Source organism: Phyllostomus hastatus, unplaced genomic scaffold (genome assembly GCF_019186645.2).
Source record: "Phyllostomus hastatus isolate PE091 unplaced genomic scaffold, TTU_PhHast_1.1 phas_scaffold_78, whole genome shotgun sequence".
NCBI lineage: Eukaryota > Metazoa > Chordata > Mammalia > Chiroptera > Phyllostomidae > Phyllostomus > Phyllostomus hastatus.
The window spans coordinates 108624062-108912419 of NW_025334041.1; the positions used below are offsets into that span (position 1 = coordinate 108624062).

The window sequence follows — 288358 nt, forward strand, 5'->3', positions numbered from 1 at the left end:
GCAATGTTATGTCGTTTGCACAGCGAAAATCACAGTCATATTTTCAGTTAAAAATCAAGGGCAGTTACCCAAGGGTAGCATTTTACTACAAATGATGTAGCTGAAACTCAGTGTGTTCTTAATCACATTCAGACTCAGGGAATGTGGCACTCTAATAGCTTACACTTTGCTCCAAAAGAACTATTTTACTAATAATCGTTAATCATTATGAGCCATAAGATCTTATACAGAAGAATAGGAGGATTTAAGGAGAAAAAAAGGGGATACTCTTATGTGTAAGAGTCTTCATTGAGTTGCATACAGTTTTCTGCAGTGTGATTTTAATTTTCAATAAATGCTCTTCATTTCCAGAGATTCCACGGCTGGCTGATTAGAGTAGCCACCCTAAGCTTTTACTAATAATTTTTAAAAATACATTTGCAGCTATTTTTTAGATCTGGTGTTCATCCCCTTTCTTATCAAAAAGAAGCATTTATTTTTAAAATGCTTTATTTGTTTAAAAATTATATAGGAATTGTAACAAATTTAAATAATACAGGAATATATAAAATGAAGAGTAAATATTTTCTCAGTTTCAAATTCAACCCAGCAGGCACCTGCTGGCAGTGGTTTGCTGTGTGGTACTGAAGACCTTTATCTATGACAGAGTGCATTTGACTACTATTTGATCAAGAAAACATGGCAACAATAGCCAGAAGAGTGGTGGGGACAACTCAAATGTCCATCAATACATGACTGGGTAAACAGAGTGTGGTACATACACAGCAAAATATTACTTGGCTTTAACAAGGCTGATACATGCTATGACATATATGAACCTTGAAAACATTACACTAAGTGAAATAAGTCACACAAAAGGACAAATTGTGTCTAATTCCACTTACATAAGGTACCAAGAATTGTCAAATTTGTGGAGACAGAGAGTAGAATAATGGTTACCAGGGACTGGGAGGAGGGAAGAGGAAACAATGGGTAATTATTGTTTAATGGGTGTAGAGTTTCTGTTTGGAATGCTGAGAAAATTCTGGAAATGGATAGAGATCACAATTGCCCACCACTTTGCACCTAAAGCCACTGTATTGTACACTTAAAAAGATTATAATGGTAAATTTTATATACATTTTATTATGCTACAAAGGAAAGCACAATATGTAACTTGAGCATCTACTTTGAACACTTAGAAATGATATAAAAATATGGTTAAGAATTTTAAATGTAGTTATCCCTGACAGCTAGAAACATGTATGTCACCTTGAACTAAGTTATGCAATGACAACCAACAACCCCCGCATCTTAATTTCTTACAATCACTGAAGTTTATTGCTCGCTCACATTGTGTGTCTTTCACAGGTTTGCTATGATTCTATGCCACGTCCTCTTCATTTTGGGGTCCACGATGAAAGAGCTGCTTTTATTTGGGATGTTGCTATTCTTGTCAAAGGAAAAAATTTAGTGAAAACAAGCAGACTTTTTATTAAAGTTTCTACTGGAAAATGTCACACTTCATTTATATTGGCATTTTATTGACAGAACTAGATACATGACCTCACTTGACATTATTGGGGTGAGCAAACAGAATCCTCCTATGGGGAGCAATATTATATCACTGTAGGGCTGTGACCAGGATTGGGTCGCTGGTCTGGGCCGTGGGAGGTGGGGAAAAGGCTTCTATGTGTGAAGCCGTGCTGAACTGGTGTGGAGCCTGGAGTCACACTGCCTGCATGGGCCGGGGCCCTGAACTCAGATCCCTGCACGTGTGTGGGCTGGATTATATCACCAAGTACACCACTTGACAGGAAGGGGCACAAGCAGGATGAAACTCCCAAGATACGCTCTCAAAGACAAACTACAAAGCTCTAAGGAAGAGAATCAAGAAATCTAAGAACATGGCGAATTTGTATTAGGAAATAGAAATCACAGGCCAATCCAAAAGACTTTAAAATAAAAAGTACTTATAAAAGGCTCAGATATAATAGAGGGACTAGTATCTGTGAAGTGAGGTGAGAGGCTATGACATACGGACAGCCAGATGTGGCAAAGGTAGTCACTGGGATGAAGAACTGGTCTGGACACGTTTAAAGAGAGAATTAGTAAATTGGAAGACAGAACTGAGGAAACCTCTTAGAGTATGGGACAGAAGGCAATGGCTGGTGACAGGGAGGATAGATGAGATGCTTCAGCTGATGTGAACTAAGAGTTTTGGATGCAGGGACTATGAAGAGTGAAGAAGAGGCAATATTTGAAAGCAAAACAGGTAAGCATTTTCCAAGGTTCAAGGACACAAGTTGTCAGGTTGAAAATGCTATTGCATCCCTAGGCAGATTATAAATAATATAAAGAAGAGCAGAAAAAGAAAAGAAATTACACTAAAAACATTGCAGTTAAACTATAAACTACTAGGAATAAAGAGAACCACCTTAAAAGCTACCAGAGAGAAAAGAACGATTATCTAGAATGATAATCAGAACAAAAATATACTTCTTATTAATATAAATAGTTGCCAAAAAATGAAATAACACTTTTAAAGTACTGAGGGAAAATAATTTAGACATAGAATTTTATACCCAGCTAACCTATCAAAAATGTGTGAAATAGGGATATTTCAAGACACACAAAGACTAAGGTAACTTACTACCAAGACTGAAAATTTATATACCCTCACTAGAAGGACAGCTAAAAACTACTTCAGCAGGAATAAAAATGAATCCAAAGGAAAGAACATGATCTCACAAAGAAAGAGAAAGAAAGAAATTGGCAAACCATGTTAGCAAATCTTGAATATAATCATTAACTATTTTGCAAGAACTTTTTTTGCATGTGTGTGTGTGTGTGTGTGTGTGTTTAAAATCAAGCTGGTTGCCCTGAGTGGTGTTGCTCAGTGAGTAGGGCATCATCCCATGGACCAAAAGGTTGCATGTTTAATTCCTGGTTGAGGTACATGCTTAGGTTGTGGGCCAAGTGCCTGGTTGGGGTCATGTGGGAGGCAATTGATGGATGTTTCACACATCAATGTATCTTTCACTCTCTTTCTCCCTCCCCTCTCTTTCAAAATAAATAAATAAAATCTCTAAAAAATAAGTCTGGTAATATGTCACTAGAATAAAAATAGAATATATAACTTCTTAATCACTACAGTAAGAAAATAGAATACATTTTTATCAGTTCAGTAGAAGGCAAGAGAAAGAAAAGAAAAAGTATAGTCCCAAACATGAACTTGAAAGAACATAAGCACGCTTATGTTCATTGCAGTGTTAGTTACTATCGCCAAGATGTGGAAATAGCCTAAGTGTCCATCTGTAGATGAGTGGATACAAAAACTATGGGATATTTACACAATGGAATACTACTTGGCTGTAAAAAGAAGCAAGTTTTACCTTTGCAAGAGTATGGATGGACCTGGAGAACACTATGCTAAGTGCAATTAGCCAGTCAGAGAAAGACAAATACCATATGGTTTCACTCATAGGTTAAATCTAATGAACAAACTGAACTAACAAACAAAATAGAGACAGACTCATAGAGAGCAGGATGACAGCTGTGGGATGGGGAGGGGAGGGGATGGAGGGATTGAGCACAAAGGAAAAAGGACCTGCGGACATGGACAACAGTGTGGTGATTGTGGCAGAGAAGGGGGATATAAGGGGCTAAATGGTGATAGAAAAAAATACCATAAAATCATTTTAAAAAGAAAAGAAAAAAGTATAATAAATAGAGAAAGCAAGATGGCAACTATACATCCAAATTAATTAGTAATCACAATATCAGAAGGTTCAGTTCTCTTAAGAGCAGAGCCTCCTACTGGATTTTAAAAAATCCAGCTATGTACTATTTATAAGAAATACTCCTTTAAAACATGACATGGAAAAATTCAAAATAAAAGAATGCAAAAAGAACCCAGATGCCACTAGTGGGGGAAAACTACGTGGCTGAGGTCGAGGATGGAAGGTATCCCTGTATACTCTTAAAGTTTCAACCACATAAATGTTTTTGCTTCCTTAAAAAAAACTTCAATTACTAGCCTGAAGAAACTCAGAATAATGATATAATATTACATTGCCCGAGCCGGTGTGGCTCAGTTGGTCGAAGCCTTGTCCTATAAACCAAAAGGCCGCAGGTTTGATTCCCGGTTGGAGCACATGCACAGGTTGCAGGCTGGGTCTTCTGCTCGGGTGCGTTCAGGAGGGAACTGATTGGTGTTTCTCTCTTGCTCTCTCCATCTCCCTTCCTCTCTCTCTTAAAAAAATATATGTGTATATAAAAATCACATGTAACAATATAATAATCATAGACCCAATATCATTTAAGGATAAAGAAATTAATATTCACAAAGGTTATTTTATACTACTGAAAGAAACAATATACCAAGAAATAATAGTAACCATGTACTTTATACCCCACAAAAGAGCATTTAAAATATATGAAGCAAAGCTAGTCGAATTTGACAAGTTTGTAATCATAATGGGAGATGTTGACACAGCTGTCTGAAGAACTGATAGGTCTCTGTGTTTACAAACACAAACAGAAGCCGTCATCACAGAAGGAGACCCTATTATTTAATAGTCACACAAAAGATAAATTACTGAATGAGTCAGGGTTCCATTTGAGAAACCAAAGTCACTGCTGAGTATTTTAAGCACAAAGGAATACAAGGAATTGGGTGCTTCCCAAAATCATTGCCATTGTAAGTAATCACTTTTAATTTTTAAAAATTGCTTGTACCAGCTTCTGCAGATAGTATATGTTGCATGAGTATTACCTAAAATTTTAAAAGGTGTATACAGTTGAGGACTGTCATGAGGTTAATAATTTCCAAGTCCTCAGAGCCATAATTCAGAGGACTGGAAGCTGTGGCTGCTGCCGCCACCACAATCCCCGCATGTCCACATGGGTGGTGACTAGATACTGAAATGTTGGCTCCAGGGTCTGAAAACACTGTTTCCGGCCGACCTCACCTGCCGGCCACCCCGAGCAGCAGGCTCTCCACCTGTTCCCACCTTCCTGCTTTTGCATGCATGCATACATGCGACTGAGTCAAAGCCAAGTCACATCCAGAACTCTTGCTGTTACAGTCTGGCTAGTGTCTTTTTATTTCATTTTTTGCCTTTCAGACCCTTTAATTCAGAGGGGGAACAGCGAAGTAGATGAGAATGAACATCAGGTGCCAATTGACCCATATCAAGCACAAAAGCACAAATATCTAAGAATTGACTTATTAAGAAATGTATAATATCTATATGGAGAAAACTTTAAAATATTGCTGGGGAACATCATAGGAGACCTGAACAAATGAAAAACATTCCATGTTCTTGGCTCAGAAGACTCAGCATCAAAAGGAGGTCAAGTCTCTTAAGTTAATTTATAAAAGTAATGCAGAAGCAATAAAAATGCTAACTCTTATTTAGGACCAGAAGTGCTGATGCTATGCTTCACGCAGAAAAACGAACAAATAAGAACAGTATGGAAAACTGAAATGTAGATCAGTGAATGGAAGCTAGCCCTCCAGACTTTAAAACACACAGCAAACTCTCCAAAATGAAAACAATAGAGGACTGATGGCTGACTGGACACAAAGCAATGAAATAGAATAAAAAATAATAAAGACTAAAATAATAAGAAAATATTTATGTATGTTCAAAGGACTGTCAAAAATCAGTGGGAAAAAAAGATTATTCAATAAATTGGATTGAGCCATCTGGGAAAAAAAAAGCTGCATTCCCTACCACAAAGCATACACCATAAAAGCTTCAAAGTGGTTAAAGATTAAAGATAAATGTACAACACAAAAACATAAAAGTACTAGAAGGAAACATGAAAATTCCTCCGTAACTGTAAAATGAAGAAGGCCTTTCAGAATTTGACCGCAAAGTTCTGCACAGTGCAGAGAGAGGCCACCATAGGCAAATCAAAGTCAACAGACAAAGGAGAAACTAAGATAAAACACAGAGTGACAACAAACCTCTGTAAATCACACTAACAAAGTATCAAACACTGAGGTATGCAGATAAAGCAGTGTGCTTATTCGGAAACAGGAAAGATTGAAAATGTTATTTAGTGTTCACCTTAAGGCTAGAGAATGAAAAGGCAGGATGCAGAATGGATAAGAAAATAAAGATAAAAGCACAAATTGAAGTAGAATACAAAAAAAAAGGTCAATACAACCAAAAGCAGGGTTATTGAAAAGATAAAATAGGCACATGACTAGCAAACCAATTGAGAAAGGAGAGGAGTCAGAGATAAACATTAGGATAACAGAGCGCGCATAAATGCATGGATAGTAGAGACTTTTAAAAATCATGACACGTATTTGATGTAGGTGATTAGCACTCAGCAGTTCTTTTCACCTTCCTCAGGTGCGTCTTCCTGACTGAAAACTGCGTTTCAGCCAGGTTTCTAGACGACAGTTAGGTTTTGCCAAAGCCGCACTTGGGCGAGATTTGGTTGGAGAAGGAAAGCAGAGGCCATAATCTGGGAGCCTTATTTCATTTTATTTTATTTTTAAATTTTTTCAATTATGGTCTACATTCAATATTACTTTGTATTAGCTTCAGGTGCACAGCATAATGGTTAGACAGTCACATGCTTTACAAAGTGATCCCCCTGATATTTCCAGTACCCACCTGGCACCACACATAGTTATTACTCATTATTGACTGTATTCCCGGGGCTGTGCTTTACATTCCCATGAACTACCAGTTTGTATTTCTCAATCCCTTTACCTTTTTCACCCAGATTGACTCAATTTATTTTGTTTTATTTTAGTTTTTGCTGCCAAACAAGGTTGTGGAGACTCCCAGCTCAGGGCACAGGTTTGAGAGTGTTCTGAGTGTGGCCATGGCAGAAGCTGAAGTCAGATGTCTTGAGCTAGTCACAGCTTAAGGGTTGGGAGTCAGTTTTAGTCTTGGCTTCTCCCTTTTTTTTTTAAATTTATTTTTAGATGGGAAGGGAGGGAGACAGAGAGGAAGAGAAACATCAGTGTGTGTTTGCCGCTTGTGCACCCCTGCACTGGGGACCTGGCCTGCAGCCCAGGCATGTGCCCTGACTGGGAATTGAACCAGCAACCCTTTATTTTGAAGACCGGCACTCAATCTACTGAGCCACACCAGCTAGGGATAGTCTTGGCTTCTTGAGTCTGGGTTGCTGCCAGTGCTGTGTGCCCTTGAATTCCATTTTCCCTGTGGTAGCATCTGGCCCCCACCTTCCTGATGATAGCACGGTTGGCAATTCCCCTGGTGGGTCATTTCTAGGCTGTTCTGGGAGACATTTCTGAGAGCCCCACCCAGAGCTTATTCCTCCAGAGCACTGATAATTTTGTAAGCATGCAGTTCCCTGTATTAAATTAGCAGTTCCTAGTCCTTGCGTTGAGCACAACAGATGAAAAGAGAACTATCAATAATTCTATGCCAAGAAATTTGAAAATTAGTGAATGAATAATTTCCTAAAAATTATAAATTACCAAAGTGGACCCTAGAAACAATGAAAACTTGAATAGATGATAATAACAAACTGAGTAGGGTGTCAAGACTGCCTGCTCCTCTCTCAGGTCATACCAAGGCTACTAGGTCTAAGCAGTTTTATGGGCCAGTTTTCCAAGAAAAAGATAACCCTTGTGTCATGCAAATTGTTCTAGAGAGAAGAAAAATAGGGAAAGTTGCTTCAACTCACTTTGTGAAGAGAGTCCAATCTGAGTAAGGAGAAGACAAGAAACAAAAGTTATATCCACTCTCAAGAACGAAGATGCAGGGATTCTGATTAAACTGTGAGTACATGAGGCCTAGTCTTGTATTTAAAAACTCATCATGGCCATGCAAGGTTTATTTTAGGGTAATATTAGAAAATATATTAAGTAAATTAATAAAAATATATTAAAATTAGCAGAATTCTTTGGTGCCAAATTTAAATAAAATGTTACCTAAGACATCGCATTTTCTGCCTACAATGCGGCGCTTATAAAGGGCACTTTATTTTTCTGTGCACAGATTCCTTAATCAAGTGGCAGGAATGCCCAGTTATTCTCAAATAGCTCAGCTTTAAAACTGCCATTGAATGTGCTACCAATTTTGGTTCTTTGGTGTTTTCTTGTGTGGAGGCATGCGAAATCTCTGTCCAGGTTGGCTTAGTCAGCCTCTTCAACGGTGGGCCCAGTGGACCCGGGCTCCACCCACGGGGCAGCCTCCAGGATTCCTCCGGGCAGGCCTCCTGCTTGCACTCCATAGGGCTTGGTGTTGACGGGACTGCAGGCTTTCTCCAGCTCTTTCTGCAGATGTTCAAATTCTTCCTTCTCTGCAGTCTGGTTTCTATCAAGTCGGTTGATAATTTCATTACACTTGTCAAGAATCTTCTGTTTGGCTTCACAGTTGATCTTGCCTTGAAGTGTTTCATCTTCAACAGTTCCTTTCATGTTGAATATATAGGATTAAATGAGTTCTTGGAAGACGCGTTGTCCCGCTGCTTCTCATCTTCGGCTTTGTACTTTTCAACTTCCTGAACCATACGCGCAATGTCTTCCGTGTGGAGACGCCATATGATTTAAATAGATTCAGAAAAGGCAGTTAGCAAATTTTAACACCCATTCGTGATAACATTTCTTGGCAAACTTGGAATCAAAGGGGCTTTCTTAACTTCATAAAAAGCTATCTACCAAAAGCTGACAGCAAACGTCATTCCCAGTGGTTAAATTTTAGAAGCATTTCCCCCGAAGTCGGGACAAGGACACCTGCGATCATTACCAGCATAGAGATAGCACTGTGCTCGTGATCCTCATCACACACTATTACCAGAAAACCCCACACCAGGAAAATAGTAGAACTAATACAGCTATTTGCAAGGTGGCTGCATTTAAGCTCAACATAAAAGAAGCAATAACGTTTCTTCACACGAGAAACAACCAATTAGAACATGTGTAAAAAAAGAGAGATACCATTACCATTAGGAAGATAAATAAGATACTTAGACATGAATTGCAAACTCCTATTAAAAAACTATATAAAGGCATTTAAAGGACATATAATGATAACCGAATAAATCATGTTTATGAGAAAGAAGACTCAAGTAATCTCAAAATAGCTATTCTGCCTAAATCGAACTATACATTCAGTGTGACCCTGACAAAAATTCCCAATAGATTTTTTTGTGGCCCTTTGACAGATATTTCTTAAATTTATGTAGATTAATGGTTATGACAATCCAAACTCAATTCTGATAAAAAAGAATAAATACCAGCAGTCAAGACAATATATGTCTAGTGTAATTTCAGTGGTGGATGTGGATGCAGGAATAAGCAAACAGATGAGTGGAACAGAACCGAGAGCCCATAACAAAAGAGCTCAAGTGCTATGGGATCTCAGTATGAGACAGGTGTGCTCTCACTAATCAGTGCTAAAGTGTGGGCGTTTGATAAATGGTAGTAGGAAAATTGGTTTTCTGTAAAAAGTTTTAAAAAATCCCTATTCTGCCTGGATGGTGTGGTTCAGTGGATTGAGTGCCAGCCTGTGAATCAAAGGGTCGCCAGTTTGATTCCCTGTCAGGGCACATGTCTGGGTTGCAGGCTGGGTCCCCAGTAGGGGGCACATGAGAGGCAACCACACATTGATGTTTCTCTCCCTCCCTTCCCCTCTGTAAAAATAAATGAATAAAATACTTTTAAAAACCCCTATGCCATACCATACATGAAAAGTAAATTCCAGGTGAATTAAAGATCTGAGCATGAAAACAAAAGTTTAAAACTATTAAAAGGGTTTCTTTCAAAAATACAAAAGAGAGAAACAATAAGGACAAAGACAATATAGTTAACATCAAAATGTAGAACTTGTAAAAAAGTTCCTGCCCAGACAGAGTTCTCAGAAGTGGGGCAAGCCTCTGTCTGTCCTCTTTGGGTGAGTGCTGCGCATGGCACCACATGTCACAGACCCTTCCCCGTTTCTCCGAGGAGCTCTGGGATCCCGGTCCAAGCTGGACTCCCACGGGTCTGTCTTGTTGGCCGTGAATCCTCAGAATAAGCCCCCTCTTCTGTCCCAGAAAACGTGGGAACCTTTCCCCCCGCCACTTCCCATCTTTGTGGGCACATCTGCAGCTTGTTGGTGTCTTGTGAGTTGCCTCACTTGCAGAGCAGGAGGGACAAACCTTCTGCTGTTGTAGAGTGTATTGTTTCAAGGCCACTTCAGGGTTAATGACCAGATTACATGTGTCGAAAATACCCAGTGCTTCACATTGCAATAGGGTTTCCTTTGGAAACAGCTGCTACCTTTCTCAGCCTTTTTTTCTTTGTTCCTTGTCCCTGAAGGGTTGACTTCTGCTGGAAGATTGCTTATCTAATTTGGAAGGTTATAATAAGTATCAAAGTCATTCTTTAAAAAATTTTTTTAATTGATTTTAGGGAGAAAGAGAGAGAAGAACACTCATTTGTTGTTCCACACATGGACCCATTCGCTGGTTGACTCTCGTGTGTGCCCTGACTGGGGATCAAACCTACAGCTTCGTCATGTCAGGCCGATGCCCTAACCAACCGAGCTACCCAGCCAGGGTTCACAGCTATTCTGAGACTTCCATATAATGTTGTGTGTCTCAAAAACTCGTGGTGGGGCTTAAGATGTGTCTTGGGTGGCAGAACCAAATCCCAGCTCCCAGGCTTTTCCTGGGGGGCTGTCAGCTCACCCCTGGCCAGAGGCGGGGACAGATCCTCAGAAGTCCGGGCTTGGCAAAACGAAGGCCTCCAGAATACCAGAAGAACAGAGGCAGCCACGGTGAAGAACAATGATCTCAGGGTCCAAGTCCAAGTGTCATTATCTTGCCTTAATTTTAAAGACAAAATCTGCCTGTTAGGATTGTCATGAGAATTAAATGATGAGATATGCACATGAGCGAACTGCAGACACCGAAAGGGCCGTGCGACTGCAACGTTTTCTAACACATAGCACAGTTGGCCATGCCTTCTTAAAAATAGATTTTCTTTTTTTCCATGGCTAAGTCAATTCAGACTCAGGAAAGAGAGCTTTGAAAATACAGGCAAGCAGAAAGAGGAGAACACCAGTCCCACCGTCTAGAGTGGCCACAGAACATTGGGATGGGTGCGTCCTCCCTGAGTTGTTCTGGGCACAGCCTCGGGCCTGTCTCTCACGCTGTTGTAAACAAATGGAACAGAAGATGCCGTTTGTCACCTTTGTACCTCAGCTCACAATACTTTCTCCTATTCCTTCACTCTCTGTAAATCTATTTTTTTCTTTTCAATTGAATGTGTTGATTATGTAAACCGTGATTCCGAGTGGAAACTATGTAATAGGTGTGTATATGTGAGCGGCAATCCCTCCCCACTCCCACTCTGTTCCCTCCTTCCCCCGTGGGCAGCCATTTATATTTGTCTCCGAATTGTCTTTCCAGTGCTTATATAATGTATGTTAGTACTTTCCCCTCCCTCCCACACGAAAAGGAGCATACTCCATACACTGCACCTTGCTTTTTTTCATTGAACAGTCTATCACGGTGACCATCCACATCAGCAATTCCAGGTTTTCTTCATTGCTTTTTATGAGGAAGAACAATGCCCGGTACTCTATTGTATTTTAGTTTATTCAGCCAGTTCCCTAAACAATGGACATGTAGATCCCTTTAAATTTTATGCTATCACAAATAATGCCCCAGGGAATGGCCTTGTGTAAATGTAATTTCGAATGGCTACAGAAGATGCCTAACCTCACCTGTCCATCAGTTTACAAAGCAGTTACCTGAAACCCCATCCTGTACCCTCCGGCTCTGAATTCTCTCTGCCACATTCTTAATCCGACTTTGGTGACACGGATCTCATTCTCACCTGCCCTGAACTTGAGATTCGGGCATGGGTTCTCCAGGACTAGAATCTTGACTTTCTCAGGGGTCTCCAGTTAGTAATTCCTCAGCTCTCATTACCCACCATGGACTCGGGTAGAAATGCCTGCAGGAACCCACCCATGCCCGCCCCCATCTCCCACCCAGCTTCTTTCCAGAGGAATTTGAAGAGGTTACACCACAGTTTATTTTGTCATTCCTGGATTGTTTTTTCTTGGTTTGGTTTGCTTTTTTATTACAAATATTTCAAACACACAAGAAAAGAGAAGGAATAAAATTGAAAACCCAGTGTCTTCCATCACCTAAATTAAAAATTGTTAACATTTTACCATATTGGATTCATTTATATTTATTTTTCCTGAGCCATTTTCAAGAAAATTATAGATATCATGATGCTTCACATCTAAATATTTCTGCATACAATTAAAAAGATAAGCCCTGGTCGGGTACTCACTTGGTTAGAGAGCTGTCCCGATACACCAAGGTTGCGGGTTCGATCCCTGGTCAGGGCACAGACTAGAAACAACCAATGAGTGCATCAGTGATTGTAACAATGAATCGATGTTCCTCTCTCTCTCCCCGCCTCTCTCTTTCTCAAATCAACAGATAAAAAATAAAAAAGGACATTCTCCTGTGTAAACATCATTATAACTCTATCCATAATTAACAATAATAAAAAAAAGTAAACTGATTCCCTAGTTCCTAATGCTCAGTCCATATCCAAATATCCCTAGTTATTCTAAAAATATCTCTTATAACTTAGTTTTTAACTCCAATCAGGTGGCACAGATTGCATTTGGTTATGTCTCTTTTTATTTACAGCAAGCACCCCTCACACCTTTTTAAAACTTTCATCCAATTGTAGTGTTGAAGGGACCTGGCCAGTTGTCTTGTGATGTGACCCATATCCTGGATTTGTCTGATTATTTTCTCACGGTGTCACTGACCTTTGTTTTTAGGTTTTGCTCACCCAGCGTGGTCTCTGTTGGTTTGTTGTAATCTCTTCCCCATGAGAGGTTTTTCTCCAATGACCCCTGCTGGTCGTTTACCTTTCTGTGGGCCCCGCCCTTGCTGGCTCGGTCCTGTCCTTACATGTCCCCGATGTCAGTAAGTCTTATTCCCCAAAAAGGTGCATCTGATTTTCTGCCCAGACGGTATGCACCCGGGAGCCAGTGGAGAAAAGAGTTTGGAACTTTCAACATTCAACATATAAACGACCTTCGATCCCCTGCATTCCAACTGAAAACGTGCTCTTGTTTCTCAGAGCAGAGACCCTCCCTTCTCCCTGGAGAGTAGACCTCTAGTCTGCTGCTGGGGATCTGGGGGGCGAACTTCCTCCTCCTCCTTCTCTTCCTTCTTTTCAGACTGATTTTAGGCTAAGAGAGGAAGGGAGAGAGAGAGAGAAACATCAATTTGCTGTTTTACTTATTTATGCATTTATTGGTTACTTCCTGTGTGTGCCCTGACTGGAAATTGAACCTGCATCTTTGGTGTATCAGGACGACACTCTAACCCACTGAGCTAGCTGGCCAGGGCCTGACTGCTTCTTAAACAGCCTTTCCCCCAGTCTGCCTGCTTTCGGCTCCACCGTCACCATTATTACCCACAGTGCCTGTCCTGCCAATTCCCGACCATTCGGGGTGCACTGTGAAAGGGATTCCTGTTTGTTTTTCTGCCTGCCAGCTTATAATTTGGCTCTCTTGGAACTGTCTAAATCACTCACCATTCGTCCATCTACTTTACAGCTTCCAAAATATTATTGCAGTTATGTTCTTCCCCAGCCTCTTGGTCCTTGCAGGTTTGTAATCTTTACAAGTTCCTTTACTGATACCTTAGAGGAGTGTGAGGAGGGAGCAGGAGTAATACATGTATTTATGCACCAATTTTATCCATTCTTTGATTTAAAAGAATACTCTGACTGGTCTGATGAGCATTGTGGGAGAGAAGGACTTGCCCCAGCCACAGCAGGGCCCCAGGACATTCAGATACGGGTGAGAGCAATGCCGAGGGGAAGCTGAATTGCCCAGCATCACACTGAAGAGAATTTTGAATTTCTGGAGAGAAGTGAGTGGTCTGAGACCAGCGAGAAAGTGAGACAAGTGCAGCCATGACCAAGGTCCAGAGAGAGACAGGAACTAAAGTGATGCCAGGAAGTTAGTGCCTTAAAGAGAACGGGAGCTAATGAAAACTTTCCCGTGGGAGGGGCTGGTTGTGCAGCTTTGGAAAAAACAGGCTTAATATCCAACTTTAGGTTGTGCTGTGGTGTTGAAGCAGAGACTATTATCCCTATGGTTACTCTTCCCTTTCTTTTTCATAGTATTTAGTTGGGCACATGATCATCTAGAATAATGAGCATATTTCCCAGCTTCCCTTGCAGCTAGTCATGGTGATATGACCCAGTTCTAATTAATAAGTTATAATCAGAACTGTGACCGAGTTCAAGGCAATAAATGTAAGCTGAAGTTTTAAGTTGGAATCCTAGGCAGGCTAATTAAAGGGGAGCTCACTCAGCTGAGATGACCTCTTTTTGCCCATCTGCCTTCCCATCTTCTTCCACACTGCAATTTGGACGCAGTCATTGGAGTTCCTGTAGTCATCTTGTGTTATGAGGTAATCTTTAGGAGGGAATATAAAGATAAGAGTCTGGGTCTAATAATACCTTAAAACTGCCATACCAGGTCCAGACTACTTACCTCTGGACTTTTTTTTTAAGTATACTTTATTGATTATGCTATTACAATTACCCCAGTTTTTTCTCCCCTTTATTCCCCTCCATCCTGCACATTCCCTCCCACCGGCATCCTTACCCCACCCTTAGTTCATGCCCATGGGTCTTACATATAAGTCCTTTGGTTTCTCCATTTCCTATACTGTTCTTAACCTTCCCTGCCTATTTCATACCTACCATTTATGCTTCTTATTCCCTGTACCTTTTCCCCCGTTCTCCCCCCACCCCCTCCCCACTGATAACCCTCCATGTGATCTCCATTTCTGTGAATCTGTCCCTGTTCTAGTTGTTTGCTTAGTTTGTTTTTGTTCTTTAGGTTCAGTTGTTGATAGTTGTGAGTTTGTTGTAATTTTACTGTTCATAGTTTTGATTACCTTCTTTTTCTTAGATAAGTCCCTTTAACATTTCATATAGTAAAGGCTTGGTGATGATGAGCTTCTTTATTAACTTGACCTTATCTGGGAAGCACTTTGTCTGCCTTTCCATTCTAAATGATAGCTTTGCTGGATAGAGTAATCTTGGATGTAAGTCCTTGCCTTTCATGACTTTGAATACTTCTTTCCAGCCCCTTCTTGCCTGCAAGGTTTCTTTTGAGAAATCAGTTGATAGTCTTATGGGAACACCTTCACAGATCATTGTCTCCTTCCTCTTGCTGTTTTTAAAATTGTCTCCTTCTCTTTAATCTTGGGTAATTTAATTATGATGTGCCTTGGTATATTCCTCCTTGGTTCCAACTTCTCTGGGACTCTCTGGGCTTACTGGACTTCCTAGAAGTCTATTTCCTTTACCAGATTGGGGAAGTTCTCCATTATTTTTTCAACTAAGTTTTCAATTTCTTGCTCTTCTTCTTCTCCTTCTGGCACCCCTATGATTAAGGTGTTGGAATGTTTAAAGTTGTCCTGGAGGTTCCTAAGCCTCTGCTCATTTTTTTGAATCCCTGTTTCTTCATTCTGTTCCAATTGAATGTTTATTCCTTCCTTCTGCTCCAAATTGTTGATTTGAGTCCTGGTTTCCTTCCTTTCACTGTTGGTTCCCTGTGTATTTTCCTTTGTTTCACTTTGCAAAGCCTTCACTTCTTCCTCTATTCTGTGACCCTACTCAACCATTCCTGTGAGCATCCTGATTACTACTGTTTTGAACTCTGTATCTGATAGGTTGGCTATCTCCTCATCACTTAGTTTTTTTTTCTGGAGTTTTCATCTGATCTTTCATTTGAACCATATTTCTTTGTCTGGGTATACCTGTTACATAGTAAGGGGTGAAGCCTTAGGTGTTCACCAGGGTGGGGCAATCCACGCAGCTGTATTTGATGCTGTATGTGGGGGAGGGGCCCAGAGGAAACAGTGCCACTTGCTCGGCTCTTGGCTGGCTTTCAGTCATTTCCCCCACTACCCACAAGCAAATTGGGCCCTTCTGGTGCTGATTCCTGGGTGGGTGGGTTTGTGTATGTTCTAGGACCCCGTGGGTCTCTCCAACGAACTCTCCTGTGAGGCAGGAAGTTTCTCCCACTGCCGCCTCAACCCCCACAGGTTTTTACAGTCATAGGTTTTGAGGCTTTAGTTTCCCACGCTGGAACCCTGGGTTGTGTGGTCTGTCTCACTCCCCATTTGTTCCTCCTGGCTTAGCCACACACGAATTTGGGACCATACAGTCCATCAGCTACTGCCTTGCCTGACCCAGTCTGCCTCCTTGCTGCACATCCTCTCCTCCTCAGCTGTCTGTCTCCACCCCTCCTACCAGCCTGAAGGAATGTTGCTTCTTTAACTCCTTGGTTGTCAGATTTCCATACAGTTCATTTTCCTGGAAGTTTTCATTATTTTTTGTTTTTAAATTTGTTATTGTCCTTTTTTTATTGTGTGGGAAACAAAGCTTCTTCTATTTATGCCTCCCTGTTGGCTGGAAGTTCATGGACTTTTCTTTATGTAAAAGAGAAATACAATTCTTTAGGTTCTCCCACCCCTGTGTTATAATAATCACTCATCACATGCCAAGTAGTGTTCAAAGTGCATGGCTTATATACTAACTAATTTTTACACTGCTAACCCTATGACGTAAGTACTATTATTTTCTGTTTTACAGAGGAGCAGTGAGGCGCAGAGAGATTAACTAACTCGCTTCGAGTCACGTAGCTAGTAAAGGCTTGTAAACTGGGCAGTCTGGGTTTGTAGCACTGTGCTATACTGCATGAACGTGGCCAAACCCACGTCTCACGGATACAGTTGTGCCACACTACCTTGGAACCTGCCACCCAGCACAGTTACGTGTTGTCGGTGAATCTCAGTATTTTTGAGATGTTCTGAATGATGTACATGACACAAGGCAGTAAGCCTACTCCCACCCACTTCCTCAACCTCCCCAGGCACCTGTCCCTTGATACTGGCTGGTGTGAAGGAAGAAGATCCTGGAGTTTCAGTCTATGACCAGTGGTGGTGTGAGCAAAGGCTCAAGGAGAAGCAGAGACTGCAGGAAGGAACCAGGTGACTTGGAAAGCCAGGGAGATGTGGGCTGCGGCATGGACCAGGAGCAGATTTCCCTAAATGCCTGAGAGGAAGGTAGCAGAGAGAGATGCTTACGTTCATGCCTACAAAGCATTTCCAACATTTAACATCATTTCCTCAGGACTGACTCCCAGGTGTGGGCTTTGGTACATCTTGACTTCATTTGAATCAAATCGATGAAAGAATTCTGTAGCCAATTTTAGATGCTCTACTCATTCTGAATAAAGTGATCCCCACAGATTCTGCTATATTATCCCTGGTAGGTAAAGTTAGGGGCCAAATTTACTAGTTAAAGTGCTTGGCTTCATAAAGCCATCTTTATTGATTGACTTAACCAAAGACGAGAGATATAAAGTGTTAAAAAGAGACTTTCGCTCCTTTGATTAGTGAGGAGGCCCAGGGGGCCTTTCTTAGAAAGCTGTAGTTAGAAATGAGCTGGCCCTGTTGCCCCCTTGTCTCTCTGGAACGTCCAATACTTGGGCATTTAGTCCCAGTCCTGGGTCACCAAGCTAACTGTAAGCAGGCCAACCTTAAGGACACCTTTGCAAGCTAGAAGGTTTTTGGGGCTGAGTTTGAGCTCAACCTTATTAAGCTGTAAGTCGTGGGGGCTGAGCCAGGTGACTTGGTTTGCTTTGGGTCCTTCGGCAGCTCTCAGGGGCTTACCCCCGGTCACACAGGAGAGGAGAGCTGGGCAGGCTCCGTGTGGGGATGCCATGAGGAGGAGACAGGATTAACAACACCATCTTAGCGATCATCTTCTGCTCTGATTTGTTCCCTCCTATTCTTCTTTTTTAAAAAATTCTCATCAATGATATGAGTTTTTTTAATTGATGTTTTTTAAGGTAGAGAGAGAAATATCACTGTGACAAATATTGATTGGTTCCCTCCCATACAAACCCCAACCAGGGATCAAACTCACAACCTAGGTTTGTGCCCTGACTGGGGATGGAACCCACAACATTTTTGGTGGACAGGATGATGCTCCAACCAACTGAGCAACCCAGCCAGGGCTCCCCATGCATTCTTAATAAAAACACAAATATGGTGAAGCAAATGAGCCCTGCCGGCATTTGGAATGCAAATTTGGCCTGCAGAGCCACATCTGGTATAGCTGCACTGAGAGAAAACAGTTGTAGCAGCTGTCACCAGAAGAGTCTTTCCAGAAGATTCCCCAGGAGAGCCATGAGCTCTGCCCACAACACTTCTCTGAATGAGGGGGATGGCGACAGCCTGGGGAAAACCCAAAGCCCAAACTGGACTTCCTAGAGAAACAAATAGGTGTCCTCAAGGAGAAAACGGGAGGAAAGGAAAATGGAAGTGAATCAGTTGTGGTTTCAGACAGATTTGGAGCTTAGAAGATAACGAGGCATACAAATGCTAGCCCAAGACTTGTTGTAATAACTCACTAAATACTTAAGTTTTTGAATCATCTAAGAGAATGGGCCATCCTAAGGAAAGAATGAAGATTCCTAAATAGGCAGTCTGACAAAGGCCCAGACCTGCGTCACCAGATCAGCACAGCCTTTTGCAGAGAGCTTGATAAACACCCCGCAGCCTTTTCTTCTCCGCTTTTATCTTCCCCTCCCGATCATTCTGTATTTCTTGACTTCCCGTCCCTTCATTGACTCCTGCCCTGGGGACAGCAATCGGGATACATCCAGGAACAGATCGCTGTTCCACATTAAGGGGAGGACGTCGTAGAGCCGTGGAAAATGAAGCAAATCATTCACCTAGGATGGCTCAGAACAACAGATCATTCCCCGAGCTCTGCACCCACTATTCGTAAATGAACCCAGAGCCTTTCTATAGCAGTTTAAAAGATTTTATTCCTAATCTGTTTTTCCCCTGGAGCTTTGAAAATACGGCTCTATAATTTAATAATTACAGGAGATGAGCAAAAGAATGAACTAAATAAGATAGCATCAGCCTGCTTTGTAATGAAGGGCCAAATTTTCCAAATATAGAGCAAAATCCAATTGTGGGTCTGTTTATGCTCCTGCATAACACTGGCCCTGGAGACCCCGTGGGAACACGTGCATGACCTTTGCCACGTAAAGAGCTTTCCCCTTGGCTCTGCACAAAGTTTGGGGAAATAAACCACAACGGTCAGTTTCTCTAAATTACCTTCACCTCCCTATACGACAGTAACTTCACGGATGGAAGAAGTCATACCCTGAAGCAACGAGCAATAATAACCACTCGTTACCATTAGAGATGGTGAGCCCCCAAAACACCAGAGACTCTCCCGTGGGTGATGAAATATAAGATTTAAAAAGCGACACCACACAAAACACAGCATGGTATTCTGGATTGGATCCCAGACTAGTAAGAGGAGCTTGATGGGAAAAGCTGTAAAAAGTAAGTAGCCTGCAGTTTAGTTCATAATAAGGTGCCAATGTCAATTTCTTAGTTTCGACCAATGCACCCTGGTGGGGTGATATGTTAACATTCGGAGAAACTGGATGGAAGGCACGTAGACACTCTCTGTATTTGGTACCGTCCTTGCAACTTTTCTGTAGATAATACATTTTTTCCAAACAAAAAGTTTAGTTTTTTTTTAAAAAGGCCACATGCTTATTCACTCCGTGTGGGAGTATAAATGGGTATGAATATTCAGACACGACCTGTGAAGGGTTTTAGAAGTATGCACTCCCGCCGACCTGTAATTTCACTCCCAGGAACTTGTCCTGAGGAAGTAGTCAGGGGTGCTCATCCCAGCTCTCTGTAGTGGGGAATGTTGGCTGTGAACTACAAGGCCAAAATTAGGGTCTAAAGGAGCCATGATGCAGCCATACCAGGGAACCCCTGAAGTCACTAACAGCAGTGTCGGAGAAGTAAATGTGATGGTGCCTAAAGACTGGTCCCAGGTATTGTTGAGTGAAAAAGTCAGCTTGCAAAGTATTTTGCATGATATGATCTCTTTCTTAAATCTGTCTACTTAGAAGAAAAGGAGGAGATGTAACAAAGTATAGTGAGTGGTTTTCTCTAGTTGTGGGAGATTGTGAGTGCCATGGACTGAATTGTGTCCCCCTCAAATTCTTATGTTGAAAACAAGCAAAATATAACCAAAGACACTGAAACAAAGAACAGGCTGACAATGACCAGAGGGGAGAGGAGAGGGAATTTCAGGGAGAAAGGGGAAGGGTTTACAGGAACAAGTATAAAGGACACATGGACAAAAACTGGGGGGGCGTGGAAATGGGAGGGAGGTGGGGAGCACAGTGAGGGGTGGGCTGGGATGGGAGTAAAAGACAGAAACCTGTACTTGAACAACAATTAAAATTTTAAAAAATGTTTTAAAAAAGTCTTGTGTTGAAGCCCTAATTCCCAATGTGACTATCTACTTAGAGAGAGGGTCTATAGGGAGGTAATTAAGTTCAGTGAGGCCAGAAGGATGGGATTCTAATCCTAAAGATGGATTTACAAGCAAAGGAAAGTCCTTGTGAGCACACAGCTAGAAGACAGCCATCTGCAAGCCAAGGAGAGAGCTGTCACCAGCACCAGACCATGCTGGCACCATGATCTCAGATTTTCAGCCTCCAGAACTGTGAGAAAAAATAAATTTCTGTTGTTTAAGCCACCCGGTGTAGAGTATTTTGTTATGACAGCCTGCGCCGACTAAGACAGTGGCTATTCTAAATTTTCTTGTTTTGGCTGTCTTGCTTTTCTATAGTGCATATGAATCGCCTTATTATTTGAAAAACAATAAATGAGAAAATTTTATTCTTAGAGCTTCACTTTACTGTTGACAGAAAGAAGCACAACTGGCTAGTCTCCTTCGGGAACAGTCTTGGAGAGGAGATAGTAAAATCGCCCGGGTCACGTCCCCCGTGGAGTCAGCTTGCTCTCGGGCCCCTCCTGCCCAGGTCCTCAGGGGGCATGGACCCCTTCGTTCACTGCTGTCATGGTCAGTAATTTATAGTTCAGTTTGTACGTGACTTACAGTTTAAGACGCACATATGTATCTATTAATTTAGTTGAATACCATAGGTAGTGAGCAAGGCAGGTAATACAGCTCCTCATGAGCAAGGTTTGGGGAGGTGTGAGACTTGCCCCAGGCCGCATGCTTCGTGCTGGTGGAGCCAGGTCTCTCCACTCCAAGACCACTGCCTGTCTCTGTCACCAGTGACTGCCTGTCTAGCTCTTTCTTTTGCAGCCTTCCTGGGCCATATCATGAATAAGATGCAGAGAGCTGTCTCAGTCCTTCAGATGCCCACCCCAGGCAAATGCTGGTCCTCATATATTTCATATTGAAAGCAGAAAGATGTTACATTCTCCTGCGTCCATGCCAACCACGAGCTATTCCTAGGTCATGTGTTTCCTGGAAACTCAAAGGCCATGTAGGCTTTGATAGCCTTCAGCAGCCAGCCTTTACTTGTCCTGTGCCTTCACCCTGGCTGCGAGGGGAGGCCTGCACCCTGGGCCCCACAAGGAAGATGGCATCTTCTTAGAATGGCTCTGCTGGAGCTGGAAAAAGCCAGGGTCTGTCAGTGTTGGGATCTAGCTTCCGGTACGTTTACATATTGATTCAGCATTGGCGAGTATGAGCTTGAATAAACATTTCTAAAGTCTCTTAGGGATTTTGCAGTTTTTGCATTAGTGAATGAGAGTGGTTGCAGACACCAGTACTCTGCTAGATCAGTGAATGTGCAGAGAGTTAAGTAAAAAGTTAGGTGACTAAATGGAAGAATCAGGAGGAGTTTGTATTGGCATGGCAATCGCCACTTCTTGCTTTGACTATGGAACTTAAAAAAATCAGTTTCCTTATAAAGTAGGGAAACAGAAAGAACTTTCATTGCACTATACGTACATTCAACAGACATATCTATGCTTGAACTTTGCCAGATTGTGCCAGGCTTATAGGAGGTGCAAAGCTGAACCCCAAAATAACACCTGCCCTCCAGGTGCATACAGTTGGCTGCCAGACACAGACACACAACGGCATCACCCACGGCAGTCAGGTTTCCGATCCCAAAAGGTGGTTGGAGATGTGAGGGCAATTATTTCCTTTCCTTTTACGTGAGATTTTGAAAAATTGAGGTGTAATTGACATATAACATTACATTCATTTCAAGTGCTCAGAATAATGATTCGACATCCATACATACAGTGACAACACTGCCACAATAAGGCCAGTTGATATCAGTCACCTGTGGTAGTTAGAAACACATTGTTTCCTTGTGATGAGAACTTCTAAGATCACTCTCATGGCAACTTTAAATTCGCAGCACAGCTTTATTGAGTAGGGTCACCATGCTGTACGGTGCATCCCCATGACTTACTTTACAGCTGGAAGTCTGACCTTTCGACCCCATTCACTCATTTTGCCCACCCTCCACCCCCACCCCTGGCAACCACCAATCTGTTCTCTATATCTGTGAGCTCGGGTGCTTCAGTTTTATTTGTTTGTTTTTAGATTTCACATATAAGCAAGATTATATGGTGTTTGTCTTTCCCTTTCTGACTTATTTTACTAAGCGTAATGCCCTCAAATTTCATCCATTTTGTCCCATATGGCAAGGTTTCATTCATTTTTATGCCCAGGTAACATTGCATTATACATGTAATGGACTATTACATATACACACCCCATCTTCTTTATCCATTTGCCCATCGATGGACACTTAGGTTGCATCATATCTTGGCTATTGTAAATAATGCTGCAACAAACATAGGGGTGCAGGTATCTTTTCAAGTTAGTGTTTCATTTTCTTCAGATAAATATCTAGAAATGGAATTGCTGAATTGTACGATAGTTCAATATTTTAATGTTCTGAAGCCCCTCCATACTGTTTTCCACAGTCGCTGCACCAACTTCCATTTCCACAAATAATACACAGACGTCCCCTCTTCTCCACATCCTTGTCAACACCTCTAATTTCTTGTCTTCTTGATGATAGTCATTATAACAGATGTGAGTTAATATGTCATTGTGGTTTTGACTTACGTTTCCTTGATGACTAGTTATGTTGAGCATCTTTTTTCTCATGTACCTGTTGGCCATCTCTGTGTCTTCTTTGGAAAAATGTCTATTCGGATCCAGATTCTCTGCCCATTTTTAAATTGGATTGTTTTTCTTTCTTTCTTTTTTTGCTATTGAGTCATATGAGTTCTTTATTTATTTTGGATATTAACTCCTTGGCAGATGTAAGATTTGCAATTCTTCTCTCCCACTCAGTAAGTTATCTTTTCATTTTGTTGATGGTATCGTTTGCTGTGCAGATGCTTTTTAGTTTGATGCAGTCTCATGAGTTTATTTATTTATTTAGTTTTTAGATTTTATTTTTTTAAAGAGGGGAAGGGAGGAAGAGAGGGAGAGAAACATCAATGTGTGGTTGCCTCTTGTGCACCCCCTACTGGGGACCTGGCTGGGAATCGAACTGGCAAACTTTTGCTTCACAGACGGGCACTCAATCCACTGAGCCACACCAGCCAGGACTCATTAGTTTATATTTGCTTTCGTTGCTTTGCTTCTTGGGTCAAATCCAAAATCATCCTCAAGACTAATGCCAAAGCACTTACTGCCTATTTTTCCTTCTAAGACTTTTATGGTTTCAGATGGGACAGTCTACTCCACCACCTCCAGGGTCTGTGACTTTGGGCAGCTTTCCTTTACCTCACTTGGCCTTGGTTGTCTCATCTGCAAAATACCTAGCATGCAAATTGTCGTAAGGTTTGAATGAGACATAATGTATGTAAAATGCCCAGCACTTGCCCATGCAATGGCACAGGCCCAGTAAACAGTGGTTAATTGCGGCTTTGGTTTTATTGGTTTCTATAGCTACCACTACGAGCTGCTGGCCAATAAAACTAACCATAAATGTGCAAACTGGTGTAGTTTGGCATACAGGCATGTTAGTGGCTGCGAGAGGACATTTCTGGTCTTTCCCCTTGAACTTCTTTCTTACTGGGGAACTAGAAGAGACAGAGCTGGAGCCCCTCTCTCATCCTGTCCCCACATGGGCTCGCCCTGGTCAATCTGCTCCGCACTCTGCTCCAGAGGAGGAAGTTCAGGCCAGAGGGGAACTGGTTTGGTGTCACACAGTGGGGCAATGTGATCCGAGTCAGGACTGAGCTAGAAGTCCAAACCTATGCCTCTGCCTGCCCCACACTCTCCCATGCTGTGGAGAGAGCTAGAGTCTGGGCTGGGGGCCCCTCCCTACCTTACTCCTCAGGCTGGAAGGCAGAGGCCCTCATCAAGAAGGGAAGGGAGGGGTCGGTGAGAGGAAGCCAGAATGATCTCCCCTTCCCTGTTCTGAGGCGCCCCTGGCTGCCCAGTACAGCAGAATCAGATTCCTTGTGGCCTCCGGACCCTCCCTGAGCGGCCGGACCTGCAGACATAGCCCATGTCTCCTTGCTCCTCTCCACACTCCCTGCTGGCTTTCCCTGAAACCCTCCTGCGCCTTGCTGACACTGGGACTTTCCACATCCTGTTTGTGTGTCACCATGTCCCTGCTGAAATCCTGTGCATCTTTCTCAGTCTGGCCCAGGTGCCTCAGCACCCCCTGAAGCTTTCCTCCATCCCTGCTGTGGCTAGGGTCCTGCCTGTTCTGCCTGTGTCTTAGTGGGTTGTCTAGCACCTGCCACTTGTCTCCGGGTCTGCATGTAGAGGGAAAGGACTGTGTCTTCGGTCAGCATCTCAAGCGTAGTTCTTGTGACGTTCATTTTGGCCTTCTCGGGGCTTACCTCGGGGCCTTGCGTAGCCTTGGTAAAGATAAGTATTTCTTCCCCGGCATCACATTTTTCTCTCCTCCACTGGGTGACACTTAGTAACTGGCCAAGAAGTCTCTGTTGAATTGATTCGAGGAAGGAATGAGGAAAGACAAGCATTAGGGAGGCATTTGTTCCCCCAATTATTTACAAGAAATAGCAGAGGCCTGAAGTTATAAATGACAACTGGCAGCCCAGCTGACGGCTCTGTGTCCCAGAGTTCTGGCAGGGCAGCTTCAGCCTTGCTCAGGACCACACTCCAGAAACCCCACGCTGGCAAAGCTGATGCCCTGCAGAGCGGGAAGGGCAGGTGGGCAGAAGGGGGGTGGGGGGACCTGGAGAAGCACCCGGCTGGTGTATTTTTGGAAGGGAAGCTTTTCAGTGTGAAGTTTATGACGCCCTTTTCTAACATTTCCCCTCATAAAGCCAGTAATAGCATTGTTAATGACGGTTTTCAATCTAGATAGTCCCGAGAGGTTAAATGACCAGTGAGCTGATGGCTTTGGGGTGGGAGGGTTGTTCTAATAACTTTATTTTTTTGCCAAATGAAAGAAATCAGCCCTCAAGAACTAGGTGGTATTTAGACAACTGCACAGAAGACTCAGGGTCAAACCGGAACTGGATTCAACTCCAACACGCACGCAGGTGTAGGAAACCCGAGAGGCGGCTGTGCTCTGGAGGTCTGAGAGCCGCTGCCACATATTTATGAACTGAAAAGCACTGTGGTGCACCTGGTGCCCAGTTCTCAGGCCTTTGCTGTTCCTTGGGGCTGTCTCCAGAGAGGAGAGTCCAGGAGGGCAGCTGACCAGCCTGCAGTGGAACTCCGTGTGCCGTCCTTACCCTCAGGCGTCAGGCCTACAAACCCTTAGGGTGGTGCTTCCACCCGAGTGGAAGCACGGGTCCATTCCCAGCCCTTTGTTGGTTCCCCTATATGACCAGCTTGGCGGCCGGGATTCTGGGTTTATGAAACCAAGGAGAGCTAACCGAGACGCGGGTTTCAGCCTCCATTTATCTGACCAATTGGCTCCATACTGGTGGTGGGGAAGCCAAAAAAGCTTAGGTCGCAGAAACTGTCTTAGGACACAAGAGGTGACAGAGTCACCGGAGACCAGAGAAGGGGCTTGAGGCTGGGGAGGGGACTTGGAGTATGACTTCCAGACTTCTTTCTCTATGGGCAGACACAGGGCAAGGATAGGCCCGCTGAAGTCAGCCTTTAAACACCACCTCTTGATTTCCAGTCCTTCACAAAGCTGGGCAGGGACGGTAGCTGCATACCTCCAGACTGTAGGAAAGAGCCATTTGTTCTAAAAATATAAAGATCCTTTTTTTGAAGACTGCAGTTCATTCCACCACCCAGGGTGCGTGTCACGGAACAAAAGCGGGTGTTTGGGCTCTGTTTCAGGCCATTAACTTAACGGCTCTGGTTCTTGGAAGCTCTGCCGAAGACAAGCGTTAGTTACCCTGTCACACGGACATATTCATCTGGCTGAAAGACGTGTGCTATTGTTTTCTGAGTAATGGTCGTTTGAAGTAATGCGTGTGTTTTTCCCTTTCGGTTGTTGTGGATATTATCTGGGCTCCTTTGGGAACGCGGGAAGGGTCCAAGGAGCTCAAAGGATGACAGACTTTCCTTTGCACCCAATCAAACCAGGTAGTGCTACAATCATCTCGCACTAGAGGAGGACTGGTAGCCAGCCGTCACCGCTGAGAAGATAATTAGGAGATAATGTCAGTGGCAGAGAAAGTTGTCAGAGCAGAGTGGTCTCCCGCTGCTCTCCGAGGGCTGAGTGTTGATGCTGGGAGGGCGAAGGGGACACGATCCTTAGTGGAAGTGAATGTGGAGGCAGAGCCGACTGCTCCTCGCCCCTGAGGAGGTGCTCGTCCTGCAGCAGTGCTCTGCCAATGGCGGCGGCGAATCCTGCCCGATGTCCACCTCGCCCCCACCTTGAAGAGACACGGGCAGAGGAGGGCATCACCGTTTATGACGATGTACAGCCAAGATAAGGGGATAGCTAATTGAATTTAATTCACTGTGTAGGCAACCAGTTTGGTGCCCAAGCTTAACTTATGGATGGTAAATATTTTGCACTTAGTGCTCATCCCCTGAAAACCGAATGCCAATCAACAGATTGTGCAGTTGAAGGGCAGAATGGTGGGCAGTTCGAGGACAGCTGGCAGGGGACCCCAGCCTGGGCTCTAGATGTCTGGGTGGGTTGACCTGCTTCCCCCTCTCCCAGGGCCTGCTGCATGCGGGACACACGTGTGACAGCGACCGGGGTCAGCGAAGCTGGCTTAGTGGTGCTGGTGCTTGAGGGCTAAATTTAGACTTGCCAAAGTAAACAAAAACTCAACCCTCCGTTTCCCCTGTAAGTGACAGGCTGGTAGAATGTTCTGGAATGTGTGTATGTATTTCTGGAAACACTCAAGGTTTTAGATAGTGTGCGATGCTGTCCTATATTTCTGGACTTAGTCACCAGCCATCCGCAGTCAGCTTCCGCTGTGACCCCAGTATTCCTCTTGGTCGGGGATTGTTTCTCCCTCTCTCCTTTTCTCTCTCTTTCCTCCCCACCCTTATGTGTTCTGTTTCAGAGCACACCAGCCAACAACCCAAGCATCAGACATTTCATTTCTCCTGGGAAAATTAATTCACATGTAATCACGAATTGAATACTTAGCACAGTGCCTGGCCCCAAGTAGACACTGAACAAGAATTTCTGGAATGACCAAGTAAAAAAAAGTTGTCCATATTCTTTTTCTTTTTCTTCAAGAAACTGGACAGGAGAGGTGACTCCAACACCTTTGGGTTGCAGAGCTTCTGGTTTGATGCATGACACCTTTACCCCCCAGACTGGGGTGTCTCAGGAAGAGCTGTTGCTTCTGCGTTTGCACCTGGGAGCAGGGACTTCTGGCAGCTCTCTTGTCCTGGAGGACCCCAAGGCGTGGCGTTCCACCACCACAGAGCCTGGCAGTTCACTTGAGTTCTCCACACTCAGAAGAGCCCTGTCACTGATGACGGCTAGTTTGACGGCCTTTTTATTCAGGGCCCGCAATCAAGAACCAAGGCGTGAGCTCAGAGACTCGAGCAGACAAGTCCCAGTGGGGGGTGTTCATCGTCTGAAAACAGCCAGATTTTCAAAAATTAATTATAACAAGAAAATAAAAGGAAAAAAAGAGTCCGTCCTAACAGAATGAACTCCATGAATTTATAACCACTGAGATTTATTTTCTTTTGAGGGGAGACGACTAATTATCAGAGAAGGACTCTGATGAACTGTGACGGGAACCAAAGACTGGGAGGATCACAGCAAGTGGGGGACGGGGGACACAAAGGGGAACTCTAGTTGATGAAAGTCATATGCTACTGGGCTTTTTTTCAGTACAAATATCAGACTAGGCGAATCAAGGTGGCAGCTGCCTTGGAGGCTGAAAACTAGTCACTCTCAAAGGGCCAGATGACAGAGTAGGCCTTTAAGGATGGAGAATGTTTATTTTCTATAATTATCTATATTTTTTACAAAAGGGAAATATTTCTCTTTTTTGTAAAACTTCAGAATATTATAAAGTAAGAAAGCTGTAGGTACACAGTCATATAACCCTGCCTCGTAGTCCTAACTGTGTCAATCAGGCAGCGCTGGCACCTGCCAAATCCCTTTGGGGCCCTGGCTCGGGTTGCCCGGAACAGGTCTTGTGTGCACAGCCCAAACTAGGGGCAGTGGAGGGCCCTGCAGCTCCGTCTGTGTGAGGTGATTGAGGGTCCCCAGGAGGCTGAGCCAGAGTTGCCCATCCACACACCCTTAGCTGGCTTCCTCTCTTCTGGTCTCATCACTCCACTCCCTCTTCGTGCTTCCTGGACCGTCTCCCAGATGAAGTGCTTGCCCCCAAATCCTTGCCTCTGGGTGTGCTCGGGAGGCCTTACCGCACTCGTAACCTCCTCCTGGATTTACCTTGTCTGTACCTGGGACCCAGAGAGGGCCCAGGGTGTGGGGGACTCCTGCCCTGCCGCCTCCTTCTTTTCTCTCCTACCCAGGCCTCTCTGATCACTGTGCTCCGTTTGCTGCTCAGCTCTCTGGTCCGGGGTCCGGAGCCCGGAGCAGATTCTCTTCTGAACAGTTCAGGTTCCCACCCAGCAGGGTTCTTCTTGTTTATTTCCATAATGCAAATTCATTTTAGAAGCACACCCTGATTTACAATTCAATACGTATTCAATCATCATTTGCTCAAGCTCATGTGTCAATCATCGTTGTGTCAAGCACAGGGCAGACTGTCTCTAGCCTCGAAGCAAGGGAGGAGGGAGACAGAGGTAGACTTTTGTGACATCGTTACAACATAGTATGCCAAGTGCTATTATTACACACTTTGAGGAAGAAAGGCGGTGTTGGAGTTCGGAACTCAGAATTCCTTTTGCACCAGAAACAACGTGATGTTTGATAGTCGTCAGGTGGGTGTACCGGGTTGAATACGGCCTCCCCACCCCAAGATGTCCATGTCCTAATTCCAGAACCTGTGAATGTTTCCTTCACTTGATAAGAGACAGATCAAATTACACCTTGAGGTGCCTTGAGATTTTGAGGGGGGATGTTTATCCTGGATTACCCACGTGGGCCCAAGATAAGCCCAAGAGCCCTTATAAAAGGGAGGCAGATCATCAGCGCAGGGAGAGGGGTGTGAAGATGCTGCCATGCCACCAGCTTTGAAGACAGAGGAAGGGGCCGTGAACCAGAGAATGAAGGCGTCCTCGGGAATCTGGAAAAGGAACCAGCCCTGCCAGTAATACCTGGACCGTAGTCTAGCGCAACTGACTTTGGACTTCCGACCTCCAGAATTATGAAAAAGTAAATGTATATTGTTTTAAGCCACTATTTTGGTAATTGCTATAGTAGTAATAGGAGACTAATACAGCAGGTCAATTAAAAATAAAAATTTGTTACCAGATAAAATACAGGACACCCATTTAAATTTCAGATAAACAATTAAAAATTTTTTACATTCTGTATACTATGCCATACATGGGTACACACACACACACACACACACACACACACACACACACAGAGTTTTGTAAAGAAGTAGTCCTCTAGTAATAAAACAATAATTTTTGCATCTTCAGTAAGTGCTAGGCATTTAAGGAAGCCATTCACATGCATCGTTTCATTTTCTTCCCTCGCAATCTTGAGGTACAGAACTGGAAACCGAGGCACAAAGGGGTTAAGTGATTTGCTCGAAGCCTTCAGCTAAGAAGGTGCAGTCAGGATGGGAGCCCACAGTGGCCGGCTTCAGAGCCCAATCTTTAGCCCTCTTGCTGTCCCTCTTTCTCGTAAAAGACAAATCCATTGGTTGAGTGGGACACAACTCGGTAAGGAGCTAAAAAAAAGCTTCTGAGAGCACTGACGGGTCTTGCATCCGTGAGGTTGGATCAATCCCATGCCTTCTCATCAGTTCTGCGTTCCCAGTCCCCCCACAGGGAATTTGGGGGCAGAGATGATGGTGGTTCCCCGTGCTTTTCACAGCACACTGTATCACTACTGCTACCATCACGGCTCCCCTCCCTCCTCATAGAACCCACTGCCTTCTTGACATGAAAAATGTACTATAATGAGTCTACTGGCTAATTAATTAAAAGGGAAAAATCCCAATCTTTGAATATGAAATGATTAATTACATAAGCATTAACACCCCTGCAGACTCAGAACGGCACGTCTTCAATTTAAAACTTTTCCAGCACATTATTTTCTGCCAACGTGTGTGTTTTCTGCTCATACGAGGCTGATTTCTCATACACCTCAGTCCATTTCACAGCAAATGGCCCCAAATGGTGTTTATCCTGCTCATTAGGAGCCTATATCAATTAAGCTGGCCTGGCTGAGCTGCCTATCCAGACCTGGCCTCTCCATGCTCTTCCCACCAGAGAGCTGGCTGGGACCTCCCTCGCCCTTCCCCACCACTTAGGGGCCCTGGTGCTTTTCATAGAACCAGGGCAGGGCTCTAACGTCAGAGGGTGTTGCTATGTGGTGTTTGTACTTCATGGATTTTTAAAAGCTTATTGTCTGGCCCAGATACCGGGCTCCAAGCTGCTCGCTTCCTGGATCTTTCAGTAGTTTGTTTTTAATCAGAGGTGCCTCACCCTGCTCTTCCTCTCCTGCTTCCCTGCCTGTGCCCTGCTTGAGACTCTCTTTGCTCTGACTCACTCAAGTCCCCTCTTCTTGACCTTTGCCCAGGCCTGCTCCACAGGGGCTGCTGGGGCCCTGGGCATGGGGAGGTGGTAAGGAGTCCCATGTACTGACTTTTCCCTGGTGCCAGCTGTCTGTGGGCAGAGGTCACTTCATCCTCAGGGCATTTGCCCAGGCCCGGGGGTGTCGCTTAAATGTGGGACATGAGCTGGTTACTGAGCCCCAATCAGCAGCACAGGCAAGTTTCTCAGTGGAGTCAGTTGTCATGTCACAAGCAGAAATGGTGACAAGCAGTGAACCGTTGGGTGGCACGGTTGTCTAATTCAGGGTGAGACCTGATCTGCCGTTAGCAAGACAAGAACTTTATGCTCTGGGCTGTAAAAGTCATCACAATGTTCGAAGCCTGCAGAGGCAAAGCTCTGCGTGGCTGGAGGTGGATATGAATGGTGGGCACATACCAAGAACAACGCTGCCATTTTTCAGAAGCATAAAGTGGTATTTGTCCCACTGAAATTATGCAGAAGAGAGGCTATTATGGTTCAGAATTTAGACAGGCATTAAAGCACTCTCAGTACAAATTGAATTTTTTTTTTTTACTCCTGTGGTCTGAAATGATTAGCAAATGAGTTGGGTTTCCTTCTCTCATGACTTAGACAAACAGGGAAGTTGTTCTTATGTCTCCTTTCTCTTTCCCACTTTGGTTCCCTTAAGCCTGGGCTATGCGAAACCAAAGCCACGAGCTGTATGTGACTATCCAAATAAAAAAATTAGAATGGCGTAAAATTACAAATTAAGGCCTTCCGTTGTGACAGCCACATTTCCAGTGCCCAGTCACCGCCTGTGGCCAGCACAGACACAGAACATTATCATCACTGCAGAAAGTTCTATTGAACTGCCACCCACCTTTATTATCGCAGTTAGTTTGTGCATTTTGGGGTCATATTTATTGATCAGCATTTTTATAGCCTATACGTAATTTAAATAACGAGTCTATCGAACACTGCAGTTTTTCCCCTAATCACCTCCTCCCCAAACCCTACTACACAGAGACCCCACCACCCCAATGCCCCAGCTACATGGCCACATGTTGTTTGTTCTTATGTGGCTCCTCTTGGAAATGACAGGTTCCCCATGGTTTCCTAAATCAGAGGTCTCCACGCCCAGGAGAGGGCGTAAATGCCCAATGGCAGCAGATCAGTATCTGGCTGTCCCACAGGCAACTGCCTCCCTGTGTCCGGGCCACTGCTGCGGCCCTCCTTCCAGCAGGGGCCACCGCAGATACCTCTCAGCCTGACCCCACCCATATTCCCTGCCCTCCGTCCCCCTTATGGGTGGGGTCGTGTCTAAGTGGCTAAAACTTGGTCCAAGCAGCCTGCTCCATTTGCACCCACGAGGTGCTGCTAAATGGTTGTCAGCTTCCAGTGGCCGCCTCAGGTTACACGTGGCCTCATCGTGGAAATGTAATGGACAGTGAGTCCTTTGCTGCAATGTTTGTAATCAATATAAAGATAAGCTTAGTCCTTGTTTCTTTTGCTTTGTTTTTCATTCTGATGCACAAATTCCTCAATGAGAGTAGTTCCTTTTGCATCATTTAACTTAGAATCCTACCGGGCTGCTGGCCTTGTAGCTCACAAGGATAAATGGCACCTTTACAACCCACCGGAAATTAAGTGCTAGTTGACTGACAGCATTACAGCTCTCTTGGAAAAGTCTGTGGCTGCTGTTCTCAGTTCTCTAATTTGATCTGCTCCTGCAGTAGGCTAGGCTGGGGATGAACCGCCCCCAGCGCTCCCAGAGCTTGCACGAGGTGGTACTGCTAGCGTGGTGCGCATTCCTGTAGTTAAGACCTTGCCTTGGACATGGAATATCGTCTGGACATGCGTTCAGTCAAAAGACACAGTACCTCTGTGGAGCCTCCCGGGGAGGGAAGGACTCAGTGGCTTCACGGGGTAAAGGGCCCTTCACGGGGCTTCCCACGCCTTTCTAGGACTGGCTGTGTCCTTGCGTCACCCCTACCCAGGCTACCCCACCCAGGTTCAGGCTGGGAGGCTTCCCTGTACCTGTTAATATTGTGGGTAAAGTCTGCAACACCCTCCTCAGCATGAAAGCACTCTGGAAATGCGGTCTCATTAGCCTATTGAAAAGCAGCAATATTCTCTTGTTTCAGAAAGAATCTCTGCAAGTAGAGCAGACAGAGGAGAAATGATTATGGAACTAAGTTATTAGATCCGTTCCATGGAACATTTTTTAAAAACCAAGCTCATTTTCCTGAGAGAAAATTTAATGCAATCGCTCCCTCCGTCTTCTGAAGCACCTGGTGCCACCATTCTCTCCTCTCTAGCAGCAAGCCAGCTGCCCCAAACAAGGGGATACCATGGTGAGGGGCCACAGAGAATGGGCCTGCTTGGGGGCAAGTGCCAGACAGGACAATGCCCAGAAGCCAACGACAAGGGAAGAAAAAACAATAAAGGAAGGTGCAGCCAGATGGTAAATGTAACATCATAGCTCAGCAAACACACGCACCTCTCCCAGGGTGGACAGAGTGGTGGGGGCAGCCTGAAGGTCAGTCTAGGCATGGGCGGGCACTGCGGGGGTCCTGGGATCCAGGAGCACTAACTGGGGTTCTTCCCGCCAGGAGAAGTCTGAGAGCCGTGGTTTGTTGGGTGTTGGCACTGTGCTACGGCTGGGGGAGGGGTGTATCAGAGAAAAAGATTCACAGGATTCGGCAAACGCCTGCTATTTTGTTGGCCTAGTTGCTGCAACTGTTAGTAATAATAGTAATGGTTATAGTTTAATGAGTGTTTACTATGTTCTAGGCACTCAGTCCTCACAAAGTGGATATTATGCCCATTTTATGGATAAAGAGACTGAGGCACAGTGAAGTGAAGAATCCAGTGACAGGAGCATAAACCAGTAATTAAATCCTGCTGATAATTAGCACCACAGAACTTTAATTAAAAAAAAGTTCAATTACAGTTGATATTCAATATTATATCAGTTGTAGGCATATAGCACAGTGGCTAAATATTTATGTGACTTTACCAAGTGATCCCCTGGAGAAGCCGATTACCCACCTGCCCTACACATTGGTGTTACAATACGATTGACGGTATTCCCTATCTGTACTTTACATCCCCGACACCGCAGAACTTTCAATTCACTGGGTGAACAAGGTCCCCACTGCCCAGTGATGGAAAAGGAAAGCGATTTTTATGATTTGTGAGCTCTAGTTAGGAGCTGTTTAAACAATATAGAATTTTCCTGTGTGATTCCTGTTAAACTAAATCATTTATTTTGGTTGAGTAAATGGAATTGGTTTAGAAAGACACTTAATGCAACCTGTTCTTTAAATTTGTGGACGTTTTTGTAAAGCTCTCTCTGTTTCTTTTTATTGAGTGTGGGAGAGCTGGGGACAGGAAGGAAGGTGGGGTGTTAAACGGCAAACACAGAAAAGATCCTTCTTTAAAAAAGAAAACACATCTAGAAATGATTGCTTCATCAACAAAACATGAGTGCACACGGCAATTTCATGTTCTTGTTCCACCCACTGGGCTGTTCATAATGATTCAAGAACAGAACTGCCTGGGCTGATTCACAGGCGCCGCGTTCCCGACATCTGTGCCGAAACAAGGCTACGTGTGTTTGCAGAGCGCTTGCTTTTTGCTCGGGGGAGAGAACACTAACACCGCGATTCCCTTTTTACCTTTACCATGTCTTCAGTGAACATGGAGGCAGCCGTTCTCCAGGATGCGCATCCAGGGGCTGTGAGGACATAGGAGCGGGGAACCAGGAAAGAGGGCAGGGACGTCTGGAAGTTTGGGGGCTGAAGGATGGGTGAGGATCACACAATTCAGCGCCAACAATGGTGTCTTCTTCCAGCTGTCCCAATGGTTACAAAGCTGGGCCTCAATGTAAGCCTCGTACTGGAAACCTTGTTTGGACTGGTGCGCTGGCAATCCCTGTCCTGGGTGAGAACCGGCGTGGGGCAGGGGCCCTGCTGCAGGTTGCCAGGCCTGGAGCCCATGCCACTTGACTTGGGCGTTCTGAGCTTCTCAGCTGTGCTTTGGGGAAAGTTATACTCTCTCCAGTCCCCTTTCTTTTAAGGGTGTGTGTGTGTGGAATTTGCCTTCCATTAGACACTTCCCCATATTTGTAACTTCCTCCTCCTCCTTCTTCCTTGGCTTTGCTTCCCAGACTATAATGGTGATCGTCCCGGGCCTGTCCAATTTTTGGAAGAGGACCCAGGCTGATCTTGCCATCCTTCCTTCCCAAGTCAGCCATTCTGGAATCACCTTCCAGGCTGAGCTCAGGTACTTAATGAACATACAGGCTGGTACCTTTGCCACCCAGTAATACACCGATAACCCTGTAGAACCTTCTTAGGACCTTCATTTCACCTCTGAGATGCTGAGTGGGGAAGTAACTTTCCAAAGGTAACTGAGTTTGTCAGCAGGAAGAGCTGGGATTCAAAATCAGGCTGGGCTGGGGTTACAGACTATGTACCTGTCACCCTCTTCAGAAGGTGGCCTGAAATTAGGACTATGACTTTGGGTTTCTAGGTAGCAGAGCTAAGGAAATGTCAAACTTCTACTGCTTAAGAATCTGAAGCAGAAGGGGAGCCTAGTAAAATTATGGATTTGGCATTTGAAAATGATGTCATTTTTTATTTTAATCCAGATGCTGAAAGGTTGGCTATTATTTCGGTGGGACACTTAATTCCTGTCTTTGGTCTTTGAGCTTTCAAGGTTCCACGTCTTTGGGGGCTGTTTTCATACTGGGTTCCACCTGACAGCGCTCACCTTAACTAATATTTACTACTCTTGCAGAAAGGAGAGAAGGTAGAGCAGGAGGGACAAAGGTGAAAAGACGGAAAGATTTTTAGGTTACAGTTTTTATTATAATCTGCTGCATGACACGAACACAGAATTGAATAAACTTACAATTCTAGTGCTTTTTATCATGCTAAATTAATTTTGGGTTTCTATCAGTGACTATAGATCTAGTTTTTAATTGAATTTATTGGGGTGACATTGGTTAATAAGATTATGTAATTTCCAAGTGTACATTTCTCTTATACATGGTCTGTATATTGCATGGTGTGCCCACCACCCAAAGTCAAGTCATCTTCCATCACCATGTGTTTGACCCCTTTAGTATTATCCTGAATATTATTTCCCGTGTAGACATTTATATATTTACATATTTTCTTTCACATTATTTAATCCTTGCAATCACCATGTTAAGCTGACATTTTTATTCTGTGGCCAAGAGAGGTTAAGAAAGCAGCCCACAGCCACAGACCTCTTGCGGGCCTGGGACCTGGACGTGCTGACTTTCCATGGCTGTGGAGCGCCCCATGTTCTGACACTGGATAGTGTTAGATTTCTTCAAACACAAAAAGTTCTGCTGCCTCAAAAGAAAACAATCCAGCCACATTCACCTTCTTGAGACCCAGGTGTATGGTTGGTTTTTAATCTTCTTTTCCATTTGACTACCCAGTTTCAAAGGACTCGTGTAAATAACTGCCCAGGATGGTCGTTCATCTCTCACAGCAGTGTGTAGAAGATGGTGTTCCTTTGCTGCTTGTTCCTTAGTTCATTCATTCATATGCCCACTGACTCATTCATTCCCTCGTTTCTTCAACAGCCTGGTGAAGAACCACTGTAATATTAACTCCAATGGGCAGAAGGGCCCTCACATGACTCTTCCTGTGGCTTAACCCTCGGAAACTATCACTCAACAGTCTCCTTACATCTGCACAGGGGGTGATTAAAAATATTCTAAATTAACTGGTAATTTGTGTTGTAAGTATGTGGAAACATTTTTTAAAATTCTAATTTGTATGCCTTTTGGGGATTTTATATTATTTGTTTGTGTGTATACGGGCTTACAAAAGTCATGCATGCACATTGAAAAATATTCTAACGTTTCAGGCATGTATGATGCAGAAAGTGGGATTCTCCAGTAATGAGGTGCCACCCTTTGACCCCAGACTGGAGAAGGCCACTGCTAATCCTTTCAGTCTGCGTTGTATATATTATATTTTTATAGATCATGTTAATGTAAAATTGCATGACTCTTGGTCTGGATCTTAAATTTTTTAAAGCATAATTAAGTGTATTTGAAATGATTTAAAATAAATTATGACTCATACCTCAGCCTTTCTTAACCAGTGGAATGAAATGTGATGTGTCAAAATTGAGTTAAATCCATAATCTCTGTGGATGTGCTTTTGACTTGCACATGACGGAAAGTCGGCAGGCAAAAGTGAGGCAGCTCCACACACCATATTGACATTCAACAATGAGAAGGTCAGAGCAGAGAGTTGATGTCAATATGTTCATCACGTACTGCAATAAAGCTGTCCCGGAGACTGCAGTCCCAGCTGCCACTCCCCGTCTTGTGAGTGAGACATGCACCATTCAGACCCTCAACTCCTTTGCTATAAAAATACCGTGCTCTAACAAAGGTTTAATTATTTTTCAATAATATTGATATACTCTAGATTGCAGGTTTCAAAGACAAACTTAGAATTTCCACACCAGATAGGGCTTTATTTGACAAAAAGAATAAGAGATGACAGCTGAGATTTCTAATTCTGCCACATGAAAATTTCTGAGTAATTGCACGACAGGTGTCATTGTTCTCAGAATCGCAAAGTGCGTGTAGCTCTCCATTTTGTTTTCCAGTATTTTATTGGGGATGCTTTTCTTGGGGACTTTACTAGCAGTTTTAAATGTTGAGGAAAATGTTTTCCTTCTACCTTCTTTTTTGCCAAAAAGAGGGTAAACACAAGCCATGGTAAAAAAAAGATCACACTGCACTATAACGTGACAGTATTATGGTCTCTTTTCCACCAGGCAATCTCCCTTAAAATGGGCAAAATCCACACACAGAAACATGCTTCCCCAGGTTAGAAAGGGTCTTCAGTTTGCAGATTTGGCAGCGAAGAGAGTATAAAGGGGGGAAAGCCCTGCTTCCTGGAGCCGTGTTTCCTGGAGAGGCCCGTTGCATGGTAAACAGCACAGAACAAATGCTCATCACTCATATTGCTGCTCCTCACTGGTGACGTCGAAGCCAGTCCATATGTGAGTCCTTCTGAAGACAGGGAAGGACTGGAGGAGGTGGCGGAGCCCACCACGATGTTTTAAAGCTTACACAAATGTTATGTTGCAGATCTAAACCCACCACGATGACCTCAACTGCTACAGGGCCTTCAAGCTTTAACTCCGCCGGACACGCCAAACATCAGTTTTTTAAAAGTCAATTCTGAGAAAAATTGGAGAGTTAAAAAAATTAAAAACTATTTCACAAGGAGGCAGTTCCCAGCTACATTCAGTACGACCCACTTTAAAATTTATATTGGTCTCCCATCCCCAAGTGCTTTCACAGAGTGGCCTGCCAGAGGCCATCAGCACACAGCCCTCCCAAATGGAGCAGCAGCAGCATGCAGATTCACCCGAGCCAGGCTGGCATTTGCACTCACACAAATCGCTTGGCGATGGACGAGCATCTCTACCCTGTGAATTATGGTCGCTTCCCCTCAGAATAGAATCAAGGGTCCAACCTGAAGGGATCATGATATAAAGGCAGATCATGCTTTGGTGCTCAGTGGGATATGCAAATAAGAATGAGAAAAGGGTGCTTCACTGCTGTCAGAGTGTGCTGGGTTTTATTTGGGAAATGAAACAAAATCTTCCTCTGATCAGCCACTCCATGTGACATCCCAACCCACACTCTGCTACTGACATTTTATCTCCCACTGAACAGCCCGGCTGTTGTAACATTTTCAGGATTCTTAATTTATGTCTTGCAGGATCTAAAATGAGATAGCAGAAACTTTAAGAAAATAACCAGCGTTGACAGACACTTTTGTACCTCAAGAAGCTGGTACACCTCAGTGCTGCGAAGAGTTGGGTAATATTCTCTACTTTCTTTTTTTCAAAATATGTCTAGGAGATGGTGGGATGGAGATAGGGAGCTGCCCTAAGTCATTTAATTTCTCTTTTCAATCTAAACTCTATGAGAGACCTTTCCTTACACTCAGTAATTGCTAGCAAGCTCATTGTCCTTTCTTGGTATGAGTGACTCTGACATTCAATCAATCAATCAATCAATCGATTAAAAAGAGAGTAACCAAGGAAAGTGAACTAAGATTCTTATATGTAACCAAGAACTATGCAAAAGTAAAATGACTCAAAGTTGAGACATAACATTTGTGTAAGCTTTAAAACCTGCTGAACTGTTGGTTCTCAGAACACTGGTGGGGGATGGTATTATGATAACGACTACTCCTTACACAAGAGGCAAGTGAGGCACAGAAAATGGACAGGACTAGTTGTTAATCACTCAGCCTTGAAAAAATGGTGTCTCAAACCCAAACCGCCATTTTCTTTCTATTATATATTTATGCTGCTTTGTAAAAGCAGTGACTTTGGATTAGCTGATCATATGAAGAGGGTGAAATCTTTGCTTTCCAGAGCATTGGCATTGCTCAACACACCGGACTCTTGGGCTTACACCTGCCGAAGCTGGGATACCTGTGTACACCCTAGCCCTGGAGTACTCAGCCTTCATCCCCCTTTTCTCAGAATGGATTTATACCTATTTATCTACAAGGTAGTGCTTGAGAGTACAGATTCAAGTCAGATGACCAGCTCTGACACTAAGTAAGTATCTTGCCCTCGGCAAGATACTTAACTTTTCTGGGCCTCATTTTCCTGTACTGTAAGATGGAGATGCCAATAGCACCTACCTCATAGGATTGTTGTAAGGATTAAATGAGATTATTTATGGAAAATATTATATAGGGGTACCACCCATCAACTTTGCCACGTGCTTTCATAAGTGCACTATAAATGAGTCCATAATAGGCTTATGAAAGCCTCTGGCTAGATCATAAAGCTAAGAAAAGCCTTGCTCCACCCCTGTAGGTAGAAAACTAGTATACTCCTTTTATACAGTACCTTGCACATAGTGGAGGCTCAAAAAACGTGTTTAAATTGAACAAAAGTCAATTCTACCAGAACAGAAAGTTATAGTCCTGAATCATTCAAGTTCAAGGCCCAGATTTGTCCAGTATCTCTAGTCCACTTCCCTCCCCTCTCCACCTCACTAATTCCAAGGGCAGAGGTCAGAAGAAGGATGAGTAACCAGTTCGCATTAAACTCAATTAAGAGTGAAAACTAGTTTGGAAAAACTGCAACATTTACGTCTTGGTGCCTGAAATTTAGATCACTATGCATCTTTTCTACATAAACCCCAGGAAGCTATCTTTATATTACTGGGGCGAAACCCTTAACATCCCCCTGTACCAAAGAGCTCCCTGCAGGTGCTTCCAAATTTTATTTGCTCCCCACTCCCAGGTTGCCGGAGAAGCCTGGCTGACAGGTATCTACTCCTGGGCAGGCGGCAGGTAGGGAAAGGAAGAAATGACACCACAAGCAAGTTAAAATCGTAAAGGAAGAGAAGCCTTCAAACCGAAGCACCGGGTGGAGGCGGAAGCCTCGCGGTACTGGCTGTCCCCTTCAGGGGAGAGCTGTCCTCCCGCTTAGGCCCCGCCCCTCCCGTCCCAGGCCATGCCCACAGCCCGCCCTACTCCACCCTCAGCCTCCTGCCTGGGTCGCAGGGCGCTTGCGCACTTCTTAGGTCGTCTTGGCACTTGCCCGAATCCAAATGTGGGGAAAGAGGCAACTCGTATTTTCTACAGAACACGCTAGAGGGACTTTCCGCTGTTTCCTACAGATGATTTTTCCTTTCTTGGAACTGAGAGCCCGGATTCTTCTATGTGGTTTAAAACTACATATTTTAAGTTGGGCGATCTCCGGATAGCCTGTCTTTTGGCTCAGGGTCCTTTAGGTTGAGCCTTGGGGCCACTACAGGGAAGGCAGGGTCCTTTCTTGGGGCGGTCGCGCAGGCAGCGGCTGCGAGTAGCCGGACTCAGGGCGCAATGTACTACAAGTTTAGTGGCTTCACGCAGAAATTGGTGGGAGCAGGGGCTTCCGATGCCTATAGCCCGCAGGTACGGGTTTCACTGGGTCGGCTGAGACTGGAGAAATGGTGACCTGAGCCTCTGCGCCAGGCAGTCGGGGCGCCGGAGCCGCGGGAGGCTTCTGCTAAAGGTTTGGATTAGTTCGCCGGGTACCTCCCGGCGCCTCTCCGCACCCACTTCGCGGCGGCCAAGGAGGTTCCTAGTACTGTAGTTGCTCCCCCGGTGAGCTAGCTTGGCCGGAAGTTGGGCCTGGCACGCAGTAGGGGTCAAGGTGACCCTCGGACTCGTTGCTTGTGTCGTGTTTGTGGGGTCGGCGGGACCCAGAAAGTGTCCCAACCAAGTCCGAAGTTCAGCCCTGTCCTTTTAAAGGAGGTCCTGCTTTCACTCTTATTAGTGTCCCATTGTCACCCCCTGCCGCGGTCCAAAAGGCAGCCTCATGCAAGCACGAGATTGGAGAGCTGGAATGACCCCACTGGGGAATTCGTAGGACCAGGAGAGGACCACGATCGGAATTGGGAGACTTAACGGGTTCCTTGAAATGTTTGGGTGAGTCTGGGTAGGTACATGCAATGAGCTTGCACTTTCCCAACTGTCAAATGGTTGACAGACGCCTATTATTTGAGTGGCCTGGAAAGTGTTGCGATTTCACTCAGATTTTGCCAATTAGAGTTCAGTCTCGAGCTTGTGTTGTAGAGATGAGGGATTTTGGTTACAGCCCCATAGTCCTAATTAGTACCCAAATCCTGGTGTCCCTGCTTTGCTTTATAACCTTGAACAAGGTACGTAGGTTATTGTGAGGTCAGTTTCATCTAGGGCAGCTGGAGTGCAGGTTACACGAGGTGTGTGTCAAGTAACTAGCAATCTTTGGCAGGTGCTAGCTCCTGGCTAAATGGTAGCTGTTCTCCAGAAGCTGAGCCTGAGCTATCACCATATTCCTTCCTTATCCTCGTAGAGTGATGTGGGAAGGGTTGATAAGATAGTTGGAAAAATGGACTGGAATAGTAAGGGACCCAGGTAGAGTCTAAAGGATGCTCCGTTGTTAACCTTTTCTCTGGGACACTGAAACTTGCCCCAAAAGGAGGATGTTTAGGAATGAATTCAATCTAAGGTTAGATGTGTTGTTAATTAGTATAGGGAGGGCAAAAAGAAGGGCACAGTTTTTTGAGGGGGATGTGGGGTTGAGGAGAAAGGGTCTAAGTTTATAAATGTTGATCTTGTGATATGCCTGGTAATAGCTGGATTTGTGAATATGAGTTTAATAGATTTGGGTATCTTCAGCACAAAGGTGGTAATAGAATCTGGGGGTGTTGGATAGTACATAGGGAAGAAAGGTGGGAATGTAGTTAGAGGACAGACACATGAAAGGAGGGTGGAGTAGGAAAATTTATTAAAAGAACAGTCCAGGATTCGAAGGCAAATCAGTGTGGTGTCACTGAAACCAAATTGATAACTAAGTCCGGGATTGTTTGCAGTGATTTTTTTTTTTTGCAGATAATAGTTATTTCTATCATATCTGCTTCTACTGTAAATAAAGCATTTTTCAGTGTACGGATCGTAAATGTTACAGTTTGATAAGTTTTAACACAAATCACCCTTAAGTTTCCCTCTTTTGCCCTGCCAGTCCCTGTCCACCTCCTTATTACTTTTATCATTGTAAATAGTTTTGCCTGTTTTTGAATTTCCTATAGATGGAACCACAAAGTATTCTTTCATGTAAGCCTTTTTTCAGTATGGTTGAAGTTCGTTCATGTTACATGTATTAGTAATCAGTTTCTTTTATTCGTGTAGGATTTATTACACCAGTATATCACAACTGATATATTGTATTGGTGGTTGTAGATGTTCTTTTGGTAGAGTTTTAGCAGCACTTAAGTTTTGTTACCTCCTGAGGAAAAAGTGAAGTTTTAGACTAAAATAAACATACTGAACTTGAATTGGCAGTCAGAGCAGAGATTACTGTGAGATGTGTTTGGTACAGCGAGGACTTTCAAGTTTCTAGCACCTCTTGAATTGTGTTGCTCTTGAGAATTTGAACATTTTAGTTACTTATGGATTTCTTATGTTGAAAGAAGTGATAACAAGCTACCTTCATATGAGTCGTAGATTTTGGGGTGACTATGGCCAGTATCCCCCAAACCAGGGATTCTGACTTTGGTAGTTTGAAGTATTCCAGTTTTTTCCTTTCTTGGAAACATTAGCACCCTGGAAAATGTAGACATTTGTAACTTTCAGTATTATGCAAAGTACACTGAATGTATGGAAAAGCTAGTTTTTTAACAGCAGTGTACGTAAAGATTTATAAATCTACTTGATGGTAAGTAGTTTTGGGGGGTATTTTCCAGTGGTTGATTGAAAAGCATTTTCCTTACCTTTACATGTGATGCCATCAAATTAAGGCTAATAAACATGTGAAGAGGTGATCAAATCATTAATTATTAGGGAAATGGCAAGTCAAAGCCCCAATGAGATGCTAGTTTACACCCGTTAAAAATATAGTGCAGAAAGTTGTGGTAGGGTCTTATGTCTAGAGGTTGCAAGAAGGACATGCTTCTTACCTTTAGTTTCATGAAAGGTTTATGGAGCTATTCTTTGAAAACATGACTCTAACTGGGAGAGACCAGAGCCAGGGATGCCTGTTAAACCCATAAAATCGTTCAGGGTCTTCTAAGTAGGAATGCAACATCAGTGCTGCGAGATAAGGACTTAGTGACTGAGGAGGGAGATTTTAGGGTTGAAGAAAGAGGAATTTAAGATGACTGGGAGGTGGGAGGATGATGATGCTTTCTGCAGGAAAAAAGCTCGTGAGTGGACTTGTGAGAAACTGGGTGAATCTGGGACAAGCCGAGCGTGAGATGTTGGGAATCATGGAGGTGGTGCTGTCTGTCTGGCTCGCGGTGAGGCATGAAGGACTTCAGCTACTGCGGGGTGACCTTGTTTCCAGTCCTAAATCACAGTGCAACAATTCATAGGTTTCTGTCATTTAAAAATGAATAATTTTTTGAATAAGTTTTATTTCTCCACCTTTCTTCCTCCTCCCCAGACCTAAAAAGTAGGAGAAAAGGAAAACTTTGGGTCAGTCAACTTTGATGGGGAAAAAACCATGTTTACTTTACTCTTAAAAAATTTGGAACTAAAATAAACTAGGAAGAACTCAACTGCTAAAGGTGGTTGGTTACAGGTGAATGCCTATTTGTGTCAACAGCCAGGAGAGTCCATTGATACTAATAAGCAAAACCTGCATTTTCTGTTTGGCCCATAGACCACTTACTTTAAGAACAACGTTCAGTTGTTTGCTCATCGGCCATCCAGTGCTGATCTACATGATTTAGTTCAGAAGCATTTGTCTACATTGTGGTGAAACTGCAGACTTCCTTAGCTTATTTATACATTCAATAAACATTTACTAAATGCACTCCATGTGAGTTGCTTTTCTAAGTCTTGGGAAAGAAGAGCAGTGAACAAAACAGCGAAATCCTGCCCTTGTGGGACTTGCATTGCGTAGGGAAGGCACGGCAAACAAAGTAGAAAATAGTATGTTGATGGTGATAAGTAGTGTGGAGAAAAATAAAGCAGAAAAGGGGGATAGATTGTTAGCAAGTTAAGGGGGAGGACATACAGTTTTAACAAGGGCGGTTAAGGGAAGTTCTCACCAAGAAGGTGACAGGTGGACAAAGACTTGAAGGTGAGGGTGCAAGCCACGTGCATACCTGGAGAGGAGCGTGCTAAGCAGAGGGAGCATGCCTAGTGCTTGGGAGATTTAAGGTGCTAGTCCAGTGGGCTGGGGCAGAGGAAGGGATGATGTAAGGGAGGAGGGGGTTTGAGGGGTCCATCTCAGGCCCTGCAAGCCATTGTAAGAACTTAGAGTTTTGCTCAGTGAGATAGGAAGCCTTTGAGAGGATTTGAGCTGAGTAGTGACATCTTATGTTTTAACACAGTCACTGCTTCCTGCATTTAGAGTAAGTAGATTGTAGGGCAGCAGTGTGGGAAGCAGGGTGACCAGTCGCAGAAATCCAGGGCTTTGTACCAGAGTGTGGATTGGTGGAGATGGATGAGAACTGGTTGGATTCTGAATATAGTTTGAAGGTAGAGCCAAAGGGATTTGCAGATTTGTGTGAGTGAGAGGTATTAAGATTAATTCCAAGGTTTTTGGCCTGAATACCTGGAAGGATAGCATCGCCATTTATTGAGATGGGGAGAAGCGTATTTGAGGCTCTTAATTATGCTGGGTTGGAGCAGGCATAGCCCTGGATTTTGCTCTAGGTCCCTTCCTGTAAATCGCCTCCACCTTGTTTTATCTGGCGGCAGTTCAGAGTTCCTTGCCCCTAGTTAAGGAGTAGTTACATTTCTACAGTCCTAAAATTACATTCGGCCCTTTGAAAGCAACCTTGAGGCTGATGTGGCCCCCGGTGAAAATGAGTTTGACACCCCTGCTGAAAATACAGCTTCCTGGTCAAGTCCGCTCTTGAGAACCCTCGTGCTAGTTCGTCCAGCTGCCTTGGAACATGGGAAAAATCACCTGCTCTTAAATTGTTAGACATAAGCCCTGGCCCGGTAGCTCAAGTTGGTTAGAGCATCATCCCCATACACCAGGGTAGGTGAAGTACCTTCCCATCACAGTCACTCCTTTTAGCTATATCTTGGCAGACAGCTGAGTTATTGGTACTGTGGTGTAATAAAAACGTGTGGGTTTGAATCCCATCTTCCTTATGGAGTCTCTGAACTTTCTTTTAATCATCTGTAATGTGGGCTGATAATTCCTCCTTTACAGGGTTGATGTGAAGAGTAAATTTAGTTACGAAGATTGTATAAGAACCTGAAAAAAATTGCTTATTAGATAGAAATGAAAGAAAGAATGTAGGGTTTACATTAAGGCTATAAAGATATTAAAATATGCCTATGAAAAAAGATATATACAGTTTATAATAACTGATGGGATAAGATCATGGGATAATAGATAACTTAAAAATTCTATATCCTAAGCTTTTACAGTAGTATAAATGGAAATATGAAATTATTTAAAACTTAAGATGGTTGATACTGCTCTTTTGAGATGATATTGTTCAAAACCTTTGCTGTAGTTTTAAAATCACTTGGTGGGTGAACACACATAAAGCCATTAGGTATGATGGCTGTCTAAAAATGCTTTCACGTTAGTCCTGTCAAAACATGAATTTAATTTCAAACCATTTTTGGAGATGTTTGGTAAGGTTTTTAAATTTTTTCGTTCAAGGGGAAATGATTATTAGGAGAAAATACAAATTGCTTACAGAATAAGGGAGTGTGTAAAGTTCTCCAGTTCAAAGAGAGGCCCTATTAAGCCGTGTTCTCTCAGTACCCGAGGTCCCCTCCTCCCATCTAGACTTCTCCTGCAACTCTGTTTGCAGGTGACTAGACTTTTTCTCTTTAAATGGATTGTTGTTTTTAGGCAATAGCTGAGGGGCAGTCACCTGGGGTAGATGGTGCGATAGTTAAAAGCCAAGGCTCTGGACTTCAGAGAGGCTTGAGTTTTGACCTTTGGCTCTGTCTCTGCCGTGCAGTCTCAGGTGGTTACCCTCTTCGTTCCAGTTTTCCAGTTTTCTCCTCGGTAAAAAGGGAATTGCAACATCTCCTTAGGGTTGCTGTCGGGATTCAATGGGGTAATTGTGCGAAATACTTAAATTAACATGATACTGGACACATAACAAGGGCTCAGATATTAGCTGCTGTTACTCCATAATAATATCCATAGTAGCAGAGATTGTGTCTGTCTTATTCATTGTGTGTTTTCAGTGTCGAGTTACTGAGGTAATGCATGAATAAGTAAATGCAGTACAGAATAAAGGCCGTGATTCAGCCCTGTTTACAGGACTGTGTCTAAAGAAATAGACACCAGGTTTACTTGAATACCTTCTTGTTGCCCTGTTGATCCTAATGCCTGCCTGGTGGGAGTGACATCGAGGTTTTCAGTATTTGAGTATTAGAAAAGGCTTGGTCAATTACTGGTAAATTTGGATTCCTTTGAAGAGATCAGGAACCAGAGGGCTGACTACTGTATTTATTAGTTTGGGCTGGTTTGGAAAGACAAGTCTTCTGCCACTGCAGGCTCTTCCAGATGGGGTTATTTCTTCACTGTGTGTCTGGAAAGAGTCCGAAGTCCTCTCTGGATTAGAGGCTCCATGTTAGTCCCTCAGGTCACCAGGAGAAGAAAAGGGACAGCCAGCTGTCTTGAAATCAAACCAAAGTTCATACAGATTAAAATGTTGTACCAGTCTGATGAGAAGATAGACACAGGTTATTTCTAGCTCAGATTGGGCCTTTGTTTGCTCCTCTCTCCCCATAAGCTCCCCCTCCTCGTCCTCAACTGCAAAGAGTTCTTGATAGGGTTGCTCTGGGAAAGAGGACTAGAGTGCTTTGTTGACAGTTTATGGACTTTAAACCTTCAACTTAAAAAATTAAAGGCCTTGTAATGCAGCGTTGGAGAGACTTTCCTTTCCTCATACGGTCGAATAGGACTGCCTCCACCATTCCAGACAGCCTGCTCCTTGGAACCCTCGTTCAGATGGCTGGACATACTTCAACTTGACATTTCCCTTTTTTCCTACAGGGGTTAAAGCCTTTGGTTTCCACAGAAGCACCGCCTATCATATTCGCCACACCAACGAAACTGACCTCCGATTACACTGCGTATGACTATGCTGGGAGGAACAAAGTCCCAGAGCTACAGAAGTTCTTCCAGGTTAGATAAGACGCTCTAGAATGGAGACGCGTGTCAAATAGATAGGTTTAGAAAAACCCTTTGAAACCGAGTCTTAATCTAGTTTACTACCCACCTTCTCTCTTTTTTCTTTAATAGAATTCTCTTGATTTTAGTTTGAGCCATAAACTAGTAGAAGCCTATGTAGGTAGAAGCTGTGAGAGAGAGGGTGGTTAATTTCCTCGTCAGTATGTGAGGGACGCAGCTTTCCTCATTGCACATGTCAGCTGGAGGACGCAGTGGCGCGTGCACTGTGTGTTAACACCATGAATAATTCGATAAGTATTTGGCTTTGTGACACATGCAGTGACTTTTGGCATTGGATTTTCTCCTAGTTTTTACCTCTTTGATATCAGCATCCACTGAGCTATTGCTAGAAGTGGAAGAGGCTCTCTTGTGTTTGCTGATCAGCAGAGAGAAGCCAAAACTGGATTTAAAAATAATGTTAACATTAATCTACATACAGATAATTGAGAGGTCAGTGATCCAACTGTGTCTCGGGTGCCCTGGGAGAGGCAGTGCCTGTTCCCGTTGTTGCTGGAAGGTAGCTTTTCCAGATTCAGGACCAGCCTGGGGACTTTTGATCAGTTTATCCCTTATTAGCTGGTAGGTCAGTCTCCAGTGGGCACCTGGGGTCTGGAGTTGCCGTGGGGAGGGATTTTGGAGACTATGCCAAATAATGACTAAGCAGTCTATGGAGTCCCATTGTTAAGTAGGGGTTTAACAGAGTGATGGAAGAAGGCCCCTGAATATAAAAAATGGGTTAGAACCTGTTAGCTGACCTGGTCTGCTCAGACGTCATCCACCAGTGATCAGGAATTCACACTAAATGTAGAGCATTTCTTGTGCCTGTAGTTCTTCGGTTAGCTGCCGGTTACCTTTACATTAAAAGAAATTCACCAGTGCTTCTGTCCTAGTTAAACAATACAATAAATTCCTTAGAAATCTGCAGTCTGTTGTATGCATGTTACTGAGCCTATGTTTTGAAGAATGACTTTGGACTTAGAAGCTTTAGTTACATTTATAAGAAAATACAGTAGTATTTTAATTAGTGTTTCAGTGCATTAGGGCTTTTTCCACTGTAATGCATTGATAGATTAGTTACGAAGTAGAAACATTAGTTCTTTATTAGCCTAAATTATAAATCCTTTTCTTATCAACCATATCCTTGATAATTCTTTCTTTCCAGAAATCCGACGGCGTGCCCATCCACCTGAAACGGGGCCTGCCTGACCAAATGCTCTACCGGACCACCATGGCGCTGACGGTGGGAGGGACCATCTACTGCCTCATCGCCCTCTACATGGCTTCGCAGCCCAGGAACAAATGAGTGGGGCTGCAGAGGACTGGTTTTTGGCATAAACCCTTTGAATTTTTATTGTTTCTGTAAAAAAATTTTTTTTTTTTACTTGAATGGCCTTAACATTTTGCAAGAAAAAAATAGAATGGTAATAAGACAGTATTTGATTTGTTTATGAAATGCACATGGCCTGAGAGGGCTCATTCAGCAGGTAAAACTGTTGTTCAAAGAAATGCTGCTGCTCTCTGAGTCTGCGCCCTCGGGCTCCCTGGAGGCTCCGGGCGGAGGCTGCATACAGGCTCACTAATGGCAGCCTGTGCCGAGGTCCTTGGGGACTCACGGCCGCCTTGTTGAGCGTGAGGTGCAGGAGCCTCTCTGATTTGGATGTGTGTGAGGACGGAAGACAAAAGCCAAGGCCAGGTGCACGAAACAAGGGGCTTGAGTTTGTAGTTTACCTTGGGGATTTTCCCATCTTGCCGTAAAACGTTAACATATTATTTGCAGCGTGCTTCTGTTCATTGGGCAGTTTGTTTCAAAGGGTTATTTGCCTCATCTCAGATCTTTAGTAAATTTTATGTGTCATTATTATGTATTTATTCCACCATGGGAACAGAACACCTGTTTAGTGTTGCATTGTAGACTGATGTCTGTTTTATTAATGAAGCTGTGACACAGAGTCCCCTTTACCTTTTAAAAATGTTATGACTTTTAAATTATGATTTATTTTGATTGTGGAATAAATACATGAATGAAAAATTTCAAATTTGGAGGGTTTTTTTTTAATGATCTTTCAAAATAATTTCAGAATACTAGAAGCATTTTAAGCCTGAGCCTAATTTCTTTCTTTTAATTTGGTGCCACATAATCTTTACAAATGGTTCCTCGAAGTCAAGTAACAGGAGGCTAATGGCATATTGATGTAATATTAGCATATGGTTCCTTATAGGAAACTTGCTTGCCCCTTAGTGAAATGTGTCTGCAACACACAGTTCATTTAGTCATTAATTTCTTGTGCTGTCACAATTGGTAGACTCACATACCCTGATTAATGCTGGAAAACAGTGGAATTTTATTATATACGAAGTGGTGGTCTGTATCTTGCCATAGCAAAGAGTAGTGATTTCTTATTGAGGATAAAATCATGTTTGAGAGCAGTAGTGTTCTTACAGGCTAGGAAGCCATTATTTGTCTGTACAAGTCTAAATTTTATTCTTGATTTCCCTCCAAGCTTTTAGTTTGAAAAATGTCAGACTTTAGAAGCATTATAAGAATAGTACGAAATGCACCTGTACATCCTCTACTTAGATCTCCAGTTGTCTGTCAATGTATTTCCACCTTTGCTCTCTCCTGCTTTCTCACAAACACAGGCACACGATGTGTTTACACATACACATTTGGTTTTTGCTGAATCATTTTAAGATCCAGCTGCAGAGTTATGATTCAGTCGTAAGTACTTCAGTCAGCATCTCCTAAGGATGAGGACATAATGTGGTTGTCACACCCAGTTTAACACTGATAACATGACTAATATTTAATAGATAGTCTGTGCTTAATTCTCCCCAGGTATCCTGATGATGTGTTGTTTGAAGTTTTGTTTTTTAAAATAACAGCTTTATTGTGGTATAATTCATATGGCACATAATTCGCCTATTTAAAATGTACAGTTCAGTAGTTTTTACTATATTCAGAGAAACTCCACCATTGCCACAAAACATTTTTTATTTACTTTTTAAAAATCTTTATTGTGTTTTTCTTACATTACCATTTAGTCCTCTTATACCCTCCTCCCCCAGCGATCCACTGCCCATGAGTCCATTTTCCTTTTTGCTTGATGCCTCCACCCCCTCACGCCACAGATCAGTTGTAAAACATTTTATTGCCGTAAGAGGAAACCCTATGCCCCATTAGCAATCACTCCCCTTCCCTACCCCACTTCCCGGCCCTACGCAACCACTAATTTCTGTCTCTGCAGGTTCGTTTTTTTCTGGGTATTGCATATAAAATAATCACAATATGTGATATTGTTAATCCATGTTGTATATATCAGTACTTCATCCCTTTTTATAGGTGAATAATATTTCATAATATGGATATACCACTTTTTAAAAAAAGATTTTATTTTTAGAAGGTGTAGGGGGAGAGAGAGAGGGAAACACCAATGTAACCAATGTGTGGTTGCCTCTTTCGCGCCCCCTACTGGGGACCTGACCCAAAACCCAGGCATGTGCCTTGACTGGGAATTGAATTTATGACCCATTGGTTCACAGTCCATCGCTTAATCCACTGAGCCACAGCAGCCAGGACAGATATACCACATTTTATCTGTTTATCAGTTGATGGACATTGGGTTATTCCCACTTTTTGGTTATTATGAATAATGCTTTTATGGACATTGGTAGACAAGTTTTTGTATGGACAGATGTTTTTATTTCTCTTGGGTATATACCTAGGAGTGGAAATCCTGGGTCCTATGGTACCTACATATTTAACTTTTGAGGACCTTGCAGACTAAATCAGATCCACCATCCTTAGCAGCTGTTGGTTTTGGTTTTGTTTGGGGTTCAGGATCCACTCCAGGATCGCACGTTGCATTTGGCCATGACATCCTGTCGTCTCTTGTCCTCCAGAACGGCTCCCAGTGTCCTTCACAACACTGACCACCTGCTTGAAGAGTTTAGGCCAGTGTTGCTCAGGATGGCCTTCAACGTGCATTTGTCTCGTCTCCTTGTGATTGGATTCAAGTTAAACATTTTTGTCAGGAATTCTTCACGTATTGTGTGGTTTCCTTATTGTTTATCAGGTGGTACTTGGTTCCAGTTTGTTCCATTATTGGTGATTTGAATTGGATAATTAAGATGTTGTCTGTCGGATTTCTCCCTTGGAAGGATACGTTTTCCCCTTTGTAATTAGTAAGTAATCTGTGGGGTGATGTTTGAGGCAGGGAATATCCTGTCTTCAATAGTTTTGCACCTGGTGTTAGTGTTCATTGGTGATTGTTTTTTGAATTGTTTATTTCTAAGGTGATTGTAAAATGATTTTCTCTTCTATAATTTCTTCTACAGTGTGGACATTTTTCTGTGAGGATGAGTAACTCCCCTTTTAAGAAGTTATAGTGTGATTTTCTCATTCAGTGAATAACCGTCTCTCATGCATTCTGACGCCCCAGTCCAGCCTGCAGTTGGTGTCTGGGGCCTGTCAGCCCTGCCCTGTTGGTCTCTTGAGCATTTCTTCATTTTCTGACACTCAAGGCGCTCCGTGCCGGCCTTGTCATCTTTTATACTATCGAGTATATTTGTAGGACAGTGTCTCGAAGTGAGACCTGTGAGGCAGAGAGACCACGCCCCCCACTGTGATAGGCCGAGAGGGAAGGTGCTGCCGGGAGGGGGCTGCCGTCCCCGCTCTCCTTCGCCAGCCTGGTAAGTGATAACATGTCTTTGGTTTAAATTGCCTTTTCACTGTAATTAGTGATTAGTGTATCTTTCTTTTATTTAAAGTTTTTTCTTAATTTTTAACATTTTAATTTATTAATTTTTTAATTTTTGATGGTAAATTTATTTTGGTTGGCGGGGGACTGTTCACGTCCTCTGCCCACTTGTGTCCAGGTGCTTTTTGATGGTGCCATGGAGGTCACGGGTCCCTCAGGCTGGCTTCCTCAGAGGCCTCTCTGCCGCCTCCCGTCTGAGCCGTGCTCTTTCCATTGCAGGTCCCTGGAACTCATTCCAACCCGCCTCTGCAGAAAGGGGCGTTTTCCAGAACCCGAGCACGGTTGGGCCTCACAAGGACCACCTTTGGGACCGAGGTGGTTGTCTTTTTTGTCACTCTCTTGGCTGTGTAGCTGTTTAATTCTCTGTTTTTGTGGACCAGCTTTTTCTGTTTCTCCTTGCATATGGTAGGGAATGGTTGTGCAGCCCCTGTAAGTCCGCCTCAGATTTTAGGGGAGAGAATATCATTGGCCCCACTTCTGGGTCAGGTGTCCCCCAGGCTGTGGGGCATGCAGAGAAAGAGCTCAGAGGGTCTGTTCCTGGATCCGACCAGATGGCTCTGAGCCTCTCACTGTGTTCTCAGAGGGTTATTCCATCTGAGCACTTCATTTGAACCCTTGCCAGGCTGGTTTGTTTACACAGAGGGGTGCATCCTCCTTGTTAGTGCGTCTGGGTGAGGGGCTGTAAACAGGGTCCTTTTAGTCTTTTCAGCTGCGCAACAGTGGTCCGGCTCACCGACCCGACCCCGGGGGCAGGAAGATCCCGTGGGGCACCAGCCAACTCAACAGCTGGAAGGCAATCATTTGTTTGCTCCTTGGCTTCCATTGCACTTCTGCAGTGAGCAGCCTGAGAACACACCTGGCCCGGGGATGCCCTCAAACCCTTTTCCACTCGCAGGAAGGAGGAGAGTGCCCACCCATTCTGGTCCGACCGAGGACTACTACTGCCCTGGAGTGTGAAACCGCCTCTGGGTGGGGGCGGGAGGGGACCCATGGGGACAGTTCCACCTACCGGTGATGTTGCAAATGTGACTCCAGTGATTGGGTAGCAAATCTAGTCTCTTTGCAAGTTATAAGTTTTCTGAGTCTTTGCTTTTAACCAAATTGAAGCAGGAAACAATTGAGTTGTTGGTCATTAAAAATGATTGTGGTAATAGATCACTATATTACTTTTGGTGTATGATTCAGGAGTTCAAAGAATTCAGAAATACTGCTATTGCAAAACTTCCATCCTCATGTTTATTTATGAGAGCAACGTTTCTCAGTGCTTAATACCTGGAGAAATTTTTAAAAGGGATGGAGTCGGTGCCGAAACTGCCTAACAGTTACCCAGATTCATCCGTGGAAACATGAGCCAGCTCCCTCCCCTCTAACTGGGATGCATTTCAAATAAAATTTTGCTCATGTTTAATAATACTTATATTCTGTTTTGATCAAATACATATTGATTGTAATGCAATTCAGAATAAAATATTTTTTAACACAGCTTTATGGTCACAGAAAATTTAACCAAATTTACAAATATTACAGAGAATTATAAGTTATCAATAAGAGACTTTCAAGACTAAAAATACGTGACATTAGGATAAAGTTTGGGGAGTAAAATTGTAGTTGGAGGAGTGAAAGGGAAAGACAAGTTCAAGAAGAAATTTCTGACTTTAGCAGACACTTGTGTTTCTAACTAGATGCAGTTAGGTGTCTAATTGCAATGGGGTTTGCATTCCAAACTATTACGTCACAGTTATGAGTGACTTAATAGTTTAAGCAATTACTTACAATCAGAAACTGTACTCTGCAACTATTTTAACACACAGTGAGAGATTTTAGATGTTGAACTTACGTATGCAAAAGGGTACACATAGATTTTCAAACCCTTTAGGGTACACAGGAGCAAGAAAGGTCGCAGACAGCTGGCTGCTTTACAGCTCTTTCAAGGAAGGGCCCACTTGTCCCCCCTTTGTTCTCTCTGTCAGCCAGGTGCCCTTCCAGATTCTGACTGGCTTTCCTTTTCCTTCCAGCCCCTCACCCAGACGGCTCTGGTGTGGAGCCGTCAGTGTCGGGGTGGAGATGGGAGTGATTTCGGTAACCCTGGCTGACTTTCTTTGATTTATGGACTTTTTCTCCCGTTTGTGAGTGTGGCTCTGGGCAGGCTGCCTGGCTTTCTGGCTCATTGATCTTCAGTAGCTACAGGACACACCAGGGGCAATAGTGATTGATGGCTTAGAGATTCTGGTACTCTCTGGTCCCAGTGACTTAGTGCATTTGACTGCGCATATCCAGGGTTGGGTCACTCTAATGTATCACCAAAGACTGCCCGTGTCCGCTTGGTTGACGGATGGGGTCCTGTCCTTAGTGCGCCTCTCGTCAGGTCCCTTGGTTGTCATCCTGGGTTGTCTCGGGCCTCCTCTGACCCACGCTCATCAAGGAGTTCCACTGATCCTCTGCCTGGCTCAGGTGTTTAATCAGTGTGCAAAAAACACATCCTGTCAGGGGCCAGGGATCTGAAGATGAATCAGATACCTCTGCCTTTGTAAGTAAGCTCTCTTATTTCAAAATTAGGTATTATTTTTCAAGTTTGAAATTTATTTTTAAGTCTTTTCTGGGTGTCTCTCCTCTCTTTGGGTCAGTAAACCATCAGCTATGAAACTTTCTTGCTGTGGAAGAATTCCGCGATTACCCCTTACCCGTGCCGATCGGAAAGCTCCTTGAGACCCGTGGGTTTGAGTACTTTAGGACAGGCCGCCCCCGAGGCTGCAGGTGGGGGAGCCTGGCTGCGGCTTCTCTTCCGGGAGGCGGGTGGCACCCTGGTGTGGCAGGTTGGCCCTCACGGTTGTGAGGGCAGCATCGCTGACCTTGCTCTCTCTGCACAAACAGAGCAACTGGGGCGGCCCGGCCCAGCCACCCCCAAGTTAGTTAGTATTGGAGCTCATGGGTCATCGGCGGTCTCCTCGGCCATCAGCAGCTGTTACTCGCAGAAGCTTGAATCAGAAGTCCTGACCCTGGTGTAGCTCCAGGGTGCACAGGGTGCCGTGCTGCTGCAGGATGGCTGGGGATGGGCGGGTTGAGACCAGATGCTGCTTGTTGCTCAGCAGGCTGTGCAAGGGACTAATGGAGATGGTCAAGCAGAGTGACTGGGAATAGCATTCTTTAGATGATGCTTTCTTCCTTGAGTGCTACACAGCCCTCTTGGGACATCACGCTGCCTCGCTTCTTCTGTCTGTGACAACATGGAGCTTTGTCATGGTCGCATGGCTGTTCTCAGGCCGAAGTACAGGTCCTTCACACTGCCCAGTGTGTACTCGCCAGAGAGGACCTGGCCGGTTCCACGCAGGGCATTCTGATGGAGGCTGGTTGACGCCGCCCCAGGCTGTGAGAAGGGGTGGGTGAACCTCCTAGTCAGCAGGGAGAAAGATTCAGAAAGAAGCAGAAACTCATTGCAAAAGGACCTTGGCAGGACTACAAAGTACAGCTAACAAAATCAGGGACCTTGGTTTTCAAAGGCAGCACAGGAGTGAGGCCGGTGTGCCCCCGGGGCCTGGGTGAGGTGCTGGAAGTCAGCTCAGGAAACGGGGGTGTTTCCCGAGGGCACCTAGCCAGGCAGGGACGATGCCTAGCCAGGGCTCTCCACACCTTTTCTGGGCCCCCCCGCCCCGCCCCCAGAGCGGGAGAGGTGGGAAGAAGCAGGTAGGTGAGAGTAGAGGGGAGGCTCTTGGGGAGGCATCTGCTGGCCCCAAGGCCCATCTGAGGGGGAGAAGCCAAGAAAGGAGGCAGCTTGGTTGCCCAGGGAGGCCCGGGACAGGTTGGGGAAGTTCCTGGCTGCTGGAGAGGGTCAGGGAAAGCTAGGAAGTGCTCCAGAACTGGTTAATACCTGTCCGGCTCCACGCCCGCTTTCCCCGCCCCCACCTCTCCCTGCTCGGGCCACAGAACCTCCATGTTAGACCGCAGGTTAATTTGAAAATTGAGTTGCAGCTGGATGAGTGGATGTTAACTTCAAAGTTCAGCGGTGTTTAATTAAAGCCATCTAGGGACTGAACCTGCTCTCGGGAAATCATTCTGACCGAATAATGAAAGAGAATGAAGGTTAGATTTGTGTTTCTGGCTAAGCCTGTGTCGCATTCTGCATCTCCAAAACATGAATTCCATTAACCTTTCGTGAACCAACATTAAATTGCTTTTGGTTAGGCGTCATTCTAATTAGAGTCGAGTCACACAGAAGAGCCTTTGTTTACACTTGGTGTCCCGTTTTCTCCTGGAATTGTGTCCTCTTGAAGAACAGTCACGTGGAAGGTCGGTTTATGCCTGTACGTCTCTGCCCACCGCCTCCCTTAGGCTGCGCGGGAGGAAGCAGGCTGGGGCTGCAGCGGGAGGGATGGGTAAGCGGTCACTGCTGGGTGGGGAGGTGGTGGGAGGTGTAACTTGCAGAAACATGTCCTATGGCCGTGGGAGTAAAGCTAAGGAACAGCTAGGGTCGCCCAGCCAGCCCAGGCCTGCTCTGGCCCGCCCAGGGCAGCTGAGGTGAGCCGTGGCCCTCCAGAAGGGCCTTGCGGGTCAGGAGGCGAGTGTGCTGCCCATTGTGCTTTCGTGACCTAGCTGTGCCTGAGCCGTGTGCCTTGGGGAGGATCAGAGTGGTGGACCCGAGCCCTCGTCTGGGCCTGTTGGCAGCCTCAGTCTCCCGCAAGAGCGCTCCGGGTTTCTGTGTAGCGCCCCGGCGGGGGGGGCAGCTCTGTGTCCCTGCTCTAGGACACACCATGCCTTGTCAGCCAGCATATTTCTCTTTATTTTCTGGAGGGATTATGGATGTGATGTGCTGTAACCGAGACAGAATCTCTAAGCCAACGCACATTTCCTCCAGGTGGACGGTTCTGGAACCCAGAAGTGGGGAGGGGAGGTGGGCTTGCTTCAGCTCCAGGTCTGGAGAGAGGTCAGCGGAGCCGACTGCACTCGTACTTCCGTGTCTCGGGAACGCGGGTGTGTGGTGGGGACACGTGCTGGTCCTTGCAGAGTTCCGTGCTCTGCTCCGGGTCCGGAAGAACCTCACTGTGGTTTGGGATCCGGGCCAGATACCACTAAAAACAGAGGGCAGACTGACACCCCCGCCCCAAGGGCAGTTTGGACCTGGGCTTTCCCATTGCTGACCCCAACCTGGCCACTTCTGATCTGGGTCTTGAAGTCCTAATGGCTCTTACCTTTCCTTAGGATTCCTAGGCCTAGGGAATTCCAGCCTAGGGTTCCCTAGTGTCTGGGCCATCTCTGGCGTCCCACAAGTTTCACCTTCTTCCCTTGTGGACTGCCAGGTGCCCTGTGGCCCTTTCCCCCAGGGCTTCTCTGTGGTCAGATCTGGGGTTACCTAAGGAGAGGCGCCCTGTCTCCTTATCAGACTGGGGACTTCGCCCCATCTTCGCCTTCGGTAACCCATAGGGCACACACCACCCCGCCCGTAATCTCTGTGTCAGGGCCTGTGCTGAGCAGTAGAGACCAGCCCTCCCACGTTCCCTAGGGCGTGTCTCCGGGCTGCTGAATGAGCGACATCGCGGGGATGCTGGCGTCGAATGAGAATGTGGAGGGCGAAGACCTTTGGGTCCAGGGCCTGCCTGAGAAATCGCCCAACAGTGCAAATAGCCACACGTGTGGTTTTCTGAGTGCTCTCCCAGATGAATCCCTGTGTTTAACTCTGCTAATGTTTAATAAAAAAAAGTAATTAACTACTATAATTTAAAAGAACTTCCTTCTATTTTAATGTGAGGGTTTCCCATAGAAACCACTTCAGCTTTGGTGGCTGTGGATGGCAACGTTATTAGCGCAGCCATCTGCAAGCTTTCCTAACAATCTGTCGCACTGCTCATCGCTTCCAGTGCAAACAGTGTTTATTTTGATGGAGGCCCAGCCCTCCCTGCGCCCTGATGCAGGGACAATCTCTGTCTCAAGCTGCTTCAGTGCTGGGCCTTCACAGAGCAGGGGGCACTGAGCCCATGAGCTCACCAGGTGGTCTCCCGTGGGGGTGAGATTCAGGCCTTGGTGAGCAAGGCCTTTATTCTTTTCTTTAAGACTGAGACCAGGGAGAGGGGCCTGGGGACAGCACAGGTAGCAAGTACCTAAGCCCACAACGCTCTTTTCCATCACAGCCTGTAGTTTATGTCGGATTCCTCACTTGCCCCCACAAAAGAAGGCTGGCCCCTTATCAGGGAGGAAAGGGGTTGGGTCTCGTGGATGCTCCAGGTCCCGTGAGGGCCTGAGTCCTAACACATTCTTTCAAAAGAGAGGACTCTTGGCTTGGGTCAGAATTAATTCATCTCCCAAATGGAAATGTCAAAGCCTGCCAAACAGCAGGCCTCGCAAAAATAGATTTTGCCAACGGAGCCCAGGGGCCTGTCAGTCTCATGGGAGAAAGCCTGATCACCTAATCTCAGTTCTGTAGCGGTTTCACAAAGGCCCTGTTAAAGAGTGGAATTCTTTTTCTTGCCATTTTATGAACTCTGAATAAGGGAAGATGATTCACCCAAGCACATGAGGGAAGGCAGCTGCGGAGTTGGCTTCTGCAAGAGTTTCCAAGAAAGGGAGTGAGTACCAGAAAAACGAGGAGGCAGAGGGCAACTGCCAAGCGAAGGAAGAGGACGCCAAGAGGCCACCTCCTGCCGTGGGCGGTTATACAGCAGGTGCCTCTCAGCAGGGAGGGGGCCAGCAGGTGAGCTGCCCCCAGTTGTCCTTGCCCTGCTCTCCAGGTGCTGAGCTTGAGAAGCACAGCTTTGAGTAGCAGCACCTGTGCCTGCAGGTCCTTCCTGCCCACACTGGGGCCAGGAATTGCCCCACGGGCCCCCTGGGAGCAGAGGGGTGGCTGGAAAAGCTGCGGAGAGCACCCAGGTTCACAGTCTAGAGAGTCTGCGCGGACCCGCAGGTGGAGTGCCCTCAAGTGCACAACGACGGAAATCATGCTGAAGTTTCTTCATTGCAGTAACTAAGGCCCATTTTCTTTTCCACATTCTCATCAGAAGCGTAAATGGAAGGTTAAGGTTCTACCTCCTTACTTCTTAAACTTTTTAATTGTGAAATACATAGACTCACGGGAAGTTTGAAAAGTAGTAGAGTCTGGTGAACCCCTCCCTCAGCTTTCCCCAATGGTGACATCTTCTATAATGTGTAATAGTAAGACTAGGAAATCGATGTTGACACAACACAGTAACCCACACTACAGGCCTTCCTCAATGTCCGCCTTTTTTTGCACGCATTCCCATATGTGCTTCTCTGCAATTGAATCCCATGTGCATATTCACATAACCACCGTCCCAACCAAGAGACAGACTTCACCGCCTCAAAGGAACCCCTTGTGCTACCGCATTGCAGTGATGCCCCCTGGCAATGACTGTTCTGATCTCTCCAGTTTTGGCATTTCGAGAATGTTATGTAATGAAAATTGAAGGTTGGTAAACTTTTCAAGATTTTTTTTTTACTATGTATAATGCCCTTGAGCTCCATTCAAGTGTGCCTGCATGAATAGTTTTTTATTAAGTAGTAATCCATTGAATGAGTTCTACATTATTTTTTAAATATCAGAGTGTAACCCTTTTGGATGTTATTGTAGGATTTGAGCAGTGGATGGGTGGTTTTAATAGGTGACCAGTCCAAGATTCCTTAATAGGAATATTTCCTTTTCCCACTTCATACACTTCATAGCCACGGTGAGGACTATAGTGTTTAGGGAAGTTGGAAAGGTCATCTTTACCACCTTTCCAGGTACGTGCCCCCTGAGGACAGGGACTGTATCTTTGCTGTGGTCAGACTCCCTGAGCCCAGTTCCTGGCATGAGGTAGGTTTGTAATAGACACCTGTTCAGTGGATGACTTCTGTGGGTCCTCGTCCCACAGACGCTCCCTGGGGTTCGCCCGCTGCCACTTCGGACATGTGGCAGCCCAGTGCATCTCTGTTGTGGAGACTGACATCCGCAGAAGGAAGAGGCCTGCGAGGTCCCGGCAGCTGACATGCCAACTGAGAGGGAGTTCTACAGCTGGCTCGGTGCCAGTGTCAGCTTCTGTTCTTCGCTCCCAACCAGGTTTCCAAGTCGGTGTCAGCTAAGTGGACGTCACCGTGCAGAGGCAGGCTCCAGTATCCTGTGACCTTTCCTAGGGCACATTCTGGCTTGGTGGCTATGTGAACATCGAGAATGAAAAGGGATGACCAGGTGTGAAGGCTTTGCTTCTTATTAAGTAGTTAGTTTTCCTCCCCGTAGCCATTTCTTTTAGCACCTCCTGCTTTCGGTTCCTGCAGGGTGGCCCAGCACAGCTGAGGCCAACACGAGATCGTAAGTGTACTTGAAACCTCTGTTCTGCTCCTCAGTGTTTGTTAGTGTTTGTGTATTTAGTGAGTGGCCCAAGACACCTCTTCTCCTTCCAGTGTGGCCCAGAGATGCCAGAAGGTTAGACACCCGCACTAGTGCAATCTGGTGCAAGTTAGAGGGGAGTTGGATTTGGCCTCTGGAGCCAGTTCTGAGTAAGCCCGCTGGGATGCTGTCATCGGCACCAGCAATCGCCCGTGTTCCGCTGTCAGCGGGTGGCTCCCTAGTGGAATCTGTTTTCAGGACTATGTGTCTACACTGCTGAGGGAGAGGAGATGCAGAGCAAAGCCCTGTGGCCTGGCATGGGGCTGGCAGAACCTCCAGGCTTGCCATGGGAAGTGTGGGATGTGGACTGAGGTAACCTGGAAAAAGCACTTGGCTAGTGACAGAGATCAGTGGCCACATTTTGATGAAATGAAAATTGCTCAAGGGTTGGAAAATAAGGAAGCAGCATCACCATGCAAATAGGTTTAAATTGAACAGTAGGGACGGTGCCTTGACTATGGCCAACAAAGGCAGGAAGAATAGGCCGTCGCTGGCAGCAGGTGTTGCAGTGTGACCTTAGAGCCCCGAAGCTCTTCTGCTCTGTGCTCCATTTGTAGGGGTGGCAGGAGGGGAGACTTGTGCATGAGAGGGGGCCCTTCAACATTGTCACTGTTCATTGCCCAAAGCCGCCTTCTCCAAAGCCTAACCACTTTCTGTAGTTTTTCTTTAAGCTGGTCTTAAATCCCTCCTACCATAAGTTTAACCCGTTTCATTCTCTCATGTTAATAAGAATCAGTTGTTTGACAGTAAACATCTCCAGTGCCCCAGCCACGGGGCCTCTGGAGGTAAGACCTGGCTTCAAATCTCTGTGCAGCCATCTGCTGGTAGTGTAACTTGGCTTTTCTGTTTCTAAGATTTGTCTGTAAAATGGAGGTGATAGAATTTAGGATTGTGAAAGGATGGAACGAGTTAATACACATAAAGCACTTGTTATATTGCGTTAGCCATTATCATTGAATAGCTTTTAGTTATATGGATGTGCCATATTTTAATCATTGAGCACTTAGAGTTTTTGGTTTTGCCAATTTCTTCATGTTTTTGCCTTTTGAGATATAGAAGTGGTGCTATTAAGTTTTTTTGCCAGACTTCTGGATTGGTAAATTAAGGGCAAAAAAAAAAAAAAAGAAAAAAAAACCCAACAAAAATGTGTTCAGTAAGCCAGTCTCTTGAGGATGCTGCCCACAAGGAAAAGGTGAACTGATCAGCCAGGTGTCAACTATCTGAGACGCTGAGAGCAGGAGCTGCCCCTTGACGTAGGTCTGCATATATTTTTGGGAGGGGAGGGAAATGGCTGGAGACCTTTCTGTGCTTCTTGAAGACTAGTCCTGGGCATCCTAGACAAAGCAGGCTTCTCCACCAGGGCCGTTTCTGTGACAGTGACACAGACATGCAGTGACTTTACCCACTCCTGGACCGAGGTTGGAGACTGACCCAGGCCCTGTTCTGTTTCTGATTTCCAAAATCCCTGTGAGTCTTTAGTGTCATCCTTTCCCGCTTTGCTCCATTTCTAAAGAGGGTCTTTCTCCTAGTGTAAGTGGGAAAAGTGCAAGCTTTGAAGTTATAAAACATGACGCCCCGGTAAGGCCCTTATCTAGGTAAACAGACGGGCCAGGGTGTTGGGCTGCATGGGTGTTCCTCCGGTGGCAGTTCTTCTTTCTCCTGAAACATGTGTCTCCACTCCTCTGCATTTCAGCTCCAGCTTTTAAGTTGGACACCTAGTTTCTTCTGGAAGTTATATCAACACCCCAGTATGTCCAAAATCTAACTCATTATTATAGTTCCCTATAAACAAGTTTTTTTGGATCTCCTTTATATTGAAAAATGATTTATACCTAAAACAATATTTATTCATTTTTCAGAGAGAAACATCAATCAGATTTCTCTTGTACATGCCCTGATTGGCAATTGAACCTGCAACCTAGGTTATGTGCCCTGACTGGGATTGAACCCATAACCTTCAGGTGTATAGGACGACATTCCAACTAAAATAACTGAGCCACACTGGCCAGGGCTGGATCTCCTTTTTTATTAAGAGTAAGAATCACGGGGGGTGGGCTGGGACAGAAGTAAAAGACAGAAAACTGTACTTGAACAACAATTAAAATAAATATTTAAAAAAGAAAAAAAATAAAAATCACACGGTTTAGTGGGCTTGTTCTGGTGCTCATGAGCCATTCTGTCTCAGGACTGCTGAAGGAGAAGTCCTCCCCTGGGACAGCCCCTCACAGGTTGGGCAGTGGAGGCAGACCTCGGGGATGCTGCAGGTGTGGCTCCAGACCGCTGCGATAAAGTAAGTCACACAAACTTTTTGCTTTCCCAGTGCATATAAAAGTTATGCTTATACTAGACTATAGTCTGCAAAGTGTACAACAGCAATATGTATTACAGAAAATACATACCTTAATTAAAAAACCCTATTGCTAAAAATTGCTAACCATCATCCGAACCTGTTAAATGGTGCTGATAGACCTGCTTGGTGTAGGGCTGCCAAATCTTCCATTTAAGAAAAAAATCTGTGAAGTGAGCCATGGCCGTGTATGTGAGTGGCTGTGACCATGTCTTCAGTCACCAGAGAGGGTAAGGTCATCATGAATACCCCATCATTTCCATGATTTTAAAGCTGGGGAATGTATGGAATACTCTCAATCTAACTCTTCATAAAGAAAAACGTGTAGCAGCCAAGTCACGGTCGTGGTGTACACAGGATCCTTGTCCCTGAGCCAGAGAAGCAGAAGGCAGGGACCACAGCGCCCTGCTGATTACAAGGAGCTGACGAGGGCTAACACCGGGGAGGCGGCGGCAGCCAGCAGAGTTGGGGCAGGCAGGCAGTTAGGATCACTAGGATTGATTATCCAACGTAAACATTAGAGAAGATGTAGACATGAAATAAAATGAAGCTATTTCCCTATTAAATGGAAGCATAAATCAGAAGTAATTTCCTTTACCATTATGAGATGGAGTGTGTTACTAGTGGAATGGCTGTATCTATAACAGCAACCGTAATGAACTGATAACCGTCATGTTATCTAATGAACAGACAGTCATAGGAACTAGCAGTGTACGTGAAGAAAGAGTTAAGGCACACTTAGACAAATGAAACATTTTGATTATTTTATTTTTAATCTTCAAAATTTTCTGCCATTAGACAGGAATGCATGATAGAAATGGCTCAACATCTTCACATGAAACACTTGGATTCATTTTCATTCACAAGTTTTTCTAAAAACATCTAAAATTTCATAATCCCACCCACTTCCAACCATTATCACAGATTTGATTGACTGTTAAACAGTAGTTGCCAGCAACAGAGCTGGAACGCTTTCTGCGTATTAGTAGTGTCTTTTGAAACTACCACCCAAGAGTATCATGATTATAAATCTCATTGTACACAGCAACCCCAAAGGTGACCAATGTCCCCACACAGACTCCCTGCTTATGGTGGAGAGCTCGAAGAAATGCTTTCCCTACTCTTAGACTACTTGTTCGTCTCAGTACTGTTCTCGCGGGGATGCTTTAGTCACCGCTGCGAACAGGCAAATGTATATGCCTGATACTTCCTCTCTGGTAACTATGTACAGAACATATTGAAAATAGATGGGTCACTTGGAATCTGTATCTCTTCTTTTGAAGAGAGCTATTTTGAGGTGTTCTTTTTTTTGAGCAGTTGTAAACAAAAGGAAAGAGATATACACAGACACGTATCTACCTACATAGTTAGAGATATACACTGAGTACTTTCAGTGTGGCGTATACCTGCTTATACAGAGATACACACAAACAGAGTGAGTGTCCACACTCACCCCTTCACACATACCCACACCCTTACACACAGCACGGGAACACAAATGTGGTGAGGGTCCTTGGGAGTCACTGGAGTTTGTATGTTACCAAATGGTGATGAAATACCTGATCTGTATTACTCCTGAGAAGGTACTAGAAGGGAATGACAGTTCTGATGCACTTTGGAATGGCACAATCACGTAAACACTTGCATACTTAAGACTTCTGAACTCATCCAAAGTTTCTAAACATAATCTAACAAACAAAAAAAGATATCAAAACAATGCAGCAAGTTAAAAATAAATCAAAACAAAGTTTTTTTATAATCCAAGTATAAACAAACATAGGAAATGCGTATTTTGTCAGTAAATGTTTTTAAAGTAGGAAACATGTACTTAAGAAAAAGTCATCTGACAAAACTTTAAAAAAACAAAAACTACTACCCAATGCATAATAATACATGCATTGTCCAAAATAGCAGAGGATAACCACATTAGAATTGCAAAACTTACAGCAAGTCCACCAGAGAAAAATTACCATATATAGCAAGTCTGTTAAGTACGCGATGTATACAGATTTTAATCACTATGACTGTTATTCACACTTCTGTAAAAAAGAATTTGCAGTTTGCTGAGTATCTTATCCCTCAACGTAATTAATCTGTATAAAAATTAACAACTAAGCCAATGAACTTCAAAGCACCAATTCTGTATTTGTATTTCTCCTATTATTGAGGGAACAAATTATGTTGAAGGCTGAGCTAAAATTAGCTTAGTAATTATTACAGTTTAGTTTTATAGGCATGCGGCTTTTTTCCTTGAATGTCAAACATTTAAGAATGTTCAGGCCAGTAAAGGAATCCTTGGGGACTCCATTATTTCTGAGTATCAATGGTTTAATATACATTTAAAAGCTCTCTAACAAACCACTGCTCTCTTAGTTCTACGATAAAATAGATTTGCACACAAGAAATTAAGAGACTGTTCCTTATTATGAGTCTTAGAAAAGGCAGCACCTATATAGTAGACTAACAAGCGCACCTGGGCATCTACTGGTAGTGTAGGAAATGGCATTATTATTTAAGAAGGCAATACCACTGCCTGTGGCAATACTGGAGTTCTTCTTAACTAAAAAATTTCCTCTAGATATATTTAGGGTAGGAAGATATCGCAATAAGAAAGCATTTTTTTTCCTTTTGATTTCTTTTTCTGCATCAGGAAAGAAGTAGCACAGTCTGAGCCAGTAGCTGAGTAACAGTGTTTGTGATGCCTCTGGTTGTTCCTGAAGAAAACACGTTCAGATACCAAGGAGTTTGTTTTAAATCAACATAGCTGCTGTTTCTGCTTCCAGTATTTACATCTTATCACTTACATACACAGTCCTTTCTGAGACATAATTGATGTTTCGGTCTTTCCTTCTATTAAGTTTGGTTAATCTTCAACAGACACCAAACTGAACCTTTCAGCTGGCTGCATTCGACTGACTGAAGATAAGACTACTGAAGAAAACAGATCACACGGAAACCAAAATCTCGGTCAACAGTGATTCTCCATCACTTCCCGGCCTGTTATCTGAACTCTAGCTCAAGATCACGAGCATTCAAGCCCTGGTGTTGGTTAGGATAGAGGTGGAGGGTCTTGGTGGTCCCCAGTAAGAGCAGCGTCACCCTGCTCCTCACTCATCTCGTTGGATAGCTCTTCACCAGCAGGCCCACCAAGGTCTTCGCTGCCCGCTTCACTCCGCTCCTCACTGGGGTCTTCGCTGGGCTCCACAGTGTGTTCCAGGCTGTTCTCCAGGAGTGTGGGAGAACTGCTCCTTCTACCCTCTTCAGCTGTCTCATTTAAGGGCTGGGGAGGAGGCGGTGTGGACGTGTCAGACTGCCTGACGCACTCAATGGAAGAGATGGGGCCTTTGGTTGGAGCAGTATCCGCTACAATCTCATTTTGAGGCAAAGACAACTTTTCCACAAGTTTCCACTGAATGATGCTCATGTCTTTTCCACCAGTTGAAATCAGGTGACTGTCATTATGAGTAAAACTGACATTGGTGACATGACTGCTGTGGGCACTGTACTTGTGACTGGGAGCCTATGTGAAATAAGTCAGACAGGAAAATGAAACTCATTATTTACATGCCTGCTTTCAGGTAATGCAAATCAAAGCCACAAGTCATCAATAAAATTAGCAGCAATTTCCTTTTAATACCTATTTATATGGGAGAAACAAAACATAATAATTGGACATCTATACTTCAGACTATATGTTTTTTTTTTAAAAAAAAAGGCCCTGGTTGGGTAGCTCGCTTGGTTAGAGCATCATCCTGATCTGCCAAGGCTGTGGGTTTGATCCCTGCTCAGAGCACAATCAAGAAGCAACCAATGAGAGCATAAATAAGTGGAACAACAAACTGATGTTTCTGTCTCTTTCTCGAAACCCCTCCCCCACTCTCTAAAATTAGTAAAAACATGAGTTAAAAAAAGTCCATTTCTTCTGGATATTAGGTTGGTGCACTTAGTAATTATTCTGTTGGGATGCCAGGGAAGAATTTACTAGGTTGGCAGGATTATGGGTGATTTAGGAAACAGTTTCATGAGTTTTATAATGCTGATCGTATGTGTAACAGAATATTTTAATATGTTTAGGAGAAATTTGAAGCTGCCAGAAAATAAAAATAAATAAGTAAAAATGAATAAAACACCACCAGCTGCCTTGTAGAATCATCTTCTCCTTGCCCTTGCTGAGGAAGAAGACAAGCAGTGGCTGCTTGGATGCCTAGAGATGGCCCCGTTCACCCTGGGCACTGCAGTTCTCGAGGACAGTAATCAGTCACTTACACATTTTTGTGCCACTGACACAAAATGATCCCCAAACAAAATGCCCGGCAATGCTAATTTTTATTACATTGAGTTTACCTTTGCTTTGGAGCAGGGATACTGAAACAGATGGACTTTGCAAAAGTCATCAGCAACAGCTATCACCTTCCTGTTGTGGGATCGCACCAGTGCGTTGATATCTGTCCCGTCAGATCCTTCTGGCCAGACACCTTTGACATGGGAACACAGGTGCAGAAGATTAGCCTGAAAAATGTAACTGCGATGCTACACAGGTTCACTGAATTTTAGAATCTTATTTTCATCTGTGTTCAAACTCTTAACTGATAACATTTTCCCTTCCAAATTTCTTAGTGGTCCAACATTTTATTCAAATGAAATCTTAGCCGAAGTCTAATAATAAAATTATAAATCAAAATAGTCTCAAGATGGCAAGTTTAATGACCCAAAAGTACTCACTAGTAACCAGCAGGTGGTGCTAAAGTAATTCTAGTTTTAAGCGTTAACACCTGAGCAGTGTTTTCTGTTTTCAAATTTCTAGTTAGAGGGGAAGTTCTCAGTCACCTGTATAAAGCCACAGCACTAACTCTTCACACTGGGGACGCTGTGTAAAATTTCATACTTTCACTGCTCCCTTTCAGACAGGTACTTCAAAGAAAACCTCATCTACTTGTTACCACATAGAATTTTCTTTTAACTATTACTTACATCCAAAGATAAGATGTAAATAATAGCAAATTTAATTATTCCGAATCATTTTGAGGCACTGGTGATTATGTTTAACATAGCACAAAATTCTATTAGACTAGATTACAACTATGGAATATGTAAGGGTTGGGATGCTGGCCTCCAGCTGCTCAATGCTATTCTAGGGAACAAATGTGTGTTTGGTAAATATACTAGAACAAATCGAGACCCTTCTGAAATGACATCTCAATAATGAATACTGTATGTTGCTTCATTAAAATAACTAGATAAGTTATCAGCTATGGCCACTGCTTCAGTTTCACCCAGAATAATGAAACTGTTTATGGATTAGTCAGGGTTCTTTTGTTTTTAATTTCTTCCTAGCCCAGGAGCCTAGGCTAGGCTTCTCCATCTGTATAGCCGTTGTGTTTAGAATAAGTCCTACAGTGGGTTATTTTTCTAACGTGCACAGCATAAAGAAATGTTCCGATCTATACCTGGGCTGGAGGTGCAGCCCAGTTCGTGCAGGGAACAGGTATAATGGTCAAGGACAAGTACTGCTTTAGGTATCGGTGCCACATGCTCTTATAATGAGTCTACTGAGTGAGTATAACATCTCTTTCTAATTCTTGGCAAACAGGGCTTTATTATTTTAACTTTTCCATTTATCCTCTAACTTTTTCAGAAGGATACCTACAGATTAGATTAGGAAAGACTTAGAAAACTGTCACCAAAGGCAGATTTCATAGAAATGCTGAAAACATCAGAATAGGAATGATTTCCCAATTTTATCTTTCAATAATGTCTATTAAAAATGCCTTTATATTTCAGCACCATTTCAGCAAATGGTGCTGGGACAACTGGACGGTTGCATGCAGAAGACTAACAATAAAAGCTGCTGACGAGAATGTGGGGAAACCAAACCCTCCTACACTGCTGGTAGGGATGTACATGGTGCGGCTGCTTTGGGAAACAGTCTGGCAGTTCCTCAAAAGGTTAAACAGAGTTGCCATTTGGCCTTGCGAATATTCCACTTCCAGGTATTCACCCAAGAGAAATGAAAACATGCTTACACGTTTACAGCAGCATTATTTATAAAAGCTAAACAGTGGAAACAACTCAAGTGTCCATTAGCTGCTGAATGGAAAGACAAAATGTGGTGTATCTATATATTGGGATATTATGTAGCCGTAAAATGAAGTCCTGATCCATGCTACCACATGGATGAACCTTGAAAACATGCTAAATGAAAGATGCCAGCCTCAGTGGGCCACATGCTACACCGTCCCATTTATATGAACTATCCAGAACAGACCAGTCATTGGAGGAAGAAAGGAGACCGTGGTGGTTGCTGGGGGCGGAGGTGAGGGTGATTGCGGATGGGTGAGGGGTTTCTTGGTGGGGGGATGAAAATGCTCTAAAATTGATGACGGAAGCACAGCTCTGAATATACTCACACCACTGAACCATGCACTTGAGGTGAATTAAATGGTATGTGAATGGTATCTCAAAGCTGTTTTTAAAATGTCTTTACAAATTTTAAAGTTCCAATTTTACTTTGAGGAAAAAATGAAAAGGCAATCTGCTATTGTGTAAGTACCTTTTGTCTTTCATGTTTATTGGGGATCAAAAGAGTGGACTCTACAGAGAACAAACCTCATACTGGGGTTTAATTTCTCTGAATCTGGCATTAACAGTAATAACACTAAAGAACACATAGAGACTATGTCATTAAGGAATGGAAGCAAGTAATTATTATATATAAAAACCCACAAACAACATTTTCCCATTGGGTGTTCATGTCCTTACCAAAGACTTGAAAGCCCAGTACACAGGTGTATGTTGTCCAGTCAATGTCCTTACACTCCGATCGATTCCTGATTAGTTTGCAGCCACTTGGAATGTCCCCTTTAAATTTAGAAACAGGAAGTATAATCATAGTGCTTGTGTATAAATGTACTGAATGTGCATCTTGATTCAAACTAGCCACGTTTACTTGTATTTATAATCCATACACTGAAAAACATTAATGCACATTTAAAAAGGAAAAGTGTTTACTTAACAGGGTTTATGGAACTACCCACTGAAGTGGTTCTATTTTCTTTAAGAAGCATAAATGCCCATCCATTATACTTTTTCCTGCCTCCAGGAAAAGCTGTTGAATACAAAACCATTCACAGCAGTATCAATCTCTGAGTTAATTTCTTATGACTACAGGTCTACACATTTAAAAATTAACTCATTACTTTCTTGGAGAAGTGAAGCAGGTTTGAGATTCTCATGCCTTAGCTCAGAGTAACACACTTTGTCAGGTCAGAGAGGCCGACATGGTGCCCCGCACAATTCAGACTCCACACAGCCTGCTTATTGGTGCCCCTGGCAGACACATCTCAGCCATGTGTGGTCATTCATACTTACAGTACAGTATTTCGTAGTCTCCCGAGTTAGACATTATGTACTTGTTGTCTGGGGACCAGTCAAGGTGTGTGATATAGCTGGAATGTCCCTAGGAAACAACAGAAGGATCAACTATTAGAAAGCATTTAGAGTTTTGTATAAATGGTTTAATAGTCAGCCAATACTGCGTTTGTTGTATTAGACCTTTTCAGTACATTTTCAAAACAGTACAGGAAAGGAGAAGGTTAAGAACTTCACAACACTAAAAATCCGCACAACTCAGGAATCTTTAAGAAAACCAACCAGCAGTCTTTAAACTCCTTTTAGCTATACAATCCTTCTGTCATATTAAATGTCACTTGAGAAGTCCAATATGTAAAGGAAATAAAATCAGATCCATGCCAGCACCACCCCCAGCCTCGACCCCAACCCTAGGTTTGTAGGAGACAAAAAGAGCTTCTGAATTCAAAGCCTTAAAATGTTTTCTGTAGCAGCAGCTACAAAATCAAACTGCTTACACAGAGAATATGATACAAACATGAACCCACGAATCCTGTCATTTAGGCAAACCACTTTTACAAATATTTACTGAACACTAAGATGGAAGCTCTCATGGGAAGTAAAAAATAAAAAAGGTCCTTCTAAATCGTATGATCCAAAAAGAGGAAGAAACTGCCACCGCTGAGGCCAAGGAGGTCTGAAGTGTGTGCTGGAGGGAGACCTGGAGAACCCAAAGGCAGCGGGGACAGCATGCCCTCGGGGCACACGCGGGAGTGTGAGGACACAGACAGGCCACAGGAGGGGACGGGAAAGGCTGCTGTGGACCAACAGTACGTAGGGATAACTCCATGCACTTCTCTTCCCCTCCATTCCTCAGCTGGCCCCAAGAAGTCAGGCTCATGAAGAGCAACTTTTTTCTTGGAAGATCACTGGGCCTCCTTCAAGAGATGGGCCAGGACCGGTCCTATACAGTAAACACACCTGAGGTGTTTGTGAGAAGGAATCATTTGCCACATAACAGCACAGTCTCAGCAGAAAGACCATGTTCACTCACTCTTCTTCATATACACCTTTTGAGGCAGGGACATGTGAGCACCATTTGTAAGCAGAAAATACTGAGCTGTGCTCTACTGTCTTATGTGGACTGCTTTTTTAGATAAAGAGATTTACACTTTTCTGTGGAATTTGTGATTGCCATAGTGCTATTTAGAGATTAGGTCTTTGTTAAAACGTGGCTGCTGGAACTTCTCTTAAGAGTTCCAAGTACAAATACGGTTTTCTGTTTTACTTCCATTATCTTCCAGTCCATGGTAGCTGCAGAAGCGCATTCAACACTTTACAAGATGTCCCTCTAATAATTAAGCTGCAACCAAACAGCTGGAGCTTGTCCCCATTCATGGCACCACTTTCTGTGGAGACGTCAAATGGGAAGATGGCAGGCACCCAAGCACACGGAGGTGCCTGCGCTGGTGGAAGGCGGCTGGCCAATCAGTGGTGTGCTTGAGGAGGGTGTCACAGGGCCCAGAACACAGCTCTAGTTAGCAGAGTACCTGCCATATGGGAAGTACCAGTGTTATCTCCAGAACTGAATCTAATGTTCACTTTAAAGTGATAACCTAGTCAATCTGAAATGGGCACAAATTAGAGAAAATATTTGTTAATTCTCTGAATTTAGACATGTATCTATATAAATTATTTTAGTGGCAGACAGGTGACACAAGAAATTGCAGGGTATCAGGGTGGGCAGGAACAGGGGACATTAGGATTAAAAGTGAGTTGCCCTTTCATTCCATTCTGACTCATTCCATTTGCAAAACGTGTCAGTCTAAGGGGTTCTGATGGCAATCGCTTAGGAAACCAGCCTAAAGTCAGTCAGAGACAGACAAGTATTAAACTCTCGTCAAAGGAGAAAGCCTCCCATGGCATGCAGGGGACTGCATGTTCTGCTGTTGGGTAATCTCAGTTTTCAGAGAGAAAGGCGAAAGTTTTAAAGCAGCTGAGGAACAGATACATCAATGTAAACATTTAACTCTCTTTTTAACAAATTAAATTTCCAACAGTTTCACAACTTAATTTTACTTCATTACTTACAGTGCACTTTCCATATCTGCTATATTTTCTTCCATTTTCCGAGACTACGTAGAGGTAAATAAAGTTGTCATGAGATCCTACAGCCAGGAAGGTGCCATCTAGAATGAAGCAGGAAAAAGTGTTGACTAGAGAAATACACTGATAGATTTATTTACTGTTGTTTTACTATCAGTTTAACTGTCATTTGATGAACTAATCCTTCCATCACTAAGCACACTTGGAAAACAAACGGTCACTAGTCCAGTACATCATCCCTTCCTGGAGACGCTCCCAGGCTTTGGACTCCACACGTTCCAGCCTCGTGTCCTTCTGGTTAGCTACAATCTGGCCCCGGGGAAGTGAACCTGCTTTGATGGGTCTGGGTCTAGGTCACAGTGCTGTTACTGCAAGCTGAGTGCACCACTGCTCGTTTCAGCTGAGCCCACCTCTCCATATGCAGGGCTGTCTTCTCGGAAGGGACCACATTCTCTTCTCTATGGTCTCCTCTCCTGTACTTGATATGTAGCAGATGGTCGGTGAAGTCCAACTGATCCTTGGGTTTTAGTTACCTGTTACTACGGTGCTGAAAATAAGCCAATCCAAACAAGAGAACCTTTGCTGCTTCAAGTCTTGCCACTTATAGACTGCAGCAAATACCTTTCCTTCCTTCTTTAACTCAGAGAATAGTATTCAGTGCTTCCCTTCAAACAACTTAGAAGCAACCAAAAGGATCCCTTGGGACCCACACTGATCCAACAACTACTGGAATATATTTTTGAACATAGGTGAATGTCACTATAATTCCAAGGGGAGAATGATATGAATCAAAACCATAATAAGGGGACAAGGAAATAGAATACTATGGAAACTTAACGTTTTGAATGAAGTACAAAGAATTATTCAAAGCTAAACAAATGTATCAAATCCTTATGAGCTGCTGAGCATTTTAATCAACAAAACAATCACTATGTAACTGGTAACAATGCAACCCAATTTTAAAGAACTTGAAGGGCCTGTAAAATCTGTGTAATTTTAATATTACTATAATTTCTTTTATATTCTCTATATACAAAGAAAAGGTTGCTAAACAGATGTAACATTCAGCCTAGCACCTATTCATATTCTAAGTATGTATATTTCAAAAAAAAAAGAGGGAGTTTGTGCCCTGTTGTCTGCTTTCAACTGCACATATTGGTGTTTGCCATAAATTTATGTTTGCTTAGTGATGTGCAATGTTATTTAACTTTAGAAGATCTTTTGCAGTTTCCTGCAGCAGAATTTAATCTGACATTGGAGATAACATACTTAAGACTTAACAACTCTAGAGATTAGAGAAAAAAGACGATGACTTTACTGGAAGTGGAAACACGCAGTTTCAGAGAAATGCTGTGAGTGCCAGGGTGGGGGCAAGTCTACCCACCTACTGAGTAGCGCATCACAGAGAGCTGTTCATTCCCGTCTGTGTGGATAGAGACAAGATCTCTGGTTTCTGCATCCAGAACAAACCACCTGTTGAGAAGTAAAAATGAAAAAATGTTCAGATACTAGCACTTATGGGGAAAAAATGGTTGCTGATCTTTTCTTTTTAATTTTTAAAAATTAAGAAATTTTATTAATGCCCTTAAGTATGACATGTTTCCCTCTTCTAATGAAGGATGAATTCATTTTGCAAAATGCTGCTAGATACAGTGTAAAATACCTATATGGGCCAGGCATGTTCTTAATTTCTATTTAGGTATTCACTGAATGCCTACAGGGTGCCTTTGCCTAGGCACAGTTTAAAAAGAATAAGATGGCAGGATCAGTGTTCTTGAAGATTATACTAGAGTTGGGAAAATGCAGATGAGCCTATTAAAACAAAATAATCTTGTGGAGGTCGTGGTCAAGAAAATTACAGCATAGGTCGCATGTATCTGAGAGATGCATTTATTACTAGTATGTGCTGAAATGCAAAAAAATAAGAAAATAACAACATTGCAAATCTGTATTACATTTATATAATACATGATTTTTAACTTATTTTGTTACCATCTAGAAATTATTAAACAAAGAAATATAAAAACATAAAGAATAAATATTTTCATTTCACATAATGGAAACATGGGTATCACTAAAAAATACAACACCCCTCTCCCCCAAAAGTTTACTCGGCTCTGCAAAACGTTGGTAACCACCATCGCACATGATGCTGCTGTGCCCAAGGCGCACACACTCTTCACAGCACTGGCAGAGTTATTCTGGTAGCGACTCTTTTGGGATGCACAGCACTTAACACCTGTTTCTTTTTCTGCTTGTTGAGGGGACCATACCTATGGCTTAAACGTTATGGCTTGACATCAGTCACATACAAATGTGCAGCTAGTCATGACCGTGAACCTATGTACCTGATATTATGTATCAATATTTAAGTACCAATCTTAGTAATGGTGACTATGTACATGTGGGACAAAAGTAGGTTTACATTTGTTCGTATGGAAAATACAATAATTAATAAATAATTATACAAGAATAAATTCTGTGTTTTGCATATAAATGTAAACTTACTTTTGCCCCACCTTGTATAGTAGAGGAACTCTCGTTAGGAAAATGAATGGTAGCAGACAAAGAAAAACCTTTAGGGAGCATCAGATGTAGGACGTGGGTTGAGCTGAACTCAGAGGGGAAGAAGTACAGCAGTTCAGGCAGGAGGAGCGAAAGCTGCATAGCTATGGAGGTGGGAGGGAGCATGCACAGTTAAGTTCGAAGAGAAAAGCAGAGGGCCATTCATTTGTAACCAGCAGGGGGCACTCTGCCTCTCTAATATTTCCAACATTTGCACATGGAAACTAAATTTGAGACAATTTTTCATTCACACTTATAGGAAAAGTCAAAGTATAAAAGCCTCTTGAGAGGTAAACCGATGACTTAAATTCAGCTACATAATACGTGACTCTCATCAGACCTGTTTCCGAGAACACTAGAAGGAATGCATGAGGTCTCAGAAGAGCGTGGTGAGAGGGGGACTAAAGACTGCATGAGGGAGAGGAGGCAGGTTACAGGCAGTATGCGGAGCTGGTTGTAGGAGTGCAGGTCGGGGAGCTGCCTGGCTCAGATCAGGCACTAAAAAATATTTGTAAAATGAATAAATGAACTAAATATAAAGTAAGTCTCGAATATGACAAAACCCAAGTTTTAGCAAGAATTACTTGGTGGTAGTGCAGTGTGCTGGAAGAAATGGTTAGGGTGGAGAAAATGGAACAAGACTAAAAAAATAAAATCACTACCTTAATCTCACAGGACAGGATAGGACAAGAGCAGCAAGTTTTGTTTTTAATTATTCACATGGGGAAATTCCGCCAGTAAAATAAAAACACTGCAAATCTGCATTTATTATGCCAGTAACAGAAATCATAATGACAGTTCTTTTTAATTTTGAAGCTAATTATATAACTAATCTCTGGAAAGGGACAATTTCTTTTTCAGATTAAATGAAATACTGTTCAGGAGAGGAAAGTGCTTTCAAGGGAAAAAAAAAAAAACATGTTTAGTGATGTTATTTCATATGCCAGTATATTCAAGGTAGGAGATGAAAGACTAAAAGATCTCAACTGTTACCTATCAATGAAATCCCTCTCTAAACACATTTGTGAATGAAAATTAGTAACTTGTGAACTGAGTTGAAACCTCTAGGTAGCTAACCTAATTCATAAATTCTGTCTTCTATCCAGGTAACAGAAATAGCTTCTATTTGTGAATACTTGATTTAAAACCAGAAAACTGGCACTTTGAAACCTATGCTGTGTGTTCACTGAACATTTCCATTTCAAAAGGTATGTAAGAAACACACTTTATTGCAACTGGACAGTAGCCATAGATCAGATTTCTTCTGAGAACGTTCTTTTGTTAATCAACTTTTATGGTTACCACTGTGATGCTCTTCTAAGCCATGCAATGCCAAAGCTGAGGTCAAGTGAACTGCCCTTTCAGATTAAGGGAACAAAATATTCCGACTCAGATTAAACAGATGCACCTAAGAACAATGAGATAGAGAAACACTCTCATCACATCAAATGTGGCAAGGATAGGTGGGACGTCAATTTTCAGGTAGAGAGGAGTAGATAAAAAGTACAAAAGGGCTGGAGTGTATATAAATGACAACAATTTGACCATTCTGGCTGAAGTGATGAGGGAAAGATTTTTAAAATCTTTAATGGGTTTTAAAGGTCAGGATTTTTGGATTCTACTGTTGGGGTGTCAAGAAGACTTCAAAAATGTTTTTGTCCTGAATTCAGTTTCCTGAATTTGCTCAGTTCATTCCTCTTGCTTGATGCGAGCTCTTCACTCTTCACTGCCTCTTCCAGATGCAAGAGTGCCATCAAGGCAAGACTGGTCCCCGCTCCTGTGTGCAGCGTTCTCTGACAACTCAGGCTCACGGGAATTTCTCCGTGGGTCTCCCAGCACTGGTGTCTGTTTATTCAATCAAGTAATACTGAACTACTAATGCACCCTTATCTTTTTATGTACACACATAATCTACTTGGGGCAGGGACCGTGTCTCCTTTTATTTCTCGGTGCCACCTGATGCACCCAGATTAGTGCATTACAAGTTGCAGGAGCTTGACAAGCATCTGAAGAGGGACTCAGAAATGGAGTTGCAATAAGGCAGAACTGAGAAGAATTCATGCCGACAGAGTTTAAAGACACTGTACACTCTGGGAAATGAGCTCAGGAGTACCCATGGACCAAGTTAAGAAGCTTCAAATTACAGAGGGAAAAAGCTATTCTCTTTTTCTGGATCATGCACAACTGGATGTGTGTTGCTTTCTTTATACTTAAAATTTTTTTTCCTTTGCCCTAAATGTCACTTTTTTCCCCCAGGCTTCAGGTTAGTGGTAATAATCTGAATGGCTAAACTGAGGAAATTTCAGTTTTAAACATAATAGCCAGGTATTCACAGACCAGTGTAAAAAATGAAAATAAATGAGAAAGTTCTCCAAGAATCAACAGAATCTGACCAGATGTGAAAATGAACACAGGATCTATGCATACAATGAACTACAATAACTACATGTCCTCCAGATGCTAAATAATCCCCATCTCCACACCAGACAGGACTGACCACCAGCACTTTTTATTTAGCTGTCAATCGCTCTCACTGATAAGATGTCTTCTACTGACAATTCCTGGTTTAACATTGCTTTAAGGCACTTAAATTAAGCAACTTCATTTTAAGCTTGTTAATAATGACTTGACAGCTACACAAATGTTAGAAAGTAGTTTCTGTGAGTTTAAACCCGATCAGTTTTTCCTTAAAATCAAGGGCTCTGTACATATGGTATATATTGTACACACACACACACCCCTAATCAAGTGGTGTATCTTTTTTTTAAAGACTTTATTTATTTTTAGACAGAGGGGAAGGGAGGGAGAAAGAGAGGAAGAGAAACATCAGTGTGTAGTTGCCTCTTGCACACTACCCACTAGGGACCTGACCCGCAACCCAGGCATGTGCCCTCACTGGGAATTGAACCGGTGACCCTTTGCTTCGCAGTCTGGCACTCAATCTACTGAGCCACATCAGCCAGGGCCAACTGGTGTGTCTTAATGATTCAAATCCCTCTAGCCCTTACACTCCATTCAACGTGTAACTCCTTCATATATATGGTAAATGCTTTTAAAATGTCAGCCAGTGACTTAACCTTCAGAGATAAACATTTCTTACAATATTTCTAAGTATGCTAAAACCACCTTAAGCACATCTCAAAGAGTATTGGTGGAATAGTGGAAAGAGACAAGCTTTGGAATCATAGAGAACCTGAGTTCAAATCCAAACTCAGTTACAAGTGACTTGAAACTTTGTGGGTCTTGGTTTTCTGTTTGTGCAATGGAGAAACAAATAAATATTGTTGTCCTCTTGTGAAGATTTAAAGTAATATATAAAAAATTCAGTACAAGGTCTGTCATCAGATACTAGATAAATGGTAAGCAATTCTTACTTTTATTATTTCACTGAGTTTAGCATTTGGGATGTCTGTTCAGCTGCTCAAAAAATAGATCTGAAGGGAACTCCTTCATGGGTTTTCTGAAAACTAGTTCAATACAATAGTTCAGGCTGTTTCTCACATGCTCGACTAATTTTTTGAGTATAATAGTTTCTCATATGCTCGACTAATTTTTTGAGTATAATAGAAGATAATTTCCTACAAAGTGACCTTACACATACCTATTTAGTCCAAGTCTAAGTAATAATCTAGTATAGACATGTAATTGGAGAAACCTGAGATAGGAGAGCCATCTGCATTTGCAAGCTATCACCAATTACTCCCCAAGCAGCCTAATTCTATAATTCAATTATTTCAGAACCACTGAAATAGCATATCTAATTACATACTACCCACATTTCAAAGTTTTATCTTTACTTTAATGACCTGTTCTTCCATGATTCTGAAAGACTACAGCACTGTTTCTAAGAAGGAATTTTAATGTTTTGACTTTCCAAAGGTGTTAATTTGTATCCAAAGCCAAGGGGGGGGGGGAGTTGCTTCAAAAAAAAAAGTGAGAAAAGAAACAAAACCTCTAAATGACTAAATTTAATTAGTCAAATAAACTGGCTGATTTGAAATATTTGTCATATAAACAAAAATATGAGTGTGTTCACAATAGTTTCACCTCATTAAGAATCGGCATTCCACAGTTTCTATGGGTCTAACTTTTGGAAATTGACTTCATATTTTTCCTGACTCTTTAAAAAAGAAATTATTTGTGATGAGAGTTTATTAGCAGAGGCAATATAAATGACTAAAAAGTATACAGATCATAAATATATATATATTACTTAATAACCTTGGAAAGGTACTATATAAGGTCTGCAAAGACAAGTAATTAATAACAATTCAGGAAATATACCTTCATTATCTACCCGTGTAGCATTCATAAAGACAGGATGACAAAAGTATAGCATAAACAACTTCATGTTCAATCCTTCCCCACCACAGCTCTTAACATTTTCTAATTTAGTTATAATGTTTATTTTTATTCTGCCTCTATCCCTAACATACACTATAATGTGGGCTGCACAAGGGTAGAAATTTTTGTTTTGCACTCTGATGCAGCCTAAACACCTACAATAGTGTCTAAGAAAGAGCTCAATAAATAATTACTGATGACTGAATGAGTAAATGTAACAGGTAAGAGCAACAAGCGTATTAGTATGACATTTAAAAGATTAATTTCCCAGATCAGATTGACGACATTCCTACACAATGATTAACATCCCACCACTTCAAATCACTCAACTCACATTTCCCTTGGAGACCCTACCTGCCTGAGTGCGTTCCTATGGCCACCACTGTGCCACTTGGATGAAAATCTGCACAGTGTCCTGGTTCCTAGAAGAGAGACAGACAGCTGTTGGGGAGAACATGAGAAAGTCTCCCTAGATCTATGCGAATAGTGGCAAAAACGCATCTGAAAATAACTTGTTTCATAAAAACATGGAATTCTAATGAACTTCCTTACAGCCACGTGGATATGAGAGGAAAAAGAATCTGAGAGCAGGAAAGGATATGCTGGCAGAGTGGTGAGGGGAAAGGACAACCAGCTTGTGGCTAGGCAGTGGGACAATCATAAGGATAACAACAAACATTTGTACAGTTCTTTAGTCTGCAGAGAATATGTTTATACCTTCTGGGCTATAAAAGGTGGGTATCTCAGTGGTGTAGGGAGAAAACACAGTAGGAGGCCAACTCGAAAAGAAGACAGAGTCTGTTAGTGAGCAGCACTTACTGAGTCCAACTGCAACACCACCAGAGGCCCAAACACTTCTGTAACAATGCTCCATAAATATCCCGAAATCTATGGAAACTGATGGAAACATTGAGCTTTTGCACCAGTTTGCTTCTTCCAGGTGGGTTCATGTTATACTTTGTAACCAAACACTCTCCTGTTTACTAAACACTTTGTTTTAACCAGTGCTGAGTCCTTTCTCTTTTGCTGCTCCCAACTGCTAGCCTGGGGAGTTTCCATGGGGAGGGTACAATCACATTTTGCTTTACTCACATCCACGAGCCTGGTCCATTCCAGCCTGTGTTCTGCTGAGTTCCACATGCACACCTGTCTATCCTGAGCACATGTCAAGAGCAAATCTTTGAAAGGATGTGTGGCAAGACCCCAAAGCTCATCTGTATGACCCTGAAGATAAAATATACCTATTGTTATACGAAACAAAGAATATCGCAAAAAATACTCAGTTAATGGTTAAAATCACACAGTTTACCTGGACCTCTATTTGGAAGCCATCGTTAAATGTTCCCCGTAAAATAAAGTTTCGTGATGTGCCTACTAAAAATTGATCTGCCTTTCCTTCTGCTACAGCTCTGATTGTTCCATACTGATCAGGAACCTAAAAAAAAAATTGTAATGTCACCATCATACACATACTAACATGCACTAATTACTACCTGAAGGCTACATTTACAGCTGAAAGCAATTAGGGACAGAATTCCAAATTTCAAAGTAACATGGTAATCTTATGCTAATAACTTGTTCAATTACATTTTATTACACAGAAGTTATAATGTTATTAACAGACCTTGCTTCAGTTCATTTTAATTTATATTTTATATGATTTTAAGCTTTCAAGGTTAGGAGCGGAGGACAAGAAATTGGATTACATGAAGAATGAAGTCTGGTTTTGTTACTTACTAGTAATATCATTTTGGGTAGGTCACTGAGCCTAAGACAAATTTCTTTACATGAAATATGGGGATAGTGAGTACAAGCCCTACCTACTCATAGCTATTGTAAGGATCAAAATATAAGTGCAGTGCATGTGAGATTTCTTTGTAAACTAAAAAGCAATATATTGTAAAGTGTTGACTCCTTTGGGAGATCAATCTCATTTAATCCACTACGTGGTACACTCTCAGTGAATGTTATATCAATATAACAAGCCCAAAGAATGACTCTGAAAATGCAGTTCTTTCTTCTTTATGAAGTGGGATCTAAAAATACTCCTAAAAGTACAAAGAACTGAATTCTAAGAGTTTCCAAATTTGTGTTAGAAATGGTAAAGGGAGAATGAACCAGATGGTATAGTTTTAGATTAGAGGGTATGAATTATCTGTGAAGAAATAGCATGAACTCAAGGGTAAAATAAAACAATTCTTATCCATCTTAGAAATAAAACTCAAAAGCAGTACTATTAGGATCCTCTTTTTTAGAGATTTTGTTTGAAAACATGTTATGTGTGGAACACTGAGTGTAAGCTCGAAATTTAAGTCACCAAAAGAGAGGTGATACTGAACTCTGAGATCTGCCCTTGCCTTGAGAATCACTGATCTGGAATACAGTTCTTAACTGCTTTATGTCCTAAAACCTCAATAGAGATGGCATACTCTCACTGAGCACACACCACCACCAGGTTTTATGGATGCACTTGGGTCCATGCCATGAAGCAGGCACATACACAGAAATGAACTATTATTATTAAGCCCACTGTTGAATTATTTTCAAATTTTAAAACTAAACTGGCCATTTTGTATACCCTGGTTATATTTTGGGGTTACCCCCAAAAATCATGTCAGGCCCTGGCCAGGAGGTCATTGGTTAGAGCGCTGTCCCAATACGCCAAGGTTGCGGGTTTGATCTGTGGTCAGGGCATGTATAAGAAGCAACCAGTGAGTACGTAAACCAGTAGAACAACAAATTAACTTTTTGTCCTAAATAAGTAAGTAAATAAATAATACCAGAAATAAACAAGTTAGTTATTCTGCTCAATCTTTTTATTTTTTTAAACTATTTTGTTTAATGTTTGGTCCCTTTTTTCTTTTCTTTTTGAGGAAATTAAAGGTCAAGGATGGGCACCAATTTCTCAGAGAAGTTATCTTAACGTGAGCCAGAAAACATTGGTTCAGGGGGTTTAACATTTTACAGTTTTCATTTCTCCATCCTTACCTCAATTTCTCTCTCAGAGTTCAGATCATGATCCCACAGAAGCACTTTTCTGTCCTTCCCTCCTCCAGTTAACAACATCCCATTTCTCATCTGACAAAGTGTGAACACACTGCCATCATGAGCTTTGATCTGTTTGCTGATCTGATAAACACCTAAGGTGAAGAGGAAAACACCAAAACACCAGTGATAACATTTCCATAGAACTTTAGTGGCTTTCTGGAAGGAATATTGAGCAGAACTACAGATGTTCCTTGACCTAAGATGTGGCTACAATCCCAATAAGCCCACTGTAAGCTGAAAATGCATTTGACATACCTAACCTACCCAGCATCATAGCCTACCAGTTTCTATTGAAGGGCATGTTGTTTTTGCATCACTGTAAAGCTGAAAAGCTGTCAGGCAAACCACAGTAAGCTGGGGACCATTTATATAGAGCAAATCTAAAGTGCTTGTGACTCAACAATCAAAATCCTATTTCAGCAAGTTGTGCAAGGCTGGTAGTGAAGCTTAATACAATCTTTTGCATTTATGTCAATATTCAGTTACTCTGAAAATACTTCAAAATATATTATTACAAAAGGATAAACTAAAGTAGTAATAATTCCATAGACAACAGAAGATACTTAGAACTTTACAATCTCTTATAACCATCTTCTATAGTAGTTAGGGTAGTCTTACTTTTCTGATTTTAGAGCTGAGGACAGAGTGGCTTAGAGCTGAAGCCACCAGAAGTGGCCTAACCACTACCACACAGAGTTCGCTAGTGGCAAAGCTGTGAGTAGGGCTCAAGTCTCTTCACTCAATGTTCCCTTAAGTTTGCAAAACAGCTTTCATTCCCTGCTGAGGTACAGCCATAACACTTAACAATCAGCAACCACTGGTGATCTACTACCTGCCCTGCCAAGGACTTACCCCTTTATTTGCTACAATATAGGGGCCTGGGAAATGCACTGGAGGCTTGGAACAGTGGCTTTTGACAGACTGGAGAAGTATTTCAGTATTTAAAGAACCGTATGAATGTGACGGCTGAATGACAGGCCAGCTTTCTTATATACTTATACTGCTTTACAAGTACCCAGGGAGGGACAAAGCACATACATTAAAAATATTTTAAATCCATGTGCAGATTAACACACACATACACATACACTAACTATAATCAAATCCACTTTCTTAAAGGTGAAGACAATATTTTAGTACATAAACCCTTTTCTTTGTTATTTATCATGTCTTACCCAGAGAAGTTTTATCTGGCTGGTAAGATTGCTAGAGCAAGAGTAAAGCTTTTTGGATTCTAATTATCTTGAAGAATTAGTTATCAAGTTCAAAATGGGAAGGTAGAGCCTAAATCTTTTAGAAAAATAAAATTGCAAGTTTAAAAGTTGTTCAGTGGGGGAAATGGATGAAGGTGGTCCAAAGACACACGCTCCCAGTGATAAGGGAAGTGAGCTTGGGGAGTCTGATGACCGCAGTGAACAATGCTGTGTTGTGTATGTGAAAGTTACTGATGGCAGATCTTCACAGTCCTCATCACAGGAGAAAAAATTTTAACTGTGAGGTGATGGACATTAACCAAACTTGTGGTTAAATAATTATATTGTATACCTTAAACTCATACAATGTTACATATCAATTGTATCTCAATAAAGCTGGGAAACGCTTTTACAAAGTTTCATTTTCTAAAACTGTTCATCAACTGATGAATGGATAAACAAAATGTGGCATGTCCACACCGTGGAACTTTTTATTCAGTCATGAAAAGGAATGAAGTATGATAGATGCTATTAACATGGATGAACCTTGAAAATGTTAAGGTTCAAGTGAAAGAAGCCCATCACAAAAGACCACATATTATATGACTCCACTGATATGAAATGTCCAAAACAGGCAAATCCACAGAGAGCAAAAGTAGACAGATGGCTGTTAGGGGCTGAGGGGAAGGAGGAATGGGAAGTGGCACAGTGTGCCTTCTCAGGGTGATTAAATGTCCTGAAATTAAACAGTGGTGATGGTGGCACAGCCCTGTGGATAGAGTAAAAATCACTGAATTGTATATTTTAAAAGGGGGAATTCTTTATATATCTCCACGAATTTATTATTGAGATTGTTCACTTTTGATCATCTTTTTATAATATTTGAGCTGACAATTATACCTTAAAAATTAACTAAAATATGTAGGGTTTTGGTATCCTAAAAAAAAAAAAGCTACAGCTGACTGAAAATCACTCAGTGTGAGGGTGCTAGCAGTAGAGACACTTAGTAGATGGAGGGTATGTCTGGTAGGGAGAAAAGAAAGGGCTTGGCTGACTTGGAGTAAAGCTTGCCCAATTTAGCAGAATGAAAGCAGAACTCCCAACAAACTTGCTGTTGAGGGCAACTGCTTCAGTTTGCACCAACATTTATCACTTAGAAATACTTTAAACACTGAACAATGTAACTGTGTCCAGCAGGACAGCTAGCCAGTCACCTACAATGTGTGACTAAGAGAGAAAGGGCACCTGAGACGTGAATTTTCTGAGTACTGTTGGCTTTACTTGAGCGTTTAAGGGGGAGGGGGTGTATTTTCTCATGCATGGTTAAATTGACAAGAGTAGTCTTATAAAGTACCATGTAAAATTACAAAAAGCAGAGGTGTGGAGGTTCACAGATCTGCATCAGAAGGTAGGAAAATGAAATCCAGTTTTCCACTTTTAATTCAGCTTTCCATACTTTTAAACATGACAAAAAACCTTGTTAAACACTTAAGATCTTCCTAGAATGATGGAATGTTACCAAACAGAAAATATAACTAAAGAACAAAAGCTTCATGGAGCCTGTATTTCTGACTTGTCAATTCAAGCCAAATAATGTTTAAAAAAGAGGCCAAGAAAAATAATTATGCTTGAACTTAGAAACCTATCATACCTCCAGGCGCAGTCACTGCCATGTCTATACGAGCTTCACTGCCAACTCCCCCTCTCCTCTCATCTCCAACCGAACGAAGCTTCCATAAAAAGCAAGTTTACCTGGACTGCCAAAGGAAGATGTTTGGAGGCTTTCTGTGCCTAACAATAGAATCAAATGCCAAGGAGACTGAAATTTATGTTGTATTTTTAGCAACTGAGCAAATGGGCCCATGTTGATTATCTGGAGAGTAGGTAAAATGGTGGTGTGTTACTTAGTTCCTAAAAGGAACTCAGATGTAAGAATAATGAACATTTTTATGGTGTAGTAGATACCATCAACTTCCCATCCCCGACTGAAAAATTATGTATTATTTAATATAAGAAAAATTGAACTATTTCATGTATGTAGGAAGTAACAAATACCTTGTACCCTGTAAGAAATAAAAAAATACTGAAACAACCTAAGTGTCCACTGACAGAGAAATGAATAAAGAAAATGCAGACCCGCCCCCCACACAATGGAATAAAAAAGGGAATTCCGCCATTTTCAACAACATGAATGTCCTTGAGGACATGATGTTAAAGTAAAATGAGAGTGAAATACAAATACTGTATGATCTCCCTTACCTGTGGAATCTAAGAGAAAAATCATAGGGAACAGAACAGATTAGTGGTTGCCAGGGGCTGGGGTGGGGGGAAGGGGTGAAAGTGGTCAAAAGGCATCAACTTTCAGTTATAAAAAGTAAATTCTGAGATGTAATGAACAGCATGGTGACTAAAGTTAACAGCACTGCATCATGTTATGCGAAGGCTGCTAAGGGGACAGGTATTCAAAGTTCTCATCACACACAAAAAAACTGTAACTATGTGAGGTGATGGATATTAACATATGTTAATCATTTTACAGTGTATATCAAATCATTATGTTGTATACCTTAAATATACAGTGTTATAGATCAATGAAACTGGGAAAAAAGAAAAAGGATATACTAATTACTTTGTGAAGATTTCTGTTAATATATACTGAAGCTATGGAAGCAAGAAATTATACAGGAGAGCTTACGAGGCACAGAACACAGTTCTGCCTTGTCTCTCATACTAGAGTAAAAGGAATAGCTATGGAATTATGCTTGTGCCATGCAAAAATGTCCCTTACGGAACATGACAGCACAGTGCACTCAAATTTTAGTTAGAAGACTGCACTGGGTACAGAAATGTCCTACTAGGGAATATACAAACTGGATCAACTTATTGAATTTTTGGCAAGATTTTTAAAGTGCAAACACTGAACTCTGCTGTGATCTGGGTTTACACATTTATTTCACTGTATGCACCAAATCCTTCCCAGCCATAATGAAAACCCCTAATATATAAAGGAAGACACAACATTCTTAGCAAGTTTGCCTATAATAGGGTCAGTTTTGCAGCAGAGCACAACACAGGCCATTTCATGTCCCCAACAGTTTATAAGATTAGATTTCCCATTTCCTGTGTTTGCATATGCAAATTTTCATTGCACTAATTTTTCAGACAAAAACTGAAATAAAAATCACCTCTGAACCTTTCCCTACCTCTCTCATCTTGACACACATTAAGCTAATGAAGGGTACGTGTAAACCCAAACCATAATCTATATCAGAGGATAACATGTCAACAACTTAAGTCAAGGTTTTGAAATACAATGTTTTGGGCATTTCAGATTCTGGAAAGTGGGAAAGGTAGTTGATGAATACTGATGTTCTAACTTTCTTTTCTATTAAGAATCTTCAACCCGCCCTGGCTGGCGTAGCTCAGTGGATTGAGTGTGGGCTACGAACCAAAGTGTCACAGGTTCGATTCCCAGTCAGTGTACATGCCTGGGTTGCAGGCCATGGCCCCCAGCAACCGCACATTGATGTTTCTCTTTCTCTGTATCTCCCTCCCTTCCCTCTCTAAAAAATGAAATGAAATGAAATGAAATGAAATAAAAAAAATCTTTAAAAAAAAGTTCGTATTGTAAAAGTGACTCAGACTAATTCAATAAACTTAAAAAAAAAAAAAAAAGAATCTTCAACCCACTGCCATCCTTGTCATATGTGAATTTTGAACATAAAGTAAATGAAAGAGACTATGAATGCACGGCCAATACTGAGATCAGGGTCACTGGTAATACAATTTATGGATTTTTTAAAGCTTCTGAATACTTCTAATTCAACTCAACTGCAAAACTTAGAAATTCAGGTGAATGGATATGGAAAACACCAATGATGGTATCTCTTAAAAAATGCACAATAAAAATCTTCACAGTTGTACTGGCTGGTGTGGTTCAGTAGACTGAGTGCTGGCTGGCCTGCGAACCAAAAGGTTGTTGGTTCAATTCCCAGTCAGGGCACATGCGAGGCAACCACATATTGATGTTTCTCCCTCCCTCCCCACCTCTCTAAAAATAAATAAATATAAATCTAAAGAAAAAAGACTTAAAAAATATTTACAATCACAAAACACCTACAATGATATTCAAATCCCACATTTTAGTGAAAACAGTGCTTCAATCAGTACCACTCAACTTCTACATTGACTCCCAAAAGTAAGATTAAAGTCATTTCCTCAAGGAAATGTTTAACAAATAATTTTCAACAGTTAAGAACGTATGCCCAACATTGTGTTAGTCCTGAGAAAATCTACTAGGAAAGTCAAACATGTAAATTGGGTCTTCCCTTCTGAGCATAGGAGTAAGGATTCCCTTGTAAAAGTGTAGATCACATGTGGTGATTTCCATGGTCTGATGCAGAAACTCCAGAAACACAAACCCAAGGATTACCCTATTTATTTGCCGAGACATGAGGAACAAGAAATGGCACTGGGACAAAAGTTGGTACTTGGAGCAGTGGCTTTGACCAACTAGAGAAGTATTTTATTTTTTTTTAAATTATACTTTATTGATTATGGAATTTCAGTTGTCTAAATTTTTTCCCTTTTGCCCCCTTCCACCCAGCACTCCCCACTCCCGCTCAGGCCATCCTCCCACCACTGTTCATGTCCATGGGTCATGTATATAAATTCTGTGGCTACTCCATTTCCTCTACTGTACTTTACCTCCCATGGCTTTCTGTGACCACCAATTTGTACTTCTTCATCCCCTCACCTCTTCACCTGTTCCTCCACACTCTTCCCCCATACAGCAACCATCTGAGCTGGCTGGTACTTGTGCTGGACTTGGAGATTCCCAAGGAAGCCAAGTTGTGAATTTAGGCTGGCTGTCTCTAGTGTCAGGCCTGGGGCCACTTACCATGAGGTGGAGGGGGAGTAGCTGGCTGTTGCTTGTTTGATAGGATTTAGGAAGTTGTGAAACAGAGCCAAGACCAGCCATTTACATGGAACAGTTCTGGTTAACAGTTCGGGTGGTCCTATAAATTTGGTGGGACTATCTTAAATTTTTTTTGGTATCTCACTTCTATAATCCTTGCAGGTTCTTTTCTGGTCATCTAAACGTGGGACAGAAGATTCTTGGCCTCAAAGCTCTTCTCTCTTTCACGGTGAGCTCAACCAGTCTTAAAGATTCTTGTGGATAACTGAGAAAACCTGTATCTTTAATTCCTACATGAATTTTCAATGGCTTAGTGCATATTAAACTCTTGAGAATCATTATAAAACACTACTATTTTAAAAATCGTATTTCATTCAACTTGGCTCTTTTTTCTGTTACTGCTTTCACATGACAGATTTATTCACGCTACCCCGAATGCCTCACATTCTAATCTATCTGTCTACTTTTGCATACATTGTTTTTCTCAACTGGGATCAAAGTTCCGTATCTTTTGTGATCTTGTACATTCTTATGGATTAATCTTAAATACCATTTCCTCTGTGAAGGCATCACAGAACTCAGAAGACCAGAGTGGTTTGTCTCTTAATCTTTATACTATTTAAATTAACATATATCTATATCATTTCTTTCTAATTGTTTTGTATTAGGTGATATGTGCTTAATAAATGAGTATTTTAATTTAAGAAAGGTCATCATGAAGAACCTTGAAAACATGAGGCATGTTAGTGGTTCTCATACGGTTTTGCTGCAGTTCTCTTCTGGTCTGGGTACGAGATGGGACTGCAATAGCCACATGTGCACATTAAAAAGGAATGACGTTAATATCAGAGTACCGTACCTTTAGGTCCTTTCCCAGGTGTCGGTTCTACAGTAGTTTTGCTCCATATAAGTAAGACTCCACCAGAGTCTCCAGTTAGAACATCTCCATTCCCCAAAAATGCTAAACACTGCACAAATTTTGGTTTTTCATATTTCTACAAAGAAACAATGAGAATTTTCAGTTTTCCCTTCGGCATGATGACTTCATGCTCACTTATCAATTAAAAAATTCAAGTTTCATAATGAATTTATAACATTCTGATCCTTACCCCAAAAATTCCCTGTTTCCTTGTTAGTGAATTGCCACTCCAGGTCCAGAAAAAAATATGAGATTTACCACATGTTATTATGGTATTTGCATCTGTTGGATGGAATTCCACAGCCAAAACAACTTCATTTGTTGTCTGTGGAAAGAGAAATGAAGCCTCAGATCACAGGTGGCAAACACAAGGACCGAGGGCCCAATCTGGCCCTCCACCTTGTTTCTGCCTGGCGGCAGTGCCAAGCTCTCGCTTAACTGTTAAGAAGTAGTTACATTTATACAGTCCTAAAATTACATTTGGCCCTTTGAAGGCAACCAACCTCAAGGCTGATGTGGCCCCTGGTGAAAATGAGCTTGACACTCCTGCCTTAGTTGAATGTATATTCTTTTCTCCATCAAGTACCAATTATAGCTACTGATAATCAAAGCCAGGAACATGTTTTTAGGAAATGCCTTTTCTTCCAAGATCTATTTTCCTCAACATCTTTAAAAATAAATTTTTATAATAATGATTTAAATATGTGTTTATACTATTATGTTATCTCATATTATTTATATATAATAACTGCATTAAGAAGACATTTATATGAATTAGTTTTAGGGTATTTCAGTTTCTTACGCGTTTAGAGGAAGTACATGAAAACTATCAAATGCAAGCTGTACATTTGTCTTAAAGACACTGACATTCTGATTAAAAAAAAAAAGTCTTATCTTTCTTTGTACTATTATTACTGACCACTCATTCATTTAAGAAAAATATTACTGATTTAGAGATTTGTCTTCAGACGTAAAAATTATAGAATGGTCACTACTGATTCACATAGAAATAAAAAATAAAATACAAAGAGCTTTTATGCCATTTCCTAAAAAAACAAACAAAAAAACACACACCCCCCAAAAACAAAAACTTCAGAAAAGTCAGGAGTTAAATTTTTTAAAAAACTAGAATAAAAAAGGAAGAAAATAGGCATGAGAGTCTAAAGGAATTACAAGTAGTTTTTTCACAGAAACTGCTGAATTGAACATGATTAAAAGCACTATATTTCAGTACGTTTAGTAAATCATATTCAATTCTTACTAAATTGATGTTTTATGGTAAAAGCACCTACTTAACATTAAGGTGAAATCTATATGCTTGTAAAGCTGTTTACTGGTAGATGGTGTCCACCTGTAGGGTAATCTTTATTGTTCTTTTAACTTAGTGAAGAACTTCATGTGTGTGGAAGCATTTCTTCATTGCAAACCAACATGGTAAACATGCTAATCTTATAAACAAAGTGAGTTAAATATAATACTGAACATCTTCTTATACTAATAAATGACACTTGAAGAAACTAAGCTAATTAAAAACAATTCCCCATGGCTCCAATATGTCCACAAATTTTACTTTTCTGCTACTTACAATTGGGCTCTACAGCCTTGTATAGACACATAAGTGAGACCTAAACAATTTAATCTGAATGCTTTCTCCCCTTGCAAGTTATGAATGAAGGAAAAAAAAAACCTATATAACCTCTTCTTGTTACACAATTTTCCACAATGTTTGGAATAGAACTATATGTACCCAGCAAGTAAAGTAAAATTTAAAGATAATGTGTTAATTAACAAAGCAAAATTAATCAGCTCTCTTCCAGGATGATATTGCCTTTTAAACCCAGCCTGAACAGTCCTTAGTTTTCACTTAAAGAAAATCAAAACCCCTTGACAGTTGAATCTTATGATAAACTGATTAATCAGATTATAAAATTAACTAAAAATATTCCTAGTATACAAACATATAATGCTAGTGAAAAAGATAGTCAAGATACAAACTGAAGTGATCTATGAAATTTTAACTTTTTATTGATGCATATTATCTAGAAAAGTTTGCAAATCCTAAGTATGTAGCTTGATAAATTTTCAGAAATTGGCATACCTCTGTATAGCATCTAGAACAAAAAAGAGAATATTACTAATATCTCAGAAACACCTCAGATCCCTTTTCCAGTCACTATCCCCTCCCCCTGCTCAAGTAACCATGATCCTAATTTGTAAGACCATAGATGAGCTTTGTATGTTTTATGTAAATGAAATCACACAGAACCCACAAAAATCACTGCTGGGATTTTGACTATGTTGAACAATATAGATCAGTATGTAAAAAAGTAACATCTTTATAATACTGTCTTCTATCTGTTTTTATTGTATATTTCTCCATTTATTTGGGTCATCTTTAATTTCTGCCAATAAGGTTTTGAAGTTGCCTTACTGAATTTTAAATTTACATAAATTAACAAGTTATGTAACACAACTCCCCAAACCCTTGTGACTTCAGCAAGGACAGAGCTCATTTACAGAACAGAATAAGGTCAACACACAGGGAGAAGCTAAAAGAAGAGACAGGGAATCAGTGATCCAGCCCCTGAATCAAGTGATTCCTAAGACAAAATTCCCCCTATGACCTTTACTAGAGGGCTTTTTTTTCTTCCTTAAATATTAATTGATAAATTCTCTTTTGGATAGCTTTACTTGTTTTGAGGTCACCTGCACCAGAGACAGTTCTAATACACACATTTGGAATAGAGTTTAGAGAACTTGCTACATGATTGGGTATGAGAAGCAAGGGACAAGGAGTCATATCTATCTTGGACAACTAAATAGAATGTGGTATTAATCACTGACAAGTGAAATTGGCTGGGAGCTGAGAAAGATGATTAGCTAGAAGGAGAAGAGGAAGAGCAAGAAACTGAAACCTTATTTGAAAAAATAATGGAGAACTTCTCCAATCTGGCAAAGGAAACAGACTTCTAGGAAGTCCAGGAAGCTCAGAGTCCCAAAGAAGTTGGACCCAAGGAAGCACACACCAAGGCATGTCATAATTACATTACCCAAGATTAAAGATAAGGTGAGAATCCTAAAAGCAGCCAGAGAAAAGGAGACAGTTACCTACAAAGGAGTTCCCATAAGACTATCAGCTGATCTCTCAAAAGAAACCTTGCAGGCCAGGGAGGGGCTGAAAAGAAGTATTCAAAGTCATGAAAGGCAAGGACCTACATCCAAGATTACTCTATCCAGCAAAGCTATCATTTAGAATGGAAGGGCAGATAAAGTGCCTCCCAGATAAGGTCAAGTTAAAGGAGTTCATCATCACCAAGCCCTTATTATATGAAATGTTAAAGGGACTTATCTAAGGAAAAGTAGATAAAAAATATGAACAGTAAAATGACAACAAACTCACAACTATCAACAACTGGACCTAAAAAAAACCAAAAAACAAAAAAACCCCCCAACAGAAACAGAAACAAGCTAAGCAAGTACAAAAGGAATAGAATCACAGAAATGGAGATCACATGGAGGGTTATCAACAGGGAAGGAGAGGTGGGAGAGTAGGGGAAAAGGTACAGAGAATAAGAAGCATAAATGGTAGGTACATAACAGACAGGGGGAGGTTAAGAATAGTATAGGATATGGAGTAGCCAAAGAACTTATATGTTTGAATCATGGTCATGAACTAAGGGGGTGCGGGGGATGCTGGTGGGAGGGGGGTGCAGGGCGGAGGGGAATAAAGGGGAGGAAAAAAATGGGACAACTGTAATAGCATAATCAATAAAATATTTTTTAAAAAAGATGATTAGTACAGATTTGGCTATGTTGATATTGACTTGTGGGATAGGACATTCAAATAAAGATGCCTGGCAGGCAGGAAGAAATGTAGGTTTAAATCTGTGAGAGAGATGTGAGCTGCAAGTAAATGACGTGGGACACAGCAGATAGTAACTAAGGCCACGGTAGCAGTATATGATATCAGTGGAGGACATAAGATATAACTCTGAGTAACACCAACATTTAAGGTCCTGGAAAGCAGACCAAGGAATGGCCAGTAGGGGGAAAACCGTAAGACTTCATCTGGTAACCTTTATTACAAAGGATCAAAATTCACATAGTGCACTTTGCTGTAACTTCCCTATGTTTCAATGTTAAATTATTCTGAATGATGACTGAAAGATTACCTGTATCTTCATTTATATTTTTATTTTACTTTTTACTGAAGCAATTGGGATAGCACTGGTTAACAAAATTATATAGGTTTCAAGTGCACAGTTTCACCATACATCATCTGTGCACAGTATCAGGTGCTCACCACCCCAAGACAAGTCTCCGTCCTTCACCCTTTATCCCCCTGTACCCTCCTCCACCTCCATCCACAAACCCCACCCTGGCAATCACCGCACTGTTGTCTATGTCCACGAGTTCTTTATATTTTTTAAAGTCTGAGGTTTCCTGATGTCTTATATTCCTCTCCAGTACAATCAAATTTACTCTATTTCTTTCAAAAGATTCACTTACACTGTTTGAAAAACATAACCTCTTTTGGACCAATAAGCTGAAAGCTGGAAGCTTATACAGAACAAAACTGCTGAGGCAGAGAGAGAGCGGCGTGCAACTAAAGAGGAATGTGATGTTATTTAAGAGTACAGCAAATATGTCATAGGCTTTTTTTAGTCATCCTGTCACTTTGAATCCCTTTGAAAGCCTCAGAGGGAGGCCATTTCTGACCCATGTGAATGCAGTTGCAATGCTAACCTTACATCCCTCTTTTACAAGTTATAGCCTGATCCACACAAAGAATCAACACTATTCAATAGCTACTATAAAGTATGCTCTAATAATCCAACAAACATAATTAAGGCCAAAAAGCTTATCATTACACATGTTTTTCAGTTATGTCATCCATACTCCTATGAATGAAATTCTCCTTTAGATGTTTAAAGCTTTAAACACTGAATGAAATAACACATTTTGTTTAAAAAGTAGCAATAGTCAAGTAGTATTTGGTATTAATTTTGAGATTAGGCATCCATCTACTTTGCATTTCAGTAGCAAATGCAATGTATCCGAAATATCCCTCATATTTTATCTTAAGAATACCATAAGAATGGTGCTCTTAATACCATAAAATGATGAGAAATCAGTAAATCTGATGAATTTGGCCAGTTGGTAAGCTCTTGCAAATTGAGGATATGCAATATACTTCTAAAAATCTGCAAAAACAAATAATGTATTCTAAAAGATAATAATTGAAAAAATTTTGACTTACCTTTATTTCTGCTGCTTTTGACTTTTTCTGCCAATCCCACACGGTAAGCATGTGCTCGTTGGAGTCGTCAATAACACACAGATGAACACCCGAGTCCTAATGAGAGCCGATTAAAGGCATTTAAAAATTTTCAGATAAGGCTGACTTTCTAAGAAAAAATACCACATTATTAAAACTGCCAACATTAAGGTAATCCCAAATCCTTTAAACTTATAATTCCTTGAAATATACTGAATATACTACTTACTAAGACTGTATTTTCTTCAAAAATACAATAAAGATTCTTTGAAAAAATATATATATTTTTAGATTTTATTTATTTATTTTTAGACAGAAGGGAAGGGAATGGGAAGTGAAGGAGAGAAACAACAAAGTGTGGTTGCCTCTCATGTGCCCCCTACTGGGGACCTGGCCTGCAACCCAGACATGTGCCCTGACTGGGAATTGAACAGGTGACCCTTTGGTTTGCAGGCTCATGCTCAATCCACTGAGCTATACTAACCAGGGCTAAAAAATATTTTCCTTTAACATTTTTTCCCACTAAGTTGATTTATTTCTACTTGCCATCTAGTCACTTCTATTATTCAGAGACAGCAAATAATTCATTTTGAAGATTCCTAGTCTCTTCTGCATCTTATGCTTCCCTCTTGCCTTGTTGTATTTAAAGTATATTCCCTTGAAATAGGAGTAAAAAGTACATAATTTTATAACTTTGCTCCTAAGTTTTGATAGCTTGATGAAACAAGCTAAAATTAATGGCTAAAGTTTGCCAATTTTGGGTTTCCATGATATACATTAATATGAATAAACAATAAATAAAAGCATAACTAAATTCCCTTCTATTTGTTTTTCCAAAAACGATTTTCATTCACATAATTTAAGCTTCCCAGTTTAAGAAAAGCAACTGTGGATATTTAAAAATTAGCTGTTTTCCTACTAGCATCTGCAGCATATGCCTTAGATGTCCATGGAACAAAGAAATACTGTGGTGGAAAGGAGAGGTACGAAGGAAGGGCAGAGCTTCCTCTCTTCTCTAGATCTTTCTTTTACCCTGTACTGGAACGATGACCTAACGTAGAAAAAGTTAGAGTAGGAGGCAATCCAAGATAGTCTTAACTTGCAGCAGTGCTACCAATGAGATGACAACAGTTCCTGCTACAGAGATTTTATGGAGGGAAAAATAAGATAGAATAAAAGTATTTTTCTGTCCATTTATCTCCTTTTCTATATGCCTTTCCCCCAATTCCTGATTCATCTGACTCTTGAAATTCAGTGCCTTCACACTAGCAACGTTATTATATCCAACCAAATTTATCTTTCTGTTCTAAAAACGTCCCTTCCTCCTCCATGTCCCCCCCAAAACTCCCATAATCCAGAGCACAGCTGCTGATAGGAACTGAAGAGATGATATGAATACATAAATATATTCTAAAGTATAAATGAGACCCAATAAAATCTGGAGGAATATTTATATCTGAAATGAAAAATTATGGATCCTAAAATGTAGGTCTCCTATATACTTTGTAGTAATTACATATAATTCAAGAGTGAATAGAATGTTTAAATGAGTAACGTTCTGTTTTATTTTCTCCTCAGAATAAAGCCTCAAGGGTTAGGTAAAATTGCTAAGCTCTGAATTTTAAACTCATGTTGTCATCAGTTCAGAAGGAAGTTAATTCATGACTTTTGTGAATAAATACAAAGGTCTGATTGTTCTCTTGCTCCAACATGACATTAAGAAAAGACAATATTTGTGCATAATCAGCTAAGGTACATGTCTGAATTTTCTAAATAAACAGCTCCATCGTTCAAACTAAACAAAAGCATATTTTACTGCTTGTTTTAATTTTATAATGGTATGCATGTATTCCTCTAATGATTCCCTGATAGTATACTAGAATTCTATTTCAGGAGAGAACAAAATTAAGTATAATTAAGTGTAATATCTTGGATCCTGTCTAAACCAAAGTACTTCAGTAAGTACTGATGCTGGCTCACATCTCATGTTTCAATTCAGAGTTATCACTTTCTGTGAACATGCACACACACACACAAAACCGAGCTTAACTTCTTTTTAGCTTCTTTGTACCACCTGCTTACTTCTTTAAAAAGTGTTACTTACTGCTTTTGAAAAATCCAGGCATCCTACTCCACGCTCAAAAGTCCCAAGTCCAATAATCTGCAGTGTGGATAGACTAACCGAATCCCACACTCTGACATGGGGTTGCAGAGGCTGCAAAACCAAAGGGAGAAACACAAGACAGTAGGACTAATTGGTGCATGGGTGGATGACAATAAATACCACTAAAGCACAGAACTGTTTGTTATCTTTAAAAAGTAAGAGGGATGAATAAATATCTAATAAAAATACCTACATTTAGATATGCCTAACAATCCTGAGCAGGTATTTTCTCCTCATACTTTGAAAATAACCATATAACAACAGTGATGATGGTAGCAGCAGCAGACGATCTGAGTAGTTGCTACATGCCACACATCATTCTAAGTACATCACATGTATTAATTCATTTAACCTTCATAATTCTATGAGCCATGTACTATTATAATCACCATTTAACAGATGAGGAAACTGAGATGCAGAGGTTAAAATAACTTGTCCAAAGTTATACAGCTATTAAAAGGTGGAGTCAGGATTCCAACCCAGGAAAACTTGCTCTGGATACTCTAGTTTTATAGCATTACCTTTATTTCTGGGACAATACTACTTTTAAAAATTAGTGTTCAATAAATTGCTGAGAAAACAGTTCTTAAAACAGAATCTGGACCTGGAAGGGGTTTTATAAGTCATCTAACATAACCCCTCCAACTCTTTTTTGTTAAAGAAACTGAAGCCAGAGAATGCCATGAGTACAGTACATACTGCTAGTCATTCACCACTAATTTTCACCGCTGAGTCTTATGAATAAGGGATTTGTTACTTAAGCCTATTTAGTGTTACTGAATAGTAACTAAAAATTTTTAAGTGTTATCAGTGCTACTCATATATAAAATCAAGGGGTCCTTCAATTTAGGGAAATTGCATTGCTCTGACATGCACAGATAACTTACTCCATGTTAAAAAAAAATAGCAACCTTATCAGTCCTCCCATTTTATAGAGAAAATGGCTTCCTTAGAGAGAACACTTCTTTTCTAGAAAAAATCATTTAAGTAGTATGATTCTGTTTTGTCTTTTGGAATGTTCTTATATGCTAATATTTTTTCCTTATTTATACTAGAAATCTTAATAGTTAAGTTTTAAAAGAAGAAAAATGAGATGTAATAAAAAGTACCGTCAATTCCATTCTAATAGCAATGTCACCAGGTACAAAAGGCATAAAACTGCACACTCACCCTTCCATCTTTATCCACTCCAGCTATCTGTCCAGTTGCAATCCTGATTTTGTCAGGGTGTACAGCAAGGCTAAAAAGCAGTATTAACAATTTTAAATAGAGGGAGAGCATGTGAAACAGCAGAAATACGCCTTAGTATCTATCAACATTTTTAAAATAGTTTTTCAATCATTAAGATTTCATTGTGACCTATTTGTTTTATTTTCTTCAGCAAAACAAACATCAACTATCAAAGGCTTTCTTTTCTAAGTTTTCAGCCGAACTTCTTTCTTTGTTAAACTGAACAAATTAATCAAACACTAAATCTGAAGAAAATACTTATTCACAATTGTGACATAATAAGTTAAGCTGCTTTCTTTTACCTTTTACCTTTTTCTTCTACCTCCCTCCATCAGCTTCCTTTCTGGTAATTACCATGTTGTCTGTGGTTATGAGGTTCATTTTTATTTCTTTTTGCTTAATCCCTTCACCTAAACTATTTTTATTTGTTCAGGTTTCTTTCTAGTCCTGCACCTATGTTCATATACATAATCATGTGGTCTTAGTACAATAAAGATGCAATATTACACTGTAATTTCAATCTATTAAAACAAGCATTTTTTCCATTTTGCTACACAATCTTTACATATTATTAACCTAACAGCTCTTCTGTTATTTCTACTTTTCTACAAAGGAACACAAGGGTGAACATCTTCACATCTAGTGCCTCCAACCTTTTAATTAGCTCTGAAGACTACATTCTTATAGGTCAAACTTGGGGCAAGAAATTTTTAAGTACAAATGGAAAATAGTACAGTATATATGCCCACATTCCTCATGATAAATATATAACTAGTAAAAATTTTAAAAAGATGTCTTCGTGTTCATATGTAGATTCTTTCTACATCTTGCAACCAAGGGGCAAGCTCAAATTGAGAATATACATCTTTTGTTCTTGATATGTTTTGCTCATTGCTTTCCAGAAGAACAGTGTCAATTTAAACTATCATTAAGAAATAAATATGTTTTAAAAGTTTCATTATAATTTCCCCTTAAGGATTATATCGTTAAGATGACTTGATAATCTGACTGGTATAAATGATAACTTGTTTTAATCTCTTTGATTACTAAGGAGGATAGAGTTTATTAGTAATGTTTCTTTAATATTATTTCTTCTTACTAGTTTATGTCCTTTATTCAGGTCAACTACATTAAAAGTAACTAAAAATCTAATACGTTAACATTTGGAATATTTTTTAAAACACATTTTTAAAAGTAAAGTTTCTGGAGTTCCAGTCAAGATGGTAGAATAGGTAAACACTGTGCTCACTTCCTCCCACAGCTACAACTAAATTACTACAGAACAAGCACCCTTGAGAACCATCTGAAGACTAGCTGAATGGAACTCCTATAATTAAGGATATAAAGAAGAAGCTTTGTCAAGACTGCTTAATGACAACTATAGTTTTTAGTCAGACACAGACTCAAGTAAAATTTCTGGATTAGGTAACACAACTGCATGGTTCAAATGTCAAAAGCTATAAAAGGACATACTGAGAAAAGTCTCTTTCCTACCCTGCCCCATCTTAATCAGCTTCTTTTTATTAAATCTGGAAATTTTTCACATATGTGGAAGCCAAGATAAGTATTTGTTTTGCACCCTCCCCCCTTCCACATGGTAAAATACTGTGCACATTTTCCTGCCCTGTAACTTTGTAATTTGGAATACTGGTACATATTAGGGGTCTTTCTATATTAATATGAGTACATAAAGAGCTTCCTCATGCTTTTTTAATAGCTGCATGGAAACCTATGGGTACAATGCAACTTCACTAGTCCCCAGCTAAGTGACAGGCTGCTTGCAATTTTTACTATTGCAATAAATAATTCTATATTATTCTTCCAGTGTAAAAGGCAATATTTTAATCATCTCTAAAAGTTTAACAATATCCGTATAATATTCTAATAGTTTTATATTATTTTTTCCTGATAAAGATATAGTTGCAAGAATAGTATGAACATAGAGAAGCTTTTAAATGCTGCAAAGTAATAAATTCAAGCAATAAATTATTGAATTTAATTAAAAAGCAGTAAAATTAATTGAGTAATTTTAAAACATGCCTAAACATTTAGTTCTCACATTTTTACAGTTTGACACCCTATGGGATACTTATGATCCTTATTCAATTATGATTTCTTTCTCCTAAAAAGAAAATCAAGCCCAAATATTTATCTGCATAGACCAAATCCTCAATAATATTTAGTAACTAATAATCACTCTCAGATATCTTTAAAAGTCTAGTGTGCCTCACATACACCTGATACTACAGGATGGAAGAAAAGGAGCACGAAAGATCTGAGAAAGCAGACGAGGTCCCAATCGAGAATTATAGGTGAAGTGTTTTACGGCTGCTGATATCACACCAACTGTTTTGGAGGCCTGTAAGTTCTTTTTTCCTTTCAAAATATATTCTACAGAATGCTCACAATACCTTCAATTCTGAGCTCTCCACAAGAAATTTCCAATAAAATCAAAATTTTTACAAAACCCTAAAAACGAAAAAGGGCATGCAATTTAAAAAAGAGCAACGTTAAATGATACCAACCATTTCACACAGTCTGTATGACCCAGGTAGTGTCGTTGAGTTCTCTCCTCATAATTAAATAGTACTACTACTGATGCTATGAAATAAACTATTTCCCCAGTAGGAAGAAGGTAAACATTAGCTCGACAGTCCTTTCCTCGATAACCATATCTTAAAAGAAAGAGTCAAGTTTTTTAACAAACAAAATTTTTAAGGTGTTAAATGAACAATCTGTCAAAAAAACTTAAGGGAATCAGAAAGGTACAACGTAAAGAGGACTGGACTGGAGCTTGAAAACTCCCGTCTGCCACTGTGTCTGCCACTTAGTTTCCCCACTCACCAGACAAAATACCTGCTGAGTACCTGATGTGTCAGGCACAGAGCTAAACATTAAAACCAATGTGGGGCCTGTGTCCCTGGAGCTTATACCCTGGCAAAGATGACAAAAATAAAGGCCAATTATATCATTAGAAACTGTGGAAAGAAAAATAAGAGGCTGTGAAAAGAATCACATTGTAAGAGGAGGACCTAATGTAAATGGAGAGAAAAACAGGGATCAAAAGAAGGGCTATCTGAGAAAGTGACATTTATGCTTGACCTAAATGATAAATTAGAGACAGCCAGGCACAGTTTGATAGGCAGAATGTCTATTAAAAGGTTTGGTAGGGAGAGCGTCTATGTAAAAAAAAATTTTTTTAAAATGATGTTAGAGAGAAAGACAAAGGGGAAGGAGGGAGGGAGAGAGAGAGACAGACAGACACACATTGATTTGTTGTTCTACTTATTCATGCATTCACTGGTTGATTCTGGTGTGTGCCCTGCCTGGCCATCAAACCCACAACCTTGGCGTATCAGGACAATGCTATAACCAATTTAGCTCTCTGGCTAGGGTGCGAGCTCCATTTTATGGAGTCATTTCTTTAAAAAGTCTAGCTGAGAACAGAAGTTAATTCTGGAATTAAAAAGCAACCTTGTTCATTTGAGCTCTTAATAATTCACATTATTTCACAGGTTACAAAATACTTAAACTGATGCTTTCTTATTTAATTCTCACAACAGACCTGTGAGGCAGGGGTTATTAACTCCTTTATAAATGAAGAAAGTTAGGTTCACTGGCAGTAAGTGGCAGAGCAGAAACTCAAACCCCATTCTTCCAATTCCAGTCCAATGACTTTTCTACTATATCACAAATACCTGCTGTGATGATCACAGATACTGTTTGCCCTATTCAAAGACATTAATTTTGGCAATTTTAATTGCTAATAGCAAAATATATAAAATAGGTGATAGGATCACAACTGACATTTCCTTACTTTCTCAGGTGCCTGTTATGCTTATTACATTTACTTTTCTGGGATAAAAATCATTTTGGTAGCGGTTAGGCAAACTCATTTTTCTCAAACAAAGCAATAAATTTATTGTCATGGTAGAAAAGGATACGCCCACTCCAGTTTGAGCTTCTCAGGAGGCAGTTCTGTTCTGATGTCATCATAGTTGTCAACATCAGAAGGAAAACACATTGTAATAGGCCGACCTCGCATAAACATTTTAACATATTCTCCTTCTGTTGAAACACAAGACAAAAATTAAATCAGATGCCTTTTCTGAATAATACAGAAAAGTGGATTATTGTAATACAATAAAAACAATAAAAAATAGCTACTTTACAGTTCTAGTCTCATTATATATCACTGTCTTTTTGTATAAAGATCTAGTCCAAAGTGCTGTAGGAAAAAACTAATGGTCATTTCCTTAAATGAGAATATTTTCATAATCAAAACAGAATTTATCTGTTTAAGTTGACATATCTCAACAAGGCCAGGAAGGTTGAGGTAGAAAAATAAAAAAGAAAATAATTTTGTCATGGAAGTTTCTCTAACAGTTAAAAAGAAGAAAGAGATTATTATGGCAGACAACAACCATATCTACCACCCTACTTGATCCACCTACTGATGTTTAATGACTTACATACCACAAGGAGAGAAGTCAAATACCCTCGTAAGTCAGGACAGGGAGAGAGACTAGAAGCCCTGCTACACATGGCTGTGAACAGGGCTGAGAGGGATGGAGGACCAATGTCCCTTACTTCACAGTTGTGTCTACAATCAGCCTTGGAGCTAAGCAATGAAATTCAATAATAATAATACACTAACATCTTCAAAGACATGCTAGGAAACAATTTCTAGTTAGCAGCATAGGTTCTAAAACATCTTTTATTTACATAAGCAATAGCTCTTTATAAGATCTGCAATAGTTTAAAACTCAAAATGCCAAAAAGACAAATCTAGAATCAAATCAGTGTTTATCATACACCTTTTACAAATGGAAGCAATACTTCACTTAACAGATGAGATCGTTTACGCTTAAAAAAAAAAAAAAAAGCAACCCATCCCTGGCCCCACTATTCCCACCTATGTGCAGACAGGTTTAATAAATGTTGATAGTGGTTGTGAAATGGTTATAAAACAACCTAAAAGAGAAGGAGAAAATACGGGACTGAATACAAAGCATAGGAAGTCTAGCACTTGCCAACTTGTCTTGTGCAACACGAAAACAGCATCAGAAACAGACTGAAAATGTGGTCATTAACTGCAGGCTGATACAACCTGAGGATCTCTAATAATGACCTAAGCTGCTAAGGAAGAGAGGTGCATAATAATTTCAATAGTTTATATAATGCAAACTATGGAAGAAGGAAAGGTACGTTACTGTTCTGAATGCCTGCAAGTATTTCTTCAGAGTCAGGTTTAAAAATTGTGCTTGTTATGGGTGAGAAGTTCAAGTTATTTTTATTATTATTACTCACAGTGTGCTCAGCCTCTAAGATCTAAGAACAGGCTAACACCTCCCACGCCATGATTTTAACACCACATGATGTATGTCTTGATTACTTCTGAATCTAAGAGTGGGCTCTCCTTCCTGATGATGTTTAGCATAGATGAACTTTGATAACTCAATGATTACCAGCTGCACCTATTTCCCTTCTGCAATCATCTTTATCTGTATCTTCTTGTCCTTTTTTTGTTTACTTTCTTACTGATGTAAATTTGTTTATAACTTTCACTCTTTTTTTTTTAGAACATAAATTCTTTTTTTTTAAGTTTATATATTTGGGTCTTTGTTTTTAAAGATTATTTATTTATTTATTTTTAGGGAGGGAAGGGAGGGAAACAGAGAAAGAGAGAAACATCAATGTGCAGTTGCTGGGGGCCGTGGCCTGCAACCCAGGCATGTGCCCTGACTGGGAATTGAACCTGTGATGCTTTGGTTTGCAGTCTGCGCTCAATCCACTGAGCTACGCCAGCCAGGGAGAACATACATTCTTAAAGGCAGATATCCTGTCCTTTGGAAACTCTGATCACAGAAGCGTATCATAAATGTTTTCTGAATGAAAAAATAAAACCTTTAATAGATGCTTCTATCACCACTTAGAGGAGACTGCATGTCCAGCAAAGACAATAGGTTAAGGATAATATCAAAGGAAAAAAAAAGCTCTCGTTTGCTAATAGAATACTATACTTATTTTTTTTTATCAGCTGTCAAGCAGCACATGCAACTAAAGTAAAAGCGAAGGAACTACCTTCCTACCTAGTGCTTGTCAACTTTTCTAATGTAAAAATGCCAACGCTTGTTGTTAGGATAAAAATGCTTTTCCTGCCTCTAAACTGGCAGTATATATTTTGGAGACCAAGTATGTAACCAAGGCACTGCAAATAATTTCTGGGACTGAGAGGGGAGCAATACATGATAGTAGAAAGAACAAGAGGTTTGGAAAAAGATTGACTGGGACCCTTGCTAGCTGTGTGACTTGGCATCTTTTTCTAATACATAAAATACTACTATTCTCAGATTATAATTGATGCAAGAAGACATCACAGTGCAAATTACAATATGAAATCCTCAACAAATATTTATTACCTTCCCTTTGAGAAGGATTTTTGACCATTCTAAACACTGTCTAGGAACTGCTTATAATGCAAGATTTAATACACCATAAGATCTCTTCATAAACTTTAGAGTGACTGTCCTGAAAACATTAGGCAAATATGCTAAATTCTGCTGACACTATCATGTACACTTTAAAACAGCGGTCACAAATGTCTACAGGCCCAGGCAGGAAATGCAAAATGAGAGCAGTGGGAGAAGACAGGATGACTGGGGGGGGGGGGGACTGGCACACCCCATGCCTCATCTCAGGGAGGCAGAGCTAGTCAAGTCCATGGAAGAAGTGGGCCCAATGTTGCTAGATTTTCTCATTTTCCAGGAGTGAGGAAATTTATACCTTATTGAGAAAGTTCCCAATTTTAAAATATTTACTCCTTTGCCAGAAAAAGAGAAAATACTATGTGAAAATACCCCTTTGGTGTGCAAACAGTAAAACGGTCACTAGTTTGCAACCTCTTTTTAAAAGAAGACAGTCTTTTACCATGGGAATTAGGTACAATATTTAAAGGAAGGGGAGCCTCTTTTATCCTCAATCATGATGAGTCAAATTCTCACTGCAGACTTGATTCTGAGGCTGTCAGGCTTCCTGATCTTACAGTCAAAGGTCTTTACAGTTAATTTGCTTGTGTTACCCCGCTGCTTCTTTCTGGCTATCCTTACTGTAAAGTACCATGAAAGTCAAGGGGATGGAACAGTCCATGGGACTGGTCAAAGAGTATGATTTGTAATATTAAAACAAAGCCTGGTGGCCCAGAAAGAGAAAGAAGGAAAAGAAATTAAACTACCTTGTAACAATTAGTAAACACAGCATAAAAACTATCAGTATTCAATAATAAAGCTGCTGCTTACTGAAATGTAATTAACCTCAACATTCTATCCCCTACCCTGGTACCATAAACATTCCTGGGACTGAGAAGGAGGCTATACAGTATAGTGGAGAGAACACAAGCTTAGTGATAAAGACTGACTGTGGTTTGAACCCAGCTTTACCACTTATGGTCTAATAAAATATTCTCAATTGAATCTGATCAATGACAGCTTAATTATAGAAGAAGAAATTCCATGGGATATTGTTATAAAAATATCATTAGTTAGTTTCTCTAGACACACATAATAGTGGAACCAAAAGAAATCTTAGAGCTCACCTACTCCAATGCTCCACTTTTACAGGACAGGAAACCAAGGCTCAGAAAGGTCAAATGAATTTTTAGACTGTATTCCAAAATTTTGTCTATTATTTAGAACTTGAGAAACATTTTCATTCTAGAACTATGTTCCATATCCATACTGTCCAAAATGACTGCTACTGGTTTTCTGAACACTTGGAATGTGGCTAGTCTTAACTGAGGTATGCTGTTAAGTGTAAAATACAAACCAGATTTGGAATACTTAGTATACAAAAAAGTAAAACATCTACACAGTAATGATCTTTTATATTGATCACACATTGAAATGATATTCTGGATGAATGACAGACTGAATTAAATATATTCAACTTAATCTTATCTGTGTTCTTTTTACTTTTTAAATTGTGACCACTAGAACATTTTAAATTAGACAGTGTTATACATTATATTTCTATTAGACAGTGCTGTCACGCAAGTGGCGAGATCCTCAGGCACATCCACATTAAGTCCAATTACCTGACAATAAAGCTTACTTACAATCCAAATAATACCAGCTTGAGCTCTGCATCCCAACAGTAGGGCATAGAAGTGGAAGATGATGTTCCTGCTCTATTATCTTTGTGAAGAGTGAATGCTAGTCAAAATTTTGAAATACTTGATGCTACACTTTCTTTTCTGTGTCCTTCTCACACACCACCTGGCGCTTCCTCTTCAGTCTCCTTAGGTTTTGTTAACCTTCTAACCAGCATCTCCCTGAAGCGGTCCTGCCCCCAAAGTGCTCTAAGTTGTGAAATGATCTTCAAACTCTGTGAGACCGTTATCTCAGGAGTTCTGAGAACAGCAATATTGCCGAAATGATTCATACTGATGTACATAACTATTAAAGTTGTTTAAACATTTAAAAGATGCTTATAAAATTTATTAATCTTTCACAGGTTGTAAGACAGTGAAAGGAAAACTTCAGACAGAATGGGAAAGGAAGTTACCACTGGTAACTCTGCTCCGGGATCAGTTTCTCCACTTCTTCTTTTCTTACTTTGCTCTTATTTCTGGACGTAGAAATTAAAAAACAAAGCAACAACAACAACAACAACAACAAAACAGCCTTTCAAAGGCAGCAGCAGAGCTTTGGGGGTTCGGGCCACAACTCTCCTGATCTGTGTAATGGGTACTACTGCCTGTAGAAAGCCCTCTAAAGCTTGAGAATGCTTATACGTTAAAGCATCTTTCTCCTCAAGTTTTTTACTTTCAGAACTCATTTTCTAAAAAAATTTCCAATTTTTAGAACTGAAAAGCCCATCAAAACTGGAATTTGCATTTTACACCTTGAAATAAAATGTAGCTGCAGTGTGATGCTACCTAATTCCAGCAAACAAACAGAAAATTAAAGAATCTTTACATAGTTTGAGCTTTTTCTCTGATATTAACAATTCTAGCCCCCCAAATCGAGAGCCGAACAACAGACTTATAAACAAGATGTTAGAAATATCGATTACAATATAGCTTACAGTAGCAAGTGACAAAGAATATTTTAGGCAGGCTAAATTCTTTTCTTAAAAACAATTTATTTTCACAAGATTTCAAATCCCAATTAATGACCCAGCTGTACTGTGGTAATGATGTAATATTTTAAAATTCCAACAAAAAAATATAATCTGTAAGGGTCTTTGGACTGTGAACAAGTAATTTGATTTGTACTATCATAAAGTCTAACTGAAAGGTCTAACTGTAAAAATAGATCACAAAAAAGATAGATCCCCAAATTAAAAGGGGGGGGGTGTTGAATTAAGAATATAAACTAATCTCATTTCACAGATGAAAAATTTTCTAGTTGTGGTGGTGTTTGCCAAATATTATGCAGTTAGTTTTACTGGCTAGAACAAGAACCCAGGTCTGAAAATTTTGACCAAGTACTAAAGTACTACTACCTTAATTTTCTTTGTTCTATAGGCAGAGTCCTACCAGCTGGTAAATTTTACTGAATTACATGGGGGCAGGCAGTGAGGGTGTACCATGGAAAAAGCTGTGAACCTCACCACTTAGGAGATTACAACAGAGACATAACCAAGTCTTACACATCTGCTAATCAACTCTTATACTAATTACTATAATAAGCCAACGTGCAGTTACTACTTTCTTGATCTAAACCTTTTTAAATCAGATTTCTCTTTGCTGTTTTATTTACAACTGTGATTGTTAATAAATTAGTTGAAAGATATCAGCTATGAAAGTTGCTTAAACTTTTTTTAATTCTTTTTTTTAAAAAAGATTTTATTTATTTACTTTTAGAGAGAGGAAGGGAAAGAGAGAAACATCTGCCTCTCATGTTGTCCCCAATGGGGACCTGGTCTGCAACCCAGGCATGTGTCCTGATTGGGAATCAAACCAGCAACCCTTTGGTTTGCAGCCTGTGCTCAATCCACTGAGCTACACCAGCCAGGGCATGCTTAAATATTTTTTAGATTATTTTTACTCCCTGGAAAAGTCTTTCTTTGGGTAAAGAGAAAAGAAGTATATTTCAACAACATAACATACAGGAAAGCTTATTTTAAGCACTAAATAAGTTGGAAAAATATTCATTTCATCTGCATATGCCAAGTTGTATTTAATTTTTTGAAAGAAATTAAAAAAATAAACTTCAGATATTAAAATATTTATCCTTCTAGCTCTTTCTTAATTAACTATAGCAGAAAGAGAGAAGCCCCAGGGGAACAATAAAAACTTATACATTAAATTCTAATTAAACAGGATTAAAAAGAGGCTTCAGCTTTACCTTCAATAAATGTGCCCTTTTTGGTTTCCTTTTAAAATAAAAATATTTGGCCCTGGCCAGATGGCTCAATTGGTTGAAGCATCATCCTGTATACCAAAATGTAGGTTCAATTCCCATCCTAGGGCACATACCTAGGTTGTCCTAAATTCTGAAATTGCAAAGTTTTGGGTACCATCTCACTAACATGGAAAGATACTACCTGTAGCTCAATTAAGAAAAGGTTTTTTAACATTTTTTGGTCTTGTTTCATACCGCACACCCTCTTAGCAGGTGAGAATATACTCCCTCTTAATAGGCAACAATATATAGGCAGTATCAGTGGGACTGCTAGCCTATGTACCTTTCAGGTAAATTTTATTAGTCATTCTTTCAGATACAAGGTGCTGTTTGCACAGGTATGATCAGGTTTTTGGACAGAACATGTCTGGAACCAACAGATCAGAGAACACAAAGCAATGAAAAAAAGCACCTGCAGCCCTGGCTGGTGTGGCTCAGTGAATTGAGTACCGCCTGTGAAACAAAGGGTCACCAGTTTGATTCCCACTCAGGGCACATGCCTGGGTTGTAGGCCAGGTCCCCAGTTGGGGGCGCATGAGAGGCAACCACCCACTGATGTTTCTCTCCCCCTCTTTCTTCCTCCCTTCTCCTCTCTCTCAAAATAAATAAATCTTTTTTTTTTTTAAAAAAGCACCTGGATTCAAATTCTTTAAAAGGTAGATTAAAACATGTACCTTTTAAAAAAGGTAGATTAGGAATGGGGGGGCTACTCTCTACTTTCCATTTGCTGCAAGAAAGAGTTTTCAAAAGTTATTAAAGAGGCCCTCAGTGCTGGCTAATATAAGCCCAAATATACATGAGGAAACTGAAGACCAACGTCTCGGAGTCATAGGAAAAAAATTATCATATGAACAATGTTCTCCTTTTTTCATAATTTTTCACCAAATGGAATTTTGAAGCTCTCCCCAACTTACATTCATAATTTTGATCATTAGAGGATTCTGATTCTTCAAACTTCTGCAGTACAGGTCACTTCAACCCTAACTAGGTCTCCCGCTCTTCCCACTGTACCACTTTGCTTCCCTCTCTTAAGTGAGGTGCCTCATGAGGCTTCTGTTCCTTAGAATGCATCTATATTTTATAAGTGTAGTGTTAACAAATACGAAATTCTCTGCACACTATGATTGGTGACCTCCTTACTGTTCCTTAACATAGCAAGAAAGCTCATGCCTTGGGGTTCATGTACTTCCAGATTTCTTTCTTTTCTCCAGAGAGCCACATATTTCACTCACTTCCTTCAGGAAGCTTAAGTATCAGTTTATCAGAAATGTCTTCCCTAACTCTCTCTATAAAATAGTAATTTCTCTACTCTTACTCTTCTCATTCTTTCCCAATATAATTTACTTCCTGACATATTAAGTATTTACTATCTGCTTATATACAGAATATAAGTTCCATATAGTTCGGACATTGTAACTGCCGAATCCCTGGGTGCCTATAACCGGTTCTGACTAAATAAGCACTCAATAAGAATCTGTTAAACAAATGAATGTTTAAAATGTATATCTGATAATAAAGAAACACATCAGAACTGGAATAGCTTTTAAAATGACAAGGTTATAGAGTTTTCTTTCTCCAATTTTGTAAATGATTTTATATTTTCCAGTTTTAGATTGCTTGAATAACTATCTGGCTACAACAAATTACCAAAGGATTTTAGAGGGTATGTATTTCAAAATGACTTGTATTTTTCAACTGAAGACATTTTTAGACAGGTATCTAGGTAGCTAATAAGAAATAGTCTCAATTTTCTAAGATATTATATTAACTATTCTTTCCTCTAAACATACCTGTAGTTAGGATACTATTGCATCAATGTGATAGTTAAACAAGAATGAATCTACTCTCAGAGCAGTGAAACCCATTCTACGAAGATCATGATTTGGTGATTGCCGAGTTCCCTTTTCCTCCATTAAGCAGATTTCTCTCCAGTAGGGTCTGACTGAGTCACACAGGTTCTCAACATGATCAGACAATTAATTATGTGCTAATTCTTTCTTTTTTAAGACTTTATTTATTTTTAGAGAGAAGGGAAGGGAGGGACAAGGAGAGGGAGAGAAACATCGATGTGTGGGAGATATATTGATTGGTTGCCTCTTGCACATCCCCAGCTGGGGACCTGGCCTGCAACCCCAGCAAGTGCCCTGACCAGGAATCAAACTGGTGACCTTCTGGTTCACAGACCAGCACTCAATCCACTGAACCACCCCAGCCAGCACAATTATGTGCTAATTCTAAACACCACAAGTTTAAGACGCCTCAATGGAGAAATGATAAAAGATTATTCAAGATTTTATCATTTAAACTCTTGATTCAAGCCTCAGGAAAAAAAAAAAAAGTAACATGCAGTAACTTGAGGGCATTCAGGTTCTGCCCTAAAATTAGGACATGTGACACTTTATTTTACATACTTCGAAAATGTCATATACTTGATAATTATTATAAGGATGAGCTTGTAAGCTGTGCTCATTTTGCTTATTACAAAATTTGTCAGACTATTATCTATTTTCCCCAATAGATAATTTTATAAAATGTTTATTGTTCCCAAAGTCAGCTAAAAAAACTTCCTAATCAATAACTTACCAAATGATTAGTTTTGTATTTGACGCTAACTGTTACATTTAACAATAAACACTCCCACAGAACTTATTCAGTTTAACCTGACATGCTAAGTCTTTATTTCTCTTGAGATGGGAGCAGAATCCACCAAAAAAAGAGAAAAGAGTAATGAAAAGGGTTTAGGCTTCTGGGATTTGAATGTAGATAAAGATCTAAGTCAGTAAGAGCCTCTTTTAGTAGTATAACCTGTCCTTCCACCTATACTTAGCCTCAGGAATTGCCCTGTGTACATCCCATTCCACCTCTAACTGCTTTCATTCAGGTTTCCTTCCTTCTGTCCAAGTGCTGATCAGCAATTTACAGCTATTCTACTCTGCTGTGGTCGCAGGACACAGACCTTTAAGGTAAAGTTTTCCCTGCTACCACTCACCTAAATATGCCAAATATAAATAGGCTTTTTCCCAAATCAAAGCAGGTGATTTGGAACACGTCATACTTGTCATCGCCCCCTCCCTCCCCAAAAAGAGCTAAACAAATCAATAAATCATATTTTTATTTTATTTATTTATTTTTTTAAAATATTTTATTTATTTATTTTTAGAGAGGGAAGGGAGGGCGATAGAGAGAGAGAGAGAGAGAAACATCGATGTGCGGTTGCTGGGGTTTATGGCCTGCAACCCAGGAATGCACCCTGGCTGGGAATCGAACCTGGGACACTAATAAATCATATTTTTAAAAGGCTGATCACACGGCCCTGGCTGGTGTGGCTCAGTGGATTGAGTGCTGGCCTGAGAACCGAAAGGTTCCCAGTTCAATTCCCAGTCAGGGCACATGCCTGGGTTTCCAGCCAGGTCCTCCCCCTCAGTAGGGGGCATTCAAGAGGAAACCACACATTGATGTTTCCTTTTCTCCCCTCCCTTCCCCTCTGTCCAAAAATAAATAAATAAAATCTTTTTAAAAAAGACTGTTCATAAATTACACATACTTTGGATCAACACCTAAAGTGTAAGTAAATGTGTTGTGAAATGTGCTATGCAAGTGAAGGTCATCTATTTGATGGCCATCTTTTCATCCTACTTTATACATTTGAGTGCAAAGATTTACAGCCAGATTCAGATAACTAAACTTTATTTGGTACTATGTGCCAGGTACTATGTTTAAAAACTTTATTATCTCTGAGGGTTTATTACTGTCTCAATTATAGATGAGAAAACAAAAAACTTAAGAAGACGGAAGATGAAGTTACTGCAAGGTCACACAGCTAAGTAATGGTGAATCCAGTTTCTGGACTCCAAAACACATGTGTTTAAACATCTACACTATTTTGCTTGCTGCAAGGTAGATTAAGACAACTCAAGTTAACTGTCCAAAACCAAACTCTTATTCTTTTCCATACATCTACTTTTTCCTCAAATGTTCCTTATTTTAGTAGATGTCTCTTACCTAGTTGCTCAAACTAGCTTTCATAAATTCCCTTCTGTTCCTTATCTCTTCCACTTCACCTATTCCTAAACCGTCTAGAATCCATTCACTTCTTTCCATAGACTCTGTCTCAATTTCAGTCAGGCCTGAACTACCTAACAGGCTGAAGCACAAGAGTTCTCCCTAAAGATACACTCTAGTGTTAAGAGTATACAGCAGGTAGAATACAACTCATTAAACTGGCAAAGGAATAGATTAAAATTCCAAAATAAAGCTAACTGCAAGCAACCACTGATATTAAGTTCAAACATCTGGGACAATCCTTTTGCATTAAAATTCTTATAGCAGAATTTAACTCATACTTCTACATCTTTTCCCAGTTTTTCATTCTATCCCTTCCAGACACTGGCGTTAAAACCCTACTTAGTGATGCTTCAATAACAAAGTATTTCCCTTTTAAATACATTTATTTACCTACGTGCCCACACAGTATTGAAAACTGTCACCAATTCAAACCACTCACTTACACATGAATCATAAGTTCCTTTTCCTTCCAAAGAACATAGCACAACATGAGAAAGAGGCAGGGAGCCCTTTGCCATTTACCCTATAAGGATTTTATAAAATTTAAGCTCTTTAGCAAAACTTGTAATAGTAACTTCTTATAATTACAGTCTCTTCTATTTTTAAAGTACATTCACACATGTACATACACATATATAATTTGATCCTTCAGCAGCCATGCGGGTGTCCCTATGAATGAGGCCCAACACAAAATCATACATTTACTTAAAATATTATGAATTTTTTTTTGTTTTCATTAGTGTTTGTGTGTTTAATGAATGGCCCAAGATAACTCTTCTTTCAATGTGGCCCAGAGACGCCAAAAGGTTGGACACCCCTGCTTTATAGTTACTATTTTCAGATTAGAAAACTCTAAGAGACACAGTCATTTTGCCTAAGTCACAAGGTTATTATTTAGAGGAGCCAAAACAAACACTAAACATCGAGATTCTCCATTCACTGCTCTTTTCACTACCTATCACAGCTTCTTGTTGTTGTTTTTTTTTTCTTTTTTAAACATCTTCATCCAAGGACATTTTTTCATCACTTTGGGGCGGGTGGGGCGGGGGTGGATGGAGGGAAGAGAGAGAGATGTGTGAGAGGGAAACATCAAACCCACAACCCAGGTAAGTGCTGACTGGGAATCCAACCCATGACTTTTTGGTCTGTGTGATGATGCTCCAACCAACTGAGCCACGCCAGCCAGGGAACCACTACTTCTGTTTTTAAAAAATGTTTTGATGTGTAGTAATAAGAATTGCCTTTGTAAATAAAATCTAATTTTTTCCTTAAACCATTTCAACCATTACTTAGTCTATATACTTAATTATGAAAGGAGAAAGACCTAACTAAAGATGAAGAATGCCAGTTAAAATCAACTTCATTTAAAATTTCTATGTGAAAACAAATAATCCAAAGAAGAGTACAAATAATTATTTCTTTTCTTACTAAAACCAAATAAAGTAAAAATCCACAGGAATCAGGTTAAATCTCTAACAAAAATTTTAACTGTATTATATCTGGTTAATGTAACAGCCAAAAAGTAAAGATAATTATGATACATAGTAATGACCAGCAAAAAGCATGCACAAAAAGGACAACATGCTTTCATTTAGAGAGCATACTTCAATTAAACTTGCAATCAATCTAAGAATATAATACTGATGTATAAAACTTGCCCATTTTGCAATTAAATTAAATACACATTTACAGAAAGTCTCTCCTTTTTTGGTCAGAACAAGTCAACAACAGCAAGTAGCCAGAAGTTACAATTAATATAAAAAATTTAAGAGGAAATGGATTTGCTAGACTCATATTTTCAGTCTAAGCTTCAAGAAATGAGTAATTATTTGCAATGAAGTTGGCAAGACAGGAAATTGAGTTAAAATTTATCAACCTTTTTGATCTATCTACCTGTCAATCTATCTAAGAGACGGGGGAAGGAAGGGAGAAAGAGAGGGAGAGAAACATTGATGCACCAGAGATACACTGATCAGTTGCCTCTCCCACGTGCCCAACTGGGGACCTGGCCTGCAACCCAGGCATGTGCCCTGACTGGGAATAAAACCAGCGACCTTTTTGGTTCATAGTTCAGCGCTCAATCCACTGAGCCACATCAGCCAGGGCAAAATGTATCAATTCTTTAAATGGCTTTTCTAAGTAGAATTTTTATTGTTTTTAAAAAGGTAAATTCCCCTTAGTATTTTATACCTTTTTGTAATGATGTATTTATTTCTACTGTAGACCTTGAACCTTCAGAGCTCACAGAAGATGGATTTTTAGAAAAGTAGTTGGACTCACTAGTTCAAATTACCATTCAGGTATTTCCTTTATTAAGAGGAAAGCTGGGTAATATAAATAACAAAAAGCCAAATAAAAGATCTAGGAAGAAATTATCTCAGAAGGTGACTAACTGTGTATCTCATTCTTATCTTGGCTGTCCCCCCCCCCACCAGGGGTTGATGGTTTTTTTTGCTGGTTGAGACAAAAGTGACCTATTCTACAATACATATTGGGCATTTTCTTAAATGACTATAGTAACGTACTTCTCTTTAATTACTATGTGCTGATAAAGTACACTGAATGAAAATAGTCAACATACTTATCAATTAGCAAAAATTTAACTGATATAGAAAAGCAACATAAATATTTTTTAATAGGAGTTTTAATTTACCTTGGTTGACGATGACATCTTTATGCCTACAAAAGAAATTCAAAGACATTTATTTTATAATTGTATTTGGCTGACTATTATTAGAACCACCTGAATAAAATGCAAAAGCTTCAATTGCCATACCCCAATTAAATCTCTAGAAGTGAAACTTAGGCATCAGCATTTTAAAAAGCTTCTCACTGGTCTCAACCACTATTTTATAAAACAATGGATATTTCATAAAATCAAGTAAATAGTGAAAGCATTAGAAACAACTTACAAAAATATTCAAACTTTATGGGATCATTAGCTTTACTATTTTAGTTGAGGAGCATTTACATGAAAATGTAGCCCCCTTTTTAGAACATTTTAAAGAAAAAATACACTTAGGAGAAAAAAAAGATAAATTCTAACATAGCCTTTTATTTTTTAATTGAATCTATTGGGGAGGCATTGGTTAATAAAATTATATAGGTTTCAGGTGTACAAGTCTGTATCATCTGTATACAGTATTGTGTTCACACGCCAAGTCAAGTCTTCTTCCACCACCATTTATCCTGCCTATACCCTCTTATACCTCCCCCACCCCTCCTGACTCTGCTTATCACCATGTTGTTGTCTGTGTCTACAACATAGGTTTTTTAAAAAAATAATTCAAACAAGGCATTTAGTTGGACATGCAAACATGATAAGCCACATAATTAATTTTTAGATGTAACTGAGAAAGTGTAATACTTACTTGTCTGTATTTTTTATAACTTTTGATATTATTTTTGAGGTTGAAACTGCCTTCAATAATTTATTACGACTATCATCTGAATTTTCCCATGAATTATGTGACTTTTCAGCTGTTGGTGGTCGTTTTATGCTGGAAGAAACATTGATTTCTTAGAGAAAAATTCTGCAAGTAGCAATGACAGGTAATTGACAGTTTATATAGAACACAAAAGCAGCAATTAACATTTCCTTAAAGCTAATCCAGAAAAGAGAAGGAAGGATTAGTTGAAAGGTTCTGCCTGGATGAGTGAAGGAGTTAAGCAAGGCCATTACCCAAGTCTATTTTATAGTTGTCACTATTATTCAGGAGATTCATTAGAACAAGTATTTGTAAAAACCTGTACTTTTTTGTTGTTAATTGAAAACACCCCATTTGTTCAAATTTCCAAGTACTTAGCACTATTTCTCAGTTTGTGAAACTGTGAATTTGTAGGAAAAAAAACCTGTGCTCTCTCATCAGTCATTACAAAGCTGCTATTTTCATTTTTATGGTCTCATATATGGTACAGACGACAATTTCTAAATAAACCATAGGACTAAAAGTAAAACTCTGGTTTGTATCTTTTAGAGGCAATTTTACCTGTGACCAGAAATAAACACAATGTAACAGAAGAATGTCGTATTATCAACACTAATTTCATTTATTTATAACTGAAATGTTTTGATTTATGAGTGAGTTTTTGGATGCATTGCTAACAATCCTATAACTCATCCAGTCTTTAAGACTTCTCGCAATAGCATGTCCAAAGAGCAATTTAGAATGGCAAGCACATTTCCAAGAGATCTTAATTAGCTGAAAAGAAGATCTGGGACAAAGGAGGTATTCAAGTCAAATCAGAACCTTTAAGAAATTCATTGTAAAAACAGGCCACCCTTAACCACACACACTTCAAAGATGCGTAACATTAATAAGCTATATCCAAGAAAAACTCCACATGAGACCAGGCAGAAGAATTTGTGTGAGCAACACAGACAAAGCATTTTTAAAATGTTAAACATGCATCAAATGAAAAATTTTTTGTTTTCCCAAATTTCCATTAGTGATTTGAAGCAAAACATTAAACTGATTAAATACAAAACATTATAAATCTTTTAGGAATAGTTATCATTTATTTTACCAAAACTCTAGCCAGTTCTGGGAATGGTTTAATATTTTCCTAAGATTTCCAAGTATCAGTATGATAAAACACAAGGGTGCGCAAAAGTAGGTTTACGGTTGTATGTGAAACAATGTATTCTTGTATCATTATTTATTGTATTATTTTCCATATGAACACCTGTAAACCTACTTTTGCCCACTCCCATATAACTGTACCTATTCATACAGCTGAAATCAGCATTTCTAAAGCTGGCAAACTTCATTAAGTTGGTCTAAATATTTGATTACAAAAGGCAGCTGTAGCACTGAACTCCAGCATGCAGGTTTAGATACCCAATTTAGGCTTACACACATTGTTAGAATGATTTTCCATTCTCCCCCTCTCATAACTTTAAAATATTAATTATTATAGACACAGAGAGAAGCCCTCAAGCAAGCCTTTAGCATAGAAAAGACCAAGTAAAATGGATTCATTTCTCTACTCAAGCAAGAACTTATCCTCCTAAAACCCAAAACTAAAACTGAGATGCAGTCACAATGAAGAGCCATGTGTTGACAGGGGCCCTTGAAAATCGAAGGTTGTAATGATGCCAAAACATGAAGAGGATAATTACATATTGCAATTTTCTATCCATGGCTATAAACTTATGCATAGTTATATAAAATTTTAAAATATTCTATAATTTTAATTTTACTAGGAAAATATGTTTGGGTCTTAGAGTAAGTTATTTCTGCCTTCCTTTCATCAAACTGTTTAAAACTTAGTTTTTTCCCTCAGTTTTAACTGAGAAATTCTGACCTTAAATCTTCATTTCCCAATGTCCTAAAAAATAAAGATGATAGCAACAAAAAAGGAAAAATAAAAGCTATCAGGCTTTTTCCTGGAACCCATGGATAGTCAGCTTTTCCTCGTGTCATAGAATTTAGGTATCATTACAACCATGCCCTATCTCTGAACTCAGGGACAGTTAAAACCTTTTGGTGGGAGCAGAATTCTTGCTTTCTTGAGTTTGTCTGGGTATTTGGAGAGGCTGTGCAGAGGGCTGGGGAGAAGGTGATGCTCGAATTTGTGGACTTTGATCATTAGAATGAGATTCCTCTTTTTTTTCTCTCTGTCCTTGTGGTTTTTCTTTCTTTTTTTCTGTACCACTGTAAAATAAAGTATAACATGGAACAACACAAATTTAAACAAAAAAAGATATATATCAAATGATGGGAAAAGTGATTATCATATAATTCGAAATCCTAACTCATATAGCTAATACAATTTACACTGGTTTCAGTCAATAATGAAGATGTTTCTTTAAAAATTCTGGAAGCTATTAAAATCTTCAGTGAAGAATTTAAGAATAATAGGGTAATATATCTATGAAGATTGTCCATTTGGATCAAAATGACTTCTAAGGCATTTGCCATCCTAGCAGATTTGGGGGGACAACAGAAGATCTGACTTCAACTTACCCAAATGAGAGCGTTAGTGACACTTTCCATTACCTCTGTACTACATACTGACACCCAAGCACACGGAATGATCACATTTAGTAGGTTATTCTCTAATTCCCATTTCTTCTGTACACTTCTACTCCTGCCAGTTGAGTTCTAAGCTTACCAAGAGTCCACTGTGTTTTTCCCCGAATCTGTTTACACCAGTTGTATTTGCTATTTTAATTGTAATTAAATACAAAGAAAACTGACAAAGTATACATAAAAAAGAATTGTAATTTCTATGAACACTAGGTTAAATGCTCTGGAAAGACTTCATAAAAATGAGTTACTAAAAAACTTGCCCTTATGTTTTATATAAGTGAGGCAATTATAAAAAAGATCGTGGGGTAAAAATCATACAGAAAGATATGGATTATTAATCATATTGTTTTGTAGAGTTTTAAATGTCTTTGTTTTTAAAAAAATGAAACTAAAAAAATATAAAAAATGATTTACGGTTATACTTTATTCAAGATCATCAACAAGGAATCTAATGAGATGCATACATAGAAAGAGGCGCAAAACTCATTCACATTGATAAATAAATATATGAGAACACATTTCATGTTAAAATAAAATATGTATGAATTCTTATGATTCTGCACTCTTGATTAACAAAGCACCTGCTATTCCCAATCACACGGGATAAGAATCTTCATACTGCACACTTTAACGATACCACAAAACAGACAGAGTCAAAAGCTTGAATTCCAGAACTGAAAAGGTATGAAATTATCAACTCTATACACATCCTAATCAAAGGACATTTTGTAATTTGACTATAAGGTGCATAATCTACAAGAAAGCATGTTTAAGAACATTTTGAACAAATATACATAGTATGTAAAATTTATTACATTATAATAGTTTAAAATGCTAAAAATATAATTTTGACAGTGACATTTCTTAATCTGATTCAGTTCTGATATCTTCAGACTGGCCCTTGACTGTCTATTCCATGTTCAGTTTTTTAAAATATGTGCTGAGAAATACAATTCTACCTCAAAAATATCAGACTTTCAAATTTATATGTGGGTTAGAAATTGCTTCTTTCTTGTTCTTCAAACTGTCCTTATTGCACAGGTCACTAATCTTATGTGGGCCCGGTACAACCCAAAAGATATTTTCCTCCTGGGTTATTTAAAAGCAAAAGCACCTTGGTACTCGTTAAATCATTCTGGAACTCATGACAAGTGCTGAAACCTATCAGTACTGAATAATGAAGCATTTTCTCTTGAGGGGAGGCGTGGTAACTCATACAAGTTCTAGCAAGTCCCAAGCTAGTGCCAAGTGATGAAACAATTTTGTTCTCATCAAACTGCGACAAATACAGGCTTTGACGAGTAGTTCTGAAGCTGACGAGTACCAAGGTATGTCTGTACTGTAGAACCCCTGCATAATAAAGTAACAAACTCAGTGTTAGGCTACTAAGTCACTATCATGTGTAATATGGATCACTGCACAGAAATATAGCTGTGTAAGAAAATAGGTACAAGTCATACCCAGTAATAGTTTAGATTCAGCCTATCTTGCATCAAAAATTGTATTAAAAATTTCCACTTTGCGTTTGTTTTCTTATAATTTGCCTTTTTCTTTCCTGAAAGTGGAGCACAGACAGTAAATTTTGGCATGCTTTGGAGGAGAAAGTCTAGATTCTGTAATGACAATGACTTCATTGTCATTACAGAATGGGATTTTAAAAGGCCTAAAGATCTTGCCATTGCTTCACAGTTCCTGGTCAATGGGAATGGTGTTAGCTTCACCCACCTCACCCCAACTCCCTCCACCTCCCACACTGTTTACAAATGGGTACCTTCTAGCCATACTGGTGAGTAATTCAGTCACCGGCATTAGTTTATTGAGGCAATAATTTTTTATCAGTACATTTAATATATTGTTCTATTACTTAAGGTCCTCAATCATTCTTTGAAGAAGACAGCTCTAACAGTATGTAGTTGATCTTTTGTGGTCTCTCCACACTGTATATGGAATAATTTGCTAGGAATTACACAAAAGCATAACTGATGAAAAGAACATACAGGATGTAATTCTGTAACCCACAGAAACTTTCGTATTACAGTATTTCCACTGCCCTCTCTCGTAACACACACAAACATACACACCACATACTACTATAATATTTTGAGTTAAGCCTTAGTTTTATAGTCACGGTTAAAGAATAAAAGTTATAATAGTGTTTAGCTAATAAGGATACATAGCAAAGATTCTATTTCTCCTTTAAAAAAGATGTATCAGAGAATGACAAACACTGTATGATTTCATTTTTATGTGGAACTAAAAAAACAAAAACAGACAAAAACTCAGATACAGAGAACAATCTGATGGCTGCTAGAAGGAAGAAGGGTGAGTGCAAGGTTGGGTGAAAAAAGTACAAAATTCCAGTTGTAAAATATAAATCACAGGGATGTAATATACAGTATAGGGAATACAGTCATTAATACCTTAATAAGTGTGTACAAGTCACAGATGTTTACTAGACTTATCATGTCCTAAGGTATATAAATGCTGAATTGTTATGTCATACACCTGAAACTAATATATTGTATGTCCACTGTACTACTAAATACATAAATAAGTTGCAGTATCAAATGTATCACTTGCTATGGAAAATTCACTTATGTAATTACATTAAACACAGAGATGCTCATCTCATCACAAATGCTTATTAAAAAGAAATAAAACAAAACCAGGAAATGCAACTGCTTTCTTTTTTTTTAGTAAAAACCAAAAGCTGTCTCACACAACTCCACTGGTACAATAAATGCAAACTAAGTATAGCTGCATATCTCTATATTCAGAGTTAAAAAATTCAAAGGATTCCATCCCCATTGCATATTTGTTTCAGAAGTAGACTGAGTTAACACGTTCAACCATTTAAAAATGTTAGCTCTCCCCCCACAACTCCCTCCACCTCCCACTCCACTTACAAAAGGATACCTTTTAGCAGCAGATGAAAATGTTTCTTTTCTGGCAACTGAGACAGAGCTGGTATGACTTGGTTTTCTGTTTGCTCCACTCCCATTGGTTATACAGGACATGGAAATAGCTTCTCGAATGCCTGGTTGACCTAGAGGTGGTTAAGAAAACATTTTTTATATCAAACATCAAAATATTTCTCAAAGACTAGAGTTTAAAAAAATTAAATCATTAGTGTTTGAAACTAGTAAGCAAATAGTTCCCTCTGATATACAGTGTAACAATATTCTTGTCTCAAAATTTAATCTCAGAACAAACTTACAGAGAAGCTATATGCTAAGTTGCTAAATTGCAGCTACATCATTCTCTAGCTTACATGGTTAGCTTTCCACACGTAGCAGCTTTAAAGCACAATTTTAAGTTGCACTTTAAATTAAACCACAAATCCGTCACATCACTGATTTTCATTAATAGTTCAGGTTCTGTTGAAATTTAATTAGAAATCCTAGAAATCATAAATGTTAAAAGTTAGCATGTTATTCTATATTAATAAATCGTAAGTATACAAAGTAACTTCTGCTTTTTAAATTTATATAGTAGAAGGACTGGAATAAACATTATGGGTAAGTTAGAATGGGCAGGAAGATTGGAAGTCACAATATAAAACAGCCACATATACTCAAGGGCTAAGGTTATTTAGAATTGGAAATAAAGAATAGTTTTGAATTTTTTGACCCAGTTTTCTCACACACACACAACAAAATCTAATTTTTCAACATGGCCAATCTCGTATTTGTTTGTTTGCTTCTCTTCATAAAAGCACAGAGTAAAAAACTTTTATGTATAGAGCCTAAACTATCTGGCACCCTGAAGTGTTCCATACATGATGGTATGACATTGCATTTTGACATGAATAAGGAAATAGGGGCACCTACATCATAGTTCTATGAAGTGTTTCCTTAATATAGAGATTCCTAGACCCTACTTGAGACCAAATGACTCCAAAGAGAGGAAAGTAGAGACCTATTCTATTTATTTTTTTAAACTTATTAGGAAATTTTTCACATAAGGTACAACACCCTTCCCCCCACCCCCGCCCAAATTGTGCTAATATCACACACTGGTCATGGGGTCTAGTGCTAGTCTGCCAAACCGGTGACTTCTTATTGTTTTATAGCTTAAAAAATATTGTGGAAAATACTCATAAAATTGACCATTTTAACCATTTATAAAGGTACTATTCAGTATATTTACAATGTTGTGGAACCTATCACTGTTATTCAGTCACTCAACACTTTCACCACCCCAGAAAGAAACCCATACTCACTCATTAGGCAGTCATTATCCCCATTCGTTCCTTCCTTCTGTCCGTCCCCTAGGCCTCACCAACCATTAACCTGCATTCTCTCTGTACATTTGCCTATTCCAAGTATTTCATATACATGGAGTCAAACAACATATGATCTTTTGTGTCCAGCTTATTTCACTCAGCACAATGTTTTCAGGTTTCATCCATGTGGCAGCATGTAGGAGTAATTTATTTTTTTTTATGGCTGAAAACATTCCATTGTATATATGAATATACCACATTTTGTTTATTCATTCATCCATAATGCACATCTGGTTGTTTCCATCTTTTGAGTATTTTGAGTAGTGCTGCCATATAAAGAACTGTGTACAAATTTTTGTTTAAACACTTCTTTTCAATTATTTTAGGTATGTAACTAGTAGAACTGACATGTCACATGGGAATTTCATGTGTAACTTACTGAGGAACCAACAAACACAATAGCTGTACCATTTTACAATCCTACCAGCAATGTGTAAAGTTTCAATTTTAACACATCCTTGCCAACACCTATTTTCAGTTTTTTAAAAAAAATTACAGCCTTCTTAAAGAGTATTTAGAGTGCTATCTCACTGTGGTTTTGATTAGTTTTGGATTTAATTTATTCATTCATTCATTTATTTATTTATTTTTAAAGATTTTATTTATTTTTAGAGAGGGAATGGAGGGAGAAAGAAAGAGAGAGAAACATCAATGTGCGGTTGCTGGGGGTCATGGCCTGCAACCCACGCATGTACCCTGACTGGGAATAGAACCTGCGACACTTTGGTTCGCAGTCTGCGCTCAATCCACTGAGCTACGCCAGCCAGGGCTATTTATTTATTTATTTTTTATTTCCTTAAGGTCAGTGTTAGATTACTGATTGAGATCTTTTTTTTTTTTAACATAGACATTTACAACTACAAATTTTCCTCTGAGCACTGTTTTTCATGTGTCCACAGCTAGTTTTTGAAACATAAATTTGTTTTACTTTTTATTATACACACACAAACACATTAAGCACTATAAAAAAACAGAGTCAGCCATCCACTTCCCATGCTCTCTTTCAATTTCCCAAACCTCATCTCAAAAGAGATCAATCACACTTATTAGGACAGCTACTATTAAAAAAAAAAAAAAAGAAAAAACACACTCTGACCAAGATGGAGGCATAGGTAGATATATTTTGCCTCCCCACACAACCAAAAGAAGGATAACAACCAATTTAAAAACAAAGAATAACCACAACTGCCAGAAAATCAAAACTGCATGGAAGTTCAACCACCAAGGAGTTAAAGAAGAAACATTCATTCAGACTGACAGTAGGAAGAGATGGGCAGCTGGGCAGCAAGGCAGTGGCTGGTGGACCGAGGAGGGCAAGGCTGTGGCTGACAAACCAAGTGGTCCCACATTCACATGCAGATAAACTGGGAGGAACAACTAGGGACTGAGACAGACCATGCAACCCAGTGTTCCAGCCCAGGGAAACAAAGTCACAAAAGGTCCCCAGTAGGTGAGGTGCGAGAGGCAATCACACACTGATGTTTCTCTCCCTCTCTTTCTCCTTCCCTCCCACTCTAAAAATAAAGAAAATCTTTTTAAAAATTAAAAAAGAAAAAAGTAAAAAACAAAAACAACAATCACACACAAACAAAAATAACCAGTGTTGGTAAGGATGTGGAGAAAGTGAATCCTTGTGTATTTCTGGTAGGAATTAAAAATGGTGCAGGAGCTGTGTAAAACTGTATTGGCTGTTCCTCAAAAGATTAAACAAGGAATTTACCATATGACCTAGCAATACCACTTCTGTGTATATACCCAAAAGAAATGAAAGCAGGAGGCCAAGCAGATATCTGTACATCCATGTTCATAGCAGCATTATTCACAATAGACAAAAAGTTGAAACCACTCAAAAGTCCACTGAATGTATGTGAGGTCTGTCCAGAAGGTATCCAGCCACGTTAATATGAAAATAGAGACATTTATTGAAGAAGATACAAGAAACGTTGTACATAGTATAATGACGCCTCAGTCCCCTTCAAAGTAGGCTCCTTGGGACCTCACACAGTTCTCCCAATTGCCAACAGCTGCCCCATTGTATTTTCCTGAATATCATCGACGGTCTGAAATCTCTTCTCTTTCAAAGTGTTTTTAGTTTTGGGAAATGCCAGAAGTTTCAGGGCACTATATCTGGGTTGTAGGGAGGCTGAGTCACCTGGATGATTTGATGTTTCTCGAAAAAACTCTGCACAAGACATGATGTATGAGCGGGCACACTGTCATGATGAAGCTGCCAATCACCAGTTGCTCAGAGCTGCAGCCTTCTAAATCACCAAAATAGTGTCCGTGCAGGAATGTTCAAACAACGTAAAACTGGGTGCAGATTGATTGCTCTACTTGCTCTCTCTCTCCTAGAGGTTATCATTTAATAGAGGTGCTTCTGATTTGCAATAAAGCCCCCAAACACAGGAGAATAACTTTCTGAATACTACTTAGCTACAGTAAGCAGTTTTCAGCCATCGTGGAGGAAGAATCTGAAAATTGGTTAGAAGAGGGGAAAGAAATAGCAGTTGGTGAAACAATGTTTCTTCAGAGGCAGGAAGCAGGTGGGCCTTAGCACTCTTAAGGTACAAAGGTGGGTCAGGATGAGATGAACATTGATTAGTTGTATCAGTTAACAAGATAAATTGCATCTAATTATCCTGTTGTTCAAGTTATAAATCAATTATTTCAGATTCTCTCCCTTCTATCCCCAAACTCAGGGGTTCCTCTTCCTCTGTCTCCCAAGTCGGTCTCCACCTTACAGTTCTCCATTACCATGGCTCACCTTCATCCATACCCCTGGCCTTGCTCCTCCTGTCACTCTAGCAGATTTATTTTTCTGAGACATACATCTGATCATGTGTGCTCCCTCAAGTTAAAGACTCTGATGGAAGTGGGAAAAACAGAAACCTAAATTGTTAAAGTAAAATTGTGGGTAACTTTTTTTAAAATGTCTTCAATGTTGTTAAATTATCTCATTAATATTAAAAATCTATTTTAAAAATTAAGTCAAATATCCTTGGTAATTCCTGTAGAACTTAAGTTCATTATCCCACACAGTGCTCATTATCTGACCCTGACAACCCTTTACACCTTTGGTTACACCCATTTATCTTCTTTGCTGAAGATCAGTCTTGCCTTTTTACTGCCAAGGCAGACCCCCAACTATCTGGTTAAATGAGTATACCACCATGTTTTATGTTTTAGCCATTTCTAGTTTTTTACTGTTATAATTAAGCTGCAATAAACTAACTGTTTAAGTCTTTGTGTGGATATACGCTTTCATTTAGTAAAGGTAAATAACCTGGGTTGTATGAATATACTACCATGTTTTATTCATTTACCTGCTGACACTTGGGTTGTTTCCAGTTTTTTAATATTATAAATACAGCTGCAATAAAAATAAACTAAGTGTATAAGTCTTTGTGTGGACATACGTTTTCATTCAATAAAGGTAAATAACCTGGATCATATAGTAGGTGAATGTGTAACTTTTTAAGAAACTGCCAACTTGTTTCTAAAGTGGTTATACCATTTTACACTCCCAGGTGGCTACATGAGTTTCGAGTTGCTCCACATCCTTGAAAATACTTGGAATGACCAATATTTTTACTTTTCGTTATCCTGGTGAGCATGTAGTGGTATCTCACTGTGTTTTGAATTTGCATTTCCTTAATATCTAAAGATATTAAATGTTTTTTTCAGGTGCTCATTTGATGCCCATATATCTTTGGTGATGTCTTCAAATTCTTCTGCCTATTTTTCAAACGGGCAGTCTTCTTAATTATTAAGCTGTAAGAGTTGTTCATATATCCTAGATAAAAATTCTTTGATAAATGTTATGTTTTGCAAATATTTTCTCCTGTAGTTTGCCAGTATGTTTTCAAAAGTTTTGAAAAAACAAGATTTTAAAATTTTGATGAAGTTCAATTAATTGATTTTTCTATTATTGGTACTTGTGTCCTATTTAAGACATCTCTGCCAAACCCAAGGTCTCTAAGATTTTCTCCTATATTTAAATAACAGTTTTATGGTTGTTTTATGGTTTTAGCCCTTACACTGAGGACTATAACCCATTCTGACTTAATTTTTTTATATAATGTTAAGAATCAAGTTGGATTTGGTTTTTGAGCATATGACCAAAATCTTTAATTCTTTTCCTCCCTATCCTTTCTGGCACCCACATTTTTTCATTTGCTCTTCTACTTGGAAAGTTCTTCACCTGGAAGGTTCATCCTTCTCTTTTAAATTTCAACTCAACACTACTTCCTCAAAGAAGACTTCTATGATCCCCTTATCTAAAGTGCCTCTTTTAGTTTACTCTCTCACTACCCTTTTTACTTCTTTCACAGTCCTTATCACTATTTATAATGATTCTTAACTCTACATGGAAACCTTTCTTCCTTTGTGATGCCGGTATATATTTCACCATTCTAAGCACTGTGCATGGCACACACAAAGCACTTAATATCTAAATGGCTAAATGAATGCACCTTCACTGCTACTGCCTCCAATTTCTCTTTTGGATTATGTTCCTAAGTTTATCTCTATACTCCCTTTTTGCAGTATTATCCTGCTCTTAAGGTATTTTCTATACTGGACCAGTATGTTTCTAAAACATGCTGAATGTCTTTAAATTTAATATCCCATCAATTGTAATATGCACCATTATCTTGAATACCACTAGGAAGAAGTGTTGCCTGAGAACTGTAAAACATAATCAATTGTAAGATGAGTTATAATTTCAGAGATGTTGAAAATCCAAGAAATACAGGCCTCTTAGAATTAAATGGATTAGTGTAAATCTGTCACTCCTCAGTTTAAAATCCTTTAATGGTTCTTCAGTGTCCTCAGGATAAAAACTAAATTCCTTAGTGAGGCAGAAAAAAAACCTTTCACTCTGGGTCTATCTACGAGTGAGGCTCATTTCTTGACACTCCCAAACTTACAACTCATGCTTTGGTTTATTCTGAACTCCTCTACTTTTTTTAAGTACTTTTATTCTGTGCTTTTGCACAGAATACCTGAACAGTCCTTCTCTCTGGCATATGCTAGTCACCCCTGCATGCCTAAATTAGTATGTATTCATCATCCATCTACCCATCAAATATTTACTTTGGGCCTATTATGATCGTAGCCTTGTGTTTACAGGAGAATACAAGGCAGCCACTGGCATCAAGGAGTTCAAAATCCTGTAAAAGAATCACACTGGCAATGAAAACTTGGTTAAGTACAGTAACTGAGTATCATGGAAGTACAAAGACAAGACATATAATTCTGTAAGGATGATTAGGGACACAGAGCTTAAGAGAGGCTTCATAGAAAAAATAGAGAACAAAGTCTTAAAGGGTAACAGGTAATCAGGTAAAATGTAGATAAGATACTGAGATCTGACTCTAGTATGTATAAAGGAACAGAAAGAATGTAACAGTAAAGTGGGGTGTGTATGTGTGTGGCACCAGTGGCAGACAAAAAGCTCTTTATGTAGTGAGAAAGTAGCATAAGATAGGGCAGAGTCCAAATGGGAGAGGTAAACAGGAGTTAGATGACAGAGACTTGATCTTTTGAGGACAGATTTTACTAAAGGGTTTTAAGTTGAATAAAAGACTTAGGTCAATTTACATTTTATAGAAAAACACTCTAGCAGCGGTGTCCACCCTTTTGGCATCTCTGGGCCACAATGGAAGAATAGTTGTCTTGGACCACACATTAAATATACACACACTAACAAAAACTGATAAGCAAAAAAAAGTTTTTAAGTAAATACATGATTTTGTGTTGGGCCATATTCATAGCCATCCTGGGTAGCATGTGGCCTGTGGGCCGAGGAGTGGACACCCCTGCTGTAGAGGCTAAATGAAGAGCAGATCTCAGGGCAATGGTCTAAGCATGAGATAATGGGAACCTGAAACGAGCGCCAAGTAGCATGAATGGAAAAGAAGTTTTAAGAAATGCTTAGGGCTTAAATGAGGGTGAAGTCAGTTTGGAGACATTTTAAATTTACAAATTTTGAGAAGCATACAAGCAGAACACTGTACAACAGTTAATTCTGAAGTGCTGAATATAGACAGACAACAATTTGGAAATCAGCACCAATAAGGAGCTGTTAAGACCATAAAGGCAGATGAGTGCTGAAGTCACCTCCTATAATAAACCTTCAACTTCAGTTGGAGTTAGGTATTTTTCCTAGGTGCTCCCACAGCACCCTAAATTTACCTTTTTAATACCAATTATCAGATAATATTGTATTTTACTTATCTGTTTTCTTACTTTTTCTGAGGTCCTTTGGGGGCAAATACAGTGTCTTTTATTTCTTTAATCTACAGCACCTAAAACAGTGCCTAGCACACTGAAAAGACGGAGGAAATAGACAACTGTCCATACAGTAAATGGTGTGGAGTAATATTAGTTATCAAGCACCTGCTATGTGCAAGGCATTCTCCTAAGTACTTTATAACTGTTACATCCTTTAACTTTTACCATAACCCTAAAAGGGATGTCCTATTATCATGCTGATGAAGAAACTAAAGCCTAGAGAGATTATTAATGTGCTCAAGTTTATATTGTAGTAGGCAGTGAAATCAAGATTTGAGTCCAGGAAGAAGAAATTGTAGCTAAGGAGAAAGAAATAATTCTGCCTAGGAGAGAGTAACATTTTGAGCTATGCTAGGATAACAGATAGTAATTTATCAGAGGAAGTATGGAACAAGTAAATATCTAAGCAGATACTACTACTTAATCATCAAGGTCCCCAGGTACTTATATAAATAGCAAGAAAAGACCAGGAGATTTTCATGGCTGTTTTCAATCCTACAGCTTAATTTGAGATAACTCTCAGTACTGGGAATCCTTAGTATTTGAATAAAAGAGTGACTGATCACCTCAGGCAGCAAAAATAAGCAGAGGCAGAACAGAAAGGAACTGTGAGTGAATGCTTGTTTTTCAACTGGTAAGTCTAAACTTAGAATATTAGATTACTGGAAGGAACATAAAAATGATTATTACAACTATAAAAATTAATGACTGGGATACATTGTTAGCCATATACATATATGTGAGCATGTGTGTGTGCACATATACATATATGTGCATCATGTATATATACACATCCTTCTCGCCCAGTGCTTGGGCATTATAAAGGTTGAGCCACAACCCTCTCAAAGATTAGCCTGCAAGTCTAGAAGTAATAGTGACCTCTAGTATCCAAAGACACAGTGGTAGTTCTATTTCTGAGCAGCAACCCAGAACCAGGAATGTACCAATTTAGTTTTAATCACAGTGGAAACCATCATAATTTCAGGGCTGGAAGTCAATAATAATTTTATATTTTATTATGACATGAATGATTTATATTCCTTGATGACATTCCTAGGCAGATGGCCTTTCTGATACCTTAGCCTGACAGCTCATTAATACTAATGAATTTCGCTGTACTCTAAGACTTACATGGTAAAGTTATCATTAGGAACTGCTGCATATTCAAAATCTCAAAATCTAAAATTCTCGCAACCTCATCCACAATATCTTCTTACTCTTGCATCTATCCCAATCCCTCCTTCTAAAGCAGTAATTATTTAAAACACAACTTCCTGTTTCAATAACTTTCTTCTTCCCACATTCAACTTAAGTATTGATTGAGTCATTCCAAGGCTGGCTGTGTTAGTAAGAAACTGTCCCTGCCTTCAAAATCGTTTATAACCTAGCAGAAATAACAAATATACCAAAAGAGATAGACAAAAATTTTTTTAAAAATTCCAGTAAGAAACAAAAAAATGAAAAGATCATTTTTAGGAAATAATTTGAGGCCGTAATGATGGAAGAAATTTTGATTAGGAGAAACGTAAACATGGTCTATGGAGAAAGAACTCTAGTTGAAACTCAACATCTTTATCTGAGATTCCCTATCACACGCCCCACAGCTCCATCCGCAGACCTCTTCCACTCTCTACATATCTTCAAGCTTCCTGCCACCTTGTTTCAATCTCCTCGTTCTTTGAGATGATTGGGGACTACATATGCTCCATCAAATTTTACCTTTTCCCTTTGGAATTTTATCTGTATACTTCTCCTTTACTCTGAACTCCAAGGAAGGTGTACTTTAGTCCTGGTAACTCCTGTTCACTAATTTCCTGTATGTATATTCTGAATACAAATGACCAAAGAAGGATCTGACTCTCATAGAGAAGCAGAATTCTATAAATGGCAACTGCTGCCTGGTCTGAGGTAATATCCACCCAAACACTTACATATACAAAGTGCAGCTTAGAAGTCTTTGATCTCCTGTCAAAATAATAAGACACTCTTCCATCCTCTACCACAATTATGAGTCATTTTAGCCCAAGGGCCCCACAAAGGAAATTCACAGCTTCCAACCAGATTAATGTACTTACTTATCAACAACACTTATAGAAAACCCGTGACAATCCCTGTCTTCTCCTAAATGTTAGTTATTTGGAGTAAGAGCCAAATGATACAGATCTGTGCTGCTAACACACCATCCCAGAGTCTACATAATTAGGAATGTTTCTTTTGGAGAACTGATATCCTCTTTAGTTCAATTTTGCCTCTGGCTTCTCTCGTTTCTCAAGTGGCAGTTACAATACCTGATACTTTTGGTTTGCCAGCAGTTTCCTGGTTTAAAATGACTGATTCCCACCCTCAGATAAATTTGATTCCTTTGCTTTTATACCATTGTGTACTAATAGCTTATCTTCACATAATGCCACTGGGCTGTATTCTCAAATTACATTCATTTGGTCACCTCAAAAGGTCTTAATAGGTTTCCCAGGCACCAGCTGTGACATAATTTGTCTTCCCAGCAGTTAAAACTGCCAAAGTGTTCCCTGGCCTTCCATTTTGCTGCAAACTACAGGTAATTTGTTTTTTCTTTTGGCAGGAATTCAGTTGCAACTGGTGCATATATTAACACATGCCGTCAAAAGGAAAGAATTCTCCAACAGAAGGTATATAAGAAATTTAAATGATTGGCACTTTAAAAACTACTGGGAAAACTTTCTACCTGTTAAATGCTCAAGAAAAAAAATGAAGCTAAGCTTTTACTAGTCCTCTCCTTATCTGCAGTTTTGCTTTCCAAGACTGTAGTAACCTGAAGTCAACCATGATCCAAAAATATTAAATGGAAAATTCCAGAAATAAATGACTTTTAAGTTGCACACCGCTCTGAATACCTCACTTCATCTCATCATGTAGGCATTGTACCATCTCACATCATCACAAGAAGGGTGAGCACAGTACAGTAAGATATTTTGGGAGAGAAAAAGACCACATTCACCTGACTTTTAATACAGTACACTGTTATAACTGTTTTTATTTTATTAGTCATTGTTGCTAATCCCTTACTGTGACTAATGTTTACAATAAACTTTATCATAGGTATGTATGTATGTATGTATGTATGTACAGGAAAAATCAATACAGAAGGTTCTATTGGCAGTTTCAGGCACCCACTGTGCATCCTGGAACATATCCCCTGTGCATTAGGGAGGACTACTGTACTGCTGGCACACCAGAGAGGATACTAAAAGAACTAAAAATATTAAAATAACCAGTTAGAGGTGTTTCTGATTGTGACATTTACTGAATGGCAATACTACTATGAAGTGACATAGTAGAATGTCTGTTCTACTATGAAGCTAATTTACGTCCCTCATATCACCACCACTAGCAAAACTATACAATAGTTGCCTTCATTAATAAGGAAGTTGACTTATACTTTTAACCACAGCTTCTGAAAAGGATTCCACCCTATTTATCCATAGGAGTTTAGTTCTACCTCTAGTGAAAAATCCTCTGGAAAATGGAACTATCTTAAGAAGATGCTGCATTTAATGATTATTGTCCTGTCAGCAGTTTATGTAAAAGTGAATATTATAAATTCTAACTTACTAAGGACCTTAAAAATTCACATAAAATTTCCCACACTATCAGAAATGATTTCGCTTATTAATTGAAGAAAAAAATACAAAATCCTACAAAATAATTTCACTGGTTTTTTAAAAAAGTATTTTATGAAAACTTCATAAAATAGTCATATCATTAATATATTAATCCTGTTTAACTCAAAATTGATAGTTGACCTCTATTAGACTATATACAAATACCAATAATGAAGATGCACTTAATATGTTTTCCAATTACTTTCTTTTTAAATTTTATTTATTTACTTCTTAGAGAGAGGGGAAGGGAGGAAGAAAAGAAAGGGAGAGAAAGATCAATGTGTGAGAGATATATTGACTGCTTGTCTCTCGCAAGCTCCCAACCAGCCAGGGCACCTCTGGCCCACAACCCAGGCATGTGCGATGATGGGGAACTGAACCTGAGACCTTTTTGGTTCAGAGGCCGGCACTCAATCAGCTGAGTGACACCAGCCACGGCTCCAATTACTTTCTATAGCATATTATGTATAAACTCTAAAATAAAGCTGTTTAGAATCACCAATAATAAAGTTAGGGAAACTTTAAATATGTATCTCTTACTGTTTTAATATCAACATTGGAAAACATAATTGGTTAGCCAAACTTTCCACTGAAGGCAAATAGAGTAATTCTCAACAATGAATTATGCTTATCTCTAAAATATTTCCCCAAATTACTATATATATAATTAACCCCACCCCATCAAATCCATTTTATAGACAGCAATTCAAAGCCTATGTCTAAAGTGACAAAGTAACTTTAAGAATAATCACTAGTAGCCTTGGCTGGGTGGTTCAGTTGGTTGGAGCGTTGTCTCATACACCAAAGGGTTGTGGGTTTGATTCCTAGTCAGAGCACATACCTAGGTTACGAGTTTGATCCCCTGTGGGGGCATATACAGGAGGCAACGAATGTTCCTCTCTCACATTGATTTCACTCTCTTTCTCAAATCAATAATAAAAAATATCCTCAGGTGAGGATTAAAAAAGAAAAAAGAATAAACACTAATGGATCCCATTTCAAAATGTATTGGTAACCATGTTAGCATATATTAATAGCAGTCCAAGTAAACTTATGAAGTAGAATTACTGGAAAGGAACCTAGTATCTCTCTAACAAAGTTATTAATAAGAACTAAAGAGTCTGTACTGCATGAAAAGAAAAAATTCCAGTGTAGCAGCTGTAGGTGGCTCTGTAGTTCCAGAACTGGCTAACTCTCCACTAAAGAGTCTTTAACAAAATGATCTAAAATTCACTTTGAAGACAAAGGAATTACAAATAGGGACACCTAGAAAAAGTCTAAGAAGGACAACTTACAAAAGCCATGTGCCTGAGAAATAGGAATTACAGCTGCTTAATTGCATTTATATGTTATAACACTAAAACACGTAGGTGCTAACTGATGTGTCATATAAAATATCATCCATCTACCAAATTTTTAAAAAGCAGCATTTAAATTTCCTTATAAGTATTCCTTCACTGAAATACCTTGATAAATAAAGAGAAAACATAAAAAATTTTCAACACAAGATTACAATGTACTACTCTTTCACCATAATCAACATTTTTTAATCTTTTCAGATTCATAAACTATTTAAAACAAGCTTTTTAAAATATATGGATAAAAAACCCAAACATATCATTTTCTGTTACAGAGTTTAAAATACTTATTATACAGAGTCAGAAACTGAGGTTACACAGACCAATTATAGATGGGAAATTTGTTCTTTATGCCAAGTTTACCTTTTCTGTAAAGCTTACCTACATTAACCAATCTCCTCATTCTACTCTAATTCCAGAATCCTCTTGTAAAAATCAATTTTAGCTGGTATGATCCTAGCAATAATAAAAGTTGGTTCTCAAAAAATTAAAAAATCACAATATAACATTATTGGCTAAAGTGGTTTCTTCCAAGTCTTCTGCCAAACTCTCAAGTCTTTTATCCCACTCCTAGGCCCAGTGTGCTTGAGGGTAGGAGGTACAAGAACGGGAATCACAAAACCAGGCAGAATAAATGCCTCTCCCCCAAAAGTCTCCCACCTCAATGCTCCCAAGGTTATCCAGCATTTCTTCCATATGTCCATAGTCTTCCATTTTCTACTGTAACCATTCCAAGCATTAACTTTTTTCTAGCACCCAGGAACTGTTTTATTTTCTTAAAGGACCGCACTGTCCCGTGAGGAGAGAGTGATAAGGAAGGGAAGTTCCAGCCCTGACAACTGTGATACATAGCAAAGTTCACTTAGTTGTATATTTTTTATCCTATCTCATGGGAAGAGATGTTTTCTTTCTAAGACTCATAGTTTCTTACCTGCTCTAAGATCCTTTCTCCAAGTCTGCCTCCAATTACCATCACCCTTCCTCCACTACTAATACCACTTTCCTTTCTGATGCTTTTTTGTCCTCAGTGTATCTTTGTGCTCAAGCCCATAACATTTTTAAAAATAAAAATAAATAAAACGGGCCTTTAATTTAGGATCTTCTAACTACTATCACTTTCTCTTCTCAGCAAATTCTTTGAAAGTTGGGGTTCTCAACTCCACAGTTCTCCTCACTTGCTGCTTCTCAAAATACTGCAATTTGATTTACAATCCTATCATTCCATTTAAACTGCTTTTGGAGAAGTTTCTAATAATCTCAAAAATGTCAAATTAACAATCAGCCCTCAGTCATTGTTTTCTTTGACATCTCTGTTGCAGCTGGCAACTTTGTTATGATGAAATACTGGAGCTCTCAACAGAGATATCCTGAGCCTTGTTCTCATTTTATATTCTCTTTCTATGGCTTCAATTGTCATCCATAAGATGAATGTTTCCTAAATCTTATTCTAGCCCTGACTAAAAGCAGCACTAGACCTATAATTTTGTTATCTAAGGTATCTATCTATATAGCATATATACCTCCAACTCAACATTCAGAAACTAAATTCATAATTTTTCTAACAAATTTGCTCCTCATGTACTGGTTAATTATCTTCTATGCAGCCTAGAATTTAGAAGGACTTACTAGGAGTCTGGTAAAACTCCTCTCTAGGTTACTAATTTGCACTGACATATTACAGTAGAGAGGTAATAAGTCAATGAATATCCTCACTTTTCTTATTGCCAAAATGGGGATAATCAATCATGTGTATGTCCACCTACTCTACCAAGAAATCAGTAAGATATATGAAACAATATGTTTAATTGTTCGATTAATGTGAAAGAACTTTAAACTCTTTCTGGGTGATTTGAGAAAGGGAAAGGCCACAGTACATTTCCTCTAAACTTGGAGTAGCAAAGTCTTAATGTTCTCTCTCAACCTGTGAGACCTCTCCGTGACTGAAAATTAAAATTCCCATTGTACTGTGGAGTTAGCAGTAAGTTTCAGAGCTTAAATTCTTCAGGATTCTTTTGACTAATTACCACAGAAGGCTTAGAAAGAAGTATTTAAACTATAATAATTTTTATCACTTCTGTATAAGATTGATTCAAAAAGTACATGTGAGTGCCTACCTGCTATCTTCAAGATACAATGCTAATTACTTTGTGAAATGCAAAAGAAGATTTAGTTTCTGCTCCTGGTGAAATACTAAATTCACACAAATACTAAGGCATAAAAGCCTATGCATACAATTAGTGGTATTACACAAAAATTACAATGTAAAATACTAATAAACTTTCAGGATGTCTTGAAAGTAAAGAAGGAGGAAATAGAAAACCAACTGTCATCACAAGTAATCCAAAAGAGAAACTATAGTTTTATATATTACTGCAAAGAAAGTGTTGGAAAAAGCAAGACTCTTTCTACTTTACAACACAATTATTACCTTTACTTGGGACTGATTTCTTCACTGAGGCTACATGATCTTCAGAGCTTGCAAGACGCCTCAAAACATCTGCCAAAGCAGCCTTTAGCACAGTGATTTCATCTTCTTGTTGTTGAACTCGTAACTCAAGCGCTGAGAGGCGATCTTGAACATCAGAAGTACTTGCAGCAGATATACTATCATCTATAAAAAAAATATGTAATATTTTTAAAGTAAACTGATTAAGAAAGAATCTAATGACAAACAGGAACCATACCAGGTTAAGTCTTTTAAAAGATGAGAAAAATTGGGAGTAGAAAACCCTCATTATTATTATAGATTAACTTCTACAAAACACTTTATAGCTATTTGAACTTAATATATCTGACAAAAATTAAAATTAATAAAAATTTCCCCAAGGTCAAATTTTTCCAATGTATTCTATTACATTAACTGTTTTTTTTCTCCCCACCAAAATGTTCCCTAAATGTATCACTTTATAGGGTTTTGGAAACTTGCAAGAGAGCAAAGTATTCAAAGCATCCTTTTTAATTACCACATCATTATCGTACTTCTCTATGAAAATAAAATAACAGTACAAATCACTTCAGTTTTGCTTTACCTGTCAGATCACTCTCCTTTAGCATCAATGACCAGAATGCATTCTTTAGTATTAATAGCCCCAAGCCCCACAAAACACTGCTATGTAATCAGCAAAAGACTCTTTGTTATTCTTTCTTTCCCCAGTGCCTCAACCTTTGAAGGTATGATCTCCATAAAGCACATAGCTAACAACTGCCTTAAGTATGTAACAATAAAAAGAAAAAGACTATTTAAATAAAGTGTACCTGTAATACAGCAATTACAAACTACTTCCAAAGCTATGCAACTTTAGAATACACTATTGGGTCAATCGGAATCCATGTGTACAGAAAAATGAATTGCTATTGACGACTGTATTATAAACAGAAAAATTCTGGAGGGAATTTAGATCTTATATAAGAATGATTTGGACCAGAGTAATATAAACTGGGTGAGTCATTCACACAAAAGCAGAGTGTGCTATTTTCCTCATACCGAGATAATATGATATATATCTTCTTAAAAAGATAATTTAACTCAAAATTTGAGTTAAAATAAACACTCTCAGCATTCAAAAAGCAGAGCTATAAGCATTATTATAGACAGTAAACAATATTCATATTTAAGATCATCTATGCCTATACACCTCTCAGGCACATATATGTACTCTGTTCTGTCTTTAGAGGTGTTTTATTTTTATTTTTTAATTTTTTAGAGGTATTTCAAAGATAATCTTTGAGGAGTATAAGTATAGAAGGACGTTGGGTTTAATCTTCAATTTAGACTTTAAAATTTGGTTCCACAGTTATATAATCTCAGGCAAATTATTTTATCTCTTTGAACCTCAATTCCTTCGTCTTTAAATAGGATTATTACGAAGAAGGCACCTAGTATATGTTTACATTCAATAAATGTTTAACATAAAACGGCAAAGTACAGGAGGTATAATTTGAGAGCTTTGGCCACGTTTGTTTTATAAAAGGCAGATTTGTCAAACTCTGAAGTGCTCGAGAAAAGGACTAGTAAGAGTAATTCAGTCTCTCACTTTAAAAATTTTTATATGGTCTAGCTGAAGTCTAGCTGATCCATACTGTGTGTGTGTTACACTATGGTCAATATTTTTTTGGTCTGCCCAGAATGCTTTCCCATTTTCTCTCTTCTGGTAGGAAGAGCAACAGCCCTTCCCTTTTGTGGAACTAGAACATATTTTGAGGTTCTATTAGGGGTGTTCATCTATGATGCTTCATTCTCCCCTCTACCATCCTGTGTTATTAATAGGTTAGACCATAAGAAATGGCCTTTTTAGTTGGTAAAAATATGATTGACTAACAGTAATTTCATAAGGTTCAACCTAATACTACAGGGATGGTTGTGAGATATGGTCTAGGCCAAATGGAATTCTCCCAAATTTTCCCATAAGAAAGGGAGGTGTACAACCTTTGGTGCCACACTGGAAGAAGAAAAGTTGTCTTGGGCGACACACTAAATATATTGTAACATGTAATCACAAAAAAAATCTGATAATGTTTTAAGTAAATTTACAATTTTGTGTTGGGCTGCATTCACAGCCTTCCTGGGCTGCATGAGACCCAAGGGCCACAGGTTGGACACCCCTGATGACCTATTCTTCTTGGTTTGCCAAACCTAGAGCTGTAAGACATAGTAAGTCTTGACTACCTTAAGCTCCAGTTCTAGTCTCTAAAGCCCTGGAGCATCAATTCTGAGAGTTGCCCTAATACTCCTCCTACTTAATTATATAATCTAATACATTCCCTTTTCAAGCCATCACTTGTAAGCCAAATCCCATAAATCAGTAAATTATATGAATATGATTTCTAAATTATTCTCAATTTACAAAGGATGAATTACATATTTAAATTAAAATCACAGATAAAATATTTATGTGATTCTAATACACAAATAACCTTCTTAATCATTTCGGGAAGGCAGCAGAGCCTGGTGGAAAGATTATTAGCCTATAATGCCAATGTTATAGCCCTGAGCTTTAATACTGACATGGTAATTAGCTTTCACTTTTGGCAAGTCACTTAACTTTTATGAACTTTTTAAAAAATGACTAAGATTTTTACTTTGTGAAACTTAGTTACATGAAAGGTGTTTCAGCTTGTAAAAATCCTACCATTACCTGCTAGATACTGTGATAAGATACAAGGACAATTTTTCAAAGGGCACAGTAAACACAAAGTTAACTATTAACAATGTCTTGCCATTATACTGTACCTTTCAAATTTATTACCTCATCCCTCTTCTATACTACCTATATTTTGTATTTGAGGGAACAATCTGAGTTTAATAATTTGCCCAAGGTCACCAAACTAGTTGATATCTGAGACTCAAAAACACAACTTGACTCATATTTACGTGCTCTTTATTTCATGCTGCATTCTAACAATAATCACAGGAGGACTAAAACAAACTCCACCCCCCCCCCCCCAAGTCACTGAAGGGGTTTAAACTATCAAGTTATCTAATCAGGTTTTTGTTTTAAAAGGTCATTATGGTGGCTGCATGAGAATGGACTGAAATAGAATAAGAGTAAATGCTTGAGCAGGCAGGATGCTATTGTAGTAACCTATGTGAAGGGTGATGGTGGCCTAGGCTAAGGTTAAAGAGTCCACGTGCCTCAATTTGTTCAGGAAAAATATGTCTGCTCTCTCAGTATAAATATTATCATAACGTGCCTTCTTTCATTCTCAAGTTTCCCAGTTTGGACAATCAATTACACAATCAATTACAGGGTCACAGTGGAGATGCAAAGGCTTATGGCAGTTGATTTCTACAGTTCCTTATAGCTCTAAAATCCTAGAACACCTTCCTTCTAAAATCTTGGCTTTTCACTCTTTCAGGAGCCAGAATCTCTTGGGGAATCCAATAAAAACTGTGGCAGAAATTGTGCATGAGCCCTGGAGTTACACTGCTTGAGTAAATCTGTTACTTAACAGTGCTGTGACTGGTTTCCTCATGGGTAATTTCTTCATGCTAATTAGTACTTATCTCAAGCTTGGGATTATTTGATGAAATAATGCACAGCACTGTCATATACTGAAGGTTCAATAAGTTATAATCCTATATAATGTGTTCTTTACTGCAATGCTTATTATTGACACAAAATTGAAAATTTAACCTAAATTCATGAACAGAGTTAATAAGCTATACGTTCACACCAAAAATACTATGCAACAATTAAAAAACAATGTGGTTGGTATATATGCTAAAAATCTGAAGGACCCACAAGACAATTTAAGTGGAATACGCAAACTGCAAAACAATATGTACTGAATAATTTATTAAAATACACATGCTCCCCAAAAACATACTTCTAAAATATAAGCAAAAACTTCCTATGTATATAACATAAACATAGAAAAAACTCTAGAAGCACGCACATCAAACTGGTGATTGGGTTATTTCTGACTAGAAGGGCAAGATTAGAAGGACAGGGGTCAACGGAAAATTTTGCTTTTTAGTATAAGTATTTCTTTACCATTTGAACAGCAAACAAAAAATGTACCATATGCTAAACTTACATTTAAGGTAAAATGAATTGTTTCTAAGCCTCATTTTTCAAAAGTAAGTTTCCTTTAGGCAGAGATTATTGGGCAGGAGTGTCCAACCTTTGGTGTCTCTAGGCCACACCAAATACAGAAACACTAACAAAAACTGATGAGCAAAAAAACAACAACAACAACAAAAAAAACCCCACAAGAAACAAAAAACAAAAGCACACACGGTTTTGAGTGATTTTACAATTTTGTGTTGGGCCGCATTCACAGCCATCCTGGGTGGGCCACATGAGGCCTGTGGTGGTGGGTTGGACACCCCTGTAGGATATGTTCAATTGTAAGGCAACTAACTTTGCATTCTCAATTACTAAAGCTAGAAGAGACTATCCTAAAGGCCAACAACCTCTCCTGCAACTTACAGATGTAAACTAAGACTGGGAAATTAGCTGAGTTATTCATGCTCACACAGCAAATTGGAATTAGAGTTCCCTCCTCAAGACTCTGAAGAATTCATCACTCTTGCTCTTTCCAGTGTGAAAACTCTGTTCTTTTGTCTTCCAGTCTCTAATGTACTGCACTCTCATTCACAATAAAGTTTTTAGGAATACATATGTTCAGTAAAGAGAATATCTATTTCTGGGGGAGGGGGGATTACACTTCTTTTTCTTAATCCAACTATATTAGTTCCTTTTCCTCATACTATCGTAGCCTCTTATTTCTTTGGTCCCTCTAAAAATAGTAGTTTCTAGCCTTGGAGGTTAAAATATAAAGTGCAAGTGAATTCTCAAGGGTTCTTAAATTCATGGGGTTGTGGGGGAAGGAGGTCCATAAACCTTTATCCATCAGTCTATTATATTTATTGGCATAAATAAGTATCTTTTATTAGAGGTACAAGCAAATTTGTATGTAACTAGTAAACTTTAACATTCAGTATTATAGTTTTTAAGTATATTTGATCGTTATGCTATTATAACTGTCCCCTTTTTTATCCTCTTTATTCCCCTCCGCCCTGTACTCCCACACTCCCACCAGCATTCCCTGCCCCCCAACCCTGCTTCAAGTCCATGGGTCGTACACATTAAGTTCTTTGGCTTCTCCATTTCCCTCACTATCCTTAACCTCCCCTGTCTATTTTGTATCTACCATTTATGTTTCTTCTTCCCTGTACCTTTTCCCCCATTCTCCACTCCCCACCTCCTCCCCATTGATAACCCTCCAGGTGATCTCCATTTCTGTGATTCTGTTCCTGTTCTACTTGTTTGCTTAGTTTGTTTTTTAGGTTTAGTTGATAGTTGTGAGTTTGTTGTCATTTTACGGTTCATAGTTTTGATCACATTCTTTTTCTTAGATATATCCCTTTAACACTTCATATAATAAAGGCATAGTGATGATGAACACTCCTTTAACTTGACCTTATCTAGGAGGCACTTTATCTGCCCTTCTATTCTAAATGATAGCTTTGCTAGATGGAGTAATCTTCGACGTAGGTCCTTGTGTTTCACGACTTTGAATACTTCTTTCCAGCATCTTCTTGCCTGCAAGGTTTCTTTTGAGAAATCAACTGATAATCTTATGGGAACTCCTTTGTAGGTAACTGTCTCCTTTTCTCTGGCTGCTTTTAGGATTCTCTCCTTATCTTTAATCTTGGGTAATGTAATTACTATGTGCCTTGGTGTGCGTTTCCTTGGGTCCAACTTCTTTGGGACTGAGCATCCTGGACTGCCTGGAAGTCTGTTTCCTTTGCCAGGTTGGGGAAGTTCTCCTTCATTATTTTTTCAAATTAGGTTTCAATTTCTTGCTCTTTCTCTTTCTTCTGGCATCCCTATGGTTAAGATATTGGAATGCTTAAAGTAGTCCCAGAGGTTCTTAAGCCTGTCATTTTTTTAAAATTGTTTCTTCATTTTGTTTTGGTTGAATCTTTATTTCTTCCTTCTGTTCCAAATCTTTGATGTGTGTTCTGGTTTCCTCCCCTTCAACTGTCTGTTCCCTGTATATTTTTCTTTATTTCACCTTGGATAGCCTTCATTTCTTCCTCTATTTTGCAATCATACTCAACCATTTCTGCGAGCATCCTGATTACCAGTGTTTTGAATTCTGCATCTGATAGGCTGGCTATCTCTTCCTCACTTAGTTGTTTTCCTGGAGTTTTGATCCGTTCTTTCATTGGGTCCTATTTCTTTGTCTTGGTGCCGCTGTTACGCTGTAAGGGGTAGAGCCCTAGGTATTCACCCTGGCTGCACTTTGGCGCTATACGTGGAAGAGGGGTCACAGTGGAACAATGCCATTTGCTCACTTGTTCGACTCTCGTCCACTTTCAGTTACTTCCCCCAGCTACCCACATGCAAATTGGGCCCTTCAGGTGTTGATTCCTGGGTGGGTAGGTTTGTATACATTCTAGAACCCCATGGATCTCTTCAGTGAACTCTCCTGTTTGGCTGCGAGTTTCTCCTGCTGCTGCAACCCCCATAGATTTTCACAACCAGAAGTTTTGAGGCTTTCTTTTCCCGCACTGGAACACTGGGTCGTGCAATCTGTCTCTCTCCCTAGTTGTTCCTCCCAGTTTATCCACACCCAAATGTGGGACCACTCGCTCCACCAGCCACCTCGCCATCCTGCCCGGCTTCCCATCTCTGCCCCTCCTCCCAGTCTTAATGAGTGTTTCTTCTTTAACTCTTCAGTTGTCACGCTTCCATACAGTTTGACTTTCTGGCAGTTCTGTTTTTTTGTTTTTAAATTTGTTGTCTTTCTTTTGGTTGTGTGAGGAGGCAAAGTTTATCTACCTATGCCTCCATCTTGGCCAGAAGGCCTTGATATAGTTTTAAAACTACAATGACACATGTTCATTATGCTTTTACTAAAGTGAACCATAACTAATTTGCCTTCTGAATTGTCAAAAAAAATGTGTTGGCTTTGCAGAGGTATATTGTATTCTAAATATGCAAAAATTGGCAGTCCAGTATACTAGAATGAGATATTCCTATAACACTTTAACAATTATGAATATTAATGATTTTATGTAAATCATTCTAAAATGGAATACTCTGTCTTCCTAACAAGGGTATAACATTATAATGTAGGCACTTCTAGATGACTGTTTTCACTGAGGATATTAATTGCTTTATGCTGCCAACACAATGATCAAACAATGCCCTAGAGGCTGTAATATTTCTAATTAAACAATTGAAAGTACTACATTTTCAAATTTTTCATCTTTTGTAATACCTTTCTTGCTTCCTTCTCTGCAGTTAGGAGTAACTATTCTGGTCTATAGCAACAATCCTTTCTGTATCAATTGCCTACTTTATGGAACACAGGATAACCAAGATTTTGAAATGTTTATAAGAAGAGAAAATAACCTCTAAAATTAGGATATTTTCTATTTAAAAAAACATATTTTGTATGTATATTATATACATACACATCATATATATATGATTTATACAGCCTAATTAAAAGGGGGAAAATGAACACAGCCTCACACCTAATATTTGTGTCATAAGAGTCCCAGAGGAAGAGGAGAAAAAGATTCTTGCTGGGCGAAAAAAAAAAAAGTGAAGAAATAATGGCTGAACTTCGAAGCTAAATTAAGATTTACAAATTCATTATAATTAAGTATATATTGAAGTCCCTATCTCCATATATACACATAAATATCAAATTAAAGAACTAAAGGAGAAATTATAAAGCTTTTAGAAATAACAGAGAATATCTTCATACCCTGCAAGTAGAGAGGAGGGTCCTATAAATAAGATACAGAAGAATTCAGAGTGTATGCTCACTAAAAGTCACAATACAGAGAAAAAGCAATTCACAACCTGGGAAAAGATACTGGTAGCACTTATAACTGGTGAAGAATCAATCTCCTAAATAAAGAATTCCTATAAATCAATAAGACAAACAATTCTATAGGAAAACTGGCAAAAGCTTTGACTAACACCTCATGGAAAAGCGAACATAAATGGCCAATGAACATATGAAATAAGGCTCAAGTACCTTAATAATCTTGGAAAGGAAAATTAAAACCATTACAAAATGCCATTTATGCTCAGCAAAGTGGTAAAAAAAATTAAAATTAACGCCTGACAGTATCAAGTGTTCCCAAGCAGAGAGAGTAACATGAAGTCACTCTCATGTATTACTGGTAGGAGGTAAACTGTTTCAATGACTTCAGGGGGAAAAAAACACCTTGGCATTACCTGGTATAATTGATAATAACTGGAAGATGCACACATCCCATGACCCAGAAATTCCATTCTTAGGTATAAATACCCTGACCTACAGCAGGGCCATTCCATTCCTAGGTGTATATACTACAGCAGGTTTGTCAAACTTCTGTAAATGATCAAATAGTAAATATTTTAGGCCTTGCAATCCATATAGTCTCTGTAGCAACTACTCAGATGTCTTTGTAACATAAAACAGCTGTAGATAAATATGTAAATGACTGGGTGTGGCTATGTTCCAATAAAACTTCATTAACAAAACAGGTGGCCTACCAGGCAGTTTCCCCATGTGTGTTCTTGCACACACATATATCAAGAAACATGTTCAAGAATGTTGATGACAGCATAATTCATAATAGAAACAAAGTAGAAACAACCTAGATATCTACCAACTATAAACTACACAAGTAAATTGATATAAACATTCAACAGAATATTACAGAGTAATAAAAATAAGCTATGGCTATGTTTAACATCATGTATGAATCTCAGGAATGTAATGATGAGTGTAAAAAGCACGTCAGGTGAGCTTTATATAAAGTTAAAAATATAAAAGTAAATAATATTGTTTATAGAATAACACAATAAAGCAAGGGGTTAACACACAAAATTTATGATAGTTACTTCTGATAATACAGGGCAAGGGATAGTATATGGAGGCATCCACGGATTACAGAACACCTATGTCATAAAAATTAAAACGTATATTGTATTATACTTTTATGGGGGGCAAGGAAAGTTGAGTCATTTTTTTTCCTCTTTTGAAACAGATTGGGGGATAAGGATGACTAGTCTACATGCTTGCTTACCTTAATAATATAAATGATATGCTTACCTTATTTTTTTGAGAAATAAAACCATTTTTTGCAAAGTAAATTCTGAAACAGATAAAAATGGAGTTGCACTTCCAAAAATATACTGAGGTTTTGTGTATGACCCTAAGGTTAGTTGTTGCTATGAACCTTTCCGGGGGGCAGGGGGGAATTCATTTCAAAAAAGATACAAAATACCACCCAAAAAACAAATATTAAAAAAAATTAAGAACTGCCTCAATCTCCCCTTCCTAAAGCACTTATGTTAGACATTGGGCAGATCTTATTGTGTAGAATGGTTAATGCAGAAGATTAGAAAAGCCAATGTGGGTGAAGAACCATGAGAAAAAAGTAACAATATCATGCATTGTTTGTAATTCAAAAAAGAAAAAGGAAGAAAGCACTAGCCTGAAGGACTGTTAATAGGCAACTGATTAAACAAATGGTTGTACTATGGTATACTATGTATGCCTTTAAAAAGATGGTGTACTTGATATCATAAGTAAGTTTTGTAGCAGTGACAATATACTATGGGAAAGAAAAAAAATTGCAGGGCAACACTTATAGTGTATTCCGTGTCTGTGTATAACTATGTATTCATGGACATACATACATACATACATACACAGATGTAAAAAGAGGATGGAGGCATGTCTCTGGAAAATAGGATTTCAGGGGAAATTTTGCTTCCTTATACTCTTTTAGATAAATTTACAAAATAAAATTCTTTATAAACAAAATTTAAATTATTTTTGCCCTGGCCAGGTAGCTAAGTTGATTAGAACATTATCCCAATATGTCAAGGTTGTGGGTTTGTTCCCAGGTCATGGCACATTGAACGATCAACCAATGAATGTATAAATAAGTGGAACAATAAATCAATGTTTCTTTCTCTTGCTTCATTTCTTAAAATCAATTTAAAATATTTAAATTGTTTTCTCAGTAAAAAAAAAAAAATAAGCAGAGCTAACTTAGTCTGTGATGTGCAACTATTTAGTAATGCACCCAAATTTACAAGTTTGGTTATATTGTAGATTCTTATGCATAGTGAATGAAAACAGTTCTGTAAAAATATAAATATAAGAATCCTGATATTAAACAGGCATACTCTCAAGCTAATAAGAGACAGAAAAATCAATATAATGAATGCATCCAAAGGAAGACTCAGTCTTCAAATATTATTTCTTCAAAACAAAAACAAAATTATAACTAATACGTCACATTAGTAAATTAAAATCAATTAAATTGCTAAAAACATTGGTGTAGCTCAGTGGATCAAGCACTGGCCTGCAAACTAAAAGGCCACTGGTTCAATTCAGGGCACATGCCTGGGCTATAGGACAGGTCCCAGGTTGGGGGTTTATGAGAGGCAAGTGATGGATGTTTCTCTCCCTCTCTTTCTACCTCCCTTCCCCTCTTTCTAGAAATAAATAAACAAAATCATTTAAAAATTTTTTAAGCATTTAGCAACTTTAAATGATTTTTTGGTTTTGTTCTAAAATGGAATTTGTCTTCAAATATTGTCACAAAAGGACAGAAATATTTAAGTACTATACCAGTAAGTTATGCACTATGTATTCTAAAACAGCTAAAATTTATTTTTGGAAACAAACCATAGAAAATATATTCATAAAAGCAGCATTTCATATTTATGCAGGAATTAATGTTTCTCAATCATATTTTTCTCTCGAAGAAGTTTAAATTATATAAGGCATTTCAATTGTTAAAGCTTGGACATTTTATTTCTTTAGTAAATGACAATATTAATTACCTCCATCAGCAACATGAGTATATGAAAGAAAAAGACTACCTAATTTCTGGTTTCAATGAAGTAACACAAATAATGTTGCTGATTTGTTTTTCTATTTTTAAAAACTAAGTTTGTATTTTCCTTGTAAGATACTCTTACTAAAAATTTACTTTCTAGCATAAATTGAAAGAGAATTTGTGTTAAGTTAAAAAAAAAACATTTGCTATAGTACTTTGAGCACCACCACTGTTCCCAGGGAATGACTTTACTTCCTTCTATTACCAGAATTCACTCACAATTAAAATGGTCTCTTTTCAAAGTCTTAATTTACCATGGAATTAAAAACATATTCAGACACCTGACTGCTTTTGATGAAGTTTTTGGTTAGACTTCATAGAAGTAAACATCCTGCTTAATTACACAATTTCCATTTTGCTATTATTTGAGGCACTGTTTTATTATATTCCAATAAAATCTGCTGTTTTAATTTTTTTCCTCAAGAATATAATGACCATCTTTCTGGGGGAGAGACGGAAAGAACAATCTGAGCAAAGCCCACTTTGCCTACATAACATATTTGTTTATAAAGTAGTTATGGTCTTGAGCACTTTACTTTTGGACGTTACTGACACACACTGTTAAAGGGAAGAAGAATAAAAACAAGTAAAGCACGGAGATTTATTCCAAACTCCTTAGACTTCTTTCGTCACAAGCAGTAAAGTTTATGAGACAGGTCTGAATCCCCAGGAAAGGAGAGAGAGGTTACCGATGCAGAAGTCTGTAAGTGCAGAGGAACTACATACTGAAGTGAGACCAGGCAAGCTGTCTTCCCTTCTCGCCACCTACGTTACAAGCAATATAAACCAATTCTGTCTACATTTCCTGCTGCCTTCCCAGACAGTTCCAGAGCAAATCCCAGCTTTCTAAATTTCACAACATACTTTACATTCTGAGGAAATCCTCCAGTCCAGATGGCCTACCACAAAGCGCTTCTAGTTGGCACAAATAAAAACGTCTTAAGATAGCTCTTCTCCTGGACCTCTCCTCTCTGAACTAAAGAAAGGCTTTCTACTTGTTTATAAAGAGAGACAAAGAAACTGAAGGAGAGAGCAGACAGAGCACGCAGGCAAAAGGGAGTAGGATACTGACAGAAAAACTTGCGCTGCTTCGGGGAGTAGCTAAACTCCAGGCTTAGGCAGAAACACATGAATTAATGCACCACATGAAGATTCACTACATTAATTTTTTTTGTCCTGGGGCACTATTTTTCTGATCTTCTTTTACTTGGTTAAGATTAATGTACAATTGCTTAAAATATTCTGAAAACAAAACATAAAACAAACTAAACAGTTTCTATAAATACACAAGTTAAAGCCCCCAAAGTAAGTATTTTCTCTACTAGGAAATAAAATAAACAATGTGTGTTCAAAGTGGCAAGTCACATTTCCTTTTTCCTTTGGCTTTTGTTTAAAATAAAATGAAATTCACATGAACTGTAAAGAAACAGAAAGAATGATCACTTTTCATTGATTTTTAAAACCCAAGTGCTAAGATTAACATGGCTGATTTATCACCACCATTTCACTATAAAGATAATGAATGTAATTAACAATGAGAACAGTCATTTTTCTTATTTCACTAACTTTCCATATTATTTTAAAATAATACAATACTAGTAACATTTAATAATAAACAATTTACATCTGGTCAGATATTCCAATTTTATACCACTCATGTTTACAATAGTGTAAATGTATAAAGTAGTTCAAATTATAAATATCTTTATTCTGTCTTACAAAACCATGTAAAACCAGGTGTAAGTTAATGAATGCAACATGTATTTATTCTTTTGATAACTACTTCTAAAGCTACACCTAAGGCTAATCAAAGAACAAATTCAATGAGGTAAGTTATCTCTTGAATTAGCTGCTTTTAAGCTTTGTAACTGAAGAAAGCACATTTAAATCAACCCAAAGTAAAACAGAAACAACACAACTGCTATAAATATACACCCCCCAAAAAATACTATGAAATAGATGAAACATAAGCCAAAATTGAACATTAAAAGTTGTGCTACAAAGATTGAGATAAGGATAAACTAACAGCAAAGCTAATAAAATGGAATGAAGTAAAATGATCCAGATCAATATTAACAGAAAACCTTATGACAAAGGTGTGTTTCCTCAAGTGAGACTTGGGAAAATACTTCTCTTTCAATGAATACCTGGTACAGATTTATCAAAGGCTAGGAGCCATTTAAAAGATCAACAGAAGTGGGCTGGGGAGTGTGCAATAAAGACTTTGAAATAAGGACATTCAAGTGAGACCACATAGGCAAAATAAAAGCAGCCATAATGGGAAATATAATGATACAAAAGAAATGTGGTGGTATATCAGCCATGGACTAGGAAGGATTTCAAATTCTAAGTATATATCCAAGAGAAATGAGAACATATGTCCATGCAAAAACTTGTACTTGAATGTTCATAGTAGCATTATTCAAAAGAGCCAAAGAGTGGAATTTGGTCCTTACTCTCAAGGAGCTTTCAAAGATGCAAAAAATCCTCAAAAAAAAAAAGTATTAGCAAGCCAAATATAGTAATACAGTAAAAAGACAATAAACTACACAGCCAAGTTGAATTTATTATAATCAATAAAATTTATCACATTAACAGAAATAAAGTCATGTTTATTTCAACCAAAAAAAGGTATTTTGTAAAACTAAATATTCATTCAAAGCAAAAATGTTGTATCATAAAAAGAGAGCATTTTTAATCTGATAAAAAGACAACATGGCATATCATATTCTCTGCATTTCTGTCTAGCTAAGACACACATATAGAATTATGTATGTATAAGTATGCACGTATGTGTGTATGCCATCCCAAGTGCTTACAATGTGTCTGATAGACACTCCTTTCACCAAAAAATCAGTGTCTATGTTCCCTACTCTTTTATCTGGGTGGGGGCTTCTGACTGTTCTAATCAGGGTACAGCAAAAGTGATACATGTATGATTTCTTAGGCAAGGTTGTTAAAGGATACAGCTTCTATCTGGTCTTCTCTCTTTGGGAATGCTTGCTTTAGCAGAAACCAGCACCATGCTGTGAAGAAGCTCACACCAGCCCTCAACTAGAGACCATATGGAAGGGCTCACGTGGAGTGGAAGTGAGGCTCCCTGCCAAGAGCCAGCATCGGCAACCAGACCTTTGAGTAAATGAGCCTTCAGCCAAGCGCTCAGACAACACAGCAGACAAGCCTTTCATGATGTGCCTTATCTAAATTCCTAATCCAGAGAATCATGATCATAACAAATGGATGCTTTATACCACTAAATTCTTAATTGGTTATGCAGCCATAGTAAAGGCATATACCAAAATACAAAAAAATTACATCATATTTAATGTTGAAATGCTGAAAGCTTTCCTTCTGAGATAGAGTTAAAAAAAAAAAAAAGGAAAAGAAAACCCTCACCACTTCTGTTCTGTGCTGCAGTCATACTCAGCTCAATAAGACAAGAGAAATAAAGATTAGAAAAGAAGTATAACTATCATTTCACAGATGAAAAATATACACGTGGCTTATTAGAGTTATTAGAATTAATACCAAGTTTAGCAAGGTGGATAAACATAGGTCAAAACACAAAATCAACTCTATCTTAACAATGAACAGAAAAATAAATTTTTTAAAAACTATTCATAATAGTACTAACAAATAATAAATATTTAGGAGTAAAAATAATAAACAGTGTTCAAGGTCTCTGCACATAAAATTAGTAAATTTTGTCAAGAGAAATGAAAGGCCTAAATAATTATATAAATATACTATGTGGATTGAAGACTCAATAAAAGTATGCCACTTTAACCCAAACTGATCTGGAAATTTAATGCAATACAAAAAAAATTCCAACAGTTGATGTGTACACATGTGGAATTTGATAAGCTTATTTGAAGTTTATATGGAAAAGCAAACTGTCAAGAATAACTGAAACCCTCTTGAAGAAAAGGAAAAAGGAGGAGCACCTGCTCTATTAAATATCAAGACTTATGAAATTTTAGTAATTAAGACAAAAAATAGACAAATGGACTCACAGAACTGAACAGAGAACCCCAAAATAAACACAGTCATATAAAGACCAAAGGTGACACTTTAGAGATCTGGGGAAACAAGAGTCACACCAATATATAATGATGGGTCCAATCGATCTCCATATGGAGAGGGAGGGAGGGTAGGAGGGAAGGAGGGAAGGAAGAAGAGAAGGAGGGAGGAAGGGAAGGAAGGAAGGAAGAGAAACTTGACCCTTAACTCACAGAACATACAAAAAATCAATTCCAGATGGATTGTAGATCTAAATGTGAAAGACAAAAAAATAAAGTTTTTAAAGATAGTTAAGATACAGAAATCACTATTGTAAAAGGAAAAGATTGACAGCAAGACCATTCTTCAAATTGAGAATGCCTATTCATAGAAAAATACCACTAAGAATAGGAAAGCCATGCCCTAGCTGGTGTGGTTCAGTGGACTGAGCACCGGTCTATGAACCAAAGGGTCACTGGTTCAATTCCCAGACAGGACACGTGCCTGAGTCGCAGGCCAGGTCCTCAGTGGGGGGGCGCTCCAGGGGCAACCACACATTGATGTTTCTCTCCTTCTCCCCCTCTCTAAAAATAAATAAAATCTTAAAAAAAAAAAGAGAGAGTAGGAAAGCCAGAATAGGGAAAAGTAGTTGGAACACACAACTGACAAAGGGCTCACATTCTAAATATACAAATACCACAAATGAATTAGATAGTCTGACAGAAAAATGTGAAATACACCTGAATAAACACTTTACAAAAGAGGACATCCACTTGGCCAAAAGGTGTTCAACCTTATTTTGTATCCAAGAAAATTCAACTTGCCCTAAGTAGTGTGGTTCAGTTGGCTGGGCATTACCCCATAAAGCTAAAGCTGCCCGTTAGAGTACCAATCAGGGCACATGCCTGGGTTGCCAGTCTGGTCCCCCATTGGGGGCATACAAGAGGCAATCAGTGTTTCTCATATTGTCATTTCTCTCCCTCTTTTTCTCCCTCCCTCCCTTCCTCTAAAAATAAAGGAGGAAGGGAGGAAGGAAGGAAGAGAGGGAGGGAGGGAGGGAAGAGAAAGGAACAAATGAAGGAAGGAGGGGAAGGAAGGAAGTACAATTTGATCATGGACACACAACAGTATGGTGACTACAGGGACAGGGGTGGGTGGGGGTGGAAAAGAGGGTATGGGGGGAATAACTGGTAATATAAAAATACAATAAAAAACAATGTAAAAAATAAAATACAATTTGAAACCACAATTTAAAAAATCACTGCACACCACACAGCTTAAATTGAGAAGACTAACAATATCTAGTGTTGGTCAAGATGTAGAACAGGAACTCTTGAAACTGTTGGTGGGACTACCTACTGGTATAGACACTATGTAAAACTATCTGGCATTATCTATTAGAGTGGAATAAACACTTTGTGTATAACCCGGTAATTCCGGTCTGATGATTATACCCAACAGAAATGTGTGCACACGTGTACTAAGAAATATGTACAGGAATCAGAGCATTATCCATAATGGTCAAACACTGGAAAAACACCAAATATGAACAAATAAATTGTTCATATAACCAAATACTCAGCAGTGGCATTGTACAAACTATAGCCACAAACAACAACATGGATGTATCTCACAAATATGACAGTGAGCAAAAGAAACAAGATATAAAACAATATGTGCTTTATGATCTTATATAAAGACATATAAACTATACTATATTATCAGAAATGAAGATGATAGTTATTCTGGAGATATGAGAAGGGGTAGTAATTGGGAGAAGCATTGGGGGGTGGTGTCTTCTGGGGTGTTGGCTATGCTCTCTGTCTTGACCTAGATTATAATTATGTGTGTTATATAGCAATTAAAAGGTTTTCAAATGTTGAGCTTATGCCCCCAATATCTGGAAAAAGTCCAGCCATTGTTAATACAATGAGAATGATTTGCACAACATCAATGTAACCTAGCAGCCAAGGAGAGTGGACAGGAACATGTATGTGTGAACAATGACAACTTCACTGTACTAGTCAGTGGGAGTGGTAGATGCCACTGGGTGAGTATGTGTACTGTGTGGCCATTGCATTCAAAATGACCGAGTGAGTAGAACAACGGATCTGCATCCAATTTTGTGTTAAGCGTGAACATTCCTCTGTGGAAACTATTCCACTGATTCAGAAGGCTTTTGAGGATTATACAATGAGCACAGCGCAAGTAAAAGTGTGGCATAAATGCTTCAAAGATGATTGAGAATCTGTTGAAAATGATCCACATTCTGGAAGGCCAGCAACAAGCACGAATATCATGCTGCAGTTGCTAGTGACTTGATTCAAACCACTACCAAAGAACCAGATTTCCTCAAGAAGGTCATAACCAAAGATGAATTGTGGGTCTATGGCTATGATCTGGGAACAAAGTCCAGTGGTCACAATGAAGTTGTGGGATTCTCCACGCTCAAGGAAGGCATAGCAAAGGCACAGCAAGATCAAGACCATGTTAACTGTGTTTTTTGATTGGGAGGGCACTGTCCATCACGAGTACACTCCCCCAGGCCAAACAATTAATAAGGAGTACTACCTCCATGTTCTTCGTTGGCTGAGAGATGCAATACAACAAAAACAGCTGCAGCTATGGGCAACTGGTGACTGGCAGCTTCATCACACCAACGCGCCCACTCATGCTTCACATTTCATGCAGAGTTTTTTGGAAGAACATCAAGTCATACAGGTGACTCAGCCCCCCTACAGCCCAGATTTGGGGCCTACAACTTCTGGCTTTTCCCAAAATTAAAATCACCTTTGAAAGGAAAAAGATTTCAGACTGTGAATGAGATTCAGGAAAATATGATGGGGCAGCTAACAGTGATTCCAACAAAAGATTTTTGCAAAGTATTTTGAACAATGGGAGAGATGCTGGGAGAACTGTGTGAGGTGCCAAGGAACCTACTTTGAAGGGGACTGAGGCGTCACTGTCCTATGTACCATATGTCTTTTATCTTGTATCTTTTTCAATAAATGTCTCTATTTTTCATAGTACATTGCTGGATACTTTCTGGTCTGACCTCTTATGTACCTTCTTATATATGTACTACTGTGCTATATGTTATAAACATTATCAAACATGTGAAAGTAGGCATTTAAAAGGTATGGAATAAAGATAAAATAAATGAGATCTGAGAATTTTATGACTATTATCTATCTATTATCATACCCATAAATTAATCCCGGGATCAATCTAACTTTCCAAGAATTTGCCAAAAGTGAGATGATCAGAGCCTAGATCAAATTTTCCACATCTTCTCCAGGTTAAACCTACATATTCAAAAGTCAGATTAAATTCCGACCATTTTCTCTAATGAAGCATTCTGCTATAATATTTGTTGATAAATTTTATACTTGGGCTAAAGTTCTAAAGACAATCCCAGCAACTGCACAATGTAGTTCAAATTGCCTAACTGCTTTTAAGACAATGAATATATATACACAAACATGACTAAACATTGTCCAGAAGCATACTTTAAGAATCCCCAGACAGCACCTTTTTCGTGGACAGAAAGTTCCGTATAGGTCAATCTATATTACGTAAATAACTTAATTCAAACACAGCAAACTGTGAAAGGATAAATGTTGGGTTTCAAGTATCTAAAGTTACTATATGAAAATAGTAACCATCTGTTTCCACAAAAGGCCAAACAAGATGAAATATAAACCTACTCAATATATAACAAAAAGAATATAAGTTTAAATAAGAATTTTTTTTACAGTAAAGGCTAGTGCTAGACAGAATGAACTATTACAATCAAGAACAGCTTTCTCCAAAAATCTTTTAATAAAACAAGAGATTCAACGGCCTTGATGGGTTAAGTATCACCTTGTATCACTATAGGAAGACTCAATCTTCTACAAGAGTCTGTATCCCTAAGATTATAGAATTCAATTTGTTAGAATATCCTTCTCTAATTAGCTAATTATGATCAAAGTAGGTGACCAAGATGAAATTATAGTTATTTGAGTGTGTATTAACAAATGATAATGAACTAGTTACTGCCTCTTAGAGTTCACAGAAGTTCCACAACTAATGGGAATAAAATTCATTAGAAATTTAATATACATATCTATTCCTAATACTTTAACCAAAACTTTCTAATATGCTTAAGCTTTCAGGTAAACTTTAGGCAATTTACTCAGTTCAACTCTGATAACTGCCAAAGTACCAGTAAAAATAAAAATTTACTTAAGTGACAAAAATGTTCCAAAGTTGAAAATGTAACTTTTTTCTAACTTCCTTATTTGCTTCCAATGCAATTTCAAAGTCAAAGTCAACAAGGACTGAATCAGTTTCAACTCTTATGGTTATGTGAGTCAGAGGGATGGGATAAACATTGCATATAACCATTTTCAGACAATAAGCAATAATATTTCACTGGGTTCAACAGCATTTCTCAATAGAAAAACAATTTAATTGTCCAATAGTGGCACAGCTAAAAATAGTGGTCCAGCCATTCAATGAACTATCAAGCACTCATTACTTAACAGGCTACACTATAGTAATAAAAAAACTTCCTACAGTTTTAAAAAATATTTTTAAATTATATATACACAAGCAATAGCTATAAAAATACATAAAGTGCAAAAAGAACGGGAAACATAAATGAAAGTTCTGCTTATGCTGGGATTTTGAATGATTATTTTTATAATTTAAAAAAAATGACTTCTTTTCTTCCAAATATCTTAGTGAGACTATCAGGAGTAAGAGTTGTAAAAAACTAAACCAAAGTCTGGCTGAATATGTAATGAATTAAGGCAAGCTGAAAAGTTCTTAATAGGTAAGTTCTCTGAGAAGATATAGCAATAGAAATTCTTTACATTTTCTGACTACCCTCCAAAGGAAGAGAGTCAAAAAGGAAAAGTAACTTAAATCTGTATCTGAGTAACTGCAACTTACTTTTAAATTCACCAGAAAATAAGACAGATTAATGATGGACAGACATGTCATAACCCAGGCATGGCAAGCTGTTTTTGTTCAATTTTTAAAAAGTTTTTGTTTGTTTACTTTTACAGAGAGGGGAAGGGAAGAAGAAAGAGAAGGAGAGAAACATTGATGTGTGAGATACATCGATTGGATGCCTCTTGCATGTCCCCATCTGGGGGCCTGGCCCACAACCCAGTAATACATGCCCTGACAGGGAATCGAACCAGCAACACTTCAGTTTGCAGGCTGGCACTCAATCCACTGAGCCACACCAGCCCAGACTAGCAAAAAGTTAATTATAGAATCTAAGTGGTAGATATATATAGATGCTCACTGTAAATCTTTGATCTTTTCTGTATATTAAATGTTTTTCACAATAAAACAGAAAAACTGTATCTGAGTAGATATACTTCTAGGAGACAATACAAATAAATTGCAGAGTACTCTGGAATATTTTGTAGGAAAATATAAATATTAAGGTAGCAGAATTTTACAAAAATCAGCTTGGATTATATGATCCCAATACCACTCTGTTAATAAATAATAAGTTTTATATATACTATGCAGAGGTATAGATTTTTAGATCCTACAGTACACCTGGTTTCCAAAAATGACCCCCCCCCCAAAAAAATAAATAAACAACACCTTCCAGTATTCATGCCCTTGTGTAGTCCTCTTCTTTGAATCTGGGCTGGCACTGTAGTTGCATTTGACTAACAGAAGTTGCATAACTTTCAGGACTAGGTATTAATAAGTCTTGCAGATTGCAAGACTCTGGTTTCTTTCTCCAGGAGTACTGAGCTGACACTTAAGAAGTCTAACTACTCTGAACAGTGTAGTTAGGCCATGCTAGAGAAGCCACATATAGATGCTTCATTTGACAGTTCCAGCTAAGCCTAGCCTGCCAGCCATCCAGATACATAACAGACTTGTAAATGAAACTGTCTAACTTTGTAGTCGAGTATCATCAAGTGACCTTAATACAGAAGAAATTCCTAGTTAAGCTCTGCCCAAATTCATGACCCACAATAATGTGAGATACAACAACAGGAATGTTGTTTTAAGCTATCAGGTTCTCAGTGATTTTTTTAAAACCAAGATAAACATGGCCCCTTAAACAATAAATATTTAGTCCAAATCCTTTGCTTTTATGAATTGATCCATTCTCAATAAACTGAAAAATAAAAAAAGAACCCTGTAAATTCTAGGCTAAGTAGGTGCAAATAAAAAGATAAAGGAAAAGCCTAAGTAGTTAGGAATATCTCTGTCTACCCTAATTATACAAACTTCACTATATATTAAAAACTCAGCTAATCAACAAATAACAACATTTCTTTAGAAATGTTTCCATTTGAAGTGATATTTATAGAAGAATAAAGGTGTTAGATATAATTTTTGGTTTAAGTTCATACAGAATCCATTACTTGACATTCTGTCAGTGGTCTCTGACTCCCACCAAAGTTGCTGCCTTAACAGAGAGTTAATAGAGAATTAACTGAATTTAAAATGTTAAAATGTCATCTTCTACTATTGTTTTCACTGACTTGCTGGGAAAAATTTTAGGGACCACAAACTATGCGTTATCTACTACTCAAATAATACTTGATATAGGCAATAAAATAAAGTTCTATGTCTATAAACATAATAGTTGCTTGATAAATGTTGATGAAATAAATATAAAAATCCTACAGTCAGCTTATATAATTGTGTGAGAGAATGTTATGAACATTAACTTAACCTAATGTATCTAAATAATAACTCAGTCGTCAATACCCTTAAATTTTATACTAGTTTTAAGAAAATACAAAAGTATCTTCTAATTAGTTGTAAAATACGAATTAAAACGGCAATTCTTATTATCTGTCCTGGAACTGAAAATTTAGAAGGTATTAAATTATTGTCCATATGATCTTTAATTCTCTTGCATGTATGCCTCTAAAATTTTGTCCTATTATTGAAACAATGATCAAACTATTCCTTTCTTCCATTAAAGGTAGCAAGGCAATATTCATATGCCTGCTGTGAAAAAGAAAAAAAGGGGAGACATTACACTAATTTAACTAATTTGAAGTACCCACTTGAACCTTGAAGAGTCATTTAAACAGTATATAAAAGTATAAATTGGAAAGAGTCAATCCCTGAAGATTAAAAACTACCAAAATTTCTTAGTTTTAATATAGTCCAATTTCCTTTTTTTCCCCCTTTATGACTGGTCCAACAGGACACTGGATTAATCAACTGTATATTTATACAAAGGAATTCCACACAGCAATGAAAATGAACAAACTACAACTCTATAAATTTTACAAATACAATGCTGAGAGAGAACAAAAAAAGCCAGATACAAGAAGCTATATTAAATGATTTCAAAAACAGCTAAAATTAATCTATGGTGTTAGATGTCAAGATAGTGGTTACCCCTAGACAGGGGAGGAAGAGGTATAACTAGGAGTCATAAAAGGGCTTCTGGGATTCCGGTAATATTTTGTAATCTGTGTGCTCTTCTGTATTTATACTATACTTCAGTTAAAGTTTACATTAAAAGGGGATGAAGCTGTAAGATTTTAAATTTTTACCTCTGAAGCAGAGATATTCCAAAACTTTGTTCTTGATACTTTTACACTAATATGCTCACTTGTTTGCAGAACCATGGCACAAAATGATGTAATTACAGAAGGTGACTTGGAAATCACATAAGCCAAACGAGAATATACTGACTTTCAAAGTTACATAACACAGGGCACAACCAGGACTAGAACACAGGTCTCCAAAGTTCTATTGTGCCTTACTACTATACAATATTGACAACTCCTCTTTCTCTAGCAGCTACTTTAAAAATACTTGCAGATATGCTTTCCTATTCCCAAGTTCTAAACAATACAATTATATCAATACAGTGCTGCTCTAAAAGAAACACTGGAAAATGTTATACAGAAATGCATGAGAGGAGTAATAAATCTGCTTTACTATGGTACTGAGTAATGTACACATAAAGTAAATGTATATGCCAATGTCATGTCCATACACCTGTAAACTGGAAAGAAAAAAGTTCTAATGAGAAATAAGAGAATTTTAGCAGCAACTTGCTGGGAAATAGAAGCTTTCTAAAAATGACCCCCAAAAACACTCAAACATTTTTAATATTCTGATTTCTTCTTACAAAACATATGTAGCTAAAAACATTTGTTACAGAGTCTGTTTTTAATATATTTCCCTTACTTCTCTTTAATGTGAACCAGTTAATGAAAAATTTTTAATGTTACTGAAAGGACAATTTGGAAGTCTAACATTTAATTCATTAAAGGGATTTTAAATATACACTAGTTCAAATTTCAACTTACTTTGAAGTAAAACATGCTTTGAAGTAAAATATACTTTGTAAGTAAAATATGCAAAAAAAATTTTTAAGAAATTAAAACCAACAATGAAAACATCTAGTTTTAGAAGATGATCAAAAAAACCCCAAAGCAGTCAAGTACCATAACTACTTAAAGTCATTATATATGTTTATTTGGTTGGCCAAAAAGTCCGTATGTTTTTCCCCCCACAAAATAAAAGATATTTTTCATTTTCACCAATAACTTTATTGACTTGGATATTCTGAGTATGTTGGCTCTCATGTGGTATAACTTTGATTATTCTCAATGTCTCAATTTGATCACTATCAACTTCAACTGGTCTACCCGACCACGGAGGATCACCCATTGAGAAATCTCCAGCACAAAACTTTGCAAACCACTTGTGACAAGTTCAATCAATCACAACACCCTCTCCATACACTGCACAAAGCTTTTTTTACACTTCAATTGTGTTTTTACCTTTCTTGAAATAATAAAGTATAATACGCCAAAAATGTTGCATATTTTATTCCATCTTCAATGTTAAAATGGCTACACAAAAATTCACCAATTTTGATTTTTTTTAACGCATGCTGATATGATGGCTGTCACAATACAATCTAACAAAATTGTTTTGAATGAAGTAAAAAGACAACTAAGCACTACTAATGCCATCTATGGAAAAAACCGAACGAACTTTTTGGCCAACCCAGTACATACCATTTTTAAGTGGGTTATCACATATCTGGGAAGAAAATATTACTGTTTGCTGCCAGCCTAAGTCTATATTACCCATTAAGACAAAGGGTAAGTCTTACCCTACTCAGAACATTGGCAATACACTATGAACTAACAGGAACAGTTATACAACTTAAATTTCATGTTTCAATGAAAAAGTATATAACCTTCCTGGAAAAACAAAGATTTCAATGCCTCTAATAACATTTTTAAAAATATTTTATTTATTTATTTTTAGACACAGGGGAAGGGAGGGAGAAAGAAAGGGAGAGAAACATCAATGTATGGCCGCCTCTCACACACCCCCAGCAAGAGACCTGGCCCACAACCCAGGCATGTGCCCTGACTGGGAATCGACCTAGTGACCTTTTGGTTCCCAGGCTGGCACTCAGTCCACTGAGCCACACCAGCCAGGCCTGAGTTTGCTTCTGTTGGGTTTGTTTACTTTTTTTTTTTTTTGAGATTCCACGTATTAAGTGAAATTATGTTAACTGTCTTTCTTGTCTGACTTATTTCATTTAGCATAACATCTATCCCCTAGGTCCATCCATGTTTTGCAAATGGTTAAGATTTCATTCTTTTTTTTATGGTTGAGTAACAAACAGCCCCTTGTATATATACCTATCTTCTCTAACCATTCATCTTTTGATTGGAGCATTTAATCCATTTGAAGTAATTACTGATACGTATGTAGTTATTGCCATTTTACTGTTCTTGTCTGTTCCTTATTATTTGCATTATTAGAAATATAGAAATTAACAAAAGAGAGGTTAAGCTAAAAGTTATATAAACAATGGACAATATGTTCAGAATTTGAACCCAGGCCAGTTTTTTCTTTTTCTTAATTCCTGGAAATACAGCCTATAGCCCCCACTCCCACCTCCCACAATTCTCAATGATTCTGGAAGCCATTTAGTACCATGTAGTAAGTTCCTTTCTGCTCAAACTAGCTAGAGAAGACTGGGTTTTTGTACCTGTGTGTGACAGATACATAATGGTTCAGGTCCCCTGCCTCCCAGATACATTAACCAATCTGTCCTCTTTGTACTAATTTGAAATATAACCTTCATATGTCAAATATTTTATGTATATGAGTCTGTTCCTTAAAATTTTTTTCCAGCTTATTCAGCTGCCAACACTACAATATTTTTGGTTACTGTAGCTTTATAGTAATCTTTAATATGTTTGGATAAATGCCCAGGCCTGTCTTGATCACTGTGCTATTCAAACTCACCAGTGACTGTTATAACTCACTACAATGATTCACATTTTATTATTTTCTAAATTTAACAGCAGTTGATATCCCTCAAGTTAATGCAGGTAATAGCCTCAAATATTTCTTATAAATTAAATGACCCACTGTAGGAGAGCCCATAGGCTTGGTTAAGAAAAAGAACCACTTTAATCAAGTAATTAAAAAAAAATCACAAATAATGGAACAAACATTTTTTTTTCAATTATGTGCCTCCCTTGTATGATGCCCTCTAAGGACACAACATCACTTACATAGTATGCATGCTAAAAATGCATATTCTACATCTAATAATGAAATATCACACAAGCTAAATTTGAGAAACAGTCTACAAAATGGCTGATAATCTTCAAAATGTTAATGCCATAAGGGGGGAAAAAAGACTCAGGAATGGTTTGGTTACAGATTAAAGAAAGCAAGAAGACTAAATAAATATAAAAACTAAACGCAATAATACCATGATCCCAGGCTGAAAAAGGAAAAATAATGATATAGGGGACAGATTGGTGAATTTTAAATAATGCCTAAAGATTTTAAAATAGTTTTATACAAATGATTATTTCCTGATTTTGATCATTGTATAACAGTTGTATAAGTGAATGCCCTTATTCTTAGGAAGTGTACACTGAGGTATTTAGGGATAAATGGGTATTATATTTGAACTTACTCCCAAATGGTTCAGTAGGAAAGAAATGTATGTAGAGAATGAGTAAGTTATACAAGGGAGAGCCCCCCACTACCTCCAGAAAAAATGAACAAACAACAGAATTATCTTCTGGAGCCTTGCAGTACAGGCTTCCCCAGCTGGTGAGAGGCTGTGTTCAGCTTCACTGAATTTTTTTTGGAGACTCTTTCAACACATTTTCCCATTTTATGATGAGTGATTTCCGAGTACACCTGCCCACACCATGCTGAGTGTTTAGCAGTTTTTAACTAAAGAACCCACCTGACTCCACTGTCCCACCCTCCCTACTCACCCATCTCACCCCCAGAATGAAAGATGAAAAAGTCCTCAAAGGGAAACGTTTTGCCAATGTGCAAGAAGTGAAAGAAAAATGGCAGAAACACTGAAAGGCATAAAAAAATCAATGAATTCAAAAACTGTTTTAAGCAATGGGGAAAAAGTCTCAATAGGTATATTGCATCAAATGGTGAGTACTCTGAAGGTGACTGAAGTTTAAACATGTAAGAATGAATATAACATGCATTCAATTTTTTATAAATAAAATTGGCAATTTTATTTAAAAGAATATAATTTTTTAATAAATAAATTGCAGTTTTGGGGGATCCTCCTCATAATGTTACCAACCATATATCTGATCAAAGAATATTCAGTTCTTTGTGATAGCCTTATAACTTTTCTATATATTTGAAACTATTTCAAAATAAAAGTTAAGAAAAAGGAAGGAGAAATAATGCATTATAGAAATAAATTTCCACATCATAACCATGGAATTCATAATTTTAACTTTTCTCCCAAGGTCTAAGAAATATCAAAACAAGTACAAGATATGGTCTCTATTCTTAAGAAGTTGTACATCTAGCTGGGGTGATAAAAGCAAGTATTTTTATAAGAAGTATCACAAAGCAGTACAACAGTAACTACCAAATAAGTGACACATATTAAATGCTCGAAATTTAGAAGAAATAAAAGATCACAATGGACAAAAGTGGTCCTACTAAAAGAAAAATGTTTTGATTCAGGTCTTGAAGTCTAAGCAAAACCTGGCTAGGCAGAAAAATTAAGTAACATTCTCAAGCGAGAAAATATTTGTGGATAAATGAGTGAACAGTAAAGACTGACTACAGTCTGTTACCACTGGAGAATGAAAATCAAGGCTGGAAAAGAAGGCCAGGCCAAATTAAAGAGGGTTTTGAATCTTACCCCAAAGAAAATTGGATTTTATATTACATACAATGGCCAACCACTAAATGATTCTGACACACTATTATTAATACAAATAATTTCTCCATTTGTCTAGAATCTGACTGATTCACTCAGTTTGACAATTCCTAAAAAGAAAGAACCTTTCCTTTTGTGCTAAAAAGACCTTTTGATTCCTCCATTTGAGTGCCTGCTTTTTCAGGTCATATCACAAAGAATTTAACACAAACATATAGTGAGTGCTTATTGTGGGTCAGGCAAGCTAGGAAAGCTGACTCAGCATCACCCGTATACTCCTTACAAGGGACCATTTAATTCAACACCACCTACAGCTACAGTTGTTATGGGTCAAACTGAACTTAGTTTTAGTGTATCACTTTTCCTTACCAAATACTAAAATGTAAATGTTTGCTGATAAACTTCACTTATGTATAGGAACAGTTTTTTATTAGTGTTGATTTGTCAACATTATAAGGTTTCATTAAGGATTTTAATTCAGAATCATGTATCAGTGATCACATCTGGAAGTATTTTTGGTTGCACATAAGCCAAATTTATATAAGATTCACTCTACAAAGTCAAGTTTATAAATGACAAAATGTAACCTAAGATGCCAATTTTTAAATTCTGCATGAATCATCTTTTTTGAGAATCCTTCGTTATATTTCCAACACCCTTTCTCCCTTACCAGAAGAATCAAATTACCTCAGCACCTTATATACAAAAAGACCTAGATTCAAAGTTTTATGATGATTCCAGAAAAAATGACAATTTAATAGGAATAACTAAGAGTTGAATATTTATGCTTTCTAAAAGCATATGGTGTAGTAATGGGAAGAATTAAAATATTAAAGGGTCTCAACCTTAGCATTTCAAAAATATCTTAGCTCAAAAAACATTTACCTAGATTCACTAATAACCTGTAACTGTAGGTAACAATACTAGTTTATTCTAAAAAACTGTTAGAAGAATCCTTCATTTCCATTATCCTTATTAGAGGAGAGAACAATTATAGCAAGCCATTCATTCGGCAGGGGACAGCAATCTACCATCCAGAAGCCAAATCTGATCCCATCAGCTGTTTTTGTAGGGCCAGAAAACTAAGAATGATTGTTTATATTTTACAACAGGTGAATAACAAAGAATAGTATTTCCCATATAGTATTCCCATATAGTATTTCTAGGATCCATAGAAATTATGTGAATTTTGGTGTCCATAAATAAAAGTTTTATCAGAACACACCACCACCCGTTCTTCTAGGTATTGTCTAAGACTGTTCCACAAAAACAGCAAAGTTGAGTAATTCTTCCCACAAAGCCTAAAATATTTACTACCTGGCCATACTTAACAGAGAAAGTGTGCCAATCCCTGACATATAGCAGAGGAGACAAGGGATTCAGACCAACCTGGGTTCAAAGCCTATGTCACTAACTATGTAGCTTTTCCATCATTTAATGGCTCTAAACTCAGATTTCTAAATTTTTTAGAAAAAACAGACAATATTATCTACCTGTGTGAGGATTTAAAATGATAAACACATATAAAGTGCTTAGACTTTACATAATACATAGTAAGAACTAAACATTAGTGTTATTATATTTTTATTATCATCATCATATATTTAAAGGAGAATCTTTCCCTCTCAAACTGTTGGGCCTCCTTCCAACTATACATATGGCACAATCTTTGTACAGCACCAATCTTTGTGCCATGTGTATATAATTTTTTCTCTTTCTTTCTAGGCAACTAACACACTAAAAGACATGTAGAAAAGGCCTATATAAAATACAGGGTAGCTATAAAATCTAGAAACATAGATGAATATATGTAAATGACTCATAATATTAACCTGTGATTCCAGACTTTATAGCCACCCTGTACAACTACTTCCACAGGTAATGATACCATCATTGTACTACAAATAAAATCTGTATCACATTCAAGTGAACTGTTATATTAACTTTATATAACAGCTATGTCAAGACATTTGGTTTGCTTAATAAACCAAATTTATTTAAGTTCAGAAAAACTATACTTATCTAATAGATTCAAAACATTTTAATTTCAGGTCTTATGATAAAAAAAGGCTACCACACATGGAAAGATAAACTATGTCTATTGAATTATGAAAAAATAAACTTACCTTTAAATAATATTTATGAAAAATGTTGTTATATTTATAAACTGATTTTAAGTTTTTAAAAGTGTAATGGCCTTAAGTTTAACTTCATAAACCAAGTTAAAAACTGACACACACTAAGCCTAGCTGTGTGACCTTGGGCAAGTTACTCTTAACCCAAGCCTTAGTTTCCTCTTCTGTAAAATGGGGATAAAACTAACTCCTCTATAAACATATTGTGAGGACTGAGTCAATACATGTTGTATACTTGAAACAGAACCTGATAAATAGTGGTGCTCAGTAAGTGTTAATTATTACAATATATTCATTTAATTAAATAGCTAGATTTTGAGGGAATGCTTTCAGTTATAATTCCTACGTAGCATGTAGGCAAGAAGAACTCTGAAAATGAACACTTCATAGAATCTTCAGAAATTCAATTCTATTGGTGGGAATTAGAATACAGGTATTCTCCACTTAAAAGAAATTATATGGACTTTAAACTTTAAGTCATAAATCTAAAGACTGTCATCTTCTAAACTTGGAAACTTTGGGAAGTATAATACTATACCACTGCCATGCTGGTGCTGCAGTCAGCAATTAGAGGATGCAATTCATTTCACTGATCTGTGTTACCCCTAGGAGAAAAGAGCAGGCAATCCAAGAATAGGGGAGGTGGTAAAGACCTAAAACTATGCTGCGGTAGTTTGTGGGAGGGCCCTCGTTTCCTGCCTGTTTCCCCTACACTCCCTTGCAAAACACTGGAAATTTCAGTCGTTTGCTTTATCTATCATTTTCTCTCACCAAAAATTCAAAGATATGCCAATATTATCATTATGAGTGTCTGCAAAAACTCTTAAAATGCCAAAAAATATTTAAAACATTCCTTTAGGTCTGAATTTAGAATTGTTACGATGTTTAGAGCCAAAGTGCTGCACTTGAAGATTACTGTTTCTACAGAGAAAATCTGAGCCTGAATTAGTGACACAATTTCTCAAACTCTTTTCAACTACAGCTAGCTTTTTTTTTTTTTGAAAGATTGATTGATTATTAGAGAGAAGGGAAGGGAGAGACAAAGAAGGGAAAGAAACACTGACATGAGAGAAATGTAGATTGCCTGCCTCCCACAGACCCCCAACTGGTAACCTGACCCTCAACCCAGGCATGTGTCCTGACCAAAACTGAAGCCGTGACCTTTCGTTTCATAGGCCAGCATCCAATCCAATGAGCCACACCAGCCTGGGCTAGAGAGAGAGCTTCTGATCCCGATGACCAGCAAACAAAAATTCCATATATTTTTGTTAAATGAGTAAATTTGCTTTGCAACCACAAATTAGCATTTATATATGCATTTACACTGAATTCATAAAAGACTGTTGTCTGTAGCCAAATGTATAGCAAAGGTCATAATTAATTACCTTTGAAATTCTTACTTCCTTACTCATTTCTACACAGTATTGATATTTGCATTTTAAATCTTGGCAATCTTATTTACCCAGCCATTGTTTATCTCATTAAAGAAGGACACCATGTCAAAATTGGGTTGTTTTTTTTTGAGACTGGCACAAATGATGGTCCACGTACACTTGTCACCACCTCATAGCAAATGGTCTCCTCCTTCCATGCTTGCACAGGAACACACAGATCACTTTTTTCCCCTAATGCATTCACCATCTGACTGGTAAATGACAGACCTTGAATTTCTGTGAAACTTGGTTCCTTCTCTTTTCAATCCACCCTCTCTCCTAATAGATTACTTTCCTTTCCAATGTTCCCCCCCACCCCCACCCCACACTGGGACCTTTGCAATGCTTCTTTTATAAACAAACTTCTCTGGATACTTTACAGAACCTCACTCTATCTATCTTTCTCAGTATCTCTCATACAACAGAACAGGAGATACCAGCAAGTTCTCATTTTCCCTATGGTGGCACACATGTTGATTGCTCCAAGTCTCCTGTTACAACCTTTCTTCTTTACTTGTAATTAGGCTCTACCTAACCCTTATCGTTATGATCAGCCAACTTCCCAGTCAAGTCTCAACATACACAGAAGCCTGTCTTACTGTCTCACTAAGGAGACAGTCAACCACAATGGTCTTTACCTCCAATACACAATCCAATAATCCACCTCCATGACCACTCTAGACCTTATCACCAAGAATACTCATCTGAAGCCTTAAAATTCTTTACTTTGGCCTATAACCACCAGTTCTCATCCTTTCACTTTTCCCCATCACACTCTGTTCTTTAACTTAGTGGAAACTACCGACAGTATGCTCCTCCATTTTTCTCCCTATCTTCACCCTTGGCTTCAACTCTTTCCCTATCTAGTGAGGGCCCCAAGATAAATCCTTTTAACCTCTGTCACTACAATACCTTCAACTATTCCTGATTTTTCTCATACCATGATCCTTCTTTCTCAAGTCTTGTCCCTCTCATCCCAGAGCACTGCAGAGTCAGGGGCCACCACAAAGGCCACTACAAAATCCATGGCCATCAAACTCATCTAAGTCTGTGCATTTCCCAAGTAAATTCCCACTGCCTTTAGCCTCAGTAACTGTTTCAAACCTTCAAATTTCTCTTCCAGCTTTCAACTCAACCACTTCTATCTCACACTCACTCTCAGAATGTGTCCTCAACTTCCCTTAAAAAGAAAAAAATAGCAGACTTCAGATAGAAACACCCTTCCCAAAATTAGCATCCTTACCTCCTCCTTTTCTCCAAACTCAATGAAACAGTTTGGTTAAGTACAAATCTTTTCCCCAGTACCCTGCAGCACATCCCCTACTACTACACATCCATCATATATGTTCCCCCCAACCTTGTCAACAGCATGCATACACACATACATATTCACATCTCTATAAACTCAAAAAAATGCTCAATTTTAAGTCAGACTCACTTTCTCTCTCTTCTCTCACTTCTCTCTTCTCTCACTTCTCTCACTTTCACAAGAAGCCTCTGTTAGGAGTAAGCTACAGTTGTTTTCACATTTTCATTTTCCATTTACCACCTACTCTGTAGCAAATTGGTCTTTATAGTTCCATTACAGTCACTAATAACCTAATTATATCCATACAACACTATGAACTAGATACCTGTATTGTCCCCAATTTAAAAATGAGGCACAGAAAGATTAAATAACTCACCTGAAGACATAAACTACTAATTGTGAGAGCCAGGAACTAATAATTTACACCCAGGCAATGTGACTCTCACAAAAAGCCCTGATTCTTAACTACTATCTTACAAGTACATACAAGCATACATTTAAATTATATACACATATATTATTCCTCTAAGTCTATCTTATAAATCCTGGCTAGGGGAGTGCGGCAGGAGGAGTTGGCACCTTTTAAATTATTTCCATAACTGTGATCTTTGTCAACAGGTCAAAGATCTTATACACTTAATGCCTTAACTATTTTTCACTATTCAATTACATGTTCACCGTTTCTTCTGAAGTACCAGAAAATGATTACTTTCAAATTTTTTGAGATAAAATATTCACTACAATATATTTCTTCTTTGGAATTACTCATTTATTTAAAAGATTTACAATTTATGTTGCATTTACACTGCTTAGCTTCCTTTCTTTCTAAAGACTACTGTTTTTGATTTACTAATAGGAATTTTCATTAAAAAAAAACATCATTTGGTTAAGTAGATGTCCTAAATGTATCTTTGCAAACAGAACTATTTTATCACGTTTGCAACAGATAACCATTTTATTGCCGATGTTTATCTATAATTCTCTTATTAGTAAGTAAAAAGACACAATTTACTTCCTTAGGCCAACATTTCCTTACATTCTTCTAGGGTGCTGCTTTTCATTTTTGCATAGTTCTTGTACGTATTTATTCTACAATCCACAGAAACACTATACATAAATAAATAAAATTTAGTTGTCCAAAGTAGGAAGGTACTCTTATACTAATCTCACATTGTAAAGATAATGAATGGGATTTCCCCTCTTTCCCACAGGGACAGGTGGGCAACAGGCAAGGGTGGTTAATGTATTAGGTATTATAGAAAACTTCCAGTTTCTCCCTATGCCACAAATTTGTGCTTCATCCTGGGAAAGAAGAGAAAGAGCTACTAATTTGATGGGTTTGGGTCCAAAGCTTTCTTTACATTTCGTTTTTGAAAAAAAAAAAGAAATGAAGTTACTGCATAGAAATCAAGGCCATCGTCCTGTTTCTCAAGCTTAGTCTTGCTCAGGCTCTCCCTTGAGCTGTTAACAAAGTGTGTAAAGCCAGACTGTAATCTTCCAGTTAACTGCCAGGTAAGAGTATTCAAAGAGGCATAACAGATTGAACACTCTGCATAGGGAAGGATTTGTTAAGGATAGCAGTCAAATCCCAACCTGACCATAAATCCATGTTGTAGTTTCAAAGTCCAGTATTACCAGAGAGCCTAGTTTTAGAAAGATGGGGGATTTAGAAAGATCTGCCTTATACTATGTCCATTTTTTATCTGTTAGAACCTGGAAAGAGGAGGGATATGAATGGCTGGTACCCCTAACCTCAATGTTTAGTATAAACTAGGCACAGCAGGTGGTGACCATCATAATACTATACTGAATTAAGTGAATATTAAGTGTTAGATATTTTTATGTCATTTTAATTCTGAATCTTGCAAGATAACTATTTTTATCCAAATTCATTTATGAGAAAACTAAGGCTCAGAGAAGTTAAGTAATTTGCCCAAGCTTCAAAAGTTAGTAAATTTTGTAAGTTTCTATCTCAAATCTCTGTAATTCCAAAATTCTCAATTATAACATTCAACTTAATGAAAACAAAAAAATTTCGTCTAAATAAGATCAAAGCATGATATAAAGCATAGTCAATATTTAAGCAATCATCAAAGATACATTTGTCTACCATGAAAAATGAATAACTGATCCCATAACATTTGGTTAATGAAATACTAAGTTCTACAGAGAATTCAGTTACTGAAAAAAGTTCATTTTAATAACACTTGGTGCAATAAAGATTGGAGGAAAAAAATTTCCAATGATCCAATGCTCCATTTCCATCCAGACTTCCTGTAATAAATATGCAATGTTGCAGTAAAGCTCCTTAAAAATGAGTGATTTTGAAACAAATATAATCAACAAAATAATGATTAATCAAAGGCTGGCACAAATGCTACCAAAGTGACATAAATGCTACTAGAGTAATATAATTCAAATTCAGCCTCTTAAAAGATAACTCATGTTTAATACTTATATCTCAGAATGACAATGACTGGGTCTATGTAAATGTCTGTATGTGGTCACAAGTATATATAGACCTACATTTAGAATTCTGCTGTTTTATATTTTTGTAACTATCATCATTTACCCACAAAACCTAACAAATGAACTTCATAATGTCCTATCTACATTTTCCTACCTTACACAAAATTCAGGAAAATTATTTCCTAATGATTATAGAATTCATGTATTTCTGTTTGTTTCAGTACGGCATAAAAACTGAGTATGCCGTATTAAGCATTGTATTACTATAAATACTATATCCCTTAAAAATGTAATAATGTACTATCTTTAACACAAACTTAAATTAGTGAATTATCATGTAGAATATTTGCTCTAATATTTCATCTGATAGCACAATGGAATGATCCTATACCCTCTTACTTCAGAAAAACAGTACAAATCAAATGGCTAAAGCAGGTTAGGAATATATTCTACGGCCACAAAACAAGGCCAAGTTAACTGGATCCTGAAGAAATGAACCTATTAATTCTGACCTCAGAAGCCCAGTTTCGATAATCAATGAGCTAGCTAACCATGTAACCCCTTAGAGATCTAATTACTTTATAATGTAATATTTGAAATGTAATTAAGTAAAGCAAAGTCTTTAAAAAACAGTGCTATTTCTTATTCATAAGTGAAAAAATAAACTTTAACCCTTATCTCATATTATATATAGAAATTAATTTGAAGTAGATCAAAGACCTACAAGGAAAAGCATTAGCCATAGGGAACAAACAATAAATTAGACTTTATCAAAAATTTTAAATTCCTGCTTATCAAAAAGGACCATTTACAAAATCACTAGGCAAGCCAAAACATGGAGGAAAATACTAAGAGCATATATGGCTGACAAAGGATTTGTATTCACAGTACATAAATTCAACAAGTCAACAATGAAAATATTAACAATTAAGCAGAAAATTACAGTGAAAAATAATTACAAAATATGTAAGTATATTTTGTCTAATATTATTTTTTAAACTTTTTATTTTCTTCACCAACTACTGCAGGATATTCCAGTTTTAAATACACCATTAACATAGAGAAGTTTATGATATCTTTGTATATAGTTATATACTATACAAGTAATATATTAGAAATATAATTTTAAATTAGCAAAACATACATCAGCCTAAAAATGGCAGAAGGGAAATCCTACAACCATCTAACAATAAAGATCAACACATTTAAAGATAAGAGTCCATCCAGTGACTCTTACCAAATTAAGGGCAGGTGAAAAGCTAAACCAAAGTATATCAACAATATCCCCTTAAGAAAATTCAGAGATGAAAAAAGGCCAAAACTTAAAAGAATTTAAATCATTTTAGTTATCATAGCATTAGATTGGGTTTGGTCCTAAGAAATTTCTCCACTGTCAATCTAAACACTTACACAACAGGCATGACTCTAAATACTTTTCTTCTTTGTATTCTTCATCCCCAAAGTACCTTTCATTAATATTTTTCTTCATTAGAATAAATTGTGTGCACACTATGTAGTATTTACTAAGAAGCATGCTGTCAGGTAGCTAAGGACGAATGTGTAGCTAATGGATCCAACCAGCCGAATATGTGACCTCCCAGTAGACATACTGTCCACTATGTCAGGGCCTGGAAAATAATTTTACTATTGCTGGGGTTTCACCTATCGCTCCTCTTGATTAGCAAAGCCCTGAATGTTTTATACAGATATACCCAGAATCTCAAAAAACCCTGAAAATGATGAAATAAAACACAAGCACATTCATTTATTATACGTAGACTGTGTATGGCGGCTCTCATGCTGCAAGAGTTGAGTGCTTGCCTTTTAAGAAAGTTTGCCAATCCCTCTACAACACTGTAAACACACACATCAAAACACTGAAAATGACTGTTCAGCAAGGTAGGATCATGAGTAATTTCATCTTGTCTCCTCTATCTTCCAACTCTTGAGATACGATTTTACTTTCTATAAAAAGAAAACTTTAGCCTCAGCTTGTATAGCTCAGTTGGATGGGCATTGTACCACAAAGCAAAAGGTTGCCAGTTTGATTCCCAGTCAGGGCAAACACAGAAGGCAGCTAATCAATGTTTCCCTCTCACAATGGTGTTCGTGCTCTCCCCCCCACCCATTTCCTCTCTCCCTAAAACAATAAACATATCCTCGGATGAAAATTAAAACAAAAAATAAAATGTAAAACAAGGCTGTAATAGCGTCTTTCTGATTTCCTTTCCTCCACATGTAGCACTTCTAATTCATAAGTCTTTCCCACACCAAGTAAATAACAGTACCAAATTGATCAAGCTAAAAAACTAGTCCTTATCTGTGGTTCACTCCTTTTCTTTGTCCCTTACATGTATCCAACAGCACATCCACAGGCTCTTCAAAATATATTACAAATGTTACCACTTCTTTCAGCAGGACTACCAAACCCCAGTTGTCACCATCTTTCACTACCAGCCCTGCAAGAAACTCCTATCTATGATCTCAGGTTGTTGGGGTTTTGGGGGGGAAGAAACTTAAGGTAGTAAGTTTGGCATTACAAGAGAATATAGATAACTCACACTCAAATAGTATAAAAGTTAAGTGTTATTATTCTTGTTCTCATTTTGAAAAGAATATCCTCAATTCTAAAAACAGATTTTAAAAAAAGAATCTTTCAGCTTTCATTTAACAAATCTTGTTACCTTTTTCCTACATTTATAAACTTAAAATGAAAACATGAATACCTATTCTGACTGTAAAACACACCACCAAAAAAAATAACATAAAGCTCATTTTAACTTCTTAACGTGCCTTGTGATGTTGGTGACCAAAAAACTGAGTTCATGGTTCTCCTATAAGTTCTATACTTTAAACAAAGTTTAGTGATTGAATTTTTCATAAAACACTCATTCTCCAATATTCAACTTTAGAGAACAGTAGCAAATGAAAATAGTGTGATGTAGTAGAAAAGCATACTAGATTTTTGAAGACATGACTCTTAGGCTTTAGTTCTTATTTCATCACACCAATCACACAGTCTCAAACGTAGTTCTCTTAAATCTTAAAGCTTCCTCACTTACAAAATATTGATATTAACACCTGCTCTAACTCCTAAAGTTGTTAGTGAATCAAGATCATATTCTTTAAAGTAATTTTTAAAAGCAAACTCTAAAATAGAAATATAAAATGTTAACGATTACTGAAATAACTTTTCTATCAGTGTATGAAGTTTTAAAGTTCAATTTATTTCCTCTAAATTATTTTTCAGATATAAAAAAATTAAACTGAAATCTTTACTACACAGGTATAGTAATGAAGACAGTGTGCTTCATTAAAGATAAACATAACAATGTATGAAACAAAACACAGACTCCAGAAACAGATCAACACATGTATGTGGTCTACTGATTTTCAGCAAAGATGCAAAGGCAATTCAATAAAGACTAATCTTTTCAACAAATGGTGCTGGAAAAATAGGTATCAATGTGCAAATGAATGAACCTTGATTCTTACCTTATACCACAAAAAATAACTCTAAAGGGATCAAAGACCCTAAAAAAGGAGCTAAAACTATAAATTTCTACAAGAAACAGGAGAGAAACTGTAACGTAAGAAATACATATCTCATTTCTACCCCTATTTCTGGCATAAAACTCCCAAAACCCTTAGAATTTTCTGAGTAACAGGGATAAGAGCCCCTTTCAACCATACCTGAATCAATGAGAAAAAGATGACTTTCGGAGGATGGGAGCTGATTGCCAGAGGAACCAATCACATTAGAGAGTTGGAACTTTCAAACCCACCACTCCGAGGAACTGGAGATTGACTCGATCACCATTAGCCATGATTTAATCAATCATGCCTAAGTAACAGAACCTCCACAACAACCCTAAATGATGGGATTCAGAGACCTACAGAGGTAAAGAGCACATCGAAGAGCTGGGAGAGTGACATGCCCAGAGAGGGCCTAGAAGCATCACATCCCTTCCCACGTACCTTGTCCGATGCATCTCTTCCATTTGTGTATTTCTGTGTTGTATTCTTTATAATTACCCAGTAATATAAGTAAAGTGTTTTTTCTGAGTCTGTGAGCCATTCTAGCAAATTAACAAACCCAAGGAAGGGGCGGTGGCAATCTCCCATTTATAACTGGTCAGTCAGAAGTACATGAGGCCTGGACTTGAAATTGGCATCTGGAGTTGGGAGGGCAGTCTTGTGGGACCGAACCCTTAACCTGTAAGATCTACATCAACTCCAGGTAGTGTAAAAATTGCCTGGTGTAGAAAACCCAAACATTTGGTGTCAAAAGTGTTGTGAGCAGAAAAAACGGTTTTCTTTTAGAACCTTTGTGAGCTTGAGTTAGGCAAAAATTTCTTAAACAGGACATAAAAAGTATCTATTATAAAAGGAAAAAAAGATAAACTTTATCAAAATAAATTGATAAAACTGGATTTCATCAAAATAAAATACTTTCACTCTTCAAAATACTTTCACTAGAAAAAGATGTTTACAAAACACATGATAAAGGACTGGTATCGAGAGTATATCAAGAACTCTCAAAACTTAAACAACACAATTTTTTAAAGATTTTATTTATTTATTTATTTTTAGAGAGAGGGAAGGGAGGGAGGGAGGGAGGGGGAGAGGGGAGAGAGAGAGAGAGAGAGAGAGAGAGAGAGAGAGAGAGAGAGAGAGAGAAACATCAATGTGTGGTTGCTGGGGGTTATGGCCTGCAACCCAGGAATGTACCCTGGCTGGGAATCGAACCTGGGACACTTTGGTTCCCAGCCCGCGCTCAATAACAACACAATTTTTTAAAAAATCAGCACCAAATAGGCAAATCCACAGAGTTAGAAGTAGGTTAGTGATTGTGGGGAGACACAAATGTGAATGTTCATAGCACCTTGATTTAGAATACTCAAATGTCCATGACCTGGTAGATAAATAAACTAATAAAATGTTCCTTAGCAATAAAAAGAAACAAACTAGTGAAATGCAAACATGAATGATTCTCAAAAGCATTACACTATGTGAAAAATCACAAAAGATTTTTAACATTTAAACTATATGAAATTCCAGAAAAGACAAAATGTAGTAAAGGAAAGTAGATGAGTAGCTGCCAGTAACGAGGGGTAAAGAGAGGGGACTGACTGCAAAGAGACACAAGGAAACTTTTGGGAATAATGGAAAAATGTTCTGTATCTTGATTGTGGCACTAGATACACAACTATATAAAATTTTAAAGACCCCATTATACACCTAAATTTGGTATATGTTATTAAAGGAAAAGTACAGCTCAATAAAGCTGAGTTTAAACATTTGAAATCTCAAAACTACTCTGTAGTTATATTCTTTTTCAATAAAATCAAGGTAACGTAATAAGATGTTCTGTGATGTCTTAAGACAAATGACTGTGAGAAGAATCTGCTATCAAGAATGCATTTCATTTGATGACAAAAATGCCAGACAAATTTCCAAAGGAATAGAATACACTAAGTTTTAAGACGTCCAGTAATACAAATAGCAGAGGGGCTCATCCAGGGACACACAAAACATCAGTGATGAAAGGTAAGATAGATACAATGTAAGAACAAAGGTTAAGATAGGCAGACAAAAGGCAGGTGAAGAAAACAATGTTCAAACCCATGCTCTAAAGACACTTTCTCATACAACTCTTAGAAATGTGTCTTTATCTTATCTGTTGGTTTTAAAATTCCTTCATTTCCTTAGGGTATATGGCAATTCTGTCAATATCTTATATATATGTAACACATAATACAACAAGGACATAAGAAACAAGATAACAAGAAATGAGGCAAGAAAAAAGATACTGAGAGGATCCACATAAGATTCCAAAAATTAGCCCTGGCTGGTGTGGTTCAGTGGATTACATGCCAGCCTGCAAACTGAAAGGTCCCTGGTTCAATTGCCAATCAGGGCACAGGACTGGGTTGCGGGCCAGGTCCGTAGTTGGGGGCGTGTGAGAGGCAACCAATCGATGTTTCTCTCTTACATCTATGTTTCTCTCCCTCTCACATTAATTTCTAGACACCTAAAACAACTGCCTGAGGTAGGTCAGAACACTTAAAACTATACCAATGGTTTTCAAACTACTGAAACAACTTCTTTGTTGTTGCTGTGAGTCTTACCCAAAAAACATCTAACATCACCTTGTAAGGTCTTGATCCAAAAACATCTAACATCATCTTATAGGTGCTACTACTAAACAGCTGTTCAGAGCACAGCAAATAGCTTGAACTGCTTTACATACCAAAGTAGGTGTTAAGGTCCGGAAAGAAAGGGCCAGAAGGTGAAAGAGGTGACCTCATCCTATCCACACAACCCACTGTTTGCCTCTACCATCACCACCACCCACAAACAGCTGTTTGGAGATCTCCACAGCATCCTGGGAATTCTCCTTAGTAACTGAATAGGGTTCTGAATTCAGGTTGACAAACAGTGACCTATAGTAATTAAACCTACAAAAAAATAAGATTTTATAGAAATACAATCAATTCTTCCTCCAGAAAAAAATGCTAAAACTAATAAAAATACATGTCCAAACACATAAAAGTACTAATAAACAACACAATCAATCTTATATGTAAATGATAAAATGACAAATCAAGAATCTGAGAATGAACACCTAAGAAAATATATAAATTCCCAAACCCTGTAGGATCAGACACAGTGACTAAGATGCATGATTACAAAGTAGCCTTAGTACAATTGTCAATGTTTTACCTACCTGCTTTTGTGTCCTCAAGATTACTTTTCTCTAAGCTTATGTGGATACAACCAAACCTCACAGAGGTTCCATCACCATCTATGCTATGACAAAAAGGACAGTATGTTTTGAATTGACAATGCATATATCAATGTTTAAACAGGAGTCATTGATGTCATAAGAGTGAATAATTTAGTGAAGATTATTTATTATCTATCTCCCCTCACTATAATATAAGCTTCAGTAGAGCAAGTATTTTTGTTTCTTTTGTTCACTGATATAGTCCCCATATAAAAACAATTCCTGGTGTGTAGCAGTTGCTGAATAAATATTTGTTGATCAGATTTTAATTTGGGGAGATATAGTTAATTTCAGTCACCAAAAAGCTGTCACAGGTATTACTACAATCATCCCCGTATGAAGGGTCGTAATAACAGGTTCAGTCTTACTTCATCTACTTAACAGTTACCTCTGAGAGTATTTTTTGAGAAGCAATTAAGATGTTTCACTCCTTTAGAAAAGTATTACCGTTAATTTATGTAAACTGCTGGTGCAGTTCCTGAAATCATAACTGCCTAACTGTTAGGTCCTTTGCCTTGCTATCCCTTTTCAAAAAGTTATCCATGTGAACCAAATTTCTTGAAGTGTCCACAAACTACAGCATCAATGACTACTACGTCCTACAGCAAGTACATATACTATAGATCATAGACTAAATAATCATAGGACTCATACTCCATCAAAGACAAAGCAAATATCTTAGAAAATTAACACTTAAACAGGCAACAGAGAGGATAGAAGTCACTGAGTTCACTGCCTGAAAACACAATGACATCAGGAGGGTACATAATGACAACAGCTCCCCATGGGTTTTTTCCCCCCATGGGTTGGGGGAAAAAAACAACAGAGTGAGCTCTATAGGTAACGACAGTTTGTCATTTTCTCAGGTCTATAACAGCAGGGGGAGAAAGTAAATGTCATTCCTTTAAACTGTTCCCAAGAGCTGAGAGAACCATTGTGAACTAACCTCTATTTTTCTGCTTATACCCTAAACAAACACACACATTTGAAAAAACATAAAAGGCTAAATGGTGGAGGTTTAAGGTAGCCCTCCATGTTTCCAAAACTTCCTATACTTCACCGTCACAATTCTTCCTACTCTGTATTTTAAAAACCTACATTATAAGCTCCATAAGAGCTTTGTTTATAGCTGGAAGACTGCTGAGCACATACCAAGCATTCAATAAATGTTTCCTGAATAAATATTGCCTGAATCCCCCACAAAATTATAAGCTTCATGAGAGCAGGAATTTCGAGTGTCTCATTCACCAATCTATCACTGCACTTAGTGTATAGTGTGATCCAAAGAAGCTAATCAAAACCCACTTACTTACTGAACTTGTTTATGACCAAGAAACAAAAAGAGTTGTGACCTATATGAGACACAAACCTATAACCTTAGCCCAATTAAAGTATGCACATGAACCACAAAGTTTCAGTATGCATACAATCATTAAATCTCATTCACAAACAAAAATATCAAGGAAAGTCAAATACTGATTACTTTCCTAATCAGCTCTCTTTATTCTAAACTTCATTTACCAATACTTTATCTCAAATAATGCACAGTATCAGATCCTTAAAAATCAAGAACTTATGCCAAAGACATCCAAACTAACCACAATTGGAGAGAATTAAAGATAAATGCCGAGAGGTACACAAAGTAGTCAAAGAAAATCAAAGGCAATGCCCCAACTAAACTGAAAACAGGATATCCTTCAAACTTTAAAAGAAAAAAAAAAAAAAGAACCTCCTACTCACTCATCAACAGAAGTCAGTTATGACACTATTCTGGAACAAATGGCTCAAAAAAAAGTGCAAGTTTTGTCATTTGCTCTATTTGTCAAAGACCAGGCTATTACAGTCACTTAAAGATCAGCATAAGACAGTCAATCTGAGATTAGTATGCAAGAGTAAAAAAATAATTTAAGAGAAAATATCAGATATCGACACTAAACAGTTCTGTTTTAAAACAGGAAGTCATCAATTTTGGGAAGTCAGAAAAAGTACATCTCAGAAAAAAAGTTTTTAAAGAAAAATTATATTCTTAATTCTGGAATACTGCAAATATAATACAGTATAATTTGACTCTATAATATACTAACACCCTCACTGATCCAAGGATTTAGCTTAACAAAAGAAACAAAAAAAAAATACAGGGAGCATAAGTGGTCTATAATTTAAAACATACATGTATCATCAAGTTTGTGAACTAAAAGCTCATGCACTTATATTAAGGTCCTCATTCAAAATGTCAAAATGTATTATTTTACTCTGAGAAACATCTGGTATCCTGTTATTCACAGGGTTATCAACATTAGCAATATTTATTAGTTATGATATAGGTGTGCCTATAGGTGTGATACCATACAATTTAAATATGTACAGGTCTTGAACTTTGTTTGGGTTCTTCCTTTTTGAAGTTCAAAACAATCCTTACTAAGTCAAACCAGCTTTGTTATCTGGTTTCCCAGCCCACAGCAGATTTAAAATTGGAAATAAAAAAAGAGACTAGAAACAACAGATCTAGAGACAAGAGACTAGATCTAGAAACAATAACCAATCCAGTAACCATGAGCACCTCTCCAGTCTGGAATACCATCTTGTGCCAAAAGGAACCAGAACTTCTTAGAGAAACCGCAAAATTAGACCAGCATGTGTAAAAGAAAAGTTTGAACATCCTGTCATATCAGAAAGCAAGAAAGCCCACAAAAACTACTAGGATCAGGACTCAGAAGTCAATTTGAAGATGCTCCCATAGGCCAAAGATGGAAAAATCTGAGCATTAAAAAAAAAAAAAGTTAATAGCAAACAGAAATACATCACATACATAAAATCTACAAAGTTCATATATACTTATAGAATATACAGAAAAGAAACATGTTAAATAACACCAAAGGATACAATTAGCACTTGTGTTAAACCCTGTAAGACAAAATGTCTAGTTTCTTTAACAAATTGCAAAGGGAAAAAGAAAAGGGAAGGGAAATAAATATAGATTAAAAGTCTTAAGAGACACAGCAACTGAATACAACTGAATACAATGTATAAATCTTGTTTAAATCCTTATTTAAATAAACCTCTGTAAAATGACACTTCTGGGAAAGTCAGGGATATTTGTATACTTGGTATTAAGAAATTACTGTCAAATTTTAGGCCTGATAATGGAGAAGAATCCTACCTTTCAAGAGATATAGGCTCAAATATTATGAATGAGATTTTTTTAAATAATAAAAAGAGAAAAAACGGTAAAGCACACTGACACTACGAGGCAGCAAGAAAAGCAACTGTAACCGTCTAGAGTCATTTAGCGTGTAGAGCAAACAGCTCTACACAAATAACACAGACCCATGTCTAATGCTCATAATAACCATTAGTCATCAAGAATAAGTTAAATTATGTTCTATATACACAGCTTAAGAAGACCAGATGTTCAAATAATGATGTATTAAAGTTTATATTTGTATTTGCAGAAATACAAATAATCACAATACTTAAAGTGGGGAAAAAAAATGCCTGATTTTGCCTAACGGTACCTTGCTCTCTCAAATAATTGCTGATTGTTTAAATATAGAAACAAAGTAATAAGAAACATCCTGAAGGACTTTTCATTGACAGCAAATACATTCAACCTAATTTACATTAACAATCTAGTCCATGCCTTTAACACAATGTTTAACTGTAAAATACATTATGCAGTTAAAAAATTACAAAACAAACAAAAAAAGTTCACTAACTTGAAATGTTAATCTAAAACTTGAACACTACTTAAAATTATACAAAGTATATATGTGATTCTAAACTGAATTGTGCACATGAATTGTCTCACTGTGTCAAAAAGCAAGAAAGTCTTCCAAAAAATGATGGGATATGTCAAGACAATGCAGAAGCCAGCATGAATGGGCACCCACTAGCCAAAAGGAGTCAATTTGAGTTTCAAAATAAATTGTAGTGGATTGTAACCCACTGGAAAAAAAAATAGAATACCTGAGTCCATAGGGATATAAATAAACCAATAAACTGAAGGTCCAATAAGAAACAGAATAATGACAAAAGTTTCAGAGCACTGCGTACAAAATGCATATTAACTACAAAAAAAATTAAATAGTAATTTTATAGTAGCAAAGCCTCATAGACACGACCTTAATAGAATGATGAAAATAGACATCACTAACAATGGGACAAATCAAAATTGCATGCCACCTGACAGGATACAATGAGACAAAACACAGCTTCACTTCTGTGGCATTTATGCCAAAGATACAGAACTTTATCTAATCAGGAGGAAACATCAAATTTAGGGACATTCTACAATACTTGGCCCATAATCTTGTGAAGTGGCAAGGTCACGAAACCCAAGGAGAAAGACTAAGAAACTATCCACATTGAAGCAGACTAAACAGACAGGACAACTAAATGTAACAATTGAATCTGAATTGAATTTTTTTGCTATAAAAGACATTATTAAGACAATTAGCAAAACCTGTATGGGTCTGAATGAGGACAGACACTACCACCTCCTGGGCTAGGAAGAGGCTGCAAACACATGCTGACAGAGGCCATATAATAAGACAAATACCTAAAACAATTTATGTGAAAAATAGGGACTGAGGCTACTTACCTGACACACCACTTAGTGAGTATATACATCATCTATGGAATGCAAGCCTAGAGTGGCAAGATCATTCCATTTTTTCAAGAGAAACCAAAGATTCAGATTTTTATGTGAATTTTCCCAATCTTTAAAACACTCAAAAGGGCCAAACAAAATATGTCTGTCGGCTAAATTTGAACCACAGCTGCTTCTGGCCTAGACGCATGTTTCCCAAACTGAAGCCTAGGGATAAAAGGAAACCACATGATATACACGGAACATATTCTTGGGAGCCACAATTTATCCCAAGAGTTTGCCTGGAATTTTCTGGGACGGGATATTTCTATTTCCATATTTTTAAAATGTTATATTATAGAGTAGAATGCGAAGTTCACATGATTTTTTAAAACTTTTCAGTTGAGAGTAATTTCAAGCTTACAGAAAAGCTGTAAGAACAAGAATACTACAAAGAATATCAATGGTTATTATCAAATTCACCTACTCTGAACATTTTACTCACGTATTTTATTTGCACTTGAGCATCCTCCCATCCTCTCTTGTTCCCTCCCTCTCTATATGTGGCTATGTATACATACATACATTTATATGTACATATATAAAACACATATACATATTACATAATTTTTCCTAAACTACTGGAGAGTAAGTTACATATATCATGGCTCTTTTCCCCTGAAAGCTTCAGTGTGTATTGCCTGAGAATAAAAATATTCTCTTACATAATATTGGGATAGTTATCAGTAAATTTAATATTGATGCAATACTTTTACCTAATTTACCATCCACTTTCTCATTTTTGCCAAGTGACCCTTCCAGGGGTGTCCAACCTTTTGGCATCTCTGGGTCACACTGGAAGAAGAGTTGTCTTGGGCCACACATTAAATACACAAACACTAACAAAAACTGATGACCAAAAAAAGGGTCCATGCATAACTTTGGCAATACCCACCACCACAGATAAGTGAAAAAGTTCTCACTTAATAACTCCAATAATTATGCAGTGGCCCTTTCAGTAATCTTTTAAAATCATTGAGCAGGTCCCAAGTTTGTGGTCACTAATATAGAAAATGTACATATATAAGTAATAAAACTTAGTATAAATTTTAGTAATAACACCAAGTAATGTTTTAAGTAAATTTATGATTTTGTATTGGGCCACATCCATAGCCATCCTGGGCCGCATGTGGCCTACGGGCTGGACACCCCTGCTTTACAGCATTAGCCCCTCTAATACAAGATCCAGTCTAGGACCAGGTACTGTAAGTAGTTGTCATGTCTCTTTAGTCTCCTTTAATCTGGAGCATTTCCACAGACTTTCTCTGTCTTAATATTTTTTATAAAAGGACAGTCTCTTCACCCTTTTAAAAAACAGATGTTCCCCAATTGGAATTCAGTGTTTCCTCATGATTAGATTCAGGCTATGCATTCCTGGCTGGAGTACTACATAAATGATGTATTCTCAGGGCATCGCATTCAGAAGCACACAATGTCCACTGGTGCTATTTATTTTGATCATGAACTCAAGGTGTTATCTGATTTCACCACTGTATAATGTTACTATTTTCCCCCTTGCAACTAATAAGCCATATATAGGGAGATATGCTTAAGACCATGCAAACATCTTGCTCCTCATCAAAATATCTCCTAGATTTAGCATCAGTGATTGCTATGTGAATTAATCCTTATTATAATGGCTGCAAAATTATCATATGAATTTTTAAGCTAAATAAACTCCAAGTTTTGGCTACATTCCCAGACCCCAAGGTGTAAGCGCTCAGTCTCCCGCACTTGAGGAGCACCATAGTGTGATGGTATGTGCGCAAGACTAGAACAGTCAGGCCCAGCTTTGGGGGGGTAGGGGGGAGTGTGCTTGAGCCATGCCTTGAAGACTAGATACATTTTAAGTAGCTAGTGAGGGGGAGAACCAGTCAAGAAACAAACTTCATCAGGAAAGCTAGAAACACAATATGGTGAATTATTTTGCAAAAAAAAAAAAAAAAAGCAAATAACACACCCCATTCTATAAGTTTTATAAAATCACATTTCTGTATACTGAGTTTGCCTCAATTAAACCGATGCTAGAACTACAGATATATTTTTGCTGCTTTTGACAAGAACTACATTCTAATTATTATATTCAGATTCTAAAAACCTTAAAAACAGAGAACACATTTCATTACAACTACTTCAGATTGTTCACCCCCCATTCACGCATGTTGTCAGCCTCTCAAAAATAGGGATCAGCCATTAGAAGTGTATCTTTCCTCTGTTAAACAGAGTAGTAAATAAATTTTACATTGCAATTTGAAAGCAAAAATATGAAACTGAAAAGTTTCTTGAAGCAATATCATGTGAATCACCAATGTTTTATAATCTCTTTTCCTTTCCTCCTCGTCCTCATCCTTTTTAGCATTGGTCTTGACCCCAAAGAAATCGACTTTTAAATCCATAATAATATGTCATACATGAGATTTGCACTTGAAAAACAACCCCCCCAGAACCCGACACAGAACTCTTTATCAGACTGCCAACAAAATTGGGAACAAAGTTTTCACTCGTTTTAGGTGAAATGAGAAAAATAAGAACGATATAATGAATTATTTAATATTTAACATAATGAAGCCCTGGCTGGCGTAGCTCAGTGGATTAAGTGCGGGCTGGGAACCAAAGTGTCCCAGGTTCGATTCCCAGTCAGGGTACATTCCTGGGTTGCAGGCCATAACCCCCAGCAACCGCACATTGATGTTTTTCTCTCTCTCTCCCCCTCCCTTACCTCTCTAAAAAATAAATAAATAAAATCTTTAAAAATATATATTTAACATAATGAGTTTTTAAAGGACTGAATTCTGAGATTGTGTATGATAATCTTTTTAGCCTTCAAAGTTATTTCTCTTATGAAATAATGGTAAAGGTTATTATAAGTTGCAAATTATATACTGGTCCCCTAATTTCTTCCCCAAATTTTATTGGATCATGAAGTCGCCACTGTTCTGCTATGAGATTTCAAAGACAACATGAGAGTGTCAGCCTTCAACAGGTTTATACTTTGGGTGGAAAAATGAGACTTACAGTAATTCTAAGACTTGTAGTAATTATGTATACCTTGTAAGAAGAGATATTGTGTTAAGTGCCTGAAGAATGCTCCTATGTTAAAAGTTCAAGGGTAAAAACTTTTGGCTGCCAATGACAGGAACAAATAAGGGTTTTTAGAAAGGAATATCTGAGTTGAGCCTTGATGGGTACTGAGAATAGTTACAGGGATGAAAAAATACCTACCAAATTTGGGAAACAAGAAATACACCATTTTGGCCAGTATATATTAAGACAGCAGAAAGAAATAATGGAGGACCTTGAGAACAAGGCTAGAGTGTTTAAAGTTAGTCATTAAGGCCGTGAAGCAAGCTGAGAGTGAATGGCACAATCAAATCACTGCTTTAGGAAAGTTAATCTGAAGCTTCCCTCCTCCCACCCCCGCCCCCTACAATAAATTGAACAGGTGGAAATTCTTGAGGCTATCAATAATCTAAACACAGAATAGTAAGTATCTGAATTGTGGTGGTGAAAAATGCAAGGAAGGGATGGAAAAAAGTGACAAGAATTGACAACCTTAGAAGAGATTTTAAAGTGGTAGGCAAAAGTGGCAGGGAATCAAACATGATTCTGAGATTTCAATCCTAGGTGATACTTACAGACACTGGAAAATAAGGAAAAGAAGCTAGGTTAGAGGAAGAACAGTTCAGATTCAGGTACGTTAGATTTGATGTACAGGTGAGTTAAGAAAAGTCAGTAATGGGGTAGAGAAAAGAATATTGGGCTCCATCAGAAAAATCTGAGTTCAAGTTAAAAAAATAAATTGTCAGGACCCAATGGGGGGGGAACCCCACCAGAGAGCAAACTTGTATCTATAGTATGATTTTAACTATCCAAAAAAAGTAGGCATAGAAGAAGCCTAAAAACAATCACATCAACATATTAACGTCAGATGCATACAGATGAGCTAGAAATAAGATAATTTATTTTTCTATATTCTTTTGTACTGTTTTCATTATTTAAAATAATAAAATAACAAACCTGACAAATTAGTCTCCAACACTCCCCTCTCCCAGCAAAGTAGAAGAAAAAATATGAATTCAAATAGTCTTTTTTAAAAAATTGTAAACTCTCTGAACCTCAGTTTCCTCATCTATGTAAGGGAAATTTCTTCTCTCCCCAGGTTAATTAGATGAGATAAAGCTTTCTATAAACTACATATCAATAAGCAAAGTTAAGGCATTACAATAGTCTGAGACAGCTAAATATACTGCAGATTAGGAATCTTTCACACTGAGGCAATGTTGATGAGGTAAATTATTTCCTTACTTTTGGTAACATCTTAGATTTCATCTGTTTTAAAATCAAAATTTTCTTCTCAAATTTCTTATGCACATTGAAATTTTACGTTATAGAAATGGACTCATATACATGAAATTAATAGAGTACTTTTACTATGTGTTATTCCAACTTAAGCAGAAAAAACCCTAGTAATATTATTCCCTAATATTTGAACTGCTAAATAAATTACTTCATTGTTTTAAAAAGCCAGGTTCTGTAGAGATAAATTTAGCAATCTGCAAATGTTCTCTCAGAAGTTACATGCTTGATACATTAATGGCACAGGATTAGAATGGCCATTCTAAATGGTGCTTCCCTCCTTATGCTTAAACATCTCTAAATATCTATTTAAAACCAGAAAGTAAGCTCCTAAAAGCAAGAAGCCTGTCATAGATTTGTCCCTCCCACAAAAACCACCAAACATAGTACTGGTCACAAAATAGGTGTTAACCTATACACATGTACTCTGGCTAACTCGTGTTACAGATGTTGTACTGACCACGTAAGAGTTACCACTCCTGTCACGTTATATACATAACTCAAGCCTGTATCTTCAGCCTTACAACCACCAATAAGTAATTAAACGTTACGAAAAAAATTCCCAATAATGTTATTACATAAGAAACATTTTTATGTGACTAAATATATAAAGAATGCTTTGGACTAGATTAATATATAAAAATCATAGACTGCATTGTGCCTTTAAGAAAGCAAGAGTAATTGAGAGAAGAATCATAGTTCTAATACTGTAATAGAAAAAAGATTTTTTTCTTAAAACTTTTCATAAACTGAAGTATACTGCTATTTGTTCACATACCCTGTACCCAGAATGTTGTTTCTTATATATACTAACCCTACGATTTCATTCATTACAACTTTTCTTTAAAAAAGTTGAGATTTGTTCCGTTTTTTTTCTTTAATTCTTCAGAGCAGAAATAGTTAAAACTGACGTAGTTAACTGTATGTTGTCTTTAAAATATAAACACTGATTAACCTCTAGTAAATTCCAAGGTAGAACTCTTAAAATGAAAGCCTTTATTACGAAAAAAGGATGTTAAAAAGACTAGGCATGAAATGCACCTATCCCCTGCCTTATGAAAATTAATAAAGCAGCCATGTCAACAGCTTCCCTCTTTTGAACATATACTGAGATTTAAAATATATACTATATATACAATTTGTAGATGTGTATATATGTATATGGTGATTTACAAGCAGGACATCAAGATAGATTGTTTAGAGTACTTGCCCCCTCACTAAGTTTTTAAAAAATTGCTTCCAAAGTGTTGCCATTTTTAATTACCATAATTCATAAACTAAAGGACACTAGCCTAAGGGAAATTCCAGAGTACAAGCACCTGCCAGCCAAGTTGCCTGAAATTCATCAGCTGCAGAGATTAAAAGCATCCCTTAGCTGTTTGTACATAAAAGTAAAGTTATATAACCGGTCTATGCTTTCAATGCGGTGCATATAACATAGCCAATCGATTATTCATCTCAATGATTTAAAAAATCACTACACACAGTTTTAACTGCCATTAGATATTTTATAAAATGCACGTAAGTGTCTTCCTTATCTAAACATTCAACAATCAAGGGTACAGTTTAAATTTTAAGTTTTTCACTTACAAAATGATTCATCATAAGATCCCCTTAAATATCAGTTTCTCTAGAACCATTCTGTTTATAAAGCACTTAACTTTTCCGCTTATAAAAATATAGTTTTTTTTTCACATTTTTTTAAGAACCCATCTAGCACATACACTTCCTTGAGAATAAATAAACGCTTTCAATACTTGTGACCTCAGAAGAACTTCACATGTTTTGAATTCCTGTTTGGTTAAATAAAAGTTTTTAAACATCTACTGGAATACAAGTGCTTGCCTTTACATTCATGGCTGTCCTAATAAAATAAAGATCAATGTAACTTTCGGCTCTAGACTAATGAACTGCAGGGAACAGAAACAAGGAATTTGGCAGGAGCTGAGCAAAGCTCTGTTTAAAGGCTACCAGTAAAATATACCAGCACAACCCCTCCCCCACCCCAACCCTTTAAGGTTTCAATTAAGATGGGGCCTAGTTTTACTCTTACAAGGGGGGGGGGGCAGAAAGAGACAGCACAGTGCTCCCACTGAGAAGCATCTTCATCAGAAGCAGCTCCAGAAATACTCCCTCCGCTGACACAAGTTCCTCTCTTTTGGGGCCAGCATCACCCCTGTTCCCAATCAACACTATAGCTAAAGAAAGGAAAAGGTGCACCAATGTACCACCCCAAGGATGGCATCAAATGAGTAAGAACACATCCAATATTGGGGTGAGCTCTAACACTCTTTATGAAACACAGGAGCCCTAACTGAAATCCATCATCTATCAGTCTCTCATATAAGTTGCCTCAAGAAATGGTAAGAAGGGATACAGTTATTTAACAAGGTATATCCACAATGTCAAAATAAACCTTAGTGCCCCAACTGGTGAGAAACACTTCCTCAAAACACTTCCAAAAGTGCTCAGAACCAACAGGAGAGTAGAACAGCTAATTCTGTGAGTACCAGCGACTCCACCATTCCTATGACTCCACCATTCCTATTGGCTAAGGAGCCAAGAGGGCAGACAGCTGGGTCCCCCTGCCTCCCCCAACATCCCTAAAGACATTCAATTTGGACCCTATACATGACCACCCATTTGTGGACTATATAAGACAAGTCTTTCAGTCCAATGGAATTAGCAAATAGATTGGGACAGAAGACCAAAAAAAAAAAAAAAAAAAAAGGCAGTGAAAAGTTGATGCCCCTTTAAAAGGAACCCAAGGATGAAAACAACCTCACTATGTAAGGAATTATAAGACATCAAAGGTTAGATAATGGACAACAGGTGCCTTTGGGGAGGAAAGAGTAACACTCAGTTGCCTATTTTAGGATTTCACTCCACACACTCTAATGTGTGCTTTTTTTTCCCCTCCCCAGAGAAAGGATCAAAATTACGGTTTTTCTAGTTAATACTTATGATGAGTTCATTACTCTTGATTTTGTTTTTTTTTTTACTTTAGATTAAAAAATCCATCTAATCCCACATGTCTGAATAAAGTATTGCCCATGGCCAGATCATGTACTGATCCATGAACATGAACCAACTAAGGATATATTATCAAGAAATGCAAAAGAAAGGTGTCTGAATACAAGCTACCTCCAAATATATTACTCAAAATACAAATACAGCAGCAGGTATCACATAACTGCAGTATCAGCCAAAGCAGAAACCGTTTCTCTCACCATCTTAACAATTGAGCTCAATCTTTACAGTAACCAGATTTCAGTGGCCTCAAAGAACAGTAATTCCAGACACAGGTTATAGGGCCCTGAGTACCAGCCTGGAGTTCTGATTCCCGTAGCCAGTTACAAAATTTACTACCTTTATTTGGGTGAAAGGGGACACAAAGGATACTTGAGCCTACTTAACAACCTCTCCCTTTCTCCATTCCACAAACACAACATATTCCAAAAATGGAGAATCCTTTCTTTCCCTGATAGAGGCCCCCTTTCCTATGCATTCATTGGGCAGGATTACTCCTCCCGAGCACGCGTGCAGAGCCAGAAAATACTTCTCCTTTCACTCCTCTTAAAGAGGGTCCCCCAACACAGATACACCTCTTCCTTTTCTGTATTAGGCAAATGATGCTTCAGTTTTTCTGGTTCTCTCACCACTGCAAAATGTTCAGAGAAGTGAAGTGAAGTGATCAGTTACTGAGAGATGCAAGAAGTCTCCAAATTTAAAGTGAAGACTTGGGGGGGGCGGAGTGCCCCCTTCCTGAGAAGGAACGGAATCCCCACACTAAAAGGGAGCCTCTGCGTGGATAAGGGGTGTCCCCACTCTGAGAGTTCGGGTGTGGAAAATGGGAGGAATATTGTACTGTGAAGAGGGGTCAGAGTTTGCGAAGGGATGTCCCAACCACGAAGGTGGTTCTGTGGGGGGAGCCGTGAGCGTACGGGGAGAGGTGTTACCAGCTACTGGGGCCTCTCTGAGAGAAGGGGTTCTCACTTTTGGGAAAGGAGGGCCAGGCACTGAAAGGGGGGGAGCTGAGAGGAAAGCAGGGTCTTACACTGGAGGGCTGAGCAAGGGGGGAGGGGCTCTGAATCCACCGGAGCCTGAGCAGGGGCGGCAGCCTCGAGGGGAACATGTGCAGCATAACTACTGGCATCCCGAGGGGCAGGGTGGAGAACAGGGCCTGGGCTGCATGTGGGAGGAACAAGGTTTCAAACGTGCGCAGGAGAGGGGCGATTTCCCTACCGTACTCACCGAGGCTGCCGGCGAAACCGTCCATCTTGCGGGGAAAGCGCCGGGCTCGGGGCTCAGCGGGGCGGGCACTTCATTCAGCAGACCGACAGAGTGGCCGCCGCTGAGCCTGACCCGCTCGCTCTTTCAGTCACCCGGCTCGGCTCCCAGCCTCTGTCCCCGTCGCCCGCCTGTCCGTCGGTCCGTCCGTCCGCCTCCGGGTAGTTAGTCGCGGCCGCCAGAGCCACTTCCCCGTCAGGTTGAGAGCCGCGCCGCTCCGCCGCCTGGCCAACCTCCCTCCCAGGCAGCAGCCGCGAGTGCCGCGCCGCGCCCCGCCCCCGCGCCCGCGCACAGCGATAGCTCCGCCCCCGCGCACGCCGTCACGTTTCCGACTCCGCCTCCCACGTGACGATAGGGAGGCGGGGTCTTGGCGACCCTTCCTTCTCACCTTGCCTCGGCCGGGTATTCCTCTGCCAGTCTCACGCGGGACTGGTGGTCGCGCTTGCGTGGTGGGCCTGCTGAGGACCTACGACTTGGGTGTGGAAGCTGGTTGTGAATAGGTGGGGATAAAGAAGCGGTCTCCGGCGTGGGATCCTCATGAAAGGATTCTCTCTCTTCGCAGCCCTCGGGGAGACCAAGTCAGGAGCACTCCCCGCCCCTCAACCAAGAGATGGTCATTCTCTTTATGCTGCTAGGACATTAAAGAGGTTACTGAGTGCAGGAAAGGATCCCTTCTGCACCAGTTGGATGAAGGGCAAATAGGGGCGAGTCGTCTTTACCAGCTCAAGGCCACCACAGAGCTACAGCCACAGGACCCAAGACAGCAAGGAATATTAGTGCTGGACAGGACCCAACCGTTCAACTTGCTTCCCCTTTAAGTTGGACACTGAGCCTCAGGACATGACCTGCCCAAGGTCATGGAGCCTGGCAGAAGCAGAACAAGAACCCAGGCTTCTAAACTCCTGCTGGTGTTCTTTCGACAATACCAGGGATGTAAAGCAACCCCTTATAGGGCAGATCATAGGATTACCTACTAGGGAACTTTAACAAAAGATTGAAATGAAGTGAGCTTAAATTTAGGCCCAACTCCATGTGACTCAATAGGTGACAGTCATGCCACTAAACTTATTTGGGCCTCACTTTATTCACTTGCAAATGGGAGGACTGGATTTATAACCAAAACAATAATATACACAGCGTTTATCTTCCTCCTCCCTCTTCCATCCACTCCTCTTCTCCATCCTTTTAAAGACCTTCCTGTGGTTTCCAAAGTCCCTCCTGGGACTTGGTTGTGTGGATCAGAGTAGTAAAGAGGAGAATTTAAGATGCTCAAGAATTAAAATGATCCACACAATAATAAAGAACTGATTTAGGGGAGAATAAGTCATTCTACAGAGAGTTGCAGGAGAGAAGAACAGAATAAAGAAGGGAGATAAGAAATAAGAGGTAATTGGTGGGAGGAAAGGGGAGACAACTGCTTGAACAAAAATAAAAAATAAATATTTTTTTTAAATAAGAGGTAGCAACTGTCATAATGAGAGGGACTGAGAGGAATTAGGTAGTTGAGAGACTTGTTAAACATTTTGTTGCTGTCTTGCAGTATACTTTCCCCCTTCAATGCCTCTTTAAAAATCTTCCCTAAAAATCTAAATTACTTTTCATTTGTTTTTTAGATACAAGACCTGCATGTTTTCTGAGTGCCATATTATGTGGAGACTGGTCATAAAACAGCCAAGATAAATTTAGATTACAGAAAAATAATGCCTAAAGTTTCCTCGTTCAAAATGAATTTACCCAAAGTTTTCCCTGCTATGGACATTTTCATTCCTGTAAGTTTCTGTTAAGTCTAACCACTTAATGTTTAAGGAGGCCTTGATTCTGACACCTGCTGCTCTGTGTCTGCATGCAACCCTCTCTGTCATGTCAGTTAAAAGAATAGGAACTTGCCTTGATATACTGATATGTATTAGTAGTAGTAGTATTTTAATTTTCATCCAAGGATATGTTTTTATTGATTTTAGAGAGAGAGAAAGGGAGAGAAAGAAACATCAATGTGAGAGAAACACCAATCAGTTGCCTCCTGTACACCCCCCAACTGGTGAACAAACCCGCAGTCTAGGTATGTGCCCTGACCTGGAATCAAACCCGAAACCTTTTGTTGTAAGGGACAACCAGCGATATATGTATTATTTTTAAGTCAGAAAAGGATCCACATTTTGTGGGGCTTGAAGGTTGTACTATTTGTGGGGCCCTTTTGAGAAAAACAAGTGCAAAAATTACAAATACAAATTAACTTAAATGGAGTATTTATTTAGACTGAGAAAAGAAATGAATAAATTACACATTTTTAAGAAGTCTGTAAATACTACAGACACAAAATTGAGAGATACAACATTTAATTAACTGCCCAACATATCCCCAATGCTTTTTTTCTAAATCTCTTGGCTGTATATTCTTTGGTTATCTCTTAATATGATGACAATATAAAGGATATCTCTTAATAGATATCCTTTGCTGGCATCCTGCTATATGACAGGTTTTGTACCCGAGTGCTTTATACACCTAACCCCATTTCAATGTCACAGCAAGCCTAGGAGATGAGTATTATGAACGTGACAGTGATTTTTAAAATAACTTTTTAATAGGATAAAAAGATAACTTAGTTTTTAGCATGATTAATCAATTCATCTTTATTGATAGCTGAGATGGGTAAAAATCATTTCATATGTATAGTACAGGCTGTTTGTAGTATTGCTTCAGGAATTCTGATTGGTTCTATTTCACATGGTACCCATTTTTAAAAAGAAATAAAATATATGGTGAATTTTAAGTTATGCATACTGCATTATTAAGTATATTCCCGACAGGAGAGAATTTCCGTTGTGGTTTGACATTAACAAGAACCAAAATTTCCTTACCCTTCACTTACAATTATACATATCTGGTGATTAGAAGAGTTTTCCCTAGACTAGCTTCTGGCTCATGTTTCAAACCTTGTTTCTCCCACACTACCTGCATACTTAAGGTGCCAGCCATATGTTCATATCACATTATAACCCCTAGCCCTGCACCTCCATGACAGGATGTTAGGGGTCGTCAGAGTATTCCTGGAATCTATTGCTAAATGAAAACAGACAGCAATAACTGAAGTGTAAGTGAGACTATAGTGGAAAGGCACCCTAGCCTGGAGCCTTGGAAGAAACACATGGAGCTTATTTCATAAAACATGCCTGTTTTAGTTACTTTTATTTTTACAAAAGTAATCCATGCTCATCCTAACTAGTGAAGCCAACCAAAAGGTTTTTTATTTAAAGGCAAGGACACCTGTGAAATAAAAGCTCAATCAGAAAGAGAACAAATGGAGAAATACAGCAGTCGTGTATCCAAAGTAATTCCAGAATCCTGCTGGGATAGGTATTATGAAAGGTAAGGAAAGTTCTTCACTTAAATATCAGTGTTCTTTCCAAGGATTCCCTTGTCCATTGTACTCCTCGACCCCTGTCTTTGCTGGTCTGCAAAAGGGTGTTGGGAAGTGTGCCTTCCCTACAGACTGCTCAGCTCACTTCCTACCGGAACAAATATGAGATCCAAACCTTACTTTCCAACTCAAATGATGAAAGGATTTGTTCGACAACATGATCCCTCAAAAACATATAGGCCTCCAATTTGTTTACTTCCAGTCAGCAGTATGTGCCAATAACCACACCCAAAGTTCTTTCCTATACATAATTCACAAGCATGATTTACATCTTTGCTTTCCTTCCCCAGTTACTCTCTTTGTCTCTCTCCATCTAACTTCAGGCCACCAGACCTGGATGAGGAGACCACACTCTTAATCAGATCATTGCTGTGAGGCTGGGTCTAAATGGACCTTACTCAAAGTTTTTAATATTTTTTTTATATTTGGGAATCTAGAAATAGTCAGCTTTCTCATCTTTTAGCCCTCAAATTTCTGGACTTTTCTTTAATTCTCTTTTATTTCTGCTTGCAAATCAGTGCATTCGTGCTTGAGCTTTTTCTCTTTCCTATAATGCTGTACTCAAGTTAGCAAACAGTAGCCAACACACACTATTACTCTCTTTCCCAAAACTTCCTCTAGAGCTATAGGCTTACTTATGCAAGCAGTGTGCCACCTTCTAAGTTGTCACAAGCAACAGTTGTAACAAATCTTTTGCTATGGCATAACAATAACTCAACCTCCAATCTGTTCCCACACCATTCCTGACCCAATGAGGAATTCAAGGTCACATGTTTTAGCTCTTTTTTCCTTATAACAGCATTCAACTTTAAGGTTTCATTTTCTTCAGTAGTCAAGACAGGCTGACTGCTATTGCAAATAATCCCAAATCTTCTGCTGATTTAATATAAGAAAAAATTTTCATTCTCATCAGTACCCAAAGCAGATCATCAAGACAGTCAGCCCCACGAAGTCATTCAAGGATCCAGGTTTCTTGTGTCTTGAACTCCACTTTTTCAGCTGGTGAATAGAAGTAGTGGTTGAAGAACATGGAGAATCAGTCAGGAAAGTTTCTTGTTCTAGGCACAGAAGGGTGTACCTCACTTTTATCCACAGTCCATAGGCCAGAACTTAGTTGCATGACCACATTTAATGGCAGGTAAGGCTAGGGTATATTTTCTAACTCTGTAATTAGAAGGAAAAGAGAAACATTTTGGCGACAATGAGTCAAATAGTAGTTTCTGCCATACTCCTCTTCATGGAACTTATGAGAATTATAAATTTTCATTTCCTTGAATGATTTATTGTGCCTTACCCGTTATATTGTACACCACAAGGGGGGCTTTTAGAAGATAAGATAGGTAGTAAGGACATTCCAACAGTTAAGACTGCACACTCTGGGCTCATACTGCCTAGAGTCAAATCCCAACTCTCTACTTACTGGCTATTGAACATCGGACAAATTACCTAATCACTCAGTGCCTAGTATTTTTCAACTGTAAAATGAAGATGATAACCTTTTATTTCCTAGAGTTACTGAGGGGTTGCAGTGTAACATGTAAAGCCCTTAGAACAAGGCCCTTTATTCCACAGAACAGTAAGTATTAGCTGTTGTTATTATCATAAGTGGGCTTGCATAGTGTGTTTTTGCTCAACTTTATATACTCTGTGGCTATTAAAGAGTAGCTGTTCAATAAATATTTGCTGAATATTTAACAAACATAGAACTCTGAAAACTAGTCAATTTGAATACATTATTTCAACTAGTGCCCAGTTCTTTTTAAAGCAGTTAGTATTAATTTTTCTGTTTTATAGCTATAAAATTAGATCTTATAAACTATTTAATTAGTACCCTAATAAAATGGAAGGTTTAACATAAATCCCTCAAAAAGAAAACATAACCGTACATGATCATCAAACAAACACATAAAAATCCAAATATACTAGGCAGTTACTAATTACTGGGTGGTTATTTACATTCCTCACTCTGACATGGGATTTATCTTTAGATTACTTTCGATCCAGGACTCCCCTTGCTCTTCACTTCAGGTCCTTTAAATGCCATTTAATTCAGGTCAATGTGCCATCTCATGTGTACCATTTTTCCAAGAATCCAATTATTGCAAAAGGCTAAATATTGTTATATCAAGTAATAAACATTCTAAATGTTCTCTTCATGCACAGAATCTTGACTCTGTGCAGTTACCTTCCCCTTTACCTCAAATGAGTTTATTGTGGGAGGAGTTCAGAATGCTTGTGAAGATACACACCACCTGTTGCCGAAGCTTCGACCTAAGATTTGGAGAAAAGTAAGACCCTATACTGATTTCTTTGGTTTGCTCTCCTTAGCTAGATCATCTTGAAAGGTAATTATAAACTCTTTTTGGCTTCTTGACTTTCTCTCTCTCAGACATGTTAAAAGTGTTATCAAGAGTGATGAATTTGGGTTTGTTTTTTTAAGTATGCTGGGCTTTCCACTCCTTTTATATCATTGTCTTAGTGTTACTTTAAAAACTAAACCCTATAGTCACAGAGTTGTGTAGATTCCATAAAGCTATAGTCCACATAAGCAAGAGTATGATAGAGAAAAAAATGGAAGTGTTTTTCTTTAGCCTTCAAAATAAAAAATTAATAACATCTGAGTGAAAGAAAAGGGTTCTTTGTTTTTATTCTACATTTAACATAAGCAGTATATGAAAAAGTTCCAGAAATTTGTACGAGGCTATATGGCAATGATGTTCTGGCTCCTCCTAACCATGAATACTGCCTAGGGATAATTTTAAAGTTATTGCAAGAGAAACAAAAAAGAGCTAGAGAGGATATATCCTGAAGTGTTAAAAAAAAAAAAGGAGCTGCCTCTGGGAAATGAAATTGAGTAGGGAAAAGAAAAAGATAGGGAGAGATACAGGGGGTTTCACTTTTATATTATTTTAATGATATAAAGGTATTCATTTTTAAAAACTATTAAAGTGCAAAACCAAAATATGGTGCAGAGCATATTCATTCAGATACCCACAAACTGTATCTTTAGAGACGGATTTAAAATATCATGGTTATTAAATAAGTATTTTACCAATCTTGGCATGATTGTTATCTGTCACTAAGACTTTCTAGACTTACTGACCTCAGAAAAGAATCAAGCAATTAGCAGTACTGTATGTAAATTCTTGGCAAGAACTTATGAGACTGAAATCTATCCCCTGGGAACCACAAACCATGCTTCATTTAGGGGGATTTGCTGCGTGGATGCATGAGTGAGTGAATGACTGTGGACCCAGGTTAATTTTGGTAGCTCTGATGGTGCCGTTCATGACTAGTAAAGAAAAGCCTGGGCTGCGGATCTGTGTTTTCCCTGTGCTGACCAAGAATTTATGACATGATGTGGGGCTTAAATTTATTGAAATTGTAGAACCAATAAAGTTTCTATGTGCGAGAGCTTCATCACATTTACTGGATGTTGGGCAAGCCTTAAAAATAATAACTGATAATTTTCATCTCTTCACCATAACTATGTACTTTTTCCCCACAAGAACTTCATAGCAGCCTTTCACAAAACTGAAATTCTTCAGGGAAATACTGTTAAATAGCAGTGTTATAGTGGAAAGCAGCCAATCATGGATAGTCAACTCTAAAAATTAGTAACACTGCAAGTTCTTGAGACATCTATCAACAATGTAGTTTTAGCAACAAGTGATATGATCAAAGTGTTGCTACAGAAAAATTAACCTGTGACTGCATAAATTGGAGACAGTGGAAGTAGGAAATGCAATTAGGAGGCTGCTACGGTGGAGTGGTAGCTGCAGAAAGGTCCAAGAAGAAAAAAGTTGAAGGGAAACAACAAATAAATGAGCAACGACGATAAAAACCCTTGCAGGCCCGGCTGGTGTGGCTCAGTGGAAGGGTTGCCAGTTCAATTCCCAGTCAGGGCACATGACTGGGTTGTGGGCCAGGTCCCCAGTAGAGGGCGCACGAGAGGCAACCACACACTGATGTTTTTCTCCCTCTCTTTCTCCCTCCCTTTCTCTCTGTCTAAAATAAATAAATAAAATCTTAAAAGAAAAAAAAAAAACCACAACCTTGCAGATGTAGCTGACTGTCTCAGAAACTAAGGGAAAGGAGGAAGAGAGATTTTCAAGGTGCAACTCCCAGTGATGAAGAGAATAATGGCAGCATTAAATGCAAGAGGGAACTTTAAAAAAAAGTAGGTGATAAAGAAAAGAACATGTAGTGGGTAATGGCCATTTTTTTGTTGGCCTGCATCAGAACCCCTTTCCTTTTTTTTTTTTTTTTTTTAAACTTTGCAAACCACTTTTTTTTTAAAGATTTTATTTACTTATTTTTAGGGAGGGAAGGGAGGGGGAGAGGAGAGACAGAGAGAGAGAGAGAGAGAGAGAGAGAGAGAGAGAGAGAGAGAGAGAGAGACATCAATGTGCAGTTGCTGGGGATTATGGCCTGCAACCCAGGAATGTACCCTGGCTGGGAATCGAACCTGGGACACTTTGGTTCCCAGCCCGCACTCAATCCACTGAGCTACGCCAGCCAGGGAGAACCCCTTTCCTTTAATGGGAAGCTGAAAGGAATCAGATGTCATCTTTGGCAGCTGAGGCTCAGGCATATGATCTTAACCAATTGGAAGCCCCACCCCAGGTCTTTCAATCTCAGAGGAGTAACACAAAAAAACAGCAATTAGGGACCAACACTAGAAGGCAGTTGAAAAATTGAAGATGAGCAGTGATCGTGTGTGGGGAAATAAAAGGAGACAATGAGCTCCAGAGCAGCATCCTCAACGAACTCCTCCTGTGGGGTGAAGTTGACGGTGCTCTCTGTGCCCTGCATTGCCTGGGCTCCTGCCCATTTTCTGTGCTTGGTCCTCTGGGATCCCTGCCGACCCAGTGAACCCACCTGATGTCCTCCCAGTGAACACATTTTCTGCTGGAGTTAGCCAGTGCAGGTTTCTGTTGTTTGCAGTGAGAATCCTGTGTGGCACAAATACGGCTTTTAGTTTTAAATAGACTGTGCTGATATCCTGACCAGATGCCCAGATGGAAGCCTCCAGCACACAATTCGAAATGTGGGGTTAGAGTTTAGGAGAGGGTTGGGTCTGGGAATGTAGATTTACGATACTTCTATGAGAGCCAAAGATTTAAGCCCTGGGAAATCATCAAGCAAAAAGATTTGAGAGAGAGGAAATGGAAATGAGTAGAGAACAGAACTTGAGGGAACGCCAGTCTTTAGGCAGCAAGAGAACCAGTCAAGAAAGAAGCAGTAACAGTTGCAGAAGGCAAATCATGCCAGTAGCACATCAGAGAAGCCAAAGGAGCCAAGACTTTAAAACATATTGTGGAAATCAGATGCTATTAAATGGTACAGAGTCCAGGGAAGACAAGGACACAAAGTGGGGCACTCGGTACAGGAATTGGAAGGCCACTGATCTTCAGAGGGTTATTTTATCATGATGGTGGAAAAAGAAACCAAGTGGCAGCGGGGTAATGCCTGAGAGGGTGGTGTGTAAGTGGAAGGAGAAAATACAGTCTACGGCTTAAAGAAGTTTGGCAGGATTTTGTCTGTCTTGTTCATTGCCATATTCCCAGCTCCTAGAAAAGTACCTGGCATATGACAAGTTCTCAATAAATACTTGTTAAGTGAATGGACAGTGAAGAGCAGAAGCAGAAAATTAACTTGGGTAAAGTATGGTAAAGGAGCAAATTTTTTGACTTGTGTACACCTGACAATGCTTGCAAGGCAGGGTTATCACATCCCCTCTCCCACCTCCTCCTTGGGCTGGGGAACCTGATTTCCTAGATTCTCCCCTAGTTACCTGTGGGATCCTTGTTCCCCACTGCATCCCACGACGGCCCCCTCACTCCACTATTTAGTTTGTTTGTACTATAAGCTAATATAATTACCATTCCTTAGATAACTTGTCATTCTTATTTCTTTCTTATTCTCAGAATATTCTGTTTCTTTTACTAGTTTATGTCCCACACAGACTTAAGTCAAATATTCTTCATCCGTATTTATTTTGTTCATATCACTGTAGAATCTCAATAATTGATTGTGGATGAACCAATCAAACAATATCTGATTAACTAGAAACTGAATTTTAGGTGTACCATTACATGATAGCTCAATTGTACGTTTTTAGAAATTCACTACTCTATGGTCCTTTAAAATGCCAAATTTTAAATCCAATAATAAAATGATGAAATAAAGTATCAAAACATTATAAACACACAAAAGCATACAATTTAAATAGCCTCTGATTTAAATAATAAAATGTAAGGTTTATTCTTTTTATTTTCATTTTTTCTCTCTCCAAACATCAGAAGTCTTTGAGTAAAAAACAGGCATTTAAAAAATAAATTGTAACTAGAAATTTATGAAGTCAGAACTGGTGACCTAACTAGTGTGGCTCAGTGCATTGAATGCCTGCCCGCACACTGAAAGTTTGCCCTTTTGATTCCTGTTGGGTCAGGGCACGTGCCTGGGTTGCAGGCCAGGTCCCCAGCTGGGGGCGTGTGAGAGGCAACCGGGAAGAGATGTTTCTCACCCTCTTTCTCCCTCCCTTCTCCTCTCTTCTAAAAAGTTATAAGTGGTTCTTAACTGCAATATACTTGGACTATACTAATAAGATTAAAGACCTGGAGGTTTCCCATTCCTAGTTTCTGGTTCTTCATGGATGTGATTAAAGCACATAAAGCTTTTCCACTGGATTGAAGAAGCAGTATTTTTTACCTGCAAACTTCAGGAAGGCAGTCTTTGCATGCCTATCGTAGATTCATCAGAGGAATAAGCTATCCGGGCGTTACTGTATTAATTTACCTTCAGGCAGTCTGAAATTACTTTTAGAAAAAGACAGGAAGGAAATATAAAATAAATAATTTGCTTTTGATCACCTCATTCCCTTGAGGTTTGTTTCTTAATAATTTCCTAATAATTTTATGTGCATGTATGTGTGTGTGTGTCTCCAGGTAGGTGGTCAAGAAGCATTTTGTACCATTCATCACCCTCCTCCTAGTCTAAACCTTGGCTTTGCCCACATGGAGTGCTTAATCAAAGTGTGAATAGTCTGTAATAGCACAGCATTTCTGGTTGTATAGACTGATGATGTTCATCAGCAAAGTCCTCCCAGCCACAGGTGGTATTTCCCATTCTTGAGTACCTGGGGACTTGTACTTAAATGAGCAGTCATTTCTAGATAAGGCCACCCTGGCTACTTCCCTTCAATTTAAACTGTGATGGTTGAAATTTGGGGAGGATCTGTGGATTTGTTAATCTGTGAACTAAAATGACATGAGATTACCTCACACCTGAAACCTTCATTTCAAAATGGCATCATTTTTGCACCAGGCTGTGTGGTGAGACGTGACCCAGGTACAGACAGTCAGTCCATGGGGCAAGATGGGCTATTCTCACCCACAAGTGCAAAGTCATTTCTGTGGAAGAGGCCTGGGGCCTCTCAGGCCTAAAGGTGCAGGAAAGGCATCTTCTCATCAGCGTGAAGCAATAGCCATTCTCAGTCTCTGCACAAAACCAGCCTTGCCACGTTGGCCCCACTGCAGGTCAAGAAATGAAGGCAGGACAAAGGACATGAACAAATCACCAACAATTCTGCATAATAACAGAAATATTTAAAAAGCAGTACGAATTAAAATGAGGATCTCCATTTGCTAGAAATCAACTTGGGAAAGTTTTGTTTTTAAAATACTATGTAGTGTAGAGGATGAGGCAGATAAACAGGTAGTCTTATATAAGGCTAATAGGGGTGTAAAATGGTCAACACTTCATTTATCAAAATGTGACTACCTTTAACTTAGCAACTTCACTCTGAGAAATTAGCCCAAATGTACAAAGATATATCTACTATAAGGTCTCCTCACAATATTACTTTTAGTGGTGCAAAATCAGATACCACCTACAACAAGAAAGAAGATTACAAAATAATGCTGTATGAGCTCAGTATTACAAAAGAGATGGTTTGTAAACATCTATGGGTAGGGGAGTGGGGACAAAAATCCACCAAAATTTTAACAGTGGCAATCTCTGGGTTGCGGGATTCTGGGTGATTATTATTTTAATCTTTGTACTTTTTCTGTCTCTACAATGCACATCATTACTTTGGTCATCAGTTAGTTGTTAAAAACAAGTAGAAATAAATGTACAGCACTAGTCCAGGTTCTTTCATGATTTAAGTACGATTCAGGAGATGCAGCTAAACTTCTTGCTTGGTTTTCATATCTGCTCAGTGGGTTATTTGCAATGTCAAGTTTTTAAAGTGCAAAACAGAGCTCTAGTGTCTAAAGAATGACTTCCCATGAATTCATAATCTGAAAAATACAATAGCTTGCATAGATGCCTTCCCTGACCCACATGGAACAGGGCCAGCAAAAGGGTAGATATTCCCGAGTGGACTGTGCCCTACACATTCTTGCCTGTGTTGGGTGCTGGAGACTTTTAGTTGCTCACAGTTACCCTTGAACTGAGGGGTGCACTTAAGGGAGAACCAGGACAGATGGTGTAAGCACATCACTTGTAAGATTCCTCTTATGCTCTTATGGCTATTACGTTGAGTCCACTCATGAAACTCTTCATGTTATAGCAGGCATTAGACAAGTCAGTCTGGTCCTGTAAGTGGTCTTCATGCCCTCATCACATTTTCTGGTCAATATTCCCCATAATTATATTTAAAGTCATAGTCACTATGTTATATAACCTGGCATATACCAAGAACCAGGATGCTTACTTGTAGGGTAACTTTGAGTCAGAGACGAAGCTTTCCCTCAATCATGTCACCAGAAGATGGATCATTTCGCTTTACCTTCAAAGAAGAAAGGGGAGAATTAAGAATAAGCTCCCTTTAAGGGAAGCTACAGAGTTCTTTCCTGTAAGGAATATTTGTTTCCTCACAGCCAAACCTGCTAAAAAAAGGCTATTGTATAGGTAAAGAAAAGCGATTGTTTTGACATTGAGACATATTTTCTTGGTGAAATCCCTTGGTAACATGCAAATGCCTTCCTGTGTTGGTTACCTTCAGCCTCTTTAAATGAACACAGTTTATCCCCCAAATGTGCAAGTTACCCCATGAAGATGGAGTGAAATAGACACCCATATTGGTTATGGTGTTTTTCTGCCACCGTCTTTCTGGTGGGCAATTTGTCAATCTATATAAAAATTCTAAAACTGTTCATACTGTGTCCCATGAAAAATACTCTTCTGAGAACTTATCCTGAGAAATAATTTTTAATATGCAAAGACTACGTAAGAATGTTCATTACAGTGTTATTTACAAAAGTGAAAAACTGAAAAAAAAAGTCCCGTGATTGGAATTAGTTAAATCATAGTGTAATCATAACCATGTGTTACTACGAGGCCATTATTCATTAGGTACTTGTTATGTACTTGAATAATATGTAAGGACACTAAGAAAGGCTCAGGATATAAAGATAAGTGAAAAAATGGATACTACAAACCCAATGATGACATATATTCTATGTACACATGCACACACACAACACACATCTGTGTATGTATAGGTAACCCTCACTTTTCAAAAGTTTGAGTTACACCACTTTGCTTTTATGAAAGACCTACTATAGTACCTGTTTTCAATAACCCAAAGAAATCCAAAGAGGATTTTCACTTTTACAAAAAAAAAAGGTGAAAAGCACAAATAGCTTTCAGCATTTGTTTTGCAACAGCTGCTATCCGGGCAGTGCCCACCCGGAGCAGGGAGAGTGGCCCTGCCAGCTCCTTCCCCGGGAGCGAGCGCCGCAGCTTTGAACTGTGGCTGTGAGCATCTGTGCTTTATCTCGATTTATTTTGTGCATCTGTTAGCAAGATGTGTCTTAAGGTATCAGGAAAGCCTAAGAGAGCTCATAAAAGTGTTTACACTTAGCTCAAAACTGGATGTTATTAAGTGCATTTGGTATGATTTGGTAGATTATTTTTGGGGTCTGGGAATGCTCAAAATTTTTTCCATATAAATTAATGGTAATTGTTTCTTCACTTTATGCTATTTTGGCTTCAAAAGTTTTCATAGAAACACAGTTTTCAGATAGCAGAGGCTATCCTATACACACACACAAATGTGTGTTTGCTATATCTATCTATCTATCTATCTATCTACCTACCTATCATCTATCTATCCACCCATCTATCTAGGGAGAGAGAGAGATAAGAGACTAGATTGTCCAGTCTTACTGGATTACCTTCTTTTCGTATGCATAGCCTATAACTCATTGCTCCATCTCGTGTGACCACAAGAAGTTCAGTCATCTCTCCAGATATTTTTGAACACCTCCAGCAGAGTTTACATATCCAGCAATCCACACTCGTTTCCAGTGGTCACCTCACACTCAGCAAGCCTGCTCCAGGGCTCTCTCCCAATCACCTCTGGCCAGCTCGTAATGGCTTTTCCAGCTGACTGTCACTCTCTGGTATCTACCTTACATGAAATGTAAAAACCTCTCTATTGCCCAAGAAGCAGCTGACCTAAGGCTGCAATTTTAACAAACGTTAGGAAGACTTACGGATTACATAAGAAAATTATAGTGCAGAAAAAGAAATTTTAAAAGTGGGTATTGATATCACTGCCCCTAAAGTTCCCCCTAAAGGCTCTTTCCAGGACCTCCCAGTGGGACCTGACAGTCCCACTCCTTAGCACTTAGCTGGCTGCTGTGGTGCTGGAACTGCCCTACCCTCCTGAATGGAGTCTCCTCTTGTACTTTCGGTACAAGTTGTGGGCCCCCAACTTCTCATTTCTGACCTTCAACAGAGGAAACAAGACCTTGCAATTATATGGACAGAGTTATACCCGCCCTCATTCAAAGTGGCTGTTTGCGTCATTAAACAGAAACCTCAGCATCTCCATCCAAAACATCTGCATTTGGATTCTTCTACCAGTTCAGGATGTCCCCCAAAACAATTGGTTGCCACTTCCTTTGGATTCTCAAGAACATAAAAACAATTGCCACTAAAGACAAAGTCTACTTTCCATCCTTAGAACATTCAAGAAAAAATTCAAAAAATTTGGAATACAGGTTCAGATACATAATAACAACAAATAGTAAACAAGTTTGCACTATGTACCAAGCCCTATACTAAACACTGAACACATATATTACCTTATCAATCTCCATGAGACCCCTCTACAGTAAGTGCTATCATTAAGATCTCCATACAGATTAGAAAATTAAGACAGAGAGCAGTTAAATAATTTGCCCAAAGTCACAGAGCCAGAAAGTGGTGAAGCAAGGCCATAGCCAGCTAGTCTCATTGTAGAGATTGAACCACTCTTAGCTATTACATTATAATGGCTCTCAGAATTGGAGGAAGGACATAACTGGAAAGTAAAGGAAGGACGGAAGTATTGCAAAATGGTGACTTGAATTTTTGTGTGTGTGTGTGTGTGTGTGTGTGTGTTTCAAATTGCGTAAAAGGAACTTTAGAATTAAGAACTAGAATATCCATATCTGTATAATCTATATTTGTATCCACATCTGTGGCTGCAGTCATGCACTGTATAATGACATTTTGGTTAATAACAGATGCATATGTGATTAAAAATTCCTATCGCCCCATGACACTGTGGTTGATGTAACTTCACAGCACAATACATTATCATGTGTTTGTGGTGATGCTGGTATATATATAAGGCTGTGTTTATATATATTCTACAAAAGTATAGCACATACAATTGTGTACAGTACATAATACTTGATCATTATAATAAATAACTATGGTACTGGTTTATGTACTTACTTTTCTGTTATTTTAGAGTGTACTCTTTCTACTTATAAAAATAGTTTGCTGTAAAACAGTATGCCCTGTTATGCTAGCAGCGGCCTCAGATACCTCACGTTTATGTCTATTGACTGTATCACTTTCTCTTGTACCTGAACTTGCTTTACTCATGTGGTTTTATACAGTAACATGCCACACAAGCTTGTAGCCTAGGTGTGTAGCAGGCTAGACTGTCTACATTCGTTTGTGTTCTATGATGTTTGCACAGCGAAGGAATTGCCTAACGTCCTATTTCTCAGACCGTATCTTCATTGTTAAGCAGCGCATGACTGTATCTGTGAATGTGTTGGGGAGAGAAACAAAAAGCTGCTCTGGGCACCACACATGCATCTCTCTGATTCATACCGACCTTTCCTATTTAACCACCATAGTAGACGTCTTTTCCCTGAAAAACGCCACTGGCTTCCATGAGTAGGGCCTGAGGGGACTGTGTTTATGCTCTGTGACCTCATGCACTGACTGAAATCGACTGAACTTATAAGACCACGTAATTCACTTTGGGCCAATACAATTTTCTTACCTGAAGATTTCTATTGGAATCAAGAGCTAGCTAATCAATCTGGATTAGTCTTAAGGACATATAGTCAGAGTAGGTTAACTATTATAACAATCAATCCCCAAATTTTAGGAGCTTAAGCTTATTTCTCAATCATATCACAGTGCAATGTAGGTCATTGGAGACGGGGAAATGCTGTGCTCCACAAGTTTTATCAAGTACTCGGGCTCATTCCATCTAGGGGCTCAACTATTCTCTGAGGACTTGGTTAAAGGAAGAGGGAGAGGATGGAAAGATGCAAAATATCTTTTTTTTAATTAGGCCTAGAAATGGTATGCATCACTTCCACCCACATTCCACTGACCTAGCTCATCACCCGACACTACAGAACCACAAAGGATGCTGGGAAATGTCATCTAGCTGTAGGCCCAGAAAGAAGAGAGCGTGGGTAAATGACCATCTATTTAGTCTCTGTCTCAACATTTAAGCTTTGAATTGTGGATTTCATAGTCTGTTTATTATGAGCATGAAAGAGCCAAGAAAGCTGATTTGTAGAGACAAGAATGAAGCAGACGTCCACAGGAAAGCACAGATGAGAGAGAGAGAGAGAATTACATGATTTCTTCCTGGTTTCCTGCTTTGGGCACTATGGCACTACTTTTTTAAAAATGTGTTTTGCTTTGTTCTGTTTTCATATAAATAATTTTTGTAATAACAGCTTTGCTGAGATATAATTTGCGTCGTAAAATTCAACCTTTTAAAGTATCCAATATTATAGTATATTCAGTGGTTTCTAGTATATTCAGAGTAGTGCAACCGTCATCACTATCTAACTCCAAAACACTTTTATCTCTGCCAGAAGAAATTTCAGGCCCATTAGCAGTCATTCTCTATTCCTCATCCTTCCCAGCCCTTATTAACCACTAATGTATTTCCTGTGTCTATGGGTTTGTCTATTTCAGACATTACATAGAGATGGAATCAGACAATATATGGTCTTTTGTGTCTACATTCTTTCACTTATTCAAGATTTTTCCATTTGTAATATATATCAGAACTTCTTTTTATGACCAAGTAATATCCTATTGTATGAATATACCAATTTGTTTATCCATTCATCAGCTGATGGACATTTGAGTTGTTTCCACTCTTTGGCTAGTATGAATAGTGTCACTATGAACACTGGTGGACAAGTGTTTGTGGGCATATATGTTTTCACAGGAATGGAATTGCTGGGTCATATGGTAATGACTCTATGATTAACATTTGGAGGAACTAACACTAGTTTTTAAGAATCCTGGCTGTACTTGAGCTACTTTAACATCCTTCACATAAATACATGAATTTCTTTTTTTTTCTTTTTTAATGAACTTGAGTTAGTTTTAATAATATTATTTGCAACATCAAGATGCTTAACCAAGTCACCTATGCCTTTGCTTCTGCTTTAGACTGTCCTGGTTCCTTAGTCCCCTTTATTTTGGCACTGTTTTTGCCCGCCTATTTGATAATGTTTTGGTTTGGCTTTTTTTGGCTACAAGTATCAGGCACTCATTGCAGTTAGCTCAAGTATAAGAACTTTAAAAAACACATGATAAGGTAATGGAAGCTTTCAGAAACCCAAGAACAGGCACCATTAAGGGGCTGGCTTCAGAGACACTAGTGCTAAAATCTAGTCTTTGATTCAAGGTGGCTCTACAGGCCTCACCAATAGAAATTCATAGGTGTTCATGGTACTTCATCATTATTAATACAGTTCAGCCAGATCCCTTCTGTTCCGATACTAACTGGTAACTTTTCTCTTTGCTTTCACGCCACCTGTCTGAGAGAATGGATTCTGATTGGCCCAGCATATCTTTTCAAATCTGGCTGCAGATCATGGGAATGTAGTCAATCTATGTGTTGATTGCCCTTGAATCAGGTGCCCACTGCTGTCCAATCAGCCATGAGAAGATGCGAAATCAGAGAGTTGGATCACATGACCTACTGGTTGGATCACCGTGCCGGACCTACTTCTCCAGCAGGGACCAGGGCTTAGAGCAGTTCCCACTGGATGCTCCTGGGACAGGAGGGCATGGCGATTGATTTTTGCGTGCACGATAGATACTTTTAATGAAAAATGGACCACCTCTTTTCCAATCAACTTCTGTTTTTGGTCTTAGCAATTCTGCCAGGACATACACGTTGGGGCAAAAGTAGGTTTACAGTTGTTTGTATAGAAAATAATACAATAATGAATAAATAATACAAGAATAAACCCTGTATTGCACGTACTCATGACTGTAAACCTATTTTTGCCCCACTCTGTAGTTTCCTATACTTAATCTTCAGCTTTATGTATTGTAATTAAGGGTAAGACAAACCCATGGTTCTATCTCAACCCAGTCAACTCCTTGCTCAACTACCCTCTTGTGAGAAGAGTTAGGCCAGACATGTAGTAAAGATGCGGTGTGAAGAATAAAGGACTAGAAAGGAGTTCCTGGGAAGACCCTATTCCCTGTTCCCATCAGAGCTCCTCAGCCTCCCAACTCCACTCTCCCCCTACTTTCCGCCCATTTCCTAAAGCTTAAAGCTAGAGCCACAGCAAAAGCTCAAAAAGTATAGCAAGCTGTGCACAATTGCCAGCTCTACTTTCAATATGTCACAGCTGGAACAGGATGTGAGGCTCCTTATGCCAGAACTGAAGCTTTGAGATGGGTAGAAAACTGGCCTTACATATGTTCTTTCTATAAGGACAGAACTCAGAGATAGAAGTTTACTTATAAAAGGAAAAATGCAGGTTTTAGTATGTTAGGGGGAGCAATAACTTTTGAAATGAAAAATTAAACTCTCACTAATAAAGCAAAACATGTTTTAAAAACCCATTCAGTTTTATGAAGACTTTCATCTAAAAAGATATTCTGATTTCTAAAGAGAGTAGGCCCACAGTCTGCCCTATTTTATTTCTTGTTCCTCTGTGTGTTTTTTTTTTTTTTAATGTGTTTCCCTGTGGCTAATGTCAAGTGTGGATTTGCCAGATTGTCTGGATATACTCCAAAAGAAATATCTCACACATATCTTTAAAGAAAAAGGCATTTAGTGTACACAAGACTAAAAGCTAAAGTAGCTTGAGGGTAGGGATGAGGCTGCAAAGGAGGACAGAGAAGCTGGGGTTTTATATTTTAAAAACTAGCAAACTTTTGACCAGATTTTCTGAATCTTAGCGTTTTAGGAATCTGAGTTGGCCAAGTCCATTGTGAAAGACTCATACACAGCAGGAATAAGAAAAAGAAGAGACTATTTTTATGGGTTTTGCACCACCTAATTGGATATGTACTGTTCCATAACCAGGCAAAACACGAACATGTTTATTTTAGGACTGCCTGCTGACCTGCATTGTGAGTTTGCTCAGGGGCCAGCCTGGCACAGAGAGGTGGAGTTGAGAACCTAGACTAGGGGCCTCTGAAGGCGAGTGCTGGGATCTCTCTAGAGGGGCTTTCTCAACATGGGGTGGCTAGCGTCGGGAACAGTCCTTGGAAACACTGGCTCTTGGTAGTTGAAGGAGTCAGGCTGATTTAGCAAATCATGTTGCCTTTTAGATTACCTGTATATTCCTAAGCGTATCCCCAAAGAGGCTGAATCCCCCACTGACAACATGGGTGTAAAAATGGACAAGATGAGGCTCAGGGTCTAATTGAAGTAATGCCGCTGATCTTAGAATAAAGAATAAAGGTGCAGAGTGTGGACAGAAAGGCTCAGAGTACGGACTTGGGAGTCAGGCTGGACTTCCAGTGCTCCCTTTCCTGGCTCTGCGATGTTGGGTGAATTCATCTGTCTGTGCCTCCGTTCCCTAATCTGTAATGTGAGGGTTAAACAGCCCTGACTGCAGTAGTGTCATATGTGTATTAAACGAGTTAACATCTTAGAGGTGATCAGGACATTGTGTGTCAGGCAGTAAATAATATATGTGTTTGTTAGGTAAATAAAGTGGAATACACTGATGGCAGGTGGATCTTGTGTTGACAGACTCCAGAACTCTGTGTTCTCAGATGAGAAAGGGCCAGATGCTAGAAACAGCTCGTACTGGGGCACGTCGAAATAAACTACAGTACGGTGGTTTTATGAAACACTGTACTAGCCACCCTTAAAATGAGGCATGTCTATGTACAGAACACTGCTATGGAATACTCCCCAGGATATACTGACTGGTGAGGGAGAAGGCGAGTCCCAGGTCAACGTATGTAGAAACCAACACTTACTGAGTATTTTTTACACATCAGACATTGTTTTAAGAGCTTTACGTATATTAACTCATCTAACTTCCCCCCAAAAATGGGTTTCTTCCCCATTGTGGAAAACAGTCTTAGACAGGTTAGATAGTTTGTCTAAGGTCACCCAGCTAGGATTTGAATTCAGAAGGTCTTGTTCCAATGTCTGTTAACTAATCACTATGTTAAACTTTTCTCCCAGTGGTATAATCCCAGATGTACACAAATAAAACTATATACATATAATTATACAAATTTACATAAATACATATGTATGTGTGTATATACATATATCAAGGTCTGGAAGCATAGACACTAATCATTAACCCCTAAGGAGAGGAATGGAATTAAATGGGGTCAACTAGAGGCAGATGCTTAAGGAGAAAGGGGGCTTTCACTTTTTATTAAATTTACTTCCATTTTATTTGAATTATTTAGTGTAATACAAATATGAATTCATATATTGCTTTTGGAATTAAAAATAATTTTGAAATAAATGAATTTATTTTATTTAATAAGCAATTATAAAGGACTTACTCTATTCCAGGCAGTGTCCTTAGGCCTTTACAAATATTAAATAACTTATTAATTCTCTTAAAAATCTTTATCTTGCAGAAGAGGAAACTGAAGTATACATCACAACATTGTTAAAGGGCCAGGCTGGGATTTGAAACCATAGAGTCTGGCTACAGACGCTATGCTCTTTTGTCATTGTACAATGCATGTACACACATGAGAGCTGAGTCCTAAACTCATGGTCCTCACACGTTTTCAAATGCTAAACTAGCTAAACCAGGCTACCACCATCACTCTATGCTATGGAAACACCCTTCAGACAGGTGGTCAGAAGTATAGGCTCTGGAATCACACAAACATGGACTTGAATTCCATCTCTACTCGTGACTAGCATTGTGACCTTGGGCTAGTTATTTAACAATTTTGATCCAGCATAATAATCACTATCTCTTAATATTGTAATTAGGATTAAAAAGTCTTAGTATATGTGAAGTGGTTAGCACAGAACCTGGCATACAGCAAGAAATAAACATGTCACTTATAGCCATTATAATTATTAGTTTATTATCTAGGCACCCCTTTTCCAACTCCCACTAAAGTTGGGGTAGGCTTTTTCCGCCCACCTTTATTTGAGGCACAAAGGCGCATACCTTTGATCCAGTACTTCCCACTGATGTGTTTGCAAAAAGTACACCCAGCTGTATGCATAAAGATGTTCATAGAGGCGTTGTTTGTTTAAGCAGTAAGCTAGAACCACCTAAACATCCATCATTAGGAAACCGATTAAATAAATTTTGATGTTCCGAGTAAGGAACAATACTAGGGAACGCTGTGTAGGCCCAATAAACAAACAGCAGCCTCTTTCCCTACTCAGATTCTCAACAAATGGAGAAATAAACAAAGGAGTGGCAGATGAAGACTTAAATACCCCTGATAAAAGGCAAGGTACCATATGCTGGCTCACATTAATTGAAGACAAACAGGTTTCTTAGTACTGAAACCAAGAACTGGGCAGACATTCACACAGTTCTCTTTTAGGGGAGTGAAGGGCACGCTCACTACAGGCAACTAAATCCTAAGGAGAAAGGACAGAGCTGGCCTAGCACGTCTAGGTTATTCTTCCAGACTTGTTAGTTAGCTAAGTCACTCTGGACTCAGGGAGAAGGTAAAGGGACAGAAAGGGGCCAGGAATTGTATTAGAATGCCTCTTTCATCGGGAGAACACACTCTCTTCTAACCAAGACAATGCAGACATTAAAAGTAGGGCTTATAGCTGCCATGCACAGGCAGAAAGATCTCTAAAACAGCTCAGAAAAAAGCAAATGCAAAATCAGTATAATAATATCTCTTTTATGTAAAATTTTGTTAAAGGATTTACATAAATAGGTACACACAAAAATAGTAATAATAGTTACATTTTGGAAGGGGATTCAGGGGCAGAAGAGGAAACTTTTATTTCTCCTTTTTTAAAAGGCATTATTTATTCATTTTTTAGAGAGGGGAAGGGAGGACTAAAGAGAGGGAGAGAAACACCAATGTGTGGCTGCCTCTGGTGTGCCCTCCACTAGGGACCTGACCCGCAATCCAGGCATGTGCCCTGACTGGGAATAGAACCAGTGACCCTTTGGTTCTCAGTCTGGCACTCAATCCACTGAGCCATACCAGCCAGGCCTTTATTTTCCCTTTTGTGCCTCTTTTAATTGTTTTAATATTCTTCCTGTGTATATTTTACTTTTATTTTTTTAAAATACTCTTTGGGGTTATCTGGACTGTGGAATTAATAACCATCATCGTTTTCATCATTATACTCCTGCGCAAAAACGTTATAATACATGTTACTTAAAAAAATAAAAACAAGGCTGCGTTGGGAAAAAAAATGCCTTGTAGCCTCAGGAGTCCTAATGAGCTATAATCATAGAGACGCCAGGCCAGTCAAAGTTGGAAGAAAGAGCTATAATCACAGGAAAAGAACTCTCTCCACAACTTGAAGTATCCCAGAAAAAGCAGCAGTAATGATAGCAGGGCTGACTTCAGAAAAACAGAGACCAGAGTGGCCATGGCAGGGCCTGCAGTGGCTGGTGTGGGTAATGACACGGAATGACATCAGAACACAAAAACCCAAGGGCCCTGAGAAAGACGCAGATTGAAGGCCCTGAGGTGTGAAATAAACAACAGGGAATTTAGGAGTAAATGCTAAAGTGATTATGACTCATGGTCTGATGGTCCTCAAGACTTGAGTGTCCTAGGAGAAACCCCGTCAGAGTTGTGTAACCAAGGCATGGTGTGAAGAACGTGATGGACCATTGAGTTTCTTCCTGCAGCCCCAGGTCATCAAAATGAGGTCAGTGTGACAGACCCTGCAGGGAGGCAAGATAGGTGCCTCAAGCAAATATTTCATCGCTCCTTCTGCCTGCCAAAGCTCTGGCAGAGAGGAGCGTCATTACAGGAAAGCATGCATATGGCTTAATGACTTGTCACTAGACCAGACCCTGTAAGAGAATTCCAAAGAATTGATTTTCATGGGAACAAAATACAGTAATTCATGTTGCAATCCTGTCCAAATCACTGAGCAAATACTTTAAGACCCAAATTCCTTAAAACGGCTTTGATTTAGCACACGCTGCACGTTCCAGCTAGAGGTTGAAGAGAGTGTGTAGCTGCCCACGTGAAGCCATTTCTCAGGGCTCTCTGGCAGTTAAGTGCTCAAGAAGAAAGATATTTGTTAAACTTCCTTTGGTTCTCACAAACCGAAAGCAGCCGTTACATAATAAAGCATGTAAAAAGCTCCTTGGGTTAAAAAGTCCCCGATGTTTTCTCTGCCTTCGTTTTCTTTGTTTAAAGTTGTTCAGAAACAGTGAAAGTTCACGAAGAAAAAACATCTCCAGCAGGAAAATGAGTGTGAGAGTTAGTCACAGCTAGACTCACTCATACGTCTATGAGGTTGTAACTTAATCTTGACAACATAGTCTTTCCTGGAAGAGATTTAAGCAGAGATTTATCATTTTATAATTTGTGGTTTAAATTTGAGCCATAAACCAAGCAGCTGTATCAGTCTGAGGCACTTTTGAATCTTTGTAAAACCCCAAGAGGCAGGAAGACAATTTGAAACTTGGGGTTAAACCGAGAGAGCACAAAAGACCAGGTTTCTGTATGCAATCTCCCTTCTGAGGAAATGTATGGAATGCACGCCTTTGTTTGTTTTAGACTTGGGAGAAAAAAAGCAGACTGATGGTGGATTTTCATATGTTCCAGGGTCCCCTGGGAAATGCGAATCTGGAAGCTGATAGGGGGGAAATGGGTGGAGAAAGGGGAAGCCAGGGGGAAGGGAGGAGTGCTGGAGATAACCGCTGACTTCACAGTTTTCCACCGGGCCTGCCCTGCGCATACCTCTGTTGACATCAAACTCCATGCACTTGCTCCATCAGTCCTGCAGGCTGCTGGTTGGCGAAGAATTGGCTGTTAGTTGGCCCTAGGACCAAATTTCTGAAATTAACTTTGCCTTAAAAGAACAAAAAGCATATTTGCAGCTCTGTGTGGCAGCTCTGAGCCTCCCCATGCTTGTGTTCAAACATCCACCAGGGAGAAAGGCACCTTTTGCAGCAATGCTTCCAGAAACTTGGGCAGCTAGCTCCCCAAGGTGTCTCACTGGTTCTGCAGCAGTGCTGGCAGTCTTTGGGCCGATGGGTGTGGCTTTCACAATCATGTTGGGGCACCTGGATTTGGGAAGACTTGCCTCCTCTCCTCAGAGCAATCAATGTATTAGGTTTTTGCTGGCAGCTGAGCACCCACATTGCCATTCTCTTTCCTCCCTACTGGGATTTACTTGTTTCCCTTCCTATCTTTCTTTGGAGTCTTTTCACTGCTCCCCAAAGGAGGAAACAGAGGAATTAAGATGACCATAGTGTGTTCCTGTCTGCTGTCACTTACAACCTGCAAATCTACTTATCATTCTAAGCCCTGGGCTGAAAGAGTCAGAGTACCCTCACCGAGCAAAAATAGTCTCCATAGATTCCACAGTTTAAAACCAAGTTGCACAGCACAGGTTTAAACGCATACACTGGTACCTGTGTATGAAATTTCCCAATTCTCTCTTTTACTAGTCCCAGATTGTACTGGAAGTGTTTGCTTTATCTTCTACTGCTCTATGAGAATTTAAAGCTAAGCCTGGGCTAGAAGTGGGTGCCAGCAGAAATCTAAGCACGATAAGCAGTTTAGAAGGTCTTGTAACTGGTTACAGATCATAGTTGCAGGTCAGAGGATGCCAGCATTCTCCCTCTTCTAACTCTGTCACTTCTAGCCTTACATCCTGGCTTGAGAAGGTTCTCAGAGGCGTCTGGCCCAGGCTTTTCCGGAAAACTGCCACACTGCAGACTGTCTGTGCCTGCTGTGTCCAGCTCTGTGCTTGGATGGAAGGGTATATTTAAGAAAAACATGTGATTCTTATCCTTAAGGAAAATCACAGAAATACCACATTTTAGATAGGAAATAGGTGGGTGAGGTAGTCCAAACCCTCTGTTATAAAACCAGGGGTTTTAAAATTGGTAAACGAAAACTTGGACAAGTTAGTTAAGAGGCTGGCCTAATGTAAGGTTTCATGGGTTCAACCCGCAAACCAGAATGAGGCCCAGATTCAGTATGTAGTGCATGCATCCTTGTGACCCCAAATCCAAGTACGAGTGTTGCTCAAAACCAGCCTCACTACAACAGATGCACTGGAGTTCTTATGGGTAAGGTAGCTGATGGGGAAACCTGCCCTTGGTTTTCTCGATTCAAATGAACGTTACCCACCTCCCCCTACTCCAGTTCTGGGGTTTCAATAAAGTACTGTCAATGCATTTGAAATCGATTCAAAATGCTTTTTGGAGAGCCATCTCAGTTCAGCCTGCAGGCGCTCTCAGGGCCCCCTTCCAAGAAGAAATGGATCGGCACTCTGTCTGGGCTGCGCCCAAGTCAGGCTCTGCCTGCCTGGGAGTGTGTCGTCTCTGTCTTTGATAGTCTGATGGCTAAAGCTCCAGGCTTTTGCTCTTCAGTCAACACCACCAAATATCTGCAATGCTGGCTCGGCTCACAGGCTTAATCTTTAGCTCCCACATAGTTGAGACTATTATTTTTTTAAAGAGACACTAAGGATATATTACACTTCTCTGAATTCTCTTTCTCAAACTTCCATCATCATTCCTTTCCTGGTATTTACTGAGTATCCAGTATGACATAGGTACTGGGGAAAACAATGCAGACTCTGCCCACACCCTCATGGGATCTTAAAGTGCCACGGGTAATCATCATATAATCAAGTTAGAGATTAAAAAAATAAAATATGATGAACAGCTCACAGCCTTCTGTCTCATTAATCCTGCAACCACCCCATCTAACAAAGTGAGGGATCTAATAGTCAAGTCCTTCAGAGTTCTCTTGGCTCACTTCCCAGCTGTGGTCAGATTCTCTGCATGCTCATTCCTCCTTTTCTGGATTACTTGTGGAACTGCCAGGAAGGCAGAGGCATAAAGAATGCAGGCAGTGAAGAAAAAAAAAGCATCTGCAAGCGATTGACTGAAACCAGTTGTAGTTGGACAAAGTCAGGGGTCTCATTTGCAAGCAACAGAAAGCAACTCTGACTTGAGTTAAGCAGAAAAGGAATTTGTTGAAAGGCTATGGAGTAACCCATAGAACCACCGAGAAGGCTGGAGAAACAGGCTCAGAAAAACACAAGAACCAGGAACTCAGGATCACATCAAGGCCACAGGCACAATCCATTATAGCTCAGAAAGGGTGAGAGGAAGACACCAGTGCAGCCACTCCCTTGGGCTGCGTGCACCAAGGCCTGCACTGCCACCTCCAGCCCTGGACACTGGATACCACCACGAGCACCACCACCTGGGAGCCTACACAGTTGTGTTGTCCTGCAAGCCTCCCTCTTGGAAGGATTCTCCACTGTCCTTGTTTCTTTGTACCAGTGACTTTGGATTCCACGTGGAGCAGGTGCACCTGATTGGCCAAGTCTTGGTCGTGTGTCCATTTCCTAGCTGCAAATGAGACTGGAGAAGAGAGTATCTGGCCATTGGGGCTTTCTCTTAGGGCACAAAGATTCATAAAGCGGTAGATGTTCTAAACATGGGAAGGGAGTTCCTATGCTGGATAATCAAAAATGATCCTGATTAAATCTCTTTCCTCCAATCCCACGTGCAAAGGAGGGCCTGGGTCAACACTGCTGGCCTGACAAAATTGAAAATGAGTCCAATGTACACATTCCAGCACTAAGTAAGCAAGGCCAGCACAACTCAGGGAAGGAGGGAAAGGCTTGTCCTTGGCTGTGCCCCTCACCTCAGTGAGGAGAAGAGGGGGTGGGGAGCTCCCTGGAAGGGAGAAGAGCACTCACTCCTGCTGAGGCAGCCTCTCCATCAGCACCTGGATTAGCTCTGCTGACTCCAGCCATCCTTTTGCACCAGCTGAGAGGACATGGAGGCTGCCACACCATCTAAAAGCAAAAGACCAAAACCTCTGTCAGAGATTTTTACCTTTGGCCTTGACCTCTCATCCCAGACCTGCTGCTTAGACTTTTGATAGCTATGGATCCTGACATATGATGATTCATCTTGTTTTTGTCACTGCTAGCCACCCGGCACAAGGACTGGCATCTGAGATGGGGGTAGGGAGAGGGAATGTGCATCAATCAGCAACCCCTCAACGCCCGCCCGCCTGGGGCCACAGTTTCCTCTCCCAGATGTTGACCAGCATGGGGCTGGGGTGGAGAGGGGGTTGCGTAGAGAGGGGACTGCGGTTTATTTTTTGTTTGTTTTAGTCTCCCACCCATTTCGGGTGTTGGTTTAAAAAAAAAAACCCAACAGCTCCAAATAAAACCAAAAAAAGGAAACTTTTTGAGTCATCTAATTATTTGTTCCCTGCATTTAGAAGAGAAGCAAGCAAACACCAAAGTGTAGCTCTCATTCAGGGTCAGGCAGTCCCTTGTCATTCTCAGAATCCTGCCTTTGGGGTGGGCCCCTGGTGACACACTGTTTTCCTTTATCCTTTTCCTGGGGATGTGGCTGGGAAGTGCCTTTTGGGCAGGGTGGGTAAATCCAACTGTCAGCTTCTAGTCTGCGGGGAGGAAGGTCAAACAGGAAGTGTAATGTGGCTATTCCCAGCCGTGTTTCCTGTACCCCTCACCACAGACCTACTTTACACAGCATCCCCACCTTTTCCTTAAGACTGTCAGAAGCTCCTAGGGGAGACTCACATGAAGCCTGCACAAAAGCTCTGGGCAGTTAAAAACTTTGAGTGCCTCTTTAGTAATCAGATCACTGGAAACCAATACACTTAAAATATATTAGCTTAGCTCCTTATAAAAAATGCCTTCATGGATCCAAGGTTCAATACTGTGGTTTCAAATTTTTCACAAAGCAAACATAAAACATAGGAAAAGAAAAACACATTTTTTTGTATCTGCTGAAAACTCGTTATGTTTCTCAGAGTCTTGTCTTTGAGGTTCTATGTGATAAGTATCCATTAGAATTTAGCATGAGGAAAAAGATTGTTTCATCATAAGCTGATATTACTTCCTTTTTTAAAAAAAGATAACTGGGGTGATGCAATCTTGTGTTTCCCTTTTTGCTTTGACTGTCAGGGAGTCCAGACTTAAGTTTAAAATCCATTTACAAAGTTATCTTTATCTCTAGTTCCTGGTCTTCCCCTTCCTCTATGTGGCTGCTCATCTCCCCTTTTATCTTTAACTGCCTCGCTTATCTGGACATTTAATTTCAGCGGCACCAGAGTTTTATTTTTTAATTTTTATTTATTTATTTTTAAAGATTTGATTTGTTTTATTTTTAAAGAGAGGGAAAAGGAGGGAGAAAGGGAGGGAGAGAAACATCAGTGTGTGGTTGCCTCTTGTGTGCCCTCTACTGGGGACCTGGCCCACAACCCAGGCATGTGCCCTGACTGGGAATCAAACCAGTGACCCTTTGGTTCACAGGCTGGCGCGCTCAATCCACTGAGCCACACCAGCCAGGGCTATGTGTTTATTTTTAAATTGATTTTAGAGAGAGTGGAAGGGAGAGGGATAGAGACAGAGAAGGACAGAGAGAAACATCAATTTGTTGTTCCACTTATTTATGCATTAATTATACACTAGAGTTTTAAAGAAGCAGATAAAGTATAAGAAACAGCAAAACCAATCAACAAATCAGTGATGTGACTCAGGTCACCCAGAACTTGATCTCACCTCCCTGATGTTTCCAGGCTACCTAGAGAGACTCGTTTACAGGCTGGCATACAGTGCAACGGTTAGAATGAATTCCAGTTTTAAATGAAAAGTATAATGGTTTTAGGGATTGAGGAGACAGATCAGTGAAGACTGGAGCAGTCAAGGAAAGCTTCCCTGAGGAGGCAATACTTTTGGTAAGTTTTGAAGACTTGCAGTTAGTTTCAGGCGTTCATTTCATTGTCTTAGCTGTATGGTTTTGTTGGGCCATAGGAAGCATTGGGGAAAATACCTGGGACTTTGTCCAGTTGGCTCTTTCCTGGGGGCAGGTTCTGAACTTCTCTGAATGGTTAGTGCATTGCTTTCTAGGGAACAACCATGTGAAGGCGATAGGGTCAGTCCTCAGGAAAACAGTGAAGTAGGTGGGACTGGTCTGGGTGATCTTGGCATTTTAGATGACAATTCTTCATTGGAACTCTTCCACCTACATCAATAGTTTTGCATCCTGGTTCACACCCACTAATTGCCAGTAGCGATCTCCAGTCATCGGGACAGCCCCGAGTGCCTACACATTTTCCCCAATACCGCCTGGGGGGCAGTAACCACCCAGGTGAGAGCCACCACTCCCTCAATACCTGAATGCTCCTCTCTCACCTGCCACCCACAACTGGGATTTCCAGATTTAGCAAATGAAATGTAGAACACTCAGTTAAATTTGAATTTCCAATGAACAATGAATAATTTTTAGTATAAGTGTGACCTAGATATTGCGTTATTTGGTGTATGTCAGAAATTCGAATACAACCACTGGTCCTTATTTTATCTGGAAGCTCTACTCACAACCCACCACCACCACATACAAACGTGCCTCCCCACAGTCCCCATGGGGTTGGTCATTGCTCTGTGTGCTGAACTAGCCCTACTTCTTCCCCGTGAGATTCATCTAGTCTGCGTTTCAGTTCAAGTTCACTCTCTGTGCTAAGCCTCAGCGGCACAGTAAAGACTTTCAGTCAGATGAACAAATTCTTTTTAATAGGCTAGTTATCCCACAAAGACAACATCTGACCTTAACCTGGTTCAAGTACACAGCACTCTCCAGAAGGCCTTCAAACTGAACGGTGGGGGGGGGGGGCAGCCGGGGAAATAATAACCATTCTGAAGGCTAGCAGCTGATGCCAGGGGACCCTAACACTTAATGATCCCCAGCTTTGCCTGTACAGTGGAGCACTTTGATGTCTGGTCCTACCCTCGGAGACTGAGTGAATTATTCTGGGGTGGAGCCTGGGTATGGGGATCTTTAAAGTGTGTTGTTACCCTTCCCCTGGCCCCCAGGGTCATTCTAATGTGCGGCCAAGGTTGAGAATCATTCCTTTACTCCCCGAGAAAAGTGAGAGAAAGCAGACAGCAAGATGGGAGAGGAGAGGGAAAGAGAGAGAATGAGACCTGGTTTCAGGTGCTCTGCTTGGCATTGGTCACTGAGGGGATTTGGAAGAACTAGGAGCCAAACACATTCCACTCACGCAGGGGGAAAAAAAGTTCAAGAAAGTAATATACTCTGAATGTGTTCCATTTCGAGCAAAACAGATGTGAAAACGAACTTCTGAAGAACCCAGAGAGTGCTTCATTTTGTGCCAGACACTGTCCTTTATGCCCCAGCTTACAAAAAAAAAAAAAAGTCCCCTAGAGAGAGTGTGATTTTTCTTTACTACACCGTGATTCTAACCAATGCCAGCATCAGGTTCAGAACCCAGGCTGCTCACACTCGTGGCCTTGCTGGTGTTGGCTGGGGAGCAAGCTCCTGATGTCACCATGGGCACCTCTGCGCAAGTGGCTCCATGTGGGCTGTGAGCCCAGGGTGTCAGTCCCTATGCCATGAGGATACACCAGCCTCTCCCTCTGACAAGTAGGTCAGCATAGACACGGCTCCAGCTTCTCTGAGAGGTGCTTGCTGCTGGCAGGAAGCTGCTTCTGCAGAATTAAAAACCATCAGAGTTGATCAAAGGAAGTGCAGGGTAGGCTGGCGGGCGGGCCAGATCCTAATCTCTGCTTGCTGGCCTCACACATCCCTGCACATGAGTCACCCCGCTGAGCTCAGCGGACATGCTGTTTGGATTAGGCTTTTACAGGCGAGGTTTGCCAAGCTGGCCTTTGCCGGCTCACTGCCCAGAGCCGCCAAGAAGCGTGGGAGGAAGGTAGGGATGTGGGTTAGATGTGGTTGCCCAGGTGCCATGCAGGAGGGGGTGGGCTCCTCAGGTATTCGTGACTGTGGCACCAGGGAGAGGTCGTGAGTCCTACTGTCCCCAGTCCATCATCTCAGCGGAGCTCCATGAACCCCCATTAGGAGCCACAGAGCCCACACCAGGCCCAAACATCCTTCGTCTTTTGCCAACTCTCCAATTAAGATGTCCTATTACAGGACACACATCTTGCCTTCACTCAACCATCTGCCTCTCAATGAGCAGGAATTCCTTTTTGCAAAAGCAGGCAACACTTCACCGCTCAGGCATCTTGCTCAAAAGCAGTGGAGTCCAGCAGAAAAGGGAGGAGAGTCAGAATATAAAAATTTCTAAATTAAGAGCCAACCCATAAAAGCAGGGCTTCCCCTAGTGCCTGGCTGGTGTGACATCACCAGGAACTAACTACTCAATGAAAATGGTGTCAGAGCAGTGGCTCAATTCTATGTGGAAAGTTTCCTCAAGAAACAAAACTCTGCAGAAAAGAAGTCGGGGGCAGAAAAATCTGGCCTTGCACTTAGGTCTTTTGGGGGGTTGACTCCAGAGGGGCTGAGTTCCCTGGGCATAGGGCAGGGTGGGATTCTCTCACAACGGTGCTCAGCAGGGTCTTAGTGCTCAGAAGCAGTAGTAGATGTAACCCAGTGTTTTCTTTTCTTTCTTTCTTTCTTTTTTTTTTTTTTTTTTGCCTCCTCCTGTGGAAGCAATGGTAGGAACAAGATCAAAATCCTTTGTTTCAGATTCTGCCAAGTTTTGCTTCTGTGCATGGTAACTTGGGAAGAAGCAGCCCCCATTCTTTTGTAAGCCAAGGATTCTTGGCTTGTCGTCTCTGCTGGGATTCTCTTTAGAGTATTTTAGACTCTCATTTATTAAAGGCATCTAAATGGAGGTGGCAGCCCTTGACACTTTCAAAATAAATGTTGCCACCAGTCTCTACACTGCTCTTGACTCTAAACCACAAATTCCAAACCTACCCATTGCTCAATTAGCTGTAATTTAAAGGTATTTATTGTTTCTGGCTTCAGGTTTCTTCTCATCTATCTCTAATTTTCAGGGTGGTCAAATTTGCTCACGAAACCTGCTTTTTCCTTCCTTTCCTCTTTTATTATATTACTTTAAAATGGAAATGGAGTTGAAGGCACCACCCTGAATTGTCTGTCGGTTGCTAAACACAGCTCAACAGTATGGCAGAGTGGTCAGGTTCTGACCAGCAGGCACCCATGTTTGAGCCCTGCCTCCGCCACTAACCTGAGGTGTGACCTTGGAGCAATCTTCTTAACCCCCACAGCCTCAATCACCTCATTTGTAAAGTACTGGTAAAAATAGTCCAAACCTCTGCCCTGGTGGGGTATCCCAGCTGGTTAAAGCATTGTCCTGATATGCCAAGGCTATGGGTTCGATCACTAGTCAGGGCACATTCAGGGATCAACCAATGAATGCATCAATAAGTGGAACAACAAATCGATGTTTCTCTCTCTATCAAATCAATAAATTAAAAAAAAAATTAAAAATAGTCCTAACTCATAGGTGAGGACTAAATGAATACAATAAAAACATTTAATAAAATCCCTAGCACCCAGTAAATGCATTATCACATATTAATATTTCTACTTTAATAATTATTCCACAACCACATTATAGTATAGCGAATGGTGGTCAGCCTAATCAGAATCTACAGATAACAACTATTCCTTTTGAAACCCCCCAGCGCCCAGAGAGTTAACATTTCCTTTAATAATCAAAAGTATTTGCTTGATGGTGCCTGTACATTCTTTGTTAGGAACAGGCCATTTAGAGGAGGAGAGGATCATTTTTAAGTGATTAAAAGGAGGTACTCACCCTTGAGAGTTCCTTTTTATAACCAGAAGAAGAAAAGTTGCTTAACTCTTGAGGGCTTGCTATGGATAAGGGACAGAGGGCACAGATTCACTTACTGGTGGAGTCTGTTAGTAGAGGCAACCATGGGTAGAAATTTGTTGTGGCTCAGTATAACAAAAAAAGCACATTTACCCAACTTCTGCCGGTTCTCTGGGTAGCAGGGTATGATGGTAAAGAGCAGACGCCCTTCCACTTGTAAAGACAGTGGTGGGCAGCATTCCTGGTGCACAGGTGGGCCCTGAGCACAGTTCAAGGGTGGGGTCTGAGAAAAGGGAAACGAGCTGCTCTGCATGACAAAAGTAAAGGCCTGCCCTTATTTAGTTGGGCAGAGTATGTTGCCTTTAGGAAGATTCTTCCTTCCCCTCTTTAATCTGGATTTAGACTGAGACTGATGGTTTATCTTTGGGGTGTGTGCGTGTGTATGATCTAAGAATTACTCACGGATCAGAAGACCATAGCAAGAATGAGGAGGCACATCTTGATTTGGCGTTAGCAGGGGGACCCAGACAAGAATAAGAACTGGAGAAATGAAGCCTGAGGGGATTATTCTGGGAGTCATCTAATTACATGGCATGATTCCTAATTAAGTAGCTCATACATTGAGCTACTCTCATGTATTGCTGTGGACTATCCATATTTTACAGATTATCCTATTTGGGGTAGAGGGTAAGGGTAACAAGGGAATACCTGAAATGTAAGCATTGTGATAGCTTGCATTACTTCTCTTTCCTGTTCACTACTCTATTTCTAGCACCTAGAACAATGCCTGGGACACAGTAGCTACTGTGCTTGTTGAATGAATGAATTTTGCCCTGCAGAAGAGAAAGCTGGCTCACAGAGGAAAAGAAGAAAAAGAGGGTGGGCATTGGAGCCGGTCAGCGAGGCTGGGAAATGGGGTATGCCCATGAACAGACCCGGCTAAAGGTTTTTCCTTCTCTTGGACTCTGGGAACAATCGTATTTAATACTCAGCTCTTTTGCTGCCTTCTACTTATGGCCAAATTTTCAATGAAGTGGCTTACACATTTGTGATAGAGGTGTGGAATCAAGGGGCAAGACAGTAAATGCAAACATGGCTTTCTGGCATCATCTCTTGTATTAGTTTTCTGCTGCTGGTGTAATAAATTCCTACAAACTGAGTGACTTAAAGATACCACAGACTTGCTGTCTTACTGGTTTAGAGGTCAGAGGACCTGAAATCCAGGTGTCAGTAAGGCTGCATTCCTTCTGGAGGCTTGAGGCAAGAATCTGTTTTCTTGTATTTTTCAGCTTCTAAAAACTACCTGCATTCCTTGGCCCCTCATATCCCTCTGACCTCTGTTTCTATCACCACATCTCATCTGACATGTATTCTCCCACCTCCTTTTTTCCCTTATAAGAACACATAATCTCCCCACCTCCAGCTCCTTAACTTAATCACACCTGCAAAGTCCTTTGTAAAGTAACAGATTCACGGGTTCCAGGATGTGGACATTCTTAGGGGCCATTTTTCTGCCTACTGCATCCCTGAGGCTACATCAGTGTCAGGTCAAGGGGAGATGGCAGTAGCAGAGCACGTGGCCGGGCCCACACGCACTACAAGAACAGAGACCTTGGCTGAGAGTGGAGTTTAGGAGCAAGTAAAAGCAGAGGAACAGGCTGTGGCCTGGACTGGTTTTGGAGATAAGAGACCAACTTCTTCTCTGCAAATATACTGGAGGAAAGTGCTTCTTGGGGACAGAGGCAGAAAGCTAGATACTGCTATTATGGATATAGGGGCTACCCAGGCAGCAGACACTCAGGTTACAGTTCTTTTCCCATTTAGGGGTGAAGACTTGGAGACAATTACTATGGTGCAGGGCCTGGCTTATGGCAGGTGCACGATTCAATAAGAGGCATCTATTATTAACACCCGAAGCAGAGGGGCCAGGGGGCTTCCAGGGCCCCAGCTGTCTGGGGAGGCAGGTCACACACAGCCCTATATTCCTGAACAGGAGAAAGCAGGAAGACTTGTCAGAAGGGAATAAGGTATGAGGCAGGTGTGCAGAGGTAGAGTTTCAAATGTTCTTTATCTTACCTCCTTCCCACACAAGTTAGGAGGAAGCATCTGGCCAGTTCTTTAATGAAACTTGGAACTCAGTGCTGCAGTCAAGAAGGAAATATTTTTGTGGTTTTTCTGTGGGGGAAGAAAGTAATAAACCTTTCTGTTGTTGAAGGCACACCTTTCAGTTGTGTAGCTCTGAGAAGGACATATTCTTAAAGTGTACATGCTTGAAAGTTTAGAGTCAAGCCATTGGGAAGGTCCACATAGACCCTGATGGGCAAGAGCAAAGTATGAGCTGGTGGTCACAATCTCTATAGAAGTCACCGGGAATACAGATTTAAGAACCAGATATTCCTATTAGAACTGCTGGCTTTGGGGGGTGAGTGGTGGCTCTGGAAAGCTGTTGTATATCTCCCCATGAGTTTCCTGGGGAGCCCCTATTTATCTGTCATCAGTGCCCGCTCTGATCAATCATGTGTGGTACAAGAAGACAAGGTGTTGTTCTCAAGGGATCACACATTCTGCACAAATGTGTTGAATCCTTGCTGTATGCCTGGCACCATTCTAGGTTCAGGGGGTAACGTAGTGACCACAACAGACAACAAATGACAAATATGTGTCAGGCTGTGATAAGGGGTACGGAGACACATGAGACAGATTTAAGGGCTCGAGAGTGGCAGTGGGCGTGTGTTACTAGAAAAGGCCTTCCTGATGATAATGTGCAGAGACTCAGAAGAAGTGAAAGTGACAAAGGGGCACGTCACAGAGACCTCTGATGGGTGGTTCGGGTGGAGGGAACATCTGTCCAAGTGTATAAAAACAGCTCATTTTTTTTAGTGGGCACTATGTACAGAGCTGGCCAGGCTCACAACATCCATCCCTCTCCTTTTGCACAGCTCTTACCCACAGCTGCTGCTCCTAGTAGCTTCCCTGAATAGCATGTCCCAATCTCCAGCCACAGCTGACTGGACCTGAAGAAGGCATCGCATCCACACTGGGACAATCAGAGTCCAAGAGAGAAGTGGTTGTAGTAATATTGTGTAGTGATGAGAACTTGCAGGAGGGCAATCACAAGGGAAAACCAGCAGCAGCTTGTGACTGTCTATGAGGGCTGACCTGGGATTTTAAATACAGGACACTGGGGCTAGAAGGTCTGGCTGCAGGCAGAAGCCTAAAGTTTGTGTGGGATCTTTGTAATTGACGGAGGGTTTATCAGCCTGTCCTTTAGGCAAAGACTCACCCCAAGGCTCTGCTTATGCATTCCCCACCTTTACTGGGGTAAGTCAACCCAATGTAGCTACTCTGCCTCCATCTCCTGAGCCTAGATGCTTACATGATGTGCAGGGATTGTGAAGAAACAGTACACAGGAAACAGAAATACTTCTACGGAGGTTGCTTTTGCCTGAAACCACATTTCCCTGTGCTCCCTTATGCATATACACCCAATGAGTAGAAATGTAAATTAGATGCTTTGCTTTGAATGGTGTCTTATAGAAGGCATAATCTTTTCAAGCAGTGGGGTGTTTCTATATTGACAATGTAACTTCAAGTGGTAGGTGTTAGGTAGTTAAAAAAAAGGGCAGTTTTCAGATGAAGAAGCAATACTCTTTTAATACCCTGAATACACAGGGGCATGGAGCTGTCAGGCTCCGACATGCCTCTCGTTCCCAGCTCTGCTAGCTCCCAGAGCGCAGCCTTGCCACATACCACCCTGACTTGGTTGTGCAGTTTTCTTCATGAGCAAATAGCAATGTTCTTAAAGCCAGGGCATTGCTTTCTCCCGGGGTTTGTGAATTTCCAAGGTGTTTTCCTGCTGAGCTGAGATTTCATAAAATTAACTGTGTGAAGAGTCTTACTGTAATACCTTGTGCCAAATATTAAATGCTAAACAAATACCAGTAGTTCATAAATACTAGTGCCAACAGAGGCTATGGAAAAAAAGAAAGTCCTTTTCAGCTAGAGATGCATGCTGAAGTATTTATGAGTGAAATGACAGTATCTGGGACTTGCTTTTAAAAAATGCTAATAAAAAGGTGTGCATAATTGTCAAGGGATGAGAATGGGGTGAAGAGTGATAGATGGAACAAGACTGGCCCATGTGGAGATTGTCCAGGCTGGGTGGTGGGGACGTGGGGGTTCGTTATTTCATCCTTTCTCATTGTGTGTGTGTTTGAAAAATTTTATGATGAAGTTAAGAGACAGAAAGGAAAAAAGATGTCAGCGTCTGATCCACTCTTTCTCCTCTTGACTCTGTTGTTACATAATTATCAGCAGGGATCCTAATGTGGGAAATCTGATTATGGGAGTTTTCACAGCATGACTTCCACAAAAAGAAAAGTTTGATGGATTATTTCTGGAGAGTAGAGCAGTCAGGGTTTCCAAGAAAAGTGATGTTGAAATGAATAATGCAGATTCCTTGCTCAGTGATGTAGCTGGGTGGGCTCCTGTCAAACATTCTGGGAAGTCCTTGGGCTGGTGTTGCCCATGCAGCTTGGCATTTACTTGTGCAATGTAGGAAAGACCCACAAGCTCCTGCAGGATGGCTCAATTCCCTGAGGACCACAGGGGTGGGATTTACATGTGCTTTATACCCAGGGCTATAGCCGGAACCGTGCAGCAGACTGTCAGTCCTGCATCCTGGCTCTCTGGGCATGACATTCTCAGAAGCCTTGGTGTCTTCCAGGGGTGGATACCCTTGAGGGAGATGTGTGCAGTGCAAGCGGGCAGTTGCAGCCAGGCTCTGGCCTTGTACAGGCATTCGCACTAAGCCCAGAAAGGAGGACTGGAATACAACACTGGGAGGTTCTCTCTTCTCAGTCTGTCACTGGGCCTGGAGGGTGGGGTGGAAACTTGCCTCTGGGTGACCACACCCAGCTCCCTATTCACTCTGGCCAGAGACTACATCCTCAACAGCTGCTGTCTGTGTTTGGCTTTCAACTCGGCTGCCTTGACCCAGCTCCCAGAGACCAGTTTGCAAGGGACAACTGTGCCACTGGCGTTCCGATCATATCTGACCTGCACCCCCTCCCCACCACCCTCCTGCCACACACACTCTATGCCTTCATTTCATTTCTAAGGCAGGATTTATCTCAGGAAGTGCATCGTTGATTTGCCCCATGGTTTTGTTCTGGAGTTTTAAAGACTGATTCCCAAAGCTCACCACTTAAAATGTGGGAGAAATGGTTTCATTTTGTTTTTTTTTAGTGGTCTTCAGTGCACTAAAGAATAAGGTAATGGAGAAACATTCAAAGTGCACTGCTTGGACCTCTCTGTGAGATGAGACTGGACAGTGAGTGATGCTTTAGGGAGTATCTTGGCTCTTCTGTGTCATGATTAATTAAAAAGATCACGATATGACATGGGCTATGAACTTTGTGGTACCCTTTTTAAGGGCTCATCATCCCTTACAATTCATTCAAACCCTTCAACATGGTAATAGTATTCCTGGAAATTTGTACAAAAGAAATAATTCAAAAGAAGTGGACATATCTTTATATGTACTTAGATGTTTATGGGAGAATTTCTTGTAACAGTGAAAACTGGAAAGAATTTGATGTACAGTAGCAGGGAATAGTTACACAAATGGTGATATGTCTAGGGAAAACTACAGCCACAAAAAATGGTAATTAGGAAGACTACGTGTCCTAGCAGGGCAGCTCGGTTGGTTAGAGTGCTCTCCAGTTGCACCGGAGTTGCAAGTCCGATCTCGGGGCAGGGCACATGCAGGAGTCAACCAATGGATGCAAAAATGAGTGAAACAACAAATCAATACTCCTCTCTGTCTCTCTCTCTAAAATCAATAAATAAAACATCAAAAAAGGAAGAGTATGTAAGATCAATGAAAGTGTTAAGTGATGTGAAACAAGAACACAAAAATTATATGGATTTTATAATTATGTAAAATATTTCTATATCTGACTAAACACAGGATAGAATAAGACTGGGAGAAGAGAAAAGTGGTTGCAGTAAGTGGTGAAAAAATGAGTGACGTTTTTGTTTTTAAACACATTCAGTGTTACTGCAGACTTGTCTTAGTAGTAAATAATTACTTTTTCAAAAAAGAATGCCCATGCTCCCTAACTTGCAGTTGTTCTTCACTTTGGACCATGAGAAAACATTCAAAGCAGAGGCAGTCACACTAGCCACTATCAAGTCTCGAGCTTGGAATGTGACTTACTGATAATGAGAGGAGTCAGGTGAGGGCATCTGGGGATAACAGACAGAGAAAATAGGTCCAAGGAGGCAGTTTCAGGGAAAGGATTTGCATAGTTGATTATTTATGAAAAGGAACAAGCATCTATTCCTTAGTTGATATTGAAGGAGGAGGATACCTGAGAACAAAATATAAAATGAAATAAAATAAAACACAGATGAAAGATAGAGAGAGAGAGAAAGAGACAGATGGACAAACAGGCACTTCCTTAGTCTTTCTGTTTATTGCTTTGGGAGGTACATTGTCTTTAAAACATTAATGGTCCATTTTTTGGAGTTTCTTCTCTCTCTTTTTTTTTTTTTACTGATCCTTTCCCTTGAGGCAGCTAAGCCATTCACTTGGAGGAATAATTAAAATCATTCCCTACTTTTAAATATTAATCCTTGACCAACTCAATTAACCATAATATACCAGCATTTGCAAGCACTCAAACAAAACAGCCTTTACACATAGGAGATGCATCCACCCCAAGATGCTCTTTCCTCATAATCTTCCACTAAACTTGTGTGGGTAGCTGAGGGTAAAATCCAGTCCCTAGCTGCCAGTGTCATATATTACTGGAAAGACACAGGCTGATCATCTGTGGCCTGAGAAGGGTTTTGGAGAAGAACCTATGTGTCAGGGTTAATCACAGCCTGATTTAAGCCTTAGGTTGTAGATGGACCATGAAAAAGGCAGACTGATGACTGCTATGTGGTCAGATGAGCCCATATACTTACATCTTTCAAGAGAAAAGAGAAAAACCTGAGATTCATCTCCAGGATGCAGACACTGTGGTAGGTCCAGTGAAAATGACAAGGTTTTGGTTAGACTTGGCTCCTGCCCACAACCCAAAATAGTATATTAGGGGGATTAAATAGAAGAAATACAGATAAACTTCAAGTCAATAAACATAATTTACAGAAAAAGATATTTTAAAAGCATTAAACCTTGAGTTAGGAAACCTGAGTTTCAATCCCAGCTACGTTCTCCGATCAATTGTGTGATCATGGACAAGGGCCCAAGATGCAAAATGGGAATGAATAGTGACTACTTCAAAGGCAGGTATGAAGATTCAGTAACATAATGCATTTGAGAACCTGTTGAGCCCATTGTGTGGACCGCACAAGTCAGTGGTCCCCAAACTTGACTGCACACTGCAGTCACTCAGGGAGTTAATGAAAACACGGATGCCCGAGTCACACCCCCAGAGATTCTAAATTAATTGGTATCATGTGTGGCTTTGGCAGTGGATGTTTAGAAGAGTAAAACAGAAAGAAACAAACCCACAATTATAGTTGGAGATTTCAGTACTCTTCTCTCAAGGACTGGTAGAACAAGTAGATAAAAAATTAATAAGGATATAGCAGACTTGAACAACACTATCAACCAATTTAACTTAATTGACATTTTAAGAACATTCCACTTAATGTCAGAGTACACATTCTTTTCAAGTGTGCACAGAAAAAATTCCAAGATAGATTACATTCTGGGCTATAAGATAAGCCTGAAGAAATTTTAAAACACACAAAGCAGACAAAGTATATTCTTTGACCACAGTGGAATTAAGCTAGATATTAATAACAAAAAGATATCTGGGAAATATCCAATTACCTGGGAAAAGAGCTTACATACTTTTATATAACCCACAGGTCAAAGAAATCAAAAGGAAAGGTACAAAATATTTGGAACTACATACATACTTATAGGAAAATTTATAGCACTAAACACTTAGAAGAAAGGTCTCAAATCAGTGACCTCAGATTCTACCTTAAACAACTAGAAAAAGATCAAATTAAATGTAAATAAGCTGAAGAATGTAAATAATAAAGATTAGAGAAGAAACCAGTGGAATAGAAAACAGAAAAACAATAGAAAAAAATCAAGGAAACCAAAAGCAGATTCTTTGAGAAGATCAATAAAGTTGATAGACCTCCAGCCAGACTGATCAGGAAAAGAAGAAAGAGAAGACAGCCCTGGCCGGTGTGGCTCAGTGGGTTGGGTGTCATCCTACAAACGGAAAGGCGGCCAGTTGATTCCAGGTCAGAGCACATGCCTGGGTTGCTGGCCAGGTCCCAGGTTGGTGGCATTTGGGAGGCAACTGATCAATGTTTCTCTCTCACACTGATGTTTCTCTCCCTCTCTTCCTCCCTCCCTTCCTCTTTGTCTAAAAATAAATAAAATCTTAAAATAGAAGAGACCGAAGATAAAAATTAGTAATATTAGAAATGAGAGAAGTGATATCACTATAGATTCTATAATTTTTCAAACTATTATAAGACAATATGAAGATCAACTTAGAGGAAATGGAAAAGGCATTTGATAGACAGGAATCAGCAAAGCTTATCTAAGAAGAAGTAGCTAACCTGGACAGCTCTGCATCTGTTAAATAAATTGAATCTAGTGGTGAAAAATCTTCCCACAAGAACACTTCAGACCCAGACGGTGAACACTACCAAATATTTAAGGAAGAAATAATAGAGATTCTACACAAACAGTTCATGTAAATTAAAGAGGAGGGAACATATCCTGACTCATTCTATGAGACCAGCATTACTCTGGTACCAAAACCAGACCAATACATTACAGGAAACTAGAGACCAATAACCCTCACGAGTACAGATGCAAAAATTGTTTTTTTTAAAAGACATTTTATTTTATTTTTGATTTTAGAGAGAGGGGAAAGGAAGGAGAAAGAGGGTGAGAGAGAAACATCAACTGGTTGCTTTCTATATGTGCCCTAGAGGACCAAACCTGTGACCCAGGCATGTGTCCTGACCAGGAATTGAACCAGTGACCTTTCAGTTCCCAGGACGATGCCCAACCAACTGAGCCATATTGACAGGGGCTACATGCAAACATTCTTAAGCAAATTTTAGCAAATAGAACCTAACAATATATTAAGAAGATAATAAATAATAACCAACTGAAGTTTACCCCAGGAATGAAAGGCTGGTTTGACTTTTGAAAATCAACCAATACAATTCACCGTATTAACAGACTTAGAAGGAAAAACATACAAATATCTCAATAGAACCAGAAAAAGGATTTGACAGAATCTAAGCCCCATCTCTGATTTTAAAAAAGCAATCTGTCAACAAAGCAGGGAACTTCTCACTTGAGAAAGGGCATCTATGAAAAACCTAAAGCTAACATCATATTTAATGGAAAAGGCTGATTGCTTTCCATGAACAAATCAAGGTTGTCCACTGTCTGTATTCAACATTGTACTGCTTTTAGCTGGTACAGTAAGGCAAGAAAGAAACTACAAAAGATTCCGGATTGGACAAGAAGTAAAGCTGTATTTTCACACAGCATAACTATCTATGTAGAAAATTCTATGGAATCTATAAAAAAAAAAGCTACAGAAATAATAAATGAGTTTAGTGAGGCTCAAGGATACAAGATAAATATTAAAAATGAACTATATTTCTTGTCATTTTAACAGTTGGAAATTAAAATTATATAAATGTTAGCATTTATAAGAACATAAAAATATCAAATACTTAGAGACAAACTGTTTTTAGAGACAGTTTTTAGAGCTCAATTTTAGAGACAGTTTTTAGAGACAATTTGTAAGAGCTCAAATACTGTTTTTAGAGACAAACCTCACCAAAGAAATGTAAGAGCTATAAACTGAAAAAACAATACTAAGAGAATTAAAAGAAGACCTAAATACATGGAGAGGCACTCTGTGTTCACAAATTAGAAATTCTCTCTAAATAGGTCTACAGATTCAAGCAATCCAAATCAAAATCTCACTGGGCTTTTTAAACCCAGAAATTGACAAACATTCTAAAATTCATGCTTATTCAAAAAATCCTATTTTTCTTAGTAAAATAATCAAGTTAGGTTTCAAGACTAATAATAAAGCTAGAGTAATCAAGACAATGTTATGTTAAAATAAAGAGAGACAACTAGATCAATGGAACAGAATAGTGAATTTAGAATAGACCCACAAATATATGGTCAATCGATTTTCAAAAAAGGTACAAACACCAGTCTTTTCATAAATGGTGCTAGAACTACTGGATATCCATATGCAAAAAAGTAAACATCATCCCAAACTTTGCATCATGTATAAAAATGAACTCAAAATGGATCATAGTCCTAAATATAAAACCTAAAACTATAAAACATCTAGAAGGAAACATAGGGAAAAAATCTGTGTGATCTTAGGTTAGGGAAAGATTTCCTGGATATATTGCCAAAAGCAGAATTCATAAAATAAAATTAATAAATTTTCATTAAAATTTTATTTTTCTCTTTGAAAGACATTGTTAACGGAATAAAAAGATTGCAAGAAAAATGTTTGCCAATAATATCTCTGACAAAGGACTTGTGTCTAGAATACATAATAAACCCTTAAAACTCAACAATTAAGAAAATGAAACAGCCAATTTTAAAAATAAAAGATTTGAAAGACTTCACAAAGAAAAGATGTAAAGATGGCAAAGATGCACATGAAAAGATTCTCAATATCGCTAGTCATTAGCAAAATGAAAATGAATACCATACCATTACACATCTACTAGAATGGCTAAAATGAAAAATACTGACAATACCAATTGCTGGAGAGGATGTGGAGAAATTGGAACTTGTACACTTCTGGTGGGCAAGCAAAATGGTACAACCACTTTGGAAAATAATTTATTAGCATCTTTGAAAATTACATGCACTCTTATCATATCCACTTCTAAGTATTTACATAGACAAATTAAAATGTAGATGCTCATACCTGAACATAAATGTTTATAGCACTGTTATTCATAATTGCCTAAAACTATAGACAACCCTAATATCTTTTAATGATGAGTATTTAGACAAACTGCGGCGCATCCACATAATGGAATATTATTCAGCAATGAAAAGGACAAAGTATCAATACATGCAACAACATGGATGAATCTCAGAATAATGATGGGAATGAAAGAAGTCAGACCAAAAAAAAAAAAACCCACCCTAGAAAACAAAAAAAAACAGAGTATGGTTCCATTTATCTAAAATTCTAGAAAATTCAAAATCATGTATAGGGTCAGAAAATAGATAAATTGTTGTAGGCTGAAGGGAGGGATTATAAAGGAGAAGGAGGAAATTTGGGGTGTGATTAGCTTGATTGTGGTGATAGTTTCACAGGTGTGTAACATATATCAAAACTCATCCAACTACGCACTTTAAATATGCACAGCTTGTTGTGTATCAATTATAACTCAAGAATGCTGGTTTAAGCCCTGACCAGGGTAGCTTCGCTGGTTAGAGCATCATCCAGATGCACCAAGGCTGTGGATTTGATCCCGAGTCAGGGGACATACAAGACTCAACCAATGAATGTATAAGTAAGTGGAACTACAGATCATTGTTTCTCTCTCTCTAATCAATAAAGGAGAAAAAAAATTTAAAGAATACTGTTTTTAAAAATGTTTTTCATGTGATTCTAATGTGCAGCAAAGTTTGAAGACCACTGGAGCACATATATAAGTACCCTAAGTCCTTCAGTCTTTGGTGTAGAGGTTGGGCTGCTAATAACCCACAGAGTTTTCGGTTGTCCAGATTCCAGGTATGTTACAAATCTGAAAACTATAGGATAACAGAATCACCAGATAAATTCACTTTAGTTGTTCCAGGGCCTTCATTTTAAGCTGTAGGGAAGTACTAGATGAAAAATTACTAATCTGAAATGAAATACAGCAAGAGATTCAAGCATTTAAGCTTCTAGGGCTATAAATCACTCAGAGCGCAGAAATGGTTTTTGGAACTAGTAATTTGGTGAAATTCTCCTCCCATCCCTTCTGCAGCTCAGCTTCTGTACTACCCTTACTGTATGAGAGTTTGTTTTTTGAACCCATTCCATTTTTGCTTCTCTTTCCTTTGACCTAATCTGCAGGGCTTCAACACTTGAACATATTCAAGAAGTTGCTAGCTTTGTTATGCTATGCAAGACTTCCTTAAATGAGTATATTTCCCCTTTCTTCTCAATGACTCAAATAGAACAAACTATAAAGGACCCGAAATAGGCTGAACGAGACCTGTCTATTCATTGTGCCCAGTTGGCTCATAGGCAAGGGAATGACCCAGAGTGGCATATTTTAACCTTCATGTGCATATAATTCACCTGAGGACCCTGTCAAAATGCAGATCAGAGTCAGTAAACGCAGGGTGGACCCAGATTCTGCATTTCTGACCAGCTTCTCCCTAGTGATGCAGATGCTGCTAGTTGAGTTGCAAGGCAAATGACCTTTCAAAATCCTTTCATCCCTGGGAGACTCACTATGAGGCAATAATGACCCTAGTAGGGAAGAGGTCCTTCAAGCCAAAGGGAGGAACACTCTTAGTACTGCCTTGATGACACTCTCCAGGTTACAAAACAAACCCCCACCTTACAGAAACCCTTATACATCTGGTAAGGGTAAGAATTCATTTGTTCTAATGATTCACAATTGATAGAATGGTTTTTGTAGGTTATGGTTAACCCAGCCTAAGCCACTTGATCACTGTTGCATCCAACCACCTCTCTTGTGTGTGCTCACTTTTTAATTTTTTGGTTACAAAAAATATATAATATTGAGAACTGATGCTTTCAGTTCCTATGACAAAAGGGCTGGTTTCTCTCTTAGACGGTGAGGGGTTATCTTGCATGTCCTGAATTGTCCTCTCTTTTGAGGCAAGGATAGTCCTGGTAACAGCAGCAGTCACAGCAAAATCTGTTGGAAAGGCTTGCAGGACAATACTGAGGCACGGCCATGAATCTTCTGGGAAAGCTGGCTGCAGCCCTTGGGTGGGTCTTTCTCACCCACTACATACTTTTCATCCCCCTCTGTTTTGTACATCAAACTGCATGATTTTTTTCCAAAGCAAATTCTTGATTTTTGGCAAGGAACAGAGTAATTTAGATTTGTCTAAAACTGACACATTTAAACAAACACGTTTCAAATGTATGTGAGCTTGCAATTTAAACAAAGCGTCCTTGATGTACTTAAAACCAAGCCAGTCTATATTTTCACCAAAATTCTTATTATGGGTAATTTTCCATCTCAGTTTACCTTGCTATTTAAATTAGTTCATCGTGAGTTTCAATGAAAATAACTGAGAAAAATACGTCCATAAAAGCTAGGAGTAAATCCATATTCATAGCTCTGTATTCCATGTCCAGGATCCCTTATTAAGTGATTACAAGAGCAATTTTCTCTCTTTCAAGTCCATTTCTGCAGAAGAATTTGAGTCACCACTGGAATGAATGTGGTAACGAGAGTAGTTCTGTCAACAGTGTGTGACACGGGGGAGGGAAGCCTAGAGGCTGGGCCGTCTGGACGATGGTTTTGGATGGGGTTTGGGATTTTTGTTGTTGCCAGCAAACTCAAAGTTCAAAGCGAGTAAAAAAGCATATTGATTAGTTCTGGATTGGTCAAAAACTAGATTTATATCTGAATTTTACTAATGTTTTACACATGGTCTCCTTTGTGTGTAAAAAATGCTGTACCCGGGCTATTTAAAGACTAGGGCCAGCTGAAAGCAATTCTTCTTCCTGTCTTCTCTCCTCCAAATCATGACCATTTAATAGGAAGGTAGATATTAAATCTCTGAGAACAAAAGGGAGTGTGACTGGCACAAATGAACTGTGAACTCAAAGTCTCCGTTGGCGCCTACAGAACTTCGTGGCTTATTTTTCTTCTCAACCCTCCTTATTCCAGAGGCTAGCCCTTCATGGGGCTATCTGGAGAACCAAGCTGACCACTCACCCATCTGCCAATTCATCTGTCTTTTGCCCAGTTTATCAAAGATGTTTGGATCTGCTGATATAAATGTCACCCCGATGAGTTAATTTTCATTAAAAAATTATGTGGCTAGAACTATTGAGTGTGCTGTGCTTAGTGTTTAATCCTCATGATACCCATTTTACACGTGAGAGACCTGGCACTTGGGGGCAGGTGCATAATTTGCTTAAGTCCTCAAGGCTAGGCTCCACAATACAGACAGTTTAACCCCAGACACATGATTTTAATCACTGTTGATGCTGCTTCCCTCATCCGCACATTCTCCCAGGATTTGGGAACTAAAGGAGCTTGGATAAGGGGCAAGGATATGGACTCTCTATTGAATTGCCTTAAAACTTCCAGCCACTCATTTATTCAATAGTAGTCTGCTCCTGCTCAGCTCTGCCAGGGGCATACTTTCAATGAAAGGTGAGGGTATCACTCCGCAGCAGACACGTTTTCCTGGTAGGTGGCCCCCACACTAATTCAGAGGGTAAGTCTTCTGTAGCCATGTCTGTCTTTTACAACCTGCTCCTAGTCAGAGTGGAATGAGTCCCAAGATTCTTTCTACTACAAATCTGAAATTGGGAAGGAGCGATGGACAGTTGCTTTCTGATGTGTCTGGAACCGTGGCATGCAAACAGGAAAACACATGAACTGTAGGGAAGCCATCTTCTTCCACAGATGACAGCAGGGAGAGAGGAGGGGAGGAGAGGAGAAGAGAGAGAGGGAAGAAGGAAGAGGAGAGGTAAGGAGAGAGATAAAATATAAAGAATATAAAACAGACACAAAGAGGAGCTATGACCGGATAGACAGGAACCTTTTTGCCAGCTTCCCAGGAGATGGATCACATTCTTTACGAAGCATCCCTATTTCCTTAAAAACTCTTTTTGCTTAAACTGGTCCAAGTTGATTTCTGTCCCTTGCAATCAAAATTCTGATTAATGCTTAGGACACTTCTGTAAAACCCAGGACACTTCTGTATCTTCTCTGAGTCTGACAAAAGATTCCTTTCAGTCAATGCTTTTGCTCTCCATTCTCCCCTCCAGTTTGCTCTTACCCTCTCCACTTATCCTGAGACTCGATCCAGTTATTGAATTGTATTGCCTAAACCCAAGCTCTTTTCTCTCCTGTTCACCTTGCATTTTACCATGAGATCCATCTTCCAAAAGTTTCTTTTCCCCACGTGTTGTTTTCCAGCTCAAAAATCCTTAGTGGCTTCCTAACTCCTAACTGAGCCTCATGGAGCATCCATGGGTTCTGTGGTCAAGGACTCTTGGGAAATCTTCGTTCTTCTTCTCGCTTTGCCACACATACCAGCAATATTAAAGGCTTAAGAAATTCTGCTTATAAGTCATGCCTATGACCACCAAAATGTAACAAAACAAAAAACCCAACTTGAATTTGTTTGATTCCATATTTCCTTTCTTGGTGTAACTCCTCCAACACAAGGGGAAATATCTACAGCATTTGATATTTATATCTAAAAGAATTATCAAACATCTTTTTGGTCCTCTGCCCATGTGCCCACATGAGAGTTATCTGATCTGATTGACCGTTTCTTCCTTAGCTGTAACCAGAGGAGTCCCCTTCTGGCTTCCTGTGCTTCCTCACCTCTGTGCCTCTCTCTGCTGGTGCCTTCCACGTGGCATGCTCCTTGCCCACCCTGCCTCTAAGCTCCACCCCCTAGATGGAGTCTTCTTAGACCACTCAATTCCACATTGTGCTTATACTTTTCCCACCTCCTGAAGCCCCTGTGATTTGAACCAGAGTTAGCAGTTAGCACACATAGTTTATGTTAATACCGAACTCTTTCACAGTTATGTTTGTCAACTTCCAAAGATTGCAAGTTTCTGAAAGGTAGAAAACGAGTATTTTCTTCTATAATATCTACCTCAGGAGTAGCATACCATATTTTTCAGACTATAAGATGCACTCTTTTACCACATATTTTGCTTCAAAATTTTTGCCCCTATTTCTTTCCTCTAAAACCTAGGTGAGTCTGGGGTCCACGCCATAAGACACACCTAGGTTTTAGAGGAGGAAAATAGGAAAAAAAAATTTGAAGCAAAAAATGTGGTGAAAAGTGAGTCTTATAGTCTGAAAAATACAGTATACATCTATATTCAAGAATAATGCTTTGAATGTAGGGAGCCAAATCTCTGACTTAGAAGAAAAAAAGTTTTTTCTCCATCTGCTCAAGAAAGGTCTGTCGCTGGCATTTAGAGGTAAGGATGCTCAAGGCCTACCTCGTGCCAGGCTTCCCCTGAAGAACACAAGGACAGAAGAGTTCTTGGGTGTAGAACTTCAAAGAGATCCTTATCTGCTTGTAAGAGAGAGAGGTCAGCATGTCTCAACAAGGTTGTGTAGATGACCTTGTACCAGTTATAATTCTATGAGCAGAAACAGCCTACATACTCATCTCTGTAAGATTGGTTAAATCTAGGATAGCAAAAAATCATAAACAGCTTTAACGAATTATATTGTAGAATAATATTTAATGACTTAGGAAATATTTATGATATATTGTGATGTGAAAAAAAATTCTAAAAGTATATTTATAACTTGATTTAAAAATATTTATTCATTGGAACATTGGAAAAATAAACTGACATGTTAAATTGATTATAGCTGGGTGGTGGTATCATAAATATTTCTTTTTTTCCCTTCCCTTCTTGAATTTTTCTGTGTTTTCCTGTTTTCTACATTGAACATATATCATTGATTGTAATCAGAAAGAAATCCAAAATATAATTCCACATTTTCTCTTTTCTCTCGGTTCCTGTGTTCACATGCAATGCTTCAGGCCAGGTCCAGAAGTCCAGAAAATCCCCTCTGTTTTGACTTTGTGCCTTAACCTGTTGTTGGCTATCGTCAGCTTTCTTTTTCTAACATAGGAATGTCCCAGAATCCACTGATAACCCGGGCATTGTCCAGTGTAGGCACCTGAGCTGAGTACACAGATCAAGATAACCTCTGCCTTCTTGCTTCCCTGGACATGTTCTGATTCCTCTCACTCCTGTCTCCCCATCTCACTCTCTTTCCCTCGAGAAAGAATATGCTGATGGCTGTGGATATTAAAACCACCACCTTCTGGAGGCTAAAAAGAGACATGGATGAAAGGCCAGGATCACATGACAGCTCCACAGGACCATGTGCAGCTTCACCTGACGACTGTCTAGGGAAGGTGCCAGTTTAGCTGGTCTGCTGCCCTGCTGATTGGAATAACAACCAGGAAAAGCCAGGACTTGAAAGAAGCCCAAGCAGGTCAGCAATCATCATATTGAGAATGGAGAAAAGGAAAGGTCCAGGGAGAGAAGAAAGGCATCAAGAGTGTGTGTGTGTGTGTGTGTGTGTGTGTGTGTGTGAGAGAGAGAGAGAGAGAGAGAGAGAGAGAGGGAGGGAGGGAGGGAGGGAGGGAGGTGCAGGGGGTGGAGAGGGCATGAGCTGAGTGTGGGGAGAGTGAAGAGGAACACAATGGGGCAGCCGTGAGTAGAGGAAAGAGGTGTTAGATCGGCTGTTGAGAATTTATTCACTCCCTTTGACTTTTTCTCATGAGACTGGGTAAACATTTTAACTGATTTAAGTTATATTTTTCGATAGGAGTGCTGTTTCTTCTACTGTTTTGTGCTTACTCTGAACCACATTAGGGTGTCCCTATTCATGTCACATGTGAATATCTTCCTTATGAATAAATTTATCCATTTTATGGAGAAATGGACATAGGCTTACCCTGTTTCAGTGCCTGTTGGCCTCCCTCTCAGCACTAGATAACTTCCATTGGTATATTCCTCTCACATACATTTCTTCTGACACAAGGTACAACTGAGCACATCCCTTTTTGGAAAGAGCGCCGCAAGCTGGTTTGAGTGCCTCCTGTGAACTGGGGTTTTATCATCATGTCTCGGTCAAGAGGGATCATCTAGAGCTTCTGCCCAGGGCCCTTTGAAAACTAAGAGACGCTTGGGTTTATTTAGGCATGTTGTGAGGCGAAGCCTCGACTGTGAAGGCTTCTGGGATTCTATGTCTCCTCAGGATAGGTAAATCCTTTGGCCCAAGAGTCCACTCTGGCCCTAAGTCCCCTGGGGAAGCCACACCTGGCTGATACTCCAGGGTCTCTAATGGAAATGTCTGCCAGGCCTTAGGAGACTTTCACTCAGTTCATCCTGGGTGTAGAGACTCCTTGCATCACACTGGCATCTTTGGAGACAGAATATGTTGGCCGTCTGCCTTGAGACTGCAATCCCTGTGGGAAAGGAAGGCATGGCCTCCGGAAGGCCTGTTACCAGTGAACTCGGTGAGGAACAAGCAAGCAGAGCTGTTAACCCCTCTGCATCCAAGGACTACAGGATTCTGACGAAATGGACCCAGCGACCGCCTCAAATATCTGGTGCTGCAATATCCTGAAAGCACTAAAGGGGGCAGAGGGAGGATAGACAATAAGCAATAAATATAACAATTATACAAATTATATAGTATGCTATAAGGTAGTAAGGGCCGTGGGATCAGAAAAGAACAAGGTTGTGCAGGTTAAGGGTGATCAGGAGTGTTGGGGTGTAGGGGACAGGGCAAGTTTCGGTATTAAACAGGGTGGTCAGGGCCGGCCTCATTGAGAAGGTGAGATCTAAAGATTAAATGAATGAAACAGTTTGTCAAGTAGATTTCTGGGGCAAAAGTGTTTAGGCAGAGTGTTCAGGGAGAGCAGAGGCTCAATGTGAAAATATGCTGTGTGTCTGAGAGGCAGCAAGGAGGCTGGGCTCCCACTAGGAGGGAGGGAGTATCGGAAGAGAAAGACAGAGCAATGCGAGGCAGAGTGGGTGGATAAGGCAGGACCTTTTGGGCCCTTGTAAAGATTTTGGTCTTTATACTTTGAGAAATGAGGAGCTATTGAAGAGTAACCCTAAAAGAAATGGGGGAGGAAAGCTACTGAAGGGTTTTAATTAGAGGATTGTTAAGGTCTAAGGCAGCAGTCCCCAACCTTTTTGGCACTAGGGGCCGGTTTTGTGGAAAACAATTTTTCCACTGACCCGGGGTTGGTGGCGGGTGGGGTAGGGATGGTTTCAGGATGATTCCAGTGCATTACACTCAAGCTCACTTCCAGGTGTGCAGCCCGGTTCCTAACAGGCTTGGACTGGTAGTGGTCCATGGCCTGGAGGTTGGGGACCTCCCTAAGGTATATTTGGAAAAGATCACTCTGGCTGCTGTGTTGAAGACAAGAGTAGAAGCAGGAAGACTTGACAGGAGACTACGGTAGAATCAAGGTGAGAGTAATGGTGACTTCAACTAGGACGGCAGCAATAAAAGAGAAGTGGTTTGATTCTGGATGTATTTTGAAGACAGAGTTAATTTCTGCCTGATCTGATCTGCGCGTGAGAGGAAAACAGGAGAAGGATGACTCAGTATTTTGGCTGAGCAACTGGAAGAATAGGGTTACCATCACCTGTGATGACAGCATATCAAGAGTTCAGTTTTGAATATCTTGAATGTGGAGTTGGGTAGATGGGTCTAAAGTTTAGGGAAGAGGTAGGGGCTAGAGATACAAATATGGGTCATGAGTGGTACTGATGGTGTTTAAAACCACTTATTTGTAATCATCCAATGAGATGGATAAGGAAGAGTAGAGGATGGGGTCTCAGCGCTGGGCACTTCAACATTTAGGGGTCAGGAAAAAGAGGAGGAATCAGAAAAAGATACCGAGACGGTGGGAGTAGTGAGATAGGAGGAAAAACCAAGAGGGTGAGACGTCTGGAAGCCCAGTGAAGGGAGTGTTTCAGGGAGGAGGATGTGGTTAATTACATCAGATGCTATTAATCAATAAGGTGAGTACTGAGAATTGACCATTGGACTTAGCAATGTGCAAATCACGGTAACTTTGATGAGGACAATTTCTGTGGGGTGATGGGCATATGAGGCTGACTTGGGACTGGGTTAAGAGAGAACTGGAGGAGAGGAACTGGACAGAGCAAGCGCAGATGATTCCTTTAAGAAGTTTGCTCTAAAGGGGAACAGACAAATGGTACAAAGGCTGCCACGGGAAATACAGTCATTAAAAGGCTTTGTTATTTTTTTTAAGATGTGAAAAATAATAGCGTGTGTGTGCTGATGGGAAAGCTCCAGCGGAGAGTGCCGATTTGCTGTAAGAGAGTTGCTGAAGTAAGGTCCCTGAGTAGGTGAGAGGGGTTCAGCTGAGTGCACAGTGGAGGAATGTGCTGTTGATGGGTGGGTCATCGGTGGTAACAGGTAGAAAGAAAAAGTATGAAAATGCGGCTGCCACACAGGGGACAATTGGGGTGGTAGGGATCTGTGCAGTTCTCTTTCAGCTGCTTCTATTTGCCCAGTGAAACAAGAATCCGATTAGCAGCTGAGTGTAAGGATGGGAAGAAAATGTTAAGAGCTTGAGAAGAGGAAATAAGGTATAAAACTGTGGTCTAAGAGCATAGGTGAGTGAATGGACCGGGGAAATATGACTATTGGGCAGCATTAAGAGTCCACTTGAGTTTATCATCATGAATTTAAAGTGGGATTAAGTAGAGTGGCGCTGTATTTTTCAGTAGGCAGGTGTGGTGTGTGGCCAGAGAGTTGAAATTGACCAGGTCTATTGTCATGCTAGGTGAGTATGACAGACAAGAGTCAGAGTCGAGGGTGTGTTGAAGGAAGAATGATTACAATGACTGATCATGAACTTTACACTGGTTCAGAAGATGAGTGAGAACATCAGAGGGGTGGGCAATAGTGCAGAATGGTGGGATCAATAGATTGGAGGTTCTGGTGAGGTCAAAGTATGGTTGGGATTGGGCAAGGAGATGAACTGGAAAAATAAGAGGCTGGTGTCAGAGAGCGGGATGCACGAAACTGAGATTATGGAGGGGTCGCAGTTATGAGTAGTTGTAACTATGGGTTGAGTAGAGGGAAAATCGTTAGAGGAGAGAAGTTCAAGGGACTGAGAGGTCTGGGTGTTGGAAGGGTCGTCTATGTATATATTAAAACCATCAAGAGCTAAGACAGTTTTGGAGAGAAAGACGGTGAACCAGGATCTAGAATAATTAAAAAATGACCCCTGAGGGTCAGGAGAGGACAACGATTGATATAATTCGATGACACAAATGTCAATACAGGGTGCAAGGGTTTACCCAAGAGCGAGGGAATACTTCTGAAAGTGACAATGAGGAGTAAGAAGACGCTGATCTCCCCTCCGTGCCTACGATGAAGGCTGAGACAGAAAAGTCAGGCCCTGCTTGAGACAGCTGTGGGGACGGCAGTGAACTCAGGGAAGACCAGTTGTCTCCCGAAGGGAAGGAAGAGAATGCTCAGAGAGTTAAGTGCAGGATAAAGGAGATTTTGTGAATCATGGATTCTGAACTCCAGTGGCCATGGAGGAAAAGTTTCAGGATTTGGGGAGGAAGGGAGAAGGCCACAGAATAGGGAAGAGATAGGGGTTTGGGGACTAGAGAGCTGGAGGTGAGGTGATCTGGGAGCCAGGGAGATCTCTGGACTGACACAGACAGGGACGAGGTCATGGGAGATGAGACCCTCTGGATGCAAGGCAGATGGTGGCGGCAAGACTGAGCGCTGGGTTCCGAAAGGGTCTCAGGGGCCCCTTCCCACCTGATAATGGGGAGAGGTTAGGGGAGGCTCTCTGAATGGAGTGTGCCCTGACCCAGCCCGGCAACTCTCCCTCCCCTGCTATCCAAGTTTTCACCCTTTCCAAAGGCTGCCCCCAGCAATTGTGACAGCTGACTCTGCCATATTATCCACTGGCTTTAGAAGAGGTCAGACAGATTTCCCTGTCTGATGACTGAAGTGGCCACTTCTCTAAAAGCCCTAAAAGTACCTCATCACATTCACCCCACTCCCCATTCCAAAGTATACATCTGGGGCTCTGTTGACACATGGGCTACTCTTTTGTCACACGGGCTACTGCAAAAAAAAAAAAAGTTCTGAGTTCAAATATTCACAGAGCCAACACCCTCCCAGATGTGCACTTGGAGAAGGTTGAGGCAGCCCTGAAGTCCATCAGAGAGTCCGTCTAAGGCCATCTCATCCATTACGTATCTCCATACAAAACCTCTTCCCCTCTCTGCCCACACAATAAACTGCTTTGGCAGGAAAAGCTTCCAACTTCAGGGAAGATGCTTCTCCCTCATGAAATCCACATTTTAAAAACACAGCTGCTCACCATCTTGGTGAATGAGTTCGTGCTTCAGTTCCTGGCTGCCCAGACCCCAGTTAATCACTTGGTCCTCATCATCATTCAGTTCCTCTTCTGGGCTTAGCTCCGTCCTGGGCAAAAGCCAGAGCCATTCCTTTGGGCTCGCTCACAGCCCGAGTCGGCAGCCCTCTAATCACCTCCAGGGTTTGCTTCTGGACACTACCCAAGGCCCTTCCAGCAGGTTTGGGGAGGGGAGTGCAGGCTGCTAATAAAAGCTCGGTGTTTGCTAAGTGAAATAAAACGATGAGCTCCTGGGGAACAGGTGATGTTTTTGTTGCACATACAGGTTCCAGCACAAATAATGCCTCTTTTCTTTTCTTTTTTTTTAACAAAAATCATAAGCATGTAATTCTGTAACATGACAATATCACCATCAAGCACACCATATGACATTTTAGGTGAAATATTCAAGTTAAAACTATAAACTATTACACCCATATTATTACCCTATCAACTACACTCAAGCAGGCATTACTTCTGCTGGACTCTGTACATGACAGCCGTTTGAAAACCAGTTTCTCATCCTGTGGTCCTCTAGGACCCTAGAAATATTCTCTGTCCTACTCTGGTGTGGCCTGACACCTTATGTGGGGGAGTCCCACTTTCCCTCCTACCCTCACCTTGATTTACCGCACTTAAGCTCCTTAACCAGCTCTCAGAAAAAGATATCCATACTGGGATGTGGCTAGTTAGAGTCACTAATTAATCTCCTCAGTGAATATCTGTGTTTTAGTGAGGGAGAAGGAGGTCAGCAAAGTCCAATGCCTATAAGCCAAGCAGTGGGGTGGGAGGGAGTACAAGACTGGATGAGGTGGCGGGGACTGCGGTGGGCCACAGAGTACATGCCAGTGTGGCTAGATCTTTAGACCTAGGGGGAGAAGTAAAAAAATCCAGGTATTTCCTTGTAATCTTCCAATGTTAAATGTTTGGTAATTGACTCAACTTACAAAATATGCTAGGGCCCTGACCTGTGTGGATCAGTTGGTTGAACGTCATCCCACAGAGTGAAAGGTCACCAGTTGGATTCCCAGTCAGGGCACATGCCTGGTTTGCAGGCCAGTGCCTGGTTGGGGGCATGTGAGAGGCAGCTTATTGATGTTTCTCTCACATATTAATGTTTCTCTCTCTTTCTCTTTTTCTTCTCTCTCCCCTCTTTAAAAAATAAAGAAATAAAATCTTTAAAACAATATGCAAGGAAAGCCAGACAAAATATATCTCTGGGCCACCTTGGCCCACTGCCCAAGGTGAGATCCAATGACCTGTGTAAGTTCAAGCACACATCTGGTTCTGTGTTAAGCACAATGGTTCTTTTATGGTTGATTTTCAGTAAAAAAAGCCACTTGGGGCTCCTTGTGGTCCTGACATCACACAGGAAGGGCTGGTCCAGGGCTGACTCTGACCTTCGTGACTTGCGTCCAGTCCATTTGGAATCCTGCTCCTATGGGGTCTTGGGCCCCTCAGGAAAGCCATCAAGCTCAACGGGGCTGCAATCCCTCAGGCCTGCTTGAGTCAGCGAGAGTTACAGGAAGGTCTTCCTCACTGTGAAAAGCAGCTGAAGACTCTAGTGGAGTCATTTCCATCTCTGGTCACAGACCAACAGAGTTGATTATACCACCGCAGAGGCTAACGCCTGACCACTAAAGTCAGATCCCTGGGTTCAAATCTTTGCTCAAATCTTAGCTGGGTGTCCTCAGGCTAATTAGCCCCTCTGCCCTCAGTTTCCTCATGAGTAAGGAATCAACAGTATATTCTAAGTAGGATTCAGTGAGACAGAGGTTGCAAAGTGCTTTTTTTTTTTTTTTTTTTTAGCATAGTTACTGAAGAGAAAGCTCCCACATTGGAAGAGAGATGACTTCCATTTTTAGAAGGATTATCTACTATGTTTTAAAACAGGGGTTTATTTATTTAGTTAAAGCTTATTTTTACAAACGTATTTGAAAGCTGGTGATTCAGATCTGTTTCACTCATCTGCAAGCCTGCTCTTTCTACCCTCTCTCCAAGCCATCAGACCCCTGGGTTTCCTGAGGACAACGTTTGTATCCTCAGCCCCTGGCAGTGGAACTTCATTAACCTTTTCTCCCAGTGGGATCTCTAGCTGCCCACAGGCTCAGAAAGTCCTGCTTTCTGGAACCTCCTGGGAGCCGGCCAACTGGGACGGTCTCTTTTTAGGGGGCTCCATCTGCTCTTTGTACCCACTCCCAGCTCCATCTTTCCCCTGTTAGATCTTCTCCTCCTCCTCCTGCCAATTTGTCCCCCAAACAAAAAGTGCTACAAAAATAAAACTTACGATCAAAATTTACATTGTAAATCTGATTTCGGTTGTTGCCTTCCATCCAAAGGCAGCCACCCTCGTCCATCTCCAGAGAGGGGTCAGCCCTTCTGGAAGACCAGCTGCAGAATCAGGTCCCTGGGAGAAGCCTTCTAAAAATAGGAACCAGGAAAGGGTGGGAGAGGTCTGCGATTGGGAGTTAGGGAGGTGCATCCTGAGTAGAGGGAAAACCCTCAGGTCTCGCAGTCAGGGGTCTCCGGTGAGGAAGGGGAAGCCAGGCCTGTTGCAGATGAAGTCCGCCCCCACCCCCTCCGCGGGGAGACCCGCCTGCAGCACCTCGATGGCCGGAAGAGCTGGGACCAGAGGAGGGTGGGTGAGGGGCCGCCTGAGATATTTATAGCACCTGTGTTTCTAGACCTGTCTTCACCTGGATTTATGCGGTATGTAGCTGTAGCAGATGTGGGGAATGAGGGGGGCACGTCTTACTGCAAGGACTGATTCTTGCCCTTGGGACTCTAGCTGAAGTGGAAGTTACCAAATCAAAACGAGGGGCCATCTGGGGGAAACACCAAAGCAGAGCGGCTCTTTCGTGCGGCCTCTGCAAAGCAGGCGGTGTTTACGGCTGGTGAAACCCGGGGCTTTCCAACCCCACCTAACGTGACATTTACGGCAGCCATGGGCGTGGGTGAGGCAGGTGTGGGCGGCGGGGGGAAGCGGTCCCACCCTCCCAGTCGCCGCAGGCTCTGGCTCTCCGTTTCCTCGCTGCTCATCCAAAGGGTTAAAAGACTGAAAGAGACTGTTCCCTCTCCCGGGGAATCGGCACTTTCAAAGAGGAGCCGAAGAGCTCGAGGTGGCCCGTCCTCTGTTCGGACCTCCCTGTGTCTATGTTTGCGGGCCCATCATCCTGGCCCACAGCCCAACTTCCCCTAATCACCACGTGTCTGGTAGGCTCTCAGGCTGCAATGACATTATATACAAAATTAATAACTGTCCTTCAGGCTTTTCAAGAACTTTGAGGGCAATGCTTGATCTAAAGAAACTCTCCTGGCGCACCTTCAGGCATTTTTTAGACAGTGAGAGAGCACGCTCAAGCAGGCCCCAGCGGGAGGCAGTCACCTACCGTGCCTACCTGTAAAGCCGGCCCGGACTGCTCCACCCGCAAATTAGCCTGGAGAGGAGACCAGGGCAGGGTGGGCGGGCAGATCTAGGAAAGCAAAGGACCGCGATACCCAGAGAAAAGAAAACATCATTGACTCTTGTCCAGCACGTTCCTTTTCTCTTTTAACCCAGGGCAGTACAAAAAGGTAGTACTATTGTTAGAGCTACCATTTCACAAAAGGAGAAACTGAGGCTTAGAAAGGCTAAGGGACTTGCCCCAAGATGATGTAGCAAGTGCCAACTTCTGTTTCAAACTCGTTTTCTGGGGACTTCCAGGGGTCCACGGTGGCCGGGGGCGGGCGCGCGGAGCTGGGAGCGGTTCCGGCGGCTGCGGCGCAGGGAGGAGCCGGAGCCCGGGGGCGCCAGGCAGGCCCGGGGCTACTGGGAAGGCCCGTTTGGTCGCCGGGGACCAGGGGCGGCGGGCCGGGAATCCCGGGTAGGACGGCGAGGCCGAGGCAGCTGCCAGACGCGGCTGGGGACTGGCCTGCGCCGCCCGGCCCCCACCTGGGGCCGCGCTGAGGTCGGGCAGCGAGCAGCTACATACCGCACGACGCAGAGGAAATGGCTGGAATTCCTCCCGCGGCGCCTCGCTCGGGCTTCGGGGCGGGCGGGGCCGGGAGGGCGCCCGAGGGACCGTGAGCCTGCGCTGCGCGGCGCTGTCGAGGGCTGCGGCTGCTCCCAGCCCAGCGCACCGGCTTGGACCCCTTACCTCTCAGCGCACCCCCAACCACTGCCAGCATCTGGGGTCCCCCCCCCCTACCCCGCAGACTCCTGGGTCCAGCCCAGCCTGCTGGCCACTTAACCTGGCTCTGGCTCAGGTCCTTTGGGTCCACCACCTGCGGGATCGGTCCTGCATTATCAGGCCTTCAGCCTCAGGGACAGCACTCAACGCTCACAACACGCGTGGACTCCAAGTAGTAGGACGCAGAGGCCTTGAGTAGCCAGGCCTCTGCTAGCCCCAGCCTACACCTGGCCACTGATAACCTTCCATCGTTTTAGGCCTGGCCTTTATGGCATGTTGTGCAGGCCTTTTGTTACTACACGCGTTGAAAAGAAGATAGGGTGTTTGCTTGGAGGGAGAGGCTGACACCTCCGCAGCCAGGTGGTACAGCATGAGGATCTGGGAGTGGGGTGCAGGGTAGTAAAAGAGAGAGCCACTGTATGTGACCTGGGCCTGAGTAATGAGTCCATCTCCCACTATTCCAGCTTGTGGAAGCATGAGGAGGGGATTGGAAACCTCCTTGGAGTCATCATACGTGAGGGAAACCACCTCTCACTAACCCTGGACACGACCAAAATATAATTGGAGTGAGGGTGGTGAAAGTGGATTGAGGACCCTAGGTTGGAGCCCTGTGAACCTCTGCTAGGAGGGTGGCTGGTGGGGCTGGAACAAGAGCTGGTTGAATCAGGGCCTCCCTTCTCCTTCAGTCTCCACTTCCGTGGGGTGCCTGGTTCGTCAAGAATAGCACTGGAGAGGCCTTGACCTTCTGTCCCATACTCCCAAACTCGAGCTACTGAGGACTTTTGTACTCATACTCTCCAGCCTCTGTTTTTCATCACCGTGGAAGGTCCTCCTTTCCCTTCTCCGGCAGGCGAATTTCATTTTCTGCTCAAGTATCCTCTATTTTCTGTGAATTCTTCCTTGACCCCCACTGTTTTCTACATCCTCCATCTGCTTCCACAGCATACATTATTCCATCTTTTGCACTGGATCACGAATATTTGCTTATAAATTTATCTCCCCAGTTAGACAATAGCTTCACAAGGTCCAGGACTGACCACTGACTAGTGTGGTGCTTGCCTTACAGTACAGACACTGTTTAAATGTTGTTGAATGAATGAATGAAGAGAGGAAGGAATTGAGTGGGCACAATACAAACAGAAGCAGAGACCAAAAGAAAAGCAGGCCAAATGCAGATCCTCCTAGAAAGCTCTGCTCTTTGCTTCCTGTGAATCTGAGACTCTGCCACCTAGGCCCTGTCCCGACATCTCTCACCCTGTGCAAGAAGAGGGCTGGGCACCATCACTTCCCTCAAATCACTCTGACCTTCACATCTTGATCCTAACCTTAATCCAAGGCCCATCCTCTCACCCTGGCTTTAGTCTCTCTGAGCTTGGCTCAGTTGATCTGTACCTATTTCCCTATCCCACCCTCCTCCACCCTCCACCTCCAATGTTTCTCACAATGGTCCTCTTCCTTTTTCCACCCAAGGCTCAGGAGGGTCTGATTCCAGCTGAAGTGGTGCTGTGCCCCCATTCCAAATAGGACTGGGGCACAGAAGATGGTGTCCTTGCCCAAGGCTGAGGGCAAGGATGGTGGTGGTTCTCTGTTGGCCCCTGGAGTGGGATGGCTTCAAGCCTGGGAGCAGGTCAGGGACAGAGTTTCCCCAGACGGATCTGTATCACCTCTGAGTCCAAGATACCAGCTTAAACTTCCACCCTCTCAAGAGGCTTTTGAGTAGCCAGACCTAGGCCTGGGGAGAGTCTCTCTTGCAAGGCCCTGGGACGAGACAGGAAGCCAGAGGCTGGCGTGGCCTAAGGCACTTGCTCCTCCTCACACAGGCCTGGTAGGTAGTTGGTGGTAGGGCTGGGGAGGGGCAGGGAATGAGGTGTCATTTCCAAGGCTGCCCCTGGACACTCACCCACGAGGAGCAGGCCAGGAGGCCTCGGCAGACCCTCTACACAGAGACAGACAGAAACATAGATGGCCCAGAGTGACAGCATTGGTTCTGGGAATTTTGGAAGTCAAAACCACCACATTTTTTTCTAAAGAAAAGGGAACAGATTTTGGCATCTTTGCTCCAGAATCAGGAACTGACCAAGACAGTGACCTCTGATAATCACTTCCTCATCTCAGTGTTCAGAAGGGGGTGGATTTCCTCAGCCCTTCTATTTTTCTCCCCACGGTTGTGTGGGCAGCAGCCTCCGGGCTTTATGGAATAGTGGGGGAGGGAAGGGAAGGGAAAGGAAGAAAGGCAGCGCAGAGGGGAGGAAGGGAACAAGGGGATGTATTTTAAAAGTGGTGTGTCCTGGAGGACTGAGGAGGCCTGGAGCCTGTTGGGGATGGAGTCAAGACCAGAAGGCACCTAAGGGGTGCTCAGGGTTTTTTCCTCTCCTCATGGAAAGGATATCTGCATTGTGTGTCTCTTAGAGCTCATGGCTGCTTGGACCTGTGTCTCCTACCAAACATCCTTAGCCGTATCACCTCTTCTGCATTAACTGTGCACCTACTACATGCCAGACAAGTTGCTAGTTATTGGGTGAATGAGAGAGAGATTTTTCCTTTACAGAGCTTAGAGTCAAATAGAAGGAATGGGCATTCAAAAAAAAATTAGCCGACAATAACAATTGCCAAGAGAGGAGGGAGATGCTGTATCAGGTTGCAGCAGAGTACGAAAGGCCTTAGGAATACGGTACCATTTGAAGTGGACCTTGAAAGGCAGATGAGCATTTGCCAGGTGGATATGGGGAAAGAGGACTTCCCAAGGTAAAGGGTCTACATCGACAAAGGTGCAGGGGAGGGAACGTGCAGGCACATCTAGGGTGCTGAGAGCATGGGATGCAAGTAGGTACAAAGGAGTAATGGGAGAAACACCTGGAGCAGGAGGCGGGGTCCGCTTTGTAGAAGGCCTGAGTGCCAGGCTGAGGTATGTGGGACTGTTCAGAGGGCCACGAGGAGGGCTTGACTGGCAATAGCATGACAAATCCAGCACCACATGCTGCTGGCAGCTCGAAGAAAGCAGTGAGGCAATGAGGGGTGGGGGGGACTGGGAAGAAAAGGGGAAGCAGGCAGTCCATTAAAGTGTTTTACATTCCCAGCCCCTCCTCTCTGCAGCCATCTTGAAATTGGTCCCATTGAGTAGTTCTTGGTTGGTAAAGGTTTTTGCTGCAAAACCCTGAGCCTTGGTTCTCCTATGGGAGCTAAGTGAGGACTGAAGGTGGCATCTCTGTTCTTGTGTGAAATGACCAGAGTGGACGGGCTCATGAGGGGTGCCTGTGCTTGTTGCATAGGGTGGATGAGAAGGAGAGATCACAGCTTTGGACTCCGAAAAGGGTGAGGCCCTGCCCTAGCCCAGAGGGGGAACAGAGAGAGACAGTCTCCTAAGGCGGCCAGGGTGTGGAGGGGTTAGGGGAGAGATACCAGGGGCCGGAGGGACACTGGGCAGAGGCCTCTGGATCCGAAGGTCCCCGAATAGACCCAGCTGGACCCTTCTGTGGCTCTGTGTGTACTTCCCATGTGGAGCAGGAAGAAAGTTCTTCAGCAATAGGCAGAGGGAGAATTATACTGGTTGTTATATTTTTAAAAGTAAACTTTACTTATTTTTCTAGATTGTAAGCTCCTAGAGACCAGAGATGGTATTTCCCACAGGTCCTAGTACTCACTAGGCTGAAGGAAAGGATCAGGGTTAGATGCCACATTATACGAAGGGGATGGATGTCTTAAGGGCGACAGCACTGGCCGAGCTTTCTGTTTGATCACACATCCCCCTGCAAACCCCTCTGTGACTTTTATATGTGTGACTGGAATCCCATTTCCTGTGGGGTCTTTACTGGGGGCCACCTTCCTGTAACTCGTTCCCTGGCTCTCCCCATCTCCTACTTCTCCTGTGGGGCATGTTAGCATTGCATCAACTCATTGAATACATGTATATTGAGTATTTCCATTTGCCAGGTTCTGTGCTAGGCATGGGAATACAATGGTGAGTAATGCTAATGATGGAAATAGATAAACTAATCCCAGCCCTTACAAGGGTATCTCTCCGAGGCTCGATAGGGTCTGAGATGCTACTTGGCTGGAAGAGGCAGAATTGTCCTCTCTAGTTATGATTTTGTAGTGCCATCTGCTGGCCACATATAGACACAGTATAAATGTACACACGAACACTATTAAAACTGGGAGACATAGCTGTGCACACCCAATGAAACATACACGTGTTTACGGACACATACATATGGAAACACAGATACACACAGATACATATAGAAACACAGTCATGTGTAGACATTGAGGATCTAGTACAGTACCTCACCCTTGGTAGGAATCCAATAAATGGCAGTCTACAAAATAAAATGTGAATTCCTTTTTTAAAAATTTCATTTATTTATTTTTAAAGCGAGGGAAAGAGAGGGAGAGAAACATCAATGTGTGAGAGATACATAGATCAGTTGCCTCTCGCACACCCCCCAACTGGAGAACTGGCCTGCAACCCAGGCATGTGCCCTGACTGAGAATGGAACCCATGACCTTTTGGTTTGCAGGCTGGAGCTCAACCCACTGAGCCACACCAGCCAGGCTAAACTGCAGATGATTCTTTAGGCTGGCTTTCTTTCAGGCTTATTTTTCACCACTCTTTTTCGCCAGTTAGCTTAGAATTTTCCATTGTCACTTGCCCTCTGCCTATGTTCCTTCCCCCATGCTATTAATTCTTTAATTTTTTAAAGATTTTATTTATTTATTTTTAGATAGGGAAGGGAGGGAGAAAGAGAGAGAGAAAGAAAGAGAGAAACATCAATGTGTGGTTGCTGGGGGCTATGGCCTGCAACCCAGGCATGTGCTCTGACTGGGAATCGAACCTGCGATGCTTTGATTCGCAGCCTGTGCTCAATCCACTGAGCTACGCCAGCCAGGGCTTTAATTTTTAAAAAAAAATTTTTTTAAGATATTAATTCTTTAAGACCAACTTCAAATGCTACCTTCTCCCTTATCTCTCCAGCTAAGGTAACGAAGTCCTCTTCTGAAGTTTTATAACCTTATGATGTTTATAATTTTACTTACTTGCATTTTAGCTGTTTGCTAAATTACAGACTATTTCTAGTCTGTAAGCTCCTCGAGGGTAGGTTTTGTGCTTGAATCATGTTCATGCTCCCCCATAGTGCCTGGAACAAAGTTAAGGCTTAGTGTTTGCTGAATGAATGCATAAATGACACAGTGAAAAACAAAGATAATATGCAGAAATGTATGTCTATTTACATAAATTTCTCTGTCCGTGAAAAAAAGATGCACATTTATGTGAAAGCATAGAAATACGTATCTATGCCTATAGCTATGAGAAGACATATCCTTTAAATTAAGCCCTTTATTATTTCTGCTGTCTTCATTTTAATCCATATCTTCATCACACTGACTGACAGCAATGACCTCCTAAGTCATCTCCGGTTCCAGTTCTTTCCTTTTCACTTTTCCATTGCCTCCCGGGCTGCACTTTCCTCAAACGCCTCTTTGATGATATTCCCCAGCTCAAGAACTCCAGCAGTTCTTGCTGTCTTGCATGATAACCTCTGGACAAACTAAAACCCTTTCTTTTCTCCTCTCCTTTTAGGGGAGGGAATCATAATTATAACCAGTGAAAAATCAGTGGAAGTGATTTCTGGGAAAGTCTGTCATTGCCTCTGAAAAGAGACATCTGTGGCTGGGGCCACTTGTCCTCCTCCCTTATTGCTTCAAATGTGGTCGCCAAGGAGCTATAGCAGCCATTTTGCAACCATGAGGGAAAGGCCAAGCTGTTGCTCCTGACTTCACCAAGCAGCTGAACAAATGCCACTGCTTCTAGATTCCTCCTTTATGTGACAAGAAGAAACTTTTGTTTAAGTCTCAAGTCATGTTTTTTTGTTATATGCATCTGGATGTGATCTGAACTCATGATTTTTAAATATTCTCTTTTCTTCAATACCCACCAGATAAAGCGTAACTTCCTTTACCTGGTATTTTTTAAACTGAGCCTGAAGGATGAGACAAAGCAGACAAAGGATGAGCAAGGGAAAGAGCTTGTTCTTTCTCAATCCACTGAGTCACACCATCCAGGGCTCACCTGGAGTATTTTTTAAATGATCAGTAGCTGAGCTCCCACTCCTAAGTATTCTGACTTAAATGGTCTGGGATGGGGCCTGGGATACCAATTTTTTCATAAGTTGCTGGAGTAGATGTGAAAGTATAGCCACGGCTGAGAACCTCTGACTGAGACCTTGCCCGTTTTTCCATCCTCATCTACCGCCACCATGACTACGGCTGACTGTGCTTTAACTGCCCCAGGACCTTTGTAGATGCTATTTCTTCTGCCTGGAAAGATTTTTTGCTCATCCAATTTCTGCTTTTTTCTCATCCTTCAGGCCCAGTTTAAATGTCTCCTATTCAGAGAGGCCTCCCCTAACCGTTTAATCTAAAATTGTCCCCTTGTCATTTTCTTATAATTTCCTTATTTCTTTCTAAATACTTGTTGCCATTTAAAAATTTTATGTCTGTTCGCCTTTAAAAATCTGTGTCTCTTTCACTAGACTATATATTGCAGAAGAGCAGATTATGTCTTTTCTGGTGTGTGGTCCACTTCTTATATTCGGAGCCTATGTCAAGCACCATGAAGGAGTCTGAGACTTGACCTTGCTTGCAAGTTAACAAGCAATCTTTATACTGTTACATGATGCTGCCAGAAGACACAAGACTCCTAAGTCACAGACAAAGGACTTTATTACTCACAGCAACAGCAATGGCCAGAGTCTCAGCATCCACACTGGTTCCGCAGGTCCCATTTCTCATGGGGTGATGTGAACAGGTCCAGGTGACACAAGCACATGTAATAAGTTGCATTACAGAAGGGGAACCCTGAGCTTAGGGAACCAGAATCCTTTGTAATGGGGAATAAGCCTGCTTGACCTTTGCCCTCCAGGGAGACCTTATCTTTATAACACTGGACTGTACACAAACCTACCCTTTGCTCCCAGGAGAGACACTATCTCTCTCAAGGCTGTTCACTCTACCAACAGTCTGAAAAGATAGTCAGAAATGAAGGCAGCGTCTTGGCTTTCACGACCCACAGAAATGGAGGAGACACACGGAGAACTCTTTGATGAACCAAGTTTTCTGCCTGGAGGCACTTTATAGGCCAACACAGGGAAGGGGCACCCCAACAGAACCTGGGGATCTTATTCAATTGAACCGTCAGAGATGAAAAGGCTCAGGTGGCTGGAATTTGTGCGACACAGTACTGGAAAGGAGGACGCTGTGCAGAGAAAAGAGCCTCAGCCATTTGCATGGGTTCCACTGAGTTTTTACTAAATAGTAAGCCATTCATGTGTGAGGTAGGACTCCACTAAACCAGGCAAAGGGCAACTACTGGAGGAACAACTACCAGGAAGCTGGAAGCTGAACAATTTCCAGAGCTCACCTCGGGTTGGGAGATGTTTGAGTTCCAGCTAGCCAGACTGGAGAGCAGAGAGACGTGTTGAGTGTCTGGGGCACAGAACAGATATCCTAGGAGTGAGGTAACACTGGCCCTAGGGTTTTTTCAATGGGCATGATTGACCCTTTTAGGGAAGAACAATTCATCATTTTGGGGGCTGTCCTGTGCATTAAAGGATATCGAGCAGCATCTTTGGCCTCTAGCCACCAGATGCAAGTAGCAACTTTCTGGTTGTGGCACACAAAAATATTTTCAGGGGGTGAATATCCTGGGGGTGGGGGTAAAGGGGAAATTTAACCCAACCTACCCCACACTAACAAAGCACAAAAACAAACCTTGAAAGCATTTAGCTTATCTTTAAGTAGCTCAGCTATCTGACCCTCCCCCTCATCTCAACACTCTTCAGAGAAAAACAACAAAATTCAGATGCCCAACAGTGTCACAATGTGCAGCAGCATCCAATCAGAAATCATCACTAGGTATGCTAAGAAGCAGGGAAACATGACTCATAAGAAGGAGAATGTCACTTATAAGAACCAGATCCATAAATGGCAGAGATTATTACATTAGCATACAAAGACTAAAAAGCTGTTGTGAAGATGTTGAGGGATTTAAAGGAAAACATGGATGTAATGAGAAAAGAAATATAAAGTCTAAAAAGAACTGAAGTATATTTTTTGAAAACTGAAAAAAAATGCAATATCCAGAGTGAAAAATTCACTGAATGAGCTCAACAGAGCACCAATTAGACGCTGCAGAAGAAATTACCTTCTGAATGTGCAAACATAGTAACTGTCCAAACTGCAGCCCCTAGAAAATTAGTGGCCTGTGGGGTAATATTAGCAGTCTAATAAACATGTAATTAGAGTTCCAGAAAGAGAAAAATGAGTGAATGAGAAATATATTGGAAAACAATATCTGAAAAAATTTAAATTTGTTGGAAGCTATAAATTTAAATATCCAAGAATCTAAACAAATCCCAACTGGAGTAACACAAAGAAAACCACACGAAGACGCATCATATCAAATTGATACAATCTAATAATGAAGAGAAAAATTATAAAAGCAACCAGAAAAAAAAGACACATCATATACAGAAAATAAAAAAATGAACACTGACTTCTCAGAAACAATGAAAGCCAGAGGCAGGACCATGATATCTTTCAAGTTCTATAAGAAAAAAAGATGTCACCCTAGAATTCTTTATCCAGCAAATAAATATCCTTCAAAATGAAAGTGAAATAAAGGCATTTTTAAAAAAACAAAAAACAAAAGCTGAGAGAACTCAACACAAGCAAAATGCACTCCATGAAATGTTAAAGAAAATCCTTCAAATAGAAGGAAAGTGATACCAGATGGAAACTTTAATTAACACAAAGGAATGAATTACCAAAGCTGACAAAGGAAAAATAAAAAACCTGAATAGCTCTATATCTGGTGAAGAAGTTGCATTTAAAATTTAAAATCTTCCCACAAAGAAAACCCTAAACACTAGGCTCCTCTGGTAAACATTCAAAGAAAAATAACACCAATGTGTCACCAACTTTTTTAGGAAATAGAGGAGGAAACATCAACTCTTTTTGTTGTTAAGACTTTATTCATTTATTTTTAGAGAGGGGAAGGGAAGGAGAAAGGAAGAGAAACATCAATGTGTGGTTGCCTCCCACACACTCCCTACTGGGGACCTGGCCCACAACCTAGGCGTGTGCCTTGACTGGGAATCAAACCAGTGACCCTTTGGTTTGCTGGCCAGCACTCAGTCCACTCAGCCACACCAGCGAGGGCTTCAACTCATTTTATAAGATTAAAGGAAGTGACTGGCAAGTATTTTAGACTGTTTTAGGTTGCTGGTGCTCCAGTTCCTTCTCCTTCTTCATCTTTTCCTCCTTCACAATCCTTTACAATTGTAAAAGCCATTCTTAGCTTGCAGGCCAGACAAAAACTGGCCAAGGGCCAGGTTTGTTCTGTGGGCCACAGGCTGCCACCCCTAGGCTAAAGCATTAGGAAGCTATGCAGATTTTACTAAGGGTTCAGTGAGGTGGTCGAGAAGAGGCTTATATCTCATATCAAACAGCAATAATCTAGTAAATACTCCCATTGGGCATTTAATTTTCAAATATTTGGGGATTTTTCAAGTAGGTCTTTGATATTAATTTCTAGTTTAATTCCACTTTGGTCAGAGAACATACTTTGTATAACTTCAAGTCTTTGAAAGTTGTTGGGATTTGTCTTATGTCTCCCAAAATGGTCTATCTTAGTGAACATTTCACATGCACTTGAATATGAATTCTGCCATCACTGGGTAGAGTGTTTTATAAATTGAATTAGGTCAAGTTCATTAATAGTGATGTTTAAGTCTTTTTTATACCCTTACTGATTTTCTACTTACTTTATAACTTAAGTACAGCCTCCAACCATAATTGTGGATTTATCTATTTCTCCCTTCACTTCTATCAGTTTTTGCTTGCCTCGTGTATTTAGAAGCTCTCATTTATTTGTTAGGTGCTTCAACATTTTGGATTATTGTGTCTTCTGGGTGAATTGACCCCTCTATCATGAAGGAGCACCTTCTTTCTTTATCCTTGGTAATATTTATTGTATCAAAGTCTACTTTGGCTGACATTAATATAGCTACTAGATTTTTTTATTAGTGTTTACATGGTATATATTTTACCCTCTTTTTTCTTTTATCCCATGCATACCTTTATATTTGAAGTTGACTTCTTGTAGGCAGCAGGTAGACCTCACTATTCCAGCTGATGACAGTCTCTCTCTGAATCTGATTGGTAGACCATTCGTGTAGATCAAAACTGAACATCTTTCTAGTTGCTTTCTCTTTGTTTTATCTGTTCTTTGTTCAGTTTTCCCTCTTTTTCTAAACGCTTTTGGATTAATAATTTGTTATCATTTGTTTTTGTTTCCTCTATTGTGTTATTATTTATACAATAAACATTTTCATGTTGTCCTTGGGCTTAAATTTTACATATTTAATCATGATTTTAGGTCACCCTAAGGTTTAAAATATACATATTTAATTAATCACAGCCCTTCTCCAAGTAAAATTATACTTCTTCAGCTATAGTATAAGAACGTTCAACAATATAATCCCGATTTTTTTTAACTTTTATGCAGGCTATTGTTCGCTTCACTTTCATGCTATAGACACACAATACTTTAACACTATTTTTGGATTAGACAATCAATTATCTTTTGCAGTGACTAAAACTGAGGAAAAGAAATCTTTTGTATTTACTCTGTAACTTTTTCTGAAGATCTGAATTATTTCGTGTGGATCCCAATTTCTGTTTGTGATCACGGTGGTTTTCCCTGCAGAACTCGCTTTAACATTTCTCATAGCAGAGACTGGCTGTGACATTTTGTTCTCTCAGCTTTTGTTTATCTGAAACACTTTTGCATTTCTTCTTTACTTTTGAAAAATATTTTACAGTGCATAGAATTCTGGGATGACAGTTCTTTTTTCTTTCGGCTTTTAAATCATGCCGCCCCTCCATGGTCCACCGGGTCTCTGATGCCATTCTTACCTCTATTCCTCCGCGAAGAACGCTGCTTCCTTCCCACATGAGTGCTTCCTGCAGCCTCAGCCTCGCCTCCCCTGTCCTGAGCAAACTGCACTCTGGCCCCGAATGTGCACATCCTGCTAGGTGCGTAAAAGCCTGTCTCCTTAGGGCGTAGTAGGACCTCCGTTCTGTATCACTTGAGCATCTGTTGTTGCCCTTAGTGGTCTGACTTCTGCCACCCCTACCCCACCCCACCCCACCAGCTTTTACCGCGTTCTTTCTGACCACATCCAGAACTCGGCCCTGCCCCAGAGGTGTTCTGGAAAATGCAGATTTCTCCGTTCCGTGTGACACGCGCTCGTGCTCAGATCTAGAGTCTGTGCCCTCCGCTGGGGTGGGCCCGGTGGTGGCATCTGAAGGTTCGAGGCCCACTGCGCTCTGTGTAGCCAGGCTTGCTGGATGGGGCGCTTACCTTCCCTTGTAGCCCTTGAAGTGCTTTCCCTATCAAGGATACTAGTTTTGTCACTTTAAACACAGGACATTCACTTTTATGTTTTCATTAGAGAAAGTGCTGTGAGTATGTGCATGTTTCAACCTGGGGAGTTATTTTATTAACCCACCCATTTTTCTTTTACTCTGATTCATTTTATTTTCTTTACTTTGTTAATAACCTAAGGTCCTTCCTACTTATCTAACCCATTATTTACAGTAAGTGGCCCTGTGCAGGCTGACTCTACACACCTGTGGGAGGGGCTGTAGGACCCGTGGGTGGGATGTTGTGGGCCTCCTGAGAGAGATGGTGGCGAAACATTTGGGAGCAATGGACAGGACCGAGTTGGATGAAGAAGGTGAGGGACAAGGCTGTGGGCAATCCAGTCTCTCAGGGTCCTGATTGCTTTGGGGTGGGGACGGTTGAGGCTGTCCCCCGAGTGACACGACCACTGACCGGCAGTGACCGAGGAATGCTGCGGATGGCTCATCGAAACATGAGAAAAACATACACATGGACAAACGAGTCCTGTGGAGAAATAGGGACGGAACAGCCACTCTCTCTAGTGGGGAGCACCTCGACCACCCTCCTCAGGGGACAGCGCCCCATTCTCCCACCTGAGCAGGCTTTTATTGGGTCCATTTACACAGGAATTCAGGTAAAGCTCATTACTTATTGCCAGGAGGTAAGGATCAAACAATAGATAACAAAGAAGTTTGAGGGCCTATTTTGAGTCAGGGTCAGATAGCTAAAGAGCTGTAAAACTTTGAGGAAAAAACTTACTTCTTGCTTGGACCCTTATCATTTAACTGAGAGCATTCTAAACAAAGCAGGTTTCACAGTATTTTACATATTCTTTCTTATGCCTGATTGCCTGGGGAATCCACCCTTTCCAGCACAGGGGTGCACCACCCTCCGTCATTGTTTCATGCTTAAGTGGAGCAAGGGAAGTAAGGCAGCCAAGAGATTAGGAGACTGTCTCGTAGACGATGAGGACTCAGGCTATGTCAAAGCCGAGGTTCGAGGGTCCATCACCCCCTTTTGCTGTAGCCCCCAAAGTCCTTCCTTGGGGCCTCCCACGTGATCGTGCCTGTCTTAGATCGTTCCCCCCTTGGGGAATCTTACCCATCATTGGCTAACCGACCAAGCATTGGGGGCCAGGCAGGGTGAAGTAAAAGGAGCAGAAGCAGCGCTCCTGCCAGGGAGATAAGCTTTTGTCTCCTTGCTGGCTTATGGTCCAAGGTTGTTCCCTCAGCCTTAGCCTTGGCAGGGGTTACAGCTTCTGATACCAGGCAGAGTGGTTCCCAATACCCCAGGCTGGGCAGGATTGAAGTTCAGGTAGTGATTCGGGGCTGCTCCAGCAGGATGCGGTCAGGTGGCATTAGTGAGTTGCAGTCTGTGTCCTTCAACTTTGCCTTGGGAGAACAATTTCAAAGTTAATGAAAAGGAGCAGCTGTGGTGAAAGGGAAGCAAGCAGGCCACTTTTTGGAAGATTAATGCAAAAAGCCATATGTGCTGGGGGAGAATTTTCTCTACCATGGTGAGAACTGTTGCTTGAGAAGCAGTGCTGACTCGGGCCACCCAGGCACCAGCAGAGAGCGGCATTGTGGAAGGAAGGAAATCTTTCATTGTTTGTGAGCTGCCCGGGATGCTGTGGGTCCACTGGGCAGCATGATGCTGACAGAAGGCACTCAGAGATGCTCCCGTGTCCTGAGGGGATCATCCTTGGCCAGAATGCCCATGTGGAAGGGGTTAGGGCCCGAGTGGGGAGTGGCAAAGGGGTCTGCATCTGGGTTTGCTTAGCAGAGGCACTGTTTGCACTCAGTTGGCGTGCTCTTCTGAGACGGTTTTCGGGGCACTGCTGCTGTCCCTCAGCCAGTGGCAATAGTGAAAATAATATGTTACATGGAATTATAAAAAGACAAGTACAAAACGCAGATGAGTATAAATAACTGACGGGGCAGCTGTGTTCCTGTGAACCAATCCTTTCAATGTGCAATTCTCTTGTTAATATTCCATATGCACATTGCTGTGTGAGGTCGAGGGGCAGATGGCATTACTCCAGTTTGTAGCTGAGGATGAGCAGCTCCGTGGTGAACGCTGTAATTAAAGTATGCTCCAGTAGAAGGTAAGCTCCCTAGGACAGGGTTTTTTTTATTTCCTATTTTTCCATGGCCAGTTCTCTAGCACCCAGAATAGTATTTAGCACACAGTAGGTATTTAACAAGTATTTGAGGAATGAGTGATGCAGTAAAGCGACTAAGCCCTTTATATTGTGGGCAAAGCTCCATTTCCTCTGTTGCACAAGCTTGGTCTGAATGTTGAACTTTTAAAAAGTCTGGGCCCAGTTGTCATGTGAGCCCAGGGATATCCCGTATTAAGGGAAAGACAGGAGAGGAAGGTGGTATGTGTTGAGGAGTGTGCTCACATGTCAATGCGAGGATGAGAGGATGAAGCAAGAAGTCCTGCATCTGCAAACAGCTGCACCAGTGCCCACTGCCCAGAGGGGTCAGTCCTTTGCTCATAAAACTGGCAGCACTGTGCTCTACACGCAAGTGAGGGAGTCCTGATTAAAGCTGCCTCCCTCCGCCCTACTTCTGTACAAGTTTTGGTCGAAGTCCCAAGTGAAACCTCAGATGAGGAGAAATTTTCATAGGGAAGCCATTGAATCAAAGCTTCATTTGCACTACCCCCCTTCCTCAGGTTAGTTGCTTCCTAGGGTGAAAGGTTAAGTTCAAAGTCGGGGATGTGGGGCTGAGCCCAGCCTGAGGCAGGCAGGGCTGAGAGGCCGTGATGTGCAGAGACCCAAGAGTTGATGGAGGAATCCATGGCTTGACCAAGGGGCAGTCCAGCGCAGGGCCCGCATGATCTTAATTTCTAGCCCCGTCTTGCCCCACTCCAGAGACACTGGGAAAAGCTGGAGCCAGTGGGTTTACTTTCTGTGTGGCTGGGGGCTGGGACTCAAGCTGGGGGGTGACTGCTGGCTGCTGGCCCCTCAGGCAGTGAAAGTTGGAATGGGGCCAGATGCAAGCCTCCTCTCAGTGTATTTTCCCCTTTTGCCACCAGATGGCAACACCTCCCTTCAAACCGAACCAAAGTCACCCTGCTCTTGACACAAAATTGTTACTTATTCTGAGGACATTAAGCTGCCCTACAGGATTTGGGGAGGTGGTTATATCATGTAGCTATGCATTCACTCAGTATTTATTGAGAGCTGTGTACCCAGCCCTGAGCTATGTGTTGGGGTGCAGAAGAGTGAGGGGATGTAACGGCGAACAAGGTTTAAGATCCTACAAATCTACTCCTTCCCCAGCCTCTTACAGCCTCGTAAGGGAGACAAGAATTAGGCAAATAATTATGAAACAATGGATTCATTTCAATTGTGGTAAGTGTTGGAAATGATAAATGTAAGTGCAATCAAGACCATATTAAGAAGAAGAATGCGGTCTCATCTGGACTGTCAGGAAAGGCTGCTTTGTTAATAAACCATCACCTCCCACAACAACCCCCACTCCTTCACATGCCCTGTTACACCTTCCACCACACACCTCATTCCGTGTCATTGTGTAGCTGGTGGAGCCCCTGCAAATGCCCACTATACTCCCCATCACACAGCCTCTGCACATCCCTCTGACAACCGGTAACAAGTCCCTCTACAATTCATTCCCAGTCTCCTGCACAGCCCTTGCTGTAAATCCCATCCCTTGGAATATCCCATCACAAACTCTCAAAGAACCCCGGTTGTATTCATCTTTGCATTCCCAAAGCCTCCCACAGTACCTGGCAAGTAATACATTCTTGAAAATATTTGGCAAACCAGCATCCAGACCACCCAATATGCCCCATCACGTACTCTATCACGGGCCTGTCATGGCTCCCATCACAGAACCAGGGTTACAGCCCCCAGACTGGAAGGGCTCAGGCCTGCACTATTTTTTTTTTCTTTAAACAAAAGGGCTGAGAAGGAAGTTGCTTTCCTTTGGATGCTCTCCTTCTCCAGTCAGGCCCCATCAGCTCAGACAGGCTCCCTCCCTTCCTCTACAAGGTGGGTTCTGCTGGGGCACAGGCCCCAGTCCTGCCGTCTGACCTGGTCCATGTCACCCACACCCATCTGTGGCCACCCCTTTACCTCCTGTTCAGAGTGCACCAGGCTTCCGATTTCAGGGCTGCCGGCTGGTCCCTAGGAAGCCCGTAGAGGGTTCTCCTCTCTCCTGTGAAGGGCCAGAGATCACAGAAGGGACTTCAGGGCTGGAAGGGACCTCAGGGAATCACTGAGATCAACATCTTCCTCTTCCTCCCTTCCCTCTCCTTTCCCTGCCCCCTCTTCTTTTGGGAGTGTAAACCCACCCAGCAGACAAGAGTTGAAGGAAACATAGAGACCAAGTCTAATTCCCTCATGTAACAAGTGAGGGAACTGAGGCCCAGCGAGCAGCCAGGGCAGAGCCAGATCTCCCACGCTCCCCGCAGTGTCCTTCAGAGACCACCCCCTCAGCAGCCTCTTTGTGCACATTAGCCAAGAAATGCTACTTCCATTAGGAAGGCACGTCCAATGCAAACCACTCCAGAGATTGCATTTCAAAGATTGATAGACATGGCTTTTGCATTATCTGCTGTTTCAGATTAGCTATGCTGTGGCTTCATTCTTCAGGGCTGATATTGGGGGTGGGAGGGATGGAGAGTGGGGGTGGGACGCCGATTCTGAGCCCCTCTCCCAGGCCCCAGGCTCCGGGCTGTGAGACTAGGCCAGAGCAGGACAGGGTGATCCATCCTATATTTTCAGTCCGTCAGGAGATTTCATTGTTTAAACAAACATTTCAGCGCAGCCATCCAGCTGGGCAGTGATTTATGGCTCTGGCTGCAGTTTTTCCCCAACAAAGATAAACAATCCTACAACGGTTGGGACCAGGGCTGGGACTCCTGGTTCTAATAACTTGGAGCCGGCTGGACCACGCCAGCCATCGCCTGGCCTGGGGTTTGGTTAGGATCTGTTCGCACTGGTCCTGCGGCTGAGCCACAAACCGTGGGGAACCGTGTTGTGTTTGGAAGCTAGAACCATTGCCTCCAGGGCAGGGAAGAGTGCAAGGCAGGAGATGAGCCACTCAGTGTTGGGGCTTCAGGCCTGTCTCCTTCCTCCAGGAGGGCAGTAGAGTTCTGCATTCCTCATGGCAGATATTTGGTGGTTTTGGTCAACAGCGTCCATTCTTCCCTCTTTTGGTAACTGGATGTTAATTTCCTCCTGTGGAATGCTGCGCCCATATGCTCCTAGAATCCACTCAACCTTTGATTCTCAGAGTGGACATGTGTTCTGGGCTGACCAATCAGAGGAATACATTCCCATGGTCATAATGATTGGCTCAGAGGTGGGCATCTAACCCATTAAGAGGTAGAAAAAGGCAATGAGACCTTTGTTGGGCCTGCTAGAAAGTAGGCAATTGCCTTTTCCCTTTGAACTTGAATTTGGAATGAAGTAGGAGACCACTTGAGCTGTTGTGTCATCTTGCCGCCACAGGGGACAGCCGGTCTGACAATGGGGCCAATACACAGGACATGAGACTGAAAGCTGGGAAGAAAACCTGATTTGTGGTGACATCACAGCCCTGAATCTACCTAACAAGTCAGTCCTTCTTTTTTTTTTTTTTTAAGATTTTATTTATTTATTTACTTTCAGAGAGGGAAGGGAGGGAGAAAGAGAGAGAGAGAGAAACATCAATGTGCAGTTGCTGGGGGCTGTGGCCTGCAACCCAGGCATGTACCCTGACTGGGAATCGAACCTGCGACACTTTGGTTTGCAGCCTGTGCTCAATCCACTGAGCTATGCCAGCCAGGGCCCCTTTTTGTTTAAAGGTTGGGGATTCACTCACAAATGGAAGATGGTTACCTAATCCCCACCATCTCACACAGCAGGGGAGACCGACTGGGGGAGGCAGGCCTGCAGCAGCCAGCCCAGCTGCCTGGATGTGATGGTTTAGCCAGAGAACAGTAACTTTCTCATGGTCTCCCCTCCCTGTCAATCTGGTTACTCGTGTCTACAATTTATTTCAGCAAACAACTAAGGAGCTGTGGCAGATGCAGAGATGAATAAAACACGGCTCATATTTTTCCCCCAAGATGTCTTGGTTCATTCAAGGCAGCTTGAGGTGCGGGTCTCAGGAAGAGAACCAGCAGGGTGCAGTGAGAGTGCGAGGGAAGAAGAGCCCGCATGTGATTGCTGGGGACCGGTGGAGACCTCATGGAGAGAGGGGGTTTGGTATGAATCTTGAAGGATGAGGAGAATTTGGGGAGGCAGAGATGGACAGAAGGTTTTACAGGTAAATGGCAAAGTGTGATGAAAGCCAGAGTGGAGGGAAGGAATTTGGGGGGCCATGGAAAAGTGGAGTTGGACTGGGGTGTGGGAGATGTTAGAGGGATCGTCAGCTAGCAAAGTTCATCGGTGTCACCCAGGCAGATGCCTCTAAAGAGAAGCTTGTTCTTGGTTCTGTTGGAGACAGGACGCTGTGGAACTCTCTGGAGCCAGGCAGCGCCCTGATTGGCATTACTCTTGAGGGACTTCAGACGAATGTGGGGAGAGGCCGAATGTGGAAAAGCCAGCGAGGAGGTGTTAGGAGATGACGTGGGCTTACTCACAGGACAAGGAGCGAATGAGGGGAAGACAGGCAGAGAGTGAGAACAAGAAGTCGTTCTAGTTTTGATTCATTTATACTTGAAGAAATGTCCTGGCTGGCGTAGCTCAGTGGATTGAGCGCAGGCTGTGAACCAAAGCATTGCAGGTTCGATTCCCAGTCAGGGCACATGCCTGGGTTGCTGGCCACGGCCCCCAGCAACTGCACATTGATGTTTTTCTCTCTTTCTCTTTCTCCCTCCCTTCCCTCTCTAAAAAGAAATAAATACAATCTTAAAAAAAAGAGAAAGAAATGTGACACTTCTGGAGCCTAGCATGAAATTCAAAATTCACAAGAGAAAAAATTAACATATTTAACTATACATAAAAATTAAAAATGTCTACATGACAAAAATGCCATAAAGTTAAAAGACAAGGACAAACTGGTGAAAAATATTTGCTACAGAAATTACAGAAGGGCAATTTCCTAAATATATATAAAGAGCTTTATATTGAAGGAAAACTGGAAAATGGGCAAAAGATGGGAATAGACAGTTCCCAGGGAAAAAATACACTGGTTGTTAAACATGAAAATATGATGACGATAACACATGTAGAGCTTTATCTTTATGCATTTAATTTTCACAAGAACTTTTTAAAGAATCTGTTGTTATTATGATACCTATTTTACTAATCAGTAACCAAATACATAGGTTACCATATTTCGCTGTGTACAATGAACACATTTTTGCCAAAATTTTTGAGGGAAAATAAGGATGCACATTATACATGGTTAGTACCTGAAATACCTTGTGTCTGTTCTTGTGTTTTGTAGTTATTTGTTACATAAAATTTTTTGTACCATATATGTTCAAAAAGAAATGCTAAAATCCCTTGACAATACAAAAACCAAGTATCTAAATATAAATAAGTAATTGAATTAAAACTTAAAACGAAAGACTTTTTCCTGAAAGCTTGGCCCAAAAACGTGGGTGTACATTATACACAGCAAAATACAGTAAGTAAATGTTATCCAAAGTTGCCCAGTTAATAAACATTGGGTTATGATTTCAACCCTTGGAATCAGGGGCCAGAGTCTGTCCTCCCAAGTATCATGCTGTACCTCCTGCTCAATGTCAGTTATTCTAAAAAAAATTCAAATTCAAACAACACCAAAACATCCTTCTTTTTATATATCATATTGGCAAAGATCATAAAGTTCAGTGGAATTGCCAAAACTGCGAGGAAGCCCCATGGTCTTGCGTGTTGGTGGTGGAAGTGTACGCTGGAACAACCCTTCTGGAGGCCACTTGGCACTAGCTCTCATAAATTTATTAAATAAATACACATTTGCTTTAACCCAGAAATTCCTTTTCTAGCATTTTTTCTAACAGATATACAAAGGGGAACATACAGAGATGTTTATTGCAGCAGATTCGTAATAGCCAAAGATGGGAAACAAGCCAAATATCCACCACCCAGTGACTTGGTGTGTGCATGGTGGGTCCACGTCCAGGAGCTAGTGAGAAGAAAAAGGCCAGCCTCCATGTATGGTATGGAACGGTCTCTAAGATATACTGTTAACTGCAAAGGGCAAGGAGGGAAACGGGGTGTGTAGTGTGCTACCGCATGCACAGCTCCGTACCTGCTGGCCGGGGAGCAGCGTCTGTCTCTGGGAAAGGTAGCTGGGAACCTGGGTTAGGGATGACAGGGTGCAAGTTCTTTCACTGTATGTGCTTTGGTATCAGTGACATTGTCAACATGATCAGGGAGTAACTTCTAATATGAAAATTTACGATAAAATAAAATATAGTATTACTCGGAATAATAACCACAAAGAAAGGTGTGATTTTTGTTATTCACCCAAGGTGACCACTTGTCCCAGAGGGGGAGACAAGTGTGTGTGTGGAGCTGAAGGGCCAGGGCCAGGGCGTGGGTGTTTCCTGAGCTTTACCAGGGAAGAGATATCTTGCCAGGTGGTCATTGTTTTTAGGTAGGAAACACACTCCTCCCTGTTCCCCTCCCCTCCCCTCCCCCCCCCCCTCCCCTCCCTCCCTCCCCCTCCCCCTCCTTTCCTTGCTTTTATTTACTTTCAGAGAGAGTGGAAGGGAGGGAGAAAGAGAGGGAGAGAAACATCGATATGTGAGGGAAACATCAGTCTCACACACACCAACTGGGGACCCAGCCCACAACCCAGGCATGTGCCCCGACTGGGAATCGAACGAGCGACCTTTCGGTTCACAGGCCAGCGTTCAGTCCACTGAGCCATACCAGCCAGGGCTCCTTTCCCTTTTTTGATGTTTCATGTATTAGAATTTATCTCCCTTCCCCTTAAAAAAAAGCCCGCTAAAGTTCCTTTCGAAAAATTTGAATCTGTTTTGGGTGAACTCAGGAGAAAATAATTTTGCCTTGGTTTAGGCTGAGTAGTGTGGCTAGCGTGGGAGTGAGACCGGGAGACCGGAAGTCAGCAAGCTGCCTGAGCTGCTCTTCACTCGCCCCTGGAGGGGTCTTCCACAGGCCTCCTCTGCAGCCAAGGCAGCTAGTGTGGTTTATGAAGGATCTGAATGAGGTTGAAGAAATTAGAACAGGGCAAGGGACAGGGATGAGGGGACTTTCAGGTGGGAGGATGAGGGGACTTTTGGGATATTAGAGAAAGAGGAGGAAGAAAGAGAAACTGAAAGAAAGAAGTTAAAGATGGTACAAAAACAAGACTCAGAGTGTGTGTTTTATAAATGATACTGCAAAGAACATCTTGGTGGCTTTCTTGGTGTACTCGCTTAATTCTTTGTTTAGAATAAAATTTTAGAAGTTCAATGGCTAGATCAAAGGTTACACACATGTAAAATTTGGATACACTTCACCAAATTGCACCCCAGGAAGATTTTATAAGGCTCCTTCCTTCCTTCTCCCTCATACATGTGCCAGTCATTTTAGAGAGATTTCAAGGCAGGGAGGAGACATTCTTATTCTTTAATGAGATCAGAGGGGAGATCCTGGCTAGAGGTCAGAATGAGGGCCTCAGAGGTTAGACTAGTGATGCTGGAGAGAAGAATCAGGGTGAGAAGGCTCAGAGCCACTATTCTAGGAAAAATTAAACAGTGCTTAGATATAGGTGAAACCCGTTGATGATTTACCAAATTGTGTTCTCCTTAATTTCTTGCTCTTTAGGACTATTTCCTTTACTCTGGAGCTGCTTTAATGAGGAATTCTGTTTTTTTAAACATTTAAAAGAGAATTGGGTAGACAATTCAATTTAGCTAGAGAGACATTAATTTAGTGTCTATTATGTGCCAATTACAAGGCATGCAAACATGAAGAAGACTTCGGCCCTAATCCCAAGATGCCCCGGTCCAGTAATAGCTGTAGACCCGTTAATAAATAACTACACGGCAGTGTAATGGTGGAATGCTAGGAGGAAGAGAAGGTTGCGGATGTAACGCCGAGGATGAGAGTGACCGCTGCATGAGGCTGAGCAGTGCTGAAGGAAAGGCTTGGCAGGGAGTCCAGGTTTTAAGGGTGGGCGGGAGGAATTTATAGGCTGGTTCTATCACAAAATAAGTTAAGATGCAAAAATGGCCTTCTGAAGATGCCCTCCACCTAGCAAGTGCTCAGTTTATGTTGGAACTGAGGGAGGATTTTACGCTCTTCCAGCCCTAGGTGGTAAGGGAGGTTTGAGCTGCTTCATCATAGTATGTGTGGGGTGGTGATGGTAGTGGGGGTTGAGGACCCAACTTCCTTTTCTTGAGGACCCAGGTATCCTGGGACACTGTGGGGTGGGATGGAGGTGGTTTGGGTGGGGAGACAGCAAAGTATGGCTCCTGTCTTGCTGGCTACTGTGGAAAGAAGAGTTCCGGTGGGCCCATTGGGGAAGACAGCCATGGGGCCCCTGGGTGCTGGTGATGGGCATTGCCCAGGGTTCTGGGTGCCAGAGGTGTCCCTCCCAGGGGCCCTTTGCTGGCAGGTTCTTTGTCCCACGTGTGTGCACCCTTCGGGTCAGGGGCCCACCAGCCTCTCTGTTCACATCACCGTCCCTCCTCCTGTCCTTCCCTCACTGTTTCCGAGGCACCTTCACTGTTTATTTTTGGGGAAAACAGAGGACAGGTGGAGAGAGGCCCTGCTCTCACTCAAGCTGTTTCTCTTAAATAGCTTACTCTTGCTCAGACATCAAAGCTTCTTTTTCCCTTTCTCTCCCTAACACATCCTTTCCTTGAGGCCTAAAGCATAGCACAGCCTTGTTGCTTGGATGCGACATGGGCATGAGGTGGAAGTGTGGGAGGACAAAAATGGGCTGTCATCTCAAAAATGTTTTCTGTTGCAATATAGTTGTTGACCTTGAGACCCCCATTGGCCTGGTAAGTGAACTTGCTGCTTTGCAGGCAATGCAGTCCATGAGAACTCCTTGGGGACCTATCTTGCAACCAAGATCTCTCAAGTGGTGACTTACGTTCACAAAATGAAAAAAGGATCAGGCTGTGCAGGCTAAACATGTCCTGGGTCCCGCTGCTTGCTTTCATTTCCCTAAAGGACAATGGGGGCAGTTGATGGGAGACTCGGGTGTAGGACCCCCTGTGGTTACCCATCTCAGCCTCAGTGTCTTGAGTCTCTGGTCACTTGGTTTTGCCTGCACTGTCTGCCAGCTTCAGGGAGGGGTGAATCTGGCGGGGGGGTTGGGGTTATAAGAAGTGGGTCCATGTGGTCAGAGGCATCATAGGGAGGGAGTGTCATGCTAGCCTGCAATCTCAGAACCCTCTTTGTCTGGCTGACGTAGAGGGAACCCTGTCCCCTGCACCTTTGACCAGCCTCAGGCTGTATGCTGCTGCCCGTGTTCAGGTCCTCGGGGAGAGGATAGTGTGACCAGCACCTGGGAGAGGAACCCATGGGGCACAGAGGACTTCTGGGAGGCAGAGGGTGAGGGGTGAGAAAACAAGGATTGCAGAAAGCTGCAGAGCAGAGAGGAGGGCTGATGAAAGTTACAAAGTCTGATAATCTTCCATCTTCAGAACTTTTCATTTGAAGCATGACATTTAATCAGATGTTTAAAGATCCTGGAGAAACAAACGAGCAAACACATGAGCAGAAGACGGAATCTGGAGGCAGGTGCAGCATCTGTATTATTATTAGAGTGAAGACAGATATTGGAACTGGCTGTGAGATTGGTTTTGGAAATCCTGTTATGTTGCTGTGGGTAAACAGACCCTGGGGAAAAACTGCTTTTTCATTTCCTGAGATAGGAAGGGTAGGAATGGGGCAGGAGGAAGTGGTCATGAATCTCTGGAGACAGCAGCATCCAAATCCTTGTCAGCCAAGGAAATGTCAGGTTGAGACCAGATGGGAACTATTTTATCACAAAAGGCATCATCAGTGGGAGGGCATGTCCTGGGTCAGGAGGTCCACATGGCTGGTGTCAACATACTGGTGATCAGGAAGGGCAGTCAGCCTTTCTTGAGGTCCTACTGTGTGCTCATCCAGTACTTTTATGACATATAACCCAGGCCATTCACGTTGTCACTCCTTGGAGCATGTCCCAGTTATCTATTGTTGTATGACAAACCACTACAAAACTTAATGGTTTAAAGCAACAATTTATGGTTATTTTTCATTGTTCTGTGGTTTCCTAGGCTCAGCTGGGTGGTTCTTACTTGGTGTTTCTAATGTTGTTGCAGTCAGTCGCTGGGGCTGCAGTCACATGACCACTTTAATGGGGTTGGTGATTAAGGTGGTTCACTCACGTGACTGGCTGTAACCTTGGAGTTCAGCCAGGCCATTGACTAGCCCCTTGTTTCTCTGGGTGGTTTGGGTTTCTCACAGCATGGTGGCTGCGTTCTGGGAGGGAGTGTCCCAAGAGCATTCACAAGGCCCACACAGAGCCTGCAAGGCTTCTTATGACCTAGTCCAAGGAATAAGAATGCCATTTCCGTTATGTTCTATTGGTCAAGTCCAGACTCAGTGCAGGGGAATTACAGTCCAACGCTTGATGTGGGGGTGGCTTGCAGACACCGGGAGGTAAGGAACTGATGGTGGCATCTCTGGAGACAAGCTGCCACTCACACCACACAGGGCCAGGGCTGGCTCAGTGGGAGCGTGAACAGTGCAGCCCCACAGGGCCCCACGCTCAGAAAGGTCCTGTGCTTGGTTTCACGCTCTGTTGTCTTTATCTTGAAAATGTTAATAATTTTTAATGAGGAGCCCATATTTCATTTTGCACTGGACTTTGCCAATTCTGCAACCAGTGCTGCACAGGACCTGCTGTGCAGGGGGATTTGCGTAGAATGGTGAGGCTGGGGCTCGTGCTGGACTCTGCGCTGTGCAGATGGGACTCCTGCCTATGAAGCACCGGCAGACCAGCTGTGGACACAAACACTTACGCCAAAGACTGAAGCTAATGCCTGAAGGTATCTGAGCAGAAGTCAGGCTGAGATTGCAAGGCAAGGCTGAGGTGGGGTGGGGAGAGTCTCTCATGCTGCACATTGTCTTGGGCTCATATTCGGACTCACAACCCACGCTGGGCAGAGCCTTCCTTCTCTGGGGCTAGAAAAGCTTCTAGAAATCATAGAAATGTCCTTTCCCTCTCCTCATGCTATCTCCTCTCTTACCTTGTTCCCAGGACGCTTGTACTTAAGATCTTCCAGGGAGCCTTCCCATGTCAGGACTACTCTTGGGGTGGGTATGGGGGAAGGAGGATGTAGAGGGGCATGTGCCTAATGCCCAGCTCAGGCTGGAGATCTTGGGGGAGCCACTGTAAGAGGCCTGAAGGAAGCTGGGCCAAACATGGTCTGGATCTGGCGGGGAGGATAGAGGGAGGTAGGAGGTAGGACCTCTCTGATCTCCTCTAAGGAGCATCCTGAGCGCCCTGGTGCCCTGGACGTCTTCTGCCAGTCCCCAGCCAGCTACCTCACCATTCTCAGGGGCACAGGGCCTGTCTTGTTCCAAATGGCTTCAAGGGCCCCCTAGTGCCTGGACCCAGCCTAGCCTGTAACTGGGGCACAAAGCCAGAAAGCCCCTGAGGGAGGGCACCACCTCCTTACCAACAATGCCGGTTCCCTTTAGGGATATCTTCCTGCTGTGGTGAATGTGCAAAGCAACCTTCTGATTGTGCACTTCAGTGGGGCGTCAGAGACAGAGGATTAAGGAGGAGGATGCTCCCTCTGGGGCTGCTCCTAGTGTTTCTCTAAAACAGAGACAACTGGTAGCCGGCCCAGCCAAGGCCCAGTGGGTCACCATTCTTGGCTGGTGCTGGTCAGACTCTTGCCTGTTTGCTCTCAGACTCCTTTTTTGACCTTCAAAGACTGCTCTGCCTGACTATATTCCTAGTGTCCTTGCCCTTTGGCTTCCAGGTTTGGTCATCCAAGGTGGGGGTGGGGCATTGGCAGAAGGTTAGGAGGAAGTAGGAGGGGGAAAGTTGGTGTATTTCCTTCGGCTTCCTGTGATGTCCTTGGCAGAATCTGGATCTCTCACGGCTCCAGCTCTCATCAGATGACAGCCCTGGCTTTGGACTCTGGTAACTCGAGCTTCTTTCCTTTCCTTTCTCTGGCAGAAGTGGCTCCTTGCTGTCCCTCCTGGCTGCGTTGTTATCATCCCTTCTGTGGCTTCTTAGCTCGTCTGTCACTTAGGTGGTCTCTTCTCTCTTTAAGTTTCCTCTGACTGATACCATTGGTTACCTGCCTTTAGTGTATCCAGGAAGCTGTGGTGGTGAGGAAGAGGCCTGGCTCCAGACACATTCTGCAGAGCTCCGGTCCAGGTAGACTATAGTATGTTGTGCACTCCGGTGACCTCATCCTACACTGAGATGGCAGCCTGGCCTGTCTTTACCAAGTCCAGGTCACTAGCTTTGCAGACCACCTTGCAAAGGAGCAAGAGGCTCAGCCGGGAAGGTAAAGGGACAGTGTGGCGAAAGTGCCCAGAAGCTGGAGGGTGCTCTCCTGACTGCTTTCTGCCCTTATGGGGTCCCTGAGATAGTGCCCACTTTCATTGCCCACTTGCGCCCTTATGTTTTGGAGGTCAGTGACTAAGAATATATGTGGGGTTGAGAAACAGTATAAAGTGTGTGTATGTGTGTGTGTAAAGCTTAGGGGCTAATGTAAAAACACAAGTGTTTCATGGCTTCATGGCCTACATGGATGAATATAGGTTAGGTTTCCATGTCTGTGAGGATGTGGGCCAGCAGTAGATGACACTTGACCCTTGCTGTCAAGGTCACTTGGTCTCTGAGATAAAAAGTCTTTGGGGTCATTGGGAAGGCACAGGTCCAGAGCTGTTTACGGAGGCATTGTTAGCTGAGCTCAAGGAAGAGGCACGTGGGAGCTGAACCCAAGTCAGAGGCTATGGGACCCTCACCTGTCTTCCTTAATCGGGGTCCAGCTCCTTCCCGCTGTTCACCGCTACAGAGTGCTGCTTTCACTGGGGCACAACGCAGAAGCCTAGGGACATGTCACTTGCCAGATGACCATCAAGGGGACTATTATGAGCCTGATAGGCTGGACTTTTCACTTAAAAAAAAGTTCATCCTACCTGTTTGGGTTCTTCCTTACCAACAAGTTGGATCTAGAGGAGGAAAAAACAGACCAAAGGGCAAGAATCTAGAAAAGCGGAGTAGTAGCTGGAGAGAATCTGTGTGTGTCTGTGTGTTTGAAAGAGCGAGATGAGAGACAGAGGGACAGAGAGACAGGAGAGGAGTTGTTCCACAGTGACCTCCAGCTTCCCACTCCTGCCCCCTCATTGTGGGGACAACTCAGCCTCAGACCTGCCCCGATCTCCCTGGCAGTTAGCCTGGCCTGGGCGCAGGGGGCGGTCAGGCTGCACCACACCAGCATCTGCCCCACTGTCAGCCCCTCCTGCGGGTTGGAGGCTGTGTTCTGGCAGTGCCATTGCTCCCCATGTCCTGGGCCTGCAGCCTTGTCTGGATAACCTGTCTGTCCTTCTAGGCCAGGGGCCCTGCTTTGCTCATTGTGGTCTCTCCCCAGCAGACCTAGCTTTTGCTGGGTGCTGAGGTCTGCAGACAGATTTTCCTGATGCCGCCTGCCTGCTTGTACTTAGAGTACCACTCTGGAATTGCCCGTTGCTCAGGCCCACCTGCTGGTAGGGACACCCTATCACCAAATGCTAGAAGATCTGTCACTCCCCTGCCCACCACGCTGCCGACTGTTGCTGAGCTGCCACCTGTTGTCTGTTTCCACACCCCCGCACACTGCACCCTGCCTGTCACCCTGGATGGCTGCCCAGCAGCTGCAGCTGAGGCTGTCCTGCCAGCACCTTCCCCAGCCAGATGGGTGGTCCTGTTTGGCCCCAGACCCCCCAGCCTGCCTCATCCGCTGCACTTACTGAGCCACCTGTGGCTGAGTACTGAGCTGGGGCAGGCTGCATGGGTTCCTGACACACGGACCCCCAGAAAGATGGTCATCTTCCTCTTGGAGAGGGATGGGTCTGGAACCCAGTAATAAAAGACTGTAATGATACTAACCCTTAATGTTTATTGAGGATTTATGATGTGACAGGCTCCATGATTTACCAGCATTTCTCCATGCCTACCTCACAGTTACCCTCCAAGGTAAGTACTGTCGTGTCCCCTTTTCACAGATGATGAACACAAGGCTAAATGATATAAATAAATCTGCATAAGGTTCTGCAAGGCATAATTTATGGAGCTAGGATTCAGAATCAGGTGCTTGACTTCAGAGCTCAAGTTCATAACCACTGGGCCAAAATGCCTCCTTGGTGACCCATGACCTCAGTCTAAAGACCCATGCTAGGCAACTTTCTCTGTTGCCTCCAACTCTGTCGCCCTGTTCTGAGATCAGCTGCCCCACAGGCATAGGATTGAGGTTAAAGCCACAGTCTCAGTCAAGCCTTTGGATAATTCCTGCCTCTCTTCGAGGAGAATAATGGAATAATCTCTCTCTTGATCACCTTCAGGAGGGGGCCACCAGAGTCACACATTCCCCAGTCCTGCCCAAGCCCTTCCTCCCTTGTGCTCCCTCCCTTGGGCTCCTTATTTCAGGGGGTGTCACCTGGAAGTAGTGTTGTAAACAAAGCTGACAAATAGAACAGGTGTGTATGAATATTTGTTAATTGATGGATCTGCCTTTTCAGAAGGGTCAGAGACTCCATGAGCACAAGCAGAAAAGCAAAGCATGCCCTGGGGGTGCAGTCTTTGAGGAAAAGGATAGAGGGGCCTCCTGAGGAAGCAGGGGTAAAGCTCACTATGGCTTTAGCCTTGCCTGAGAGTAGCTTTGGGAGGAGCAGAAGGAAGGACGAGCACCAGACTGGGAGTACTTCAATTCCCACTTGAATAGTTCTGTCCTGTGGAGGGGTGCAGGGGCTGGAGAAGCCAAAGCATGGGGGTTAAGAAGGGGCTTGGATGCAGGCATGAATTGGGTCAGTTCACTGTTTCACATTGAAGCATCACCTTGTGATCCTGCCTGTCCCATGTATCCTTGGAAAAACAAGCTCTTGAGAAAGCTATCAAGGCAGTCTCCCTTCCTCCTACTGGCTCTCGGTCGTTGCTGAGTTTGGGATGAATAGCTCAAAAATGGGCGGGTTATAGTTCCTAGGAATCTTAAGAGGAATCCAGCATGTGGGTTGTAACTAACTCAGTCACAGTCCTACTTGTATGATGTCATGGAATAAGCCCTCAGTAGAGACGTGTGGCTGTACCCCAGGCTCGTCTCCGTACGGCTCCTCCAGCTGGTCTGGGCTGAGAGCTGCTGCCCACTCCTCTCTCCTTCCAGATCCATTTATTTCTCTTTGGGAGTGCAGGCTGGTTATGAGCTTCTGCTTTCTGGTCCTGCTCTCTGGGCATGAGCAAGAAAAAAAGAAAAAGATGTCTTTAGGCTGTAGGTTATTAGAGCCCAAGAAGACTGAAGGAAGAGGGAGGATGGACCTGACATGTTGATGGGCAGACAAAGGAGTAGGCTATCCCTCCTTGTGCAGCAGCAGACACAATGGTGGCCCAGGTGGTGTGGGATTAGGACCTTTCCTTCTGAGGGTATGGATGGGAGGTAATTGCCTGCCATGTCTTTGGAAGACTCTGGAGCCTGGTGGGAAGCACCTGCATTTGTGCTAGCCTCTGCCATTAGCCTCATCTCCCCTTAGGATCACGAGACCCCACAAATCCTACTGGACACCGCAAGCTGTGACAGGATTGTAGCTACAAAGTTAGTCAGGCTTTCTGGTGTTCCAAGGATAGTCTGTGGGGTCCTGCCTTGGCCCTAACTGCCAAAAGTATCATTTTTACATAGTCCAAGTCACTCAAAAGGGAATTCTGTCTTTTGATCTTGTCAAGGAGGGAGCTGTTTGAAAGGGGAGTCGAGGTGAGAAGGGGAGTGCATGGTGAGGAGCTCCACTTGGAGAGTGCCACAAGGGCTAAGGAGCCCAGGCCTGACCTCAGTTACACACGTGCACCCCACATGGTGGGCCATGTGTGCTCCTGCTTGGGCTCTGGAGCCTTCAGAGCCCTCCATGCTTGGAATAGTCTGGATCCGCTGACTTGGCAAAATGGGGTGGGGGCTGCTCAACATCTGGAGAGGAGAGGGAAGGAGCCCCCAAAGACTGGGCTGTCAGGGGGCTTGCCAGCTCTGCCTATAGCCCTGAGCCCCCCAGCTCCAACCACAGAAGCAGTGTAACTCTCCTTATGTTAAAAGTAAACATCTGGTAGCAAATGCAGTGCCCAAAATAAACCAAGAACTAATAGGAGGCATTTGTACCCACAGTAGGTTCTGGATGACAAAGGAAGGGGTGGTCCACTCTATAAAAGCCAAAGCTTGCTACTTGGGGAGCCTTAACTTATTTGTTTATTGATGGGTGGTTAATTGATCAGTGCCCAAGCTTCTAGAAGATCCTGCTGGTGCAGTCTGCCATGGCCCTGGTGCAGCAGGGCCATCACACAGACTCCGTGGGGCCAGAGGGTATATATAGCAGGGATGGGGCATGATGGTAAGTCCTGGCGTGTTAGCTGCACCTTGCAGAAAGTCCTGGGTCAACATCCAAGGGCCTGAGAACAGTGGGAAAATATGTGTGGCGGAGCCACAGGGGTTACTTTGGGGAAAAGGCGCATTTTCCAAAAGTGGAGGAGGTTACCTGGGCTCTTTCATGAGAGAGTGGAAGCAGATGTCAGTGTGGAAGTGGGTAGGATCCCTCAGTGGTTGGTCGTGGTACCAAAGGAGCTTGCGGGGATGAGAGGGAGAGGGAGATGGAGAGAGAGTGGAGACGGAACAGAAAAGGGGGCTACATCTGGGGTTCGGCCCTCTGAAGGCGGTAAGAGGTGCCAGGGCAGCGGTATTGGAAGAAATCATGATGAACACATTGCTCAAGGCTGGCTGACAACAGTCTGGAAACAGCCTGGGCCCAGCTGGCACCATCTGACAACTGTGAAGAGGCTCAAGAAATTGAGCGTATTTGAACAGCATCAAATCCATGCCTCACAGACACATTAAATGTAAGCGACAGACAAAGAAACAAATTAATATTAAAAATGTCGCCAGCTTTCAAGTTCTGGCAAGAGAAATGCTTCCAACTAGGGACAGATTTACAAGCCTTCATAATTCTGAAGACTAATATCCTTCATCGCTCTCATCAAACAGCCAGAAGTGGTGCCGGGCTCATTGAGGAAGAGCGAAGGGGAGAATGTGGGGAAGGTTGGCTGCCGGAGCGAGTGCTCGGGGGAGTCCGGCAGTGGGCCGGAACATCAGAAACGGGTTTTAGGCTGCAGGTCACACGCTGGCGGCCAGCTGGCGGAATCCAGCTTGAGACATGTTCTGTTTGGCCCACAAATGTCTTTATTTAATTTTTGAATTTGAATTAGTGGCAAAAAATGCATAAATTAGGAGAATCACAAAAAAACTCTTGATTCTCTTGAAATGCCTATGCACTCAGGCCTAAGCTCTCCAGATGGTGGCAGGCACCGTGACTGCCTCCCCTGCCGGCTCCTCCAGCCGTTTGTGATGTCGGCTCCTCCTGCACCGAGCACTTTGTATGGATCGGGGGTTAGTGGGGCCGACTTCCCAAAAGTCCAGTTTAAATAAAAGTTGTATTAAAAAATGGTCCCATGTCAGGTAAGAAGATTGAGCTACTCCTGTAATCTATTCAAACAGTCATTGAATTAAAATAATTTTTAAAATTAAAATCAAGCAAACTCACAACATACAAGAAAAGTTTAGAAAATTTACAAAAATATTAGTTTATCACCCTTGCCAAATTATTAATTATATGTGTTCCTTCTAGTCTTTTTTTCATGTCCACTTTTTGCATAGTTGCATTCATAGGGTTGCAACCTGCTTTTTTTCATCAAATACTCTAATTTATATACCTTATCATATTGCGATATAATCTTCAGTTTTTGTTATCCTAAATAATGTTGCAAGGAACATCTGTGTGCATTTGATTCTTTCCATATTTTGGATTATTTGCTCAGAATATGTTTTCAGAAGTAGCACAAACGGTTTATATAATGACTTGTTCATTAAAGAGTTAACCTGTAAATTCCTAACCCAAAAGTACTCTGTATAAATCTCTTCACCTCAGCAAATTGTTGGAGAGGCTATAGGAAAGAAAAGGTCACTTTAGCATATGTGATAGGATTGTGGGTAATTAAAAAAATTTTTTTTCAGCATGTGAAGTCCATTCCAGGAATAGCACTATCTTGAGACCCAAGTCAAATAGTACTAAATGTGTTAAGCAGAGGCCTATGTTTAAAGAAGAAACTCATTTGCTCTTAATAACTGCAAAATGCTGCATAGCTTAACGATGGAGTCACAAAACTCCACATAGCATCAAAGCCTGGTTCAGAAAGATACCGGAGGCCAAGATACAAGACAAACTGTCTTTCCCGATTAAGGCATCTTTGTGCCCTAAGTACCATAGTCATTTCTTAGAACAATGGCTGCCTTTAAAATTTTTTATTGACAGGAGGAAAAAAAATGACTGAACAAGACCAGAGCATTTAAAGGTAATCTATATCCTATAAACAACCTAAAGAGCTGTGTAAACAAGGTGATATGCAATAAAATGAAATGTGATACAGATAACCTCGCTATTATATTCTGAATGAGTTCAGATTGATAACAGTGCCTTAAATCTCCAAGTAATGGAAAGCAAAGCATACTGTGCATTTTATTTTTATTTTGCCTGCATGTCTTTCCTCAAACAAATGAGCAGGCTGATAGTATGGAAGGGCAGGACAAAATGTGAGCCTCTGCTTGAGACTGACCTCTGTGCTAAAGAACGGAAGGGCGCCAGAGGGGCTTCTGGGAAATGGGCCACAAGTTTTGTTTCCACGCCAGGCAAGTCAGCAGAACCTCTAAGGGCAGGATTATGGAGCACTTGAGCAAAACTCCGCCTCCGGTGGAAAGGCAGCCTGTCTTTGGTAAGGAGAAATCATGCCTTCCTAATCTACTAGAGCTCTTTGAAGGGCCAAATAAGTGCATGGATAAGGGGGGAAACAGTAGACACACTCTATTTACACTTTTGAGAAGCCTCTGACAGGCTGCACACCAAAGCCTGTTGAGTCGCCATGGGGATGGGGGGAATGCCTAGCGACAATAGGGAACTAACCGGCTTGGAGATAAGAAATGCAGAGTAAGGATAAACAACCTTTCTCTGGATGGAAAAGAGTTAACGGTGGGGTGCCTGGTGGGGGACTGATGCTCTCAGGGGACCAGTGTAACTGGCCCTCTGTGATTTGAGATGTGACCAGCAAGCCCTTTGCTTTCATGAGCCACATGTGGAAATTGGCCTTGTTGCCCTCCAGTCACAGCTCGTATGTTGCCTTGTTGAATTTGTCCACTTTGTGACATCTCTAGTGACATTGTGAGCTCCTGAAAGGCAGGGGGCATATCTGATATTTCAGTATTCATTACAGTGACCAGTGCTCAAGAAATATTTTGTGGTTTGAGCAGTTGAGAGGAGAGTGAATGTGCATTGAAATCCCCTGTCTGGCCGATGACCCTGAGCTCTTCTAGAAGTGTAGGGAAGTAACAGCCAAAGGCTGTAAGCTGCAGGGTGATGCAGGAGGCTCAGGAGTGGCCCAAGACAATCACTGTGGGCGAGAGTAGATGGAGTAAAGCACTAAGTGAAAAACAATTCAAACTGCATTTTCTTTTTATTAGCAACTGTACACAGAGAACCTCCAACGGTGCCTATCAGTTTAGAAAATTATTGTGTAAACTGAGTTTTTGAGGGTGACAGATTGGAAGCTCTCAGTGACAGCCTGAGAGTTATGAGTCACTATAATCCAGTGTTTCTTAAGCCATTTTATATGGTCACCCCCTCCTCCATCAAGTACTCTTGTGGATTTTTTCCTTCCTAATTGTCACCACCTTCATGAAATTTTAATAGCACGGATATACTGTATATCTGTTTATGTACCATGGCCCTTTGGAGGTCCGGAAACCATTCTGATGGCTAGCAGTTTTTCCTCTCCCAAGAATCCAGTTCTGCCTCCTGGGGACGACCATGCCCAGGATGGGAATGTATGCTGCAGAGGACTCCCTGAAGGGTTGGGCCCAATATGCTCCTTCATCCACACGAAACGACAAGCAGCTGAACATCTAAGAATGGAACTGGCCACCAAAAGAGGAAAGGTTTCTCTTGCCGTCCCCTCAAGCCCAAATGAGAAGTGGGGTGGTGTGTTGGGATACGCCTCTGATCTGCTTTCTCCCCTTCTGCCCTTGCTCGCTTAGTGGCCTGACAACTACAGACCTCGCATCAGCTCCCTCTGGCTTCAAGGCAGGTTTGACAATGAAGAGCTCCACAGGACCAGGGTCCCGGGGAGGAAGGAGAGAGCCGTGAGAGCGCGTGTCTCTGGCTCCCTCCTTGTGCGGTCACACAACCTGCCTGGCTGTGTCCTGTGGTGTTTTGACTCCTTCTGGTTTCTGGCAACAGACTGCTCCCCTTCCCTTGGGTAGAGATAATTACGGCTCTATTGCTACTAGCCCCACGTTACAGCGATAATCCCTTGTGGTTCCTCTGTACCCACACACTTGTAAATATATCTTATGTTCATTGTGCCACCCATTTCCTGTTGGAACTCAAATGACGGTGGGGGGAGGTCTTGTCCCTGCACGTCAGAAGAGACATCAGGAGCTGGAATGAGGCCAGCAGAGAACAGGTGAGAGGAGGTGAGGGACTGGGTGAGGTGGAGCAGGAGAAGGAATCACACTCCTAAAAAAGGGTCTCAAAGGGTTTCATGAGGTGGGAGACTATACTTCCCCCTCCATGGTCATCAAAGATCTGCTGGCACTTCAGGGATAATTTAATAAATATTGTGGTCTGTCTTCTTCTTTCATGTAGTTGGGGCTGATGAAGCATTGTCTCCACTCTAGGGGTAGTGCTGGCAGAAGTTGGGCTGTTTGGGGACATCCTCACTCTTTTTTTTTTTTTTTTAAATATTTTATTTATTTATTTTTTAGAGAGGGAAGGGAGGGAGATAGAGAGAGAGAGCGAGAGAAACATCAATGTGTGGTTGCTGGGGGTTATGGCCTGCAACCCAGGAATGTACCCTGGCTGGGAATCGAACCTGGGACACTTTGGTTCCCAGCCCTCACTCAATCCACTGAGCTACGCCAGCCAGGGCGACATCCTCACTCTTATGGGATGATGCTGGAGAGGCAGACCTGGTCTCCTTTGTCTTTTGGGCTTCCTGTGAAAGGCAGGCTGTGAGTCTGGGAATCCTTCCCAAGGGAAGCAGCAGGTTTGAGTGGGTCATTGATCTCTCGGGCCCCGGGGTACACTGTTGCTGTGGGAGATGATGGGTAATGGGAAAGGAGCACAGGCTTTTAGGGACAATCGCCCAGGCCTCAGTCCCGGCTCCTCACCCCTCTGGGCTGTCACACCTCTCGTACTGCTGCAGTGAGGATTAAAGGGGAAGGTGTGGCAGCCTCTCCTCCTAGGAGACTGAGTAGTCTCCTGCTCTGAGTCTAACGTGCCTCTTCCTGTCTCTGACCCTGGGAGCAGCGGGAAGACCCAGCCTCACGTGCTCTGCTCCGGACTCCAAAAGCTATAAAGTGAAAGCAAGAAGCCGTTGTCATAGATTGGGGGGATTGTCATAGATTGTCATAGATTGCACATTATCCTGAAGCCTCCTAATCCCATTTTCTGCTTTCCTGTTAATCCTCTTCCTCCTTCTGTCTTCGGCACACTCAACTCCCAGGGCACTGACCCGGTGTGGGGGAAGCTGGGCTCCACCAGCTCCGGGCAGTGGCAGTGTTGGCTGCTAGGCCTGCTAGAGGTGGAGCACGGGATCAGCCTGGCTGTGCATGGGTCGCCCCCAGCCAACCCGGGTACTCTGCCAGCTCACTCACAGCAGTAATAACGACAGGACCGGCCAGTATTTCCTAAGCACTCACTGTTTGTGGACACTGGCTAAAACCTTTCTGCCGTGATTTTACACAATCACTCTAACTCCTGTGAAGCAGATATTATTGATCTAAAATTTGCAGATGAGGACATGGAGGCTCAGGGGTTTGTTACAGCCCAGATCACACAGTGAGCAAAAACCAGTCCTGCCAGAATTCCTCCAGAGCCTTGTCGGGGACCAGTGGCAGCCCTGGAAAGAACCCGTCTCTGGCGCCCTTCCCCTGGCATTGTACCCGAGGCTTCAGTTGGGTGAATAGATTACTTCCATACACTACACCTGGGTATGGCTGGCTGTGCAGTGGCGTGGAAAGGACCTGGACTTTGGGGAGGTTGGTGCAGGTGGGGGAATGGTTCTGGCTTGAGCAGGAAGGGGACAGAATGTCCCCAGGAATTCAAAGATTTCCGGGGAGACAGGTGGCTACCTGTAAATGGCTATCTGGCGGGGGCGGCGGGGGCGGGGGAGTGATTTCTGCGGCAGGCTTTCACTCACTATATCCCCTTCCTTTCAGGGCCCTCCATCACCTCTCTGTTCCCAGCTGCAAACGCCCTTCTCTCTGCACGCCCCTGGCCAACCGTGCCCCCAGATACAGGTTCCGAGGCATGACTCACTCATGAAGGGAGAAGCCATGTACTGTCCCTTCAGCCACCTGTGGGTGAGTCTTTCTAAAAAGGTTTTCTGGGCTTTGAACCTCCATTTAGTTTGTCATACACTCACAGTGAGTACACACTCCCTCACTCTTAGATCGCTCTTGCTCCCACCTCCCCTCGGAGACAGGCTTGGAAGTTAGGGCTGCGTTTTAATGCTCTCCTGTGAGCTGGGCTTCAGTTTTCAGGTCTGTAAAACTGGAACAACCATTCCTCATAGGACAGAGACTGCCACTCTCCATGGACCAGTGAACCCCTTGTTTGGAAACTTCCAGAATCTCAGAAGGTAGTGCTGGGTTTATCTTCAGCTGTCTCTCTCCTCACCATCACACAGTCCCTGGGCCCTGTGATGCTCTCTGTTGAATGTAAGCAGTTTTTTTCTTTCCCTCTGGACTGCATGGCCCCCACAGGCCTTCCCTTCTGCACCCTGTGGCACCTCCTGGGGCCAGTGTGCGAGGAGTCCCCTTCCCGCTCTCGGAGCCCCACCGGCTGCTGGGCAGTTGGAGAACAGAGAGCGTGGGGCAGGCTGCATGTGGTGTGTGTGAAGTCAGCTGAGGAGAGAGGTCTGGAGGCTGATGAAAGCTGAGGCCCTCCTTGGAAGGTGGCGACTGCAGGGGCTCTGACCCTTTCCCCACCAGTCACCATGCCCAGGTGGCCAGAGGCAAGATGTGGGGTGTGTGGGTCAGGTGTAGTGGGGGTGGGGGCAGCCCTGAGGGTCCAAGTGGCGTCCATGATGAGGACTCCAGAGCTAACACCGGCTCCTCCATCACTTAGGACATTTTGCATTTGAGAAATTACACCAACCACATCTGTTGAGGAGAAATGGGGCTGAGTTAAAGTTTGGTTATTCTTTGTAAAACTCTCAAAGGTTTGTGCACTTGGAGAATGATCTAGAAGCAGAAGAGGGTCCAGGAGAGAAGAGGTGAGGTTTCAGGTTAGAAGTCTTGCATCCACACTGGGGCTCTCCAGAGGCCTCAGCGTGATCTTCAATTCAACCCTTACGTCCTTTTGATCTGGGCTTCCCTACACTTGGGCCTTCCCCTGCTAGACCCTCCCTCCTAAAACCTCGAGGAGGGGGCTGGTCTTTTCCGAGGCCTTCCTTTCTCTTTACTGTCCACACATCTCTCGCTCAGAGAAAGGCTCGGAAAAGGAGTAGTGCCCATTACCTTGTGGAGGGCAGTGGTGGAGATGGCCAGGCTCCAAGCCTGTGCGGAGCAAAGCTGACCTGACGGCAGGTTGCCTGGGGTCCCCTGAGATGCCTGACATGAGGACATCGTGGCTTTGGGTAAAGGCTCTATCTGTAAGAAGCCGGTGTGTGCTGAAACGCAAACCTCCTCAGGGGAAGGAGTCCCCTGTGTCTTTTGTCGGGACATGGGTGTGGGTGGCCAAGAAGGGAGGTGGGCGCCGTAACAGCAGGGCCTGAAAAGACATTTTGCCAACTTCCGTGTTTGCCGTGGAGATTTCACTGCCTCAAAGGTCACCCCTCATGACACGCTACCCCTCCCCACAAACATACACCGAAGACATAACCCAGGACCAGTAAGTCAGCCCAAGAAACTATGGCTTGGGAAGAGGCCTTGCTGTGAAATGTCATTTTATTAATTGATTGACTTTTTTTTTTTTTTTACAAAAATAAACATTTTCATGAACAAGAATTACAAAAGCTTCCGGATATACAAACTCCAGGAGGAGGGAGAGGCTGGTTTTGGCTGTTTTTTGGCTTTCACTGAAAGCAAATGAGGCAGAAAGGCCCCGGCCCCACCCCCACCCCAGGTCCTGGCTCAAAACGCAACCTGCTCCTTGACCCCATGTCTTGGCTCATACCATGCATGCTCCGCAGCCCTTGTCCCGGGGCTGGCCTATGAGAGACCCTGGTCAGGTGGCCA

General features: G+C 40.7%; 3 protein-coding genes across 3 annotated transcripts in view; 1 reads left to right on the top strand and 2 right to left on the bottom strand.

Annotated features, from left to right (window-relative positions):
- The first annotated feature begins 40796 nt into the window (after nt 1–40796).
- LOC123811641 (cytochrome c oxidase subunit 7A-related protein, mitochondrial) lies at nt 40797–49707 on the top strand. The gene is made up of 3 exons (XM_045828005.1): nt 40797–40941; nt 47495–47626; nt 48834–49707. The coding sequence occupies exons 1-3, from the start codon at nt 40870–40872 to the stop codon at nt 48972–48974; spliced, it is 345 nt and encodes a 114-aa protein (XP_045683961.1). The 5' UTR covers nt 40797–40869; the 3' UTR covers nt 48975–49707.
- A 14177-nt stretch (nt 49708–63884) lies between these two features.
- EML4 (EMAP like 4) lies at nt 63885–191607 on the bottom strand. The gene is made up of 23 exons (XM_045827718.1): nt 191304–191607; nt 136768–136950; nt 121678–121807; nt 118210–118383; nt 116098–116226; nt 115380–115405; nt 102200–102323; nt 100781–100930; nt 98196–98265; nt 96966–97076; nt 94844–94939; nt 89774–89908; nt 89524–89659; nt 82494–82645; nt 80815–80940; nt 80598–80729; nt 79860–79927; nt 73981–74069; nt 72582–72679; nt 70512–70599; nt 69903–70001; nt 67488–67618; nt 63885–66663 (listed from the first exon to the last, which is right to left on the bottom strand). The coding sequence occupies exons 1-23, from the start codon at nt 191326–191328 to the stop codon at nt 66193–66195; spliced, it is 2943 nt and encodes a 980-aa protein (XP_045683674.1). The 5' UTR covers nt 191329–191607; the 3' UTR covers nt 63885–66192.
- Nucleotides 191608–288049: 96442 nt separating this feature from the next.
- The window catches only part of PKDCC (protein kinase domain containing, cytoplasmic), a 9976-nt gene continuing 9667 nt past the window's right edge, over nt 288050–288358 (bottom strand). Inside the window, exon 7 of the mRNA XM_045828070.1 lies at nt 288050–288358. This exon is cut by the window's right edge and continues 623 nt beyond it. The gene's annotated coding sequence lies outside the window, so the exon portion shown is untranslated.

Bases quoted from the DNA above. Each gene is read 5' to 3' on its own strand.
- LOC123811641 (XM_045828005.1), top strand. From the start codon at position 40,870: ATGTACTACAAGTTTAGTGGCTTCACGCAGAAATTGGTGGGAGCAGGG. The intron at 40,942-47,494 runs GTACGGGTTTCA...TTTTTCCTACAG, and splicing joins CCGATGCCTATAGCCCGCAG to GGGTTAAAGCCTTTGGTTTC. The intron at 47,627-48,833 runs GTTAGATAAGAC...CTTTCTTTCCAG, and splicing joins AGCTACAGAAGTTCTTCCAG to AAATCCGACGGCGTGCCCAT.
- EML4 (XM_045827718.1), bottom strand. From the start codon at position 191,328: ATGGACGGTTTCGCCGGCAGCCTCG. The intron at 80,941-82,493 runs GTAAGGATGGAG...TTTTTTTTTTAG, and splicing joins ACTCTGAGAGAGAAATTGAG to GTTCCTGATCAGTATGGAAC. The intron at 72,680-73,980 runs GTGGGTAGACTT...GCTTCATTCTAG, and splicing joins TGTGATGCGCTACTCAGTAG to ATGGCACCTTCCTGGCTGTA.